This window comes from Lepisma saccharinum, chromosome 20 (genome assembly GCF_977018435.1).
Source record: "Lepisma saccharinum chromosome 20, izLepSacc3.1, whole genome shotgun sequence".
NCBI lineage: Eukaryota > Metazoa > Arthropoda > Insecta > Zygentoma > Lepismatidae > Lepisma > Lepisma saccharinum.
This window is the reverse complement of record NC_139248.1, coordinates 36,844,471-37,132,828: the sequence shown is the minus strand read 5'-3', so window position 1 is coordinate 37,132,828 and position 288,358 is coordinate 36,844,471. Positions and strand designations below refer to the sequence as shown.

At 38.3% G+C, this 288,358-nt stretch overlaps 3 protein-coding genes across 4 annotated transcripts in view; 1 reads left to right on the top strand and 2 right to left on the bottom strand.

Moving 5' to 3' along the window:
• Rrp1 (Recombination repair protein 1) overlaps nucleotides 1–41,802 on the bottom strand; it is a 55,952-nt gene extending 14,150 nt beyond the window's left edge. The window contains exons 1-4 of the mRNA XM_083141405.1: nucleotides 41,523–41,802; nucleotides 27,830–28,432; nucleotides 15,483–15,609; nucleotides 3,709–3,852 (exon numbers count right to left, since the gene is read on the bottom strand). Coding sequence (XP_082997531.1) covers nucleotides 3,709–3,852; nucleotides 15,483–15,609; nucleotides 27,830–28,432; nucleotides 41,523–41,552 — 904 coding nt within the window. The 5' untranslated portion in view covers nucleotides 41,553–41,802. The remainder of the gene's footprint in view (nucleotides 1–3,708; nucleotides 3,853–15,482; nucleotides 15,610–27,829; nucleotides 28,433–41,522) is intronic.
• A 68,623-nt stretch (nucleotides 41,803–110,425) lies between these two features.
• Nucleotides 110,426–136,832, top strand: Pdss2 (Decaprenyl diphosphate synthase subunit 2). The gene is made up of 6 exons (XM_083141404.1): nucleotides 110,426–110,960; nucleotides 115,309–115,437; nucleotides 117,014–117,215; nucleotides 120,308–120,556; nucleotides 128,058–128,222; nucleotides 134,130–136,832. The coding sequence occupies exons 1-6, from the start codon at nucleotides 110,608–110,610 to the stop codon at nucleotides 134,283–134,285; spliced, it is 1,254 nt and encodes a 417-aa protein (XP_082997530.1). The 5' UTR covers nucleotides 110,426–110,607; the 3' UTR covers nucleotides 134,286–136,832.
• Nucleotides 136,833–149,735: 12,903 nt separating this feature from the next.
• On the bottom strand, nucleotides 149,736–257,164 carry LOC146003230 (uncharacterized). Of its 2 annotated transcripts, none has more exons than XM_083141402.1 (10): nucleotides 257,014–257,164; nucleotides 248,780–248,891; nucleotides 233,402–233,505; nucleotides 217,669–217,844; nucleotides 208,436–208,585; nucleotides 207,025–207,213; nucleotides 197,828–197,965; nucleotides 195,001–195,101; nucleotides 171,792–171,873; nucleotides 149,736–151,122 (listed from the first exon to the last, which is right to left on the bottom strand). In XM_083141402.1, exons 2-10 carry the CDS (start codon nucleotides 248,869–248,871, stop codon nucleotides 150,337–150,339), a joined length of 1,818 nt encoding a protein of 605 aa, XP_082997528.1. In that variant the 5' UTR covers nucleotides 248,872–248,891; nucleotides 257,014–257,164; the 3' UTR covers nucleotides 149,736–150,336. The 2 variants fall into 2 exon arrangements, with proteins under 2 accessions (XP_082997528.1, XP_082997529.1); XM_083141403.1 differs by lacking the exon at nucleotides 257,014–257,164 and adding an exon at nucleotides 241,432–241,502 and having other exon boundaries at nucleotides 248,780–248,807.
• Nucleotides 257,165–288,358: the final 31,194 nt, after the last annotated feature.

Genomic DNA, 288,358 nt, shown 5'->3' with positions numbered 1-288,358 from the left:
GAATATGACACAATGTTAATGTGATATTCTTACATGCAAGTTAAGTAAAGTGTAAACAAAGAATGAAAAAATCCAAATTTGAATGTTGATAGGGTATATAAATAAACCTTAAAGATTTTTAACCTAGTGCATAATATGCAGTTTTTCATCCTATGTTCATAACCTTCACATTCACCAACAGCCTCCCTAAAATTTTCCCCAAAGACTCTGTTGTCTAAATATTACCCAGATGCAAAATTACTATGTAAATCAGTTATAATTATAAAGAATTTGATTAACAATACCTTTATTGGTTAAACTAATTGTATTAATTTTGAACATCTTTATTGTATTTCACAATTGATGAAAATGAGAGAAAATATCATGTTTAAATACCAATCTGAAATGCAGGAGTGAGCGTGTGGGTGAAATTTACACAGGCGATGTTTCTAAGGCCCTGTGAGGGGAACTAAGGAAGCCTCATAGCTGATTCAAGGTCATGACATTCAAAAGTGTTTGCTGGAAGGTACTGAGAAGGGTCGCCTCAGTCACACTCATTGGTAAAGATGAGAGAAATATTTCAAAATCTATCGAGTCATTTTTACCCATTCACATGTCCTTGAGGGTTAATGATGATGGGATGATGGTTTAAAATGGCTTTTCTGGTTTAAAATGGTTTCTGCTGTACTGGAAATTTCAATTTCAATAAATAAATCCACGAAACATTATTCCTGAAAAATCTGATGAATATAAAAGTTATCAGATTAATGATTTGTTTCATTCGCACTAGATTCTATAAATTTTGAAAATATCGCTTAAGATTGTGTTAAGAGTGATATTTTCTTAACTTAAGACCTTTAGTGTTGATGTGTCGCAGTGCTGCAGCAAAGTACTTTAAGGATATGAAAACTGTTGCCGAAAAGAAGATAATTTTCTTAAAAATAATATCAGTTGACTTTTAGAAAAAAAGGGTTTTGTAGTTGGTTTTTCTTCACTCTAAGCAATCTCAAAAGCAGATTATCAGTTTTTAAGAAAGTAGAGACAGAAATAATAATACTAATAATAATAAAATGAAGAGCTTCGCCGGGAAAATACGTCTAGGGAACTCGCATTCACCACGAAAGTACATTTAAAGAAAGAAGAAAATATATCAGAACTAGTAAATAAATATTATTTAATGCCTTAAAAGATAATACAATGACAGGACACCCCTGGAACAGTAAGGAGGATTGTCTATGTCATCACTACACGTCATGAGCCACTAGAATGACTCATGAAGGACAGTGAGTGCTCTGTAGGCATGCAGACTGCTGCCGGCAGTCAAAATGAGTGGACGATGCAAGCTGAGTGAGGCTTCATGGGGTATGATAATATTATGCCCTGGTTCATGTAGTTTTCCAGCTTAGGTTTAAATGTAGCAATTCAATGTATCCCCACTCTTCACAAATAGGTAAATTTACACCATGTCCATGTAGTGTAATTACGATGGCTGCTGGAAAAGTCTCTGCAATAAAGACGAAAAAAGACATGTGAAATTCTGGGAATGGCTTTATTGTTTTTCAAAGTATTCACCCTTAAGATCGATACACTTTTGCATACGCTCAAATCAATTTTGAAAGCATTTTCTCCACTCTGAAGCTGATACCTCAGAAATTTTCTCCACTCTGAAGCTGATACCTCAGAAACAGCTGTTCGGAATGCATCAACAGCTGCTTCAGGCGACACAAATTGCTCAAAACACATCTTATTTTTCATGTGTGGGAACAAAAAGAAGTCATTAGGTGATAAATCAGGTGACTACAGACAATGAGTCATTAATTAGACATTTTTACTGGACAAAAAATCAAGTTTGGTGTGCTGAGTGGGAACTGGCGTTGTCGTGGTGAAGAATAATGTGACGATTTGGGTTTGTTTTACATAATTCATTGATGACCTCTGGCAAACAAATTGTTGTATACCACTCAGCATTTACATCCTTCGATCTTCTAAAGCTATTGTTGCCACATGTCCGGTATAACCGAAGAAACAAGCAATCATTTGCTTGGCAGCACTCCTCGAACGAACAACTTTTGTTGGTTTCAGCTCACTTTGAAACACCCAAAGAGTGGATTGCTGTTTAGTTTTAGGTTCGTATGAATAGATACAAGTTTCATCACCTGTAACGATAGTACACCAAATTTGGCTTTCCTCGGTTGAATTTTTGAGCATTTCTTTACACAATTTACACGAGCCTGTTTTTGAGCTTCGGTCATGTTGTGTGGGATCCAACGGCTTGAAAGTTTCCGTATGTTCAGATGACCATGCAAAATCATATGTATTGCTTTCATGTCAATGTTCAAGGATGCCTGAATCTCACAGTATGTCACATGCCGATCAATCTCTATCATTTCACGCACAGCATCAACATTACTAGCAACAACAGATGTGGATGAACAACCTTCACAAAATCCATCACCGAGAAATGTGCGACCACGCTGGAATTCGGAAAACCAATTGAATGCTGGAATTCAAAAAACCAATTGTACCCAGTCCTATTGGATGGTGCTACACCCCCAAAAGCCAAATGAAGTCACTCGATGCATTGTTTCGGTGTTAAACTACATTTGAAATCATAAGAAATCATTGCCCAAAAGTGTTCACGAGAATTTCCATTTCTCACATGAAACTACTAGGGTCAAGTGCCCATATTTCGGATAGGTTCCTAATTTCGGATACCAAGAAATTTCCACCTTAGAACAGCAGCGCCGAAGTGCAGATAGTGCCAACTAACACACTATTTCGTCCCAAAGTTTCACCCTTGTGCGTGACCTTGAGCAATGTTTCTTTAGTGTATGGCTGATATTTCTGACTTTTCCGGAGTTTTGATGTAATATTTCACCATCCAATCTTAAGGCCTACAACTGGAAGTTTAGTATTTACTCACTTCTGTCTAAATTTTATATAATCTTGAAAGATTCAGCAAACATTATTACGTAGTTTCAGTCACATTATTTCAGAGGGGGAACGCACAGAATCGCCAAATTGAATATGCGACTGGGTTTCCTAATGTCGGATGCTACACGGGTACTTAATTTCGATTATCCGAAATTGTGCACCCTTTCCAAATACTCATTAGTAACCCTATCCGAAATTAGGAAGTGCCCTATCCGACATTAGGCAACCTTTTTGTCAGACTAAAAATATGCATACAATTCTTTGTTTCATAAAATATACCAATTATTTCTTATAAATGTTAATATAACTTTCAGAAACATTAATAAATATATGTTCAATGTTTATCAACACATTTATGGCTTATTTTGTTTACATTTAGGTACTGAAAATCTAATTTGAAATTAAGTATCCGAAATATGGGCACTTGACCCTACTTCAAATTACTGTGAAAAATAAATGAATAGGCTTAAACAAACAATCAAATATAATTTAAAACATAAAAAAGGTCTATTCTTCCGATTTTTATAATAGCGGAACACTAGCACCACTGTTTGTGATAGTTTGCAGAAACTTTTCCAGCAACCCTCATATTAGCCTCAGCAGAGGTGAAATTTTCAATGTTTATCCACGATCACAAAGGCAACTAACATTGCCTTAATACAAATTAGTACAATCTTCAGAAATAGAAGCAAATTTCAATCTCTTAACAAGACGTGGAAAATTTACACAATTAATGATCTGATGACAATATTCACAACACATGTCGCACTACATTTAGAAATGTGCATAACTTACATGTAGTAACAAGGTAAAACTTGTCATATTCAGCCGTGATGCTTCTTCCTTCTGAATCAAATTCTTCAACTCCAATTCCATATTTCACATCGATTGGTTCTTTCTTTGAATATAGAGCAACACCAGAATAGCCTTCCTTCTCGGCTGGAACAGAAGGAGATCACTGTATTAAATTCCAGACATGATTTGTGCAGATTTGGGAACAGGAAAAGGTCAGATTCCTTCCACATTAGCCACAGATAACAGAGCATCTAGCATTTTCATATATTCAATACTGTAATTTATTATGTTGTTCATTTTCCCTATTTATACACATGAAAGTAATGGTTTCTATAATAAATTACACAGTCGAATTTTCTAATCACAACACTATAGTTTAGTGGAATCCAAACCACTCTATAGGGTGGTCACAAAAAAGGCATACCCCCCCCCCCCCCCATCTTATTTTTGACACTACGATGGTAATAGTTGGATTACTTGATATGAACACATACCTGTGGCATTGATTAACCACCTCTGGGACTTCTTGGTGGCCCTTCAGAACGTATTGAGTGGAACGTCACCGCCCAGAAAAAGGTCTTATGCACATTTGCATTGTGAAGTGTGCCCAAATATGGGAGAGAGTTCGGCCGTGCCACGAAAAAGACTGTCTCCATACCAATGTTCCGGACACTTAAACCATCAGGTATGTGATTATATCAAGCATTCAACCATAATCATCGTAGTGTAGAAATTACAGGGGGTTATGCCCACTTTGTGACCACCCTCTACAATATGCCTCCACCAGAGATCAAACCTTCAATTACAAGACAACGGTATTACCACCTGTCATCAAGAAGGAAAAATCTACATGTTAATTTTGGAGTTTTCATTGAACAATACAGTAAATAAAAATAAAACAGCATAACTAAATATTTTGAAATCTGTTACAGAACAAAAAAAATTAAGTGTAATTTTTGCAATATAACTTTTCAATTAAATACCACACCTCAATGAAACCAAACATTGTTAAGTGTTCATGATGGATGCGGTAAGTGCGGTTTGGAAATATTTACGTGAAATTTAGATGCTGTACCCTTCAGTGAATGAAGACAGTGGATCTTCAAAATTAAAAGGATTTAACCATTAAATTGTGCAATGCGGAAGTACGAAATTTCTAAGTTTCACGTAAGTAATTGTTAAGTGTTTTAAGGACGTGTTCATTTATGTGCAATGATATATCCTAGTTACATTTTTGATGGCTACAAAACCAGGAAACAGTGGCGCAGGAACGTTTTTCATTTGGGGGGGTACAAAATTCAGCCTCCCATATATATAAACACACATACTACTGCACCTAGAAATACATTTCGGGGGGTCCAACCAAGTGTTGCAATAATAATAATAATAATAATAAATAATTATTATTATTATATTTAATTAAATTAATATTAATTAAATATGTAAGTTAATTAATATTGTATTGTTGTTGTTACGTGAATAGGTAAAGGATAGTAAAAGAATAGAGATATAACAGCATCTAGCTTGCATGTAGTTAAGATCGCCAAGATTTGAATAAAAACAACTGCCCTGGCAAGGAATTTAATGTCAAATAGAAAAATAATTGAATATTTATTGAATAACAAACAAAAGTTAGATCCAATTAACGAAAAGTAAAGTTTCTGATTAATATTTTATGGATATTACCATTAGTTGTGTGCATAAATGTTTGGAACCTTTCAAAGCCGTATGAGCCAAATTCCTTGCCTTCCAATAAGTTCAGCGGAAATAACCATCGATTATATAACAAATGCTAAACTATTATATTTTGATTATTTACTTTTCCTTCTTGGTAAGTCTTTCGGGGAAGTGTCCGGACCCCCTCCTAAATACGTCCTTGATACCTAGGTATAATGTGAAGGCATGGGAAATATTCTATTTTAGAACAGCACACACGAATATCCTGTTATTTAATGCAAAATTTGCATAACTATTTTTTTCTTTGTTTTTCTTAGAATTTATGTTTTTTTTAAACAGATTTTAAAACCAGATAACAATTATGAAACATATGTAGCTCTGGACTTCGTTCTGGGCTTATTTGAATTTAATGGAACGGAAAATCAGGAGTTCGAAATATGAAAATTGCGAACAAAGATACATCTATTCTTTTTAATGCAGGATGAGATTAAAAGGGGTGGAGGATCTTGAGCCACCCCAACCAGGAATAATCACCGCCCACCCACTGGATATAGAAACCACATTATTGAATATATCATACTTATAGAGTTCCACTTCAGTTCATTCTAATTTTAAATTCCCATAGCTACGCAAAAAAATATCTTTAAACAATTTATGGCAGATGTGTACCACATCCAATGTCTTTTAGAAGCCTCAGACATCTGTAGGGCATTGTATTAAAAAAAGAAGAAAAACTGAGTTGAGATGGTTACCGATCAACTCGTAAAAAGTCTAACTTTGAAATATTTGTGAAACATTTGACAAAGCATTTATTTGTTATATAATTAGCTGTACATAATGACACTCTTCAAGCACTGAAAGTACTATCATTACATATACAAATCCGAAATCCTTCAGATGTCAGAGGAAGCAAGGAAAGGCATACTCTCAAAAGTTTTTTTTTTTTTTTGTTTCAATCTTTGGTGGCAGGGACGGCAACAGGGGTGGGCACGGGTGGGCAAGTGCCCACCCAAAAATTCCTCTGCCCACCCGATTGCCCACCCAATCAAATTCAATAAGTACATATACTCGTTGATATATGAATGATTAAATATTTAAGTGTAACCTGGTGTTCATAACATGTATATTTTAAATAAATACGGAGAAACTAGTACTCACTTTTATCCGCGAAGCTGTTTTTTCTTCTTTTTCGATTAATTTCAGTGGCCACTGCCACCATCCTCGTTGGAACTTGCTGTGCTGTTGCTTGGCGTGCGTCTTTTGTTCGTAGTTCTCTGGCTGCCGCTAGGTGCGCTGTTAGGTGCGCCGTGCGACTTGGTGCATCGTCTGCTATTTGCGGGCGATAACTGCTGCAGTAGTGGAATCCAAGTGTGGTGCGCTTGCCCGCTATCGATGTTTAGTTCGTGCGGGAAGTGCATTATGGCGTGCGTTTCCTTGATTTTGGTGTCTATGAGCATGTGGGCAGTGTGTTTGACTCGAACCTTTTGAATTTTATGGCTATTGTATTTGATATGTCTAGCAAGACCAGTAGTGGGTTGGGCTTTTTTCGCATCTGCTAGGTGCTGTTGGATTCTTTCATTGACAGATCTGATGGACCTGCCGATGTAATGAGCCTTGCATTCACACTCTGCATCATATACACCTGGGTTGTCAAGGGGAGAGAGGAAGTACCGTTTGTGCTTGTTCAGTTTATCAGTTATTTTGGAGTTGGGTTTGTGCGCTACTTTGATGCCAAATGGGAGAAGGGCTTTGGCTATGCGGTTGGAAGTGGTGGGATGGTAGGGGAAGGCAAACCATTTATATTGGTCGCTGGGGCTTGGTTGTGGCTGGGCTGTTTGTGGATGGGTTGATTGTGGTAGGTTAGGGTGTCTGACCTGTATTTCCGCCTTACTGCACCAAGTGGAAAGTTGTGATTCAGTGTAGCCATGTTTCAGGGCTATTTCTGCGATGGTGGCTATCTCCTCTCGTAGAGCGCACCTAGCGGCAGCCAGAGAACTACGAACAAAAGACACACGCCAAGCAACAGCGCAGCAAGTTCCAACGAGAATGGTGGCAGTGGCCACTGAAATTAATCGAAAAAGAAGAAAAAACAGCTTCGCGGATAAAAGTGAGTACTAGTTTCTCCGTATTTATATACTACCGCGTCTCTCTTTTCCCAATTATGAATGTATATTTTACTTGTGAATATTATCTATGCTGGAAATGTTCACATATTATCAACCCATAAAAAGCCACTTTTGTCATTGTTGAAACAAAAACTGTGATCAAATTAATACTTCCATTTTTAAAAGCAGCTAGTAGGCTTAGCAGGCTCAAAATTATGCTGGGAATGATCAAGATTAAATCAGAATTGAGGGTGAACTTGAGAACTGCAGCTGCGGGCCTCCACTACGTATTATATCCCGGCCTGGCTATGGTTTAAATAATCTCCAAATAAACAAATCTAAACATCATCTTAGCGTTACTTCCTCCAGCAACACAACAAATTATTTCGACTTTTTAATTAATATTAGAATAATTTAAACAAGACGACTTAGTTAGATGGGCAAGCCATGTGACACGAATGGCAGAGGAAAGAATAGTTTATAGGTTTCTTGTTGGGAAACCTGATGGTAAGGGACCAGTAGGAAGGCTAAGACGAGGATGGAGGGATAACGTTGAGATGGACATAAAATTAATCAGTAAGGATGGGAAAGATTGGATTGATCTTGCCCAGGATAGGGACAGATGGAAGGCTTATGTTGCTGCAGCCATAAACCTTCTAGTTTAAGTATGCTATAGACCAGGCATGTCCAACGCGTCGATCGCGGGGCGTTTGTTGGTCGATCGCAGTTATCTATTGTAATTATACGAATTTTCCGTTATTTGAATTCAACTTTTATAATGTATAATGGCTGAGTAGGTACAAATTTTTGCAAAGAAGAACGATTAATAGTAGCTCGCTGCCTGTTGTGACAATAAAAAGTACATCACTGCTTGATTGAAGTTGGACATGCCTGCTATAGAGTATAATATAATTTTAATTAGCTCTGCATTGAAATTCCAGAAGTGTCCCTTTTTTTCATTATAATTTTTATATACCTGTCATCTTCAAATATCAATATGATATACGAAATATCAACTTTATATTCGTTCTACTAATAAGAAGGAATCACAACAATCACTACAATACCGAAGTGAATAAATTTTAATAAATCAGTTATATATTGAAGAAGCTACAGAATTATTCAATTGCTAATGAGTGGCTTATCCTATTTAGAAATCCTCGTTCCACACATAAATTTTGTCACATGAATCAGCCGAAAATGTCAACAGAATCTGTAGATTCAGCTGAAGTAAAGAAAAAAAGTTATGTCACGAAGTATATAGAAGACGATTATGTTAGTTTGTTTCTAAGCCCACTTTCATGCTCAGATACGCTAATCGGGACTAAACCTACAGTTTGGCGTGTAGTTCGAACCAGTGTGCATTGTGCTTCCACCAGATGGGGGAGTCAAACACAGGACATCTTCATTATAATGCGACAGCATTATACCATTGGGGAAGAATATACAGAAAGAACTCGCACCAAACGTGGCATTTTATCACCACAGAAGATGCATCTATTTTAAGAGGGTTATTGCCCGAGACAAATATTTGAGACTTTCGGAAAACAACGTCATTGTTCACGGAATTAGCTGCTTTGATCCACTAATGAAACGCTGTGTGATTGAAATTACCACCACAACTTTCTAAGAGGTATAAACTAATGAAACTCCATTTTTGGAAGAGTAAGTTCTGGTTGATTTGTTTTATTGTTTGATTTGTTTTATTGTAAGTAATTTTTCTGCTAATTTTAATAATGACGACGTTATAATTTTCAATGGTGATTAGATGAAAGTAACGAAGGGGCGAAAACAAACACATGCTGACACTCAAAATACAAACCCTCATAAATTATTACTTTGACAATAGTTCCAGGCACCAGGGACTCGTTGCCCTGAAAGAATAAAGTTTCCAGGATATGCTGCACAGGATAGAGGTTGACATTCTAGTGTCTTCGAAATGGTCACGCCATACAACCCAATGAAAAATAGATGAAGTATTACTGGTACGATGATCAACTTCGATGAAATCCTTGTGTCCTAAATCATTTTGTTACCTCAAAAAATATGTTCATGTAACAATACGTGTATTGCTTCTCCCGCATTAGTAATATGACAGTTGTTCAGAAAATGAATAGCAACTTAGCTAATAATCTCTTAAATTCTGAACAGATTTCTCAATTTTACTTGTTTATTACTTATGACAAGTGATATTTTGTCAACATAGCCTTTCATTAGCCTAGGGATACTTAATGGACAATGAACAAATAATTTGTTTTCCGTGTGTGTTTTAAATCATTCCTAATAAGACGTTCATTTTAATCCAAACATTCAGTGGCGGCGATTAGGAGTAGCGGGAAGTGGGGGATGCAGAGCCCCAGCCACATTTTGCCACTTTTTGCCCACGCACTATGGCCTCTTTATGCTAAGCCTTTTCTACCAAGAAAACGTATATTCAGGGGTGACAGGCTGCGCTATCGAGATTCTTTCCCTTCAAATAATGTAAAATTGAACATTTATAAATCTTTCCAAAATACAGGTAAAAATTTTACACCTTAAATTCACCATATTTAATCCATTAGATGAAGAAAATAAAGCGTTTAAGGTCATTATTGAAGGTACGAGGGGGGGGAGATAAATATCCAACTCTTATATATTAGGCCTTAATTGGCACGTGGGTTCTGGGGGGAATTCTGAATTAAACGTTGGTGGGGACAGTATTCAACTCTGAGTCTTAGATTATGGCGGGTATTTTAGTTAGAGGGGCATTGAGCATTAAGGTATCCAATTCTTGTGTATTACTATTGTCTTAGAATGTTGCAGAAATTCTGGTGTGGAGACTGAGAATTAATTTTTTGGAGGAGGCAATATCCAGTCTTCAATATCAACAGTAAGTCTAAAATTGGCATGGACATTTTTGTGGTAGGATTGAGTATTACATTTAAAGGGGGAGATAGCAAGCTTTTGATAAAGTGTTAAATCTTAGATTGTCAAGGGATTTCTGTAGTGAAGAGAGAGTTTGAACATTAAATTTTGGAGACTGTATTTAGCGATATGGTATCCACACGTTTCCGACCCCGAACGTGCCAAAACAGAAGTTGGAAAAGACTAAATATCCCGGGATCCTAAGAAAGTAAATCCCCGTTAAATTAATATTCTTGAAAGCCTGCAAAGAAATGGATGTAAAAATGTTTTTGCTTGCTTCGCTCGCAATAATGTGTTTGTTACAACAATGCGTGTTTGGTGCTTTACTGAGGTGGATGTGAATTTTTATGCTATAGCTGCATTACAAGACATGAGCGATATTCTCCATATTCATGAGTAACATCACTTCTTAAAATATACTGCTTATTTTAAAGCAGGTGCATCATTTGTAACAAAAAGCTAAGAAAAAAGTTACTTTCGGTGTAGGGATTACGATATAGTTTCAGGGCGCAAAATATGATTGGGGGGGGGGGGGGGATGGATGACATGGACATGATTTTTGTGGGGATGCGCCATTGGCCTTGGGGCGGATGGGCACCCCTGCGTATATTGTCCTTGCCCCTCAAATGTTGGCACCCAATCGCTGCTACTACAAACATTCAGATAGATTTGTCAGTTGTACAAACCTTGTAAGCTAAGAAAAGTGACCCCCAAGGAGTAAGAAAACTCTTTCAGTCAAAAACTTAGACGATGAAAATACTATGCCCAGGAACATGCATTTTCATTACGAGAAACTTTACGATTGTCTACCATCGCACTTTCTATCATTGTCGCCGAATACATAAAATCAAGTATGTGCCTTGTATTTGCAACACAAGCTTAAACCTAATTCACATTTATTTCACTGTATTAACAAGCATGAAAGAATGTGATTAGAATGTATGGCTGGGGTATGGCTTCGCATGTGTAAACACTTCCTTGAAATAATTGTGTCCATCATAGACAAAACGAAATTAAATGGAACAAGATGCGAGAATAGATTAGAAAAGAATAAAGAGGAAAACAAGGAAAGGGAAAAGAAGAGGAAAATCGGGAGTGTAAGAGAGAGGGGGATACATACGTCTTACGTACACATACATGGTCTTACATTTATACTGCCCACCCTAATCTATCACTATGGAGCTTCTGCCCACCCGGTCGAAAATTTCTGGCGCCGTCCCTGTTTGGTGGACAGATAATATGAAGAACCGCCCAAGGTTTCTTTTCGTATGTAGTAGCATTAAATGCAGATCATGCGTGTGTTTTAAGGTGACATGTCAATTTCTCGTTTATGTGAGGTAAACTTTAATGTAAGCAAAAGCATGAGCGCGTCCCAGTTAAAGATTTTCGCATCTACAAAGAAAATCCAAAACACATTCCCACCTCGCCGGACTCCGTAGCGGAGGGGTTAGCACAGCGCGCTTTGACGTCAGAGGTCCCAGGTTGGGCATGTGAGTTTTCATCAATTTCATCATATCATCACCCATCCTCATCTATGCGATTAGCCAAAAGTGGCAGAAATGAGAAGTAAAATAAACCAAATAAATCAATCAAACATTCTCATCTCACTCAAAGACCTCAAAGACCACTACTAATAGAACCTGAAGTAAATTTAATTTATCTCGTGCATTCATCTGACTAATGTAATTACATTACATTCTTACAGTTTAACTTTAGGGTATAACTTAAAATGGTGTTGTGTTTGTGTTGCATTCGATACCAAAATTAGATTTTAAGTAATTAATGTCCAATTATAAGTATACCTAATACATACGTAAAAATAATTCCCTCCCCCCTCCTCTGATAATATCGCAAATTGAACTCTGTTTAAATGTCTAGGAAAAATTTCATTTCACCTAGGAATGATATCGCGATGCGTGAGTCGAGAATTGTCACACCCTCATCTCGTCTCCTGTGTGGCGAGGTCCTTCTCCTTCATGTTTGTGTTTATTTTTGTTTCGGTTTCCACTCAGAAGTTATTAAAACTTATTCTAGATTCACTTCATGCTCAGATAGGCTAATCGGGACTCTATTTTCAAAATCTCTTAATATATAGTAGGTTTAAGTATAGTTTTTCGAACACCCTCTTACAAAGTTATGAAAAATATGGTTGAGGTACAGCAGTACATTGTACCCCCAAGTTGGTCTGTAGTGTCTCGTCTTGTTCGTGTAAGTATTTCGTTTTGGAAAATTCCATTTTAAATATTCAAAAGAAAATGGGGTCAGTCATATACTCTTCTGATGAAGATTTGTATCTTATCTTCGAATCGACGCGACCACTTCTTTAGAAAAGTGTACCCCCCCTTACGCAAAGGACCATTGCTATGCAGCGTGATTTTCTGAGAGCAAATCTGATTCCATCGTTCCACACACATTTTAAACAATTTTCATCTCCTTAAAGAGGTTTCCAAGAACATAGGTCAATGAACTAACTAGTAGCAACCACAATGTAGTAGAATAAGTTTAGAATGGTTTGAATCTCTGTGGTAAGGTAGATAATGTTTAGGCCTATAAGTTATAAACAATATACACTTTTTTTTATTTGGTGAACTTAAAATAGGTTCTTTCACCTTGCGTCTGCTGCCAAATTAGCAAGGGGGGGGGGGGGGGGTACAGGGGGTACAACTCGATTTACGGATTTAGGGGGTACAGTATCCCCCTTCAAAAATTTAGGGGGGTACAATGTACCCCTGTACCACCCCTGCGCCACTGCCAGGAAATAATGTAAATTTGGAATATTATGCCATTTCTGTAGGTTTTTAATGTGAGAGTTTTGAGAGATTAAAAAAAGCAAAACACACCATTCAAATCAAACATCAGCTATGAAAAAAACAAGAGCTTGCAAATAAATTTAAAGCAGAAGAGTTGAAAGTTGCATGAAAAATTACATTGCATTATTTTCAAAATTATGTTAATTAATTACTCTAAATAATAAGAGAATGGTTCTTTCTTTTCCTTGGTAAAATTTTCAGTCAGACAAATGTCCCTTGACCATTTTTGAGTTAATTAGTTTTCTCCTACGAAAAAATTAATTGGTTGAATTAAATTTTTGGGTGCTTGGACCATTAGGCCATTTTGCACCCTTCAGTAAATGCAGGGAAAGATCCCCTTATCTAAAATCCTTACCTCAAAATTTTAAAAAAGGGGTGTAAAAAGCCCCTTGAGAAAGGTTGTAAGAAAGATTGTACATGGACCTGCATAGGACAAACACAACACATTAAAAAAGGTAAGGATTGTTTAAAACTGCCTCAGAAACAGTGGAAAAGACCTGCTCTTCTCAAAAATCTAAACACATTGGTTAAAACATTTGTCATTGTCTCCCAACATAGAAGACACAATTGTTGAGAAGGTTAAAACCATGTCTGAGATAATTAAATTCAAGTACATTCGAGAAGAATGTGCCAAACACATAAAACAATGTTGCAAGTACGGCACAACGGAGGGTCCAGTCCTTGCAGCAAATGACAATATGGGGATAGCTATGTCAGATTCGGAGCAGAAGCTTTCTCTATGTCAACCATACCTATTACCATCTGTGTGATTCTAATGTATCCAAAAATTCTAATTCAATTAAGCGGTACATACATTTACAATATTTAAGGTGTGAAGTTTATATTTGCCATTTCACATACTTGTATGCAGACTCGAAACATCTCAAACACAAGTAAGAATTGTTACGGAATATACTAATCTACGAAAAAATTGTTAATTGTGTAAGAATTTCAAACTCACATTTACCTAATACTTCATGAGAGCTTATCTTGCATTAATCTTCTGTCTGTCCGATAGATCGTTCTGCAAAGGACACTAACAAAGTAAACGGATTGAGAGAATAAAAGCTAAACTGTGAAACAATTCCCCCAGGGCATCTATAAATATGTATAAATTCAATGGCACTTTGGATCAATAAAAGTTGCAATTTTTCATGTCTATGAAGAAAAATTCATGCAGAATTCACGTATAATTCCCAGAGCCAATAATTCATGCAATTCAAGGAATTCCCGGTGAGTAGCTACCCTGGATTTCCAAGGTGAGTGAGGGATGTCAGGTGGGAACTTTCTCCAGAAATATCCCTGCATGGAGTGGCTCTGGGTTCAGTCTAATAAATGGGTACTTTGAGGGTACAACCCTGGGATGTAAAGGTGGCTGGAGCATGGTGTTGACCACATTAACTCTACAAATGGGCAAAATTGTGACTCTGGAGCCTTACCTCCACATCTTCCCATATCATTTCACAGCATGTTGCAACGTGTAGGGGAACTGTACTGTTTTCACACTGATCAGCATCCACCAATTAACTTGCATTAGGTGCATCTGCAACATATTTAGGCATGTGAGGCTGCACTTACTTTATGGTATGAAATACACCGTGCATTATACTGCGCATGCATGCTGCACTTTCTACATGATGTTGCATTATGAAGATAATGTCAGTTGCATGCTTGGGGGACAATTGTTCTCCATGTGCCTAAATATGTAACAACAAAGTAGTAATGCGTTCACTTACGGAAACGTGGCCACTTTTATGTTCACTTTCGTCAATAACACATACCTACATGTCCTCCACTTCCGTAATAAGATCTCAGTCTGCTGTGTGATCTGTCTTTCTATTCTTTTATACTTTCTTATATATTTAGGCATGTGGAGGGCAATTGTCCTTCAAGCATGGAACTGACATTAACTTTATAATACTGTGTGTCTTAGAAGTGAAGCACAACAACACAACTGAGCTTATAGCAAAGACAAAGAAAGAATGTTCAGTTACTCAAAGCCACCAATATGTAGTATAGTTCACAGTGTTGCAATCTTGCAATGAATATTGAGGGAAGGACACTGATACCCTAAGTGCCTAACAGAGGGATAAGCTCCAAAAATTCAGAAGAAACTAAATGGAGAAAAACTTCAGTCTATAAAGATAGAAAAGCATATAAATTTAAGGAGAAAAGCACAAATTAACGGAACTTTCCAATCTTCTGCTGCTTTTCTCGCAGTGAGTGCTACATTTTACATTAATTTGAACTTTACAAAAAAGAGAACTTATGCACTAACCTGCAAACCAATATTTATGATATCCTTTAAGCTTTACTTCTGGAGGTAGTTTTGCTTCTGAACATTTAATTTCCTGTAAACACATGATGTCTGGATCTTCATGCTCAATAAAATCAAGACCCTTTTTCTGAAAAGGCAAACACTTATATGAGACATGGGTTTGAGGTTTAACAAATTCTCTGTATCTCAGTACAACACAACAACTCAGTACCTCATCAAATGTACACTAATGTACTTGCTTGTGCAATTCCTTTTCACCAAACCATAAATAGGATTTTTTGTTTGCTGAAGTGAATAAAAGGTACAATGTTTGAAGTTGATATTAATATCTCACGAGAATGCTGAATATAATCTTAAAAGGTAAAGGTAAAGGGCTCCCCAGTGCTTAGCACCACACCCTTCATTTGCTATCTACATTTAGGAATGATGCATACCAAACTGGTGAACATCAGTTAGCATTCATTTCCACATGCTAGCAAACTGCTAAATATACGAGGGAAGTTTGAAAACTAAGGTAAACAAGGCAGAGATGGCAGCACCATAATCTAAATCGATGCATGGTCGGTACGTTTGATCCTTCAAACAGAGTTTCAGCCCAGTGCGTTGTGAGTTATTGTTTATAAAATTATTTCTCCTGGTCTCCAAAATAGCCGTTCACAGCATGAATCACTTCATCCTTATCAGAAAACCTTTGTCCTCCGAGCCATCTTTGAGGTTAGGGAACAATAGGAAGTCAGAGGGAGCTAGATCGGGCTAGGCTAATACAGAGTGGCAACTCTAAGGTTGCGATAAAATTCAAGTATAATTCCATATTTTCAAGGTGAACTTTTCAAAAATTCAAGGGAACAAGCAGATACTTTCTCTATTTCAACCTTACCTATTACCGCTTCTCACCACCCACACCCATAATACACACACACAAATATATTAATAATATAAAGCATCTGTGTGATTGAAATGTGTTAAAAAATCTAATTCAATTCAATTAAACTATATTTATATTTAATTTAAGGCGAGGAGAGACAATTTCCCCTAGGTCTTTCTCGCTGGGGCAGCTGCTGATCACTGTTGTCAACTTCGCTCTTTTAGAGCCAGATCTGGCTCTTTCGTGCACTCGTTTGACTGTGAACTGTGGCACCTGCCCTCTGCCCCACTATGATGCTACCACTGGCTCCGGCCCATAAATACCAACTTTTGCCATGAGTGTACATTTTGCACGTGACGTGATATTCGTATAGCTATAGGCTGCGTCACCCACCTCTTCTTTCCTCCCCATGTATTTTTATATATAGTGCTGTGGCTAAGATGAAGATGACAATTTTGTTATCCGGGAACCCTTTATATTAACATCATTGGATTATTGAGATGGGTGATGCCGCCAAATCTAGGCGGTGAAAACTAAGAATAAATTGCCATCACTTTAAAGCTAACGGTAATAGCAGCACCCGCACCCCTCTGACAACTAAAATTACCCTAGTAGGCACTTTATGCAGCCTTCGTTAATCTAGCTCCTTGAAAGTCCTCTTTAGCTATATTAATGTTGAAATTTAGCTCTATTATGCACATCAGGTTTGGCAACACTGCCAGTATGGCTGTAGGAGACAAGGAGAAATGCACTAGGCTTATGGGACCATTATTTTATTCATTCTCTCGGGAATATCAAACATCCGATGACGTAGAAAAGTACATGGACGGAAAAAGGACACGTTAAACTATGTCATAGTAGTAGGAAAAGTCGAAACTCCCATTTGATTAGCTGTAATTTGAAGTTGAAGTTGATGTCCCATTAGGAATACATGGGATTCGGTAAATACTAATTCATCATATTTTTCAAAAATCTTATAATGCTTAATAATCAACTTAGGAAACCGCTTCCACTTGCCACATGGGGAGAAATTCATACTCTTCATTTCTGGTGGAGATCTTTTTAGTAGCACTGCTCATTCCGACGATATTGGAATAAATGCATGCCTGGTGCGTAATTGTCCCTCTTCGCCTTAAGGTGAGTTCACATTTTCTACTTTCACAAACTCAAACAGAAGTCACAAATGGTATGAGATGTACTAATATACGAAAAATTGTTGTTATAAGAATTTAAAACTCAAATTTACCTAACCAACTTCAAGATGTCTTATCCTGAAATAATCTTCCGTCTGTCAGATAGATTGTTCTGCAAACGACACTAACAAAGTAAACAGATCAAGAGAATTCTGTTTTATTTTCCATGGAGTTTTATTTTCCTTCCTTGATAAAAATAAACACTAAACTGGACTCAAAGCATTTATAAATATAAATTCAATGGGATTTGGATTAATAAAAGTTGCAATTTTTCACGTCTACGGAGAACAATTCACATAGAATTCATGCATAATTCCCAGAGCCAATAATCCACACATAATTCCCGCAATTCCCGGTGAGTTACCACCCTGTAATAGGGCAGATGATACAACAATTCAAACTTAAGTTCATGGATTTTAGCCATAGAAACCATTGACACGTGAACAGGGTGCATTGTCCTGGTAGTTTTGTCAATCATTTTTTTTAAAACACTTGCACATTCACCTACTTCACACGATCAAACAATAACTCACAACGCACTAGGTTGAAACTCTGCAAGGGCTCATTTGAATGATCAAACTTTTCGACCATGCGTCGATTTCGATTATGGTGCTGCCATGTCTGCTTCCTTTATCTTATTTTTCAAACTACCCTTGTACTTTTTACCAAAACACACGCACATGAGTTCTGTCAATTACCCAACACATGGACTTCAATCAATCACATAGGCACTTGCCATTAACAGGGATTTCACACCAAAGCCACAAGTAGCAGTCTGGACAAAGCCGAGCACTGGAATGGCCCTAATATGACATTCACATTAATTCTGAGATTTTACCCCAAAGTGACAAGTTACAAGCAGAGCCTGAATAAAGCAAAGAGCTTAAATACTAGAGTTGTCCTAATTCCTCATTCATGGACTCTACGTCTGCAAGGAGTGCCCCTCAAAACGCAAGCAGTCCTATCCCAAAACATTGCACCTTTAATAGGGTATCTGTCAGGGTGGACAAAAACCATGATTTTTATTTAAAAAAATCATTTTTAATCATTTTTTTTATTTAAATATATTTTTTTATACATTTTTTTAAAAAAAATATTCTTAAAGTTGCTTGCATGTATTTTGGCACCATACATATAGATGTGTTTTTTTTTATAGAAAGGCCTTTTCTAGTAGATGGCCCTGTAAAATATTTGAGCAGTTTAATTAAAGCGAATTAAAAAAATATATGGAAATAAATATTTTTCGGTTTCGGATACTGTATACATGAACCTACTATGGAAATGTTTTTTGAGTGTGTCAATGAAACTATAATACATAATTTCAGTAACTTTTCTTCTAGTGAAAATAAAACATTCTGGAAGTATTTCTTAAAGTCTTTGTAGCTGAATTTTGGCAGGTTTTTTTTTAAAAAATGATAGCTTGCAAAATATCAGCTGCCATGTTTATTTACAGTCTAATGATACGGTTTAACATGATTAGTATTTATTTTGTATGTTTTCTACACAAAATATTTGCTATTTTTGCCTTTAAAAATTATTGAATTTTAAATCAAGATATATATATATATTTAAGTGTGATTATAGAGTTTACATATTACATTTCCTTTCATACGAGCTTCACCCCATCAGCACTTATATTTTGTTTACTTCTTTTCCTTTCTTAGAGCATAATAAACACTATTAAATGATTACGAGATTAATGTTCTTTCACCAAAAGTGACTCTGATATCTACAAAATCTTTATGTACATTATTCTATAAATTATTTCTTTTAAGCAATTTAAATCATTAAATCAATACACCTTGGCACTAATATTAGTAAATATTATGAACTCAGCCGTAGTAATTCTGAAATCCGTGAAGAGAGCCCCACCCATAATGGCACAAATTATAATACATGTTCTAAAAATTAGTACCGAATTAGTGCTATCAAAATATGCAATCCAAAAAATTAGTGCTACTTTAATATACCAGAAAAATGAAAATGATTCTGGGTGAGACTAACTTCACGGTGGCCCCACTCACAACAGCACAAATTACGAAACACATGCAAAGATTTAGTGCTAAATTAGTGCTGATCAATCTGCATGAATGAAAAATTAGTGCTATTAATACAATAAAGTTATTACAGATTAATAGATTCCTTTAATCTCTGGCACCTTTTAAGCTAACCTCATCCACAACACAATAAAGGTTTAATTCCCGCGACAAGTTTTAGTGCTCAATTAGTGCACATCAATCAGCATAAAAGAAAAATGAGTGCTATGAATACAAGCAAGTTACTAGAGCTTAATTGATTCATTTGAATCAACACTTGAAAATTGAATGCAGTCTTTAAATTTACCATAAAACTTTGTTATTGTTAATGTTAGTAAATTATACTCAGGTCTCATCTATATACATCATGTTTATTATTTAAGTTTTGCGTACAAGAAAGTTTCCTCACATGTAAATAGTTAAGAAAACCAATAAATTTGACATCACTTTTAAGATATCAAGAATGATCACCAAATGTATAGAATATATGATCAAAATTCAAAATTGAAATTTTAAAATAAAATATTAATAAACACGGTAAGATCAATTTTTCACAAGTGTTAAAGACGAAACATACAACTTTCAAATGAAAAAACACAGTTTCATACAAGTATGCTCACACATTAATAGTTCTTGCAACAAATACATTATAAAACAGCTTCTTTAGAATTTGTTTAAACACCACCATAATACAAGCAAAACTTGAACACATACATCATGTTGATTTTATTTTCAGGTTTCCTTTTTAAAAGAGAATATTTTCTAAATTAGAACTTGTCTTACAACATGTTCAGCATATGTTATCTGGATATTATCATTTTTCATAATTTTTTTTGCGATATACAATAATAAACTGATATGTAAAATGAATGCACTCTGATAGTAAATAATCAACAACAGGGAATAACTGATGGCTCCTACTCTATTTATCAAAAATATTTATCTCGGTTAATGTATGCATAATGTAGAAAATATACATCTTAGCACTATATATTTAATACTATTTTCAGTTATATATATATGAAATGATTTTTTTCTTAACTAAATACCATGAACTGGCTAAAGAATGGACTTGAGGAAACCCAGACTTTCCGCCTCCAGTTCAAGGGGGCAAAAGCAATGTTGCTACCGGTTGCTACACGCATGATTTTCGTCCAGTCGTCCACAACACATCTTTCTGTCAACAAGCTTCCTTCACTTGCATTTCAGGGAGAGGCAGGGAATCTGAGACCCATTCGCTTGCTGCAGTGCGGCAACCATTAGACTTTGCAATGCTTGGCCTTGTTAAGAGTGCCACCCGTTTCGAAAATGGCTCGAAACGAAAAATTTGGCAATGCCTCACCACGGCATCTGGACAAAGCCGATTGGTTCAGCATCTCATGTGACTCTCCGTGGCTTTCAACAGAAAAGATAAGAATAGAATTTCCAAGTCCATTCTCTGGCTGGAACAACTTTAGCCAACTAACATTTTTACAATAAATACTTATCCTTAACGTTTTGCTCATGTACTTTCTATCTGTGCACATGTACGCGCATACGCTCATATGTATGTATGTATACAGAGGTTGTTCGCTTTATATCCGACCATTTTCGATTCAGTGCTGCCACCTGGCATATCATGCTGGAACTATGGGTCTGCTGGCGGGAGCAGTGTTGTGTCTGACCTTGTAGGTGCGTGAGTGTTGGTAGAGAATGTTATCAAATGGCACCAAAAATCTACAGGTATTGGGAGAGTTACATAATGGGCCTTTTCCATGCTAAGTTTTCATACATACGAATTGTGAAACACTCGGGGTGACTACTGCAAAAGCTATTGTGGCCCGTTACTCACAACAGGCTCTACTTGCGAAACATTCACCACCAGAAGAGGGACTGCACGCAAAGTGTCACATAGCATGGCAGGGAAAGTTTCCCTCTTGGCTTTATGGTTGTGACGGGATTCGGATGTGAGGGTAAGTTGATGATACGCAAGGTGGACAAAAGGTGAATGCCAGATACTTCCTACGACTCTATTCTGACACCAATCTATCGGAGAGACATCCCACAATTGTATGGAATGGATGCGAACCAGGTGATGATCCATATGGACAAGGCTTCGAGTCATACCGCCAGAACATCACTACGTTTTCATCAGGAAATGGCAGAGGAATTAGGAATTTGTGTCATTCCGTTTGAAGACATTCCTGTGAAAAGCCCAGATGCCAGTCCAATGGATTTTTGCGCATTTGGACTGTTGAAACGACGTCTTCCAACATCACCGCCAGCGCACCCTGAATGGTCTATGGAAAGCTTGCAGGGAGGAGTGGGACAGAATTCCCATGCCTGTTCTGCACCGGAGCTTGTTGCAAGGGAAACTGCGATGCCGGGCGATAGTCCACAAAGCAGGGGGTTCAATAGAACATGATCAGTGGTGGCGGCGCGGTATCTCTTAAGGTGAGTACCCGTCAAAAATGGTCCGATATAAAGCGAACCTTCTGAACATACAATTTTAATAACAAATATAGCCCCGGTGGCTCAGATGGTAACGCATCTGACTACCATGCTAAAGGTACCAGGTTCAATCCCTGGCCGGTTCAAATCCAGGAACTTTTCTAACGTTGGAAGCGTCGAATAACATGGGTACCTGGGGGAAACCCTGGGGGGTAAAGGCGGTCAGGGGCGTGATGCTGATCACATCACCCCCACTCACGACCGGATCAAGAAGTGTGGGGCGTTACTCCCACACCCCCTATACGCCTTCATGGCGTGGTGCTAAGCACAGGGGAGCACTTTACCTTTTTTTTATATATACAACTAATACTCCCACATGAAAATTTTCACTGGAGATAGTATCGTTGTAATACATACGTCAACTCTACATATTGGGACACTAATACTTCAAGAAATCTTTTGGAAAAGTGCTCCCTTCAAAAATTATACACACAATTATAGTGAATTATCAACATAAGCCCCGACAGACTATTATTCTCTACAGCAAATACACACATATAGATAAAATTAGGAGAAAGAAAATAATCAACAATGTGTATACGTGTATAACGCTACAATTACCAGTTAAACACACTCAAAAAGTGGACATTATTATAAAGCATTATTAACTTTACTACAAAGAAACTAAATATTTAGAGCAAATATATTTAACATTGGAAAGTGTGTAAAATTACAGAACTACATATGTATATTTTTAAAAATGAATACTGGCAAAATAATATATTTACAGCAAATAGTTCTTGTTATGATCATATTCTTCATGTAAATTATTGTATTTCCAAGACATGAACACATATATAATATTCAGCACAACATACTTTATTCCAACATCTCCTTCAACCTTCTTTACATCTGAAAAATTTTAACATGTATACACAAACTCAAGCCATGTATGTTTACTAAGTAGTGAAAATACATAGCTTGAGTAGGTGTATAAATGTTAAAAAATTTCAGATGTAAAGGAGGTTGAAGTAGATGTTGGAATACAGCTGGAAACTTATCCGTTCATTTTTACTTTTTACACAGTACATACACACAATAAGATTTATTTGAAATCGCATCTCTTGGACTACTAGTTTTACTTTATCGAGAAGGTCATCATATAACTCCCACATCATATCCACTCTGCGATTAAAGCTATAATAATGGCCAAGAGACACCTTTAGTACCGGTTTTTTAATCCTACGACTCCATGCAGGTAAAATACTTTATTCAAGAATGAGATACTACACAGAATGTTCTGTAATGTGCATTGTAGTGGCACCTCCACTCCAATCTCCAGTTGGCCATGTTGTCTCTCTTGACAAGACAAAACATCAATTAATAAATGTTCCCCTGGAATGAACTCTCCTCTTTATTATGCCTGTGCTCAAGGGTTTCTGTGATATTGTTGCATCCCTTAAAATATTTTCTTTGGGTACACTGACAAGCATTGCTTCTGCAAATGGAACTAAGCATTGCGTTTCGCATAAGCTGCAATAATTTTTTTTTCATTGCTAGCTCTATTTGTTATATACGACCTTTCTCCCGAATTTGTGGATCGGCTTGGACAACAAATATGTTTTGTGAAATCCCAGGTAGCTTGGAGAAATTTTGGGATGAACATCGGTTTCGTTCTGTGAGTGAAGGATAGAAACTAAGTTCTTTGGCAAGTGCGGATATAGTCATTTGGTTATCTATTCTAATTACATTATTGTGTAGTTCTGTATGTTCCAGTCTATCTTTCAAGAGTTTTACCCTCATGTCTCTGTTTTCAAGTATCTGTCGCAACTTGTAACCGTCGACATATGCAGTGGCAAAAAAGTGGCACAAAGCATCAACACCACATGTATTTGTGACTGATACCTGTTTTTTGTCAATAATTACAGCTTTTAAAGATGGGGAGCTTCCATTCTTTAACAAGCCAATTTTTGCTTTATCAGGAGCATTGGGTTTACGTAATAACCTTCTCGTCTTCTTCGTGGTAGTTTTGCCAGCCCCCTCCAGTTCTCTAATTCTCCCAATTCAAGCATAAGCTCTTCTTCATCTCCGTGGGGATGTGCCATGCTAACTGCATTTGCTCCATTTAACGCACTTGTGCTTGGTATACTTACTTGGTAATGGATTGAAATTTTTTACTGCATTTTTTTCACATTTTTCCATGCCTGTAGATCTTCTGTGCACATAATCTTCTTTTATACATATATTGATTTTTATCCAAATTTGGCTGGTTTGCGGTTTCTCCCATTTCTTCACTATTTGTCTGCCTTCTGACACAGGACATACAAATTCTGCCTTGTCCATAGCTCTCTTCTTCACCAGAAGCAGAGACAGAACAGCCTTCAATGGCATGCACAGGAACGCGACACTTAACACACTTATGTGCTCCTGCTGGCTGATGTCCATTTATGCAGGCAACACATGCAGTTTCTTTCACTGAAAGGACACGGTTTTCTTGAACGTCTTCGACAATATCCGCTACGTTAATCACTGGCTGATCATGTATGCATTCATCATGAGCAGTTTCCCTACTGCTATCATTATCTTCTGTTGGTCTGGAAATTGCGTTGCCCCCACTCAGGCAAGATAGTCCAGAAACAATTTTCATGGCACCTTCTATTATATCCAGATGCCTCTGCACAAAGACATCCACTCGCAATTGTTTTGTAATGAGACGGCTCTTTAGGTCGTGAAGGCACTTTCTACTGATGCGCCAACTGCTCTTTCATACGGACTTCCTAATGCTAATACTGTTATTGCAGATCAAACAGGAAGTCTGTGCAGGAGTGCCCGAAATTCATTGAGAATTTTGGAACTGCATGATATTGTCTCTGTTTCCATTACCACAATACATTTTCACTTTCCTTGAAAATGTTGTCAACTCACTCCTTCATTTTGACTGACAGATGTCCGGTCCCCTCGAATTCTTCTTTATTTTCCTCATCTGGCTGGAGAAGTCTGCACGTGACATGCGTTGCAGTAGGAATTTTTTTCTTATTTCACACAGTGTCTCTTCTCCTGACGATTGCAACCTCCCTTATCTTTCATTCATGGCTGTTATATATAATTAAAGACTGGATTATAGTTTTGGTTTCTTTCAGAGTTTCCGCCATTGCCACCAGAGCAACACAATGTATATAAAATTCCTTGGGTTTCCTTTTCAACACCTTTACACTCTTCCACCTCGTGATCATCTTCATGAGATGAGCAATGTCTATACGGATTAAACAGGTAGGACATTACACTGTGTGTCTATTTATGAATTGAAAGCTTTGGTCTATGTATGCAGCAGTGCTAGATACTCTACCAAAGGCACGACATACAGCACTGAAAAGAGATAGTGAAAAATTAATAACCACTTCCCTTGGTAGGAAAGCACCTTAACGTATAAATTCGCATAACCAGAAGCATATGGGATTTAAACCTTTAGTGTGTTGTGGATGAGGTCAGCTTAAAAGGTGCCAGAGATCAAAGGATTCAATCCCTAATAACTTTATTCTATTAATAGCACTATTTTTTCTTTCATGCAGGTTGATCAGCACTAATAGAGCACTACTCTAATATTCTAATCTTTATTGGTAATTATATTTCTTGCATTTTTACATTGGCACTTCTGCCACTTTTGACTAATCGTTTTTACATTGGCACTTCTGCCACTTTTGACTAATCGTAACAAGAACGATGAGTAATGATTCGATTAAATTCATGAAGGAACACTCACACCCATGCCAGACAACTTCAGTTGCATAATCAATACTCAATTACTTAACATACTAGGCCATCAAGCCAGCTCATAACAAAATGGTAAAGTTTACACTAAATTACAAGCTATTTATAGACATATCAAATCAGTAAAATTGTCAGTCTACAAAGAATTAAACTGTTCCATCTCAAACACATCCTAGATATTGAAGTAATTAAAACAGATTTTAACCTTTCAAAATATTAATGGCATAGCGAATTACAAGAGATAAAAGACAATGAATGGAGAAAAAATTGGTCATGTTCATGTAACGGAGGTGCAAATTTACATTCAGAAATTGAAACTTTAATTTCAATGGGTGTGAAACTTTGTCCCTTACATTGAAAGAGGAACATAAATTGAGAGTATTTGAAAATAAGATCCTTAGGAAAATATTTGGACCTAAAAGGGATGAGGAGACAGGTGAGTGGAGAAGGTTACATAATTTAGAACTACATAATTTGTATTCATGTCCAGATATTATTAGAATAATTAAATCAAGAAGACTTAGGTGGGATGGCCATGTGGCACGAATGGGAGAGGAAAGAGGAGTTTACAGGATTCTTGTTGGGAAACCTGATGGTAAGAGACCTGTAGGAAGGCCAAGACGAAGATGGAGGGACAACGTTGAGATGGACCTAAAGGAAATCGGTAGGGATGGAAAAGAGTATATAGATCTTGCTCAAGATAGGGACAGATGGAAGGCCTGTGTTGCTGCAGCCATGAACCTTTGGGTTTAAGAAGGCTAGAGAGTTAGTTAGTTAATTAATTGAAACTTTAATGTTATTTCAAATGTGATTGTTCTCTAGCATTACTTGATTTATTCCAGTTCTCACTTGAAAAAAGAGGCAATAAATGTCTCCAATTTCCAATACTGAGTATGAGATACACAGGGTTTTGTTTACAGTGACAATGCTGAAACTTTGGACAATGTATCATTACTAATACATGCATATACAGTGTGTTTTTCTGTCCCTTGTGTGCATGTCGGTGGTCCGCTTGGTGCTCGGCCATACAGCAACATCCATCAAATCGTTTGTGATATCTCCTCTATGGAAACCGTTGGCTTCGAAATGACTTCAAGTTCTCATAATTACAGCTACAATTACATTCAAAATAAGCACGTACCTTGTCACTGGGGATATTAGAAATGTCCTCGTGCATCCACACATTTGAAATTTTGCAGAGCTTTGGTAACAAGACATGCTAAATTGGCACTTACGTTTTCTAACAGCTCGTGGTGCCCGAGCAGCAACTGAAACACAAGGCTTTGTGCATAGCCTGTGAACTTCTTAACCCCATTCCATTTCAGTAACTTCGTGATTTCATTCCAGTTGTATTTTTAAAGTGTTCACGTGTTACAAGTGTTCTTGTTTTCTATTGTTTTATAAAGTGTTCCAAGTGTTTATTTGTGTTTTGCTATAGTTTTAATAATGGCACATACGTACACATTACAACAAAATACAGTCTATGCGACAAACCCCCACACATTAGAAGAACTGAAGGAGAGTATCGGGAGAAAAACTGAAGCAATATATATCAGAAGCTGAACTGTTGCAAGTAAATGGAAATTTCCAAAAAACATGCCAGAAATGTGTGGATGCATGAGGACAACATTTCCAACATCCTCTGTGACAAGGTACGTGCTTATTTTGAATGTAATTGTAACTGTAGTTGCCATCTGGTCGGACACCAAGCGTGCCGCCGACAGGCGCACAAGGGACAGGAAAATGCAGTGTACAATTTAAAATGTAACAGAGTACTTCACAATTGAGGGGCTCAAAGCACAAGTGGTGTAACTAAACACTAAACTTTTTGTACACTAAACTTTTTGTGAAAATGGAGTTAAATGTATAACTTAGAACTTTGGAGTATTAACATTTCAGTGTTAAATTCTTGCTCATAAAGGCACCACTATTTTTGTGCTCAACAGTTAAACATAGTACTATATTATTTAAAGGTGTCATTTTCTCAAAACTGTATTGAATGGAGTTGAACCTCTTGTGCCCTGAACCCCTCGATTCACCTGAGGACGTACATACCTTCACCCAAGCTCTCAGTCCATCAACATTCCATGATGAAATTTTCAGATTCCACCGATGTCCATCTTTAGTGGTTTTGTTACTGGTAAAGTCCTGAGAAGAAAAATCACTATGAGCTCGATTTAAGAGTGTACCAGGTTTCTTCTTAGCTTCAGACTCTCCATCCTCAGCTTTTTTCTTTTGTTTGCCCTTTCCCTTTGAAGGTTTTTCATCATACTCATCATCTGATTCTTCCTCTTCAGCTTTCTTCTTTTGTTTGCCCTTTCCTTTCGAAGGTTTTTCATCATACTCATCATCTGATTCTTCCTCTTCAGCCTTCTTCTTTTGTTTGCCCTTTCCTTTCAAAGGTTTTTCATCATACTCATCATCTGATTCTTCCTCTTCAGCTTTCGTAGTTGTTCCTTGGGCTGCTTTTACTACTTTCTGTTTCTTCTTTGTCTTCCCTTTGTTTGTTTCCTCTGGTTCTGAAAAGTCATCATCACTATCCTTTGTGTGTTTTCTTTTCCTTTGTTCTGGTTCATACTCCTCCTCCTCATCAGAAATACTACTCAAATCACTACTTTCATCATCTGATTCTCGGATATTTTTCTTTTCATTTTTAGCCTGAAATGTAAAAAATACATCATTATATTTACTTATTTTCTTTATGTGCCTTACACAATAGCAGGGATACACCAAAGTAAAACCAATAACGGAATTATACAAAATTTACCAATTCATCAACATTCTATTAATATATGCAATATAGACCAGTTTTGGCATGTACTCACTTTGTTCTCAAGCTTTCACCACAACATCTGGTTTTCTCAGGAGATAACAGAAGGTAAGACAAAGCAGTGTGCCCTGTCACTCCTTTTTACTCCAACTCTGGGTGGCAACTGACTGTTCCATGCACACACACACAGTCAGCTGATAGCCAGAGTTGGAGTAGAAAGAGTGTGACAGGGCACACTGCTTTGTCTTTTACCTCTTATCATCTTTTTAGCCTTTAACTTACCTTCGCATGTCTTAAATCTTCACCTTACTTGTCCCATCTCCTGAGGAAGCCACATGATGTGGTGAAAGCTAGAGAGCAAAGTAAGTACAGGCCAAAACTGATCTTTATTACTTAGTGAAATGATGGCATGTGGTGTAAGTTATGCATTATCCTATTAATCCACCATAAAACTACCAATGTACCATGGTGAACCTAAATGACTAATTTACCTGATCTATTAATGTATGTATTCAGCTTATTGTAATGAGTATTACCTTAGAAAAAGCAACTGTGAATTTACACATTTACTTAACACAATAAGTGTACGTAAATTCTTCCTTCATGTTAATTTTAAGAAACAACAAACAGCAAAATTTTGCTCTAAATTACATGATTAGTAAAACTTTCTCTGATTTTAACAGTAAACCTATAAATTGATATTATCTGTATTAGCTAATTCTTACAGAGTAATCATAAGAGTATGAGAAGAATGAGTATTATGACTCAAAGATGGATTTATAGGTGGACCCATGCAACACCATATCATGCCGGAGGCGTGACTCGAACCCGGGACCCCTGGCGTCATAACTCGATAGTCTAATCACTCCACCCAAGGGATCAAGTGGAAGAACTGGGGGTAGCTTCTTAAAAGCAAATTACACCAGCGACCTTCAGTGGATCCGAAATCTCCGCTGACATGGGATTCTAACAGAAATCCAGAGGAAGCATTGAAATAACGCAACGTCAGCCTTAGGCAAGAAAAGACAGTTAATGACAAAAAGGAACTCGCCAACGGCTTTAACGATCAGAAATTTGAATCTTCCTTAAATAGTTCAAGAGAACATTTCTCAGCCCAGTTGTACTCAAATTTATCACGTGAACAGTTCTTGCCTCACCAACTGATATGTAAAGAGTTATCGCGGGGAGTGAAGCACTATTGAAGTTTCATTTCAGGGACGGTGTCTTCACATCTAGATCTACGGGTTAAAAACATTCCTTTCTCACCCTCCTGCCAGACCAGTTAACCATAGAAGTGTTAAAATATAATGTTTAAAGTGTTCTCCTTATTTCATAGGGGTGAGCTCCCATTTGCTTATTTTACGTGTTAATGTTGTTTCTCCGGGGTTTTACCCCAAGCTATAAGAGTACCTCTCCCAAATCAAGCGAGTAGCTTTAGGCTGACATAGACTTAAGGAACAATCCCCTAAAATCTACTTTAGATTTTATACGTGGTGGAGGTGTGGGGCAGCGAGGCACGAACTAAGGTACTGACAAGCAGTGGTCAAGAGCGACCACACGTCAAAGCCAGGCATCGAACAGGCACCAATGCAGCACTAGGGATCGTGTCGTCAACACTAACCGTGTTGAAAGCCAACCAAAAAAAACAAGGAGGGGGATTGAAAATCATGCAAAAATGTAAAAATAAAATTGAAAGTTAACGGGTAGCGGTAAAAAAAAAAATCAGAATTTTGATTATCCTAAAAGGAGTGAGCGGCTTAAGGTTCAGGGAGCAAAAATAAGAAATGAAAATTGTTCAAGCATTTTGCGGGAGAAAATGGATGAAAAAAAGTACCCAGCATCTCCATTACTTAAGGTTATGCCAGCCTAAAACTACTCCCTTCATTTGGGAGAGGTACTCTCACAGCTTGGGGTGACACCCCAGAGAACAACGTTAACACTTAAAATAAGCAAAAGGGGCCTCACCCCCGTGAAATAAAGAGAACACTTTAAACATTAGATTTTAACACCTCGATGGTTGACTGGTTTTATACTACACTTCCCCCCATGCACATAAATATAGTACTTTAATCACATTATGCAGACAGATCTGATGTTGCAAACCCAGGTCGATTGATTTTTTTTAAAAAAAAACAGATTTAAATCACTTTCAATAAATAATTTATAGAATAATGTACAAAAGTAATTTGTAGATACCAGAATCATTTTTAGTGAAAGTACATTAATCTCGTAATCATTCAATGATGTTTATTAGGCTCTAAGATAGGAAAAACAGGGAAAAAATATATGTACTGATGGGGTGAAGCTTATGCAAAAGGAAAATGTAATATGTAATCTGTAAACACACTAGAAACTCCAGACTTATTTTTTATCTTAAAATATGTACATTATACCATCCGCTTTGTCCCTTTATCCATCAGCAAAATATGAAAAATGTTCCAATTTGTTGTTTTAAAAATCTCGGCACCTTAATACATATGTACTCAAATAACTTACAATATAACAACTTAAGTAACTTAACCCTCCATTAGGCACATGGCGTACAGGTGTCACCCATCAATATTCATTGTAAGATTGCAACAATGTGAACTATACTGCACATGAATGCTTTTGTGTAGCTGAACAATCTCTTTGTCTTTGTTCTAGGCTCAGCTGTTATAAAGTTCGTGTCAGTCGCATCATTTGGGGAATATGAAATATGTAAGAAGAAAAACATCAAAATGAGAAAGACAGAGAACACAACACATTCAGATATTATATGATAGTATGTTAAGCCAGTCTCACACGGTGGTTAAGTAGGTCCTCACTTCCCAACCCACCTGATACTCAAAACTACCATAAGATTTTTTAAGTCTTCAGTTCGCGAAGGTAGCAAAAGGGTTCTCACACGATCCTTAAAATCACATCTTTAAAAATGGCAACTGCACAAACACGGTATATCAGTTCTCAAGTTTAGATCCTAATAACTGCTGAAGATTTGGGAAAATAAGGTTTTCTTTTAAAAGAATAAGAGAATAACATTGGCACTGTTGAAAAATGGAGCACATGTAACCCATGACAGTGAATGTTAGTATATAACATATGTTATTTCAAGTTGATATACCACTTTATGGACACACTAGCATAAAGTTGTATTTCCCGTATATTACGATAGAAGTTGCATATTCTAATGAAACCCTTCTCGTACGGTTTTGAAATATATTCCCCAATACAAACTAATCCGATAAATTACATAAACTTCACAACATTCAAAATTCCGAAAATTATGGTGTTTACTGTTTACATTAAGTTACCATATTATATTTATATTTCATTGACACTTCTTTGCTCCTAAAATACTTATTGTGAAATTTACTTTGAAGTCCATGAAGAACTAATTACAATTCATAATTAATATATCATTACAACACTAGCAGATTTATTTACTGCGTTGCCACAAACAGCACAGTCTATTTGTTACAGCCAACAAACCAGAGAGTACATACATATGTATGTGGCTGTTCCGTGTTTACTTCAAAATAGTATTCACGTCGGTTGTGAAAGTAAAATACCAGCATCACGGTAGGAAATTTAGACATACAAACTACTTTTTTAAAACAATAATAATTAGTAGACTCTTCACCTCACTCAACAAATAAAATATTCGCCCCAATCATTTATTTTATATAGCTGCATTAGTCTAATCTTTTTCTTCTTTAAGCTGCGTTGAATAAACAGTCGAACATCTATTGTCTATCATCTTCTTCTACTTCCTACGGGCAGTGTGCTCCTCAATTCTCATCGGTAGTTCTATGGTATTAACAATGGATTTACGGACGGTTTCTAATTCTGTTGCGAACTGAATAAGAGAAAGCTCTCACACGACCATTAAGTAAGGAAGCTAGAAGTCGATCGCGAAGTGAGGACGTACTTAACTGGCGTGTGAGACTGGCTTTAGTGAGGAAGGAAGAGGACATGTAGGTATGTGTTAGTGATGGAAGTGACCACATGAATGAAAGTTAACATGACACTATTTCTAATGTTACATATTCCAGCACGTGGGAGACAACTGTCTCCCAAGCATCCAACTGACATGAACTTTATAATATTATGTCATTTAGAAAGTGCAGCAGATAATTGCAGCTGATCTTATAAGAAAGACATAGTAGCATTCAACAACATGTGTTTCACGATGTATTTCATACCTTAAAGATAGCTAAAGGGTTGGGGGACAAGTGTACACCTCAGGCCTATGCATATTACAAAAAAATTGCATCCCTAAGGCAGGGTTAAAAATCATACCCAATACAAAGGCAGAAAGGATAAAACTTGCATTAATGCTAATTGTTCATAAAAGGTGAGAGGTATCTTTCATAAGTACATGAATGTGATAAACAACTTTCTCCAGAAGCTGAGCAGCAGTTATGGATGATGGATGAAGGTACTGAGACACTCAGTGGCATCTAGAGGTCAAATACTGAAATACAGCCAAAAATCCCATATTGATACCGGTGCAGGTTAATAAGTAGAGTCCGCAAGTTTGGCAAAATGACTCTTTTTATCTACTGCATATATTGATAAAAAATTTCCGGATATACGTTTTTTATGTTGTTTCGAATGTTTTAGAAGCCTTTTCATTTTGCCTATTTGGGACCCCAATGCCTATTTTTAATTATAATGCCTTTTTCAATTAAATTTCACAATTTCTTTAACAAAATGTGTAGGATAAATTATTTTTCTCCCAAAAAACGTTGTTGGCATTTATTTTTCTTCTGTTTATTATGTGAATAATTTTCGCCTTATTAACCCTTAGTACGCCGCACGGTCTGACGAAAGTAAGCCCAGTGTCGCCGAGGCTTTGAGCGGGAAATTTGAATTCGTATACATAATGGAGAAAAATCGTAACAACTCTGGCACTATGGGACCAATCTACTTCGGATAACTTTTGTTTTGCAGGCAATACATCGGTGCATGAAACCATGTAAAATTTGGATGCCCCAACCGTGGGGGGGGTTACGGGCGGGGGCTGCATCCCCCGAATTTCAATGAAAAAAAAATAAAAATTTGGAGTTTGCCCCCTCTTCTCCAGCTACTTTGGGGAGAAAACTGGAACTTTTGCTTTTTTTTCAAAGAATGGACCTTCCGCAACAGAATGAAACTTGATTCATGTTCGTGGGTGTAATACAATTTGAATAATAAGGCAAAACGTGAAACTCTAGCGAATTTTAGCCAATTTGCATATTATTCATAAAATTGTTATAATTGACACTATGGGACCAATCTACTTCGGATAACTTTTGTTTTGCAGGCAGAACATCAGTGCATGCAACCATGTAAAATTTGGATGCCCCAACCACGGGGGGCTTACGGGCGGGGGCTGCATCCCCCCAATTTCAATGAAAAAATCATAAAAATATGGAGTTTGACCCCTCTTCTCCAGCTATTTTGGGGAGAAAACCGGAACTTTTGCTTTTTTTTTAAAGAATGGACCTTCCACAACAGAATGAAACTTGATTCATGTTCGTGGGTGCAATACAATTTGAATAATAAGGCAAAACGTAAAACTCTAGCGAATTTTAGCCAATTTGCATATTATTCATAAAATTGTTATAATTGACACAATGGGACCAATCTACTTCGGATAACTTTTGTTTTGCAGGCAGAACATCAGTGCATGCAACCATGTAAAATTTGGATGCCTCAACTGTGGGGGGGGGGTTACGGGCAGGGGCTGCATCCCCCGAATTTCAATGAAAAAATCATAAAAATGTGGAGTTTGCCCCCTCTTCTCCAGCTGCTTTGGGGAGAAAATCCGAACTTTTGCTTTTTTCGTTCTCACTTGCATCTTGTGTAGCTACTGTGAATCTATTTCTCCCTTTTGACTCGGCTCTTTGTGGAAATATGTCCGGAAGGAAACGTTTGTGCATTAGGGAAATCGATGAGCTGTTATATGATACGAAGTGTTTATGGTGAGGCGTTTGTTAGTCCTAACAGAGGAGGGACGGAGCCTTTGCAATCCTTTCTTTTGTCTATACTTCTGGATAGACGCACGCTTTAGACTCATGCTTTTGGCCTCTGGCTATCGTCAAGCTTCATTGCATTTCTAACATAGAGGCGACAGAAAGCTGACAATGCCAAACCTCATCCAATCCCCTCTCTCCTTCCCCTACCCCCTAATCCCCGCCACTACTTCAGCTCGATAACCAGGTCTAAACACAAAGAAGAATGTGTGCCTTATCAGTACTAAATCACAGCGTTGGAAGCTTGGAGGAAAACAGCATCGTAAATACCAAGCATTTATTGTGTCTGTCAACTGAAGAGCGAACACGTGTTTGGGTGAGCCCAAACACGTGACATATTCCGAGAAAGGAGGGGGTGGGGGGATTTGGAATTTTCGAAACATGATTGCAAAACATGTTCCCGAATGAACTGTCAGTGTTTCAACCTCAATATACATATATAAGTGTGGCAAACCCTCGATAATTGTATCTAAAGCTGTTTGTAACATATGTGTTACAGCGGCTACAAGGGACATACTTTTTTTGTAACATATGTGTTACGGCGGCAAACTAAGGGTTAAAGTAATATTGAACTCAGGTATGTTTCAACATTGCTGAAGGAGAAAAGTGTGAGAAAAAAGTATTTCATGCTAGGATTTTGCATTCCACTGATGAATACCTGTTGCAGAACACCTGCACAATTACGTCATCACGTCCACCATATATGTGTCAGGAGGTTATTGATAAGAAACAGCACTAATGCCCAAGGGCCTTTGCATGGAGTCCAAAATCAAGTTCTCTATCTTTAGTTTAGTTCTGCAAGGAAAGGATCCTGTAGTTGTCATCATGCCGAAATTTAGTGTGCCATTAAGTGTTAAGTTACATAGGTACGTGTGTGAATTTGGTGAAAGCACATACTATTCTTCTCTGTAAGATATGTTAAAAAACAATCAACCATGAGAAAAAATACTTTATATCTCAGCACGTCAACAGCAAAACATAAATCTGCAGTTGCTAAAATGATCGGACAGAAGAAAATATCCCTAAATTCAACATTGGGCACTTCATCCAACAGGCAGTCTCAGTTTTCTCTTGAACTGTGCCAAGCTTTCATGGAAGCAGGAATACCTTTCTGGAAAGTGGGAAAACAAGTCACTGAGGAAATTCCTGGAGAAATACATTAAAGAAACGGTGCCGTCGGAATCTATGCTGCAGAAAACATATTTAAGCGTCTGCTACGAAGAAGCTCAGCAAAGAATTCGTGCTGAAGTTGGTGGAAAAAAGATCTGGATTTCAACAAATGGAACTACTGACACTATGGGACGCTACATAGCCAACATCATCATAGGACCTATGGAACCAACATGCGGAGAATCCTCGTCATTTCTTCTCACGTCAGAACAACTAGAGAGAGCCAATGGTTTGGGTCAATAGCTCAGTTATTCTCAAATTCCCTACTTCTGCTCTGGCCAGATGGTGCACATCATGATGACGTGTTACTTTTTATCAGTGATGCAGCTCCCTATATGAAGAAGGCTGCCATAGCATATCACATGTGTAGCCCACGCAATGCACAGAATCACCGAAGAAGTTAGTGTGTTTCACCCAGAAGTGGACAGGTAGATTTCGAATACAAAGAAGATATTTCTGAAATCTCCCTCTCAAACCCGAAAATTTCAGGAAGTTGCACCTGAGCTTAGTTTACCTCCTCAACCAGTCTTGACGAGATGGGGAACCTGGATATCAGCAGTATTATGCTAACAACCTTGAAAAAATCAGTGAAGTGATCGATGCTCTTCCAGAAAATGAAGTGGCTTCAACTCATGAAGTGAAAAAACTCCTGTGATATTCAGAACTGAAGAATGAACTGTCGTTTATTTTTGCACATTATGGTGCATTGCCAGAGACAATTTCAAAGCTAGAGAAAAGAGGTTTGTTAGCATCCATGAAAATCTTCGAGGAATCTATGCAGCAGATGATGGAAGTGCCAGGAGAAAAGGGGTCAGCTGTTGTGGAAAAGTGCAAACAGGTAAAACAATTGAAAATAATTTGTGATATTCTAAAAGATGAAAATGCTGTTACCGAAATGAGTCCAGCTACATTAGCTTGTTTTATGTATGCTCCAATAACTTCTGTCGAAGTAGAAAGATCATTTTCTATTATGAAAAACATTCTCTCTGATAGACGACTATCAATGAATGTTGAGAACTTTAAAAAAAACACCTTGTAGTTATGTGCAATCACGATGGAGAAAATTAAAATGCTCTTCCCAATGTCGATTTTAACATTTTGCCAGAAATTATAGATAAAAGTAAGTGACTTCCAAATGTGCCCTTTTTTTTTTTTTGTTTATTTTGCCTTTTTTTCATTTTAGTGTCTATTTTCCACATTATAAATGCCTTTTTGCCTGCCAATTTTAACGAAAATAAATGCCTAAACTTCCGGGCTATGTTAATAAGTCATGGTAACAATTAGTTATTCAATAGTCTTATAAAATCTTCCATCATATATTGTTGTTGTTTATGTTCAGATAAGCTAATTTGGACAGAATCTAAAGTTTTCTGTGAAATCCGAAGAGCTGCACCCTGTGTCTTCACTGGGGATGAAACCTGGGCTACCAAGATTACAATGTGAAAGCATTATTAATACACCATCATGTTGCCAATACAATCAGAATAGTATTAACCCTAGCAGGACCAAGGTGTGGCATAAAGTACCACTTTTGAAGTTTTTGTGTTGGTAATCGAAACTGCCTTGAGCAATTGAATTAAAAATCCTGTTTATTGTCAATTCAGATGTGTATTTTCATATTTGCTAAAATTCAAGAGAAAATTTTATCCATTTTAATTTTTTAAACTGAAGTTGATTGAGCCACATGTAGCAGATAGAGCAAAGAACATTGAGGGATTGAATGCAAATACAGGTACGGCAATGGAAAACGTTCTTCAAAGGAAAATTAGGTCAACGGTTGACAATCCCATAGATATATTTACTTATGCAACTGCTTCGAGAAAAGGAAATAGATGTTACATTTGCATTTCCAATGGAGAAAGAAGAAACAAACTCTCACGAACTACAATTTCATGCAATGACTGTGGTAAATGTGTCTGTGGAAGACACTGCATGAAAGTTCAGATCTGTGACAACTGTGTAATTTCTAATAATAGTGAGTAATGCTGAGGAACTGTAATTTACTGACAATGTACAACTGAAATGTGTTATAATGTTTTATTCTATTATTGTTAATAATAAATATGCAGATGTGCATTTCCAAATAAAAAATACTTAACATACATTAAAAATATACCAAATATGACTTAAATTAAACAAAACATACTAGTAGTGCAAAATAACTAACAAATGTAGCGGAATAGTAAAGTGGCACAAAATGCCACCCTTAGTCCAGCATGTAACACATCAAACCTTGGTCCTGCTAGGGTTAAATGCTGAAAATGGGGGAAATTATGTTTAAATGAGATGTTGTGTAGCTGAATGATGTCATTTCAAAGTATTATTTTGCATGAGATTTCGGTATATTGAATTCAAGGCAGATTTAGTATGACAAATTTTGTGCATTTTAGCAGCGTTCATGGAATGGATAATATTGAACACAAGAATTAATTCACATTTGATATAATATACAGTTCACAGTACAGAAAAAAATACAAATTTGAATGTTTTTTTCATCCTAACCTAGGTATATGTTGCTACGGATGCCACTGATGCTACGGAACCAAATATTTATCTTGTGCAAATTTAAAAAACTATACAATACTCATAATTAATTGCAACCATTAGCTCTGACTTAATTAGTTCTAAGCTGTTTTGATTTCTCTGATCAGTCCATTTACTGCTCATCAGTGAAAAAATTCTTTCATTGTGGGCATTTTAGCTGACAAAGCCTAAGGTCTCACGAGGGTTTGACACAAATTTGTTTCTTAAATCACTGAAAATATTGACCAATCTTTCTTCTAGACTTCCTGTTTTTACCACATTCCATCATCATGCCTGACCAATGCTGAATGTGCAAGATCTTGCAGTCAACTTGAAGTTTTGCATGGCTAGTTGAGCCCATATAATAGCAGAATGAATGCAATTTCACGATCTTCATTGGTAATGAAATATATGGGAGGTGGAATAAAAATTTAGCTGTAATACAGGAGTTCCTGAAAAATACAATATTAGAGTTGGGAACTCTTAATAGTGTTGTTGGAAGAGGTCGAAATGGACCTGAGCAGACCAGAACGGCATTCCAGTTGGTGAATGTCTGGAACCTTCCCGTTCCATCTCGTCACTGTCGTAATTAGAGGCAAACAGACAGCAGCATCTTAACGAAAGTAAGGCATTCAGTTTCATGAAAATTCCCCATTTCGAGTGCTGTTTGTAGGACTATGGGTACCGTCGACCCTCCGTACCCCCGCGATAAGGTGTTTTTTGTGTCATTTATGAAGATTATGTTCTATACAAACGATTTGTGTTGTTTTTAGCCTTAGGAGATGTATTATAGAGGAGTAATGAGAGTTTTTGATGGGACTATTTATGACGTCATTTTCATCGTTGCCATCTGCATGTGATATGAAGGGACATGTTGTTAGGTTGTTTGTGTTTTGTAACTTGGAGCCATGTTGGAAATATCGGAGATTGAAGGTTGGCAATCCTGGTGTTACGTCAGGGAGCTCGAAATTTACTGCAGACGATGTTTCGGTAGATGAGGAATGCCTACGAGGTTAGGTTAGGTAGCATTAGCATAAATACAATGACAAATTATTATTTAAGCTAAGAGAACTAAACCTAGCTAGCCTAACCTAACAACGTAGGCATTTTAGCCTAAAATGAAGAAGCTTATCTCCCATGACAGAACACAAGGTTGGGTAACATTATTGTATGAGGGAAACGGATTCCTTCAAATTTACAGGAGAAAGTACTTACGGAAATCATTTTCTTTAGCGTTGTGGAAGTTCCTGAATATAGATTTGATCCATTTTAATGTGAATGCGTGTTGTTTTCTGCGAAAATCTCTGTCCGACACGCTGTTTCTGCTCCCACCATTTGCTTTCTGCATGAGAGTGCAATGTTCCGTGTGTTAAGATGATGCAACCCCGTAGCCAGTGTTTCAGCCTCGCCGTGTTTTCACTAGAACCACGTGTCGAGTATTTTTAATTTTTATTTTTTAACTATGCTTGCCTAACCTAACTTAACCTAACATAACGGAAAATGGTTTTGGGGGCTAACGTGAATGGTTTTTGGGGCTAACGTGAATGGTTTGTGAGGCTAACGTCAATGGTTTGCGACGTATTAGCATAATTTCAAATCCGGGCACAAAAGCAGATATTTTCCAGTGAATGAGGTTGCAACACTGCATAAATTGACAAAACACTCTCAGAACGCCCCCTAAACCAGTACGCTATCACGGCCATAATGTGTTACAGATTCGAAACAACAAGTAACAGTAAGTACTCGTAAATAGAAGAAATAGACATTATCTTAGTTAGAAATGCATTATTTCACCTTAAGAAATGTTCCGCATTCGAAAATAACACGTTAGAAATGTAAAGAAGTCTGAAATATATTATTCATAGGTGTTTCCCTCATACGATAATAGTACCCAAGGTTGCTAAAGTGTTGTGCAATAAGTGAGACCCTTGTGTTCTGACATCAGATGAGGAATGCCTACGAGATTAGGTTAGGCCTGTTAGGTTAGGTAGCATTAGCATAAATAAAATGACAAATTATTATTTAGGCTAAGAGAACTAAACCTAGCTAGCCTAATCTAACAACGTAGCCCCTGTGACGTCAGAACACAAGGTTGCTAAAGTGTTGCACAAGTGAGACAGTCATGTGACATGCTACTGCCCACATTTTCTTTGGAAGGTAGGCGTGCGTTTTTAGTGTGGTCTACCAATTGACACATTTCGCCCCTGCAACCACGTAGCAGAAAGTGCGTTGTTGTTTTAAGGTTAGTACTTTTCACAATTATATAGGTTAGGAGGGCCAGGTTTGATCACAATAGTGATTTCACGTTGTTTTCTTAATACTTTCAAAAATTATATATTTTCTCGTTCGTATTGGAAATGGTTGTTAGGTTAGGAGGATCATATTTGGTACCCATAGTGATTTCACGTTTTTGTTATGCCAGGAGTGTTAGTTTTGCTGCTGTTTGGGAATTTTTTACGGGAAAAATGAGTGATAGTAGTCCCGAATAGGAGTTTCTTGTGCTTACGCGGGTCATACTTTGCAATCAAATACATCCGTTTCATTTGTGGTTTCCTAACGCTGGAACCACTTTTACATTACATAAAACGTTGAAATCTGTCGATTAAAAAAAATCGACGTAATTCTCGAGGGGTGCAGTGGGTTGAAGGCCCCTGACTATGATTAGATCAGTTCAGCTTTATTCTTGGTTTCTAAGTAAGTTTTTAGAACAATCCATCAACTTAAAAATCAGGATTTTCAGTCATCGTAGATCCAGTGCAAATTACGTTTAAGTGATTTCCTTACTTAAAAAAAAAATGGAAAGACAATGACTTCTTATTCATTTTAAATTTAAAACCACAGATGGGGTGAAACTTTCTTGCAGTAGTACACTTTGAGGGAGTCCATATTTTGTTGCTCTACTTATACAACATAAAATAAATGATAATGCTTTGAAGTTTTAACTGATTTTAACTGTGTAGGTTATATGTTGCAATATCAAAAGGATTACGTTCGAATCCCGGCAAAAGCACATATGTTGCTGCTAATCATATAAAATTTTGAAAAAATTCTGAAGTTAACCTAGAGGCAGGATGGATTAACAAAGTAAAGCAAGAAAGAAACATGTTCAGTACGGATCAGTTTGACCAGATAATTGACATGACAGTTCAGTCTCTACGGGACAAAGTCCAGCTATATTGTGAGCACATGTGCAGCCATTGTTCAGTTCTGGGGTTCCAGAGCTTCAGATACAAACAAGTAATATGTCGAAATTTTGAAGTAACACCACACAACATTTTCTTATTACCTTTCGTGTAGATGATTGAGCTCTAGGCATTTTAATATCTTTTGGGTCCCAAGTTGTTACAGAAAAGAAATATTTTCCGGTCACACGTAAAGAGTGAACAAAATTACTCTTAAAATAAAGTAGCAAGAATCGCCTGTCCGACTTCAACGCTGTATTCGACCAAGCAATTTCTTCAGAAATTTCTACATTCAAAAACGTGCAATTACGAACTTGGCATACACTAATATCGAAATTGTCACTACACACGAGCCTGTTTATGTTCCGGACCCGCGCAAAACGCGCGAACATCAAGATGGAAAATGCTAATCTTACTACAAGTTGAACATCACCCCCCCCCCCTTGCATTTAACTGATTCTTTGGTTTAAACATACAGTTCTCTGCAAAATAAGCCCTATTCTTTCAGAATGGATACTATTAATTCAATATGTTGGGTAAGTAAGTCAGTTCACGGGAAGCTACACGTGTCGCTCCAACTGGCCAGTTGTTATTAGGGGTGTGCGGGATCCCGTAAAGTCGGGACCGATCGGGAAAAAAATTGGCCGAGTCTGCTGCCACGCACGTGTCAGCAGTGAGAATAAGCGTCAAATTTGCTCTTGCCACGTAATTCGTCTGCTAAGAGGATGTTATAAATCTTAAGAACAGATTAAGACTAGAGAAATGCAAGTTTATGATTAGTGTGAATAAATGTACAGGTAACATAGAACTTTTTTCTTTAGAAAGCATTTAGTGATATTATTTCAATGCTAACAGAACCTAACCTCAATGCAAGAGCATTTAGGTTTATTATTAGAAGTATGCTAAGGGACCTAATCTTTAAACATTTTTGTGAAAGTAATCGCTACAACTTCACAGTATGTGTTACAGACGTAATTGCATATATAGCATGATGAAATCATGATAAAACAAAGACCGAGTCTGCTGCCACGCACATCATTTTTGAGGTTCCATCAGAAAAAGAACGTGGCAGAAGACACTACCAAAAAATTCCCGTCCCGATCCCGCAGGTTTCTAAACGAGATAGAGTCTGATCTTGTCTCATCTCCTTCCCTATGAATCGACTTAGGGCCGGTTGCACCATCGCCGCTTAACGTCTTATCACCCACTTAACACCATTTTGCGGTTGTTCAATGTCCACCTAACGTTACCTAGCACTTAAGGTCCCGTGTAACGTAAGTAACGGTCGGGGCTCCGCCTAACGCGTTAAGTGCCAGGTAAACATGGAAAAGCAGTACACTGTGCAGCCAACAGATACGTGCAGCACCTAGTATAATCTGTGTTTACACTTTTATAGTTGATAAAATGGCAAAGTCTCGATCAGCTGTTGCAAATTGCGAAAGTTTGCTGCATGTTTTGCATTACCAAATGACAGCAAAAAAAGGCGGATTTGTTAATTATCCCAGGCACGGCAATAAATAAAGCAACGTTTGTAAATATATGTGTAGAAATGAATATTAGATGGTCATTTTCGTGTGTGTTCCGAAAATGTTGCATATTGATATTAGCATTAGCAGTTTCATTGTAATTTCGTATGTTGGATTTCAGTGCATGCGGGTACAGAAAATAAAACCAGGTTAAAGTAATGCGTTTGATGCTTGCAAAATTGTATTAAAATGCCGTTCCAAATAAATGAATGTGTGTTTGCTGTAACAATTTTTTCCAACCAAACGCAATACACGAAATGTACACCATGCATCAGTTGCTTTTTCGCAATCCTGGTAATTTGTAATCTTTAAGATTAAAACACGTGTAATATTATTAGAGTCACTTCCGTCGCCATTGGTGTGAATATAACATTGCAAATAAACAAGTAATGTGTTGTTTCCGAATTACAACTGGCAAAGAATGCACGTATAATATTTAGCAGTAGCTACTCTTACCGTCCAGTTCATACATATGTACGTACAAGGAACAATTTCCGAATGGTGGTGTGTTTTTTACAAACACACACATTTACAAAAATAACCTTGCAAGAAACTTCATACCTAGTAGTACATAAGACGTAATATCAATCTTTTAAGAAACGTATACATTGTATATGTGTGATTTTGTATGTTAACTTCCAAAATTGGCAAAAAAAAAAAAAGGGCATGAGTTTACTGTTAACAAGCATCCTTACGATGTTGACATGCATGTACAAGGAACAATTTCCTACTGGTTTTGTACCTAACCTAACCAACCCTACCCTACCCTAATATTCATGGGAGAGCATAAGACGTAAATGCCAAGTTTTTTTTTCGGTATTTACTACTTAGAGGAAACGTTTTATGCGAAGTAACATATTTTTAATTACATTGTGCGAGATTTTGTACTTTAACTTTAAAACTGGCAAAGAATAATAATAATAGAAACACGGCGTTGATACGTATATACAAGGAACAATTTCCGAATGGTGTTACGTTTCGTAGATACAAAGAAAATGCACCATTGTAATAAACCTTGCACGAATCTACATGCCTGAAGATGCATAAAACGTGCACTCAAGTTTTTTCTGTTTTTTTTAACATTCATATGCAATACACATGATCTTGTATTTGAGTTTTCAAAATAACTGGCCTAAAAAGACGAGCGGCTAGGGGCAGCATTAGCACCTTGGGAAATACATGCTAACAACACCAAACCTGCAGGTTTGCAGGCCATGGCCTGCCTAACCTATCCACGTAGGCATATAATAGCATAAATAAGCATATAAATAGATTTGGCAAATTATAATTTGTTTATTTAAGCTATTATATACATACATGGATAGGTTAGGCAGGCCATGTTTGGTGTTGTTAGCATGTATTACCCAAGGTGCTAATACTGTCCCTATCCGCTCGTCTAAAAAGGACCATAGCTTGTACGTATGTACAATGTATATTTTCCTGGTGAATATTACTGTTTTTTGTAAAGAAATATATACGTTCTTGCATTGCACTAGCATATAACGTTGCACGAAACTACCTATCTGAAAGTATATACAGCCTGGAGTTTCTTATTTTTTCTTAATAAGAATAAAACATGCGTACATACAGTACTACGGTACTTTACATTACTATTTGATTCTTCCTTTTGTGCTAAGATGATAGTAATTCCCAAAATGTACCTTGTACATGTAACCGTTGATTAACGATTTTTTTTGTGCTATTCGAATTTGTTTTGAATACAAAAATTTAATTTTCATCTGCATCGTTAACCAACTTTCACAAAAGCTGCATTATAAATAAAGAAGAAACCTATAAGATTGTCAACGTTGATAATACTAATACTCGCTATTCGCTAAAGAAGGGGTTACGGATTGATCAATTATTAACAGAAACGAATGATAAATTAGTAAGAGCAGAATAGAAGATTGCTCTTCTCATTCCGTATATTTACACAAACTCAGATATGTCAGCCTTGCACTAAAAATTGAATAAATGTAACTTGCATTTGTTACGACTTCGTAAAATTTTGGTCACTGTTTAGTAGTGTTTAATATTTTTAAAAAAGTGACCGTATGTCTTACTGAAAGATAAGACGAGGAATATTCTTTTTTGCAATATGTTAATTGGAGTACGTGAAAAATAAATTGAAAATTTTGTAAGCTTCCCACTACTTCGAAAGATTACGGGATTGTATCATATAACATACATTTGATATTATATGAGAGTACGACACATGCATTACCTACTTCTATCAGCCGTTTCATTTTATTGCAATAAATATTTAGTTTTTTTAAACATATTTCAGTTGAAAAAGCATGCATTTGGAATTGACAAGCAGATATTAGCACGTAATAAACAAACAAAACACAATCGAAAACACAACTTTCTCCAGTTTCTGTTGCCAGGTCGTACGGCAAGCAGGAGAAAGTTCCACCTTACAAGGCCGAGGATAAAAATGCTTGGTGCAACCCACCGCCGCCTAAATCTCCCGCCTGTCGTTATCCAGCACTTTGTAAAGTGGCAGATTAAGTGGCGATGGTGCAATCGGCCCTTAGCCATAAGGGACGGCGACAGGGGTGGGCACTGGTGGGCAAGCGCCCACCAAAGAAATCCTGTGCCCACCCAATCAAATTCACTAAGTACATATACTTGGGGATATGTGAATGCTTCAATAAATGGTGTTCATGACATGTATATTTTGCTCCTGAATATTATCTATATTAGAAATGTTCTTTCCGTGGCGCAGGAACGTTTTTCATTTGGGGGGTACAAAATTCAGCCTCCCATATATATATAAACATGCATACTACTGCACCTAGAAATACATTTCGGGGTATCCAACCAAGTGTTGCAATAATAATAATAATTATATTTAATTAAATTAAAATATTAAATATATAAGTTAATTAATATTGTATTGTTGTTATTACGTGAATAGTAAAGGAATAGAGATATAACAGCATCTAGCTTGCACGTGGTTAAGATCACCAAGATTTGCTTAAATACAACTGCCCTGGCAAGGAATTTAATGTCAAATAGAAAAATAATTGATTATTTAGTGAATAACAAACAAAAGTTAGATCCAATTAACGAAAAGTAAAGTTTCTGATGAATATTTTATGGATATTATCATTAGTTATCATTAGTTATCTTTTGAACCTTTCAAAGCCGTATGAGCCAAATTCCTTGCCTTCCAATAAGTTCAGCGGAAATAAAAGTCGATTATATAACAAATGCTAAACAATTATATTTTGATTATTTAGAATAGAATAGAATAGAATGGTCTTTATTTAAGCAGGCGTGTTTCGGCCTCATGGGCCGTTCTTACAACCAACCCTTGTCAAAGATACAATAAATGAATAAAAACAAAAAGAAAGAAAAAAAAACACATAATGATCATGATAATACAATAATGATAAAATAATACATTGAATAGATTAGTATATATACTGTTGAGTAAAGATAAGTAATAAGTCTTCGGTAGTTCAATGTGTATGCGGGGGGGGGGGGGGGGGTAGGTTAGGTATGCATTATATGATATATAAGTGCAGGTGCAATTGTTAACATATGAAGGTTAATTAAGTTGTTGGGACAATAGTAAGTTCTTCAGATTTTTCTTAAAACTTTGATGGCAAATAATGTTAGTCAATGGTGCAGGCAGTTTGTTCCATTCCCTGATCCCTGTAACAATGATGGACTTGTTATATGTGGCGGTTTTATGTTTGGGGATTTTTAGATTGTGCTTGTTGCGGATATTATGTTCGGCTGATGTTCTACGAGAACAGATCTTATCGGATAAGTATTTTGGGGAGCCACTCTTAAGTATTTTGTGCATCAAGGTGAGTGTTAAGTATTTTCTTCTATTGTTAATGTATAGCCAAGAAAGTTTCTTTAAATAGGGGGATACATGTTCCTTTCTGTTTAGGTTAAATATGAAACGTATACAACAATTCTGAATTTTTTGAAGTTTATAGTTTAAGCCCTGGGATATATAACTGTACACTGGAGCGCAATAGTATAATGTGGATAGGACGAGTGATTGCATAAGACGATCTTTAACATTAGCGTCCAGAGCATGTTTTAAATGATACAGAGATTTAAGTTTCCCCATACAGTTTTTCACAATAAATTCGACTTGTGGCTCCCAATTGAAGTGTCTATCGAACACAATCCCCAAGTTTTTGCTTGTATCCACTTCGCATAGCGGTATACTGCCAAGAGTTGGAGGAGAAGGTGCGTTTTTGTGAAGTTTCTTAAGTGTACCATGAGTTCCTATGGTCATGAAGCAAGATTTTGTTGGATTTAATTGAAGGGAGTTCCTCCGTGACCAATTTGTTATAGCATCAAGGTCGAATTGAAGTTTGGTCATCGCATTATCGTAGTTTTCTGTATTACACTGAATATAGATTTGCGAATCGTCAGCATACTGATGGTAGTGGCAATATTGGACAGCGCGGTCGAAATCAGCTACGTAAATCATGTATAGTAGTGGACCCAATATACTTCCTTGAGGGACGCCTTGTTGAACAACTAACCATTTAGAGTATGTGACTTCCGGTTCCCGATATTTCACACGTTGTTTCCTGTTGCTGAGATATGATCGAAACCAATTTAACGCGTTTCCGGTAACGCCATAGTGATACAGTTTGGCCAATAGCAATTCATGATTGATCGAGTCGAACGCTCTTGAATAATCCAACAAGACTAAAAGTGTAACTTCATTTTCATCTATTCCTTTACTTACATTGTCTACGATATCTACCAGCGCAGTGCAAGTACTATGCATTTTTCTGAAACCAGATTGAAAGTGTGGTAGGAAACCTTGAATATGTGAAAGTATTTGTTCATAAATTACTTTTTCAAGTATTTTGGACATTGTGGATAGAATGCTAATAGGTCGTAGATCTTTTATTTCTGTGGGGTTGGATTTTTTAGGTATAGGTGTTACTTCGCTTTTTTTCCACTCTTGAGGGAACCAACCTTTGGAAAGGAAAGATTAATAATATTCGTAAGAGCTTTTAAGCAAAAGGGGATGCAATACTGTAAAACAGTTAGGTTTATGCCATCATAACCGCACGCTTTTGATTTCATTTTGTTAAAAATTTTACGTACTTGTTCGCTACTTACTGGGGTAAAAAAGAACGTGTCATTGTTGGGTTGCTCAAGATACGTGTTGGTTTCATCAATCACCGCTGCATTGTTATCTGAGGGTGCACTCGGCTTAACAAAGAACTCGTTTACCGCATTCGGCCGAAATGTGTCTGAGGAGAGCGCATTACTCTATTTATTTGGTAAAAGTCCCTGGCTTCTGAGGTTAGACCATAAATTTTTAGCATTTTTTACATTCATATTTACCGTTTCGTTATAGTGCTTAAATTTTGCGTTTCTGACTGCTTTTTTGGCTCTGTTTCTGAAGTATTTGTACGATAGGAGAGCGTCTGGGTCTCCTGTATTTACATATCTCAGATGAAAGAAGTCGCGCAACTTCCAGAATTCCCTTACTTGATTTGAAATCCAGGGGGCGGGAGGTTTGGTTACAGGAATTTTTCGCTGGGGGGCGTGCTTATCTATTAATCTGATAATGTTATCATTCAAGGCCTCCACCGCTGCATCTACGTCCTCGTTTCTTTCGATTTTGCACCATTCCACATTTTCCGCGTCTTTACGAAACTTGTCCAAGTCCATGGTTTTGAAATTTCTAATTTTGATAATTTTTTTAGGTTGCTTTGGTGCGTACAGGTCAAATATGGAGTATGTTATATGGTGATCTGTGATTCCAGGTAACTCGCTCTGCCCAATTTGATTTACAATTAAATCTTGTGAACAAACGATTAAATCAATTAATGACTTTGACGTCGCTGTCACTCTGGTTGGCTTGGTAATTAATTGTTTCCCGTGAACTTCCTTGATTATACTCTGAAGGAGTCTAGTACTGCTTTCGTTTTTTCTTAACATGTTGATATTCCAGTCGCCTAACGCAATGAAGTAATCGTAATTTAAGTATAGGTGTTGGAGGATATCTGCTACGTGACTGATGTGAGTATAGCTGACATTTGGGGGTTTATATGCTACCATAAGTCCAATTTTTTTCCTATCGATAGTTAATTCGATTACAAGGTACTCTACGCCGATATCATTATTAACGAACCCGTCTAAAAGTTTCCATTTAAGCGATTTAGAAATGTATAAGCACACACCACCTCTAGATTTGTTTAATCTATCTTGTCGAACTAATGTGTAATTTTCGATGTCTACTATATTATTACTAATATTCGGTTTTAACCAGCTTTCTGTAATGGCTATCAGGTCAAAGTTTAAGTTCGATATCATTTCTTTAAATTCATCTATGGAGTTGAGTAAACCTTGAATATTTAGATGACATAATTTAAAGTCATTTTCAGATCTATTTATTTCAGCTTCGAGCTGTTCCTTTATATTGTAATTGCTGTGGCGGATATTAATGGGCGACTCATCAAAGTAACTGGAGTGAATTCTGATTGGGAGTGGCGTTTCTGCACCATTGACTACATTTGTAGGGTCATTTATATTTATCGTTTCCTCCACTGTTGGTCATGGAGTATATATTCTGTCCCAAGTGTGAATTGCATATTGGAATAACAATTAAAATGTGCATACGCATAACACTTAATTAAAAAAAAAAACAGGTGCTAGTTATCATAGTGACTTACTACAATCAAATTTTTAAAAATGTAAAAAATAAATGAAAAATTTAAGAATAAAAAAGTAAAAATTAATATAAAAATGTGAATACTGACACAAAAGAAGAAAAATTAAAAAAATGAAAATATTTGTTGATTAACTAAAAATGGGAGAAATATAGATTTTTGCCGATATATTCTGGCGTGAGTTAGAATACAAGCTGAGGGTTGTTTACATTTATATAACAGTCTATTATGCGACAGGTTCATGCCCTCCTTTCGCCACCATTGAGGAATGCAGAGAGTATTGCAAGCTTTTCTAATCTGTGCTTTGTATGGTTCGGCGCGGAATGTTCTCCTGCATTCCCCTCCCCTCTACTTTTGACTAGTCACCGTTGCCCGTACGTCATTGATGGGAAGCAGTTCCAAAAATAAACACAACCACCGTTAGGAGGGGAGTGTGGCGGGACAGTGTTACTTTCTGCTGAACTTTGCGATGTCCTCCGGGTCACTAATCCTAACCACGTTTCCGTTGTGTAGGGCAAGTACATTCCCATCGGTTGTCCATACTCGTTCGAATATTTTACTAAGCCTTACCTTGTGAAAAAGGTCCAAATTTGCTTTTGTTAGGTTTTCAGTTATGAAAATACCTGTCCCTGTAGCCTTAAGGTTCTTCTTGTTCTTGTAGACCAAGTCTCTCTGGGCGTAGGTGACAAAGCGCGCAATGATCGGCCGGGGTTTGCCATCACGTCGCGGTGCTCCCAGTCGGTGAACATGAAACACATTTTGTGGCACTTTCACTTTCACCTGCTCATTGATGATTTTTGAAGCAATCACTTCACACTTTTCACCCTCACTTTCATTGATGCCATGAAAAACAAGGTTCAGGCGACGGTCATATTGTTCCAGGGAATTCAGATCCTTTCGCACTTGCTTCACTTGCTTGTCTAGCTCAGAGATTTTCCTCTCGAGATCGTTTTTTACTTCTTGAATGGCATCCTCCACGGCAGATTTAATTGCAGTGGTCAGCGCTGGTTTAATTTCTTTCAACACCGCATCACTTGCAAATGCCAGGGCGATGCGTCTGTCCAGGTCTCCGAACTGTTGGTTGAGTTCCTTCGCTATGGCTGTCGAGATGGAGTTTTCAATCCGTTGCCACTCAGCTTTGCTGATTCTCATTTTTCGGGCAATACTGCTCTTAACAATTAAAAAATTACGACAGAGTAAGTACTTTTGCTGCAGTATCCCCTCCTCCGTGCAAGCTCGAATTGGGTAGACGGACCCTCTTACATGCGGTTCACAGCGGGTGACTCAAGCGGAAAGAGAGAGCTAGCTATTCATGCACGTCCGAACTCCTTGAAGGCTGACTTTTACTTCTTGGTAAGGCTGACTTTTACTTCTTGGTAAGTCTTTCGGGCAAGTGTCCGGACCCCCTCCTAAATACGTCCTTGATACCTAGGTATAATGTGAAGGCATGGGAAATATTCTATTTTAGAACAACACACACGTATGTCCTGTTATTTAATGAAAAAATTGCATAACTATTCTTTTCTTTGTTTTCTTAGAATTTTATGTTTTTTTAAACAGATTTTAAAACCAGTTAACAATTCTGAACCATATAAAGCTCTGGACTTCGTTCTGGACTTATTTGAATTTAACGGAACGGAAAATCAGGAGTTCGAAATGTGAAAATTGCGAACAAAGATACATCTATTCATTTTAATGCAGATTGAGATTAAAGGCGGTGAGGAGGATTTTGAGCCACCCCAACCAGGAATAATCATCTCCCACCCACTGGATATAGAAACCACATTATTGAATAAACGCAGTCAAAAAAGTTTTGCATCAGGACGCAAAATGACAAAAGATATATGGAAGCACAAGGTTTATTGACAGTGACAGTGGGAATACAAAAGAAAATATGAAAAACAAGACATGTTGAATGAAAAGGGAACAAAAAACGTACAATTTTCTCAGAAATGTGTTTAAAAAGAAAATGGCAGAATTCATGATGGAGGCGAAGAAACAAGGAACTGTCACAAGAAGACTGTTCGTCATAGCGGGTCCACCAGAAACATTTTCTACCACCAGGCGTGTCCTCCTCTGGTTGCAGGAAGGTCTTAAACACGCTGTGGCATACTGAGGATGCGACGATCAAGGTGATCTTGAGGTAAGCGATCCCATTCGTCCTGTGCCGCAAGATGAACTTCACAAAGATTGGTGGGAGCCACAGGACGGTTTGCAATGGCATTTTTTAGCATTGCCCATGCATGTTCGATGCAATTCATGTCGAGACTTTGCGCTGGCCAGAGCATGCGATGGATATTCGCCGCCTGCAGATAATCGTGCACCATCTGTGCGCGGTGTGGACGGGCATTGTAATCCACCAAGTCAAGTTCGTCACCAATTTCCTGATGAAATTGTTCCACAGTCGTCTGGAGAATGTTCCTGACATAACGAATAGCTGTTTGTGTCCCTCTAATTGAAATTAGGGGCGTTCTACGTCCGAGGATGATCCCTGCCCACACCATGATTCCTCCTCCTTGGTATAGATGGACCCCCTGGACACCACGAAGGCGCTCCTGCAGTCCAGGGCCTCGCCACACCCGTCCTCTTCGTGAATCTGGCCTTAGACAGAGCCTACATTCATCGGCGAAGAGCACATGAACCCAATTACCGGGTCCTCAATTTCGATGTGCACGGGCCCAATGCACACGGTCGCGCCGATGTCGTGGCAATAGATACTGGCACCGGAGAGGTCTTCTGGAACGTAAACCAGTTTCTCGGAGTTTGTTACGGACAGTTTGGTTTGACACATCACACCAGATGCTGCCTGGAGGGCATGAGTGATGTTCCTTGCCGTCATGGTATTCTGTCGCCGAGCTGAGAGTCGTACATAGCGGTCTTGTGCTGGTGTTGTGACCCGTGGACGACCTGTCCGTTGACGATCTGCTACTGTTCCTGTGTCTGTATACCGCCTCCAGGTCCTACAGACATCGCTTTGCGCCACTCCAACAGCCCTAGCTACAGCCCGTTGTGACATGCCAGTCTGCAGTAGCGTGATGATCCTGGCCCGATCAAACTGCACTATCGTACGCCTAGGCATGCCTTGCACACAACATGTCTATGCACACAACCACAGATTAGAAATACCGTGGCGCTACGCTCGAACACACGCATGCGCTTGCTGACTCCGGTAGTCGTCTGTGGTGATCGGTATTGCACGTCGACCGCGTTACTTCGCACAATGAGCTCTGCTTCATCGTTTCTTGTCGGCTTCGGCAAGTTGCGGACGCTATTTTCATCACTTCTCGGGTGATGCAAAACTTTTTTGACTGTGTTTATATCATACTTATAGAGTTCCACTTCAGTTCATTCTAATTTTGAATTCCCATAGCTACGCATAAAAATATCTTTAAACAATTTATGGCAGATGTGTACCACATCCAATGTCTTTTAGAAGCCATGTATTTGGTATTTACTCAGACATCTGTAGGGTGTTGTATTAAAAAGAGAAAAAAACTGAGTTGAGATGGCTCTCGATCAAATCGTAAGAAGTCTAACTTCGAAATATTTGTGAAGCATTTGACAAAGCATTTATTTGTTATATAATTAGCTGTACCTAATGGCACTCTTCAAACACTGAAAGTACTATCATTACATATACAAAACCGAAATCCTTCATATGTCAGAGGAAGTAAGGAAAGGCATATTCTCAAAAGTTTTTTTTTTTGTTGTTTTTTTCCGTTTCAATCTTTGGTGGACAATATGAAGAACCGCCCAAGGTTTCTTTTCCTATAGAGTAGTATTCAATGCAGATAGGATGCGTGTGTTTTAGGGTGGCATGTCAATTTCTCGTTTATGTGAAAAGGTAAACTTTAATGTAAGCAAAGCATGTGCGCGCCACAGTTAAAGATTTTCGCATCTACAAAGAAAATCCAAAACACATTCCCACCTCGCCGGCCTCCGTAGGGGAGGGGCGGAGGGGTTAGCATAGCGCGCTTTGACGCCAGAGGTCCCTGGTTGGGCATGTGAGCGTTCATCAATTTCATCATATAATCACCCATCGTCATCTTTGCGGTTAGCCAAAAGTGGCAGAAATGCGAAGTAAAATAAACCAAATCAATCAATCAAGCATTCCCATCTCACTCAAAGACCTTGCGAATCCACTCCAAAATCTACCAATAGAACGTGCAGTGAGTTTAATTTATCTCGTGCATTCATGTGACTAATGTAATTTTCTTACAGTTTAACTTTAGGAGAAAGAGAGAGAGAGAGAAGCACGGGTATAACTTAAAATGGTGTTGTGTTTGTGTTGCATTCGATACCAAAATTAGATTTTAAGTAATTAATGTCCAATTATAAGTATACCTAATACATAGGTAAAAATAATTCCCTCCCCGCTCTTCTGATAATATCGCAATTTGAACCCTGTTTAAATGTCTAAGAAAAATTTCATTTCACCTAGGAATGATATCGCGATGCGATGAGTCGAGAATTGTCACAGCCTCATCTCGTCTCCTGTGTGGCGAGGTACTTCTCGTTCATGTTTGTGTTTATTTTTGTTTCGGTTTACACTCAGAAGTTTTTAAAACTTATTCTAGATTCACTTCATGCTCAGATAGGCTAATCGGGACTCTATTTTCAAAATATCTTAATATATAGTAGGTTCAAGTATAGTTTTCCGAACACCCTCTTACAAAGTTATGAAAAATATAGGTGAGGTACAGTCAGAGAAAGAATTACCTGGGCCACGGAACCTAGAATATCGTAAAGTCTTAAAGCCTGTTGTTTATGCAACGCAAATAACAAAATATTCGCTTAAGTTTGTCTGGTGGATCTGTGTTCTCGGGAAGGATTGATCATTGATAGCATGAGTCACATGACTCATGCCCCAGCAACAAAAAACAGCTCGGTGCTACGAGGCCTCAGGAAGAACATTTCAGGAACTGGTTTCTTGACAAGAGCTACTCGTAAGGAAATATTCTTTCGAATGATATTAAGAGTCATTGACAAGAAGGTTCACTGAAATGATGGTTCTCATCACAGACCACATGCCACACCCACACGTTAATTGTTTAAGTCTAGTTTATGCACTGGACCTACAGATTAAAGGGGGATCCGAACCAAATGTTCCTCTATCTGGTATTGAATTCGGAAGCCTTTGATTACATGTCGCAGACATTACCACTACGCCATCGGAGAGGCAATGGAACGCCTTGAGAAAGATACGAGTGAAACCATATTTGGAGTAAATTTTAAAAATAAGACAATATTTTGTGGTCACAGTTTCGAACCGTGGGAGAGGCATAGATTTTTTGTCCCATCGTCCATTTCACGAGTTTATAATTCTTCCTCACCGACACGATTAACACGAGTGGTAGAAGAAAAGTGAAGTAAAAGAGCTAACTGAAATAGAAATAAAAAGAAAAAGCGAAACAAATTTTATCCATAATATTCTGCAGTCACTTCAGTTGTATTCACGGAATGCTACCTGTAAAGAGAGCCGTGGTCTCTAACTTGTCTTTTTCCCTTCCTTTGTGTTCTCGATTCTCTCTGTCAAGATCGGTCTAAAACTAATTAATGCGACGTTAATTAAACAATCCAAACAACGAAACAATGCCAATCAACTGCACAAAACAACATTCCAATTGTTTTCGAATCGGAAAACAATTGAGATGCTGTAAAATGAAGCAAGACGCAGTAATAAAGTGGGAATTTGGTACGATATAGAATTAAATCGGTGAAGATATTCGATTATATTGGTTGTTTGTTATTTAGTGTCGCTATTCTTTCACTTTTGGCAAAGCGACGATGAAGATGAGTAATGAGTGATGATATGATATCATTGATTAAGGGACACTCACCAAGAATACCCACGGCCAAGCCGAGATTCGAACCAGGAACCCATGCTGTCGTAGCGCGCTGTGCTAACCACTCCGTTACGGAGGTCGGTTAGAAGTGGACATTATACCATATTTTGTGTGCGCAATTGGGATCAATCAATGGAATGACTAAGCATATTATATTATTAATATATTCATATAATATCACGTCATATTATTCGACACGAAGTAACATCAGAGACATTCAATCTTGCATTTTTGCCTTTCAACTAATTCTTTGACTACAGGTTAATCACATCAATAAGATAGATACATTATAATAATAATAATCGTTTATTTTAAGTGTTGAGCACAGTATGAAACCTTATACAGCACTAAGTCAAATACAAAAGTACAAAGTTACACGAATAAAATACATAAGCTGTAGAATAACATAACATAACAAGTTTGCATATTTACACTTCAAGTTACAGTTTTCAAGGAGATCTATTATACTTGTATCTCTGATACTAATAATTGTTTATTCTTATATAATATTGTGCAATTAACTGTGTATTGTGTTAATAATAATAATAATCATATTTATTTAAGTGATGATAACGATTAAACAACCAGGTATATCACTATGTCAAAATTGGTTATACAAAATTAAAAAATTGAATACATAATTATAAAATAAAACAGTGGATCCTACAATCTTATATATCAACATAAATTCAAATTGTAGGTTTCAACAAGATCAGCTACTAAACCTCTTGCCTTGTTTAGGCATGTGAGAATTGAGATATACCTATGGGAATATCTGGGAATTTTATAAGCTATATTATTCAAAAAGTATTCACTGTCAACTTGGAAATTTAATATCTTCTCTACAAAATTTATCCTTTTCATTTTTCTTCCTTCTTCTAAGGAAAACATATTCAACTGTGATAACCATTCAGAGTAATGTTGGTCATAGTAATTTTTTTAAAACTTTGTGCATAATAACCTGATAAAAAGTTTTTGAACTGATTCAACTTTTTGAAGGTGACTGGTTGCAGTCAGAAACCATAATTAATTTGCATATTCAAGAATAGGATGAACTATCGTTTTATACAGGACTATTAAGGTATCTTCCTTTTTACAAACTTTCCATGAGAAAAATATATAACCAAGCATTCTCTTTGCTCTTTTGCAAATTTCTGAAATGTGCTCATCAAATATGAGAGAGGAGTCTATTACTATTCCTAAGTCTTTATGACTGTCGCACACTTGGATTTTATTTTCATAACGAAAATAGTTGGAGACTATATAATGAACTTTGTTAGTACAGCTTAAAACTTTACACTTTTTCAAGTTAATTTCCATTTCATTAATCTTGCACCAATATGTCATTCTATCGAGATCAGCCTGAAGTTGAGCGACATCATTATTTGTTAAAATACTCTCAAAATTTTTTATATCATCTGCATATAGTAAACATGTACTAGATTTAAAACATAATGTAACATCATTGATAAAAGCAGCGAACAGAATTGGGCCAAGTGGCAACCCTTGAGGTACTCCACAAAGTATTTCTTTTTTAGAAGAAGTTGTTTCACCAATCTTAACAGAGAAACTTCTATTTACTAAAAAATTGGAAAACCATTTCAGAAATCGTGGTGATAATCCCATTTGGTCGAGTTTGTAAATTAATAGCTGATGGCTGACACTATCAAAGGCTCTAGCCAAGTCAATAAATAAAATATCGGTCTGGGATTGCTTCCTAATGTTAGATTTAAGAGTGTCTATTAAAACCAATAAATTTGTGATAGTAGACCTTTTTCTAAAAAATCCATGCTGGTTTCCATCAATATATTGTTTAAAAGAAAAAGACAAATAGTCAGCAATTATGTGTTCAAAAACCTTTGCCATTGAATTTAATATAGTAATTGGTCTATAATTATTAAGATCATTGGCTTTTCCATCTTTGTTTTTAGTTACAGGTACAATAAACACATTTTTCCAGATATCTGGAAATATTCCAGAAGTAAGTGACATGTTGTAAATTTTAGTTAACAATGGTACAAAAATATCTTTGTTTGCTTTCAAAATAAAATTAGGTATGTCATCAGGACCTATTGAAGGTCTGCCTTTTAGTTTGTTAATTGTATCACTTACATCCTTTTCCAAGATACCAGGTACAGTGGGATCCATGAGTATTACCTTGCAAATTGTCCATGACTATTTTCATTAATTTTTCTCTTACATCCTGTCTGTTTTTAAGTGATGGGTTTTTGTGTATGCTGGTGCAGAAGTTGTCAACAGCTTGTTTTGAGTTTTCTTTTAATTCTTGAAGATCTTATTGGGTCAAATAAAGTGCACGAACATGTTGATGGACAATTTGCAGGGTAAAACTCATGGATCCCACTGTACATCAATTAAGTTGGTGTATGAATGAAGATTAATATTTTTAAAATTTACTTGACTTCTTTTTTGAGAAAGATTTATGAAACAAATTATAATGAATGTGGGATATTGACAGTTATTTCTTCTCTCACGAAATCTCCTACAAAACCATTATATGAAATATTTGTATCTTCACATACGTTTTCGATTTCTATATTTAACTAGTCGATACCGAGAATGGGAGAGCAATTTTCAATTCGAGAAACCGAGATACGGGGACAATGTCAAGTCTTGTTTCTTTCTTGACATCTCCCTAATTGAGTTGTTGTTCTGTTTGTTAGTGGCTTTGTATTGGCAATTTATTGTCATTATTCTTCCCCTGTAGGTAAACCACTACAACAATTTATGATGAAATAGAGCAGATAAAAGGGCAAGAATAAGAGAGGCATGCCTGCCCTGGACGTCAACCCAGAACCTTACGTAACGAGATTTGAAATTCTGGAGAAGGCATCCGTGTTTTGCTTGGATTTCTCTTTCCTCTACTTCTGTTAGTTTATCATACACGTATAATAAAAATGAATCTGAGAAAATATGTTGCGATCCATAATTGTTTTGGTTTGATGCAACTGATGTGAATTCCAACATGGACTAAATTATTATTTTTTGTTTCGTATGTGGTTGAATATGAAATTTTCTCACACTGTGATAATTTATGATTTTGGTTTTTGTTTTGTGCACAGATAAGCTAATCGGGACTGGACCTTCAGTTTTAAATGGGATACGAACCACTACGTGCCTCCACCGTGTATCGAACCCGGGATCCCTTGATTATAAGGTGACGACGTTATCATTACGTCATCGAGGAGGCCCCGTGACAAAATGTTATTCAGTCGATCTCTATAATAATTTATTTCAACATTTACATTTTCGTTTTCTTCTTTCTTTTTGTTAACTACTCTTACACGACCCATTTTGCGTCTTCGAATTTCTTCTTGTTTCAGGAAAAAAAAATAATACATACAGACTCCCCCTTCTCCCCCGGTGCAAATAGATAGAATGCTTACTCTCGAGAACTAATTTATACATAAAGTAACCATTAGGAAACTATTCGAACATTAACTGATATAACTGCAGATGAAACAATACTTACAGACGCTAACGAAATATCTATTCTTGTATAAGCTCATAGGCAACAGGTATCTGGTGAGTCATTCACTCTTACTAACTACGAGCGAAGGTCACTGAAGCAAAGGGTGGCGAACAGGCGTCTGCTCAACGAAACTAGGATTAACAGACGAGGCCCGTGTTCCTGTTATCAATGACGTATAAATAAGGAGGAACACAGCTTTCATATCAAACTAGACGTTTGTTTTGGTCCCGCCATTGCATGTAGAACACTTTCTCGTCGTATGTATATACATAATACACGACAATCATATAAATACAGATTTGGATACTGGTTATACATTGATTATGTCACCTACATATTTTATTGCTCTTTTGAATTCCGCGAAGGTCATTTTAAATACATCAATATTTGGATCAGTTGCACATAGTTTGTTGTAGAGTTCACACATACTCCGAATAGGCGATTGTTCCATTACATTGGTTTTGAGGGTTTTGCAGTGGACAAAATTCCAATTCTCCCCCGTCGGGGATCGAACTCAGATATCTCGCATGGTAATCAAACGCCCTAACGACTGAGCTACCGCGGCACATATAGTATAGCAGCCTTTGAAATTAAGGCAATAATTATTTTAGCATTTCGTTCAACGGTTTTGGGCTAATTATTTTCGGACATGTAACGTGTAGCTCTTGTCGGTTCTGCGACTTGGCTTGAGAAAAGGCGATTTTGTGACGAACAACATTCCACCTGAGAAGTCACGTGACTTTCCTACATTTCCTGTGTCTGTTGGCTATTGCATGAAAGACGAGTTTCTCTTGAGACAGACAGAATCACCCGATCACCTAAACATGCAATGTGTATTGCCTACCTTTCCGGCATTTTTTACTGCCATTAAAGTATTATGGGGAATAACTTGTTTCCACCACTGTACATAAGTACATTGTACCCCCAAGTTGGTCTGTAGTGTCTCGTCTCGTTCGTGTAAGTATTTCGTTTTGGAAAATTCCATTTTAAATATTCAAAAGAAAATGGGACCAGTCATATACTCTTCTGATGAAGATTTGTATCTTATCTTCGAATCGACGCGACCACTTCTTTAGAAAAGTGTACCCCCCCCCCCCTTACGCAAAGGAGCATTCGTCTGCAGAAACATCGAAGGCTACTTATAGAGCAGATCAATCCGACGACTCTTATTTGAAAATAGTTATATGATGCTGTGGTCCCGGGTTCGAATCCTTGCTTGGGCATGGACGTTTGTGATGTCTATTCATCAATTTCATCATATCATCACTCATCCCCATCTTCGCAAATTAGCCAAAAGTGGCACAAGCGAAGCAAAATCAATCAAATCAAATAAAAAAGGTTCTATGATCAGTGGCGGCTCGTGGTGATCCAAAGTGGAGGGGCGATAGCTCACAAATTTGCTCTATTGATTTGCTTTATTTTACTTCGCCTTTTGTGCCACATTTGGCTAATTTGCGAAGATGGGGATGAGTGATATGATGAAATTGATGAATGGACACTCACAAAATCCATGCCCAGGCCGGGATTCGAACACGGGATCCCTGGCGTCGTAGCGCGATGTGCTAACCACTCCACCACGGGGGCCGGCACAAATTTGCTCTACTAGTAATGCGAGTTTAAATGATGAATTTCGTATAACAGCCAACGTGATAAGAAATTGATACGTTCGTGTTTACCGAATATCATGTTTTACACGTTTTAAATTAATAATTATTTAACAGTAATGCAAAGAAGGTGGAAGAAGAAATAGAATTCTAAGAGATTTAGTCGTTTAACAGAGGGGAAAATTCAGAAGAAGGGATATTAATTTTTACACAACTTGATAAGCACAATGACGAATATTTACGTGAATTGATCGTGAAAATTTCTAGTAAAAAGTTACACAGAAAATGTCTCCTGTCCAACATGACTAATTGATATGTGAAATAGGGCACCAAAATAAATATCTCACTGGAAAGGTGATATCTGCTTTACCAGAAGCTCTAAAGTAAAAACTTCAAACTTACCAGAAATATTCAGACATGCTTGTAACTGAAATTTATCCTTCTGTCCTTCAACGCGAAATTTGCGAGTGAACTCACGACCTCCCTTCTTTGACACTTGTTCTAGATTCAAATTTGGACTAGATTTTTTGTTTATTTTTTCATCTGCTAGAAAAACTTCGCGAAACAATTTCTCCACACTGTTCATCGCGACAAATGCACAACTACCGAAAAAGCTTCACTTCACTTTTCCATGGAAAACGAAGAGTCGTTTTATTGCTTCGGGGTTGCCAGACAATTTTGCTAAATTTTAAGAAATTTGTAGTTTACAGGTTCCTGTAGCGACTCTTGGTGAGTTTAGATGACGAGTCTTTAATTTATTTAAAATCCGCCTTGAAAAGAAATTGGAGAACTTTGTCACATTATCAGGAATTTTTTCAAACGTGCTAATCAAAACATGTATTTAAATCTACATGATGTACTCCCCATCATTGTAATCCAAATGTACTTTTCACTAAATTCAGAAAAAATACAACGCATATAGCTACACGATAATTTTTCGTGTAACAAGAATCTATAGCCTAGCCGACTTCCGTGGTTAGCATACCGGATTACATAGCCAGGGCTCCTGGGTTCGAATCCCGGCATGGGTATGTGTGTTCTTTGTAAGTGCCCCTCCATGAATTTCATTATACCATCATCACTCATCCTCATCGTCGTGATTACCGAAAAGTAGCAAAAAGCGACGATAAATAACAAAAATCATGCAAGAGTCTGTACTTTTTCAGTTAGCAACATTTTCTTTCCTTGTTGGAAATTGCGTTATTTATTGCTCTACTCTTGTCATAAATGAATAAGATTATGGAATACAGAATATTTTTTTTTCAACGGTTGGTAATTTTCTTTCTTACGTTATCTTCATTGCTTCTGGCAATGCTCGAAGGGATGGAGGAGGGGTAGAGTGAAGACTTCGCTGCATCCTGGCGATATTGTAGTGTTGCCAACAATGGAAATACGAAATTCGCTAGATCGCTGGAAAAGAAATTATAGGCGGGGGTGTCAATGCAAATTATTCAAGCTAGGGGATGCCTCATGAAAATTACATCACCTCCCCCCCTCCTCCATCCCTTCGAGCATTGCCCGTCTCTCTTCCAGTTCCATGAATTTCGTCACATACAAGCATTATAAATCCGCCAAATTTAGTGATTTTCCCCTGAAGGTGGCACTCTGCTTCTCCATGAAATTCGACTGTGGTCGCAGCCGGTCGCAGCTATATGGGACATTCTGATGACGTCAGCCATGTTGCCATCCTGTTTACTTCTGTTTCAAGCAACCCCCCTCCCACCTCCCCCCGCTGTCAAAATGTCAAAACCTTCGCCCTCGCGGTGGGGGTTTCGGCCCGAGTCATCCCAATGAAATACGTTTGGCAACATAAACAAACCATGTGGTCATAGCAACCATTCACGCACGTGTTTTCAACCACGCGGGTCGGTGGTAGTTTCCGCAAAAGGAAGGGATATATGGTCAAACTTGTTGTGTCCGAGATCCGAGTTCTTTGTGTCGCCCGCGTATCGTGTTCATGGATGGGAATTCTTTTTTTAAAAAAAATCAGTGATCGAGGCCCTTTTGTTGTGCTGTGTTTTTCACATGTGTTGTGTTGTTCTGTGTTTTTGTTCCGTGGGCGTGTGAAAATGGATTTAATCACCGAACTTGTCTCAAAGACGCCATTCTCACGGCTTCCTTACGAGGATAGGATGCAAATAATAGACAGGTTGGCCTCTTCCACCTCTTCCGGACCTTGCAGTCGTGCAGAAAGACAAAAATAAGGTATATATTAGGCGTTTTCACGAGACCAGCTGCCAAAAATATCTTTGGTTGACTGGGTCGAGTGAAGTTGTATTGCTGGGCATGTTTGCTTTTTTCTACCGACAAAAGTCCTTAGAATACAACAGGATTTAGTAATTTAAACTATTTGGTAACTGCTTGCGATAAACACCAAAAATCACTTAGTCATATACGTGCGTTCAGTAACTTACAGACATTCGGTTCTCAAAGAATTGATCATTCCTTGAATTTGCAAAAGAAGATTGCTGACAATTTGCATAATGAAAAAGTGAAGGAAAACATAATTATTATAAGAAGATTAATTGATGCAATAGCATTTCTGGGGAAGCAAGAATGTGCATTTAGGGGCCACAATGAGCAACACAGGGACAAGCGCGGCTTAGCAATTTAGCTATAATGTCTATTGAGATAGGGGTTCTAATCAACATCAGAAATTCATGTGAGGACACATTCTTCGATAAAGTGACAAAAAAAAAAATCACGGAAAAGGAGAGAAGAATGGAGTTTATCTTCAAGTAAGGTAAGAAGTTAATTATTATTTCATACTCGCATGAAGGTCCTACATATTGCATGTTATAGACCGCTCCTCTTTATAAATAAGCATGAAATAGTTTATGTCCATTGCCTACTATTGTTGTTTTTAATGGCAAGATATCGATGTAAACAAAAAAAATCCAAAATGAATGAGGAAGAGCCCCCCCCCTCTTTTTTGCCGGATACATTTTCATTTAAAATTGAAACACTACTATATTTGGAGATAGCCCTGATCTTGGTCTCAGCATACGCCACTGCTTTACGACAATATTACCAGTTTATGTACGTAATAATATTTTAAGACAGGTTCTTCAATTCTTTATATTTTGGTGTTACCTGCGGTAACAGTGGCTACATGCACGCCACTATTATTATTATATTATGATCAAGATTAGATCAGGATTTAGGGGAAACTAGAGGCAACAGCTCCGGGCCTTCACTGGGGTAAAATTGCTTTGAAAAGTACCACATAATGAAAAAAATTAGGCACTTCGGATGTGATGAAAAAATACAGAAATACGTACAACTAAGAACCTCATCTAACTTGGCGAAAAATTATAACTGAAACTGTGTAGAGGGGATTGGGATGGAGTCTTGGAGCTCCGGGCCTGCGTATGGTTAAAAAAATTCTAAATAAATAAAAACCACATCTTAGCGTTGCTTCCTCCAGCAACGCAATAAAATATTTCGACTTTTTAATTAAGTCTACATTGAAATTGCAGAAGTGTCTCTTTCTTTAATTCATTACAATTTTTTCATCTTCAAATATCTACATGGTATACAAAGTAACAACTTTGTATTCGTTCTACTAATAAATACTAATAAGAAGCAATCAAAATAATCACTAAAATACCGAGGTGTATAGCCTAAATTGTGATGTAACAGTTATGTGGGTTTGGTAAAAGCTACAGAATTATTGAATTGATAATGGATGGCTAATGCTATTATACGTTTTTCCTCAGTTACGTAATCATGCGATTTTCTTGTTATTAACTTACGTAGAATTAAAAAAAAGAAGGCGTGGGAAGGAAAGCTTTCTTTCTTGGGCGTCAGAGAACCAATCAATCACGATGAGAATGGTATAAACTTTAGAGGCATCATAGGTTCAGCTGAAAAGGTAACCAGAATCTGTAGATGCAGATGAAGTAAAAAGAGAAAGGTATGTCACGAAGTATCCATAAGACATTGTTTTTGTTTTAAGTCCACTTTTATGCTCAGATAGGCTAATCGGGACTAAACCTACAGTTTAATATGGAGTCAGAACCAGTGTGCAGCATTGTGCTTACATCAGGAGAGGGGGCAGTAGAACTCACAACCTCTTTATTATAAGGCGACAGCATTATACCATTGGAGAAAAAAAATATATACAGAAAGAATTCACACGATTCGTGTCATTTTATCACCACATAAGATGCGTTCATTAAGAGGGACAAAGACAAGTATTTGAGACTTTCGGAAAACAACTTAATTGTTCACGGAGTTAGCTGCTTTGATCCAACAATGAAACACTGTGAAATTAAAACTACCACCTCAACTTTCTAAGTGGTATGAAGTAATGAAACTTCATATTTGGAAGAGTAAGTTGGTGCTGACTCGACTGATTTGTTCTATGTAAAGTCATTTTTCTCCTAATTTTGGCTAATGGCGGCGATGAGGTTCAATGGTGATGACATGAAAGTGACGAAGGGCGAAAGCAAATACACGAACACACTGAAAGTACACACCCCCACAAATAATTATTTTGACTGTAATTCCAGGCGCCAGAGGCTCGTTTGCCTGCAAGATTATAGTTTACAGGGCATACTGAACAGGATAGAGGTTGACATTTGAGTGTGTTCGAAAAGGTCGCGCCATACAATCCAAGTCATCTGTGAAAAAGAGGTCAATTTCGATTAATTCCTTGTGTCCAAAATCACATTCTACAAAATGTAAACTATTTATTACCTCAGTCCATGTGTCATTCTAACCATACGTGCGTTACTTCTCGCGCATGAGTAACGAAGGCTTACTTCAGAAAACGAATAGGAACATAACAAATAATCTCTTCAAATCTTAACAGATTTTTCAATTCGAACAGGTGTTCTCGGATTACCAACCAGGTTAGATCGGAGTTAGCTTCCAACGTTTCGAGCGCATACATTGCTCTCATCATGAGGGAATCCTTGGAAACGTTGGAAGCTAACTCCAATCTAACCTGGTTGGTAATCCGAGAACACCTGTTCGAATCACGTCGCCAGGAAAGCTACAATTCAGATTTCTCAATGTTACTTGATGATTACTTTTGGGCGATGCTTTGTCAAAATAGCGTTTCAGAAGTCTGGGAATACCTTATGCGGAATGAACAAATAATTGGTTTTTCCATGTGTGCGTGTTCACATTCCCAATAAGACATTAATTTTAATCCAAATACCGTCGCCACATTTTGCCACTTGTTGCACTCGCACTATGGACTATTAATGTTAAAAACCTTTCTACCGAATGAAGTAAACTGTCCTTGCTCCCAAGTTTTGGCACCCGATCGCCGTTACTGCAAACATTCAGACACAGTTTTCAGTTGTAATAACCTTGTAAGCCAAGAAAATTAATCATTAACCCCCAAGTTTCAGTCAAAAACTCATATGATGAAAATACTATGATCAGGAACATGCATTTAAATTACGAAAAAGTAATAACATTCTTCACCATTGTCTACCATCATACTTTCTATCACTGTCGTCATAGGCGCCGACTTCATGGGGCTTGGGGGGGGGGGGGGCTCGAGCCACCCCCCACGAGGTTAATGATGTTGGGGCAGAGCCCCTCAAATAATTTTGCTTAAGAGGATCTAATGTATTATTTTGCTTCTCTTGTAAAGTTTACTCTGAATTGTGCAACATGAACTTAACTTTAAATACACATTTGAAATGTTCTAGACCAGTGGTTTCCAACTTCAAAAGGTCCGAGGGCCAAAATTATATCCAGCAGTTGATAGGTGGGCCGCATTTTGGGGGGTGGATTAAAAATTATAAAAATTGTAAGTACTGAACTGAAAATGTAGTACTTTCTCATGACCTAAATTTCTAAAATGAGGCAATAAAACAATAGAATTACAAATCAAAATTGTATAATTACAATTTATTTCACAAAAACCCAATACTTATTGATGAATTGAAAGAAATTAAAGACACACCATACAAATAAGGTGTTCAATGTGAAAATTGAGCCCGATCTGCTTCTTTTATTAAAGTTGTATTTGAATTTCTGTATTTGAAAGTCTCAGAAGATGAAGCAGTGAAGAATCTGCCAGTCTGCTTCTGTAGCGGTTCTTGATGAAGAAAAAACACTTTCACACGTGTATGTGCTGCCGAACATCGATGTCATTCTTTGCCCAAAACTACGAAGGTTTGGAAAGCGTTCCTTTGAAAAGTATTTGAAAAACTCTGGCCCCTTTTCTTGCCTAGTTTGAAGGAACACATCGCCTTCCAAATCACGCAATTCAAGTTGGAGAGAAGCTATTTTAATTTTCAATCTTACGTTTTTAGGAGATATTGCTCATTTCGATATTTGAACAAACTTTAACAATCAGTCACAGTACAATCCGAGTTGGAACACTGGAAATCTCTTCGTACTTCCTGCGTAGTAAAACAGATCTCTATAGCGCCTCTCTGCAGTTTGTTTCTGAACACGAAGAGTGAAGCCTTCGCGGAAGCAGGCGAGTTCATTCCACATAGCGAAGGGATGGAATGCATGGTGTGAAGAGAAAGTTACGTCACTTTAGATTCTTCTGATGATCATTATTGACTGCAAAATCAATTCTACCTGTGATATTGTATTTCTTCACAGAGCATCCGTTCCCTCAGTAAAAAAAGAACGTATTTTAATAAAAATAAATAAAATTAATGTATTTTGCGAACTGGCTTCGCGGGCCGCAGAAAAAGGCAACGGGGGCCGCCAGTTGGAAACCCCTGTTCTAGACCATCAAATATGGGGGGCTGAGACCGGTAAACCATCAACTTTGGTGGGGGGGGGGCTGTGAACGGAGGCAGCAAAACATATGACTTATTACTATATACTAAGTATATAATTATGAGTATTGTTAATATTTTTACGAAAAAGAGTTTCAAAATAACGAGATGATATGACAATTATACCAGTATGTTGTTTTGTGAATTCTGAACAATTTGAGGTCGTAAACACGACTTTCAGGCAATATTGATATGTACGATATTTAGTTTTGGCACCCGATCGCCGTTACTGCAAACATTCAGACACAGTTTTCAGTTGTAATAAGCTTGTAATCTCTTACTCTAGTCCAAAGAATAAGGGGAAAATAATTCTAAAGTCTTTGAGTTTATTTAACGCTGGCTTGCAGTAAAGTACGCAAGGAAAGCTTATGAAAAGTCTGTATTGCGAAAGCGGGAATGGCTATGATCAAAGGCATTATTGCTAAAGCACGGCGTGCTATGTGTTTATTTATTATTGCAAAATTAAATTTAAAATGTAAAATATTGTAGCAAGAACAAAAAAGTAAAACTATATTTGCCTGCGATTTGTGTTAGCATTTATGTAAATAATTAAATAAAACTGTTAAATATTGTAAATATTCGCTATTTTTATGGGTACGTCAACACTCAGGTTCTTTGCAGCCGAGTAGTATCGGAATTAGATAACGGATGTTGCTATTTAATATTCGCAATTCATTTCTATGTACTTATAACTAATTTGCACTGGTTTTAATTAATTCGCACGTACTTAGAATTCATTAGCAAGTACTTAGAGTACTTTACATTTATGTATTTGCATGTTTATAACTTTTTATGAATATATAATTATTTATTTTATGAAAAATATGTATATAGCAGGTAATTAGAGGTACTAAACGCTATGCATATGGTTTTATATTCATTACTGCAAAGTATGTAATGTATAAATCGATAATAATTAATGTTTATAATATTGAAAATAAGTTTTCTATGGTTTATGAACCGCTATGAACGGTGGTAATGGTACGATTGGGGACGGTCCCGGTACTCGAACCCGAGATATGTAATATTATTAATTAGTACTATGCAGTAATTTCATCATGTTATGAAACACGGTGGTGCAACACGCTAGACAGAATACTGTCTCAGAATTTCGACTCCGCTTTGATGCCAGACAGAGAGAATGAATTAATATTCAGCGCAGGTATCAAGAATGAAGCCTCTGTTAATGTAGGTCAAGGCGAAAGGGTTTGCTGACGAGACGGGTTGTTGTTGTGATGGGAGAAATACACAACAAGTCATTTTGGAGAAAATAAATTGGTTAGAGAAACGAACCGCTTCGATTTCAGGTGGAAAAAGAAAATGTATCACGGGGTGATTGTGTCCCTTGAAAAAGACAAAAGATTGTAAAATGCTAATTTTAAAAGTCTCCCGCTAAGCGGAAACTCCCTCTCTGTGTGGGTGTGGAGGGGCGATACGGACTTTAAAATAGTAATCGCCAAACCAGGTAGAGAATTTGGACGAAAAAGGATTTTAAGTTAAAAGGACATGAGGTGAAGGTGATATAATTCAAGGCGGGTGGACCTAAGGAATTTATCTAATGGAAAGAGAGGCTGTGGGTTTTAAATTTGGACTCGTAGAGTTAACGAGGCAGCGAGAATTTAAAGGGAATGTTAGTTTCCAGTATGGAAAATAGGGGCGGCCCGAATTTTGGGGTATTTAAACTTGGGAATCCGAATTTGTCCTCAGATTTCTACTTTTTTTCTATTGAGTTTGTTGGTGTGTTTCTTTTCTGAGTTTTAGTTTGTCAAGATGATGATCCATATTGTAAGTATTGCATTTTTTTATCTAAGTACAAGTGTTATACGAGAATGGAATTTGACTAGTGTTTTATCCGAAATACAAACTAACTTGTCAAGTTCTATCTCGGTTGTGTTTTTTTTTTTTTTGTTTAGCGGCAAAGTGTTTAGCGTGGCGAGACGGAATAAAACTGAATTGTAGTAACAGTCGCGATTAATGTATTTGAGATTTGTGCAAGATCCCTAACAAGGATCGAACCTAGAACCGTTTGCACCAACAATATTAGCTTTTTTTTTTTTTTACTCTACATATAACTATAAACCTTTTATTTTTTAAAAGAAATAAAACGCACAAGTCTACTACATACAAGTTTATTGTTCTAAAACTAATCTACTACAAAATAAATACAGAGTCAAATTAATTTTACAAATTATTTATATATAGCGTTTACACAACGCTTTACAGTTTTTTATAAGTCAGGTTATACATATACAGAATACATAGCGTTAACACAACGCTTTACAGTTTTTTATAACTCATTTTGTACACATGTTGTAATACATAGCGTTCACACAACGCTTTTATTTTCTCATTCATTTTGTTATGTACCCGCACATGTAAACCATATTCAAATGACAGTGTTACTTTTATAGAAAGTTTTTTCTCTGGACTGTCAACCTTGACACGCCAGAAGTTTTTCATTTTTCTCACACCAAGTTCACATTCAGAACATGTAGGCTTGGGATAATTTTCTACTATTGCTTGTGCAATAGAGAAAATAAGACACTGGTCTTCGATGCAGTATTCACTGCAGGCACACTGTAAATTAATTAAAGGCACTTGAGAATTTTGTCCATACAATTCTGTCATTTCTTTTTAAGTTTGTTCCAAACAACGACAGAAAATAGGTTAGAGGTAACTCACGGCACATATAATGTAAAAACATAATACAATAAATTCCACACATTGATGAATTTGGGTTTTGAACCACCGTTTCACTGATGCACCATGATATACAGTTCTTTTTTATAAATTTTAGTACATTTGCACTAGGAGGCTGACCAAAACTATCAAAGTACATGGCCTCCTTATCACTGTTTATAAACAAACTTGTCCAGTGTATTCCTGGTCCAGATTCATTGTCGGTGTTAATAATCAATGCAGCAGGCAATTGCACATTTTTTGGCAATGTGTTATTAGCAAAAACACCTCGAAAAATAAAAGACAGACATTTGTCTGATTGAACAGTTTTTTCAATTTCAATGTTATTCATTGTTCACTATCCGAAAATGCACTATTTTTGGAAGAGCAACCTTGCTCAGATAAGTAATACACACTTGATGCGTCGTTGTAAAACGAAGCTAATGAAGAATATCCACTGTCTGATGTTGAGGTGTTCTGTTTAGGTGCAGTCCTTGTGGCTTCTCCTATAATATGTTGTTGAAGCATGAAGCTACGGAGATAAGATGCGTATAAATGTGCGTCTCTAAGAGCACATTTGATTGTCCTTAATCTGTGATAATTGCGACAGCAATTTTGTGCAGGGAAGGCTAACAGTGACGCTTTAGGGCATCCTAGGTCCTCGAGGTTAACCACAGTGCGGTGAAGTACTTTAATCAGAAACTTGCATTTATCAGCTCCAAAAGAATAAATAACTGATGCGTTTTCGGTGTACTGGGAAAGTACAGAAAACAATTTCGAATAGCAAAGTTCACCGATAGGCCATTCGAGAGAATGCTTGTTTTGTGTTTGCCACATATTTTCGTTTTTTGCTCCAATATCTAAAGTATCCCATTCGTAAGGTGGTAGAAATATCCATGATTGCATACTATCTGAGTCTGCATCGACTATAGCTAGTTCTTTAGGAATAAAGTTGCCAGAATTGTCTCGGAATCCTTGAAAATCAACGACAGCCCTCATATTGTGATCCGTACTCCTTCCTGGCTGGTACTCAACTGATTATTATTTTGTATTATCTGGGAAAATACCTCTATGTTTGTCTATTTGGATCAGAGAATCGAACTCTCCATAAATAATGCATGTGACCGCCGTAGGCAACGGCGCAGAGAATGACAGTTTAGCACTTACACTCCCATCGCGTAATATGTCCCAAGTAGAGTCAATTTCCATTGTGGGTGAAAGAATAAAGGGATACAAAGCAAATCCATTATCAAAATCTTCTCGGGAGAGACTATTTCCTGTATCCTGGTAATGTATTCCCGTTCCAGAGAATAAATTGTAATATGCTTGGATAATATTTTTGTCTGTGAAGCTGGGGCAGAGAGGTTGGTTTGGAATGGTTCTAGTTCCAACTTGGAGTTGAATTTTATTCAATCCGAAATGATGGAAATTAAAGGGGTTTTTATGTATTTGACCATTGAAAGCTGAATTTTCAACAAAACCTAATATTACACGTTTAGGAACAGTACCTAAAAATATATTATCTAGATTATAAGAAGTAATATTTTGAGGGATAGTTATTGATTTTACTTCCACGCGTGTAATTGGGTATTTAGCTGTAGTAGTTTCAAGAGCATTTGCATGAGCAAGACCTATATCTGGAGATACAGTAACTCTTTTTACATAAAGAGAAATGTCCTGTATTTCTACATGATAAGAAGAATTCTCGGCGGCCATCAATGAAAATGCATCGTTTGTTCTATGTAATTTAATTCTCATGGACACATTGTTCAAGAGAAGACGAGGTTGGCACATAAAATCAGAATACAGTCGCCCGTACATGTCGAATGACCGACTTTGCGCAGCAAGACTCATTCGTTTTTCAATTCCTTTATTTTCAGTTAGATTTTCTAATTTCCCAGGCGTATCGCGATACCAGAGAGCAGCAGTGAGATGAGATTTTTTAGCCTCATTAGAATAGTTGAGTAATGTTTCAATGTATGCCCTGTAAGCGTAACACCCTGCAGAGGACGAAATCAATTTGTCATTTAACGAAACGTCGACCTGACTGAATGCTGTATGTAGAAAATTGTTTCCGGGGGCAACCAGGTTATCGGCAGCTAAGGCCGTACCATCTGGTTTAGTTATTTTACATTTTAGGTACAGATAAATGTGTGCTGGATCAATGTATTCCCCACTGTCTCCAGTAATGGCAAACTCGACTGGACTTTTACTAGTTAAAGATGAAATGGGACGATACTCCACTAAACAAGAATTTTCAATGCTAGTTTGAGTTAATGGCAGAGAAAACAAATCCAATTCTGTATTTGTGCATTCCGATGAGTTACAGTTTACTAACGACATGGTAGTTAATTAGCGAATATATCTCTGTGTACCCTTCGCCTCTTTTTGCGTGACTGGCAGGTAATAAATGGAGGTTCGAATTTTATAGTTTTAGCCTTTCTTTTTTGTCTGCCTTTACCTGAAAGAATCTGAGAAATTTTTCTCTCGCCTTTTTCACGAAGAGCTTCTCCCGCCTGATTTACACGATCTCTGAAAGATTGTTTGAGAGGCCTGTTTTGTAGAACATCCCCAACAAATTCCATTCCCGATTGTAATGCTTGATGGCCAATTGCTTTAGCACCCTGTTTTAATAAAGGGGCCGCAAAACGAAACAAGCTTTTAAATATTGAACCGAGGGCTCCGTGGCCTTTTTGATAGGGAGGACCGGAAAAATAAGGTAAACCTGTTCCCGCCTGGTTGAGATAATAATCTCGATATAACTGACGTCTATCGTATCTCATTGTCGCTTGAAATGTAGTTTAACACTCAGATCTCCGAAGGCAAATGAGAGTTTACGACCTGTGTTGTCTCTTAAAACTATTTCTATTGTATCAAATAAATATTTCGATACAGGCATATAATGAACGGGGTTAAATATTATAGATTGTGACCGACCATAAGGGACCGAAGAAAATGTAAACATTCTTAAAAGAGGTGCCTTTGTATCTCCTACAAACTGGTAACTGAGTACATTAGTGTATACTAAAACCTGCTGGGGATAACCAATATTTAGGTTGGTCTGTTTCGAACTATGCTGTTGTTTAACAAGATTTCTATTTGGTTCGAATCCTAACTGCAGAGCCAAAATATCAGAGAGGTTCAGTGTAGATAATTGTGCATTGTATTTTCCCTCAACAATATTGCTGGACGGGTTATAACCGAATCGAAATAGCCCTTCTCCAATATGATCTTGATTTAAAACTTGTAAAACAGACTCCACACTTGAATAATATCCAGGGGGAACGATTGTTTTACCGCTCTGTTTACTTGACTGATCCGAGTCTTGGTTATAATAAGTCCACATAATTTCATTTTGTCCTTTTTGAATATTAAACAGACTGTTTGTGAAATGAATTTCAGACAGACCCACTAACCAGCCTCCAGACTCGAGCTTAACAGCATTAGAAAGTTTAGTTAAAAAATGAGAAGGTGTATTAGTCGGAAAAATATTTTTGGATGCATTTGAAACCAAAGTTACATAGTAATCATTATCACTGCCTTCAGAAATCATTATTCCACTTTTTTAAAATGTAATGTAACGCTTGACGCTCCAAACTCAAATGGAAGCAAAGTTCCATGCTCTGTTTTTAATATAATTTCAATTGTTTCAAAGTAACGCTTCTCTACTTTTAGATACTGCCTGGGCTCAAATATATAACTTTTTATTGCTCCATATTCATAATCAACCACACTAACCGTTCGTATTACGGGACCTATATTTGCTTGATATTTGACAATATCTGTGCATATGTTGATTTCACGGGGGATATGATAATCTAAATTACAAGGATAAATAGAACTTGATCTTGCCGTACCTGGACCAATAACCGAATGTATAGATATTTCTGACTTGGGAGTATCCAACGAAAAACCAAACACTGGAGCTAATTGTGGAGATATATACAATTTCATAATTTCATCTTCCTCTAGTGTTGTTTGTGTATACATACTATGCGTGGACAAAGTATAGCCAAATCGGACATGTTGAGCAAGCAGTTTTCTTTTTGAAGGGGGAATATTGTTTAATAATAATTGAATATTGGAGTAGTAACCTTTAGGAACTATACTTTCACTATAAAAAATTTGGTCCTTCTTTTTCGGTTTAAATTGATATGAAATGCTATTTGTATCGGAAACAATATTATAAAAACTCCAAGTTAAATGAAGCTCTGTGGCCGCCACCACCCATTGTTCATTTAATTCTATTGGTTCGCTCAGCTTAGTACGGTAATGTGCTATTTTATTATCAGGAAACAAGTTCAAGTTTACATTGGAAGGTAATGTAACATAGAATTCGTCCAGCGGCATAATGGCAACTAACCTAAACACGCGTAATATCTGATTTATGTACATAACTTGCACATGCGAGGGGGTAGTTTTTCCATTTTACTAGGACAAAGTCTCCCTTTCGTTTTAGAATTTTCTCGATAGTAAATGGCTTGTCTGGATCAAGCGTAATTTTTTGTAATTCTGGTTCATAGAAAATGCCTTTGACAGGATCGTTACTCCAGTCTTTTATACGATATGTAGGGGGATCAGTACTCATACGATCGCTAATTATAAAAATTTCCTCTGTCCAACTAGGTAGATATCCTTTCTCGAATTTCATTTTGGCTTTACTTATCCTTACGTAGTTACCGATATTAAATTTAAATTTGATATTATTGGTTTTTTGACTTGTATTGTTTCTAGACTGAGACCAGACCTGCAGCGCATTATTTTCGCTCACTTCAACAGGAGCCATTTTTATAGAACGGTGATACGAGTGATTATATGATTTTACTACAAGGGGGAGAATATCTACATAACGATATGTATTATTGGCTGAGAAGTGTTTATACAATTTTGATTTTAAAGTACGAATAAATCGTTCCACTACTGCTGCCTTTAGTTCTGAATAAACGCTATAATGAATAATATTGTACTTGTCAAACACTTTTTTCACTTGAGCGTTATAAAACTCTTTTCCTTGATCTGTCTGGGAGTAAACAGGAGGATATTCTAACATGTTTATAATTTTAGTGATTGCTTTTGCCATAATTTCACCCGTTTTGCTTTTCACTGGTATACAGAACGCTTGCCTTGAAAACACGTCAATTGCACAAAGTATATAGCGCATACCGTCATTGTACTTGGCGATATTCTGCATATCTGCCAAATCCATTTGCATAAGTTCCAGGGGAAAAGTGGTTTCGTAACGTTTACGTGGGAATTTTTTTCTAACTGGAACATGTAAAGTATATGCATCTTGTTTTGATAGCCACTCAGAAATATTCTTTCGTGATTGCGTAGAATGTTTGGATAATTTTTCAGTATTGGAAAATGAAGTCGGTAGTTCATGTGTATAATACAATGTTTTAAGATCCATACTTTATATATCTTCCCATATAAACTCAGCTTTCCTATTTCTTGAAGGGGTTGGGGGCGTGCGTGTAACTATATATTCTTTGGGTATGTTTAGAGAATGAAGGATAGATTGGAACTGATCTCTCCCGACAGGATCTCTACTTTTCTTACGGGGGCGAACAGAATCATTAATCAGATCGATGATATTTGAACCCTGAATTCTTTTTCCATTTATGTACACTGTTCCATATGCATCCCAATTTATATATTGAGAAGAGAATAGTCTTTTAAGTAAAAGTTCTGTTTTCTTCTGAACAGTTTTCGGTACTGAAGCAAGAATTTCTTCCCTGAGAGTAACACTAGGAGGGGGGTCGTCTTGTTGCACTGGTTCACTTATTTGTGGCAGCTTATTTTCTTCTTCGATCAATGGTAGGTGTGTGGGAATAGGCTTAGTAAAATTAACAAATTGTCGAAGTGCCTGTTGGTAAAGTTTCCATTTTTCACTTTCCCCTATATCTTCACGTGCTAATATTGTACGAATATTAGAATCTAATCTTGATTCGTGTCTCTGAGCTTTCTCAACGGAGGCATGCATATTAGTGGCAAAGTCCTCGGGAACAAGAATCATTTTTCTCACGCTCATTGTGAAAACAATGCACTACCTAACGCTGATATAATAGGACCGATTAAAAATGGTAAAAAGCCGGCGCCTTTTTGAATTAATATTTTCTTTTTATTTTTGAGCGAAGTGCCCTTCGCCGCTAGTTTACGCAAACTGGCCTTATACTTTTGAAGCTTAGTTTTTTGTACCCCTGAAAGTGGAATATTACCACGTACTGTATTGGCTGCACATTGTCCTAGTACACGAACTAGTCCTGGTGTTGCTCGTTGCAAAAGGCGTTTCCGTTGAATAGGTTTTAATTTACACAATAATTTAAGTGCCGGAGCATGTTCTTTTAGTTGTGATGTCATTCTGACGTTCGCACAAGAAATGGTTTGTTGACATGCTTTCCAGTGGCATAAATAGCCATTTGTTCATCGGGGAAAATATGTGCCCTCATACGTAAAATTTCAGGTGTATTTTGTGTTAAATCGAACATTAAATAACTGTGTGGTGTTTCAGTTGCATCTTGAAAAGCTTCCAAAACACTTTTACTATTGTCGGGTTTGAATTGTCGTGCTAAATGGTATATTTGGTGTTTGTCACGTGGATTTTTGAATATCACAAGATAGTGTGAGTTGAGGCTTATGTCTCTCATTTTAGCACCTTTGTGAAATAAATTTTGTACTATAAAAATAACACTTATATTTTTGTGATGAGAATATTTCGTAAATATATCTGCGACTGCGGAATCTTTGCTGCTTTCATTCATTAGATCATCAATGACTATTAATCCAGGAGTTTCAATATCCATATTTGCTACATCAGGGATTCCTTCAATAAACTGAATATTTGTATTTTGGCTTAATTTTAATCTGGGAGGAACCGCACCATACGCCCATATTACTGTTTTTGGAACTTGTGTAAACATTTTATGTTTATAAAATAGAAGCTTATCCACAAAAGTGGTTTTTCCACTTTGTGAGGGCCCGCAAACCATCATTGCAAAAGGGTGTGTAAAACGCAGTTCCATGTTGAACAACACACGTTCTCTGCTTGAAGCGCAGACACACAATGGCCCAAATATATACCACAAATTAATTTTATCTTTTCTTTTCAGGATGAAATCAAAAGAGAATGCGATATCTGCTGGGAGGTGGGATTTAGGGGCAAAAAGGCCCTTATGGACCATATAAGGGCAGAACACCGCCTGCGCCTGGTGTCCCCTCCCTCGTCGCGTCAGAGGCGGCGAAGAACATCTGACAGATGTAGTGTCTGTGGAAGACAAAGAATTGAGGGGGAGTGCCCATGGATAAAGACCCAAATTGAGATTTTGCAGATGGCCCTTGGACTGTAAAAAAACAATAAAAAATAAAAAAACACTCGTTTTTTATTTAGATTCCATATGGAACCGTTTCAAAATTTTCAATTTTTCTTCGTTTCGTGTGGACTGCTTGGTGAGTTTTCTGCTCAGATTCAGAAACAATTTCAAAATTGGCTTTTCGTTTAATTTTACGGGGGTTCTCAACAACTCGCTTTTCAATTTCCCCTTTGACCAGTTGCTTAAAATAATCAAAATTAATCTGGAGTCGAGTTCTGTAATTCATGGTAATGCCCCTTACTTTAATAACATGTTTCTCATCCTGAGGATCATGTTTGTTCACCATTTTATATGCATAGTTTTTGGGACCACCACCCAAAAAGCATGTAATTTGGTAGGGCTCTTTAATCTCATCCGTCATTTCACCAAGAAATGAGCCTGTAGGAATAAGTTTTTCATGTTCTCTTTCTACATAGAACACAGAGTCCGTATCCACGTAGTGAATACTTTCCTTGACTTTGTCCATAAAAGAATATAAGTGCATTCTTCCATAAGCAGTAATAAACGCAGAGACAAGTACATTTGAGAGTACTAACGGTTCATTTTTGCTTTCCAGATCAATATAATTCACTAATAAACAAGATTCGGAAATAGGGACAACATTACTGATTTCATACTGCGGATTAAACACTATATCATGGAATTTCTGTTCAGTATTTACAAAAATAGACTTAGTTTTTAAAGGATTTTGGGCAAATTTCCCATAGATTGAATTCAGCAGAATTTTGGAAATAAAACGAAGTCCCGGGTTAAATGCAATTTCATCTTTTACAAGTTGAATTCCCTCACGATCGAAATAATCTTGAATATACTTGTCTTTGTCATTTTCTGAACTGCAGCCGGAAGGATATCCTGAAGACTGTTGTTTCAGTCTAAGAAATGTGTCTACATAGTCTTTGAACACATTATCATTCTGGTGAGCCGAAGGAAAATCCCAAATTTCATATATTTTGAGTATTTTGTACCCTTTTTTTACAGCCAGTTTCAGTTCTTCCGATACCCAGGTGCCATGTAAGTATCTTTCTTTATCTGCGTGTGAACATTGTTCTTGATTCTCGCTTTGTGCACAAGTTCTGCATAAAGCAAACATTAATTTGTTGTTGCATGACATGCCCAGTACTGGTAAATATAAATCTTTAGGGGGGAGAATATCACATTTTACAACCCCAAACACATTATCCAAGGTAGGAAACTCTGACGTGTAAATCACTGGTTTCCCGGTAGGCATTTTTCTTTGCTTCATCATTGCAGGGTAAAGGGAAACTACATCTAGCAGTTTCATGCTCGTATTTTCATTCTCTTGTTTTTCATAAACTGCCCTGAAAAGTTCAGTGCGTCCCCCATTAAAAGCTTCTTTTGGGATAAGTGGGTTATTCAGTGAATAACAATTCTCAGCAATAAATTTGCGTAATTCTGGATCTTTTTTAATTTCCTCATTGAATTCACATTCCCATTTTTCTACAACTTTGTACCCCATTTGCTCTAATATTTCTTTACGAGTAACAGTACGTTCGTACCTATGGTCTAGGGTCTCGCCAGTCTCGTTAAGAGGCTTATCTCTGTTTTCAGGAAGACAAATCCGACAAGCATGGTAGTAGCACCCTTGGAAACTATAAACAGTTTTGCTTTCTTCATGGAGCCCGTCCAACTTATAACGTCCTATTTTAGCCTCCCCCAGATTCCCTGCGTGTCTTAGAGTGATCTTTTCAGTATTTTCTACCCACTTTAACCACTTTAAGGCAATTAGAGACTGTTGGTCTTGTTCCCGAAATCCAAATGGCGGAACTTTAATAAGAGTGTTTTCTTTAAGATATTTACTTCTAAATATCAAAGACGCTAACGACGCAAGAGTCGGGCAGCGAACAAAGCACTGTATTCCAGTCAGATCTTCGATCAGATTAGAAAATTTAATACATGCAGCAGCAAGAATTTCCACATCTTTAATACAGTATTCGCGCAACTCTTTTTGAAAATCAAAAATTTTCCCTGCTTGGACAGTTTCCTCGTGCCATTTTAGCATCTCTTCTCTTTCTTTGGGGGACTTGGAATCTATGTCATAATATTGAATATCAGGGAATGGACCTACATAATTCTGATTTGCAGGGGTTGAAAACAAATACGGAAAATCGCCTTTCTGCAAATCTTCCGCTAGTCCTAGACTTGCTGGCAAGTCTTTCAATTTCATGAGCATGAAATTCAACGAGTCCCTGAAAACTATTTTCTTGGTAATAGACATTTCTATTATTTTCCTACCCTGCATAATTACGGAGGGGGTAATATTCTGTTTAGTAATCAGGTAATTTAAAACAAAATGTGAATCGTATCGCCCTGCATTATGTGCAATACACACAATTTTATCAAACCCTTCCCTTGGAGTTTGAATATATTGCATAAATTCTTGAATATTGGGGAAAATATGGACACGGGGACCGCACGTCTCGCAGAAATCTGCATCAGTGTCTTTACAGACATAACAGGCTTGCTTAGCAACAGCCAAATTAACTTCGTGTTTCTGGTCATTTTCTCTTTCTACCAGCATACACTCGAAATCATAGAAAATGTAGAGAAACTTTGCACTTGGTTCGGGTTTAACAGGCTGAATATAGCATTTGTGTGCTGGCTCAACAAAAGCATTACAGCTTTTACAAAAGAATTCATCGCATTTGTGTGGTGTTTTGCGATTTCTCTTGTTCACTACTTTGTAACATATGTTACATTGGTGAATAGATTGGCAAACACTTGATTTCCGCCCTTCGGTGCGCAAATGATTTTCATAACATTTCGGAGACAAAAATCTCCTATTACATGCAGTGCATTTTCTGGGGATAGTGTTAGTGGCTTCATTGTCATCATGAGTGTATTCACACAATGAACAATACCTAGTGCATTCAGTATGTTGATACTTGTGAGCGAACCCGATTTGGCATATGGGGCAGTAATAATTTTTCACAAGAAGTCTGCGTACACAATTAACTATATCAAAATGTTGATCGTGATACAGTAAATTAATCTGTTTAGGGGCGAACGGTGTTGACCGAATAACTTCATACTCCCTTTCTCCCTCTTTCATTGAAAACACTACAATTTGGTACTCTGGTCCCAAATGGTTTTGAAATTTAATAATGTCCTCTACAGTGCACCCATTGGTTGGATCAACGCGAGCTTCATGGCATAACCGCATAGCGGCTTCTTTCAATTTATTGTCATACTTTCGGAACGAGTCGACTTTCTTAGTATTCTTGTCAATTTTGGCTTGGGCAAATACAATAGCGCGCGGCAAGCACAAATTGTCATCGTTAGTCAAAACAGTGATAGCCCGCTGTCTCTGGTTCGCGTTGTTTATTGATAGTAAAGGGGCGTATTTTCTGTACAGGGGGTATTTGTTCTTCCCTCTACCGCGCTTGGGTTCGACAATATGCGCCATGCATTTCAGAGAGTTATCTACAAAAAAGGATTCATTGCTGTTCAGCACTTTGGTCACATAGTGTTGAATAATCTTGGGATTTAATGCCGAAAGGCGGCGCCAAGGGATATAAATATCCTTATTGGTTTCATTGCCGAAAATAATCAAACCAACCTGACTGTCCGGTGCCACATCAAAGAAAATCTTTTTCATCAAAAATTGAAACATGGACCCAACAAAATATTCAGGGTACCCCACAACCTGATTAGGTATTTCAATGGATACCTCCCGTCCTAGCATTCCAAACCGTCTAAAATATCTTTCTCTTTCATCCACAATTGAAAACTGATTTGCCCCCACCCCTAATTGACACATTGCTGTTTGCACTGTCTCGCAGAAAAAAGTCGGATCACATGAAGGGATATCGTCATGGAAAATAACTCTGTCACACATATCATAGTATGCATTAACGAGTTCTAGTGGGGAAGTATACTTTCCAGAATGAAAATTACATATAATTTCGTTCGAAGTACTCACCGCAGTGTGGTTAGCCTCGTTGGTAGAGCTTGTAGACGCCATCTTTCACTAACAGATCCTTCCAGTCGCACGTGCACAGAAAATAGAATCACCTGTAAAAAATAGAAAAAATAGTTGTAGTACTTGTTCACATTACGCATATTTGTTTCTTGCTTCGGTTCATTATTTGGTTTACATATTATTTAAAAACCACAACATAATAAAAACACTTACCTTAATTATAGCTTCTTTTGAGTTCTTTGTGTTCAACTCTCAGACAAAAATCACAAGTTGATATCTTTTCTGACACAATGGTTCAGAAATTCTTCTCAAACTAACATCTTCTCGCTTTTAAGCGCTTTTTTATACCTCATAAACAAAACTGAGGCTTTCTCTGATTGGTTGAAATAAAACCGACGCGTTTTCTGATTGGTTGAAATAAAACCGACGCGTTTTCCGATTGGTGGAAATAAAATGGACGCTTTCTTTGTTCTTGCGTTCTAGTTCACCTTGAACTCCTTCCCATCATCCTTTGTTCTAGTGTTCTCGGTAACCTTGGCATACTTTGACAGAAACATGTCGTAGCATGCAAGCGACGCGCAGTTTCAAAAAATTTGACCCTTGCTGTGCATTTCCAGACATCCTTTGTTGTCTGGTTGAATCCCTCCCCTGCCCTACAGTATTGCATAGCTTTCCCCTGTTCTTGCGTACTGGTTAACCTTGAAAAAACCGGTTCTGAAAATCTACCGACGCGTTCTCTGATTGGTCAATCGGGTTCCTTCTTTGTCCTGACGTTGTGACGTCATTTGACCTTGACCGCACATCTCCCAAATTCCTTTCTCGTCTACCCTCGGCGCGGAGCGCGGAGTTCACCGTCTTCTGTCTAGCGTGTTGCACCACCGTGTTTCATACCATATAACATACATTATTACATAGTACTAATTAATAATATTACATATCGCGGGTTCGAGTACCGGGACCGTCCCCAATCGTAATTGGACCTGTACCTACACCCATTACCACCGTTCATAGCGGTTCATAAACCATAGAAAACTTATTTTCAATACTATAAACATTAATATTAACATTTTATACATTACATACTTTGCAGTAATGAATATAAAACCATATGCATAGCGTTTAGTACCTCTAATTACCTGCTATATACATATTTTTCATAAAATAAATAATTATATATTCATAAAAAGTTATAAACATGCAAATACATAAATGTAAAGTACTCTAAGTACTTGCTAATGAATTCTAAGTACGTGCGAATTAATTAAAGCCAGTGCTAATTAGTTATAAGTACATAGAAATGAATTGCGAATATTAAATAGCAACATCCGTCATCTAATTCCGATACTACTCAGCCGTCACATGTCCTTTCTTTACAAGTCTGTTGCGGACATTAAAACACACCCATGCCCTCGCCGGGACTCGAACCTGAGTCCTTCGGATCAAAGCGAGTTGAGTCGACCACCCAACACGCTCGGCCACCGAGGCCGGCATAAAACTGTTATGTTGGCCTCTTAATGTAAATACATAGCCAACTTTTAAATAAAAATGTTAATTGTTATCTAAAAAACGAATGAGCAGACACACGTTTTTCATGTTACATTTCATTTGCATGAGGAATATAATAGCTGCTTAAAAACTGCTATACGAAGACGTAATTTTTATTTTTAAAAAAGGGAGGGAGTGAGTCATTCATTCATTTATTTCAGTGATCAGAGCCCCCCCCCCAATAATTTTGACAAGTCGGCGCCCCTGACTGTCGTCAAATATTTAAAATGGAGTGAGTATGTGCCTTGTATTTTTTGCACTTGAAGGACAAAATCTGATGCAACCAATTCACATTTATTTCACTACATTGACATGAATAAAATAATGTGATTAGAATTTATGGCTGCGCATTTCCATCGGAGACAAAACAAAAGGAAGTGTAACAAGATGCGAGAATAGATTAGTAAAGGAAGAGGAAAGACACCAAACATACACACACTCACATGTGATGTGATTTTGTGTGTGTGTGCTTTGATTGATTCATTTGGTGTTTTAAGTCCACTTTATGCACAGTAAGGCTAATTGGGACAGGACCTACAGTTTAAAGTGGGATCCGAACCACTATGAACCTCCACCGGGTATCGAACCCGGGACTTCTTGATTACAATGCGACCTTTTGTGTGTGTGCGTGTGTGTGCCAGTTAAAAGAAAGATTTGAAGAATGGGACGCGTGAAACGAAGAAAGAGGTAAGAAGCTGAGAAAGAGAGAGTACAAAACAAAAGATGAAAAGGGAAGGGAAAAGAAGTGAAGGAAAATCGGGAGTGTAATAGAGAACGGGATGCATACATGTATGTCGTACATACCTAGGTTTATACATATGGTCTTACATTTATACCTGCCCACCCTAATCTATCAATATACAGCTTCTACCCACCCGGTCGAAAATTTCTGGCGCCGCCCCTGTTAACCATAGAACACAAAACCTTTCTTAAATTTCACGAAACAACATGAACGACATAGTTGTCCAGGGTGAACCTCGCTAGCTCGTACTACCCTTGCCCTAGTAGCTTCCTACGTTTCTAAAAGAAGGTCTGTAACAGTCGGACAATCGTCTAACCTGTTCGTGTGCGTCTGTATGGGAGGGGGCGTCGTAATTTTTATGAGGATTTTGTGACAACATAAGTTTCTTCCGTTATATGTGAACTTACGTTTTTTTAGATATATATATATATATATATATATATATATATATATATATTTCTGTTCTAAATAATATATTTATGTGTTTGCTGAAAGGAAGATAACAAAATATCATGGTAGATAAAGAAGGGTTTGTTTCTAAGCCCACTTTTTGCACAGAAAAGTTAATCGGGACTGGACCTATAGTTTAAAGCTAGATCCTAACCACTATGTGTCTGCACATGGTATAAATCCCGGGACAGATAAAGATTACGAACGACAAAATGCTATGATTAGAAAATTGCTAGGCGAATCATACTCATAATCATATTGAATATTCATCCTAGCTCTGTGAAAGTTCCTTCTCAAACTTAGAAGCATAGCGTTTTCCAAATTCTAAATTTTCAAATTGTAATATTGAAGTTTACATTTAACTGATTTCTATTTGTAAAATTTGTTATCGATTAGTATCACAAGATATTACATACGTTTTATAACATTTAACTAACTACCAAAAAAATTAAAAAGGCTATTGTTTATTTTTTTAAATAAATGAAAAACCTTATTTTTTATCTTTTCCCAACACCCATACGAAAAATACATATTTTTTACAAATAATGAGCCTAAAATAACTACCAATTTTTGTTCTTAAAATGATATGAACATGAACTATTGGCAACAAACATAAAAATGATAAAAAGTTAATAAGTAAGAAATTTTTTTTTTTTAAAAAAAAAAGCAAAATTTACAAGGGTTTTGGGTTTACGTTTCTCACACAAAGTTTTGTATTCTTGGGTTAAGGTCGAATCACACGGAACTGGTCTTCCTATAGGAATGTCCTACTTGGCGCCCAACTGGCTGTCGGGCTGGTTACTAGACTGGTTTTGACGACTCGACCACGTTCTAATTGCAACTGGCTTTCTCTGCTAGATTCTGTGGAACTGTCGATCAGAGCGAAAGTTTGGCCATGTGAAGATAATTTGTGAGTTTACCATAGCATTTTTTTCTCTGGTTTCCTAGTGTTACTTGTTTTTTGGTTCGCTTCTCAATACAAGAAAAAGTAAGAGAGATGATGTGCATTCGTGTTCAGTTCATTAATATTTAGGTACTTATGCAAAGTGATGAGTTTATATGTGACAAATATGATTATCCGATAATGAAAATCCTTATTATTACAAGTGTATTAAATGTTTGATATATTTTGTTGAACAATATTTTTTTTTTCGTGAATGAATCCTGCGAAATTCACGTATGAATATGCATACCCGAGTTCATTTAAAAGCTTGTTCAGTACGCATTGATTACCATATTTTCTTTCGAGCAAATTTCTAGTGCATACTTCTGTTTGTGAATTTTTATAACAGCAGTGTTCCATCTTTTTAGATTGTCTGCTCTCCGCAATGTCCTATGGGAACAAAAGTATACCGACAAGTATGATAACAAGTATTGCGAAGCCAAGGGTCCCGGGTTCGAATCCCGCTCGGGCTTGGTTGTTTGTGAATGTCCATTCATCAATTTCATCATTTCATCACTCATCCCCATCTTCAAGAGGCACAAAACGCGAAGTAAAGTAAACTAAATCAATCAAATCAATGACAACAAGTTTTGTGTGAAGCGAGAACTAGCAGATGGGTAGCCAGTCCAGAGCCAACTAGGACATTTTCCTACTGGAAATCCAGTTCCGTGTGATTCAGCCTTAATTCTTCAACCCATAAATAGCTGAACTCCATGGGGGACTGGTCAACACAGCTCCCTATGATGACAGGGGTCCCGGGTTCGAATCACTGATTGGAGATTGGATATGGGTGTTCTTTGCGAGTGTCCCTTCATCAATTTCATCACATAATCACCAATCCTCATCTTCGCGATTAGCCAAAAGTGGAAGAAAAGCGAAGTAAAATAAACCTAATCAATCAATCGACCCATAGGCGTAACTTGGCGGGGGCAAAGGGGGGGCGCTTGCACTCCCTCAAAGTTAGGCCCCAACTTACGCCCATGAATCGCCGGACCTTGTGGCCAAATGGTTAGTACATCGCGCCGCGACGCCAAGGGTCCCGGGTTCGAATCTCGCTCGGGCTTGGTTGTTTGTGAATGCCCATTCATCAATTTCATCATTTCATCACTCATCTCCATCTTCGCAAAATAGCCAAGAGGTACAAAACGCGAAGTAAAATAAACTAAAATCAAATCAAGTCAATTACGCCCATGAATCGACCCATAAATGTAAGTCCGAACTATTACTCAGCAATTTTGGATAAAAAAAGAGAAGTATCAAATAGTTAGCTCTAGAAGTGAAAAAGTCAAGATTCAGTCGGTTTCCTTTCAGCTGATGTCCCTCCTCGCAATGCTCCACTAATGGAACACACCTGACACCATGAATATCTTCGAAGTACATTGCTTTATTTCATTTTCGTTTTTATTCGCCCAGATGCACATGGAAACATGGTTTGACGCCCGGCGACGAGATTAGGTGCCCAGATGCACATGGAAACATGGTTTGACGCCGGGCGACGAGATTAGGTGCCCAGATGCACATGGAAACATGGTTTGACGCCGGGCGACGAGATTAGGTGCCCAGATGCACATGGAAACATGGTTTGACGCCGGGCGACGAGATTAGGTGCCCAGATGCACATGGAAACATGGTTTGACGCCGGGCGACGAGATTAGGTGCCCAGATGCACATGGAAACATGGTTTGACGCCGGGCGACGAGATTAGGTGCCCAGATGCACATGGAAACATGGTTTGACGCCGGGCGACGAGATTAGGTGCCCAGATGCACATGGAAACATGGTTTGACGCCGGGCGACGAGATTAGGTGCCCAGATGCACATGGAAACATGGTTTGACGCCGGGCGACGAGATTAGGTGCCCAGATGCACATGGAAACATGGTTTGACGCCGGGCGACGAGATTAGGTGCCCAGATGCACATGGAAACATGGTTTGACGCCGGGCGACGAGATTAGGTGCCCAGATGCACATGGAAACATGGTTTGACGCCGGGCGACGAGATTAGGTGCCCAGATGCACATGGAAACATGGTTTGACGCCCGGCGACGAGATTAGGTGCCCAGATGCACATGGAAACATGGTTTGACGCCGGGCGACGAGATTAGGTGCCCAGATGCACATGGAAACATGGTTTGACGCCGGGCGACGAGATTAGGTGCCCAGATGCACATGGAAACATGGTTTGACGCCGGGCGACGAGATTAGGTGCCCAGATGCACATGGAAACATGGTTTGACGCCGGGCGACGAGATTAGGTGCCCAGATGGACATGGAAACATGGTTTGACGCCGGGCGACGAGATTAGGTGCCCAGATGCACATGGAAACATGGTTTGACGCCGGGCGACGAGATTAGGTGCCCAGATGGACATGGAAACATGGTTTGACGCCGGGCGACGAGATTAGGTGCCCAGATGCACATGAAAACATGGTTTGACGCCGGGCGACGAGATTAGGTGCCCAGATGGACATGGAAACATGGTTTGACGCCGGGCGACGAGATTAGGTGCCCAGATGCACATGGAATCATGGTTTGACGCCGGGCGACGAGATTGGGTGCCACTTCCTGGCTTATTTTACTGAGAGTAAGTGTGGACATTACACATATTAATTCGTTTTGAATCGAATTGTGAATATACTTTGCATTTAGAGGTCCAAGTTTAATACCTTGTGTATGTTGAGTTGAGTTGTTTTAAGTCCACTTTATGCACAAATAGGTTAATTAGTAGTGGAACTACTGTTTACAATGGTATCCGAACCACGATTATCGAGGTGGATGATTTATACTCGGAATTTTTCCCGCCTATGTCCCCAAATAAAGCGGCTCTGGGGCTCACCAAGCCTCACGCTAATGGACAATGGGTACCTTGGGCAACAACCCTGGGGGTAAAGGCGGCCGGAGCGTGGTGCTAACCACATCACCTCCAAAATGGCCAAGATTGAGAATGTGTGGGCCCTACCACCACATCCGTAAATGTGCCTTCATGGCACGTTGCTCTCGTATATTCGTGCTCTCGTATAGCAGTATTCAATGATATCGCACCCTGCAATCAGAAATTAAAGTGCTCCTTCCCTTGCCATGCTAAAATGTACTGCGTTCTTCAGCACAACATCTATATTCAGTACCAATGAGTAATTACGTATCTATTATATAACGTTGTGGAAGTTTTTGACAGCGAAGCAAGTAAGGGAAGCTATACATGTAGTATACTATGGGGGCACGGGGGTGGGGGGATAGGGGCGAGAAGAGAAAAGAAGTGACTGTCTACTTCAGTCCTCTAGTTTGCAATGTTCTTCTCAGCTAGGTTGAACTGTATATGTCAACATTTGGAAAGTGGACAGTTTTTTCGAAATAGCGTCCACTCCAGGATTCACGTGAGGTGGTTCAGTACAATACAGAGAATAAGGACAACTCATCTACGTTAACTCTATCTAGTCCACAGAATAAAAAAACTCTATGACCACTTTATATGCTAGAGGAAATAACACAAATTGAACCTGTTCCTCAAAAAAGTTTTTCTCTGCCTTCTGATTTATTTTACCAGATAGAAATCTCTTCCGGCCTAGGCGTGGTACATAATACAAATGAGCCTTTGCTAAAGTACATTTTCGAATGTGACTAGAATGTAGTACGTGTGAGAATCAACGCATGTTAATTCACGTTCGCAATCGCATTAGCCAATCATTAAAATATTCCGAGACAATTTGTGTTATGTCATGTTATGTTTCATGACGGTTCCCTCAGATAAAAATTGATTTGATTTGGTTGGATTTGGTGTTTTAAGTCCACTTTATGCACAGTAAGGCTAATCGGGACTGGACCTACAGTTTAAACTGGGATCCGAACCACTATGTGCCTCCACCGGGTATCGAACCCGGGTCAGATAAAAATTGAGGTAATTTCTTTACACAGATTAATTTGAAAGTCAGAAGTTTAAGAAAATGTATTATTAACACCAAGACCCATTATGATATATATATTTGGGAGCGAAGCGAATAATACATTTTATTAGACCAATTTCTTTGCAAACTGACAGTACTTTCACTGGAACTTTATTACTCCTTAACAAGTATTTTTCTGTTTTTACTCGTTCTGCTTCTGTTTTGTTTTGGTACCCGGATGGCCCCTTTCTTCCCCCTTTACGCCTCTTCTCATACGAACTCTCAAATAAGTCGTTTTTCATATGTTTGAATTCATGATGTAACACGGGCTTTGTATATTACATCCAGGCTCGGATCCACGGGGAGGGCGATAGGGAGGATCGCCCCTCCCAACTGCTAGTTTTTTCGATGTATTATTGAGGATAATATTCTTGTCTCAAATGTCCTGTCTGATCACCAAGTTTACCAGGCTCGAGAATATTGTTTAAAGTCAACATTATGCCCATGATAGCGATAGGCTAATCAGATCTCGACCTACAGTTTAAATTTGTATTCGAATCATTCCGCAATATGCTATAAAAGGGAATCGAACCCGAGACTCCTCATATCCGATCGCTCAGTTTACCGTGACAATGGGAGGAATTATGATAACGACATATAGATACAAAAATAACCATCTATTCCAGCCCTGGACCTATTTTTTTTTTTTGCAAAATAATACTCTTATCTCTAAATCATGAAAGTCAGCCTCGTTACTGTTGTCGTCTACATGAAGCAGTGCAATGCAAGCGTAGCTTAGAATTGATTTCCCGTGAGGTAGGGTACCAGACTTAATTCGCCCCATACAACAATAACTTCTGGATCCGCCACTGATTACATCATCATGAAGAAACCACACATATAAGCTTTTCTTTTTAATGAATAAATATGCTTCTCCCATAGGCGTGCTCACGGGGGATAATATTTTCAATGACAAATTCAGTGTATAGGAATTTTACTGCCGTTAATAAACAATATTATACTCTTTAAAAATAATGAAATGTTTTCAAGCCGATGAAAATTCCAATTCTTATGTGAGTGACAGGGACAAAGTGGATGTGCTTGAAACTCTTTTATCAACTGAACGAAGACTGACATTGTCGGATAGGATATTTTCTTAAGTCTGCAGAAGCTCATTCTAATGTTGGACCAACAGTGTTTCATATGCTATCCAATATTTGTAAAAATATGTGGTACATTCAATTCCCAAGCGTGTGTGCAGTGAAACTTTCGTTTAATAAAATGTGTTGATTTTGTTTGGTTTCTACCTTCCTCTACATTTAAATGTGTGTTCAATTCAATTTCTGTATCAGATGTGTAATTATGCCTAAAATTACACTAAATGGACACAGGGATGGAATTTTCGGGGTGTCTATAGAACGTCTCAACCTTAAAAGTCAGTATGGGTTAAATGGAGCGCGGCGTTGCCAGTTCAAGAAACAGGAGCATCGAGTCGCTGTTAATCGCTAATGATTGTAACAAATTTACTTCCTTAATATCGTATAGGAAATCTTCAAAATCTATGTATTTGATGCATTAAAAAAAAAAAAAAACGATAGTTACCTCAAGATTTGCATGTAAATCTTTATATTTCGACGTAACTATTTACTATTTTACATTTGCATTATATGTGTAATACACGCAACTATTGTTACTTCTTTCGTTGAATGTTGTATCCTTTACATAAACAGAATTAAATAAATGCAAAAACAAACATTAAGATATATTTTTTCCGGAAAATAAAGCACACTGCACTTCCTACGAACCGGGGCAAATGCCTGCAACTGAATTGTAACCTTGGTGGCACGCAATGAATTTGATACGCGAGACAGCCCGCATAAACAAACTACGATTGCGGAATAAATAAGGGTGCTGTGGAGTAACAATGCATTCTAAAAATAACTTCAAACAATTGTCAACACTTTTCTCGCTTGGTCTGCACGTGTATCGCGACAAACCGAAAACTTTCTCGCTAACCAACATTTTCGTGTTACGGTCTGATGATTTATACAAAATATCCAATGTATATATATATACCGCGTGAGGCACCTAAAAGTACCACCTGAAATAGCGAAGAAACCAGAAACAGTAGCGATGTGAGGTTTGCGGGAAACAATAATATCAAATGGGGCTCGTAAATCGGAGGTATGGGGTGGGTCGAAAAATATCGACAAATGGGGCATCTGGAGCAAAGTCATATTTTTTTTAAAATGGAACGATATACAATAACATGCATAATATAAAAGAGCACACGCAGAGAAACACAACGCCGTTGGTCTCATGCATCTACTGCACATAGGAACGAAGATATGGCCATGTGAAAATATGTAAACAAACTAACAAGTGGCCCACTTGACCGTCAGTACCACGGCATGTAAGACTTCTCAGGTGCCTGACAGAACTGCCTTTACGCAGAGCAAGTTTTGATAGCAGGTCCACGAGATCGTGTTAGTCCATAGCAAGCAGTCGTAGTGGTAAGAGCGAAGATTATGGTGTTCACAAACATAGAAAAAGCGGACATGATCCTGATTTATGGGGAATGCCGAAAGAATGCCTCAGAAGCCTACCGTGTGTAAGCAGAGAGATATCCGGACAGACGACAGCCATCTCGACGTCTGTTTGGTAAGTTATTTATTAAATTAAGAGACACCGGACGCAGTAGCGGCTCGTGCCTAAAATAACAGGTGAAGAAGTATATTTATAGGCAATGAAAACAAATAGTAAGTGCCAGTGCCCCCCCCCTCCAATTTAAAACGTCTTTTTTGTCTTCATCCGTCCATCTGGAAAATGGTGTCTGCAACAAATTACACACTAAGTCATTTACTGGGTTGATTGTAGAAACCACAGCTCAACACATGAACACAACACACGATAGGAAACGCGAAACACACACGCGGAACAAGATCTCGCGAGAACGCGAAGATTTTGCCACAAGCACTGGATGCGATGTTTTCTCCGACGAGAGAACTCCTTCATCTAGAAGGCGACACCCGTTCAAGGCCAACGCTAGGTGACGTCACCGTTGCCATGACAACCGGCTAAGTTTTCCGCAACCTAGCGGTGTTTGCTCTTGGGTTGGGACGAACTCAATACGTGCGTAGCGCCGAGCGGCGTGTTATTTGAGTATTATCGTGTGCGGTCTGCTGGGAAATAGTTAAATTTAACAAGCAAATGAAAAATGTCAATATTAATTTGAAAATTAGGTGAAAACATCTGCACTTGTTGCACTTGGCCAGCCGCCACTGACCGGACGTGTAACACCACGAGCACGTGTGCGGAACAAGCCAACTACAGGTGAGGCAGGTGCAACAAATGTTCTCGCCGCTGTTGCTGTGAATCCGCACGTTAGCTCCCGCGAAATTGCCAGGGATGCTGGGATGAGTCAGCGAAGTGTATTGCGCATTCTGCACACACACAAGTTTCACCCATATCATATCTCCCTCCATCAGGAACTTCACGGGAATGATTTTGTGGACCGTGTTCGGTTTTGCACATGGATGCTACGACACGACACACCCGATTTGTCACGTATCCTCTTCACTGGCGAGGCAACATTTACCAATCATGGAAATGTCAACCTAAGGAACATGCACTATTGGTCGGTGACAAATCCACATTGGCTTCGCCAAGTGGAACGCCAGCGCCCATGGAGTGTGAACGTGTGGTGTGGTATAGTGGGTGAACATCTCATTGGCCCTTTTTTATACAAGGGACACTGAATGCTGCCCGATACATACAGTTTTTACAACATGAACTGCCTGTACTATTGGAGGACATACCACTTCAGACAAGGAGGGAAATGTAGTACCAACATGACGGGTGCCCAGCTCACAGTGCAAGACGCGCTACAGCATGTGTGGAAAATACATTTCCAAATCGTTGGATTGGACGTGGAGGGCCTGTCAAATGGCCGGCTCGTTCCCCAGATTTGTCACCGTTAGACTTTTTCCTGTGGGGAAAGCTGAAGGACATTGTCTACCGGTATGTGCCAACAACAACAAAGGATATGCAACACCGCATTACTGCGGCCTGTAGGGACATTCCCTACGAGATGCTACATTCTGTGCAACGATCTTTGCGTGGGCGCCTCGTTGTCTGTATCGCAGCTGACGGCCACCACTTTGAACACACACTTTGACAGGTTTTCGCTTCTTACGCAGTGGTTCTTCGACATACTGTCATGGTCATTTTCATTATGCTGTAACACTGTCAAATACATGGTGCTGACGATGTCTACTGTATTTTTTCTTCCTTTAACACGTTCTGTCTTCATCTTGTCCAATGGCTTCCGACATCTCATACTTGTACATGCCGTGGTACTGATGGTCAAGTGGGCCACTTGTTAGTTTGTTTACATATTTTTACATGGCCATATCTTCGTTCCTATGTGCAGTAGATGCATGAGACCAACGGCGTTGTGTTTCTCTGCGTGTGCTCTTTTATATTATGCATGTTATTGTATATCGTTCCATTTAAAAAAATATGACTTTGCTCCAGATGCCCCATTTGTCGATATTTTTCGACCCACCTAATACCTCCGATTTACAAGCCCCATTTGATATTATTGTTTCCCGCAAACCTCACATCGCTACTGTTTCTGGTTTCTTCGCTATTTCAGGTGGTACTTTTAGGTGCTCACGCGGTATATATAACTCTTCTCGTAAGCAAATTAATTTACTCTCTCGAAGAATGTCATATCTACAAACACCATAGATCCCATAGAAAAAAAACTGGCGAAGTTGTTCAAAAGGTTTCATATTTATGGCTCTTGAAGTATTTACTAGAAAAAAGTTAAGCGTTTTGCAAAATTACATAATTATGGAAATTTCAGATCACATGAATTTAATGCCGTCATTAAATAGAGCATAAAAAACTCTACAGGAAAATGATTTCACTGTTTGAAATTTATGACGTTGACATTTGTAAATTTTGTCGACGCAGCGGTGGTAGAGAAGGACAGAGCTACTGGCAAAACACATGTATTAGAGAGAGAGGGAAGTACTCCATTTACTTCCATACTGACTTTTAAGGTTGAGACACTATCAGTGGCGCAAGAACGGGGGGGGGTACAGGGGTACATTGTACCCCCTCAAATTATTGATGGGGGTACTGTACCCCCCTAAATCCGTAAATCCCGTTGTACTCCATGTACCCCCTTAGATAATTTGACAGACGCAAGGTGCTACTGTTAAAGGAACATATTTTCAATTCGCTCAATAAAAAAGATTTAGGTATATTGTTTATAACTTACAAGCGTTATCTAATTTATCTTACTTAGCTACCAGAGAAATTCAAACCATTGTAAACTTATTCTCCATTGTGCTTGCTACTATGTAGTTAGTTCATTGACCTGTGTTCTTGGAAACCTCTTTAAGGAGATGAAAATTGTGTAAAATTTCTGTGAAACGATGGAATCAGATAAAGTTTACTCTCAGAAAATCACGCTCCAGATGAATGCTCCTTTGCATAAGGGGGGTACACTTTTCTAAAGAAGTGGTCGCGTCGATTCAAAGATAATATATATATCTTCATCAGAAGAGTATATGACTGACCTTTTCTTTTGAATTTTTCAAATGGAATTTTCCGAAACAAAATACTTACACAAATGAGACGAGGCATTGCGGGGTGCAATGTACTCCTGTACTTCATAACTTTGTAAGAGGGAAAACTATACTTAAACCTATATTATTAGAGGGAAAACTATACTTAAACCTATATTATTAAGAGATTTTTTTAACATAGAGATGATACTGAAACAAGAAAAGTCTGTGTTTCCTCTCAAATTTCGAAACGAGACTGAAATAAATCTCTGCAAAATCAAAGCGAGGCGATACTTGATGTCCGAGATGATCTCGTTCGAAACTCTGGTATCATATTTGAAGAAATTGGTAAAGAAAAATAATTAAATTACTGTGTGTCTTATCAGACATACCAAGCGTATAATTTATTGACACCCCATGGCTCAAATTTCATTACAAGTATCTAACATTACAAGAAAGAATTACAAATGGTCCAATGGGCGTCTGATGGGCGCATGATTGCTTGGCTATATAAGCTCTGTGAACTAGATGAGAAAAATCTCACAGCTACAACAAAATACGGTGGGGATGGGTAATGGTGTGTGGCTGTAAGAGTGCCAATGGTGTTGGGGATTTGTGTTTCATTGATGGTACAATGGACCACACACGTTACATCAACATTTTGAAGGCGCACCTGTCCAACTCATTGATCATTAGGAGGCTTACTGATGGCTACATGTTCACCCAGGACAATGACCCGAAACATTCAGCCATCAACGCCAAGCTCTGGTTATCGTACAACACCCCACGCTGGATGCAAACAGCTCCCCAATCACAAGACAATTAATCCTATCGAGAATGTATGGCATATTTTCGAAGAAAGAATCCAAGAACACCACATTTTCAACAAAAACGACCTCAAGCGCGTTTTGTTAGACGAATGGGGGCAGATTACCCGACAAACAACAGATACCTTGGTGAAATCAGTCCCACAACGGTTGCAGGAACTGAACTGAAGAAATTGTACCCAAGAAGGTACAGTGCTCAAAAAAAGTTTTGCATATTCAGGGTTTGTGATCATTTCATTGTACTAGATACATGGAATCATATTCAAGAGTACAGGGGAGACATACAAACAGAAAGAAAACAGTGCAGCCATGCAGAAGAAACAAAATCACACCAGAAGCACAAGATTGAAAATTGGGATGCTAAACACAAAAGAAAGGCAGTGCAATACCGTGTACCTATGGCTCGCAGGCATGCTTGGGATCAACAGATGGGAGTTCAGTACCGTGTATAGCCACCTAGAGCCTGAAAACATGCTTGAACACAACGGGGCATGCTATGGATAAGAGCATTCAACTTCTCCTGAGGAAGACTGTCCCACTCTTGAATGGCAGCCTCCCGCAAGTGCACCTTGTTCACAGGAGGATTTTCGCGGCTGACAATTGCTCGCTTCAGGTGTCCCCATGCATGTTCCACACAGTTCATGTCTGGAGAATACGCCGGCCACACCATGCGTCGAATGCCATGCACATCAAGGAACTCTTGAACCACTCTGGCTTGATGTGGTCGAGCGTTATCATTCACCAGCGTGAAACCATCCCCCACAGTTGTATAGAAACCTGCTACCACGGGTACGAGAATAGCGTTTCTGTACATCAGACCAGTCACGTGACCCTGGAGAAGAATTAGGGGTGTACGTCGACCAAACATGATTCCACCCCAAAACATGATGGAGCCCCCCTGCTGCTGGTGGCGTTCCTGGATGAAGGGCTCGTTCAATCTCTCATCTCATCGCTTCCAAACCCTTATGCCTTTGCTTAACGGGTGCAAACTGATGATGACCTCGTCTGTAAAGAGTGTGTGCTCCCACTGTTCCTGACTCCATTCACTGTGCATTGTTGCCCACCTTACACGGTGTCTCTTATGGTGTGGATTAAGAGGAACCTTGGGTATGAGTCTTCTTGACGTCAATCCTTCCTCATGAAGTCGATTCCGCACTGTCTGATTGGAAACATTTGCTCCTGAGGCCCTCCGCAGGTCTTGGCACAAACTGGTAGCAGTTGCAATGGGTCTACGACGTGCCGAAATCACCACGTACCGATCTTCCCTGCGTGTTGTTTTGCATGGCCTCCCTGTCCTTGGTCGATTAGCAACTGATTGTGTCTCCCTGAACTTTTTCCACACTCGAGAGACATCACTTTGGCTCACTCCAACACGGGCAGCGATGTCCACTTGGCGATATTCCTCTTGCAGCAGCGTTACAATTCGAATGCGGTCCGTAGCAGAAACGGTTGCTCGAGGCATGTTGCCCTTCGTTTTCCACCCGCTCTCTGTGCAGTTTCCAACTCACAAGTGCGGATAAGACACGGACAATGCCTCCCATCGGGGTGCTTTCAAATCTGCTCAGGGATCATGTGGCAACTACTGCCCTCTGTCTGCTGAATATCGAACTCACTTGGGGCATTATGTAGGTTTCTGTCTCGGGCAATGCTCACATAATGAACATTGTATATCTTTTGGGGATATTGCGACTCAAACCGCATGCAATCATAATATGCAAAACTTTTTTTGAGCACTGTATTAAGGATGTCACGCACACCTAATATTGTATGCCGCAAGTATTACAGTTAAATACTTTCTTGAGCTCCAATTACACATCATGTCTTTTGTTTTTCTGTACTGATTCTGTCATCTACTAAATGTGTCTCTTTTCTGTGTAGTTTGTACCTCAATAGTATGCACTAAACTTCTGTGCACATATACTTCCCTCTTCGTTCCTTTTCTGCTTGTTGTACATGTTTCCATGGGAGGCTTGTGGTGAGTTGAATACTTTTTTGAGTCACTGTACGTGTTGCTTATACTAAACATTTCGTGGGTCAGGACGAGATACCTTGCCTTTTAATTGAAGTCGAGACAATTCAATGCATAGAGCTTTGGATTCCACTTTAAACTGCAGATTCAGTCCCGATTAGAACATTAAGTGACTATACATAGAATAAGTTTTAACAACTTCTGACCGAACACCGAAACAAAAGAAAAGCACAAACAAGAACAAGAAGGACCTCACCACACAGGAGGGCCTCCCCAGTGGCACAGTGGTAGCGTGGTCGCCTTGTAATCAAGGGGTCCCGGGTTCTTTACCCGGTGGAGGCACATGGCACAGAGGTTCGGATCCCACTTTAAACCGTAGGTCCAGTCCCGATTAGCCTTACTGTGCATAAAGTGGACTTAAAACACCAACTCAAACAAACTCAAACTCACCACACTGGAGACGAGACGAGAGGAGGCTGTGACAATTCTCGACTCGTCTCATCTCAATGTCATTCCTACGTCAAATGAAAGGTTCCCGTTTCCTAGACATTAGAACAGAGTGCAATTTGTGATTTTATCAGAGGACGACAACTTACTTTTACCTAAGTATTAGATATAGTACTTAGAATTGGACATTAATGGCTTAAAATATAATTTTGATGTCGAATGCAACACAAACACAACGCCATTTGAAGCTAAACCCTAAAGTCAAACTGGAAGAAAATTACATTAGTCAAATGAATGCACGGGATAAATGAAACTCACTGCAGGTCCTATGGTTTGCCAGTTGGCTTGTCAAGGCCACTGTGTTATCTAGACTAGACTTCATTCAATTTCTTGCAAATTTTTCTGCATGAAAGCAATGCGCTGTGGTATAAGGAAAGTAAAAGTATGTTTAAAACTTCTAAATTATTTTTCTAATCAGTTAATGTTAGCTTTATGACATTTCACATTCGGCTGGTAGATATTGGTAGATTTTTGATTGAATTCACAAGGTCTTTGAGCAAGATGGGAATGTTTCACTGAGTGATTTGGTTTATTTTACTTCGCATTTCTTCCACTTCTGGCTAATCGCGAAGATGAGGATGAGTAATGATATGATGAAATTGATGAAGGGACACTCACAAATAACACGCATGCCCAGGCCGGGATTTGAACCGAGGACCTCTGGCGTCGTAGAGTCCAGCACAGTTAATTCTGCCGTGCGATGCGCGAAACAACTAAAGAAGCAGTGTTGCTAATGGAGCAGATAGAAAAATCGCTGCAGTGCTCCGATGCACAGCTGTTACGTACAACAATAAAATTAGAGAATTCAGGTCTATCTAACGTTGAGTTTTAAACGTCATGCATTATACCAGGACTAGAATTAATATGTACTAACAAGTGGCTTTGTATGTAGCTACATACATATGAACTAAAAATTCGCAAAATATGAACTAACACATAAGTAAAATTACCAAAAATGCTGCAAAGAAGACTTCTTCATACGATTCCTTATTTGAGTGATTTCAAACAAAATAAAAAAAAATATATACGTATATATTATTTTTCATTGCATTAATGCACTGGTGGCGTTCTAACTTTTCACTCCCAAAACCCGTATACACTGGTATGGAACTGCAACGGCAGATAATAACATGCCAACGTGTTAAACCGCTACAATTGCACCATAACACTCCTCCTCAAACAGTATTATTATATCTGCGACAGTCGGTTGCCTTTGTTGTACATTTACAAAGGATGCCGGCTTCGACAACAATAACAAGTACATATACTGCCACTAGACGATAAGCTGCGCGGCTTTTTCTTTTGTTATGAACCAGGGCCGGCGCTAGTCATTTTGCCTCCCTGGGAGGTAGCGGCAGATGCCGCTCTATTTCGACCCCCCCCCCCCCGGTCATTACGCAGCAACGGAAAATTGAAAATCAATATATTCCTAACTAAAACATCAAAATATAAAATAAATAATGAGACTTCTTATGCTATTTCAATACTATTCAGCGCAAAAGAATATCTCGCTCGATCACAGTTTTCAATAGGCTTATTTTTTTCTTCTCTTCAAATTTTGCCGCTCGGTTCGCCCTCCCCTTCCGCCGGCCCTGCTATGAACTTGGTCACCCATCAAAGCATGGCAATTTTAACACAGAAAACAATATGTATCGCATTAAGCAGCAAAAATGACAGCCTCCTCTATGCAATTTCTACAAGAACACGTGCCGGAGCCAGAGTTGAAATGATGTTGGAGCCACATAATTTATTTATTTTGAATAATTCCAAAATTATGAAATATGAACAATTTGTTGCTGCTGTTCGCTGCTCTCTTGCCAAAATGCTTTATTGGGATGCTAACACCATGACTGGCTTCCTCCTTCATGAACTCGTGCACGTTGCTTAGAATTTCCCGAGCTTGGCTATGCAAGGTTTTTGATTTCAACTTCGACAGAACTGGAGGCATTATGGAATTTAACGTTCATTAGCAAACACACACTTTTACATACACACACGCAATACACGCACACAACGTCAAACCGGTCAAATACTTAGTATAAAATAAAAATATGGTGCTTCCAATCCAACAAAACTCACCGCCAGTTTACCTGCCTTTTCCCCTTCCGTGACAGAAATAGTGCTTCATTATTACAGTTGGCAACACTAGTTACTAGCTAGCCAATGAACATGCACTGCATGAAAGAAGCAAGCACTACGCCGTGCTATATTGCCACATTAGCGTCCCTACCGAACGGTGGGAACCGCTAGCTGGAGCGCTATTCAATTGTTTTCAATGATGTTTGCGCGAGTGTGTCCAGGAATGGAATGACAATGTGGCAACAATAGCGAAGGTTTTCGAGCAGGGTAGAACACATGATGCTAAGAGAGAGGGAGACGAAACGAAAATTCGTTTCTACGCAACGGCAAATTTACGTGTGTGGCACTCTAAAACGCTATGCTAACCCCTCCGCCACGGAGGCCGGCGAGGTGGAAATGTGTTTTGGATTTTCTTTGTAGATGCGAAAATCCTTAACTGTGATGCGCACATTCTTTTAGTTACATTAAAGTTCACCGTTTCACGGAAACTAGGAATTGACAAATCACCTTAAAACATGCATGTACATGCATTTAATACTGCTAAATACGAAAAGAAACCTTGGCCGGCTCTTCATGTTATCCACCGAAGATGGAAAAGAGAAATAAAACAACTTTCGAGCGTTTGGCTTTCCTTGCTTGCTCTGAGATCTGAAGGATTTCGGTTTTATATATGTAATGATAGTACTTTCAGTGCTTGAAGAACGTCGTTAGGTACAAATAATTATGTCACAAATAAATGCTTTGTCAAATGTTTTACGAATATTCCAAACTTAGACCTCTTACGATTACGAGTTGATCGGGAACCATTTCAACTCAATATTTCTTTAAAAAAATACAACAAATTAGTGTAGTTGTAAGTATTGAATGCATTCTCTCTCAAGAGATCGTTAACAAATCTACACCAATAAGCACAATAAAAGTAAAACAAGAATGCAAAACAATAATAACTATGAAATCTGTAACGTGTAGCAGTGTTCACGTTACAAGGATGTATATAAACTTATTAATATTTTCCTTTGTTTGGTATTTATAATTTTTGGGTGTTAATGGTTAATTACCAAGAAAAGTGGAACCCACCTCGTATATAGAGTATACATCCAGATGTTAAATATAAGTTCAAAGAGTTTGTTTCTTTCTGCCAGCAAGCTGAGCTGGAGTTTCTTTATCGGTGACAACAATGCGAGAAAACAATCGCTATTGTGTAGAAGCCAGGCAGACTCAACTTTATGTAAACGTTGAAACCGGGAAAAAGACGAAAGATTAGGCTGTCTTTCCCACGCTATATCTGTCGTGTCCCTTGGCGGACAATAATTTAACTAATATCATATTAATCCCTGATTCTTTTACTTCAAGACGGTGTAATCAGAATTTAGTTACGTTAAGGTAAACGAAAGTTATGCCCGCGCAAGACAAAACCTGTATTTAAAAGAAAATTTTGCTTAACATTTTAACGTTGTAAACTTTCTTTCTTTTCTTTGTTGTCTTTTCGCGTGGCCGTTGCAGGGAGAGAGGGGAGTTGGAAGAAGCCTTACTCCCTAGTCAAATTAAATGCTGAGTGTAACAATTAAAATTATATTGCATGTTTAATATCCACAAAAGGGTAAAAATAATAATTTCTGTATATAGCTAATTATGTTCCTCTTTGATATTTTATTAATATGTATTTTATTGTAATGTAAAATTGAGGTAAAGATAAAAGTTGGTAAATCTTTCACGGCACCGAGAAATCCTATATAAGCAACAAAGCTCGGTGGCCCGTGGCCTTTTGTATTCGAACTCCAGATAAATACGGAACTCGTATTACCGTCTTTTCTTTTCACACCCGTATTTCTGCGCTTACTTCCACGTCGCTACTAGGAATTAGTTTATTCTGGATTATCGTTAGGACAATTACTTAGCTCTTCTGGTCAGAAGGCTTATGTTCTCTCGGTTCTATGCTCCTGGTCAGGAGATATAATTGAGAGGATTGTGATTGTCGTAGGATACACCAGAATTCGGGATCGGTCGATAGACTGTTAGTAGTCAACGTTTGTGTCCCTGGTCAGGGAACACCTTTTCTTATTCTGTGGTCACGGATTAATTTTCAGTTCTCTGGTCAGAGGCTGAAAAGAGAAAAGGAAGTTGGGTACTTAACTGAATATCGACAGAACCTAGTGGGAAAAAGGATTGTCGATTACTTATAGAATCTTGGTCAAGATCTATAAGTACATTGAGAACCTTTGACCTAGAATTACGAGGGACCTTACATCGAGGATTGAAGAAGCCGGAATAACCCGAACCTTGAGCCGAGGAGACCCAAGCCCCGAAGCGATACTGAGTGTGAAGCCGAGGCTCAATAGACCCATCGAACCAAGTACGATCCAGGGCGGATCCTTACAAGTGGCGCCCAACGTGGGGCTCGAAGTATATATCCGGTGGTTGTTCAGAAATTACGAAACATCGAGATGGCAACAAGAAAGTCTAAACGCAATTCATTGCCGACGATTGTAGAGGAACATGGGATTTTGCACTTTGATTGTTGCTCCGATCAAGATGAAGATAAAGGGGCATTTAGGTGCATTTCCTGCAGCCAGTGGAGGCATTTCGTTTGCGAATTTGAGGCTGAAATCGTGGAAGGGCAAAATTTAGATGCCATCCGGTGTAAAGGTTGCCAGGGCGATGACGATGAGAATAAGGAACCTGCTATTGAACTTCCTCCGTGGTTGACAGTTTGGTCCGAAATGGAAGAAAAGAAAAGAAAGAAAGAGAAAGCAGAAGAAGAAAGGAAACGTCAAATAGAAAAGGCTGCAGAGGTAAAAGCTCGGAAGGCGGAAGAGAAAGCTAAAAAAATCGCTGAAGAGAACAGGTGGCAACAGTTCTGGAGTATGTTAAGAGAAGAGAAAGCCGAAGAAGAAAGAAAACGACAAGAAGAGAAAGCAGAAGAAGAAAGAAAACGACAAGAAGAGAAAGCCGAGGAAGAAAGAAAGCGACAAGAAGAGAAGGCAGAAGAAGAAAGAAAGCGACAAGAAGAGAAAGCAGAAGAAGAAAGAAAGCGACAAGAAGAGAAAGCAGAAGAAGAAAGAAAGCGACAAGAAGAGAAAGCAGAAGAAGAAAGAAAACGACAAGAAGAGAAAGCAGAAGAAGAAAGAAAGCGACAAGAAGAGAAAGCAGAAGAAGAAAGAAAGCGACAAGAAGAGAAAGCCGAAGAAGAAAGAAAGCGACAAGAAGAGAAAGCAGAAGAAGAAAGACAGCGACATGCTGATAGATCGGAAAATGAAGAACGGTGGAAACAGCTGCATGAAACTCTAAGCAGGGAACAGTCCCAAAATAATGAGAAATGGGAAGTACTGCACACAACGCTTACAGTTGAGCGAGAGCGTGAAATGGAAGGAATTACTCGTTCCATGGACACTCTGGGAGTGAGTGTAACCGAGATTAAGGAACAGATGACTGCTTATCTAGGGAAAAATGAGGAAGTGAGTTCTAAGGTTGCTGAGTGCTTCGAGAGGTTAGAGAATTTTGCTGAAGAACTACGTCAAGGAGAAAGTAAGGCTTCCTCTTTTTGTGAAGAGATAAATACTAGTATTTCCAGCTTCCGAGAACAAGTTACCCACAATATAACCAGCGTTCGTGAAGATGTGGACAACATTGCAAAGAATAACACTTGTGTGGCCACCGAGTTACGTCAGCTGAAATTAAACGTGGAACAAAACATAAGCTCCCTGAGAGACAGGCTTCAAGGACTTCACGTAGATTCATCTCAACAGGAAACCGCTGTTAAGTCACCTTATCGCTTTGATAACCATCAGTCAGCTGGAGAGACGTCAGATTACGTTGAGTGTGAGGGTGCACGTGGACCTCCGAATAAGAGAAAGATCTCAAGGAAGAATAATGATAGGCCCACAGTGGAAGATCAAATTGTTCGAGGTATGGAAGAAAGAATTAATAACAGTAAAGTTGTGACCTCTATTGGAAACTCTGATGCTGGAAGGTTTGGAAAAACCTCGAAGACAGAAAAAAATCGGAAGAGACCTTCTTGTGATTCATCTTCGGAGGACGAAAGACCACCGGGAAGGATTCGTCGAAAGAGACGGAAACCTGGAAGGAATTCAACTCCATCTTCAGATTCGGAATTAGATAAAAAAATCGGAAGACGATATGTCAAATTACCTCGAATATCTGACTTAAATCAACTCCCTAAGTTCAGTGGTAACATTGAAGCTCAAAGTGCACAGAAGTACTTGAAGGAACTAAATGTTAACTTTGAGCTTATGCAAGTTCCAGAGAAATATCGTCTCCAGTTACTATCCAGATTGTTTACCGGACAAGCCGAGCATTGGTTCCAGGCCCATTACGAAGAGTTTAGGGACTACAATGGATTTTGTAAAAAGTTCACTGCTACATTTGCTTCAGAGGAAGCAAAGCAAAGACAATTGGACGTCTTGAGAAATAGAAAGTACACTAAAGGCTCCAATCAAACCATGGAAGAGTATGCGTGGGGAATCTATGCTGGGTTTAAAAATCTTTCTCCAGTACTCATAGAAAGTGAGGTCTTGAATTTGATAATTAAACAGATGTCTTATAAAGTCAGACAACTTTGCCTCGTTAACCCACCGAAGACAATGGAAGAGTTAGCAGCGTTCCTGAAAAGATATGAAGTGAATGAGGAGGCCGAAAGCTGGAGAACAGATTGGTTCAAGAGAAATGAAGCTGGGAACAGTAATAATGGAAGGTTTAGAAATCAGCAACCAATACAGAGAAATGCAGCAGTGAGACAAGTCGTCCGAGAAAACCACGTACCTGCGGGAAGAAATATTAACAACAACGTCCGTAACCATGAAGAACCAAGGACAGGTAATAATGGTTACCGTCAAACTAGGGAGTTTAGAGGAAGGACGTGGTATAGAAGTCGACCTAATAGACAAGAACCCAGATCTGATCCCGAGACGAGAGCACCAGAAGGAGGTTACGTCGAGAGAAGAAGAAACTCAGCATCTCCTCCTCGAAGAAGAGAGTACAATTCTCCTAACCGGCAATTCATGACTTCAGGATCTCAGACATATGAATCAGAGTTACCGAGGACCTTCGAGCAACAACAAGCTGTTGATCAGACTCGTCAGTTCTATTGGAGCGCTCCAGTGGTTCCCTCTAACCAAGGTTTAAATGGGAATCTTGCTTAAGTTCCGTTCCGCTTGGGCAAGGAAGTAGTAAGGAACGAATAATATCCAATGGCGAAACTTTTAACAGGGCTTACGAAATCCATTACAGCTACTCCTTAACCAAAGTAGAAGAGAAAGCTGTAGAAGAAGGGATTAAGAGGTCTGTTGAATTAACTACTTTCCATAGTACGCCCAAAGTTAAAGCTCAAGTTGCAGACATTCCTGTCGTTTGCTTACTCGACACTGGGAGCGAGGCTTCGTTGTTAAATTTCGACATTTGGATGGAACTACTTGAGAAATACAGGGGAATGAAACTACAGAAGGATCCAGAAATTCGAATAGTTGGAGTAACCGGTTCGAATCGGATAAGGATTTGTGGGAGAAGGGATATTAGCATTAAATTTGGAGACCAAGAATTGAACATTGAAGTATTTGTGATAAAGAAGTTAGGTGTTGATGTTTTACTGGGCATGCCGTTTCTTAAGCCCTATGGAGCCAATATCTGTTTGTTGGAGAACGAGTTGACACTGCAAAGTAGCTGCACCCCGCTCACTGTTAATATAGATTACGACGGAGGCAAGGAAGCCAGAGTAAACGTCGCTGTGTTGGATAAGTGGAGTGCCAGTGAAGATAAAATTAGGGAAAAGGTTGAAGAAAGTCAGTTCTTGTCCAAGAGTGAACAGGATAGTTTGTTCCATTTGCTTATGAAATATCACCATGTATTTTCAGAAAGACCTGGCTGTGCTAGAAACGTTCAGTGTGAGATATGGTTGAAGGATTTAGAGCCAGTGTTTAGGAAGCCTTATCCGATCCCTGTTGCCAAGCGTGAAGCTTTAGAAAAGGAACTAAATCTATGGAAGGAATGGGGAGTCATTCAACCTTCGAATTCTGCCTATTTGAATCCTTTGATAGTAGTGGATAAGCCTCAAGGACAAATACGCTCGTGCATTGATTTTCGCCAGCTCAACAACAAAATGATAGTTCCAAGAAGCTCCGTCGAACCCATCCATGAGTCTTTGCAACGTTTCCGAGGATCCAGGTACTTTTCCAGCTTGGATCTCGCGTCTGGCTACCTTCAAGTAAAAATACACCCTGGCCACAGAAAATACACCGCTTTTTCTTATCGAGGTCGCTTATATGAATTTACTCGGATGCCTTTTGGACTTTCGAATGCGGTCAGCACTTTTGTCTCAGTCATGCACAAATATTTTGGTCCAGAGAGTGAGGAGTATCTTACCGTGTATCTGGATGATTTACTTGTTCACTCCAAGACGCTTCTAGAGCATTTACAGCATTTACAATTGGTCATAGAACGATTGAGAGAATGTGGGATGACCATTAAATTAAGGAAATGTGAATTTGTCAAAAAGGAGATTCGCTTTTTAGGGCATATAGTATCAGGAGACGAAGTAAAACCTGACCCTGCTGGTAATGAAGCCATTTTGAGATTTCCTCGGCCAGCCTGTAGGAAAGACCTCCGGAAGTTCTTAGGTCTTGCTAATTGGAGAAGAAAATTTTACCCTGGATTAGCACAGGATGTAGAACCCTTAAGTCATCTCCTAAGGAAGGATGTTAAGTGGAGCTGGGGTGAAGAGGAAGAACAGGCGTTCCAGAAAATTAAGATTACGTTAGTTACTACTGGTGCATTGTCTCAACCAGACTTTAATTTAAGCTTTTGTCTACAGTGCGACGCCTCTGCTAAAGGGCTAGGCTGCATATTGTTCCAAGAACCAGAGGGTGGCGAGAAAATTGTAAATGTTATCCAATATGCAAGTCGAAAACTGAGGAACAATGAGAGACATTATTCCATCCATGAACTGGAGTGTCTGAGTATCATTTTTGGTGTGGAGAAATTTTCTGTTTATCTAAAAGGCCAATCATTTAAAATATACTCGGACCACAAGGGACTCGTCTGGTTAAAAAACTCTCAGGATCTTAATAGCAGGTTAACTAGATGGGCTTTGAAACTACAGGCTTACCAATTCCAGATTATTTACGTCAGAGGAAAGGATAATGAGATAGCTGACACTCTTTCCCGGTATCCTGTGTCCGATTCACCAGAAGGAGATATTCCGAAGACACTTTTTAAGGTGAACTATATTTGGCAAGAACGGGAAGAAACTGAGGAACTGGAAAAGTGGATTGAAGCTCAGAGGGAGGACTTGTTTTGTCAAAGCATCTTGAGCATCTTGGAAGCTCCAGAAGAGACTGATACCATTACTCAAGGTAGAACTAGGAAGAATTATTGTCTACATGGAGGTTTATTGTTCAGAAGAGTTCAGGGTGAATCCATTATTTGGAAGCTTTGTGTGCCGGCAATATTTGTTTCCAGATACTTAGAGAAAATCACGATAACCTAGGACACTTTGGCATTACAAAAACCAAAGCTAAAATAAAATATAGATATTTTTGGCCCAAACTATCCGGAGATGTTATTCGGTATGTTAAGGACTGTGAGATGTGTGCCAAGACAAAAATGGATAAGATAGGAATCCTGAGAGAGAAGCTTCACATTTCACCCAAGCACCCTCATGAGATGCTGTCTATTGATATTATAGGCCAGCTACCAACTTCCCATGGGTTCTCCTACATTTTTACCGCCGTTGACATTGGCACGAAATTCGTTTCGGCCTATCCTCTGAGGAGAGCTACATCTCAGGAGATCGTGAACTTATTGGAGAAGACGTATTTTGCTCACTATCCTCGAGTAAAAGTCATCCTCTCAGACCGAGGTACCCAGTTCACTTCGACAACCTGGAGCGAGTATATGAGAAGGAAGGGCATTACTCATGTCTGCACTACAGCCTATCATCCCAGCAGTAATGTGGTAGAGAGAATTAACCAAGAAGTCGTCCGTCTTTTGCGGCTGTTTTGCTACAGAGAGCATACTCGTTGGGCCACCTTCATCAATGATGTGGTTTGGTTATTGAACAATTCCGTCTCCTCTGTTACGGGATATGCTCCTTCTGAACTTTTCTTCAATAGAGCCATCCCGGAGGAAACTCATGAAAGGTTTTATTGGCCTGTACCACAGGATGAAAAGACGACTTGGGCCTTTAAATTATATCAAGCTCAAGGGAGAAGAAGAGAACAACAGAAGAAGAGAAGAGTGAAGAATCAAGGACAAGCATTGATCTTGAAGGAAGGAGATCTGGTCCTAGTGAAGAACCGTAAGCTGAGCTCCAGTCGTCTCCAAACCATCTCCAAACTCTTCGAGGTGTACGTCGGTCCATACATCGCTACCCAGATGAGGGACAACTCCGCACTTCTCCTGCAGCCGTCTACAAAGGAGCCTATAGATCGGGTTAACTACCAGAACCTAAAGAAGTTCACCTGCTCCCAGGAACGACGGAGAGAAATACTCGGAGAAAGCCAGATTTCTTGTGACTAGTGTGGAACGTCAAGAGTTGTCAGTGAATTGTTTATGAACATTAAGTGAAGTTTTGAAAATTTTCACAATTTTTCTATGAAAGAGAAAATTGTTCAAATTTTCTCGTAGGAAGCGGGGCAAATCTAATTGATTTTTATTAACATAAAGCAAAATCTAAATAAAACTTACACATAATAAAACCACTTCAACTATTTCATAATTTATTTAATATCTTTAAACAGTTAGTAAAAAAATTAGCTTCTTTGCAATACCTGATATGTATAAAAGTAACAAATTAATTTCCTTTATGTAATTAATAATAGTATTAGTATTATTATTATTAATAATAATATATTTTAATAGAGTAATTTATTTTTACTTTTAATAACATTACAAATATGTATATCGTACATATATGTATATCGGTCAGTCGATCTCTTCTACTGCCCTCCATACAAACAAGAAAATATGGTAAACAAATGCGCTTTTGCTCAACTATGCATTTTGTACAGGGTGCGAAATCATTTAAGACTGTGGGGGGAGAAAGATCTTAATCTACAAAACCCCTCCCCACAAAAATACATATAAATTAGACGATATACATATTTATAATGTTATTAAAAGTAAAAATATATTAGTATTATTATTAATTACACATAAAAAAAGTAAAAAAAGGTAATTACACATAAAGAAAATAATTACTTTTACATATATCAGATATTATAACGTAGCAAACTAATTCCCTTACTAACTGGTTGAATATGTTAATAAATTATGAAATACTAGTTGAAGTGGTTTTATTATGTTAAGTTCTTATTTGGCTTTTGTTTTATGTTAATATAAATCAATTAGATTTCATAGTAATTATTGTTTTCCATTATTGTTTTACTTTTATTGTGCGTATTTATGTAGATTTGTTAATAATCTCTTGAGAGAGAAATGACATTGAACACTCACAACTACACTAATTTGTGTGTGTTTTCCATAGTATTCTTAGTAAAGTATACTTGAAATTAAAAGTAATTGCTTATCTTTTGTTTGTTGGAACAAAAACTCTCCCTCCCGGAAAGTTTTGGTGAAGGGGAAATCCCCCGTCCCCCAGGACTTTGCACCCTGATTTTGTATAGTATTTAGCCGTATACTAAATGAGTATCCTTCTCATTCTACTGGAGAAAATGCAGACCATTGAAAACGCGAATGCCCTTTGATTGTACGTTTGATAATCAATATAGAAATCTACAAACTTTATTTCTGATTTTGCCAAAATAACCATAAATTGGCCGTTGCGAAATATTTTAGCAGGCGAAACTTGAAGGAAAATTTGGCCAGTTCGCTGTGCCGAAATCCAAACGCATAGAGGGAGTTTTGTTGTAAATCTTTAAGTTCCAATTCAGTAAATAACATAGTTCGAACACAGTAGCGTGCCCAGGATTTTCGAAAGGGAGGGGTTATGTGTAGTTTTTCTTGGTAGTCAGCCTTCATTTTGTCATATTTGCATACCTTTGACGTTCTTTCTTTTAGGAATGCTGGACCAAAGGGGGGGGGGGTTATAACCCCCACCAACCCCCCCTTGGGCACGCCACTGTTCGAACACAACAGAAAGTAGGTTTTATTAACTCTTCTACCGCATATTCTGCTGTTAGCAATTCGAAACTCACATCTGCCGGCCTTATTGACTTGCAAAAATCTCAAATCAGGCGAACCATTAATTAAAATCTCTTTTCCTACGTTACAGAGTTGGCATAGTGATTTTGCCAAGCGTGAAATGTCCTACTTCCAGTTTTAAAATTGCTTCAAACAGTCCAGTACGAAATTCCGAATGTTTTTAAATGAATGACCTCAACAGAAGTGCATTTCAGAATCTGTGTCATTGACCGCAAATTCGTGCAAGTACCATACGCAGCGATGACAAGTTGCACGTCGAGAAAAATACGATGGAAATTTTCTGTTGTTTATCATTTATTGGTGATTTATTAATGTGGTTAGATTGTTATAATACCACTGTTTGATTTACATAATGCGGTACACCTGTGCAAACATATTCATCAAAATACTTCGTTTCCTACAAACATGGCAACAATGCGAAATACATCAGTGGCGCGACCTTGAATCGTGTCTTTAACAGTAGTGTTGTTGAGCCTAGGGCAATGGAGGAAATAAACAGTTATTTGTTATTTCTTCTTGACTGTACTTGGAGGTTCCTGAACGAATATCTTCGGTGATTCGTATCCTTAGTGCAACTAGTGGAAATGAAGAAAATATTTTAACATTGAATATGGCTGGGTGTTTTAGGATATGTACGTTGAATTTATTTCAACGATCGTGTTTTTTGGGTCAGACGGCACAGGCAAAGAATTTTAGAAGAAATTTCACTTCGTCTATGCAAGTGTATTCTGTGTTATGTGGTACAAGACATTTTCACACCTCTGTTACGAAATATGCTACAGAACAACAAGCACAAAACAAAAAACCTGATTGGAATAGAGCTGTGTCGGAAGCCGAAAAAATTGTGGGGTATCCGACGTCCTTTTTGAGTCTTCGATGGCTTTTAAGTGATGAAATTGCGAATGTGGCTTTGCATCTGAGGAAGTTGGTTGGATCTAATCATCCATTGCTAAAAACAGCAAAGTACGTACTTCTATTTACAATATATTAGTATTAAAACTTGTGAAAGTTCTAATTCATATTGAATCGTACCATTAATGAATTCTAGTGTAAATATTTGTTCACTATGATGTAATTCGAACACGAAATGCAAGTGTACTTATCATTATAGGCAAGGCAAATAGCACATATTTATTTAGGTGTTAATGTATCTTGTAGTGGTGGAAGATGTCAAATGACAAAACAAAGTTCGAAGAACGATCTTAGAAAGTTTCTATTGGAAACAGTATATATCCGTCCACCCTCGAATTTTTGAAAACGTTTTATTTCATTCAGGAAGAATTAATGTTCTTAAGATAAACAAATTTCTCATATTGAGTAGAGTTTGAATGTAAGGCACTAAGTATCACATAAAGCATTCACATTTTATTTGACAGTGCCACTTATAAAGAAGTAAATACTACTTACTTGGGAAGGAAGGCCGAACTTGGCTACCTAACCTGAGAACCATAAAAAAGATAACAATACTTAGGGATAAATAATTATTTATTTAACCTGTGATAGCTTGTAAAAACTGCATGGCATAGGATAGATGTAATACCTGCGATGGTGTATTACCATCAACAACTGGAATCTTATTAATCAGGTAGTGTGGAAAACAGCAGACATCTGTACTTTCTGCCCAAGTTCCAATTGTTTAATTTCCAATGAATTGTGATACATACCATTTTTTTTTACGTGGTTCAATTTCTATTTATGTCTGTTGACACATACTTCAGAGTCATAGTGATTACTGATAATTGTCTGGAGAACGATTTTTTCATACCATACACTCCTATATGTTTTGTTTTTTTGAACAGCCATTCGTATAGTGGAAACACCTAGAAATCATTTCTTTCGCACTTTTTTACATTGCTATTTTACAATTCTACATTGTGGAACATTTCTTTAGGTGTAATAATGAATTTCTAATGAAAATAATGTATATTTTTGGTAAATGTCTGTTATATCGGAAACACTTTTCTTCAAATTTACAGGAGAAACTACTAACGGAAATGAGTTTCTGTTGCATTTATCAAACTTCGTGGAGGTATTTTGTCACTATGAAATGCTGCACAACAGAAAATAAGCACTTTTGATGTAATAAAGTAGCCTTTTGTGCGAAGCGACAACATTATGCCGTTGTTTCCATTATGAACCTGTAGATGGCGCGAGTGTCGAAAGTCACGCAGTCTCGCGAGAGGAAGAAGTGTTTCCAAACGTGCCTTTTTTTTTACCAGAATTTTTTTATTTGAATTTTTTTTAACTATGCTTACCTAACCTAACCTAACCTTGCCGGAAATGGTTTTTGGGGCTATCCGTGAATGGTTTTTGGGACTATCTTGAATGGTTTTTGGGACTATCGTGAATGGTTTTTGGGGCTATCCGTGAATTGTTTTTGGAGCTATCCGTCAATGGTTTGTGATGATATAATGAACACGAAAGTAGGTATTTTTTCGGTTAAGAAGGTTGCAACACTGCATGCCCACTCCAAATCGACAAAACACAAGCACGACCCGTGATGATCCACAGCTGTGCGCGAAATGTTCTATGTTCCGCAACGGAAGAAAGGATCCAAAAGAATTACTGGTAATGTTAAAAATCGAAGTTATTTTCGTGTAAAAAGCATAATGGCACCTTGAAATAGGTTCCGCAATACACAAATAGTAAGTACGAACCATTTAAACTGAAAATATGCGTTAGAAATGTGTCTCCGATATAACAGACATTTACCATATTTTTTAAATTTACGAATACTCACTGTTTTTCCTTTTTCCCGTTCTGTAACACACAATGTGGCAATAGCGTACTGGTTCATCATGCGTTGTGGCTGTGTTTTGTCGATTTGGAGTGTGCATGCAGTGTTTCCAACCTTCTTCACCAAAAAAGACCTAATTTTGTGGCTGGATTTGAAATTATGCGAATACCTTGTTAGCCTCACTAACCATTGGCGTTAGCCTCACAAACCATTGACATTAGCCCCACAAACCATTTCCGGTAAGGTTCGTTTAGATTAGGCAAACATTGTTAGAATTTTCGAAAAATAAAAAAATCTTGCAACAAAAAGGCGTGTTTGGAAACATTGACAGAGGGTTATGTCATGAAACGCATGGACCATCCTTGATGTATGGAAGCAACAGGAATTGCATGTCGGAGAGATATTTTTATAGAAAAAAAAATATTACACGGCGAAAGAAAACACATTGAGGAACTTCAACGATGATACAGAAAATGATTTCCGTAAGTAGTTTCTTCTGTAAAAATGAAGAAATCCGTTTCCACTATACGAAAGTGTTACCCTGGACTGCTGCTGTCAACTACCTTACATGCATATGGTCAGAATGGGTATTACATTGCTAAATGCTTTCGTTGTTAGGTAGGTCAGGTTTAGGGCTCTTAGCATTAAAACAATGTCCTTAAACCTGATCACATAACATGCGAAACCCCCTTCGAGCCTTGCATGAAAATCAGCTAATGATCCATGTCTGAGATGAGTGGAAAGAACAGCACGGATGCTGACATAAGTTAATTTTCAAATCATTTCTCTAAATAATCCTTAGTGAAGCTTTTAACTGTGTTAATTAGTTTCTCCAAGCTTCGAACTTACTTCCACAATTATTTCCAGTATTTTAAAGCACTTCCCGATACTCCTATAAAACTTGCAAAAAGTAATTAAACATTTGGAACTGTTACCCTGCCAGCTCCACTTCTTGATGAAATCTGCTAGGGGCACTGGTCTCCGTCATATTAACAATTTGTCAGCTTGTAATAATATTAAATGTAATTTTCGTAGCTACATGTGATTCTTTTCCTTGCAACATTTCTGTGAATTCAAAAATTTGTATGATTTTTTGTACATTAGTCGCAATGATCAGTCGAGTATGTTCTGTTATTGTGATTTTTATTAATGATATGAAAGAAAATAGGTACAGGATATTCCTTGTAATTCTTAATGTGGAAATTGCTGCAATAATTGAAATTGTGTGTGCTTCATACAAATAGATTATTGTCATAAATAGAGCTTGGGTTTGTTTGTAATTGCATATTCTATTCCTATCTAGATACATGCCTTGAACAGGAAAATGTCAACAAATTATGTAACTGACATGATTTTGCATAAGTTTTATGCTACATATTTTTACATACTTGCCAGGATATTACATATTTTACATATTTGTTCATTTACTTGACATAAAACAACATATTTTGGTATTTTTTCCTATCTTCATTGTTTTTCTTATATTTTCGATCTCTGAAACATGAAGAAAAAATGTAGATGTCATATTTTCTAATTAATGAGATGCGTAGTGCTTAGGGTCATCCAAAAATTGACTCCCAAGTCGAAAGACAGGCTAAATATCAAAGAAATACGGAAACTGTTATTTATCAAAATATGATTGAATTTCTCCTCCCCTTCCTTTTTCAGCTTACAAGAACATTTTATTTCCTCCCTGATGGTGTAGTAATAATGTCGTTGCCTTGTAATCAAGGAGCCCCGGGTTCGATACCCGGTGGAGGCACATAGTGGTTTCGATCCCACTTTAAACTCTAGGTCTAATCCCGATTAGCCTTACTGTGCATAAAGTGGACGTAAAACACAAACTCAAGAACATTTTATCGGATCGATGGCAGTGTATAACATCTGAAAACATGGAAGAGTGGTTCAGTCTGTAATGAAGCATAAGTAAGTCCTGTATGGATTAATTCTTCTTGAATCTGCCCCTACATTTACATATTCTACAATAATTTGCAATGTTAAAAGTAATTTATCATTGACAAAATTGGTTTCTTAAATATGTACACGTTGCTGTGCTGTTTTGAGTTCATAAATTTAATTTTAATTTGAACAACTTATGTCCTTAAAATGATGTTGAATATGTTCAAATAAAATAAATATCCAGCACAATTCTTGAAATTGTTTTCGATACTTATTATTATTAACATTACATATGCCTTGACACTACATATTTAGCTACATATCCTGTTGATAATACATATTTAGGTAGCCCTACATATTTTATCAATTATTGTTGCATATTTATGTACATATTTTGTACTTTGATACTTACCTTACCCCTTGGCGCTAAAGCCTTTTGAGAAAAAGATCACTGCTTTGCTCTTGGAGTGATAGATAGGCAATCGTGAATATTGTTTTCTGTCGTTGAAGTACATCATTTTTCTTTGTGTTACTCTACAATTCATTTTGAGCAAAAGAAGCATTTGAGGCAATCATGAATGCAGTTCATCTGTAACTTTTGGAGCTTTCAGTAATGTTCATTTCATAAGCTTTATCCTGAAAATGTGCTAATGAATGCCCCCATTTATTTTACAGAAGCTTGATTTATGATGGAAGGAATAATATGCAAGCCTGGGGCCTTATTGTGTTGCTCCTTTCGAAGGCAGCAGGGCATGTAAAGGTGGACGAATTGGAGGAAGACAAAGCAGCTGGAGTACTGCACAGGTATTGCATTACATTCTTAGGTAAAATATTCTGTCCTTGTACCAAATAACTACGTATATAATAATATTGAAATATTAACACAATTTGAAGGGATACTTATGAAGTGTTCGGTTTTCTAACTGAAATGAAAACTTACAGTCAGTTAAACTTAATATCAAGTCAATGGGGGAATGCCAGGGATTTGTCATCCCCCTCCATAAGACTAGTAACAAGGGTAAATTTCTTACCTAGCAAGACTGATTTTATTCCCCATAACAATGTAGTAGTCATTCATGTGTAACACAAATACATCCATTAGATTTTAAACTTGGAGTATTGCACATTATTTTAAACAGTATCAGTGTAATAATTGTAAACACATTTAAATATTTGGAAACTGTCAACCTAACAGGAATGTGTTTTTGTTGAAGAAAATAGTAACATATTAATAATTTAATGCTGGAAGTTCATAGAAGTAGAATAGTTACACCATCAAAAGGCTTCTTATTGTTATCATTCTCATCATGAAGAAGTCACGTTCCAAATATTACAAAAACAAACGTTCATATAATGAAGAAATTAGACTTCAAAATTTGAAGTAAAAACATGTTGGCACCCCCTTCAAAGAAGTAATGGGGCTGTTTACCCACTGTACCCCCTCGAGAATGACGTCTATTTTTTTTTTTTTAAATCGACAGATTTCAATGTTTTACGTAATGTAAAAGTGTGTCCAGCGTTAGGAAAGCACAAACAATGGAGATATTTGATCCCAAAGAATGGCCCACATAAGTTAAAACCTGCAATTTCAGAGTATTTTTGCCACTTTTTGTTAGTAAAAACTTTGTACGCACACTAAAATAGCGAAAGAACGCACTGAAAATAGCTATCAGTACCAAACCTAACAATCCTAACCTAACTACGTAAAATTATAGCTGCTGTTGTCAAAAGTCGTTTGGGTGCTATATTCACTTGTGCAAAGCCTTTCTTGCTGTTCTGCTACATGGTAAAGTAATACGCTAAAACAACAGACGTACTGTACTTCACAATAACACATTTCCTAGAACTAAAATCAACTGAAAACATTCATAAACAACAAAATCTTCAAAAATCATGCATAATATTTCACTTTCTCCAGGGGTCTACAGAGGGTCAAGGGTACCGGAGTAATTATCAATCAAGTGTTCAATTTACCTTCCTGGAGATATACATATAGAATAATGATAAGTCTGAGTAATCAGTGAATTTATATTAATGGCAGAAATAGCATAGTGGTGAATTTTCTATCACAGACCTAATATTTCTATAAATGAACTGTAATTTGGTTTCAAAGTTATACCACTTTGTTATTTCTTGTATGATTGTGTATGCATAATCCATATTTGTAATTTTAAATGTAGAATTCTCAATACAGAGGTTTTTTAATCACTGAGAAAATCCATTATAGACTCTTCCATACATTGATTAACTAATTATCAGTTAGCAATAATGAACTCTCACAACAGTGCATAAGTACAGTCAGAAAAATGACAGAATTCACTGTTTCAAACTGAATTAGGTTAGTTCACTATAAATGTTTTGTTTCTGTCTAATCTTTCAGCCAGAGGGGATTAGCGGAAGTCACAGAAATGATACGCACAGGCCATTTAGTCCACAAGGGTCTTATTAACATATATCCTGGAATGTATTCAGATAGAAGGTCATATCATGATATGTCGTTTGGCAATAAGATTGCTCTTTTGAGTGGTGACTACCTCCTTGCAAATGCTTGTGCAGAATTGGCATCATTAAGAAACTCAGAGGTAAGCTGGAGTAGTGAACATTTTTCTTTAGCAAACTAACTCTTCCTCACTGGCTTCCTGAAACCTGAAATTATAAACAGAATTAGATGCTGCTTTTATAAATATTTGTGTGTACCTTCTGTCAAATAAATACAGGGAATTCTTCATTTAAGAAGCCCATGTAAAAGGTATGAATTTTTTTTTTTTTTTTTTTTTTGCTGTAAGTTTGTACCAATGTACCTAATTATCACGTAGAGTTTTCGCACGATCAGTCGACCAGTTTGTTTACAGCTGTTGGTTAAGTTAGTCAACCTCAAGTGATTTTTAATATGGATAAAAATATCGAACAAAGAGTTTGCCTCAAATTTTGTGTTGCCAATGAAATTTCTTGTGCTGAATCATTGAAAATGTTGGAGAAGGACTATGGTGAGTCAGTTTTGTCGAAAACATGAGCATACGAGTGGTACAAAGCATTCAAAGAAGAATGAGAAGTGGTTGAAGACTTGCCTCGTTCCAGTCGACCTCCAACATCTTCGACCGACGAAAACATGGACATAGTGAAGGAAATGGTGATGGAAAATCGTCATTGAAGCTTAAGGGAGGTGGCTCAGGATCTGGACATGTCTCACAAATCGGTTCGCACCATTTTAGTTGATGTTTTGGGCATGAGACGAATCGCTGCACAGCTTGTTCCGAAGGAGCTCAATTTTCTTCAAAAAAGAGCACTGTAAACAGGTTGCTGAAGACATGCTTGAACGAGCCAATTCAGACCCTACATTCATGAAACGCATCATAACGAGTGACGAGACGTGGGTTTTATGAGTTTGACATGCAAACCAGCCAACAAGTTTCGGAATGGCACTTCAATAACGAGCCGAAACTGAAACAACCACGTCATGGTCGCTCGAAAATCCAAGTCGTGTTGACTGTTTTCTTTGACTATCATGGCGTTATCCACTCAGAATACCTTCCGGAGGGGCAAACAGTCAACAAACAATACTATCTAGGTGTTATGAGGTGTTTGAGAGAGAATGTTCACCAGAAAAGGCCAGATTTATGAAAGAACAATTCTTGGATTTTGCACCATGATAATGCACCGTCCCACACATCGATCCTTGCATCTGAATTTTTGACCAAAAACTTAACGAACATCATCGATCAAGTACCGTATTCGCCATATATGGCCCAGTGTGTCTTTTTTTTTTTGTTCCCCAAACTCAAATTACCACTTCTGAGTTCACTGAAGCCATAAAACAAAATTCGCAGAAGGAGCTCAAGGCCATACGAGAAAGTGCCTATAAGAAGAGTTTCGACGACTGAATTATCCATTGGCATAAGTGTCAAGTAGGACCTAGTTTGAAGGTGACAAAATAGATTTGGATGATTAAACCAATATTTTGAGTTTTATTGAACAATTCTCGGTATTGTTTCGATAGAGCAGTATATAATGCCAATAAAGAGCAATAAAAATATTGAATATATATCTGTAAAGATATGTTACAATATAAGTACCAATACATTCTGATTTCTAATGTACAAACTTGCCAAATTATTCCGTTACACCAGTACTCAAACCTGGATCACTGTCAGCCCTATGCTTCTGCTGTTATATATATGTGCATTATGAGTCCTGGTCGATCCTATATTTTTATTTTATTTTATTTTACCAAGTTTCTGTGTTATACATCTTTTTTGTGCATGCCAAGAGAAATGTAAATTCCAGTTTCTGTTATAAAATTATCTTCTTGTGAAAATTCTTCTTAATAATTTAAAAATTACTCTTCCATGCAGTTTTGTTATGCAACTTTTATATGTAAATAGGAGGTTATAGGTTCACCACCTTACAGATTTCCAAAGGAGTTCTTCAAAGTGTTTGCCTGAAAATTGAAGATCAAAAGATCTAATTTTGGAACCATTGGTGATTTACTTGTCCACTTTGGCCGTCTGATACTTCCTGACATCACACTATTGTTAAAAAGCTACCTTGACGAAACTAATGCTTAAATGATACCCTAAAATTGCTCTAACCTCCAAACGTTCTCTGTAGCTTCTAGACTAAACATTTGCCATTTTAATAACAGATTGGTATTGTCAACTTTTATGAGTATTGGGTAAACATTTTTTACCTATATAGGATGGATCAAAAGTCATGATCGGATATTAATATTATTACTATGAAAGAAAGAAAATACGATAATCAATGCAGAATCTACATTGAACTAAACATTAAAGAGTGAAATTGAACAAGAATATCTGTAATACTTCGTAATTGTTTTTTTTAATAGAAGCATTCAGATGGACTTCCATCGGGAAACCTTACTCCTAACCGTGATGTTAGCTCCGTCTAGTTGGGTGCACTTTTTGACACTGTACTGCAGGTGTATCCCAGTGTCAGGCTGGTGCAAGGAAATTAAGTTCAACCAACTAGATGAATAGCGGTGCTCAAGTTCAGAAGATTCAACAAATCCCTGTCTGCAGCTTTAAATGGTCATTTGATTAGTTAGCACGCACCACGTGGCCATACACCACATGCTACACTGCTCCAGAAGGTAGTGCAACTGGTGCAGGCATCAAATACACTACTTGACACCGAATCGACAAAGTAAATGAGTCGGTGTTGCATTGTGTAACCAACTAGACGGTTCAGTGCAAAGAGAGTCAAAAAATGCAGCAAACTAGTAAATGGGGCTATTCCGATTGACTAACCCATATTAGAAATCAGACAAATTATTACGATGCAACACATGTGAGGAAGATAAACATTCTTCTAAACCTATGACAACTTTACATCATGTATTTGCAATGTTGCTTGCAAACAATACGTTCTTGCACTATAAATACTTATCTGATTTTGACGTTTGGCCCACATTGCATTGTTATATCTATATCAACTTCATAAAATAAGATTAAGAAAAGAGTTCACAAACACCAGATGCAGAAAGAAACAAGTTAAACTAGGTTTTTCAGGAAATGTGAAACTTGTTTCTATAACATAAAATGCAGGAGTCATTGCTACCATCAGAAATAACACATATGTTCTCTGCATCCCTCCCCTCTTTTTAGGCATTTTTGCTGTGTTGAACATTGAATACATTTTGTCCTTTACCTCCTAGGTGGTTGAATTAATGAGTGCTGCCGTCAGGGATTTAACTGAGGGGGAATTTGTGGGACCAAGGGACAAGCAAAACAATCCCTTACCAGCCCCTGGTATGACTGTGCAGGATTGGACAACAAGAAACATCCTCTCAGCTGGAAGCCTCCTGGGCAAATCCTGTCAGGGAACACTAATACTTGCTGGCCATGAAGAAAATCTCCAGAGGAAGGGCTATCTTTTTGGAAAGCACCTGGCTCTTGCTTGGCAGGTAAGGCATTTCTTTTCTCAGAAATTCTGGTAAGCAATTGTTTAGGTAATTATCCACTTGTTGTGTACTTATTCGCAGTTTGCTCATTCTAAGGCCAGCTGCACACTGGATCTGACATGACACAGCGTGGCGAGTCATTCTTGTTGCAAAAGCGTCGCAGTAAAGGTTTTGCCATGGTAACTTATGGGCAGCTGCACATCAGATGGAATATTTGACTCAAGTCACATTGCAACAGGTTGCGATGGTTTGTGACAAAGCAGTGAAGGTCAGTACATGTCATTGAATTACCAACTTTTTCCACGGGACTTACTTTTAGTGGTTCTATTATTTCGGTAGCCCCTGCCACCATCCACTTGGAAACTTCGTTGCTTCACTCTGGGTGGGCTTCCGGTTCCTGTTGTTTCCCTGTGTGCCACTAAGAGCGCTGGTGTAGTCAGTTTGTCTGCTGCATGCTCCGAGTTTCAGTTGTTGCAGTAGCGAGAGACAAATGTCAATATTTAGCTTATGCGGAAATGCAATTGTGCACTTTTCGCATGAGCTAAATATTGACAGCAGGCAGGTGCATCACATTTGGCTCTCGCTACTGCAGCAACTGAAATCCAGCATGCACAACAAACGCAGCAACCACTGAAATTAATATTAGCATTAAAAGTAAGTCCTGTGGATAAAGTTAGTAATTCATTACATATACGAGGGTGTACAAAAAAAAACTGGATTTTTTTAAAAGCCATGTTTTTTTTACAAAACAACATTATCACCTTCAAAGTACTCTCCATGACACTTAATACATTTGTCCAATCTGTGATTTCATTGTTGGAAACATTTTTTAAACTCATCTGTTGTGATGGCTGACAGCTCCTTCCTCGTTTTTTTCTTCACCTCTTCTACGTCGTCAAATCGTTGTCCCTTCATGTCCCTCTTCATTCGGGGAAACAAAAAAAAGTTGCAGGGAGTGAGATCAGGTGAGTAAGGGGCATGGGGCAAGAGAGTCATGCTGTGTTTTGCCAAAAACTTGCGCACTGAGGTGGCTGTGTGCGCAGGTGCATTGTCGTGGTGGAAACACCAGTCTCCCGTCTGCCACAAATCAGGCCTTTTTTGTCCCACACTGTTATATTTTCAGAACCTCTAAATAGAAAGCTTGATTAACAGTCTGATGTGATGGAACGAACTCTGAATGCACTATCCCCCCCTCACATCAAAAAAACAAATGAGCATTGTCTTGATGTTTGATTTTACTTGACGAGCTTTTTTGGAGCGAGGTGATGATGGCTTGATTAATGGTTGGTTTCGGGGTCGTAAGAATAGCACCATGTCTCGTCACCAATAATAACCTTGGAAAAAAAAAAGCCTGGGTCGCTTTGGAGCTCTTCTTTCAAAGCACGGATGTTTCCACTTGACACTCTCTTTGCTGGTCACTCTGATTCCGAGGTACAAATTTCGCAGCGACCCTTCTAATTCTTAAATCTTCCGTTAAAATTCGCTGAACGGAGCTCCAAGATAGTCCAGATAACGTCCCCAGCTCTTCAATGGTCCATCGTCAGTCTTCGAGCACAAGTTCATGAATTTTGTCGACATTTTCGTCCGTTCTGGAAGTTGATGGACGTCCAGAATGAGGTTTCTCATCAATCTACATGTCACCGTTTTTGAAGCAAGAAAACCACTCGTACACTTGAGTTTTCCCCATTGCGCTGTCCTTGTAAGCTGTGTTCAACATCACAACAGTTTCTGCGGAATTTTTCCCGAGCAGGAAACAAAATTTCACAGCCGCACACTGTTCTCTTACATCGGCCATCACAAAAAACGAGGTACGAGCGAAACTGCTTTTACGAAAAGAATCACCGTGACCAGAGACAACTTTCCCCGGCAAAGACACTGGGTGCACTGAACTCGCAACAAGTTGCTCAACGCTTGCCTAGCGGGAAAAATTCATACTACGGAAGCTCCGCCCAGCGCATCACTATTCCGTTTTTTTTGGGTACCCCCTTGTATATACACCATATACCGGGTTTTCGTAAATGATTGTCGGGGTTTCCTCATTGTTGTAACCGATTTGGGTGAATGACACGGTGAACACAAATTCACGATATTGTTGAGAAACTCAACAAGTTTTGTTCCTTATTTGTTTCATAGACCTCTGTTTCCAGATTCTGCCGCCAGGCGGCAGTTTTCCAAAATGGTGGATATTGCTAGTGAGAAGGCATTCTGTGTCCTTGAATATCAGGCAACGAGGTCCGTTACAGTTGTGCAATGACATTTTCGTGTGCGATATCGGAAAGATGCACCGTTAGACAATTCGATTAGAAGGTGGTATGCACAATTCAAAGAAAAAGATTGCATTTGCAAAGGCAAAAACAGTGGTCGACCATCAGTGCCGGAACATGATGTGGAGCGAGTTCGTGAAACCTAACTACGGAGCCCGAAGAAATCTATTCCTGCTGGATCCAAGGAACTAAACATTCCAAAGACAACATTATGGAGTGTTCTACGAAAACGGCTCAACATGAAACCATACCGCCTAAGTCTGCATCAAAAGCTAACACGTAACGACTGTCGTGTACAGGAAACGTTCGCCAGTGATATGCAAAACCTCATGACCGACGATGACAATTTCATCGAGAATTTCGTTTCCACTGATGAGGCGACATTCCACCTAAGTGGAAAAGTAAACACACAAAATGTGGGCATATGGGGAACGGAAAATCCTCATCAGTTTGTTGAATTGGTTCGGGACTCACCTAAAGTGAATGTTTTTTGTGCTGTGTCACGAGAAAAGGTGTACGGTCCATTCTTCCAGCGGCGTGCATTCAGGATACGCAAGGTACGCACTGCGTACCCACAACACAGTAAGAAAAAATAAACATTTTTTCGTCTTCCCCGAACATGAAAATTCAACAATTATCGCTCCGAAAGCAGTTCCACTGGAAGAAATTCCGATTTCCGCACGAACACGCTGCTGCCTTCCTGAAGGCAGTCCCGAATGATCCCGATTGTGACTTCGGCACCCACCTGATCCACGTTGCCGATTTCCGCAGAAAGATGCTGTTTCTTCTGCTTGGTACCCTAGAAATTCGGAAGGTAACCGTTGGCTCATATCAGCCTCGACCACGTGTTTGGGTCTGCCCACGCCTACCCTCTCTCCCACTTCTTTCCCGGTTCTAAGCATCGAGGGTGCCCAAGATTTTGACAGCTTATGCAGTGTTGACAGTAGTCAACATATTTTTTTTCTGGAATGCTTAGCTTACTAGCATTTAGCAGCCACTAGATCACTGTTGGGTTGCAATAAAAATACATTATAAAAAGTGATGCAGGAATCAGACAGGAGGGCAAGAATATGTAGTGGTGGAAGATCATATTTAATATACGCGTAAACTATCACATATAAAATATTTATGTGAGGTTAAAGTTACACTAGCAAGTTTTTTTTTTTTCGTATAGGGAGGTGAGGACCAGAATGGACTGTCACTGTGTCGAGGGGAAAATATGTGAACAATTTGCAAGTTTCGCACAATTCTCAGAGTATGAAAGTATCTGTTTATCTCCTTTCGGGATCAACATTTCCTTTGAGTTCCATAGCATGGGTGTTGATTGTTGACCCGACGATATGAATGAATGATAAAAGAAAAACATAATAAAACACAATGCTTACAATGGGATCCCTCCCACCAGACATTGCAAAGTGATGTACGGTAGTTTAGCTTTTGAAGTGTTCTGGGATGTATGCTAACGTATTTTCTACTTGTCCTTAATTATCTCCCTTCTACAAAATACTTTGTCGACTGGCAACTCCGATTCATTTGTCCACAAGAACGCGTGGTTTTCGGGCATAGCGGGACCAGACACAACGTACCGCGTGAGGTTGTCTTTTGCTTTCTTGTGTCGTGCGAAATTTTCAGCGAGTGTTTCGTTCATATTATTTACATTACAGGATCTCTATTGTTTGTCGGTGCTGTGAAGTGATAAAATAGGGGGACCGGGAGTTATTGATGACATACTGGAGAAGGGAGTTTCGGAATTTACGAAAAAAGTGTAAACAATCCGAAATGGAAGGTCTGTTCCTGATTTGGAAAAATTGTTTCAGGTAGGAGTTGTGAAGGATGGTAAGCAGTATATTAGGCATTTTGATTTTTGAGAAGAAGAAAAAATATCTCTACAGAGTGATTGACTGAGTAGAAAAACAGTGAAACTTTATTGTTGGCCTTATTCGTTGGTTTCCTCTTCGAAAGGTGTGAAATAGTAGAGTATACTGAGATTTATCAAATTTATTACATGAAATTTGAAAGGACGGAAAATGATTGAATGATTGAGCCATTTCCTTCCCGTTCAATGTTCATCGCACTGCATGAAGGAAATAAACAAAGGTGAATTGTTGGACTCTACGTAGCTACTATGAGAATATATTTGCAAATATAAAATATCATACATATATTTTACCTCGTTACATTTGGATATTGATACAAGGATGAGAAATTTCCCATTATAAAATTGTAGAAAAAAGTTATTTTCTGAATAACATGATGGCCAGGGAGGGGGGGGGGGTTCTGGCCCCCATAATTCATTTTGGTTGGCCCGTGTTGCGTACCCTAGTTTAAATGTCACCGCACGCCACTGCATTCTTCTTCATGGAGAAAACGGTTACGGGATTCATCATGCAATTGGATGGAGCCCCACCTCATTTCCACTGTGAAGTGCGATCATTGCTCAACAGAAAATTACCACAACGTTGGATTGGGTGCGGGAGTGATGAGGATGAAAACCTTTTAACATGGCTGCCTCGTTCCCCTTGCGATTTTTTTCTCTGGGAATACGTAAAAGATACCGTTTACTATCCTCCATTACCCACTACCATCGAGGAATTGAAAACACGCATAACGAATTCCATCAACAGTGTTACACGTGATATGCTATCCCGAGTGTGGCAGGAAATGGACTATCGCTTAGATATCTGCATGATATCGCGAGGCGAGCACATGGAACATTTGTGACTTTGTCATAAGAACTTGTGAATTTTCTAACATTTTGCAAAAAATTGCATGTATTACGTAAAATACAGTGCTTGTTTGTAACCCCGACAATCATTTTCGAAAACCCTGTGTTTTTATTTCCCAAACTGGAACAATGAAGGTCCATGAAATTTGGTCTTGCTTGGAGCAACTTGCAATAATGTGATCTGTGCATGCACAAATCCATTCGCATCAGCCACAGACCTGGAATTACAGACTGGAATTGAAGCCAAAAATTTCTGGACCTGGGGATAGTATTGTGGCAGTGAGAGCTGTGTCGTGTTAATACCGATCTTTTAATTGCAGAAATGGTGAATCATGGTTACGTATTATAGAGATATTCATAGTTTTATTTATTTTGTCATATTTGAAGTTGCAGCGTGCTATTTATGCTAATCTCATGAAATTGAAGAACTTGTCCTCATCTTGATGTAGTTCACAAGCCACATACATTCGTTTCTTCATTTATTGGATACATACAGCAACTACAGGAGGTTCTTTTATCATCGGAACACAAGAAATAGTATGTACGTACTGCAATTGTCTTTTCATCAGTTGCATGTAGACCTCGATAACACGAGAAGCCTACTTTCATTTATTTTCCTTTGTCAGAAATGAAGTGACTTATCCTGCTGCATCGTGTTGCATCATATCATGTTTTGTTGTGTGTGTCTGGCCTAAGTAGACATTTAGAACATGGTGAATTTTCAATTATATCAGCCAGGAATTTTTCTACACACATTGTTCATACACAGGGAGAAGCTGAGTCAATACTCTTATCTATATTAGTATCAAAAAGTATTAGCGGGAATGTTATCACCAATATGTTTCTGGATCCCATGTATCTCATGGTGTCCTGCTAAATTCCACACAACACTTTCACAGTTTCAAGTGCTCTGATAGTTTTGTAACATGCACAGTTTTTATTAATATTGCTCTTAAAGTATTTGGCAAAGTAAATTTCAGCAACAGTTATTTTAATGTTTTGATAATCTCATGCATAAACCTGTGAATATTATTAAGCAAAAATTTCAGTAGACTGATGATAAAAATTCCTTTAATAGTGGGTGAGGTTTTGCCATTCCACCGCTATCACCTGATCCTTTCATTAGTTAAATCTTCGACATTCAGCTGAAAAAATTAGTCAAATGATATCACATCATGGCAGTATTATGTAATTTTACAATTGTGATGACATCATAGGAATCATATGTTCAAATTGCGTAGTAGTACTACATAACACACACATATATATAGAGAGAAAGATATGTGCATAGTGTGTAGACACCACAAACACAAAACACACACACACACACACACACACACACACTGTATTTCCTCGAATGTAAGGTGCACCTTTTTTTGGGGGGGAGGGGGGGGGTTGGATGTTGAAAACCTATGTATGCCTTAGATTTGATTCTGTCTTGGATCAGAGTATATGTATAGATCCACCAAGCTTTCTGAAACTTCAGAAAATGTGCGAACTATAGGCTTCTCCATAACTTTAACTAGCGACACTAGCATCTGCTCCCGTGCCAGGGTTTCAGATGGGTTGGTGGATCTATACCTCGGTATTAGCATAATATAGTATTTGCAATTTTCTATATTCAGTTTTTCCTCAATGTTTTATCGAAATACCAGTATTGATAAAAATTAGCGTTCATGAAATTTTCTTACTGTTAATTCCAAATGTAACAATAATGTAACAACAATATAAATGTAATACTGTATGCTGTTACCAATTTGTACATCTGTTCACCCTAAATTGAAAGTATGTTTTCTTCCTCAAAAGCTGAAGCAATAAGGCGTGCCTTCAAGATGGCAACTTGAATTCAAAGAAATATGGTACATAAATATAGACAGTTAAAATATGTATATAATGGGCCTTTGTCAAAGGCATTCAGAGTGTATTATCCATATTACCTTAAACAGGAATTGTAGCTTGCCTGGCGACGTGATTCAAACAAAGTGCTCTCGGGTTATCAGCTAGGTTAAGTCGATGTTATCATCCAATGTTTCGAGCGCATACATTGCTCTCATCATCAGGATATGTTGAACTGGAGACCAGTGCAAAGTTATGTATGTATGTAAGTGTGGAGGTGGGCCCTAATGATGAAAGCAATGTATGCGCTCGAAACGTTGGATGCTAACCTTGCTGATAAGCTGAGAAAACTTGTTCCATATAACCTTGTTACGAATGGGGAGAAGAGGGGACTGAACTCAAAAAGTAAATTTACATTTTAAATTTATTTCTTATTCACATACTAAGTACTGGCCCAAGTCAGTACTGCTATTGCTTACGGAGAAAGGTGAAACCATTATTAAGAAGACCATGGGCCAATTATGCATATCTTCTAAATACATCACTCTACGGAATACTTTGAATCTGTAATTTCCATTATTATTTTTATGGTGATGCCCTTGGGTATCATTGATCATGTAAAGGTTAAACAACACACAAACTTTTGAAATGAAATTGATCTTTTCTCCGTTAATTTCAGGCATGTTTTGACTTGGAACCTTTTGTTGGCGTTTCTCAATTCCCACCAGATGCCAGATTCAATCTTACTTCGGCTCCTGTAATATTCCATCTTCAAGATGATCCAACCCTTTTCAAGGAAATCGACAAAGGCAAAGAATCAGTTGATAATGTGAACTATGTGAAGGTAAGTTCAGTGATGTGGAAGATTTACCAACACTGGAATGATTATGTAAAAATGTTTCAAGGAATGTATGAGGACTTTTCTAGTTTAGAACAAGAAATCATAAAGAAAATAACCGAACTGATTTCAGAACATATCACTTGGAATGTATATAGTTATGAATAGGCTTCGGATAGTTATGCACTAAAAAACCTTTAAACATGCATGCAAATATGCTCTTAAAATGTTCAAAATATGCTCTTTAAATGATCAAAATATGCATTTACAATTTTAAAAATATACATTGAACTCAGAAAATTTAGCCATAGCTTGTAACTATTTATTAATTCCACTGTTTACAGTAAAAAAAAATATGGTTTGGCTTACCTTATTGACAATTCACCATATTTTATATATGGTTTTTGTATATGTATCTTTATCATAAGTCCACTAACTGTTTCTGACTTCACTGAAGGTGGAATTTCACCATCTGTCTCTCATTCTACTCAGCATGAAAGGTTACTTATTGCACTTAATAACTTGTATTGTTTCAGATCCTCAAAAGTAAAGTTATGCCTGTTATGCACGAGAATACTTTTATACTCTGAAAACATTCTCTCCACATCACAAGAAACAATAGGCTCATGTTGTAAGTTCAACATATTGGAAACATGCAGTTCCCTGGGAATTACGTCCACATTTTGTTTCCCTTCATGAATAGAGCAAATGTCTTTTAGGAGCTTGTAGCCAGAATTTTTCGCGAACGCATACTGAATAATGTTTCTGAATTGCTCCAAAGGAAAGGAAACTACAAATTTTCAGACAGAAACAACAGAATATGCATTTGTAAGAAAAAAATCGGTAAAATATGCAATGTATCCTGAAGACACTGAAAATATGCATTTGCAGATGCTATATGCAAAATGCATAACTATCCGAAGCCTAGTTATGAAAGTGCTAAATTCAATAGTTATTGTGGTACATGCCTTTTCATATCTCCTTTTATTGTGATATAATTGATAAATTGTGGTTTTCATCAGTGGCGTAGCATGAGCATTTCGGATGGGAACGCCAAGTTAGAAGGAAGGGTAGGCCTTTTTTTTTTGTTAAAGAGTTTACTTATGGAATTAGCCGACATATGTATTGTCTATTTAAAATCACAATCTCATTGTGTTTATTACATTAAGTCAGCCGGGTTCCGATAAAACATGATCCATGCTTGTTTTATCTAGAAAATAAGATGCCTCAGTGTGCAATGCTTGGAGCACTGGTGTTTTATACCATTTTTAATTAGATTGCTCAAGTCAGAAACACCGCACACCATTCGGAGTATTTTGCTCCACATGTAACACATGTGTAGCAAAACAGTATTTTATAATCAAGGAAACCTTTCGGCATGACGCAAGTAATTCAAAAATCTACCTGAATCACAAGCGCCTCTAGAACAACAGTAGACTTCATTGTTGTGGATGATACAACTATTGATTGATTTGGTTTATTTTACTTCGCTTTCTACCACTTTTGGCTAATCGCAAATACGAATATGAGTGATGATATTGATGAAGTTGATGAAGAGACACTCATAAAGAACAAACATGCGTAGACCGGGATTCGAACCGGAAACCTCTGGCATCTTAGCACGCTGTGCAAAACACACTGACACGAAGGTGGGTGGATGATCCAACAGTCGTACACTACTGACGTAACAGTGCCTATTAGTAGTAATTCAGAGTTTCAGACCACTGTTTATTGTATCTTGAGAATGCTGATAAACATTTCAAAATAATTTTGTCAAGAGATCATAGGATGTTAAGAGTTTTGAAACGAATACTAAACCTTTCCTACTGGCACAATATTAGGCAGTTAGATACTAACGAAAAAATATATTTTTAAATAAATAGTTTTGTGGGTTAGGTGGTAGAGCAGCCACTGGCTGAACTTCTACCAGGAGGACTTTATCAACTTGTTTGACAAGAACTTTTTTGTTCTTTTAGTTTTTAATGCACTTCACTGTTCTTGCGATAAATTACACGATGCAGAGGTCATTAAAGATACGTCAGTCAATATTGCGTATTGTAGCATCACACAGCACGAGCAGAGGCACGAGCGCTAAAATCCGGGTAGGAATAATTCTACTTCTGTCGTCTGCATCGGAAGTACAGTGCCTTGAATCGGAAGGCAGGAAAGGTCACATGGCCCCTAGAACCAATCAGGTCTCCGTACGCCCACGTATGGCGAGAGCATTTTGCCCATGCTGTAGAGATCCAAGCCACAAGCTTTCCCTCCTTCTCTCTGCCTACACGCAGGCATAGTCCTGTACGCCAAACCTAGCCGGCGTCCGGCAAGCAAAGACGTTAGAGAAATGCTACAAGGGGAGCTGTTAGTGGAGCGTTGTAGACGGATCGCAAAAAAAAATAGCTTTTATAATGCCATTATGCTCAAACATGTATATAATTAGTCACGTTTTACTTTATATTTACAGCATTTACGCATTTTTAAAATTTTAAATCAGGAAACGCCGGGCGTATGGGCGTATTAGGACGCTACGCTACTGGTTATCATATATTACTGTTGAAGATAAAAATATACAGAGTATCCAAATTTAAGTATCTTTTGTTGAAATAGTGATTTTAGCTGCAATGTTATATGTGCATTACACGTTACTTTCAACATGTGCACCATCCACATCACGACACACTTCCCATCTGTCAGCAGTGGCATGAAAAACGTTCTGGAGCATTGCCGGTGTTTTGGCGGCAGCAGCTTGTGTAATGCGGTTTAGGTTTAGAAGCTCCTCTCCAATGTGGTCATGGGTCGGGTGAACCCACATCAGGAAGATGGGGCACCATGCCATTATGCCTTAAATGTCCGCATGTTCCTGAATGGTCAATTTCCTGGGAGATGTATTGGGCCCGGAGGACTCCTGATGTGGGCGGTGCGTTCCCCTGACATCACCCCCATGGACTTCCTTGTGTGGGGATTTATCAAAGGATGTGTTCACTTGACTCATTGCCACATTGGAGGAGCTCCGAAACCACATTATACAAGCTGCTACCGCCATAACACCGGCAATGCTCCAGAACGTTTTTTGCGCCACTGCCGACAGAAGGGAAGTGTGTCGTGATGTGGATGGTGCATGTGTTGAAAGTAATGTGTAATGAACATACACCATGAAAAGCATTGCGAGTAAAATCACTATTTCAACAAAATAGGTACCTAATTTTTGGACACCATGTACTACGCCAAAACAAGTACTCACACAATTCGTAAAACTAATAATTGATGTGTTATTGGTTTTGGTGTCCTTGTATGAATCTGTTACTTTATTTAAATTACTTGGTTTACTCATGTTAAGGTGCCTGCACATCACCCTATGATGCCGGTGGTCCCGGGTTCGAATCCTGGCCTGGGCATAAATGTTTTTGAGTGTCCATTCATGAATTTCATCATATCACTCATCCCCATCTTCGCAAATTAGCCAAAAGTGGCACAAGAAGCGAAGTAAAATAAAGCAAATCAATCAATCAATCATGTTAAGATGCCATTACACTACACCTTCAGTAGATTCTTCTTGTATGTGGTTTTGCTTGCATTGTAAAGTTATTCTTCTGGTTTGATCAAAACCACAAATAAATGTCTGATAAAAGGGTGCTCTTCTCGTAGTGCATTATTTTGAAAATGTGTTCAACCTCACCAAATTAAATTCACATTTCATTGGGATTTTTTTTTCATGATGGATGCGGTAAACACTTTTTAAATATTATGATGTGAAGTTTTGTGTGTACGCGTTGCGAATTGGATAGTTTCCCCCCCCAATAAATTAAAAAAAAGTGATGCATTACCATCTCCGCCCCTTACGCTGTACCCTTAGTCGATGAAGGAGTGAAATTATCCAACTATCCAATTTTCAAAATTAAAACACGAAACTTCACGTATGTAATAATTGTGTTTTTTATTATTGATATTACTTTCTTTAATGTGGAATAGTAATTAGGGCAGGTATCTCTTCATAAATCTGTAAAAATAAACAGAAATAGAAGTCCAGAAAATGTGCTGATTTGTATCCTGAGTTATCTTGGGCTGCATGCAAATTACTAATTCTAATCAAAATAAAAATCTTAGTAGTTGGATTTATATTCAAGGGCTGTATGCATTTGGTGAAAAATATATTACTGTATTTTATTTACATGCTATTACTCTAACTTACAGTGTTAGGATAAAAAACTTGTTTTGGCAATTACGAAATAATTCACAGTGAATGTTGAACATTGGTCACTAATTACACATATAAAATTATCATAAATCTGTAATCTGGAAGCATGGGAGCCACACACAGTGAGTGCCACAATACAGTTTGGAGAATAGTACCTGCCCTCGCATCTTATCTTATCTAGGATCCTGCATCTTACTGTATACAGAACACTTGTTGGTGAGCGTTTCTTCCCAGTCACTAGGATGGCTTCAGGAAAATGACGTACCCTCAGACAAAGAGGGTGAGGAGTTTTCCCAGGGCACCCACCTTTCAGTGACATGTCTCGACTAGAATACCTCTGAAACATTGTGTGAATTAGGGAGCTTTTAGACTGAAGTGATAAGCAGCAGGCAACAAACAACATGGGCAATTCACACACGTGACAAGCGACAAACACTCCAAGGTGAAACAGTGCACGTTATTGAGAAAAACGGACCAGTCCAAGCGACAAGTGACTCTTGCACCTTGTTATGTCGCTTTGGTTTTGAAGGTTTCATTTGAGAACCATGGCATTTCTTCTTTCATAGGCAAGAGTTTCACCTTTCTTCTGCCATTAAACTGACGTTACCCCTTTCTGATGATTACTTGAATTACATGCAACTCCTCTCTATCAACTTATGATTATGGAATACATTTTATACACTTTAAATTGGCTTGTTTAATGCTTATGAATCTGTAGGTATGCGCAGTGGAAGATTAAAGTCTTAAGGTCTACTTAAATTGCTATGAGGCAGTTATGCTTTATGAATGTATAGATACAACACTCTTACTTTGATGCGAGTTTATTTACATGATGTGCAAGCACCATAAGACTACATAAATATAGGTTTTTAAACAAACTCGCTAAAAGAAAAACATTGTCTCTTCTCAATTGACCAGTTTGATGGATATTCATTCAACTGAACTAAGTGATCTAAATGGGTGTCTCAGGGCCTCCCCGATGGCACAGTGGTAGCATCCTCGCTTTGTAATGAAGGGGTCCTGGGTTTGATACCTGGTGGAGGCACATAGTGGTTTGGATCCCACTTTAAGTTGTAGATTCAGTCCCGATTAGCCTTACTGTGCATAAAGTGAACTTAAAACACAAACTCACTCAATCAATAAATGGGTCTCTCATCTTTTAAAGCTATCCTAAAAAAACAATGATTCAATATTAAATCACTTCTCCATGTAGTATGGAAGAGAAAGTTCAGGAACTAAATACTTATAATTATGTAAATAGTGAGGGCAAGTTTGGAAAATAAACTAGTATAGAATGTACTTAGCCTTCTTCTCCATATCGTGGTTGCTTGGACATCTTAACGAAGTATCTCTCTTGAGGAAATACCACTTCCTCTCCCTGTGTCAGAATCCAAAATGCACTACCTGAAGGGCTGTGAGGTTGCATTTTTACATCATTGCTTAACAGATTTTATTGACCTCTGGTGACAATAATAAATATGATTCCATCAAACTGGCACAAATGAAAGCGAGATATAACAATATGATGGCTCACACACACTACAGTCCACAATTTGTTTATTGTCATTTTTCAGATCTCACAAATAAATTTGTGATGAAGGGAGTGGAAGCATGTGATCTGAAATGAAAATACAAGTGGGTTACGAAGTTCTGTTGCAATCAACGTAGCCTAATCATCCCATTGTAAGAAGTGCGCTTATTTATGTGATATTTTTCAGGTTCGAGATGCCATATTGAAAGGACCTGGGGTTCAGCTAACTAAAGAACTAGAGAGAGAACATTCCCAGAAAGCCCTGGATGTGTTGGAGGTATTTCCAGACTGTGATGCAAAAACTGCTCTCAGCAATATTATCTGTGCTATGGCGGATTTGTAACTGGAATGTAGAATGTTCAAAATGTTCAATTTCAATTGACAAACATAACGGAAAGATGAGTATTACGATAATATTTTGTTTTGTAAACCGAGGTATTTATTAATGTATTCAGTATTTGGACAGGTTGCAATTGCAAATATTTAGCACTGATATCACAGGATGGGGATAAATATAACTTTTTCTGTACTTGGTTAAGTTGTGAACTGTAACTTATATTATTTTTTCTTATTCTGTTCCTAACTTCCAATGAAAACATCCAGTTTATGGAGTAACAACTGATGAATCTCTGATTATAAATATTATGTATGGAGAACTGAAACAACCATTTACAAAATGGTGTCCCATGTAAATTCAGCATGTGTAAGATAGGTGCCAAATGGTTCTAACACACCTATATAGCAAGCTCATGAAATACATAAAACAAGAAAAGCTGTTTTCATGAAACAGTGAGTTCTTTCACAGAAAGAGCATGTTTGTTCTTGACTTATTATGGTGAACGAATTGCAACGTACATCAATGTAAACATTTAAGCCATTGTGAAGCTTAAAGATAGTTTGTAATGGTGGGCTGCACTTGCTGCATTATTAGAGAAATATTTCTTATTTATTGCATTATATCTTGTATGTATTGTAGTATTTAAATATTCCATTATTGTGGTAACTGGTACTGTTGATTATGTACTGAGTGTTCCTTGAGTATTATTTTTATCAGAATAAAAATTTACAATCACTCGATAAAAGTCTTAACCAAGATATTATGTACTTAAATACATGACTGTTTGTCTTTCAACACGTAGCATTTCTCTCTACTTAAAATTCATTCATGGTAATGGTATGTAATTGAAATCAAATTACAATATTTAATTTTATTTTGGTAGCCTCAGGTTTGCTGTTAATTTTAGATAAATAGATTATGAGGGTTCCTTTGTAAATTATGTTTCTGAACACTGCAGTACGTGCAAGGAAGGCACGGTGCTAATGGAATAGAAATATTGTAATCTTATAATGTTTTATAAACTAGATTGGCATTTAAGGAATTCTTATATGCATACTCCATCTGCAATTTACCACCATGAATAGTCAGCAACGGGTTTGGTACGGCTTGTACGTAATTGTTTTTGTGTACTTAAAGTTCCATATTTCTGCATTGAAGTTCGTATTGGTTTTTCGATTAATTTCGAAAGACCAGTTTCTTCATTAACATAGGTTGTGGAGTCTAAGTTGGAGACGGTAGCAGCTACTACATGCATTGTTGATTCAGTCTTTGAACTTGGTGTGTCCATTATTTCTTTATTGTTGTTTTTGAAATCAGATTGTGATGCTGATAAGAGAAGGATTTTCAAACCTGTAAAGGACGTGAGTAATGAAAAACATTAAAAATAGTAAAATATTTAAGAAAATATATTGGCATCTATACACGTAATGATATTAGAAAAAGATTCTGTGCATATTCATGGTGGTTGATGTAAAAATAAACATTATTCAGTCTTGGAACAAATGCCGGAAAGAATTAGAAAAACATGATAAAAACAAAACTAAAAAAAGCAGTACAGGCCTTTAGTCAAAGCTACTACTAAGAGTGATTTCACAGATGTTTATCAAAAATATTTAAGAAAATCAGTCACCTGCACTTGCAATAATATTGGACTTCATTGTTAACCACCACCCTGCAGCATAATAAAACTATATTTATTGGCTATGGTTATGGTATTATATGTGGATGTTTCTGTAATTAATTCCGAGTAGTGTGTTTAAATATGCCTATTTTTGATTCATTTTAAGTCAAGTGAGCGTAAATTGAAAATTCATAATGGTTGTGTATGAACAGTCAACAGTGTGCCAACTTAACTTATCAGCAATTTTTAGGAACTTTCAACAGGTATATTAAATTACAAATATGAAGAATCACGTTGCTTATGGATAGATTCATGGGTTGAGATTGAAATGATTCAGCAACCAAATATTGAAATTTTTCAGTGCCACACAATTTTTATATATGCTTGAATGGTGTAACAACACCTTTAAGAGTTATACAAATGAAACTATTATTAGAAATTGAGATAGAAATGTCAGTCTTGTAGCTTTCTTCTGTAAGACTTGGTAACATTTGAATGGAAAATAAAGTAACATTTAATGACACACACCCAAATTTGCACATTTTCCATTCATATATGGAATCGTTTTGTATTTGCTTTATTAATTACATATACATGCATTTTTTTTATTGCGAAAGCAGTATTGCGTATGTGTATTATTAGTTTTAAACAGCAGTAGTATTTATTTACATGTAGATATTGTTTGGTCAATGTTATACTAATAGGCACAGGATAAGGCAGTGTAGAGATGCTATATATTTGTATTTAAGATACTTTTATATATGCATAAATTGTAGTTTTGTAACTAATTGTTTTAGTCAATATATTATTTTTTATTATGGGTTTGTGGATGTTCAAATTTTTTATAATTTTTATGGACTATTTAAATTAGACAGTTTTGACAATCTTAATTGTTACTGTTATTTATTGAAATAAATATTTTTTTAACCAGTTTTCGTCATTTTTTAGCATTTTAGTTGGTGTGAAAAATGTTATTGAACATTTAGAATGAATTAATGTTCTGCCTGTAATTCTTTTTGGACTGGAGGTTTTCAAGTGCAGTGCTGGAAAAAAAAAGGGAAAACTGCTGTGGACAGTTGGATTTTTTTCTCAAAGAAGCATTTTCTTTAGGGAAGATAATTTGTTTCTCAAAAAACACAATTGGAAGAAGTAAAATAAAATTACACAAACAAACACAATTTTGAGAGATCCCATGGTCCCTGCAAGAAACCAAAGTGAATAAAATAAATTCTAAAATGTACCAACTGGGTGATCCGTTTGAGATGCCAGAAAAGTAAACTTTTATACACAAGAGGTTAATGTACGTATCTCCGAGCAGCTTCTTGTAATATAAGCAGATAGGATGTAAGTTTTGAACGAGTGGAGGTTTACTGACTTCAACCATATGGCGGCGCTAATGTGCATCACGGCACAACAGCGCACAGTATGTAGTATGGTATGCAAAATTTTTGAGTATTACATGTATGCTACTGCCGCCACGCAAGTCAGTAAACCTCCACTCATTCGAAACTTACATCCTTTGTGCTTATATTACAAGCAGCTCGGAGATACGTACATTATCCTCTTGTGTATAAAGGTTTACTTTTCTGGCATCTCAAATGGATCGCCTGGTCATACTGTTAGGGTCCTACAACTGTGGGAAGTTGAGTTGATAATTTCTCAATAGTAACTAACTAACTCTCTAGCCTTCTTAAACCCGAAGGTTCATGGCTGCAGCAACACAGGCCTTCCATCTGTCCCTATCTTGAGCAAGATCTATATACTCTTTTCCATCTCTACTGATTTCCTTTAGGTCCATCTCAACGTTGTCCCTCCATCTTCGTCTTGGCCTTCCTATAGGTCTCAATTTGTCAATAGTTTATCGTAAAAAAAAATTGTACTACTGAAAAAAACATGATAGATGTTACATTGTATCCAAGATATCCATTTGGTGGCTACGTGGAGAGAGGTAAATTGACTGGTAAGTTCACGTTCATTTTTCCGCTCTGTTTTTATCGCAAATAAAAACTACGCACAAAAATGAACCGTGAATTTATTAGAGTGAATGATATATGTTGGTTACCCTAGTCTAGCAGTAGATAGGTAAACATTGTTTTATTGTAGGTTCTGTGCAGAGATGTATGTCTTACTGTCTCAAACTGTTTCTTGCATCTAACTAATTAACTTTCCTCTAGTCTTCTTAAACCCGAAGGTTTATGTCTGCAGCAACTCAAGCCTTCCGTCTTTCCCTATCCTGAGCAAGATCATACCAATCTTTCGTAACCTTACCGATTTCCTTTAGGTCCATCTCAAAGTTATCCCTCCATCTTCGTCTTCGCATTTCTACTGGTCTCTTACAATCAGGTTTCCCAACAAGAATCCTGTAAACTCCTCTTTCATCAATAATTGGCAACCCTGCTTTCTTGCTATTGCATATTACTCCCTCTGTCCCATAATTATTGTCCGGTACACTTTTGTTTGTTGTCACAAAATACTTGTCCGATATTCAAACTGTGACATTTGTGTATACAGAAGAAGAAAATGAAACGGGAATGAGTCATACAACGTTATTACTCAAGGATCAGTACAAATTGGCCGATCAAGTATCCAAAAGAACATAAATAAAAAGTTACCATTTTGGCATACCGGACTATAATTATGGGACAGAGGGAGTACATTTTAATTATTTTTTTATAACTGCAGGACAATTTTCAACTATACTTAATATGGTTTTAAGCACACAATAAATTTGGAAAACAATTTTCAAGTATACACACTATCAAAGAAATTAAAAGCGAAAGAAATACACACTGTAAAGAAAAAATAGTGACACCTACTCGAATATGGTTTTCACAAGATTCATTAACCAAAATGATTTTGCACATGAATTCCTGATAACATTACAATGCATATTCGCAATGAGCAGTCCAACCTTAACTGCATACGCCACAGTTTCAGCTTATTGACATGACTATAATGAATTTATATGCATATATAACAACTAGCTGTGTGTGTGTTTCTATAAAAAAGCCTTTGTAGAGAGTAATACATAAAAGTCAAAGAAACAATAAGAATAGCACAAAACAAAAAATAGAATATGTTAAGGGTAAGACATATTGTGTACGAACACACAGCAAACTAGTATTTTGTATGAGCACCATGGGCCTTCTGCAGTGCAGCCAATCATCGAGGCATGCTGGTTACAAGGTTATGACAAAGTGTAACCTCGATTTCATGGAACCAAACCTGGATTATCTGTTCCATGAGTTCCCTCCTATTCGAGAATGTCTTGTTATGCAGTCTTCTGCTCATAATGGCCCACAAATTTTCAATGGAATTCATGTCAGGAGAGTTTGGAGGCCATCAGCGTCTCGAAATACTCATGTCCTTGAACCACGTATTATTGACGATTTTCGCTAGGTGACATGAAGCATAATCGTCCTGGAAAACACATTAGTCCATATTTTCTCCAGAAAAGTAGTCTCTAGCTGTTTGTTGTTAGAACTTTACGTTCCAGAATTTGAAGATATTTTCGTGCATCAACTGACCCTTCACATATCTCCATCCTTCCAACGCCTTATGCAGTAAAGCAAGCCCACACCATCACTCCGCCACTGAATTTTTGCGTCTCTGGAACACAATCCTTTTCAAGTTCCTCGCCCTTTCGCATCCACAATTTCACACCAGCATCGTTTCCCACTATTCTAAATCTCTTTTCGTCGGAGAAAATGACGTGCTTCCACTCGTCTTCAGTCCAACTTGAATATGGCCTCACAAACTCACGTCTTGCTGCCCTGTGAGCTTGTGTCAGCTCCGGCTTCGTACGCGGTTTTTTCTTCCCAGTACCCACTTCGCGCAGTCGAGACAAAACAGTTGTATGGCTGATTGCAATTTCAAGGTCATTTCTAATTACAGAAGCAAGTTGGCGGGAACTCATTCCTCAATTCTGCAGTGTTGCTGTTTTCATTTTCCGATCTACTCTGGGTGATGTTTTCCTTTTTCTACCACACTGTTGCCGAAGTGACGATTTGTTTTGCTTGTGCATTACTCTTCCTGCTGTTGAATGGTGGATTTTGAATATTCCACCGACCTCATTGAGAGATTTACCTTCACTGTGCAAAGTAAGAATTTTGCCTTGCTTACGTGGCAACAAGTCACATTTCTTACCCATTTTACTTGTTTAGATTCCACACATGGCAACAATATCACACAAAAACAATGCTACACAACAACAATACTGCCACTTGACACTACAATCAGAAAGCAGAAAAAAGTCACTAACTGCTGTTTACCTTGGCCTACACATCACAACTGCAATGCAGAATTCTCACAACGATAACTGACGAGGCACTTTTAGCGCCATCTGGCGGGAATATTACTGATACACAAACATTTGACTAGCGCCGTTTGTGGTCACAGATGTCGCAGATAACGCAACGAAACTAGCCTACTCTTCCTTTCCTTTTATTTATTTTCTAGCGGGCTGAAACTATGGTTTTCTGTGTAGGTTACTGTGAGAATTGAGGTGTCGCTATTTTTTCTTTACAGAGTGTATTACATTAAAGCCAAATAAGGGGGTGTACTGTTATATGGGACCATGTGTTCAGATGCCTGAGCCTGTCTGAACAATGCAGTCCAGGGTGTACTACATGGAAGAGAGGTTGACATTTGGGTTGGGTGCCATTGCAAAAAGTTTACCCCTTACACCAACTTATGTGGCTTTTATTCTTGTTTAATTTCTTTTGATACTGGGAGAGCATTTGAAATATTCATATCAAATACACAGTTTAAAAACTGAATTTGATGATATAGATCTTATTGAGAACTTAATCTTGTGACGTTTTCTTGTTACATACATAACTGCATTGGATTTCACAAAGGCATTTTCGCCTTTCACAAGCTTCACAAAAATGCTGCGCAACTATTTGGCAGTGTGAATTCTCCTGGAAAATATGCAAAATTGAAAGTTTCTATTCATACTACACAAGTTTCGTGTGAAAACATAACATGTAGTTTAATATTCTGATGTAATTCTTGAATATTTTAAAGTATAAATCTCGGTAAATTGATGCATATAATTGGAGTGGAATAGTTGCAAACCAGAATTAATCAATATTTTGAATAACTTTTAATTATTACAATTTTCAAGTATTGGTATCGGTGAGACAATCGACATTAGTATCTGTTCAAAGTGGTATCGGCTCAGCCCTAATTAAAAAATATAGTAATTCCAGATGTTTTGATTGATTGTTTTTGTATTATGTGCACAGCAGCATGTAGGCTATTTTTGTCCATCAAGCAATGCAACTAAAACAAAACAGGACAGGGCCCTACGAAGAAAATAAAACATGTTTATTAAAAACTTCCTTAATCAATTTTTGAAACTAATAAGACTTGTAGATTCCTTAAGAAGAACTACAACTACTATCTCCGAAAATAAAATCTCCATACCCTAGATAAAAGTCGAGGCTTAAAGGGACACTTGGCAAAACTAACTAAACACAGGATAACACTACCCCACAGAGGATTATGCTGGTTCAGGGCCCAGTCTCGTTGGCCTGCAAGACTTTCAGTTAGCAGGGTGTACTACATGGAAGTGAGAGTGACTTGTGTACAGTGTTGTACGCAAGGGGGGGGGTACGGGGTTTAACCCCCCCCCTTTTGAGCTTGAGAAATATAAAAATGCTGTGTAAAAAAATTTAAATGACCAATTTATCAGTCAAAGATCTGGGGCTATTACTATTACTAATAATAATAATTTGAATTATTATTTCCATGCAGCACGGAGGAAAGCACAGCATACCAAACACGCACGTCTTTCAGAGTGAATGCCTTAAAAATTAACACAAATTCTTGAAAATACAATATGAGGGCAACTATGATTTAAAAGAGAGAAAAGTTGTTTTGTATCTCAGTTGCAATAATACACTGACGTACGCAGGATTCTTTTTTTTTTTTCGGGACGGGCTGGAATAGTAAATGTGGATAGTACATGACTTCGTTTTGAAGGGCAGGATGCATAATAAAATATTTCGTATTTTTCGAGCTTTTCAGTCGATTAAAATTGTATTCAAAGACAAAAATGGTAATCGGGACTCACTTTAAAAGATATTTCGCATTTACTCATTTTGATTTTTTAAAGTTCTTAACAGATTTTTATTTGAAAATTGATTTTCTCAAAATTTTGGTAGGGGCTGTAACCCCATCAGCCACCCCTCTACGTACGCCAGTGTTCAATGAACATGCATTTTTTTGTGTGAACAATGAGAATTAACTAAAGAAAGTTCTTGGTTCGTTGTAAGCGGCTAATGTATAGACAAAGGCCAGGCGGACAAGAATACAGTCACTAGTCCACCTTCCTATTGTTTACCGCATCACGTTTGAATGTCTCACCTTGTTGACTAGACAATTATTCAAACGACAATAAGCTTAACTATTGGAAAATATTTGTTGGTAGAACAGTGAGACAATCCAGATGTGAATTATCAGGGACATTTATGCGAGGAAGAAGCCGGAAAAATTCCAACCAATTCTGGGAATCGATTATCAAACCCGGATCTCCCGCATGGTTGTCAGCCGCTCTACCGACCATACCACCGCAGTTCCTTGGATGAGTTCCATAGATTGATTATTTCAATTTATTTGAATATATTTTCTTGTTTTCATGTATTTTCTCCACACTTAAAATGCCTCACCTCGTTGACCAGACAATTATTTCGTTAACTAAGAAATTAAAAAAAAAATGCTCCCAGAATTTGATAAAAATCGAATGACTAGAAAGTAATTTCGTTCTAGTGCTTTCATAAATACTATATTTATGTAGATCTCTAGTACTTAATAGTAGTAGTGGTGGTATTAGTAGTAATTAAACTAATTAATAAATTATAATTATTATTAATTATGAGTATTGTTATTTAATGAAAGTATAATAAAACAATGGTAATGTGAAGTTGGAGAAAGTTTTAGAAATAACCCATGCGAGCTATTCATCGTTGAGGAAGGGCTTCATTCAGAAATCCTCGAACAGCAAGGTGCCAATGGGGCAGAGCTCCATCTTGTTGAAAAATGAAGTTTTGGGAATCTTCATAAGTTGAGGAAAGAACCAGTGTTCCAAAATGCCCAGATACGTAATCCCAGTGCTCTCTGGGGGGGGGGGGGGGAGTCTGTAAATCTTTTTGTGCGATAAGGCACAAAACACATTTACCTTTGATGAGTCTCTCTCATCTCATCTATCTGTGGCTCTACCACTTGCCTTATTCTATCTTCTAGTATCCTCGCATATACTTTCCCCGGCACACTCAATAGTGATATCCCACGATGGTTTTTGCAGTCTCTCTTATCTTTTGAATATTGGCACAATGACACTACACTCCCATTCAGCTGGTATCTTCTTTGCTTTCCAAATGAGATTAATAATCTTAAGTAGTATGTTTGACCACTTTTGCATCTTTCACTATATTCTTCACTACTAATCTTTGATGTTTATAAGCTTCAGTCACTTAAATGTTTTGTGAGTATGTATTTTTTCCACCGTTGCTTCTTTTCCTTTACCATTTCTTTTATCTCTTCTGTCAACCATGCTGTTCTTCTCTGTTGTTGCTTTCTGCTGGACTTTCCGCAGATTTCGGCCGCCGCTCCTAAGATTGCCTCTTTATATAAACTCCATATTTCATCCAGTTTATCTTCTCTCATAGTGGGCCATTCCAATGTTTCCACCCTTTGTTTCACAGCCTCTTGATAGTCTTTTTGTCTTGCCTCTTCTCTCAATTTATATACCTTTATTCTTTCTTTAGGTTTCCTTTTGTTATCACCAGGGTCCTTGGTCTTGATATTAACATGTAACTGCATAATTACTAAGTAGTGGTCACTTCCAATCTCGTAACCTCTATATGCTCTTGCATCTAAGATAAATCTCCACTGTTTCCTCTGTGTCAATATGTAGTCGATAATAGATTTTTCCTTTCGGCTGGGGACTTCTCTTGTATATCTATGTGTTTCTTTATGTGGGATAATTGTGTTCGTAATTACAAAATCATTTCCTGCACACATATCTAGTAATCTTCTCCCATTATTATTCTTGTGCGTCTCGCCGTATTTCCCTAACAGCCCTTCCATTCCTTCTATGTTATTTCCAACTCTACCATTAAAGTCACCTAATACAAAGACAGCTCCCATGGTGTCATCCACTGTCCTCTGCAGCTCTTCGTAAAATCTATCTTTCTCTTCTGCTATATCATCTTCATTTGATGCATATATAGCAATAAAAGTAGTGTCTTCATTTATGCTACTGTTAAAGGTTAAAGTTACCAAGATTATTCTTTCATTGATGAATTTCCAGCATTTAACATAATGTCTGTAGGCCTTGGAGATTACTATAGCCACTCCTTCTTTTGCTCTCTGTTCCTTGCCTACTCCTGAATGAAACATTAGAAACCTTTCGCCACTATTTGGTTCTATTATTTGTTCATATTCATTTCCTTTTCTCTTGGTCTCTGTCACCGCCAATATTCAACTTTGCTCTCACCATTTCCGTCGTTAATTCAAACTTCTTTCCAGCAAGTCCACGTACATTCCAAGTTGCCATTCTCATTATCCTTTTCCCTCTCTTGGTCGTCAACAGTTTAATCAGTCCGGTTTCTCCTCTGTAGTTTCTTTTAATAATTTCATCTCGGACACTCGGGTTATCAGCCCTAGTTCCAAAGCCTTGTGGGAGGGGCTGCCTCCCTTATAGCCCTCGGCCTGCTAGATTTTCTTTTAGGGTTTCTTCCCTTAGCCTTTGAGGTTTCTCCCTCTCACTGCAAGGCAGCAGTTTGCCTCGGTCCGGGACTCCTTATTCGGGTTTCCCCTTATTTGCAGCTAACCCCCATATCTGGGGGCCATTCGCTATCCACCACCTGCGACCCACCCAGTAGCTGAGGCTCGTCCTGCAGATTCCAACCAGGAAGAAGCACACAAGACCTCATATTTACCATCAGACAGATCAGTGAAAAACTGATGAGATATGGAAAAGAGGCACATATGGCTTTCATAGATTTAGAGAAAGCATTCGACACCATTCCGAGGGATGAAATATGGAAAATACTAAAACAAAGAAATGTTAGCAATCAATTAATTACAGCAACGCACAGTCTGTATAAGAAATGTAGAAACTATGTCCGCACCTGCAATACAGAGTCTCAAGAGTTTGAGACTATAGTAGGACTTAAACAAGGATGTATCCTTAGCCCACTCCTCTTTATCACCTTAATGGATGATGTTATTAAATCATGCAATGGGAAGGTACAGAAATTCAAGCTGGGGTATAGGTTTTTAAAACCAATATATATAAACCATTGTGCCTTCGCCGATGACATACTAATATTGGGAGATTCCGAAAGAAATTTACAAAAGAACGTGAGAATCTGGGAAAAAGAGTTAAAAAAGAGGGGTATGAAGATAAATGATAAAAAGACTCAGACCATGATGATGGCACGACAGCCAAATATACATCAGATTGCTTTGAATAATGGAACGACATTAGAACAGACTACAGATTTTAAATACCTCGGGGTTATAGTGCAGCAAGATGGCAGAATAGATGGTTAAATTATAGCTCGATCCCAAGCCTCAGGGGAGACTAATGCGCTAAAGAGAAATTTCCTAAATAATCCATTAGTGACCAAAACCACGAAAATCCGTGTGTATAAAGTGATATATTTACCTACATTACTTTATGGTAGTGAAACCTGGACATTGACAAATAAGCATAGGAGTAAAATACAGGCTTCAGACCATTAGAGCTAGCCTGGGCGTATCACCAGTGCTTGAGAGAATCGAACAGAACCAGTTACGATGGTTTGGGCACATACAAAGAATGGAAGACTCCAGAATAGCTAAACAAGCCTTGAATGCAAAGATGCAAGGAGCAAGACCACGCGGGAAACCCAGAAGAACATGGGAAGAAGATGTGAAGGTAGCTGTAGAGGCTAGAGGAGGAGAGTGGAGGAGAGCAAAGGAGCTGGTCCGAGACAGAATCCAATGGAAGACCCTCTGGGAAACCTCAACACCGCAAGGTAGAAGAGGATCAACTAAGTAAATAAGTAAGAGTCTCTCTCATGTGGCAGTGTTGAACGGGGATTTTCCAGACCCCATATGCGAACATTCTGCCTGTTCACTTTTCCACTAAGGTGAAACGTCGCTTCATCACTGAACACTACTCGTGGGAGAAACGTGTCATCCTCCATTTTTTTCTAGCATGTTCACACAAAATTCAATATACTTTTGTTTGTCAATCCCGAGAAGCGCCTGTACAAGTTGTAAGCGGTATGGTTTGTACAGTAAACGACATCTCAAAACTCGCCATACAGTTGGTTGAGGTATTCCAAGTTCTCTACTAGCTGCATTGGTTGACTTTCTAGGACTGGGCACATAACTGTCTTCAATTCGTCTCACGTCCTCCTCTGACACATGCGGTCGGCCTGTGCTTTTTCCTTTGCAGACACATCCAGTTCGTTGAAATTGGTTAAACCAACGGCATATGCTCTTCCTAGTTGGCAGTTCTATGCCGAATCTGATACGGAATGCCCGCTGCACTGCAGTTGCCAAACTCAAGAACGCAGAAACCTTATGCTGCGCGGTGGCCATCTTACTCGGAACTGAACTGAAGCATGCTAGGTGGCACAAGCATGCGCACTCGAGCGGTTGGTTACGCAACTGTGCTCTAGCGGTAGTATTCGAAACTTTAGACCTTCCTCTCTCTCTTGTATGTATATTATTCATATTCAATATATATTCAAGGAAATATACATGAATGAAAGTGAGTCCATCATTTTGAATAACCCTGTATTACTGTGACTGAAATGAAATTATATGATAACATATAAATTCTGTTTGACTTTCACATTCGAGGGGTGGACTCTCTTCCCTTCTGGACATCCATCATAGTTTTAGCTTTCATGTAAGATGTTAATTTTTCTTTGTTCCTTCATCTATTACACCAGTTTTTCATCCAATCATGTCTAAGATACAGGCATAAAAAATTACGTAAAATACAATTGCAATTAAAATTCTTCACTGCACCATGATTACAAATTGAGAGGGAAAAAGGTAGAATCCTATTATTTTAAGCATATTGTAGAATATGTGATACCTCAACTGTTACAATTTTTTCTTGGCAATATAATCCACACTTAGTAAATAGTAAATATATTAGGCTCAGTCAATAAATAACGAGGCAGAGGATATTTCACAGTATTTACGTAACGAACCTCAGAAGTATTGTCCGCCACTGTTTAGGCATTTATTCCATTGTGACACCAGTCACAAAATGGCATGCTCGTAGAACCCCTTTGGCTGCTGTTGGAACCAATTGCGCACGTACTCCTTGACATCATCATCCGATTGAAACCGTTGTCCCCACAGTGCTTTTTTCAGCTCACCGAAGTTGTGGAAATTACACGGAGACACATTTGGACTATAGGTGGGATGGGTCAGGACTTTCCACTTGAATTTTTTTCAGACATTCCGTTGTTGCGTTGGCTGTATGTGGTTTAGCGTTGTCATGCAATAGGACGACACCACGAGAAAGGTGACCGGGACGTTTTGATTTGATTGCCTTCCTGAGCTTCGTTAACGTTGCACAATACCACTGGGCATTGACCGTAGCTCCATGCTCCAGTAAGTCTACGAGGAGCGGTCCCTTGTGATCGAAGAAGAACGAAAGCATGACCTTGCCGGCACTAGTGTGGAAGGTCTTGAATTTTTTTGGTGGAGGGGACTCAAATATGGAATGACTGGACACGGCCACTGCTCGGTCTGATGTCTTGTTCCAATTCGATGTTCTTAATGGCAATCCGTCACAACCCATTTTAGTAGTTTGTTCTGTTTTCATAATTATTTTGGAAGTACGTGCATTCTTTGGACATCTCCCTGTAATAAAAAAATAAAGCACCACATCCCCCAATATATTGCTTTACTTATTTCTAGGGATGGGATGATATGAAATTTTGGCCCATACCGATAAAGTACCGATATAAAATTTACCGATACCGATAACCGATATAAAATTTACCGATACCGATAACCGATATTCTACTGATCCGATATAAAATTAGAAATGGTCCTGGAAGAACCTGAAAGGTTCATTGACCTCCTTACAAAATGTGTGTTTCAAAGTGACTGCAGTGCAAGAGAAATTGCATATTTAGACATTTACTTTTTAAAAAAGTAGGGCATGGAGATTATCTATAAAAATTACAACAAAAATGGCAGAATTTTGCACTAAACTATCAGATAATTATTGATATATCGGATCTGTAAAATAATCGGTAATTTTACCGATAAACCGATATGCCTATATCGGCCGATACCGATAGAGTACCGATTAATCGGTCCCATCCCTACTTATTTCATTACACGTAGTTTGCATGTTCTCGGGAAGAAATCCAAACATCAAAAAATCTAAATATGCAAAGGTCAAATTAATTTTTACCTTACACAAACTACTAAAACCCAGTCTTTTTTAAGATATTAATAAGTGCATCGTTCCACTCCTTCTCACATATACCGCCAGCTGGTCGGAAGTTTATTACGGGCTCGTCTAGTCCCACTTCCGACGAACTAACATGTATATGGCTCTGAAAAAGGATTCAACTGGTTTGCAAAAATTATCTGCAAGGTAAGAATTTGTACGAAGGATGGGTGAACTAATCCTAATCGGCATCTTGCACCCTCCTTGACTTCCTGAACAAAATAAGATCATATATCTTCTCAAATTTAGTTTTATTTCCTTAACAAGTGCTATTTGAATTTACATAATCGAATATGTAACAGTATGTTCTGCATAAATATAGACAATCACGTGACTACTACTATTCTCTCTCGATTATATAACAATAGCAACTATATTAAAAAAAAAACAACCCGCAACAAATTCAACTTGCTCCATACACTTACAAAGAAGAAATCTCTTAACATTTACCCCCTCCCCTCCAGACTTCACAAATCCAACTTCGACGATCAATGCCGATTATTTCTTTACATTTACTTTATCTTTTTCTTTGCCTTACATTTATTTTTACACAAAAATTATCCCTACATTTTCATTCATTCTCATCATTATTCTCGTATTTCTGGAATTAAACCCGGTGATAGTACTTACTTACAAATTAGGTCACGATCTATTCTAGAATTGACAAAAAGGGGGGGGGGAGGAAGGACTAATTCAAAATTTGTTAATCAAAAAAGTAATACAATAAATTAAACCTTTAGATAAAATACTATTTGATTACTAGTCCACCTTAACTCCACATTACGTAAAGCTTCCACATGTTTGAGTCGACGTCCCAGGTGTACGGGGAAAACGGCAGACTCACGCCCACCTTGGCTCGGGCAGTTATCACGACGTGGAGAACACAGTTACTAGAGTAGGTCTTATCGTGGTCGCAGCAGGGAGAGAACTTGCGATTCGCACAACAAGGAAAACCTCTGCCCTGAAAAACTCGCCAGGTGGCAGTGTCGTCAATCCCATGAGAGCTTCTGAGAGGCAGACGAAATTTATTCGAGCGAATTAACAATCTCAAGGCAACGGGTTTAATTCCTTTTATACAGGGTGGACCGAAGAATGTGGCAAAACGGGATAAATGAGTCCCGATTCACCACACCGGTTAGCAGCCATTGCACATACCTTGCCAGACACATAACGCCATCTAACAGGAAAAAGTGCAGAAATTAGTTTCATCACACCTGCACCTCCATTTCGGGCCTGTTGACCCATTTCTAACTACCATAGTTTTGGTATAATATCCTCTGCCTCGTTATTTATTGACTGAGCCTAATACCACAGGACAAACATTTTTTATGAAATAACACACCAGAACTACAATTTGTAATTAAATTTATTGTTAAGAGAAAAACTCTCATGCACATTCTCATTTCAACAAATGTAAATAACTATAAAATCTTCAAGTGCCCAACAAGATAATAGATTCAACATGAAACTTAATGCTTTGTGACTATCATTACACACACGTATCCATAAATAAAAAAAATAAAAAGTGTCTAATACTGCAAAAGGTAAATTTCTGTAGTCTCTATGATATTCATGAACATGACAAAATACATGGCATTAAAAACTGTATAAATAACAACTGCATTAATATTTCAAACCTTCTTATCACAATTATTCCAGTCTGATTTTATTACTCAATCTCATAAAAGTATATTGTACTTGTCTAGGATTTTTTTGGCTAAAAATATTGCAAGCATATTTATTCTCCTAATAAAAAAAGACTAGCGAGCTGATTCAAAGGTTGTCTTCCTCATCAAGATATCCTTTTCAGATAAATAGTGATATTATTTTGGACGAAACGATTGTTAATGTTAATACCAAGATTTTAAATACTTACCATCTCTGAATGCTAGCTAAATTCAAAGATTTCTTAAGGAAATAAGAGATGAACATATTACAATGTTAATTTTCTATGACTGCAGAATTTTCGATCCCCACGAAACTTCTCTGCCTTGATTTTTAACATCTTTACTTTCACCTTTTGGTATTGAAAATGACACCGGGGGCCTAAGTGCCTGTGTATTTATAGTAGTGCCAGTTTTTCCAAAAAGTTCTCTCATAAGGTCGGCTTTCTTTTGAACAACACACTCCTCCTTGTTGTCGCCATAGCATACCTCTTGCGATGCATCTGCCGGGAAATTATCACCTGCAGAAGCTCTCCTTCTGATTTTCCTCACAGATTTGTCTACAAACAATAATGGTGGATATACCACCCCTGCATCTTGTGAGATATGGTTTTCTTTCTTCAGTATTCCACGTTGAACCTCCCTTCGCTCCACCCTCAAATCATCTTCAATCTCTTGTCCATGGTCGATAGCTTTCATTGCTGCCAATAATCTCTCCTTTTTCTTTCTGTTTTCACTACCATCCTCGGTTGTCTTACTTGCAGACGTGACTGGCTTGGTTCGATATTCTCGGTAAATAGCTGCGAAGTGATCTCTTGTAACTTCCCCACTTGAAGTGTCTGACGAATCGTCCTCTGACTCTTCGGAATTGTTCACTACGCTACCTGATAAATCTAGATTTAGTGCATCTTCCTCCCTATCATCATTTTCTGCATTGGTTTTTGCAGTGTTGTCATTTTTTGCCTCGTCCACAGCAGCATCACGGAAAATACTTCGACTGCTACTATCAACCCTTTGCTCATCTTCCTCTTCTACAATGCCACCTTTCTTGCAAGAGGTGGGGATTTCATCCTAAAAGCAATAATAATAAGAAGAAATAAGAAATAAATATTTATTACTTTACATTTCAGTTTAATTATTTGCTCTAATTGTATGTAGGTGGCAATTGTTTTCATATGTCAACATATGACTTGGAATGGAGAAAAACGTAAACTGATATCTAAGCAGTGGAGGTTGTGGTGAAGTCAGAATTGGCTCGATACCTTTGTTGGTACAGCACTGACTTGAAATGAAGATTGGATGTTCAAATCTGGCCATTCCACAATTTTTCATTAATACAAATGCTCTGTCATATGGACAGGGTGATTCAGTAAAAGAGTGCAAAAAGGAAACAGGAAATAGATGGTACACAACTGAACAATTGGAGATAGGAGATCTAGGGTTGGAGAAGCCAGCATCCTAGGCATAGTTAGGTATGGGCTAGGGGGGGGCTTACCCCCAGAATCAGCCACTAGCCCCCTCAAACGCATGCATAAAATAATTAAGGATGGAGAAACTGCACACAGAAATTAAATAATTCTCATGAAACTTTCATGTGTTACTTATGTGGTGTGGCAGTCACAAATAAGGAAAGAATACAATGAAAGTTGAAGTGCATGTGTCTTTTTACGGGGACCATATGCTCCGAAAACAAGATTTTAAAGAAAATATATCACCATTATTTCTTTTGATCTTCCACCTTGGAGCGCTAGGCAAACATTGTTACATTCAAGTGGCGTTGTAAATGTAGCCTTTCCACAATGAGTTCCTACCATTGTGTTTTTTTCGAACATGGAAAAAGAAAAGCCGTCATTCTAGAGACATGAACAGAATAGCAGTTTTGATAGGGGAAAGACGTCAGTTTAAAGAAGTGAATTGAGTTTCTGTGGATTTGTATTGTGTGGGGGACATTTAATGATGTACACCTAAATGTCGCGTGAATGTGTCACGATTCTGTAGAAGTGATTCAATTGTACATGTACATAATTGTTTTATTAAGTGGTGATCACTACAGTTCATTGGCGAAATCACTCTTTTTCCAAGTCTTTTGTGTGTGTTGCACCGTGTCACCAATATGTATGCAGATGTGCCAGGTTTATTTGGATTTTTCATTGCATGAAGGCGGTGCAGTTGAAAGTTATGTTCAACTCTCCTGGTGACAGGAGAATCTTGTGCATCACTTTTAGGGATCTGCTCTAGGAATCTCAGGATAGATTTATTTTTCTGGAGGTAAGAAGAAGCTTATTTGTTGTTTCAAGTAACCCACACAAAGATTATAGTGAAAGGGCACGTGCTTATACTGGTTGAATAATTGCAAGAAATCGTAATCATCTTTTGGAGATTGGAAATTATCGAAAAATCATTCTTTGATGTTGGTTGTGCTCATACTGTTTGTGAAATTAAAGCACAGATGACAGATCATTCCTTTTCATAGAGAGTTTATTGATAGTAAAAGTCAGGCATCGAGCAAACAAGCGTAGACTATTGAATTTCTGAAATAAATTTCAGGAATGCATAGGCAAAGTGAACATATAAAACCTACTTCGAATGTCATAATCGGTTTTCTTTTGAAGTCCCTTAGCAGGGTTATATAAAAGTTATTTGGTCGACGATCCTAATTTAAAAGCCTAGTTTTCAGGATAATTAAATAATATTTCGCCTATAGATAGCAACTTCCTACATCCGTCATTTATTAGTGCATGTTCTTTTTTATATATTTTGTTTCATTCAGACCTTGTTTTCAGGAACAAATGGTAATTATTAGTAGTGTAATTGATGATACTACTGGCACGAGAAAGTATGAGCCCCCCTCTGGCAGATTTGCCTACACTTAAAACTAGCTCAACATGCCCATATGAGCTTTTTGCTCAAGTGTGGAACCCTGTCTAATCCAAGATTTTTGTGAAAATGCCCTCGGGAATTTCCTGAGAAAGTATGACCCCCTCAGATTGATTTGTCTACACTTACAAAAGGCACTTCTGTGAGATTGTTGTCCATAAACCTGTCAAAAATATGCCCCTCTTGATATTTTTTTTGCCCACACCTAAAACTACGCCAAACGTATTAACACACACACACCCACCCACCCACACCCACACTGACCTTGATCTTGAGATGATCTTGACCTTGACCATTTTTTCGATTATTTTGACCTTGACCTTGGCCTTGACCACACCCACCCACATACACACCCACACCCACCCACATACACACCCACACATATTTACTTCCGGTCCACTTGTGGCCTATTTCTGGTTTATTTATATTGCATCATGTTTTGCAACAAATTATTACCCAATATTATGCATTAGACATGTGTTGTTTTCTGATTGGTTGGTTATGACATAATGTGATGATGTGTTATATTCTGATTGGCTTATTGTTTCAGATGTTTTCAATGCGGTCCGTGCTTAGGGTATATAAAGAGATTTTGCATTGCATATCAGCCAGTATTGTGAGCGTTGTTAAAGAGTGAGGGTGTGTTGTTGCAGTGCTGCTCATATTTTTTAAACACAAAAATATTGCAGATTTGTATAAATTGAATTACAAATCTATTTGATTTAATATATAGAATTTTTAACAACCTGTCATAGGTTTATTAAGTATAAAGTTTTGATTTGGACCCCAAGAAATTTTATATAAATACCAAAGCCAAAAATATTCTCTCTCTCTCTCTCTCTCTCTCTCTCTCTCTCTCTCTCTCTCTCACTCACTCACTCACTCACTCACTCACTCACTCACACACACACACCCACACACACACACACACACACACACACACACATATATATTAAGTATACAAATCACACTGCTGAACCCAACTGATATTTTTTATTAAGCATAGAATTTTGATTTGAACCCCAAGAAATTTTATATAATAAACAACAACAAAAAATGTCAAATCAAAAACATTGTAATCAATGCAAAAAGAATATATCTAGCCCCAATTGGGCTAAGCATCAAAGGAATTGTAATCCAGACAAATGCAGAACTCCCACAAAAATATGCCCTAAATGCCATAGAAAATATAATCTGGAATATTTCACATATAAACATAAAGGTACTTGTTCTGCACAGTCATCAACATTGCCCCCACAACCATCTACATCTGGTCTGAAAAGGAAGCATGAAACACCTGTTAATGCTGGACCAGCAAAGCAGCCACGCTATGAACCCATCCATAGCAGTTTTAACGGCCAATTAAGAGATCACCGTTTTGTATCAGAGCCAAGATGTGACATTAAGAATTTTTTGAACAGTATAAAACCAGATGTGCAGGCAATTCTAAATGCACAAAATGGCTCTTATAAGCTGTCCCTCAAATTGTTTACACAATATAAGAAGCCAAATGGCACAAAATTTACACAGCCCCACATAACAGAAACTGTACCGGTATATTCAAATGCAAATTCAGACAAAATAATAAGCAGTTTGATAGATCAATTGAATATTAAACACTCTGAATTTGCAGAAAAAGAGTCTGGATGGAGCCTATGCGGATCTCCACACAAGTTATATGTTAATATTTCTGAATTCAGCCCATTACAAGGATCTACATATTTGCCATTACCTGCCAATATTAAAAACAAACAAGCCGTGGTTAATATAAAAAATAATGATGAGAAATGCTTTTTGTGGTGTATTTTAGCTGCTTTGTATCCAGTTTCAAAGAATCCTCAGCGAATAACTTTTTATAAACAACATGAAAATGATTTTGATGAGGCAATGGAGGGTTTAGAATATCCAATGTCTGTTCAGAATATTGATAAATTTGAAAAAAAGGCCAGGAATATCAATGGTAAACAATTATCTATTAATGTATTTACTTGTTCTACTGGCCGTGGCAATTGCTTGATAGCACCTCTCAGAATCAGTGCATTTGATGATGATTCTGCTGTTCCGATTGATCTGCTCTTAATTGAAAAGGATGGCACATATCATTACACTTTGATACATAATCTTGAAGCTTTAGTCAGAACACAACTAGACAAAACTCATAGAATATTCAAGTTGTGCAGAAGATGTTTGTCTGTATTTGATGGTCAAAAAATGGTGAATGGGGTTCGGGAAGAGAATGCAGAAATTGCTAAAAACAAGTTAATTGAGCATCTGAAATACAGACAAACATCTTCTGCACAACTTGAATATTCTATGAGTTTTGTCTAGTTGTGTTCTGACTAAAGCTTCAAGATTATGTATCAAAGTGTAATGATATGTGCCATCCTTTTCAATTAAGAGCAGATCAATCGGAACAGCAGAATCATCATCAAATGCACTGATTCTGAGAGGTGCTATCAAGCAATTGCCACGGCCAGTAGAACAAGTAAATACATTAATAGATAATTGTTTACCATTGATATTCCTGGCCTTTTTTTCAAATTTATCAATATTCTGAACAGACATTGGATATTCTAAACCCTCCATTGCCTCATCAAAATCATTTTCATGTTGTTTATAAAAAGTTATTCGCTGAGGATTCTTTGAAACTGGATACAAAGCAGCTAAAATACATCACAAAAAGCATTTCTCATCATTATTTTTTATATTAACCACGGCTTGTTTGTTTTTAATATTGGCAGGTAATGCAATAGAATCAGCAGCTAAAGAAAGTATAGGATACCATAAACCAAGAAAAAGTAAGCCGTGGTTTGATAATGAATGTCATAATCTAATAGAAATAAGAAATCAGGCTAGACTTAGATGGTTAAATAACTCGGATGATACAAATCTAAGCAATTATAATAGAATAAAGCGAGAAGTTAACCGCACGTTTAGAAGTAAAAAAAGAGATTACTTGAAAAGCAAAATTGACGAAATTGAAACAAACAGCAAAAATAAAAATATCAGAGATTTATATAAAGGTGTAAATGAATTTAGAAAGGGGTGGCAACCTAAAGTAAACTTGATAAAAGATAAAGACGGTGATTTTCTAGCTGACCCATGCGATATTCTAAATAGATGGAAGAACTACTTTAATGACCTTTAAATGTCCATGTAGGAGATAAATCAGAAGTAAATGAAGTCCACACAGCAGAACCTTTAGTTCCAGAACCTAACTTGACGGAAGTTAAAGATGCTATTAAAAGGCTAAAGAATAACAAAGCACCTGGCATTGATTTAATACCAGCTGAGTTAATTAAATATGGTGGAAATTCATTAATATGTCAAATTCATAAATTAATTTGTTTAATATGGAATAAAGAAGAAATCCCTCAACAGTGGAAAGAATCCATAATTGTTCCTGTGTTTAAAAAAGGTGATAAAATGAACTGCAATAATTACCGTGGAATTTCTCTACTCTCAACAACATACAAAATATTGTCTAACATTATTTTAACAAGACTAACCCCATATGCTAATGAAATTATAGGTGATTATCAATGTGGATTTAAACGTAACAGATCAACTACAGATCAAATTTTTCACATCAGACAGACACTTGAAAAAAAGTGGGAATATAATCAAAATGTCCATCAGCTATTCATTGATTTCAAAAAAGCATATGATTCGGTCAAAAGAGATAAATTATATAATATATTAGTAGAGTTTGGAATACCTAAAAAGCTTGTTAGTATGATAAAAATATGCACCAGTGAAACAGAAAGTAAAATTCGTGTGGGTAATAATATGTCTGACAAATTTACAATTCATGATGGGTTAAAACAAGGAGATGCATTATCTCCATTGCTCTTTAATTTTGCCTTAGAATATGCTGTAAGGAAGGTAAAAGAAACTAAAGAAGGACTAAAATTAAATGGTGTGACTCAGTTGTTAGCATATGCAGATGATGTAGACTTACTGGGGGATGATGTGAATACAATTAAGAATAATGCTAAAATATTTTTCAAAACTGCTAAAGAGATAGGTTTGGAAGTTAACAAAGAGAAAACTAAATATATGCTTACAGGCCGAAACCAAGTGTTAGGTAATAATCAAAATCTAATTATTGATAACAACTCGTTTGAACCAGTTTCCAAATTCAAATACTTAGGAGTAATATTAACAAATGAAAATTATATTAAAGAGGAAATAAAAAGTAGGCTTAATTCAGGAAATGCATGTTACTTCTCTCTTCATAAACTTTTGTCTTCTCGTTTAATATCTAAGAAACTAAAAGTTAAAATATACAAAACAGTAATTTTGCCTGTAGTATTATATGGGTGTGAAACTTGGTCCCTTACATTGAAAGAGGAACATAAACTGAGAGTATTTGAAAATAAAATCCTTAGGAAAATCTTTGGACCTAAAAGGGATGAGGAGACAGGTGAGTGGAGAAGGTTACATAATTTAGAACTACATAATTTGTACTCATGTCCAGATATTATTAGAATAATTAAATCAAGAAGACTTAGGTGGGCAGGACATGTGGCACGAATGGGAGAGGAAAGAGGAGTTTACAGGATTCTTGTTGGGAAACCAGATGGTAAGAGACCTGTAGGAAAGCCAAGACGAAGATGGAGGGACAACGTTGAGATGGACCTAAAGGAAATCGGTAGGGATGGAAAAGAGTATATAGAACTTGCTCAAGATAGGAACAGATGGAAGGCCTGTGTTGCTGCAGCCATGAACCTTCGGGTTTAAGAAGGCTAGAGAGTTAGTTAGTTAGTTAGTTAGTTAGTTAATGGCAAATATGTAGATCCTTGTAATGGGCTGAATTCAGAAATATTAACATATAACTTGTGTGGAGATCCGCATAGGCTCCATCCAGACTCTTTTTCTGCAAATTCAGAGTGTTTAATATTCAATTGATCTATCAAACTGCTTATTATTTTGTCTGAATTTGCATTTGAATATACCGGTACAGTTTCTGTTATGTGGGGCTGTGTAAATTTTGTGCCATTTGGCTTCTTATATTGTGTAAACAATTTGAGGGACAGCTTATAAGAGCCATTTTGTGCATTTAGAATTGCCTGCACATCTGGTTTTATACTGTTCAAAAAATTCTTAATGTCACATCTTGGCTCTGATACAAAACGGTGATCTCTTAATTGGCCGTTAAAACTGCTATGGATGGGTTCATAGCGTGGCTGCTTTGCTGGTCCAGCATTAACAGGTGTTTCATGCTTCCTTTTCAGACCAGATGTAGATGGTTGTGGGGGCAATGTTGATGACTGTGCAGAACAAGTACCTTTATGTTTATATGTGAAATATTCCAGATTATATTTTCTATGGCATTTAGGGCATATTTTTGTGGGAGTTCTGCATTTGTCTGGATTACAATTCCTTTGATGCTTAGCCCAATTGGGGCTAGATATATTCTTTTTGCATTGATTACAATGTTTTTGATTTGACATTTTTTGTTGTTGTTTATTATATAAAATTTCTTGGGGTTCAAATCAAAATTCTATGCTTAATAAAAAATATCAGTTGGGTTCAGCAGTGTGATTTGTATACTTAATATATATATCTCTGTGTGTGTGTGTGTGTGTGTGTGTGTGTGTGTGTGTGCGTGTGTGTGTGTGTGTGTGTGTGTGTGTGTGAGAGAGAGAGAGAGAGAGAGAGAGAGAGAGAGAGAGAGAGAGAGAGAGAGAGAGAGAGAGAGAGAGAGAGAGTGAGAGTGAGAGTGAGAGAGAGTGAGAGAATATTTTTGGCTTTGGTATTTATATAAAATTTCTTGGGGTCCACATCAAAACTTTATACTTAATAAACCTATGACAGGTTGTTAAAAATTCTATATATTAAATCAAATAGATTTGTAATTCAATTTATACAAATCTGCAATATTTTTGTGTTTAAAAAATATGAGCAGCACTGCAACAACACACCCTCACTCTTTAACAACGCTCACAATACTGGCTAATATGCAATGCAAAATCTCTTTATATACCCTAAGCACGGACCGCATTGAAAACCTCTGAAACAATAAGCCAATCAGAATATAACACATCATCACATTATGTCATAACCAACCAATCAGAAAACAACACATGTCTAATGCATAATATTGGGTAATAATTTGTTGCAAAACATGATGCAATATAAATAAACCAGAAATAGGCCACAAGTGGACCGGAAGTAAATATGTGTGGGTGTGTGTGGGTGTGTATGTGAGTGGGTGTGGGTGTGTATGTGGGTGGGTGTGGTCAAGGTCATCCCAAGGTCAAGGTTAAAATAATCGAAAAAATGGTCAAGGTCAAGATCAGTGTGTGTGTGTGTGTGTGTGTGTGTGTGTGTGTGTGTGTGTGTGTGTGTGTGGTGTGTGTGGGTGTGTGTGTGTGTGTGTGTGTGTGTGTGTGTGTGTGTGTGTGTGTGTGTGTGTGTGTGGGGGGGGGGGGTGGGGGGGGTGGGGGGGTGTGTGTGTGTGTGTGTTAATACGTTTGGCGTAGTTTTAGGTGTGGGCAAAAAAATATCAAGAGGGGCATATTTTTGACAGGTTTATGGACAACAATCTCACAGAAGTGCCTTTTGTAAGTGTAGACAAATCAATCTGAGGGGGGTCATACTTTCTCAGGAAATTCCCGAGGGCATTTTCACAAAAATCTTGGATTAGACAGGGTTCCACACTTGATCAAAAAGCTCATATGGGCATGTTGAGCTAGTTTTAAGTGTAGGCAAATCTGCCAGAGGGGGGCTCATACTTTCTCGTAAAAGGTAAAAAGGTAAAGTGTTCCCCTGTGCATAGCACCACGCCATGAAGGCGTATAGGTCGTGAGTGGGGGTGATACTTTCTCGTGCCAGTAGTATCATCAATTACACTACTATTATTTTAATAAAAAAATGAATTTATCCTTAAGCCTACATAGAGACCAAGACTAGCGCACCTTTCACGATAATTCAGTAAGTTGCAAGGTTCTCAATTTTGTAATAGTCCATAATTCTTAGTTTCCTTAATTCATTTATTCAATAGACATTTCTTAACATCCGAAAGCGTCATAATACTTATGGTGTTCCAGTTTAGTGCACTTAATTTCAGAGTCACATATGTATCTACATATAAAAATACACATGCTTTTGTTAAGCACTTTTCTTTTGATACGTAGCTGCTCATTAAATGTTGGCAAAACTTATATATTGCTGTTTATTCTTATTTGGTTTCTGATTTGTTAATAGGTGGTATGGTCTATAATCTGAATTAACGAAACTTAGACAGGCATTGGTTTCAGTTCGAGTAGATATTAAGCACAAGGGTGCCTGCAGAGGGATGGAGATATCTGGAAAGACTTCATAAAATATGGATGAGGGGTGCGGTGAAAGACAGCAGCCTATGCATATTATCCTAGTGGTAGGGATGCTATATGAGAATTCTCTAAACTGGAGAAAATCATTGCCCCACCTTTCCTCCACTTTAAGTAATGCTGCCCTCCCCACTGAGAAAAATCTTGTGGGTGATCTTAATTAAGTACATAACATCCAAGCATGCATTGTATAATGGTAAAAAAGAAGATTTGCATGTGTGGTTTAATTTAATGGAAACTAATAACAACTAAAGAGTATTCTGGGGAGCTCTTTGCAATCATTTATAAGATTATTAAGATAGCAAACCAATTAAGTGCATGCCCTCTCTCCTCTCCAAGTTCATCTTAAAGTTTTCTTCACGAATCTAGTCGCAAATGGTTCACAGTTGTAGTAAAATTAGGAAAATGCGAGGTTTCGTCATATAGAAATTAAGGAAATTTAAATTTTTACTATTCCATACCTATTATGTAGATTGTGCTTTTACATGCACATTTACTCAGTACCATGAACACAATATTACCCATTAGATAGTATTATCACATATTAAAAACATACCTTCTTTATTCTAAAGAAGAAACGTGTTCTTTAATAAATTTGCATCCATCTATAATAGCGTATTTATTCCTTTTAACAATCCCATTCCTTTTGAATAAATAAGATGATGTGGGAATCACCTGTTTCCCAAGGAGAATGCCTGTGATGATTTTTGTAATGGATAAAAACATGAATAAAGTTAGCACCAGCTAGCCCACCCAAGTGGATGGGCAAAACTACGCCTATGGCCAGCATATCGAGATATGTCTAGCGTTAGTGCATATCATCGTCCATAGAAATGACAAATAGGTAACATGTATGGACAGGTAGTGACACTGCTGGCAAACAATGAATAGTTACATTTCTACATTGATTTACTTGTAGGAGTTTCATGCTTGAACATTTGAAAAGTGTCATAGCATTGGCAATGCATACTTAGGTACTTCCACAACAGCGTTTGAACTGAATTGAAAATTGTGGATGCGTCAGCACTTAGGCTATTTTGCAGTCACATTATACGGGGCCCAGCCCCTTGCCATAACTAATAACTAAAATAAACACATGTCTGAGGACTAAAATATTCTAACCTGGGTAATACAGAAGGTTGTTCACTTTATATCCGACCATTTTCGACGGGTACTCACCTTAAGAGATACCGTGCTGCCACCACCGATTATGTTCTATTGGACCCCCAGCATTGTGGACTATTGCCCGGCATCGCAGTTTCCATTGCAGCAAGCTCCGGCGCAGGACAGGCATGGGAATTCTGTTGCACTCCTCCCTGCAAGCTTTCCATAGACCATCCAGGGTGTGCGGGCGGCGATGTTGAAGACGTCGTTTCAGCAGTTCAAATGTGCAAAAATCCATTGGACTGGCATCTGGGCTTTTCACAGGAATGTCTTCAAACGGAATGACACAAATTCCTAATTCCTCTGCCATTTCCTGATAAAAAACGTAGTGATGTTCTGGTGGTATGACTCGAAGCCTTGTCCATATGGATCACCTGGTTCGCGTCCATTCCATACAATTGTGGGATGTCTCTCCGATAGATAGGTGTCAGAATGGAGTCTTGGAAGTATCTGGCATTCACCTTCACGTGTTTGTCCACCTTGCGTATCATCAACGTACCCTCATATCTGAATCCCGTCACAACCATAAAGCCACGAGGGAATCTTTCCCTGCACTGACGAACAAAGTTGCTGCGCCTATTGCCATCCATGTCACGGTATGTGATCGCCCGAATGTGACCACCAGCAGTGAGATGGACATATGATTCATCCATTGTGAGAACTTTCTTCCATTTGGAACCCGCCAGGTACTTTTCATACAGTTTCCTGCAGTTCGTCTTACGTTCGGCAATGTGACGTGGTAGAAGGTGGTGTACACGGGCCTTCCGCACACACTTCAACCTGAGGCGCTTGCGAATTGTTTTGTTCACAGTTGACGGTGCAAGGTGAAATCTGTGGGCCATATCACGTTGAGTCGGGGAATTTTCTTGGCACGCCAATCGATGGATCCCCCTTAGCACTACGGGTGACACTTTGCTTGCAGCCCTTCTCCAGGTGGTTTTCGTGGGTGAATGTTTTGCAAGGAGAGCATGTTGCATGTAAAGGGCCACAAAAGCTTTCGCAGTAGTCACCCCAAGTGTTAACCCATTCTCCCGACACTGTTTCACAATGCATACGTATGAAAACTTAGCATGGAAAAGGGCCATTACATAACCCTCCCAATACCGGTTGATTTTCGGCACCATTTGATAACATTCACTACCAACACTCATGCACCTACAAGGTAGACACAACACTGCTCCCACCAGCAGACACACAGTTCCAACATGATCAGGGTGGCTACAAACAAGCAAAAATGAAATTCCCTGACTTTTCCAGGTTTTCCAGGACAAAATTTACATTTTTCCCTGACAATTACAAACTAAACTAAATCGATGTTTTCGTAAATTGAAATAATAAACTCATACAGATCCAGGCATGGATTTGTTAAACACCAATATCATCTTCTATGAAATTGACTTAATTCCTCTATTCTCTATGATTTGAATTCAAACTGCAAAATAGTGAATTTGGAAAATTATTACAATTCACAAGCTAGGGAAGGATTGATTACGGAATTTTGTCATACGCAGTAACTTTAAAATAAAATACTTGATTATTTTTAAAGTTATGACTAAATGAGATAAGAGTGAATGATTAAGAAATACAATTTGTAATTTATCAGTCTCCTTATCCATTCTCGGTATTATATGTTGATATTTCCACTGAGGTTTGGAACCCTCTGCTTGCAAGAACCATGAGTGCGGACTCATTTTTCAATGCATAAAGCTACTTCTCTCTTCTCTGTAAAGCAAACAACTTAACTCTTTCATATAAGTGAAACAATTGAATCGAACAAAATAAAGTGTCATATTTCCTTACTTTATCAATGGGATTTCTGCTTCAGTACAGTATATCCAAGTGAAGTACTGTGAAATTGACAACATGCAGTTATACCTTTAATGCTGACGAAAAGGGTACGTAGGTATTAGAAATTTAACGCAAGCAATTTATAGAATTGCATTGTATAGGTACCTGATTTAGCTAACCACACATTAAAACAGGAACACTCTAATAATAAAAGCTTCTGAAAGTTCATATACGAGGGGCATCCTGAAAAAAAACTCCAATGGTGCCTATACGCAACAATAGTGGTCGGAGAGCGACACACAAACATGCAGACAGGAAGAAGTGGCATGTAGCTGTAATCTGGTATAGTTGTAATGCAGATGTTTTAGGACAGTTCTAGGTTAAAGGTTGCAGCTATCATACAGTCTCCCACAGACTGCGATGTAGCCTACACTGCACACTCAGAATTTGGCACAGAGCCACCAGCAATCGTGTGAGGTGTGCAGACCGGATGTCGTGAATGATAGTATGGTCAGACGATGGTGCAGACAATTCACGGAAGGCCAATTGAATGTGCACAACCCCATACAGCACAACACAGGCCCTTTGCATCACTTCAGGTGAGAGATCTTGGACCACTCCCTGCACAGTCCTGCCCTTTAATGTACAGACTTTCATCTCCTGGTTTAACTGAATAGGTTTCTGGCAGGGCAAGGATTTGACAGCTACACTGTGGTAGAGATAGTTTCAGTTTTTGTTTGTCAGACACATATACCATGGGCATACAAAATTTAGTGCCATGCTACGACAAATGCGAGAACAATGGTGGTGATTATGCCGAAAAGTAAGTTAGGACTCACTGTTACTAATGCAATAAATTACTACTGATATTATTGTTTTATTTATGCCTAATTGGTAGGGACCTTAATATTTTGTTATTTTTTTTAAATTGGTGAATTTTCTTATTTTTTATTTTTTACTATACGGTGTTATTTTTCCCAAAATTCACATTTTCATTTTAGCGCATTTTCTGGCAAATATACCTTCTACCTTCATGGTGTTTTTAAACTACTGTTTCAAATTGTAAGTCACATAACTTACGCCTCTTCGTGAGAGTTTGATATCTTGAAAGTTATTTTCCATACCCCTTCTTTTAATTTTAAGGTAAGGATTTTAGATAATGGAATTTTCCGTATATACTGAAGGGTGCATAATGACCATAAGTGGCGACGCACCAAAAAATTAAAACAATCAATCTCACGTGACAGATACCGATATATTATAGCGCCAAAAATTGGCATTATCTTTTTTGACTTGTTAGTGTTACGTTTCCCAAAATTCGCGTTTTTGTTTTAGAACATTTATCTGCCAAACATACCGAAACTTAATACTTCATTGTGCTTTTAAACTATTCTTTTAAATTGTAGGTCACATGGTCTACATATTTTCGTGACAGTTTGATATGTTGGAACAGATTTTTGAGAAAGTAAAAGTAAAGTGCTCCCCTGCACTTTTCCATGAAGGTGTATAGGGGTGTGGAGTTAGGGTTCCACACTATCTTGATCACGGCTGAAGGTGGGGGTGATGTGATCACCACCACGCTCCTGGCCACCTTTATCCCTCAGTTTCCTCAAGGTCCCAGCTTCATATGATGCTGGGCGGTCACCGGAGCAGTTTGAATAGATGGAAAACATCCCGGTTCTCCGCCGCAGGGGATCGACCCCGGGTCTCTCGCATAGTAGTCAGACGCCCTATCGACTGAGCTTCATTATTACTGGCTCGACAAATGCCGATGGTGCACACTTAGCTTGGTAATTCAAAACATATATTGTGTGACAAATACGAAGATGTGGCTCCTGTATGACGGTAGATATGCACTCGATCTCCTGTTAGAACCCTGCCACTTTGCTCTGTGATGCAAATGGTTTTGATAGAAGTTGAAAAAATCGTGGGAAATACATGACTTAATGTGTCTGTCGGAATTATTCCATGTTCGTATAACTCTACAATTTACTCTTGAGTAAAATGTTGGAAAACTTGCATGTTCTATGTACACAAACATGGCCTAGAAAAGAGAAGAATGTTGGATTTCATGGAATTTTTCATTTTTTTAGGACATTTCTTTAAAAAAAATCGTTAAAAACGCAAACAATTCGCATTTTATGCCAAATTCGCATTATTTCGATATTTTGAATGGGCGAAAAATGTGTCCAGACATCACTGCACATTCCTAAACATAACTTCGCAGCAATTACCATTTTTCACGGTTTTGGCATTTGCGAAAAATCAATGTCCCTACTAATTGGAAATTACTTTCTGGCCACCCCTCATATAAATAGTAGATGGAAAGTGAAAATTTAGCAGGGCTGGCAGAGAAAATTCAATCCTTGAAGAAAGTGATTTGCTTTTATGATTGAATGAATCTAGTAAATATGATATTAAAATATTTACGTATTTATTATTAGTATTTTGTTTCATAATATTGGACATTAACCTTACCCTGTGAGAGATTAATGACCATCTCTCATGAGTTTAAACAAACAGGACAGAGAGTGGCGTTAATTTCAATGCAATACTAGTGTTACAGTAAATTTGAGGTTGGGAGCATGCTCTTGCCAATTTTTATAACGTTCACCATTACAGATTTATGTTAAACTTTTTCGTGATAGTATTCAATATATATCCCGTTTGGTTGAATTCTTCTTGATATCTAAGAATAGTGCAATGTCATTGTAAACGTATGTTAACTTGTGCGAAACCAGTAATACATCAGGATGATGAAAGAAGAACTTCATAAGCACTGCTACATTAAATAAGGTGAAGTGAGCCAGAAGAGTAATAAAATTCCAGCAGCATATTTGCAGTCTAAAGCTCTTCTTGTTTATGCATGCAATTTTTGTTGGATGTTGCAGTCCATGCAATTTCTGTCGCATGTTGTAGTGAGATACCTTGTCAGGTGGCGATATTCAACAAAAATCGTATGTAACAATGGAACCTTTTTTTTTCCATGTTCCTTCAGTTTGCCCAACAAAATGCCTTACTACGTGACAAGTCCCCTTACTACTCCCATATGGACAAGAAAAAATGATAATTCAATGCATTTTCCACGTAATATTTAGAGGCTTAACCTTTACTACCCCAATAATACCATATGGTATCATCAGAGTAAGGTCGTACTGGCCTGATGATAGCATATGGTATAATTGTGCTGATTACGAAATGAATGTGCTTTTTCGACCTTCATACTCTTTATGTTTGGGTGGAAACTCTTGACACAGGTCTGGAGCAAGCTTGAAAAATGCGTATTGATGACCAACCTCCCCCTTCTCCCCCCCCCCCTCTGCAACATATCCATGCCACATTTCCGAACAGAGTTTCACATTTTGGCTCATTATTCAATTTGTATGGCACCCAGGAACATGAAATATGTTTCAATCGCTTTGGAAATGTCCATTCTTTGAAGAGAATACTAAGATTTGGGCCTTCTCCCTAAAATAGCGGGAGAAGATGGGGCAAACTTCAGATATTTATGTTTTTTCCATTGAAATTCGGTGGTCGCGCCCTCAAACCCCATTCCTCCGTTCGGCAATCTGAATTGTACAAAGTTGCATGCTCTGATGTTTTATCTGTAAAACAAAACTTATCCGAAGTAGATTGCTCCCATAGTGCCCGAGTTATAACAATTCTCCTCCAAAAATGCAAATTACGTATTTTTCGTAAAAAAAAAAAAAAATATCACATTTTGGCTTATTATTCAACTTGTATAGCACCCAAGAACATGAAACATGTTTCATTCTCTTGAGAAATGTCCATTCTTTAAAGGGAATACTAAACTTCGCGCCTTCGTCCCAAATAGCAGAAGAAGAGGGGGCAAACTCCAGATTTTTATAGTTTTTCATTGAAATTCGGGGGTCGCGCCCCCCAAACCCCCTTCCTCAGTTCGGCGTTCTGAATTGTACACGGTTGCATGCTCTGATGTTTTAGCTGCAAAACAAAACTTTTACCGAAGTAGATTGCTCCCATAGTGCACGAGTTATAACAATTTTCTGAGCAATATGCAAATTACCTATTTTTTTTTAAAACAGTGTTTCACATTTTGGATTATGGCACCCAAGAACATGAAACATGTTTCATTCTCTTTGGAAACGTCCATTCTTTGATGGGAATACTAAGGTTTGCGCCTCATCCCCAAAATAGCGGGAGAAGAGGGGGGAAAACTTCAGATTTTTATGTTTTTTTTTCATTGAAATTCGGGGTCGGGCTCCCCCAAACCCCCTTCCTCGGTCAGGCGTTCTGAATTGTACACGGTTGTATGCTGTGATGTTCTATCTGAAAAACAAAACTTATCTAAAGTAGATTGCTCCCATAGTGCCCGAGTTATAACAATTTACCTCCAAAAATGCAAATTACATATTTTTCGTAAAAAAAATCACATTTTGGCTTATTATTCAACTTCTATGGCACCCAAGAACATGAAAAACATGTTATGTTCTCTTGAGAAATGTCCATTCTTTGAAAAGAATAATAAAGTTCGCGCCCTCTACCCAAAAAAGCAGGAAAAGTAGGGGCTAATCCATTTTTTTGTTTTTTCCATTGAAATTCGGGGGTCGTGCCCCCCAGCCCCCCTTTCTCGGTTCGGCGTTCTGAATTGTACACTGTTGCATGCTCTGCTGTTTTATCTGAAAAACAAAACTTATCTGAAGTAGATTGCTCCTATAGTGCCCGAGTTATAACAATTTTCCTCCAAAAATGCAAGTTACATATTTTTCGTAAAAAACAATATTACATTTTGGCTTATTATTCTACTTGTATGGCACCCAAGAACATGAAACATGTTTCATTCCCTTGAGAAATGTCCATTCCTTGAAAAGAATACTAAAGTTCGCACCTTCTTCCCAAAATAGTAGGAGAAGAGAGGGCAAACTTCAAATTTTTGTTTTCTCTATTGAAATTCGGGGGTCGCGCCCCCTAAACCCCCTTCCTCGGTCCGGCGTTCTGAATTGTACACGGTTGCATGCTATGATGTTTTAGCTGCAAAACATAACTTATCCTAAGTAGATTGCTTCCATAGTGCCCGAGTTATAACAATTTACCTCCAAAAATGCAAATTACATATTTTTCGTAAAAAAAAAAATTAATCACATTTTGACTTATTATTCTACTTGTATGGCACCCAAGAACATGAAACATGTTTCATTCTCTTGAGAAATGTCCAATCTTTGAAACTAATACTAAAGTTTGCACCTTCTCTCCAAAATAGTGGGAGAAGAGGGGGCAAACTTCAGATTTTTGTTTTCTCTATTGAAATTCGGGGGTCGAGCCCCCCAAACCCCCTTCCTCGGTCCGGCGTTCTGAATTGTACACGGTTGCATGCGCTTATGTTTTAGCTGCAAAACAAAACTTATCTGAAGTAGATTGCTCCCATAGTGCCAGAGTTATAACAATTTTCTGTTCCCGTTCAGAGTTCCATAACGATATCTTTAAATAATAAAATTTAAAAAGTCAATGAAGACGAAATTCCCTGACATTTCCCTGACTTTTTTTGACACCTCAAATTCCCTGACTTTTCCCGGTTTTCCAGGTTTTCCAGGTCTGTCGCCACCCTGATGATACGCCAGGTGGCAGCACCGAATCGACAATGGTCGGATATAAAGGGAACAACCTCTGTAGCTGAGGCACTCAGCACACAGGACAATAGACACACAGCGCTACAAAGGATTATACTGGACGTAGAGCCTCATTTACCTGCAGAAAGTAGTTACCAAGGTGTACTGCGTTGAAGCAAAGTTGATATTTGGATGCCTTACCAGGTCACCCTTTACACGCACACAACAGATTTTGAAAATATTGGTAGCCAACAACAATGCAAGCATGACAGTGGCATACAAGATTCTGCTGCACCCTTTCAAATATCCTTGGCATGTTTCAAATCACATCACACGTGCTGACAATACTGACAACTAATTCCATATCTGTGTTGACTGGTGTCTCATAAACAAGTGATTTGAGTAGATATAGGTTGGGTGACCTTGCAGGTCAGGGAAAAGAGCCTCCCCGTACAATCCAACAAGCAGGAAAGATGACATCCAGATGGTTGCGGACGTCCACACTGAAATTAGGTGCTGCTCCATGGCTTCTCCGACCCTAGGTTCCCTATCTCAAATTGTTCGATGGTGCAATACTTATTTCCTGTTTCCTTTTTGCATGCTTTCACTGAATCACTGAATCACCCTGTATTAATATATACAGTATATTTGTGAGTGCAGAAACCTGGACCCTACGAAGAGTGAGGAAAAAGCAACTAGAAGCTTTAGAAATGTTGGTATGGTGAAGAATGGAGAGTGGAAATGGATAGACAAAGTAAGGAATAAAACCATTGGAAAGGGTTGATGAAAGAAGAGCACTGCTGGAAGTGATCAGGAAAAGAAAAATAAATTGGCTGGGACACTGGCTAAGAAGAAACTGCTTGCTAAAAGATGTACTGGAAAGAATGGCTACCAGGGAAAGGATCTTGGGACGAAGATATCAGATGATATATGACTAGAGGCATGTATATTTCGTTTTTGACAAAAACACTTGTTTATTTTGCCGTAATTATCGTCATCAATTCTTAATTTACCCTGTATTGCATCGCAATACCATGCAGTATTCAGGGCCAAGCATGTGGCATTTTTGGCTACCAATGAGGCTCGTACCAGTGAACAGCCTAAACGGTGCACAATTTGTTGAAAATTCAAGCATTTTAGATTGAAACTCGCCTATTTCCAACAACTTTCCTCTCTTTCCATTTTCCGCTATGTGCACTAATAACGGAGTTACCTATAGGACTGGACTTTTAAATCACCCTATATTTTTAAGAACTGCGAATTTAAACATTAGATCTTTGTATGTTAATTCAAACAATATTGTATTTCATTTCTGTTAGACTTTTACTTTTGAATATTATAAATTTGTCTTTCAAAATATGTTATAATGCATTACCTAACCTACTCTACCCTAACCTGAATCTAACACAACTCTGGATCCCATTAGCGTCCCATTTTCAAATTTTGTACAGTGATTGAATAATAATTTACGTATGACATATAATATTTTGAAAAAAATTAAAAGACCCGTTTTTGAGAAAATGGCTGTTTTCTTTACACCACCTTCAATTGATTTTTTTTTATCCTGACATGGATATGCAATACCTCATGTGAAAGATCCCTTCATGACCTTTCCAACACCATCCAAATCACTTCTATAAGTGCCCTGATTGACGAAATATTGCATTTTAAAGTTAACAAGATGTTGGAAAAAATGGTCAAAATTGCAGTTTGCAACACTGTAATTTCGGAAATACAAAAGATATGGATCTGCAACTTTGCATATTTTCCTACCTCAAGTGGCCCTTTCAATATGCCAAATTTCAAAAGAATCAAAATATGTGAGGTTGAAAAGTGCCTCTTCATTGGTTGATTTCACATGGAATGTCCCCCCTGTTTTGTCACAAAATGATGCGAAATGAACTGCAAAATGCGAAATAGACTCTTAAACACGAAATTTAGAGTATAATTACCGACGTGACACTTTCTGAAGTCTGAATTATCCTGTGAGTTATGCAATTCACGGATAATTGATTAATTCTCATGTAAATGTTTGAGCAGCAAAAATGGACCCCTTTATACAGGAATAAACTTAATACTCTGGTAAGTACATAAATATTCCATTAGAAGGGATATGCTTATTTTGTGCAATAAGTGCAGTTTTTAAATCAAATTTATGATTATATTCACAATTTTAAAACCAAAATGTCATTTTATATACCATTTTTGATCCAATTTTTCACTGCTATAACACTGAAATTTTATTTTATTTACAGCTTTTGAACCCAAAACTGACTGTTTTTGTACTGGAATTTTGATTTTTTATTTACCAAAAATATGTGCCTCTATATATGACATTAATGATAGATATAAAAACAAGTCAATTTTCCTCATAAACATTACCTCGTAAGTGCTTAGTTTCTGTGCTGGAAATATAACCTGTTTATATGCAACCAACACTGCATACGATCACTCTGACCATAACTTCCAGGGACATGGGGCAGGGATCCCACTAGCATCCTTTGCTATGAGAGAGGACTTGAAAACGAACAACTTGGGAGTTTTAACCGAGCAAAATCCAAACGAATGATACTTGCGATGTAAGAAGACATTTACAATTGACCAAGACAAAGAGTTTCGAATAAATGAGGACTGAAATTCACGACAGTTCACTCTAAAATGTCTAAAAAGTTTCTAAATCAAATGTTAACACCAATATAATGAATTGTATTTTTATACCAAAATTTCCATCTTTAATTCACCATAAATATGTGCCCCTATTTATACCAGTCAACACTTTTGTGGCATCCAGAGAGTAATGATAATGTCAACAGACATTTTTGGCAGACTTCAAAATATCCTGGGAATTGTGAAAAAAAACCTCTCAGTAAGCTGTACACTAAACTTACAACAATCTTTTCTAACAATTGTTTAATAAATTGGTTAAAACACGAAAAAAATTAACTTCTAAGTTTGATCTTAAAAATAATAAAAAAATGTTGTTACTTACATCAGTAACTTTTAGAATTTCCCTCTCTGATTCCGAATAGAGGTCAAAGTCAACACTTGGGGACATTTCCATGCCAGAAAATCTACAAACAAACAAACAAAAAAAAATGTTACACCTGAATGAAACTGGTGTAATATACTTAAATAAATGGATTCTAAACAAACCAATAGGTTATTTCTATCCTTTATGTACAACATTTCACAAATGCAAACAGTGTTTGGGACAATCATTTACCAATTGTAAAAGCAGTATATTGACTTACTGGTAAAAGTTACAGGTAACTACTGATTCAATATTTTTGAAACAACTAGTGATTTACGGATTGATACATTAAATTATAATTTCACCTTTAACTTTTATCTCACCCAAATTATGCACTTTGGGACAGCTGGCTTGAAAGGAAACCAGCACAACGTGGCATAAATTATCACGTCATTTCTTGAAAACTACGGATGATAATTCAGTTTGGTCTTTTTCTTGTTCATTGTTCTTGAAAGTATGAGCTATTGGAATGACAAAATAATATAAGTAGGTGGAACCCAACGTTCTGGCGACGTCCTTTGACCTACTTTCTCGCCTTAATGGATTTTTCTCGTAAGGCATGAGCAGTGTTGCCAACTCCTCACTCGAAAAATCCATTAAGGTTTTTGTTTTACGCACTAAACTAACCTACAATGAGAGAAAAATGGACAGAAAAAAGCTCTGGCATCACTTTTTAAGCTATTTTTTATGCTAACTCGTTCTTTGACCTACTTTTTGTAGTAGGGGGAACCCAACGTTCTGGCAGGGTCCTTTGACCTACTTTTCACGCGCAGTGTTGCCAGCTCCTCACTCGAAAAAATCACCAAGGTTTTTGTTTTTGGGTCTAACCTAACCTAAAGCAAGGAGGTGGCAACCTTGCTTGAGGTATTTTCTCGCAGTGTTGCCAACTCCTCACTCGAAAAAATCACCAAGGTTTTTTTTTGGGTCTAACCTAGCCTAAAGCAAGGAGCTGACAACCTTGCTTGAGGCTTGCCTTACAGTGCATAAAGCAAGGTTGCCAACCCACTGGTACTTTTGCCATAGCCTTTTACAAGAAAAAAAAAGAGAAAGGGAAGAGTTAAACAACCGACGGCTTACCCACAGCTTTTTTTGCTCTAACCTAACCTAAAGCAAGGAGCTGGCAACTTTGCTTGTGCAATCAACCCGGTTGACCCCCCCCTCAAGTAAAAATCAGCGTTGCCAACTCCTCACTCGAAAATAAATCACCAAGATTTTTTTTTTGGTCTAACCTAACCTAAAGCAAGGAGCTGGCAATTTTGCTTGTGCAATCAACCCGGTTGACCGCCCTCAAGTAAAAATCAGCGTTGCCAACTCCTCACTCGAAAAAAAATCACCAAGATTTTTTTTTGGTCTAATTTAATTTAAAGCAAGGAGGTGGCAATTTTGCTTGAGGCTTGCCTTACAGCGCATAAAGCAATTTTTGCCAACCAGCACACACTGGGCAAGGAGAGCCGGCACTGCCGTAAAAGAGAGAGAGATGGGTGGATGGCAACGCAGTATGTGTGTGCGTGTGTGTGCGTGTAATATGTAGCATTATTAACTAGAGTGTGTTGGCAATTTACTTACAACTAAAAAAAAAAGAGATGCCAACGTTGGTGTAAGATGAAGAGAGAGAGAGAGAGAGATTTATGGCTGGCAACAGTAATAAGCGAATGCGCCATATCGTAATTTTCCAACTCCGTATATCGTGACCTTTGTAAACCTCTCTCGGGGGAACGATGTGGCACACACACGCGCGCGCGCGCCTGTATTGTGACGCAAGCAAACAAACAAAATAATAATTGTTGTCTTTTAGGATACCTGGCCCCTATAACCTCGCGAGGGTGCGTGGTGCCCAACACAGTTCTAATGGCCGCGGCTAACAAAGTCATGCCTCTGTAGAGTTTCACGTGTTTTTTTTTTAACCCCCCCCCCCCATGACTCCCTACAGAGGACCTCCGTGTGTAATGTGTGTGTTTTATGATTGAAGAGAAGAAAAAATTTTGGTTAAGAATAGAAAGTGTAAGAAGTAAAAAAGTTTCCGTAGGGTGCTGCATCTGAAAGAAAAAAAATATCCTCAAAATAGTGTACATAATATGATAGAAAAATATAAAAAAAATGTGAATGCAAAAATTAGTGTGAATGATTGTTTTTTTTAAAAAAACGATAGAAAAATATAAAAAAGTGTGAATGATTGTTTTTCTTTAAAAAAAATGATAGAAAAATATAAAACAAATGTGAATGCAAAAATTAGTGTGAATGATTGTTTTTTTTTTAAAAAAAGTGGTGCAAGAAATAATACATATTTTTTTTGATGAAGAAGTCTAATGGTGCGAGCAGGTTTCTTCCTCGTCATGGCATCCCCATTCTCGGGTGTGGATGTTGCAGTCGAGTAGCCTCAATTTGGTGTCGTGGGGATCAAGCGCCATTTTGTTGATCGTGGATGTGTGCAACTGGTCGATGGTGCTCGTGATCCGATGTTCGGTCATGCGTTTGATTTTTTTGTCGAACAAGCACGACTTGTAATGTTCTACGGTCAGTTTGTTTGTGCTCGAACGCCCCACCCCTTTTGCTTTTTTTATTTCGGTCTCGTCCTGGATTTTCACGGCATACATTTTCGCCCGAAGACCCGCAAACTCTGTGATGATGCGGCCGTTGACTTCATCCTTCATCTTCCCGATCGTCATTTTCTGGCTGTCGTCGAAGAGAGCGTGATCTTTCGGATAATTAGAGAAGTCGAAATGGTGGCTCATGCTTTTTAGATCTTCGTATAGATCATCGGTGTGGATGTTGTACACGAAGCTGTCCGTGTCGGTATACGCCACCTCGATCGCCTCTCCATAGCGTGGTTTCATGATGTCGTAGTGAAACTTGTACATGGCCAGCTTCGACAACTCGAGGATCGCGACTCCCACGGCGATTGGTTTGTCGAATGTTATGTGGCGGAGAGCACGTTCGATCAATACCAACGTGTCGCTCAGTATCGTGAAGTTCTTGTACGTGGGCTGAGCGACGAGCTTGTTTATTTTCTTCGGGTCGGAGACCAAGTTGATATTTCTTCTTTTCCTGGCATCTTCCATGCTCTTGCCGTAGATGCTGTTGTTCATCAATTTGTATAGGTTTTTGTCTGCGGAAGAAGAAGCTGATGCTCGACGTTGAGTGTTGCCGTCGATATAGGGTGCTAGCCACCTGGTCTGTCTAAACTTCAATCCCGAGTGCACGCGCTTCAAAACCAATCCATGCTGGAGGTAGAATTGTAGGAGACGATAATGCACCACGTAATTCTTTTTGCTCTTGAAGGTGAGCATCAGCTTTTTCTCCGGAGCCGTTTCCATTACAGGTGCCATCGCAAATCCATGGTGTTCTCGATGAAGCGATGCAGGATATTCCAAATCTACTTTCAGGAAACATCCATTTTCATGATCTTCGCTCCATTCCAAACAATCTTGAAGTTCCTGCTCGCTCATCCATTCGTATTCTCCGATGGGCAGAGGCTCGGACATGGCATAACCATACAGGTTGTTCATGTCCCAGTATGCCAAGAAGTTTGTCGGTTTCCCTGCATCGAAATCGGCGACATATAGATTGTTGGCCTTGACGTATCGAAGGGGACACTGGACGATTCCACCGCGTTTTGCCTCTTCGACAAACAAAAATTGATTGATGTTTTTGATGAGTTCTATCTCCACCTTCGTGGATTTTAACATCGCCTGCCAAGAATAACCCGGTGTGGTGTAGCTGAAAGCGGGGTCCAAACCATATGCTGCCATTCCTCTCGAGCGATGGAGATGAAAACGGTCGCTCAATAGCGTAACATCCAGTTTCAGATACAGATCGTGATAGTCGGCCATGGTTTGACAAGATAATGTAGACCAGACGAGGTGAGCATGATGGTAGTCCTCTTCGGTGCAACAGGTGTCGCTAAGACGACTGTAGAATGCTTCTCTCGGTGGTAACGATGTTTCTGAGAATTTGGAAGCATCCGTCATGTATTCGTACGGGTAAACACCCTTGCGTCTCAACAGTGCTAAATGTTGGTCGCCAAAACATTTCCTGGTGGCGACCAAATCATCGTCGGTGAGTTGAGACGCGAGTGTCGCCAAACTCGAAGACAGAAAATTGTAGGAGTCCAAGAAGCGAATTTCTATGTGATTGCCATTTCCAACGTCGACCTTCTTGCTGAATGAAATGAATTTCTCGTTGGTGCGAGCTATGACGCTAATGGGTTGAGCGTCGCATCCCATCTCCTTTATGAAGATTTTGGCGTCGTAGCCCTCCAAATTGTGAATGAATACAGGAATAAAATTTGGTTTCTTGATTTGTAGATTACAGTTGTTACACAGGGGGGCCACATATTTTCCCGTGTGATGATTGTGGTGGCGAACTTTGACATTTTCGAGGGTGAAGTTACTTTCGCACACACCACACTGAGAGGCAAGGTCGTATGCTTCCTTCTCTTCCTGGGTAAGAGGCTCCATTGCTTTGTCTTCTCTTAGTAGAGGAGCGAATTGTATGGCCATCTGCTTCAAGGTTTGAACAAATTTTTGTGGAGCATCATTGCCGCGATATAAAATAACATTGCCTGTGTTGTTGACCATCAATCCAAAAGCGCAGGCTTCGTGATGTAGAATTTCGGTGGTGCTCGATACGCTGGGATTTGGTTCGCATGTGGCGAGTGGAAGTTGGAAACTTTCAAAGTCGGCGCATATCACCACGGGATGCCAGAGTAACGCCTTGTAGTTGGAAAATGTCATGTCTCGAGAGGGCATTTTGATAGTCGTAGCCAAATGTTTACTGCACATTTCATGATGATCTCGGAGTTCTTCATCAGCATTCTTTTTTCCTTGACCGTAGAATATACTCAGGCATCTGTCGCATACTCCAATTTTATGGTGATCTGTGGTATTTTGACTTCTTATTAATTTTGGAAGATTCTGGATTAGACAGTAATGATAATTATCATCATCTTCGATCAGGAGTAATCTGATGACGCGATTACTTTTAATGTTGCTGTGTCTGAGAACGTAGATGGTGTTGTTTTTGTCTAATCCGAAGATGTGTACTGCTATATTTTCGTTTTTATCTGTCTTGTACTGTGCCTCAAATTTACTAATGTCTCGTAGATTTACGGGGTAATTAATACCAGCCATAGGTTTTTCAAATTCTGAGAGATATTCTGGCTTGTTGTAGTGGTATAAACGATGTTTGTCATTATTGGCTGGGTGATGATCGGCAATGATGCACCACAAAAAGCATCTGTTATCCTCATTTTGAATGTTGATGATGGCTTTCTTACTGGCTATTTCCGGGGGCAATTTGATGTAGCTGGATGCTCCCATCGGGTTGTATCGTGCCACCTTCAAAGTTAAAGTGTGAGGCGAACCGCAAAGTGTCCAACCCGATCCACGTTGTTCGAAAGTCTCGTGCTTGTTCAACAAAGCGTCAAACATCTGGTTGCAAATGGCATCCACCTCATCGACGTCGGCGGCGTGGAGACTCTTTACACCAGTGTAATGATGGAAAGTTTCTCGCTCTTTTTTTACGTTTTCGTAAATGACGGAAACGATGAGGTGGATTTTCAACGAGCATTGCAACAAAGCTTCGGTGATAGACGAAATTAACTTGGTTTTGACCGAATGAAAAAAGTTGTTTAGATCAGATGTTTCTTCAGATTGGAAAGTCTCCTTGGTTAAAATATTTCTAATATTTTCGCCGGCACTTTTCTGCTTTTTTCGTGGCGCTTGATCGTCAACATCGAGCTCTCTCTTACTTGATCCTTCGCCATGCACATTCTTCCGATGTCTACTCAAGTTAGAAATAGATATATATATCCCACATTGGTCGCATGCACGTTTCGCTTCCTTCTTCTCCATTTTTTGCTAAGAAAAAAAAAGATGGTTACTAAAAATTGCACATTTTTTTGTGGTGTTATTTATATTAGATACGTTCTCAATTTTTTCTTAAATAACCAACATGAATCTCTTTGGTTTCCGAAAGCAAACCAACATGGAGACTGTACACCGCACGACGACAGATCATGAATTTCTACCTTCCGTATTAACTAAACTCAATGGTCTGTTGATCATTCACCTCAACAGCATTTGGACGAAACTGGATGAGGACGTGGGCAAGATATTTTATGTTTTTAATAACAATTTACATTTCTACGAAATTCCGATCGGTGGGAAACTTCAAATCACCGTGAATCCGGAGAACGTAGGCGAAATCAAAATATCTAGCGGCAAGAACATTTTTCGAATCAAGCACGACAAAATGCTTTCTAACATTACGTACGATGTTTCTGCAGGAGATTACCTTTACCTGGAACTCCTCGGAGATTACGATAAACTCATTCCTCTCTTCGTAGAATTACGTATCGTCTATCCTATTATAAATAACCGTTAACCAAAAATGCCTAACAACATTTTCGGCAACACCAAGCGTGTAGACCACGCAGAAGAGATTCTCATGTTGGACGTCCGAATTAAAAAGTTGAGGACCGATTTGATCGCTTTGCAGGAGACCTTAAACAAAAGTTTAGAGTCGGAAATCGCTACGCTCCAAACGCAATGTCTCGACCCCATTCTGAAAATCGATTCCGAACTGAAAACGCTCATAAAAAATTATGTCGACGTACCTTCTTACGACAGCGTTCAAAATATACAGTTGAGCGTGGATTCGCTTCAAAATGATTTGGCCAAATTACAGCAATTTCAATCGAAAAATGAAGATTTGGAAAAATTGAAACTCGAAATCGAAGAACGAACTTCCGCAATCGAAAAAAAATTCTCTGAACTTCAAACCGTTGTGAAGGATATTGATGTAGAACGCTTGCACGTCGTCGTTTCCAAATTACAAGAAGAATTCGCCAGCACGTTGGAAGAAATTAAATCCAAGTTACAGACTTTGGAAGATACCATGACGAACCTACCATCGTCAGACGAACTGCAGGTCATCGGCAAGAGCGTTGCGAACATAAAAATTCAATTGGAGGCTTATCAAGATTTCGAACACATTCAAACCACCATCGCTACGCTTCAGGCGTCTCTGGAGTTGATCAACGAAGAAATTAAAAATATTCACGCTGAAGCGAGCGCGTTGACGAGCGTTCAGGACACGTTAATCACGGTTCAGCAGAAGATCGAATATTTAGAAAATTTAAACGTCGAAACGAATCTCGCTCATTTTCATCACGTACTCGACAACATACAGGGTGACTTGGAATCGTTACGGACGAGCGTACCTTCGAGCGAAGATTTGGAAAAATTGAAAACGGCCGTGACGGCACTATCCGAATCGAGCGACATCAAAAGTTCGTTGAGCGATCTCGAGAGTAAAGTGGCCAATCTCCCCACCTCCAAAGAATTGCATGCTTTGAAAAGGAACATATCACGTATGCTGAAACGATTGGAAACGGAAACGGCGAACGTGGAACAGATTCGAGACGAACTTGCTTCGCTGGTGTCGACGCTGCCCACTTCGCAGAGCGTCGCCGATCTTCACATGCAGTTTTCCGAGATGCGAAGCATCGTGAACGATCTTACCGAGAAAAGTTCGAAATTGAATCAAGTCGAGAACCTTCAGAGTATTGTCGTCAACATCAAAAATCAAGTTGGAGTGCTGGAATCCACGCAGGAATCGACGCTGGCCTCTTTCGGTACCAAGCTGCAAGAACTCAACGAAAACTACAAGCAGTTGAACGTGGAAGTGAAAATCAAACCGTCATTTTCTACAGTAACGGATACCATAGTCGAATATTTGTTGCCCGTACAAAATACACTGGGACAGCTTCACAGCAACCTCGTTAGCGTCGACACTAAATTCGCTAAACTGCATTCTCTGCAAACCATCGAAATCAACAGCGTACCCAATCAACAGAGAATCTCCACGTTCGTCGAAGGTAACAAACTGTACATGTTACATCCTTATCATCCGTACTACAAGTTTCTCCTCGATGGCACGATTCAGATAAACGAATTTTCGTACTGGTCTCACGGTAGAAAAGCTAGCGTTCCCACCATCACTTTGATATCGAATCGTGGTGTCCAGAAAGCAGGAAACATTCCTCTGGCACGTTGGAACGAAACGCGCAACATATATGAAATACACGAAGACGAAGATCTTACCGTTTTCGACGTGAGTGCCGGCGATAAGCTGATCATTCAAAACACGAGCGAAGTGCCACCCTCTTTGAATCCCATCACGCTTGTGCTTCTCTTGAAACGTAATCTCTAAAAAATGTCTAGGCAAGCCATCGTCGAAGAATTGCATAAACCTGCACGCCGCAACTACGAACGTTTGGCTGTGGTAACCAAGGGCATCGACGACCTCTGGCAAAGTGACCTCGTGGAGATGAGTAGCGGCAATTTGAAAAACGTGCATAAATTGAACAAGGGCAACAAGTACCTTCTCACCGTCATAGACACGTTTTCGAAATTCGCATGGGCTCTACCTTTGAAGGCGAAAACGGGAACATGCGTCACGGAAGCATTCAAATTAATTTTTCGCGAAAGCGGTGGCAGACGACCACGGTTTCTGCAAACGGACAACGGTAAAGAATTTTACAACTCCGTATTCCAAAAGTTTATTCAAAAACATGACGTTCGACATTATTCGAGCTTCAGTCACATCAAAGCCAGCATCGTGGAAAGATTTAATCGAACCTTGAAAACACACATGTGGAAACGATTCACGCTTCGGGGAAATTACAAATGGGTCGACATCCTGCCGGAACTCGTCGACACCTATAATGATACGGTACACAGAACGATAGGCATGAAGCCAGCCGACGTTACCAAGTCTGACGAGCAGCGTTTAATTTCTACCGTTTACTGTCCAAAGTACACACCCACGACAAAAAAAGCTAAATACAAAATTGGAGACCAGGTGAGGATCAGCAAATTCAAACGCACCTTCGAGAAGGGATTCACAAAAAATTGGAGCACGGAACTCTTTACGGTGGTTCGAGTTCTACCCGGAAACCGACACACGTATATAATAAAAGATAGTAGCGGCGAGATTTTGAAAGGAAGATTTTACGAAGAGGAACTCTCTAAAACGAAACACCCCGACACGTACCTCATCGAGAAAGTATTGCGTAGGAAAGGTGATAAATTGTTTGTCAAATGGCTGGGACTTCCGGAAAAGAGTTGGATCGACGCGAACGAAGTGATCTTGTGAGTACGTGGAACGTGGTGAAGCGTCTACCGGATCCGGAAAGTCAAACGAAGAAAAAGAACGGTGAGTTGCTTCCCGACAGCATCCGCTGTCTGATCGTAGGTCCTTCGGGGTGTGGGAAAACGACACTGCTCGTGGACAATTTTCTCCTCGCACCGAATTGGTTAGATTGGAAGAACAGGCACCTGTACGTGTTCTCGAAAAGTTTGGAGCAATCCAAATACCAGCAACTGATGAAACTGTACGATGGTCTGGACATTGCAACGTTCGCCTCGGAAATAAAACCACTCGACGATTGTCGTGAAAATTCAGTCGTCGTGTTCGACGACGCCATCCTGGAAAATCAAAATGAAATTCGCAACTTTTTCACGCAAGGTCGTCACAAGGGAATGGATTGCTTTTACCTAGCTCAAACGTTTTCCAAAATTCCAAAACAGTTAGTACGCGACAACGCTAATTTCATATGTTTGTTTCGTCAAGATCACACCAACCTCAAGCACGCGTACGATGACTACGTAGGCGGAGACATGAACTACAATCAATTTTCGGAACGCTGCTGCTCTACTTGCTGGAACGGTGACGATTTCGGATTCGCGACGATCGACATGACGAGGAAACCCAACGACGGAAAATACAGAAACAAAATCAACGACTTTCTAAACGTTGCAACGTTGTGAGAAACGACGTGTATAAATAACGTCATGACGAAACGAAAAATCGAAGACGAAAATCTCAAGCTTCGCGATTACCTCGCGAAACGCTTCAAAGGTTGGAAATCCGAGAATCGCGGATTCTACGAAGAGAAGAAACGTCAGGATCAACCTGTGATCGATGCCATCAGCGGTCTAGGTAAAGAAATTAAAAGTGTCACGGAACAAAATAAAAATTTGATTAATGAACTCGTACCTCTCGCAGCTAAAAGTTACGCCGTACCCACGCCCATTTCGAGCATTCCTTCGACGCCGTTCGAACTGAAGGATGCACCGGCACGACGTCGAGCCATAGGCAGCACGTCGTCGTCTTCGGATAAAATCGAGTTGGGACCTTTGGCACGAGACTACCTGAGCACGGGGAAATTCGACAAGGATGAAGTGTTCGGATTGTATCCCAGCATGGAAACCAGCGAAGGCGGCGGTGTGGTGTGGAAGATTGGGAAATCGAAGGTGACCTTCGAAGGCAACGACATTAAAGTCAATTTAGGCGACAAGGATAGTTGGAACAGGTATCCGGGTACGGTGGGACTGTGGGAACTCGTTGCCAAAAAGCAGCCGAAAGATTACACCGACGAAGATTACCAGAGTTACAAGGAAATTCTGATCATGACGGATGCCTTGTACCAGAACAACGACGCCTCGCAGAATAGGGTGAAATCGAGCAGCGGCGAGAAGTACAGGAATCTCATCAAACCGATTTGGAACCAGGTCAAAACAGGCAGCGGCGTCAAACGCTACAACACGTTACCCAAAGAATTCGTTTGGGTGGACGACGTTAGGAAACTTGTGGACCGATTGTTGGTGATAGCCGGCGAAGAGAATGCAGGCAACCGTAATTTCTACAACGAGAAGGTTGGCATCGTGGACATGATCAGCACGAAACTTTCCAACTTCATCGTGAACGACGACAAGGGCATAGGTTACCTGATCAAAATCATCAACACGCTGCCTCCGAAATTTTGGAACGTGGCCGAAGGAAAGGGACTCGTGAACGACATCATCAACAAGTTACCTTTCGAGATGCATCTACCTGGCTACCAGTACTGCGGACCGGGTACCAAACTCGAGAAAAGATTGGAGAGAGGAGACAAGGGTGTGAATCCGTTGGACGCCGCATGCAAAGATCACGACATCGCCTACAACACCACGCAGACGGATCTGGACGCACGTCACGAAGCAGACAGAAAGTTAGAGCACGCAGCTTTCGAAAGGTTCGTGAGCAGAGACGCATCGCTGGGTGAACGGGTCGCCGCACTGGGTACCACCATCGCCATGAACACGAAACAAAAATTGGGGTGGGGTATATAAATAACATACAGTAAAAAAAAACAACATGGCTTGCATAACTGATTTGCCACACGAACTACTATCTAAAATATTCAAAAAGGTAGTTAACGGAGATGTTAATAAACTTGTGATCATAGCTAAAACGACGCCGGCATTTCACATGGGATGCGAAATAGTTCTCAAGGACCATCTTCGCGAGATCAGCGGCCTGAGGTGCGGTGATCTCAACATTCTGCTTTTGGCCGCAGGGGAAAAATTAAACGATAGGTTAGACGAATTGCACGAGGCAAGGCAGGGAAGAAGACGATATACTGATGATTGGCGCAAGTCTAAGCAGGAGACGGAAGATATCATAACGCACATCATCGCGTTTTCCGAAGCACGGACTTTCTTCCTCTGTTAAAAATAATAATATATATACGTGTCAAAAAAAAACTTGATATATAAATAACACACATCGTGAAAAAAAATAATCTTCGGTATATATAAATAACACACATCGTGAAAAAACAATTAAATTTCTCTCTAACACTCTGAAATTTTTCTTGATATGACGACTGAAAAAATGAGTGATCTCCAAGCATTAAAACAAATGCTAAATTTGTCAGTCGAGTATGTAAAAATTCAGGAATTGGAAGTCGACAAACCTTACACGATAACTTCCGGTTCAATCGTTTCTACCCAGTATGGTCCCAAGGTATGCCTGTTGCTCAACGCACAATACAGTCTATTTTTACCAGATCGATACGCTAACATGTTATCCGACGAGAAGCTATCTATTTTAATCGAGAACAAAACTCGAATCGTGTACAAGGGGACAAAGGAACTTCTTGGCAAGAAAACGAAGCACGTAATAGAATTTGTGTAACGACTGCGAGGTCTTGAAAATATATAAATAACATACCGTAAAAAAACTACACAAGAAAAATCTCAGAATATATATATAAATAACATACCGTGAAAATAACACATAGAGCATCAACATGAAGCCCAAGGGTGTCGTGTACCAGATACCATACTCCAATCTAAAAAATCTAGGTGCCCTCGATGGGTTACTCACCAAGAAACAACGCGAGAAGAAACGTTCTTGCTTGTCGAAAGGGCACGGAATGAAATTACTGCTCAGCACACCTCAATTGAAAAGATTGCAGCGTTCGCGGAAACAGCAAAAGATCGGAGGTTTCATATTCAGCATCCCGGCCATCCTGGCAGCATTGGGGGCCGTTGGAAGTTTGGCCGGCGGAAGTGCCGCCATCGCGAAAACCGTCATCGACTCGAAGAAGAACAAGGCCGAGTTGGAAGAACAGAAACGTCACAACCTGGCCATGGAGAAGAAAGGAGGAAAGGGCGTGATGAAGAAGTTTAAAAAAAAGAAACAGCAGCACTCACCAACCGAGACATTGAATCTCTGATCGAACCGTTACAAATCAAACACTTCAGAGGAGTTTTCATGTCCGACTCGTTACCTTCAAGCGTTAAAAGAAGAGAATGCGGAGTAGTCAACTTGGACGGTCAAGAAAATCCAGGCACGCATTGGATATGTTACCACAAAAACGACAATGATAAAGCATTCGTTTTCGATTCTTTCGGAGGTGTTCCACCTACAAATTTAATTCATTATCTGAAAACGAACAAAACCTCCATATACTACAACGACGAACGCATTCAAAATTTCGGAGACGTGAACTGCGGTCATCTCTGCCTCTCCGTGCTCGCGTTTCTCTCTAAAATAAATAACCCTACGATCGAGGATTTCCAGAAAGCATTGTGGAACCTCAAACAGCATCACTAGGATGGGCGTGTTCCATCTCACGAGCGAATCTTCGATCTTGAAACTCACGTTGCACGACGACATCGTCTATCCTAAATCCGTGGCTCTGCGTGCATTCTACAGCATGTACCTCATACCTAACGTTACGCAGCACAACAACAAAATTAGCGTCGGAAGCGAACACATCGTCGTCACGCCAGGCCAATACAATCTTTCCACTTTGCAAGCTCAGTTACCCAAAGGCACATACCTTTCTCAAAATTCGGTCACGCACAGAGTGGAAATCCTATCCGCGACGGAGACCGTGGACCTGGGCACCATGGGAGAACTTTTAGGTTTCGAGAAGGACACCAAACTCGAAGCTGGCATCAAGCAGACGGCAGTCAATATTCCTAAATTTCTAGCCATCGAAACTCTGAACGTACACTGCAACGTGGCCGAAGGTATGATCACGAAATCCTCGGACGGATTACTGGGAAGTCACAAGCAGACGGGAATCATAGCCACTTTCAAACCAAGTTCCGAGTTCATGGAACCGATCATCTACACGCCCTCTTCGCCGATCTATTTTCCAGTATGTCGCAACCGCATAGACGACATAGAGTTGGTGGTGACGAACGAGAAAGGAGACGTGGTGGATTTCGCAGGTGCCACTACAACAGCCATCGTGGAGATCAACGTATAATAAATAACCATACATGTAAAATGGAGCAAATCGAAAGTTACGAATTGCAATCTTTCCCTCCCAACCGTCGCACGTTCGCCAATCTCAACGAGGCAAACAGGGAGATCGAATACGACGTGGACGTAGGCGATGGGTTCGTTCATCCTCACAGAGCGGACCTCTACCTTCAATTCGACGTGGTGAAGAAGGAAAGCGGAGACGCGTTTCCCGCAGCAGCAAACTTGATACTCGTGGACAACTTCGTGCCTCACCAGTTCTCGCAGGTGGAGGTGAGGAAACACAACACCGTCATAGACAGAATAGATTATCCAGGCATCACGTCGACGGCAGTGGGAACGTTGAAATTATCCAAAACGGACGCAGCGTACTACCAGGCCGGGGGATTCGAAGCCGGGACCAAAATATCGACGAAAAGTCACACGGTGCTCTTTCCCATGCGTCTGCTGCCGGGTTTCTTCTCGGACTACAAGGAGATCATGTGGAAGGGAGGACTGAGGGTCACGTTTCGAAGAGCGGCCAACGACAACGACGTACTGATGCGATACGCTACTTTGGGTCCGGACGGCACCACACCGATAGCCAACACTTTACCCGAAGCAGCCAAGTGCGTCATCCGGAGCATGGAATTGAGAATGCCGATCGTGGAATACGAAACAAACTACGCCCTCAAGTACAAAGCGGAGATCTTGAAAAGTCCGCAGGTGCCGATTCACTTTCACGGTTACCAGTGCGTGCAGAAGGTGGCATCGGGAAGTCACATGGAATTCGACGTGACGACTCAGTTCAACAACATACAGTTCGACATGCCAGATTTCGTCGTGGTGCTCTTTCAGACCGGGAGGGACAAGAATCAGGAAAAAGATTCCAGCAAGTTCGACGACTGCAAGATCAAGAACGTTTATCTGAAGAACGGACGCAACGAAGTGTTCCCGCGCGAAAATTACAACCTGGACATAACCAAAGATGATTACCTCAAACTTTACGAAGCTTACACGGCTTACAAACGCGTGACCGAGGGAAGTGTGGACATGTACTACACCCCCAGCGAATTCAAAATCCGCAGGCCGATGTTCGTCATCAACACCACAAAAAGGAAGCAGGTGGTAGTCAACGATCGAACCAACATCAAGGTCGTCTGCGAGTTCCACGACGCGCTGCCTGCCGATACTCTGTGCAGCGTCATCCTGATTGCAGAGAAGTCCTTCGCCTACGACGTGAAGAACGAGAGGGTCACAGAGCAGTTTTAACAAGTTTTTTACATCTTTTTCTTGCACAATAAGTAATTTTTTGGACTAGCACAATCAGTTACAATAGCACAATACAAATTTCACTAGTTCAGATCAGTTACAAATGTCAATTTCATTAGTTATCAGTTACAATATCTTTTTTTGCACTATAGCACGAGACAATCAGAATTTGCACAAAATTTGTTGTTGTTTTTACACGTGAAAACTAACAATAAAATTTCTTTTTTTATCGTTTCAGATGCTGTCGAAACATCAAAAACACATACACACACACTAGAAAAAAAGCATGCAACTTTATTTGTAACACACACATATTCTCCATCTTCATCAAGAAAATATTATAATAAACATAATTATTTTTATCTATATCTCACAATAAAACTCTATATCTAAAAATATCACAACATCAAATAACACTAGAGTTGTTAGTACACGTTGCATGCATTACGGAGGTCCTCTGTAGAGTTTCATAGAAGTTTGAGAAAAAAAAAAACACGTGAAACTCTACAGAGGCATGACTTTGTTAGCCGTGGCCATTAGAACTGTGTTGGGCACCACGCACCCTCGCGAGGTTATAGGGGCCAGGTATCCTAAAAGACAACAATTATTATTTTGTTTGTTTGCTTGCGTCACAATACAGGCGCGCGCGCGCGTGTGTGTGGCACATCGTTCCCCCGAGAGAGGTTTACAAAGGTCACGATATACGGAGTTGGAAAATTACGATATGGCGCATTCGCTTATTACTGTTGCCAGCCATAAATCTCTCTCTCTCTCTCTCTTCATCTTACACCAACGTTGGCATCTCTTTTTTTTTTTAGTTGTAAGTAAATTGCCAACACACTCTAGTTAATAATGCTACATATTACACGCACACACATACTGCGTTGCCATCCACCCATCTCTCTCTCTTTTACGGCAGTGCCGGCTCTCCTTGCCCAGTGTGTGCTGGTTGGCAAAAATTGCTTTATGCGCTGTAAGGCAAGCCTCAAGCAAAATTGCCACCTCCTTGCTTTAAATTAAATTAGACCAAAAAAAAATCTTGGTGATTTTTTTTCGAGTGAGGAGTTGGCAACGCTGATTTTTACTTGAGGGCGGTCAACCGGGTTGATTGCACAAGCAAAATTGCCAGCTCCTTGCTTTAGGTTAGGTTAGACCAAAAAAAAATCTTGGTGATTTATTTTCGAGTGAGGAGTTGGCAACGCTGATTTTTACTTGAGGGGGGTCAACCGGGTTGATTGCACAAGCAAAGTTGCCAGCTCCTTGCTTTAGGTTAGGTTAGAGCAAAAAAAGCTGTGGGTAAGCTGTCGGTTGTTTAACTCTTCCCTTTCTCTTTTTTTTTCTTGTAAAAGGCTATGGCAAAAGTACCAGTGGGTTGGCAACCTTGCTTTATGCACTGTAAGGCAAGCCTCAAGCAAGGTTGTCAGCTCCTTGCTTTAGGCTAGGTTAGACCCAAAAAAAAACCTTGGTGATTTTTTCGAGTGAGGAGTTGGCAACACTGCGAGAAAATACCTCAAGCAAGGTTGCCACCTCCTTGCTTTAGGTTAGGTTAGACCCAAAAACAAAAACCTTGGTGATTTTTTCGAGTGAGGAGCTGGCAACACTGCGCGCGAAAAGTAGGTCAAAGGACCCTGCCAGAACGTTGGGTCCCCCCTACTACAAAAAGTAGGTCAAAGAACGAGTTAGCATAAAAAATAGCTTAAAAAGTGATGCCAGAGCTTTTTTCTGTCCATTTTTCTCTCATTGTAGGTTAGTTTAGTGCGTAAAACAAAAACCTTAATGGATTTTTCGAGTGAGGAGTTGGCAACACTGCTCATGCCTTACGAGAAAAATCCATTAAGGCGAGAAAGTAGGTCAAAGGACGTCGCCAGAACGTTGGGTTCCACCTACTAATATATTTTATTGTTACTATTTTAACAATCGCATTTTGAAAATGTCGATTGTTTCCCCAATAATTAGCCTCCCCGATGGTGTAGTGGTGACGTCATTGCCTTGTAATGAAAAAGTTTCTGGTTCGATACACGGTGGAGGCACATAGTGGTTCGGATCCCACTTGAAACAGTAGATCCAGTCCTGATTAGCCTATCTGTGCATAAAAGTGGACTTAAACTATGCCAAACCATCCAATGATGGTTGCATGACCATTTTAGAAAATTTTCATTTTTAATACATACGTTTGTACACGTTTCTAGATATTAAAACAAATGTTAAAAAAAATATAAAAATATTGTCTTTAGTTCTCCTGGGGCAGTCATTTTTCCATCATGGCGCATGGCTTTCTTTGCTCATATCACCTAGGGGTACTGAGGGAGTGCGGAAATGAATTTAGGGGGTGCGATGTTGAAAATAAGAAAAATATTAAACATGCATGCAACCTTTTAAAATGGAGGGGGGCAAGGACAGTTTACTTTCCCTTTGTAGATAAGGTTTAGCATAGTGCAGGAGCAAAAATAGCAAAAAGCGAGGTGCAACTGCTAACCTAATCAGTGCCACTGATTAACCTACCTAAATCACTGACTAAAATGAAATTGAAACCAGTGTGAGGAAGAACAAGTAGGAGGAAAATAAACCATTTATCAACAATGCAATAAAGAAGAAGAATAATAAACATAACTCACATTAAGTTATAGGCAATTATCGAAAACCGCAAACAGACCACTTGAAGAAACAAAAGAAGAAAACATTCATAACAACAATGCTGACGAGAGGAAAAAAACGGCCACTGATCTTCAGAGAGGCTGCCGCCAGTACAGAAAAGTATGTATATCGGTATCTCTTTCAGTGCTTGTCTGTTGCATACAATATTAACGGTCCTACTTAAATATCTAACATTCGGTGGTCAATATTATGACATGACATAATATGACACTCTAAGGGTTAGTGTGTTCAGTTGAACGTAGGGGGTGCGGAAGAAAATTAAGGGGTGCGCAACAACCCCCTTGCACCCCCTGCAGTTTAGAAACCTTAATATCTCAAAAACCATTAGAGCTCGTGACTTGAAACAAAATTCGTTTTGTAGCTAATGAAGTATACTTTCTATGATATTCAGGTATGTTTTGCTAAAAATTGCATCCTAAGTACGAAAATTATGCTGGAAATTTGGGTAACAATAGTTAAAAAATTGGATTTTTAAGCCCGATTTTTTTAAAGAAGGGGTTTAGTCTAATGCTTGAATTTTTTTTCATGTGTAGACTCACCTGCAGGGTGTCTGCAAATAAAGTATCAGTGCTTAGAAATGCAACCCTTTTTTACAGCATGGGCTCAAACATGGCTGTTCATTGAATTTTGATAGTTTTTGGGGTTAAATATCTCAGATGGGTCCTCTTGAAAAATTCTGAAATTTGGCACAAACGAAGCCCTGCATGAACCTAACTCTCAGTAAAAATCTCAACATTTAGATTCAACTCATTTTGGTCAATATGAGGTAACGTATGTGACCTAATTTCTGACGTTGCAAAGTAAGGTTAAGCTATATCCCATACTTTGAACAATTAAGTCTTTTCTTTTCTAAAGTTGGGTTAAAAAAGCCTCAGAAATATAGAAACATAAGGTTTTAATACTTAACTTACCAGAAATTGAAATTACAAGGTATGATTATTAAAAATCTGCGAAATCCAATAGGAATATACCACTCCTACATAGTACATTTTTGTCTATTATGTTGACCATAGGGTGGGAGGAGGTGCCAAATTCAAAGTTTTGTGTAAAATTTTAATTAACTTTTTTTTGAATACTTTTATTATTAGGAGGTAAAATTTCACTGCACTAAAAAAATCCTGTCAAACTGAAAAAAAAAGAAAGGGAACAATCTCATCTCTCTATGACAATTAGTTCTCTTGCTATGATTTATTTCTTGTACATAGCAGCAACTTTGAAAAGTGCACACCTGAAAAGTTCCCAGCCCAATGTGCTTGCTAACATGCAAGAGAGGCCCTCACCCTCTAGAGCACAGTTTCTCAACCTCTGGGGCACGACCCACTGCTGGATCCAAAACAGTGGCGGATCCAGAAGTTGCAGTTGGGAGGGGCGAATTTCGATAGGAATGTCCCCGCACCAAGAATAAATTCTAACCTATTCTTGCACCGTTTTATGTAAACAATATATTGAAGGAGTACTATAAACAGGGAACAAGCTGACTTCTATTCAATGTTTGAGGAATCAGTGTATTGTCTTGCCAAAAAAAAAAAAAAGCTGGAATTCGTGCTACGGTAAACTGAACAATAAGATTGATTGATTGATTGATTTTATTTTACTTCGCGTTTTGTGCCTCTTGGCTAATTTGCGAAGATGGGGATGAGTGATGAAATGATGAAATTGATGAATGGACATTCACAAACAACCATACCAGACCGGGATTTGAACCCGGGACCCTTGGCGTCGGAGCGCGATGTGCTAACCACTCGGCCACAGGGTCGGGCAAACTGAACAATAAGATGTGAGAAGTAAAGTGAATAAACAAAGACACAGAAACCTATTATCTCAAGGTGTCTCGGGTTCAATCTCCTTTTGAAAGAGAGTGTTTTGCATCAAAATTTAAACTGTAGGTTCAGTTTCGATAAGCCTATTATGAGATAGGCAAAAAATGGACTTCAATCAAAATTCTTGAGCCTGTTAAACATTATGATAAAATACAGACTATTTGTATTCGAAAATATGAGGCGTATAATAATACAGGGTGCCGGCTTAGACATTTAACATTATAAAAGAACATAATTTTGCACAATTTCATTACCAAAATTTACATGCATTTTTTTGTCCCAGCACCAGCACTTCACTCAACCTCAATATGAGCTCCCCCTGTGGCACGGCAGATGTCGAACCAATATTCCAATTCCGTCCAGGTATTCACTAGCATTTGAGGGGTCACATTGTTAATCGCCTGACAAATTCTGTTACGCAGATCTTCCAAGTTCTCGACGGGCATACTGTAGACTTGGTCCTTGATAAACCCCAAAAGAAAAAGTCTGGGGGGGGGGGGAAAGATCCGACGAGCTTGGAGGCCAAGCAAGTGGTTTAGATTCTCTTCGTATCCATCTTCTGGGAAAATGTTCATCGAGAAATTCTCGTACAATGATAGCAAAATGTGCCGGGGCTCCGTCTTGTTGGAAACTGGTTTCTGGAGGCATTTGAGGCACAACGTAATGTTGAAGCATGTCTAAATAATTCATTCCTCTCACTGTTTCTTCAGGAAAGAAGAACGAGCCTATTATCTTCTCTTTCATTAAACCACACTACACATTAACTTTTGGTAAGTCTCTCATAATTTCACGAAACTCATTGGGATTGTCACTTCTCCAAATATGGCAATTTTGCTTCTTAACTTTACCACACGTGTGGAATGCAGCTTCATCAGAAAAGCACACCTTGTCCAGAAAAGCATTGTTGTTGTCGATTTCGGTTAACATTTTGCCCGAAGACCTCTGTCTTTTAGGTTTATCATCAGGATAATTTTGTTGATCTAACTGGATCTTGTACACCCGTAGATGTAACCTTTTGTGCACAACGTCATGGATAGTAGACCGAGGAATGTTGAGCTCTAAACTTGCACGTCTTATTGATTTTCTTGGACTTCTTGTGAATGCAGTGCAAATCACTTCAATGTTTTCCTCTGATACCTTCCCCTTTGCGTACTTCCCGCGCACCGACACAACACTTCCAGTTTCTCTTAGTTATGTATCCCACTTAGCAATACTCAGATAGGAAGGAACATTGTCACGCCGAAAAGCACGTTGAACAAGCTTCACAGATTTGTTTGCTGCCAGTGAAAGAATGCAGAACACTTTCTGCTGAACCGTCCACTCTGCCATCTCGGAATTTATGCGTTACACGCACATGCACGTCACGTCAACTCAAAGTACTGGTGATTCTCGCAAATCGCCACAGTTGCCAGTCCCATACCAAGAATAAGTTTCGTTTGAAGTTGAATGTAACTAAAGTTATACTGTTTTGTAATGTTAAAGGTCTAAGGTGGACACCCTGTATATCCGAAAATGAGGTAGTTGGGAGGGGTCTGATCCTAAAGGGGGTCTTGCGAAAATTTATTTACTGTTTCTTAAAAACATATTACTTTTAAATTACCAAGATATATTGTTACATTGTACGTAGTCTAAACTCTACATTTCTGTTATTTGAGCTCTACCATTGCTTTTTACCAGCATCTCTCAATTTCAGCATATGTATTTAGTTAGATGTAGAGTAAATTAGTCTCTTAAATTACATATTTACTTTTCAAGAATGAAGTATGTGTAATTTATTTAACTAAGCGTAAAGGAGGGCTTATTAAAGTACTCGATGTTAGCAAAAATATGATTATAAACTGGGTGCACAGCCTTACAAGTAATTCTTCCAGCGCCCTTATTTATGGTTCCCATGAAGTGTAATTATCCTTCAAGGTGGGTCCCAGACTAAAAAAGGTTGAGAACCACTGCTCTAGAGGTTAAAACATGTTTGAAGTTAAAAACTGTTACCAACCAAAGTGCTTCTTATTTATTATGGTGCCAAAACTTTTACACAATACTAGAACACATTTTTTAATAAATAATTTATTTTATATTTATTTTTTGTAAGGATATAACCATTGCAATTACCATAATTGCTGACGTATAAGACACACCTCTTCCTTTCAAAAAATAGGTCTGAAAATCAGGGTGCACCTTATATGCTGATAATAAGGTTACACCATCAGGAAGAAAGAAGAGGTTCACAAGTTTGTGGATGGGTCAAACCTTCATGGATGCTATGAAAACTAAGACAGTGTTTAAATAATATAAGAAGTGTGTTACTTAGTAATGTACTGGATGGTAGAGACGACAATTTGTTGTATGAGGACTCAAATTCTGATTTAGAAAAGGTTTCAAGTGGCTCTTCATTTAGCTCTGACAAAGAAGATTAACATTTATTCTTTTCTAGTTAAATTAGCTAAATTATGTGTTGAAATTAGATGTACATATTACTTTACATTTGAAATACTGAAAATTAAATATAATATTCAGTGAGAAAGCTTTTTCTTCAACAATGTGTACAAAAAAAGGTCTGTTGCAAATATGGTATTTATTTGTGGTACTACAAATTGATAAAAGTAGTAAACACATCATTGTAGTGCTGCCCGCTTGTTTATCAAAGTTCACTTAGTCTATTTTAAGCTCACATGGGCTACTTGGGACTACACCTACAATATGAAGTAGGATATGAACTAATTTGTAATGTGCCTCCACCAGGGGATCGAATCAGGGATTCCTTATTTACAATCTAACAGAGGTAACACTATGCTAGTGGGGAAACCCACCCTGAAGTTCTACAGTGAAACATGTTTATGTAAGACAAAGTGTATGTCCTATGATACAAGTCCTACCAACCATGGAATGACGAGACCCACATGTTTACTGCAGTATCTCCTTTGTGCTGCTCTCTGCCACACATTATTGATACTGCATGCTTCAAATCAGGCAAAACTTTGAACGAGTCTTCTACGTTTTGTTTGATGTGTGAATCGACTGGTTTTATCAATTTTAAGACTGTTTACTGCTCTTGTACTCTTTAGACATGGCGTCTACATGTCCATTGATTACACTTTACTCTTTTATGTAGTGGAAATATTGTGAACGAAAAAAAATTATTGTCATTAACGTGTTTGCTAAATATCTCAGCATAAGTGGAGGTTTTTAAGAACCATGCGAGAAAAATAAACACTAATGCTGGTCGAAATACTGAAGATCATTTCACATTAATTAGTAAATTGGTACATTATTCAAAACTGAAGAGCATGTAATTACAAGGCAACTAATGTAGTCAAATTCTACGAAGCTAACTCCCACTAGCCTTCTTAAACCTGAAGGTTCATGAATGCAGCAACACAGGCTGAAAGAAATGTATTTTCTTTACAAGAAAGTGACATGGAAGTAAACTGTATTGCATAATAAGTACTAAATTGTTTTTAATATGAAGTCTCGCAACTTTTTATAATTCACAACATTTTCATGTGTTATTCATGAAACAGAAAATATCGTGAATATTTATAAAAGTGAAACTTGTACTTTTTGTTAGAATACACGTGTCTATTTATTTGCTATTCTATTAATTTCAGTGACCTCTGCTAGTATCTAAATTGCAATTGCATCAAATGAATAGGCACTTAGATAACATTAAGCACAAGTTTATAATTTAAAAATTGCAACATTTTGCCCTACTGCAATGTTGTATATGTGCATAAACTTTTGAAAGGAAGAGGTTAAGTACTGTTCTGAACCATCTTGCAACTGAATAAATACATGGGGAACTGATGAAAATTTTCTCAAAAGTTATGGAAACATACCGGACAGAAGGTTTTACTCCCAATGAAGGTGCAGATGTGCTGACTGGCTTTCTCCTGGAATGAACTATTGTTTCGGTGTCCTCTGGTAGTTTGTCTTTCAACTGCAACAACAGAAGACAATATTATTACAGTACAAAATATGCATACACTTATCTTTAAGAGCAACCAGCATTCTCTTTAAATTTATTTTATATGTTATGCAAAACGACATGGTAACATGCATGAAAATAGACTTCGTACTGAAATGAAGCACAGTATCATGACCATAGTGTGTTGGAGTCGAAGTAATTGACACCTCAGCTTCCGGGAAATTGACATCATTGATTGTAAAATGAAACAAATAATAATAATAATAATAATAATAATAAAAAGCTTAAATAAACAGATGGGACAGATTATTTGGTACTCTATTGGTATTGGCTGAAAGAGTCATATCGGTGTACTGGTATAATTACTGATAATTTTATCAATCTGATATTTCTATAAATAGCAATTCATTTGGTGTAAACATCTTGTTACATTTGTTACTGTTGATTCCATACACCTTTCAACCAATACCACACTGATGTTGATAGTTTTACCAATACTGATACTTGAAAACTGTAACAATTAAAAGTTGCTAAAAATATTGATTGATTGTCTGACTACCATGCGAGAGACCCAGGTTCGATCCCCGGCGGGGGAGAACCGGGAATTTTTCCACCTGTTCAAGCGGCTCCGGTGCCCACCCAGCGTCATATCAAGTGGGTACCTTAAGGAAATTCTGGAGGGTAAAGGAGGCCAGGGGCATGGTGCTGATCACATCACCCCCACCTTCGGCCGTGATCAAGAAAGTGTGGGGCCCTAACCCCAAAGCCCCTTCATGGCATAGTGCATAGCACAGGGGAGCACTTTACCTTTTTTTAAAAAAAATATTGATTAATATTAATGTGTTAGTGTGTAAGTAGTCCACTACTCAAATTAAGTGCATCAACTTTCTTTAAAATATTCAAGAATTACTTTAGAATATTAAAATCCCTGGTGTATAAACTCAAAAAACATTTTCCCACAATACTGGTGGAAACTAAATCAAAACTTCAAATTTGTGCACAATTTCCAAGACATTAACCTCAGGAAAGTGTTGTGCAGAATTTTTGCAGACCTTAGCCTCAGGAAAGTGTTGTGCGGAATTTTTGCAGACCTTGCAAAGGTCCAAAATGCTGGAAAGTATGGGTAGGCATTGATAAATAAATTTCAACCGATACTTTCGATACTGGTATTGCCCAATATCGATAAAATGGCATCGGCATTGGCTCAGCACTAATTTTTATGCACATACACATAAATTCATCCCACACTGCTGCTGCACAGTCTAAGGTGTCATGCTTTGGGCTCCGGTTACAGGACACATGCAGGTTCAAGTCTTGTGTGGGAGAAGCTTAACACCTTTTCTCCTGAGATTTTGGCCAGTGTATGGGACTGGTGGCTAGCTATCATTGTCAGGTAATTGGGGAGCTATGAATGAGTAATGTAATCCTGTCATGGAAACCTACAACGACTGGGTGTTCATCGTGCTGATCACATAGCATCCTGTAAATGGATCGCCCACCTCTGTTGAGACATGTGGGGGTGAGGCCAGCAGTACACCTTGGCCCTCAAGAGCTGGTGCGCCCTGAGGTAATATTATACACATAATTCACATGTCCTCGCTCCCAAAAGTACATTTCTAATATGCAGTTTATTTTTCTGAGATAAAAGCCATTGCAGTCATCTGGTTACATACATTAATTAAGAGAGTTAATCAACAATTCAGGTTCTTCAAGAAATATTTGTAATTTTATATCTGTACTTTATTTGTAGTGGCAAAAATTTTCTATCGGTCTATATGCAACTTTTGCCAATAACTATAAGGTACAAATTTCAATAGCCACCCTGTCTATCAACCCAATATTTGAAGGACTGAAAAGTATATTCAACTTCCTTAATTAACGTATGTAATCACAAGACTGCAATGTATTTTCCCTTAGAACATGCACTTTGTATTTCCAAATTTACTTTTCAGAAACAGGACTTAGAAATTATATGTTTATATTTATTAGGAGAATTTTGCAATAAATTACTCACTATTTATAGATACATATCAAATTAGTTAAATTATCAGTAATTTTAACAAGGAACTAACACACCGATATGCTTATAATAACAACATACAATTAATAAATTTCATATAAACGAAGTGATCTACTAGGAAAATTCCTGCTTGCACTCATGTACAGTACTCTTAAAATTCAGCAGAAGATCATTGAATTGGTTTGATTGATTGAATTGGTGTTTTAAGTCCACTTTATGCACAGTAAGGCTAATCGAGACTGGACCTACAGTTTAAAGTGGGATCCAAACCACTATGTGCCTCCACCGGGTATCAAACCCAGGACCCCGTGATTACAAGGTGACGACACTACCACTGTGCCATCAGGGAGGCCACAGCAGAAGATGAGATAGCATTCAATGAAGATCTGACAAATGAAACTTTTTTTTTTATTAATGCACTACATTACTACGATGTAGAAAATAGACTCTTCATTTCAGAACTAAAAATGTTCAAAGATTCAACATGTTATTTAATAATTGAATCTGTTGAGAATACTCATTGATTATACTTTATGTTTAGAGAAAGTGATTTTTCTTCCAGTTCTATATATTTAAATCAATTTAACACTATTTTTTACTGTTCACAAATTTTGCACATATATTAATTATGTAATTTGTAAATTGTTTGAAACATAGTGAAGTCGACAAGCAACGTGCAGTACCAAGAATAAATAAATACACAGCAATCATTAATCACCTCAAGAGCCTGATTCAGCCTCTCAATTTGCAGTCTAGATCTTTTGAGTGCTTTTTGATTCTGCACTTGTTGGCAAACCTGCACTGCAATTTCACGTTTATGAGCTTTCTCCTCGATTGACAATCTTCTAGTCAAAGCCTGGAAATAGCAAAATACAAAAAAACGTAAGTAATCATATGTCAGCTTTTCCTTGTGTAATGATCCAGCTAAAAACTAATGCAATCCTGTGCATTGCACCATACCCGAGATCACTCACATCTTGGGACAGAGTGAAGGTGGCATGATCAGCATCACATTCCTGTTGCCTTGATCATCCAGGTATAGTTCCACCACAGTAATTGCATCCCTGACTTTTATGTACTGGTACTACTCTTAGATTAAACATTAGAAAATACTCAAGTTTGGAGTCCAATTAAAAATTAACCAGTAGACCTACATAAAAATGAGTTACATCAAAATTTAGCTTATATACAATTCTGCGGTAATCTATGCTAACAATTTTTTTTTTGAGTATGCCCTCTATTTTTTATTGCCGTGAGACCAAAAAAAAGAGCATTATTTGAGTTTGATAAATCATCACTCTCTTTGAAATCATATAAATAGAAAACGGGTGTTCCGATCATGATGAAATTTTAGTACAGTGCAGGCGGAAAGGTTTGAAAGTCGTCATCATCATCATCTTTTGTCCTTTCCTGCCTCTGGCTGGGTCGGCATAGAAGTCAAGCCTCTCCATTTTCTTCTGGTTTTCCACCATTTCTCTCTTTCGACGGTGTTTCAATCTTGACCTCTTCTCCTAACTCTCTCCACTATCTGCTCTATCCACCTACATCTTGGTCTCCCCCTTGGCCTTATTCTCACTCCTTGTGCATTATGAGCTCTTACTGGTAGTCTTTCTGCATCCATCCTCTTCATGTGTCCAAACCATCTCATGCCTCATGCCTCATGCTGATGCATTGCTGTTAGAAAGTTTTTTTAGAGTTGTCCATGCTACCATGTCCTTTCATATCACAAAATATATTTAGTATAAGTATAAGTATATTTGCTGTCAGAAAAGCATTAAAACCAATTCTTAACATTCAGATTTTTAAAATTTGTCCATAAACCTTTCTTATAATTTTTTTTAGTAATGAGTTAATTAACTCACTCTCTAGCCTTCTTAAACCTGAAGGTTCATGGCGCAGCAACACAGGCCTTACATCTGTCCCTATCTTGAGTAAGATCTATATACTCTTTTACATCCTTACCGATTTCCTTTAGGTCCATCTCAACGTTGTCCCTCCATCTTCGTCTTGGCCTTCCTACAGGTCTCTTACAATCAGGTTTCCCAACAAGAACCCTGTAAACTCCTCTTTCCTCTCCCATTCGTGCCACATGGCCTGCCCACCTAAGTCTTCTTGATTTAATTATTCTAATAATATATGGACATGAATATAAATTGTGTAGTTCTAAATTATGTAACCTTCTCCACTCACCTGTCTCCTCATCCCTTTTAGGTCCAAAGATTTTCCTAAGGATCTTATTTTCAAATGCTCTCAATTTATGTTCCTCCTTTAATGTAAGGAACCAAGCCTCACACCCATACAATACCACAGGCAAAATTACTGTTTTGTATATTTTAACTTTTAGTTTCTTAGATATTAAACGAGAAGACAAAAGTTTATGAAGAGAAAAGTAACATGCATTTCCTGAATTAGGCCTACTTTTTATTTCCTCTTTAATATAATTTTCATTTGTTAATATTACTCCTAAGTATTTGAATTTGGAAACTGGTTCAAACTAGTTGTTATCAATAATTAGATTTTGATTATTACCTAACACTTGGTTTCGGCCTATAAGCATATACACTGCCCTCCAGAAATTAAGCAACAACAAGAAAATGTGAGGTACAAGAGAAAACAGTTGGAGAAAAGAGAAGAAGAGTGGTGGGCACGCTGAAAGAAAGCAACAAATGCGTTAGGGATCATATCCCTTATTAGTGTCAGACAACGGTCACTTTCGTTACAAATAAAATATGTACACCCTCCGGCCTTGTGTTTGATTCTATTGGATGATCACCATTTGTTGCTTAATTTATGGAGAGCAGTGTATTTAGTTTTCTCTTTGTTAACTTCCAAACCTATCTCTTCAGCAGTTTTGAAAAATATTTTAGCATTATTCTTAATTGTATTTATATCATCCCATAAGAAGTCCACATCATCTGCATATGCTAACAACTGAGTCACACTATTTAATTTTAGTCCTTTGTTAGTTTATTTTACCTTCCTGACAGCATATTCTAAGGCAAAATTAAAGAGCAATGGATATAATGCATCTCCTTGTTTTAACCCATCATGAATTGTAAATTTTTTGTCAGATACATTAATAAACACACGAATTTTACTTTCTGTTTCACTGGTGCATACTTTTATAATACTAACAAGCTTCTTAGGTATTCCAAACTCGACTAATATATTATATAATTTATCTCTTTTGACCGAATCATATGCTTTTTTGAAATCAATGAATAGCTGATGGACATTTTGATTATATTCCCACTTTTTTCAAGTGTCTGTCTGATGTGAAAAATTTCATCTGTAGTTGATCCGTTACGTTTAAATCCACATTGATAATAACCTATAATTTCATTAGCATACGGGGTTAGTCTTGTTAAAAGAATGTTAGATAATATTTTATATGTTGTTGAGAGTAGAGAAATTCCACGGTAATTATTGCAGTTCATTTATCACCTTTTTTAAACACAGGAACAATTATGGATTCTTTCCACTGTTGAGGGATTTCTTCTTTATTCCATATTAAACAAATTAATTTATGAATTTGACATATTAACGAATTTCCACCATATTTAATTAACTCAGCTGGTATTAAATCAATGCCAGGTGCTTTGTTATTCTTTAGCCTTTTAATAGCATATTTAACTTCAGTCAAATCAGGTTCTGCTGTGTGTACTTCATTTAGTTCTGATTTATCTCATACATGAACATTTAAAAGGTCATTAAAGTAGTTCTTTAATCTATTTAGAATATCGCTTGGGTCAGCTAGAAAATCACAGTCTTTATCTTTTATCAAGTTTACTTTAGGTTGCCACACCTTTCTAAATTCATTTACACCTTTACATAAATCTCTGATATTTTTGTTTTTGCTGTTTGTTTCAATTTCGTTAATTTTGCTTTTCAAGTAATCTCTTTTTTTTACTTCTAAACGTGCGGTTAACTTCTCGCTTTATTATATTATAATTGGTTAGATTTGTATCATCAGAGTTATTTAACCACCTAAGTCTAGCCTGATTTCTTATTTCTATTAGATTATGACATTCATTATCAAACCATGGCTTACTTTTTCTTGGTTTATGGTATCCTATACTTTCTTTAGCTGCTGATTCTATTGCATTACGTATGTGACCCCAATTCTTATTTACGTCTGTTTCATTTATATTTTCATCTTCATTTAAATCCTGCAAAACATCAAATCTATTTGACAGTTTAATTTGGTAATCTTTCTTAATTCTTTCATCAGCAAATTTTCCTGTATTAAATTTTAGAACTTTTAGATTTTGTTGCTTATGATTTATCACTGCGAGTCTTTCTCTTAATTTAGCAATTACTAAATAATGGTCACTGGCACAGTCAGCACCTCTATGTGTACGAACGTCAATTATACTAGTATGCCTTCTCTTATCAATGAGAATATGATGTATCTGATTATGAGTTTTACCATCTGGAGAAGACCAGGTATATTTATGGATATCTTTATGTTTAAAAGTGGTACTTTTCACAATTAAATTCTTTGAGGTTGCAAAAGTAATCAATCTTATACTATTATTACTTAATCCGTGAAGACTTTCTTTACCAATCGTGGGTTTAAATGTCTCTTCTTTGCCAATCTGTGCATTACAGTCACCTAACAGAATTTTCATATGATACTGAGAAAACTTATCAAAGACCTGTTCAAACTCTGTATAAAAATCATCTTTATCTTCCGTTGGTGCATGTATGTTTATTAAAATAATTTTACACCACCTACCCTGTAAAACTGCATATGATATCCTATCATTAATAAATTCTACTGTTTTAAGAGCTGAGATAATTCTATTATTTATGAAAAAGCATGTTCCAAAATTATGATTTTCCGTACCTCCATAGAAAAAAGTAAAATTTTTAGTTTTACAATTCCCTTCTCCAGGCCACCTAACTTCCTGGACAGCTACTACATCTAATTTATACTTAACTATCTCATTAACTGCACACTGAAATGCCCCAGGCCGGTAAAGGCTCAGAACATTCCAGGTGCCTACTTTAATATCCTTATTCCTAATGTGGATCTTATCCTTAGTCCAGGGACCTCCCAAAGTATTGGTCTTGTTTTAAAGCTGCTTCCATCTGTTTTTAATATCCTTTAGCATTGTCAATTCACATTGCAAAACCGATTTTATACATGTTTATTCATGAATAAAGATGTTTATGGGACGTGGCAACACCATACACACTGACTCGCGGTGACAGCCTGCAGTTTCCATGGTTCAACAGACATCGCTGTGTGCAGATTATCAAGGAATTTAATAAGCTAAATTTTTATGCAACTTGTTTTTATGTATCTCTACTGGTTAATTTTTAATTGGGACTCCAAACTTGAGTATCTATATATTTTTTATTCTGACAGTAGTCATACCAAATGTGAAATCCTTGATTGTGAAGAATGCTGAATGGATTTAGGAGAGGGGAAAGCAGTTGACAGTTACAGTTTTCCCTCTTGTTACCCAACACACTTTGTCACTTTGTATGTGTGTTATTTTACATTGATTTTCTTGCACTGTTTGGCCAAGGATGAATGTTTATGTTTATTACACAAAAGTGATGAAGCGACAAGTGTGAACACACACATGGGCAGGACATTAAATAAAGTTCTGTATTTTGCATATCTCCAGGCAAATTAGATACTGTGACATTTTTGCGCATCATTTTTGTGGACCCCACGAGCTACTTGAATTCTAGAAAGTATATCATTAAATACAAACAAATCTTTTCTGACAGCAAATACTACATGTATTTTGTGATATGGAAGGACACGGTAGCATGGACAACTGTGAAAAACTTTCTAACAGCAATACATCAGCATTAGTATTGGGTCAGCCCAAATGTTAACGTGTCAAAGATAATTGTAGTTAACATCAGGTAAATGACTTGACAACAAATATTTGTGGGTATCTGAAACATTACATAACACATGTCCTCTTACTGATTTGGAGAATAAGTACCAGCAATACATACCATTAAGACAAAACCTATTAAATACACTATGTAACACATTGTTTGTGTCGAGTCCGAGCACACTTGGGTATTCAGTGCTAATTGTTGTTCCAGGATCACAACTCAACTCAGATATTTAAACTGCCTTCTTACACCATGTGTTATATATTATGCAAGTCTTAAGAAATACATTGCTTCACGTGTGTTCTCATTTTATGTTATTTGTTGGAAATTGCTTTCATATGCCCAGTGTTGCAGTTTATGCATGTGTCTGTTAGACATGGCAATGTAGAAAAGATTGTCTAAATGGTCATATTCACAATCAAGGTACACATATTGGAGGAAATAAAATCCAAAAAGTAAAGTTGAAAAATAATATATATATATATTATCCTCTTCATGCTCACAGTCCGTCACAAAAAAGTAGCACCACTCTTAAAAATTGCATGTTTAGCGTGATTTAATAATAACAATAACCCATGCTCGACAGCTAATGAAGGGCCTTGGCGAATCTCCCAACTGCCAGTGTCCCTGACACAATCCTACCTAGAGGTGTGGAGATCTTCAACCGGTAATGGGGTGCTGTAGGGTCAGCACGTCGAACCCTCAGCTGTTATAGGATATATCCAAGACCAGGTTACGCTACTCTCTCGTAGTTTCCCAATTTCCTCACGACGGTGGTTTGCCACCGGTCCTACACACAGGACAAAAACCTAGAGACTTGACCCAGGCAGACTCGGAGTCCAAAGCACAGAGCTTAAGACCTCACGGCCACGGAGGAGGATGATTTAATAATAATCATAATTTTTATCTACCCTGTATGCACCCTTGTTCTTGCCCAGTTAACAGGCTCAGAAAAAAAAAAAAAAAAAAAAAATGTTTTCAAGATCGTCCGGTTGCCTGAAGATCACATAATTCATAGCAGAGCACAAACGCAGTGGTGCTATTTGTGATGGACTGTATATATACATAGTAAATCAAAAAGTAAGTTACACCTCCCTGTTTAAAACAAACAAAACACATTAAAAAAAAAAGTATTGGACACAAATGTATGAACATTTAAGTTTTCCGACATAGTCACCAAGGTATTCCAAGCACATCATGTGACCTGTTTTTCGTCCAATTTCTTTCAACCACTTCAACACAGCTACCCGCACTTCCTCATCTAACACAAAATGCTCACCCCCTAGGTCCTGTTTGAGAGGACTGGAAAGGTGGTAATCACAGGGTTCAGTTCACTTGCAATCTCTTTAAATTTTCACCGATGGTTTGCAAGAATGATTGCATTCACATGCTCCAAATTGTCGATAGTGTTCACAGTTGCAGGCTGCCCGACACAGTTCGTCGATGAAGTTTGTTCTTCCCTCTTTGAACATCTGGCACCATTTCGCGATCATGGGACACGACATCGCATTCTCACCATACATCTCGACAATTTGGCAATGGATTTCACTCCGATTATGCCTTTGTTACCACAAAAATCAGACGACAGAGCACACTCCAATATGGATGCCACCTCAATATGACGTGCCATACTCGCACAGTGACTATTTGCAAACTAAACCAACCAGCTGCAGCACGGCTGCTTCGGGTGTGGGGAGAAAACATTCCAGCCATAATTGCCACCAAGCATGATTATTGTATCTCTTTTAGTACCGGAACAAGGCTCGAGTGTAACTTACTTCTTGATTTTCCCACTTATATGCATTTGTAAGGACTGTGGTGTACCCCTACATTGGGTTCTGTGTTATTCTAGGTTTAACAGCACAGAATTATTAAAATGTTCTGTAAGTTTCATGCAAACATTTAAAAGCTCTTTCAGCACGAAGAATTATGAACAACATCCACAACCCGTGGAATTGTCACAAGTAGCTGGAAACAAGGGAGTATGATGTAAATGACATACAGTGGAACCCTGATTTTTGTATTTTCAAGTATTATACATTCAATCTCCATGGTCCCAAGATGGTAAAATGATTAAAAAATTTCTCCTGATTTTCAATTTTCCTGTGTTTCAAGTTTTTTCACTTGGTCCCTGAAAAATTTAAAATCAAGATTCCACTGTACCCATCAACATGTTAAGGAAGTGAATTAATTAACAATACATGCTATTTTCAGAATATTTCCAAATTTATATCAGATCACTAGAATATCGGTTATTGGTATTTGTAAATTTTTTATAAGCGTTTCATCAGTATCAGTAAAAAAACATATCAGTCCATCTCTATCCCTTACATATCACTATTCAACGAATAGTGGAATAATGAACAACATTAAAGTAATACCCAGTGAGAGACAGTGATTACAGGCTACTAGTAGGAGATATGAGGAGATGGAAAATAAAAGACAGAAGGGAGAAACAAGAGAGAAGGATAAGAGTAAGGAAATTGAAGGATAAGATGATAAACGAGAAATATCAAGAAATATTGCAAATTAAAGTGCCAAGAGATGAACCCAAAGGAGAAATAACAGAACGGATAAGATTTAAAACAGAATTAGTAGAGGCAGCCGAAAAACATGTGCAAGGACAAGCAAGAAAAGAAAAGAAAAAACACCATGGTGGAATGAAAGAAGTAGAGAGGAAGGTAGAAACCAAAAATGATGCACTTAGAAAATTGTCTTAAATGTAAATCACAAAATGCACGTGGAAAAGAAGAAAGAGGCAAGAACAGTAGTAAAGGAGGAAAGAAGAAAGTGGATGGAAGAATGGGCCAAAGTGCCAGAAGATGTAGATGGAACAAGAAAGTATTGTATGGATTAATGATTTGATTATGGCATTCCTAGATATAGAAAAGGCATATGATAGCATGGACAGAACAAAGATTTGGAAGGCTCTAAGAGAGAAAGGAGTCGAGGAAGAGATAGTGTGTAGAGTGGTTCAGTATAAGTAATGGGCTAAAACAGGGAAGTGCTCTTTCTCCACTGCTCTTCATAATTACAGTGGATGTAATTAACGAAGAGATGGGGAAGAAGCTAGGGGAGGAAGAGATGAAGGCCCTGTTGTTCGCTGGTGACTTAGTAATATGGGTAAACAGGGAAGAAGTAGTACAGAGACAGCTTGATAGTTTGAATGAGGAAATCAGAAGAGCAGGAATGAAATTCAGTGCAGAAATGAGCGAGGTACAAATAACAATAAGAAACAGAGCCAGAAATCAACCAAGAATGAAGATGGGCACGGAACAGTTGAGGGTAGTGGAGAGTTTCAAATATCTAGGAAGCATAATTGAGAGAAGTGGAAGAATAGATGAGGAGGTAAAACAGAAGAGGGTGGACTATATCAAAGAATTCGAAGATTAATATGGAACAGGGATGTACCTTTGAAATGCAAGAATGTAATATATAGCACATACGTACTATGTGCCAATAATAACATACGGAGCAGAGACTTGGACAATGACAGAGAGAGACAAAAGAAAGATGCAGGCAATGGAGATGATTAAGGGATATATTGGGTAAGAATAGAAGGGATAGAATAAGGATTGAGGAGATTCGACCGACATTGGGGTGGTAAAGCTTCAGAACAGGATAGATCAGGCACAGATGAGATGGTTCGGACACATGAAGAGGATGGATGCAGAAAGACTACCAGTAAGAGCTTACAATGCACAAGGAGTGGGAATAAGGCCAAGGGGGAGACCAACATGTCGGTGATAAGAGCAGATAGTGGAGAGTGTTAGGAGAAGAGGACAAGACTGGAACACTGTGGAAAGAGAGGAGTGGTGGAAGACCAGGTAAAAATGGAGAGGCTTGACTTCTATGCCGACCCAGCCAGAGGCAGGAAACGGCGAAGGATGATGATAATATTCAAGGAATAGTTTATTAAATGCCAGAGTTCAAATTTTTCATTTTGCCATTTGAGTCTTTCACATTGCTACGAAACTCATGTAAACTTGAATTATAAAAGAATAGTAATACTGTAATACACTGTAAGACTGTAAGACTAGGGTAGACAACCTGGATTTCCTTGTCTCTATCTTCAATAGCTGCTTGCAGTTGGCCAACTTTCTTCTGAAGACCTTCTCTTTCCCCTAGGTGGCGATCTTTGGCTAATTTTAGAAGGTTTTGATGTTGTTCTTGCAAACGCAACAGCTCTGCATCATGCTCTCTGAACCTTCTTTCCAGATCCTTGTGTTGTTCCTTCAGCTGCAGATCAAAAAACAACATTAAAACTGAGTTTCTTACTGTATTTTCAGGCACTTATCTAGAACTATAATCTGGGAAGGCTCCAAACGAAAAACCAAGTGACTTGCATGTTGAAGTAATAGTAAGAAAAATAAAATTAATAAGATTAATGCCTAATAATAATCATACTAATAATACCCAGTGGTATGTCTCAGACAGTACTGGTTGGATTTTATTTTCTGATACTGCCGATACTTTTCCAGTGTTTTGATCTTGTGTGGTGTTTGCAAAATTGCTGTTCAACGCTTTTGCAGAGTCAACCTGGCCTGGAAGACACAAGACGCAGGTGAAGTCTATCGGCGATCTCCAAGAATGCATTAATGCAGCCTTCGGTCATGTAACCCTGGACATTCTGCAGCGTACATGGATGGAACAGGACTATCATCTGGATATCTTACAAGCAAAGAATGGCGCGACTGTGTTGCACAAAACTTTCACTTGTGGTATATGTTTGGGGCATAAAAGTTATTTGTTCTATATCGTCATTTCATTTTGCAAGCAACCTGAAAGCATGTACTTCATTTGTGGACAGCCTGTATGTAGGATTTACTCAAGTTTTATAGTATTCAGGTAGAAAATATTATAAGCAAAAGGTACCTCTAATTCAGGTTTGGCATTGTTGCTACGAGGACTAAACCAAAGATGAAACAACTCACACAGAAATGATGTGTATTTCTTTGTGATATACCTTCGTGATGTGCTTTTGAACTTTGCTTATTTTATGTTGCTTTTCTGCCATTTTCGGCTAATTGCGCTTGTCAAGATGAAATTCACTCCAAGTGTCCAGGGGACCCAGGTTCGAATCCCAGCCTGGACATGGATGTTTGTGAGGTCCATTCATCACATCATCATTCATCCCCATCTTCGCAAATTAGCCAAAAGTGGCAAAAAAGGTGAAGTAAAATAAAGCAAATCAATCAGTCCAAGTGTCAAATTACTCTGTGTTATAACACTGCAGGAGATGGCCGGCAACTTTCAACCTTACACAACTCCTTCTCAATCATTAGAAATCCAGTTATTGTTATATGCAGATAGCAGTCCAGTTGGCAGTGTATTGTTTACAGAAATGCTGGAAAGAACAGTTAGACATGAAGAACTTTCAAAATTCTATCACACCTTACATTCAGAGGCTTTTTAGTTAGAAGCCAACTGCTTTCATGCATTAATAGAAAAATCCACTAACCTTGTTGTTCATTGTTTTCAGTGTTCTGACTTCCTGTGCATGAGAATGCATGAGTTGTGGAAGTTCTGCTTTCGATCCTTCATATTTCTTCAACGCCTGCTCCTGCCTCTTCTCAACTTCCCTGAGCACTCTATTTTCAGCCAGCAAGTCCTTCAAAACATATACAAAGAAATATTAAGATTTTCAATTTATTTAATGTTACAAATTACACATCTTATTTTGATAACAATGCTTTATGCTTACTTCCATTGCATATAAGGAGGGATTTCCAACACATACATTCTTTTGTTTTCAGATTACAGGGGTCGAAAGGTCAAAATGGCTGACTAATTACTGACTAATTTAAACACAGCCTATTGATAAATTAACATTTTAAAAGAGAACCTACAATTTCATTTCAAAACATATCTAGCATGTAGCATGGGCACATCCCTTTCACCCCTTTCACAGAATAAAAAATTAATATTCAAACACGTATTCTTGGGTTACCAGCCAGGAGAAGTTTGCCTTTATTTCCGTTTCGAGAAAGTTCATTGCTCTTCATGGAATGTTAAGGTTAAATATGCATGATAAGGACATTTTTGTCAGTTCTGACATGGTCTGAAGGTTCACCAGTCTATCCATTGCAACTACTGAGAAGTTATTCATGCTGGCCAGAATTGATCTCTTTCATTACATGCTTACCTTCACATATTCCCTCTACAATGGCAAATATCATGAATAAACTCATGAAGTTGCCATGGGTTTACCACTCTCACCAGCCATTTTGAACTTCTACATGGAATATTATTAGATCTTGCTAATAGGAGAAATCAATCTTACATTGAAGAAGATAACCCAAAACCAGGTGAGCAAAAAACCCCACTTAGAGAAGCTAAGGGAAGAAGACGAAAGACAAAAATTTGCAGAACATTTCCAAGGAAACTATAATAAGTTTAAAGCTAGTTGTAACAATAAGGATGAGATGTGGGATGGAATAAAAAGCTGCTTACAGAAGGCAGTGGATGAAACAATAGGCTACAGGGAAAGGAAAAGTGCAAAGAAACCATGGATTACTGAAAGTATGCTGGAAAAATGGAGGAACGGAGAAAATGGAAGAATGTAAATACAGAAGAGGGAAGACATAATTACAAGATACTGAATAACCAGCTAAGAAGAGAAACTGACAGGGCAAAAGAACAATGGATGAAACAAAAATGTGAAGAAATTGAAGAACTGGAAAAAAGAGGAAGGTATGACTTGATGTATCGTGAAGTAAACTGCTTGGGCTTCCAAAAGAAGAAATGGAAAACAATGTGGATGATAGAAGACGAGGAAGGATGTGAAATCACAGACAAAAAAGGAATATCGAATGTGTGGGGAAAGTATGTTGAAGAGCTCTACCAGAAAGAGAATCGCCCAGACAGTCTGAATGTAGAAAATGAAGACGACGTGCCTGACGATGAGAAAGGATACTATATCCTGAATGAAGAATTTGAGCAAGCACTCAAAGAAATGAGGAATGGGAAAGCAACGGGCACTGATGAAATTCCTATTGAACTTATCAAATGCCTGGGAGATGGAAAAAGAGAAATACTGCACTTATGCAATGAAATCTATGAGAAAGGGGATTGGCCACAAGATTTCACGGAGACTGTTTTGGTACCTCTGCAGAAGAAAAGCAATGCCAGAAAATGTTCTGAGTACAGAACAATCAGTTTGATATCTCACTCGGCAAAAATTCTTCTAAGAATTCTGAACAGACGCCTATACTCGAAGGTCAGTGGCGAGTTAGAGGAAGAACAGTTTGGTTTCAGGAAAGGAAGAGGTACAAGGGATGCAATTGGTTTACTGAGGACCATTGGGGAAAGATATTTAGAGAAAGGAAAGGAGGTGTTTGTAGTATTTGTAGACCTGGAGAAAGCCTTTGATAGAGTGAATTGGGTTAAACTTTTAGAAATTCTGAAGAAAATTGGTGTAGATTGGAAAGAGAGAAGACTTCTAAGCAACTTATACATGAATCAACGAGTTAAAGTGAGAACAGGAGACGAAATGACAGAAGGCTGTGAAATTGGAAGAGGAGTACGACAAGGATGCTGCCTATCGCCTACTTTGTTTAATATTTATTTAGAAGATATAGTGAAAACTTGTTTCCAGGGCACAGGAGGTGTCAAATTAGGAGGAAGAAGAATAAACTGCATAAGATTTGCTGATGACATGGCATTATTCGCTGAGGATGAAATAACCATAAATAGTATGTTAGAAGAGTTAAACAGCAGCTGTGAGCAGTATGGGATGAAGATTAATGTAAAGAAGACAAAGGCAATGGTTATAGGACGGAAACCAAGGAATATTAATGTGAGAGCAAACAGTGAAAGAATCCAGCAAGTGGATAGCTTCAAGAACCTCGGATGCACTATAAGCAGTGACATGAGCTGCAACCAAGAAGTGAAAATGAGAATCGCAATAGCAAAAGAAGCTTTCAATAGAAGAAAAAATGTTTTTTTGTGGACCCATGGACATAGGTCTAAGGAAGAGATTAGTGAAATGTTTTGTGTGGAGTGTAGCACTATATGGTGCAGAAACCTGGACGTTGAGAAGAAATGAAGAGAAACGACTCGAAGCTTTTGAAATGTGGACATGGCGAAAAATGGAGCGTGTAAAATGGACGGACAAGGTAAGAAACGAAGCCGTACTGAAAAGAGTTGGTGAAAAAAGATCTATACTGGAGACCATCAAGAAGAGGAAAAGAAACTGGTTAGGACACTGTCTAAGAAGAAACTGCCTGCTAAGAGATGCCTTGGAGGGAATGGTTGAAGGAAGAAAAGTCCGTGGAAGAAAGAGATATCAGCTTATGGATGATATTAAATTAACTGGGTCGTATGCTATTACGAAGCGTAAGGCAGAGAACAGGGAAAGCTGGAGATTGCAGTGAAAAACCTGCCAATTAGGCAGAAAACAATGAATGAATGAATGAATATTTTTCGTAATAAAAATGCAAAATTTTGGTAGAAAAACAGTCAAAATTTCAGTGTTATAGCGGTGAAAAATCGGATCACAACTGGTATACAAAATGACATTTTGGCTTTAAAATTGTGAATATAATCCTAAATTTGATTCAAAAACACAAATTAAACATATACCTCCTAATACACTCATGCTCATAAATTAAGGATAATAGAGGTTTTGGTGCCCCACGATACAGCACTGAAACAAACTAGTTGTGGTAGCACAGACACATGTTGAACACACAAGAAAGACATCCACATACCCTGTTTAATCCTGTTATTGCAGAAAACGTGAGAAAAATCAAAGAGCGCACATATGACACAAAGCAAGGGAGATTGTAAAATGTTGTTTCACAGTTCTTTGAGCATGTGCACATGTTTCAGTATGGAATGTGATGCCCATGCACATTGACACATGCAGTACAATGGCTTGGCATACTCTGGAGGGGGTTGTCGAGCAGCTGTTGGGGTATGGCCTCCCATTCTTTCGCCAGTGCCTATCGGAGTTCCTGAAGAGTCCGAGGTGGTGGAAGACGTGCGGCAACACGTTGGCCTAGAGCATCCCAAGCATGTTCGATTGGGTTGAGGTCAGGGGAATAGGCAGGCCACTCCATTCGTATGATGTCTTCTGTTTGAAGGTACTCCTCCACAACAGCAGCTCGGTGTGGCCTGTCAGTGTCATCCATCAGGAGGAACGTAGACCGACTGCACCTCTGAAAAGATGAACGTAGTCTTGCAGAATAACATCCCGGTACACCTGACCTGTTACAGTACCTCTGTCGAAGATATGCAAGGGTGTACGTGAACCCAGGATAATGACTCCCCACACCATGACACCACCATCTCCATACTGGTCCCTTTTGACGATGGTACCGGGTCAGTATCTGGTTCCTGGTTCACGCCAGATGGTTACACAACGAGAATCATTGTTGAGACTATACCTGGACTCATCAGTGAAGAATATCTGAGACCATTCTTCCATTGTCCATGTCCTGTGTTCTCTACACCAGTTGTTACGGGCTACTCTGTGACCATGTGACAGTGGAATGCAAATTGCAGGCCTCCGGGCGAATAAGCCGTGCCTGTTGAGTCGTCTGTACACAGTGTGTCTGGAAAGAACTGTTCCAGTGGCAGCTGCAAGGTTTCGAGCAAGGCCCCCGACAGTACTCCGTCAGTGTCTCCGGGCACTTACGGTGAGATACCTGTCTTCTCGTGGTGTTGTACACTGTGGACGTTCACTGTAGCGCCGAGACACATTTCCAGTCTGTTGGAATCATTGCCATAATCGTGAGATGACACTTTGTGGCACATGGAGCACCTGTGACACGACCTTCTGTCTTTGGCCCGCCTCTAGTCACCCAAGTATCCTTCACCTCATTACATCATCAATATGTGTTCGTTGAGCCATTTCACACACGCACTCACCATTCGCACAACCGAACACAACTGCACACTTCCTATAGGCACTGTACTCTGGTCAGCAGTTTCGCTCCTGTGAGTCATTTGTCTGCTTACAGCGCCACCACACACTGGATCAAGGTCATAGTCAACACAGGTTCTTTGGTACAGTACCCAGACATCATTTCAAGCTGCAACGTGCACATCAAATATTTCTTTGTACAAGATTCAGCAGTATCCTTAATTTATAGGCATGAGTGTAGCATATTTATGAAGTTACCAGAGTATTAAGTTTACTCCTGTGTAAAGGGGTACATTTTTGCTTCTCAAATATTTACAGCAGAATTAATTAATTTTCCAAGAATTGCATAACTCACATGATAATTCAAACTTCAGAAAGCGTCGCATCTGTAAATAAACTCCAAATTTCATGTTTAAGTCTATTTTACATTTTGCAGGTTATTTTGCAGGGTAGGTAAATGCACCTCACACCTTTCAGAAACATGAAAAATGAACATTACAGCATGTTATTTCACATTTTGTGTTTTCGTCTGAAACAAAATATGCATGCCTCTAATATTATGAACATGAAGCTGTGAAGGATGCTCCATTTCGCTGCATGAAGTACTGGATTTCTGGAACTCCTCAACAACCACCACTCAAGTATCAAGTTCATCATGGAGATAGAAGAAGATGGTTGCTTTCTATACCTGGAAATCCTAATCCACCACAAACCAGATGACACATTCAGACAAGTGTCTATAAAAAAACCCCGCATACTGCCCTGTACCTAATGCTCAGAGTTTGTATCATGAGGCACAACTTCTAACTGTTCTAAACACCCTAGACCACAGAGCAGTAACCATTTTGTACCAGGAAAATCTACAACTCAAATTCAACTCTCTTAGAAGCACTTATTAACAAAATGGATACCAGAGACATCAACAGGGCTCTTACAAAGGACATTACACCACAGCAGAAACCAGTCTGTCCCTCTTAAAAGGGTCGATTCTCCACAACCCGAAACAGATACGTGGCACTTACAAGGACAATTTTTACGACCCTTTACCCCTGAGTCTAGGAAGCCTAGATAACTGGTGACAGGGCACATTATCATGTAGAAGGAACCTACTTCCATGTTCAGAGTACTGAGATCACACATGGACAGTTCCCTTCCGTGATTGTTGCAGAGCACTACGAACTGCCAGTCACAGTTTCACCAACTGGAACAAATTCACGATAAATATTGCCTTAGCTGCTTATAACACCATTATAACACCATTAAGCCTTGTTTCCATGATTATGAAAAACTAAATATGCTGACCAAGGCAGTAATTTATTTTATTAAAAACATAAACTAAAACGTAACGTTTCAACCTTTTAGCAAGGTCTTCATCAGACTCTGTATCAAGTACAAAAGTAACAAGATACATAAAAAGGGCATTATATATACACAAACATTACTCCCTCCAGACTATTAGAAAGTTGTTAGGAACTTTCTAGCAGGTAGCTTTCACTTTCCAACTGTACTTTCACCTAAAAGGCTAAACATAATTACTTTCATATAGAATGTGAAGAGATATTCATATAGAATATCTCACGCTCTCTTTCCTTCATTTTTCTCCCTTCTCCTCTCCTCTTTCTCTCTTGTCCTTTCCACTCTTTCTAACACCTTCTTCCATTCTTTGTTTAACTTCAGTCCCCCATTCCAGTTCATTATGTCTTCTTCACCTTTCTTCTCTATTTCCTTGGCTTCCTTCCATTTTCTCACTAGCATTCTCTTCTCCCTTCCTATCTGCTTAGCCTCATCCCACTCTATGTCATGTCCTGTTTCTCTCGTGTGTTTAAATATTGCATTTCTCTCTCTCTTAAGTCGTACATCATCCCTATGTTGTTTCAACCTGTCTTTCAGCCTTTTCTTCGTTTCTCCTATGTACACACTCTGACATTCTTTACATTTCACTTCGTAGATACTCCCTTCCTCTTCCTCTTATCTGTTCTCCTTTTTCTTGCTTGCATTCTTCGCTATTCCTAAGATGCTTCTCCCTCCCTTCCTGTAAGTTTTAATTCCCACTTTCCTAAGCACTTTGCATATCTTTTCTGTGGTCTTCCCCATACTCTTTATTACAAACCTTCTCTCCTCTTTTTCTTTCTCTTCCAATTCTCCCCTGCCCATTTTCTTACTTCTTCTGTTTATGTCCAGTCTATCCTGCTTCTCATATCCATTCTTTTCCAGCTGTTTCCATAGGCTATTTATTTTGCCTTCTTTTTCACATTCTTTCATGCATATCTTCTTGATTCTGTCCTCCATATTCTTTATAAAATTTATTTTTGTCACCTCACTTACATCACTTCTTTTGTGGCAGAATACCCCTGCTGCACACTTCTTCTGATGCCAAGTGGTTTCAATTTCTTGTCCTCTCTTCCTTTGCATCAATATATCTAGGTAGCTTAATTTGTCTTCTTTCAAGTTCCAATAATATCCCTATTTCTTCATTCTTCAAAAGAAATTAAAGAAAGTTATTGAAGTGTTAGTAACACAGCAAGAAAGCAGAGCAGTTAAGAATAGTGAACAAGTAGTAGACCTCATAAAAGGACTTAAGTTAAATGAGATGAAGACGACAATGTTTAGTAAAGTATGTTCCCGAGCATCAAGAGGGGACACGTTTTGGACATTATTAAAAAGAGAATGGGACAAGAAATTATAGGAGAATGGGATAGTGAAAGGGTAGTGAAGGTGCTGGAAACCATTTGGAATAACGGTTACAGTATAATGGGAGATCAAATAATGTTCATGAGTGAAGGACTAAATATAGGTTCTAGCCTAAGCCCAGCATTGGCTGAATTGGTTATGAATGAATGGGAAAAGAAAGTGATAGAAAAAGGAGGTGACAAAATAATTCTGTTTTGCAGATATGTGGACGATTGTTTTGGCATATGGAAGGGAACGAAGAGGCAGCTCGACATTTTTGCCAAAGAAATACAAGATGAAGAAATAGGGATATTATTGGAACTTGAAATAGAAGAAGAAGACAAATTAAGCTACCTAGATATATTGATGCAAAGGAAGAGAGGACAAGAAATTGAAACCACTTGGCATCAGAAGAAGTGTGCAGCAGGGGTATTCTGCCACAAAAGAAGTGATGTAAGTGAGGTGACAAAAATAAATTTTATAAAGAATATGGAGGACAGAATCAAGAAGATATGCATGAAAGAATGTGAAAAAGAAGGCAAAATAAATAGCCTATGGAAACAGCTGGAAAAGAATGGATATGAGAAGCAGGATAGACTGGACATAAACAGAAGAAGTAAGAAAATGGGCAGGGGAGAATTGGAAGAGAAAGAAAAAGAGGAGAGAAGGTTTGTAATAAAGAGTATGGGGAAGACCACAGAAAAGATATGCAAAGTGCTTAGGAAAGTGGGAATTAAAACTTACAGGAAGGGAGGGAGAAGCATCTTAGGAATAGCGAAGAATGCAAGCAAGAAAAAGGAGAACAGATAAGAGGAAGAGGAAGGGAGTATCTACGAAGTGAAATGTAAAGAATGTCAGAGTGTGTACATAGGAGAAACGAAGAAAAGGCTGAAAGACAGGTTGAAACAACATAGGGATGATGTACGACTTAAGAGAGAGAGAAATGCAATATTTAAACACACGAGAGAAACAGGACATGACATAGAGTGGGATGAGGCTAAGCAGATAGGAAGGGAGAAGAGAATGCTAGTGAGAAAATGGAAGGAAGCCAAGGAAATAGAGAAGAAAGGTGAAGAAGACATAATGAACTGGAATGGGGGACTGAAGTTAAACAAAGAATGGAAGAAGGTGTTAGAAAGAGTGGAAAGGACAAGAGAGAAAGAGGAGAGGAGAAGGGAGAAAAATGAAGGAAAGAGAGCGTGAGATATTCTATATGAATATCTCTTCACATTCTATATGAAAGTAATTATGTTTAGCCTTTTAGGTGAAAGTACAGTTGGAAAGTGAAAGCTACCTGCTAGAAAGTTCCTAAAAACTTTCTAATAGTCTGGAGGGAGTAATGTTTGTGTATATATAATGCCCTTTTTGTGTATCTTGTTACTTTTGTACTTGATACAGAGTCTGATGAAGACCTTGCTAGAAGGTTGAAACGTTACGTTTTAGTTTATGTTTTTAATAAAATAAATTACTGCCTTGGTCAGCATATTTAGTTTTTCATAATCTTAGCTGCTGTAAAACCAAACCAACGCTGTCTTCACCTTTGACTTTTGGCATGCATTTTCTTACCTTCTGGTGAATTTGGAGACTTTCATTCTGTGCTTTGTTGTTTTATGGTAGGATCACAGCAATTGTGCCACATTTTATCCTTCACAACAATGAAATTCCAGCATTTTTTTTATTTCTGCAAGCAATTTTAGCATGTCTTGAACAGAACTTGATGCCTTCTTACTCTTAGTGATTACATGACAAGCCTTTACACTTCCTTCCTTCATAACATATAATATCCTCCAGCATGCCTAGCACAAGGTCATGCAATGTTTACCAGACTGTTGATTACGGGCCATGCTATGCTATCAACACATTACTTCAAAAAATGGCACACACAGTTTGAATCTGTCTCATAAATTAATTGGACTGTCTATATTGAAATAACACTCTTCTCACAATAAGTAACCCTAATAAAAACTGATATTGATGAAAATATATTCTAGAGAAAGATGATGCAATGGATGAGGCAATATTTATGCCAATCAAAAGCAATTCAACACGAATCCTATTAAAAAATCAAAATAAACAAAAATTTACATAAAATAATATACTCAAAGTAAAAAAAAAATCATTGACTTTATTTTTATTAACAAAATATAGTAACTTACATTGATCTGTTTCCTAGCTTCTTCTAATTCATTTTTCAGTTCTTTCACTTTTAGAACTTTTGCAGACATTATCCTTTGTTTTACATAACTTGAATTATTCTTCTGCCCCTGGCCTGTATTTGTCAGACATAGTTTACTACCATACATGCTTGTTAAAGTATATGGATGAGTAGGTCCTAGAAAGATAATATATAGGAAGATATTAAAAAAAATTAAACAAAATAATATTTTTTTGTAATTATAGGCATGCAAGTTAAAATTATAACATCATCATCATTGTAAATACCATATTTACTCGTGTATAATGTGTGCTTTTTCAAAATCCCTTCTAAAAAAACGGCTGTGTATTATGCATGGAATAATCTGGACAGCCAATGTGAAACCCTGCATGATTTCACTATGTTACTGCTAATAACACGTATATATCAACAGGTGCAAATGCAAATTACCAGGTTAGATTTCTTCAGTAATAATAATTTTAAAAAACAACAAAAAACTATAAAAGTGAAATGACCACGTTTCCCATGATTTTTCACATTGTATCAGAGCATTTTGAGACATCGAGAATAACGGCACAGCTCGCACCTCCCGTCACATGGTCAGCGGTATTTGTTGGGTGAGAAATAATAGAAAATTACTTCCAGAGTGCTGCAAATCCAAAACGTAATTTTGATCTCGCTTTCTACTACTACAGAACTAAAAGGTGGTTACAGATGTGAAAGTATTGAGATACTAAACACAGTGGAGGAAGAGGTAGTGTGGGTTGGTGATTCATTGTATACACAAGAGAAGATGTTATTTTCATCTTGGTTCACATAGTATGAGGTTTAACTCATTGAATAGGTATGATGTAATATACTCTTGATCAGCATAGCAACAGCTTTACAACCTACAACTAAGAAAGCCATTTCTTGAACCTGAATTGTACTGCACACTATATACGAGATATAATTGATTGTTGCTATTCACCATCAAAAACCAGGGTGCACATTATACACACATGCGTAAATATGGTAATTGCCTTTTGCAATAAAACCAAGAAGCAGCTTGTAAGTTCAAAAATAGTGGAGCGGTTCACTAAACTAACTAGGTTTGCATTTTACGTAAGACATCAGTTATATGGTATTTGTTTCTTTACATTAAATCATAATTGGATGGCTCAGTGCCAACGGTCCATTTTGAGCTATGCAGTGCAATGAGCAGCCAAAACACGGCAAGCATTTTCAAAGTCCAAATTAATTGTATTTACATTAACAATTAAAAACACACTATGTTTAAATAAGACAATGCAAAAAACTTTGATGAAGTTCCCAGGAAATATAAGTGTCTAACTGAAATATTCTCTAAAGGAGAAATTACTTAAAATCTACAGGAAGTAGTGCCTGAAATACAAACATAGAAACACATAATATAGTATTACACACTACTTGAACACTAAGAGGTTGGAATCCGTCATTTTGACAGTTGACTTTTTTAATATTATAATTTAGACAATGTTAATTTTACTTTATGGCCTCCATGTTCTGTGACTTTTACTCTAGTGCTCTGCACTTCTACAAAAAATTAAACTGTTATCCCACATGCGAAGGATACTACAGTGCATTCGAAAAGTCCCTGCTCTCAAAGTTTGAGAATTTTTCCTCATAATTTATTGAACTTGTCAAAGTAATGAATACATACATTTTTTAACTATATCTTGAAATACACAAAAAATAATTTGTAAACTGAGGTCGATAACACACTGACAAGATGGCAAACCACTTTCCGCACGTTGATTTGATTAGTTTGATTTGCTTAATTTTACTTCACTTTTGTGCCACTTTTGACTAATTTGCGAAGATGCGGATGAGTGATGATATGATGAAATTGATAAATGGACACTCAAAAATATCCATGCCCAGGCCGGGATTCGAACCCAGGAGTTCTGGCATCGTAGCACAATGTGCTAACCACTCAGCCATGGGAGGCAGCTTTCAGCACGTTGAAATACACAGAACGAATATTGAAACTAAATTTGAAAGAATCATCCATTACGGTTTTAGCTGGTGCCAGATCATTATGGAAAATAGACGTCTCCATTTCTCCACACATCTTTCATATGAGATACTCAAAATATGCTTCCAACATAGAGATTCGTTGTATGTAAATATTAACGCCCACTGAGTCATGGAACAACGTGGCAACTGAACGCAACTGACGCATCACCTGTAAGCAGTGGTGGTGATTGGGTTCCAAAACCGGGAGGGCAAGGGATCCAAAAATGGGGGGCAAAGACAGTATATTTCCCTTTGTATAAAGGTTTAGTATAGTATGGGGAAAAAAGTGGCGAAAAGTAGGGGGTCAACTGTCCCTCCTAATTGCCGCCACTGCCTGTAAGATAACCTGCAGACTTCTGGCATGGCAATTCCGTGCTTCGGTTCCGTGTGTTTCCCTGTACTGGGCGTTACACCATTTGATTTGAACAGAAGCAGACAACAGAAGTTCTGTTGATGCATTTCTCCGTGTTTCTCCACGTCTCAGTGGGCTATGTGCTTAAAAGGTATTGTTGACAAACTGTGATTGTAAGTCTCACAACAAGGACTATAAAAGCGGCAATGCTCTACACGTGACAAACTCGTTCTTGAAGGTCAAACCAATCCGTCATCTAGATGAATGCCTTAGTAGCTTATTTTTAAAGTATGAGTGTTGGGACGTTTCAAACGCACTGTACAATGGGTTACTACTATAAGTACGATCACCAGTCATTTTGACAGGTACAATTTTTTAGGTTCACGTCTGTAAGCAATAGAGGATTAAATGTGCAAGTCAACCTATGTTCATTATTGTATGACGAAAGGTCACAATAATATCCATTGTGAAAAACAAAATTGTGATGACCAAAATAATCATATGAATTCTGTTATATTTTTTTTTATTATTATTATTACAAGTTATTTACGAAGGATACGTCAATTTCGTTTCCTGGTCATCAACAGATGTCCTCGGCATGTAGTCTCCGAGCTCAAAGAGCGTAGTGGTTCGCAAGATCATCAATATATGTCTCGAGTGGGAAACAGCTGATGCTGCATGAAAAGTGGATGAAACTGGTTTTTAGTGGTTGAACATGGAGGAATGGACGTTTGAAGTTTCAAGCGGGGTGTGGGCCCTAGTTTTCGAGACTTTGTGAGGGTTTTGGTATCGTCCGGTCCGAGAAAGTGATTTAGATCAGACGGATACCGTTGCGGGAAGTATCGACAGGTGTGTCCCTGAAGAAGGTCCGATTCACCAAGTTTTGGTGATATTATGGTGGGCCAAGGATTCCGATCGCCATGAAACCCTGCAATCAAGGGAAGCGAGAGTTTCCCTGTTTGTTCACTGACACCTGGATTCGCATTTGGTAGGTTGACTGAAACGATCCAGGAATAGTCACAGTAAGTTGTAATCCGACAATAGAGAAATAGTTCAGATTTTAACGTGAATTTTTGTTGCAGTTTGGCCGAGGTCAACATACATAGATTCCGATAAAGCATGCGTTTCTACAAAATGGGCGACTCCTCCGCCATCTTCGAAAAATGAGCATTTGATGTGATATATTCTAGTTAAATAGACTTTCAAGTGTAATAAGGTGCATATAATCGGGATTAAAAAGCAAGATACATCCAAATTAGTTCCAAGGAGATATAATTAGGTATTCAGAGAAGGAATAATTATAATTCTTAATGTAGAAAAAAAAACATTATATGTATATCGGGCAACGTCAGGTGACGCTATTTCATTGGCATAGTGAATTGCTATCTGCTACCTGTAAACGATTGTTTGATTGATATAGTTTATTTAATTCGCGTTTTGTGCCTCTTGGCTAATTTGCAAAGATTGGGATGAGTGATGAAATGATTATTTATTTATTTATTTCGTCTTCTTTTACATGGCGAAGTTAAGGCTGTGGAGCCTTTTCTTCCACTTGACCATGTTTACAAAAAAATTGAATATGAAATAATTAAAATTTTGAAAAAAAAAAAATATAAAAAATTACAGAGAAATAAAAAATACAAAGAGAAATTACATATAAGAAATGTAATCTAACCTATAGATACGGACACACACACTCACACACACACATACATATCTTTGCCCTTACACACGTACAAGCAAAATACATAACACTACACTTACTTAAGCACAGTCCAATATTACACATACTTAAAACACAGTCCAATACGGTATACTTTGATGATAATTCATCTTAACTATTACTCTAATTCATTTTAGTGCCTTACGTCCTTCTATCATTCTCTGCACCCGCCATATTAATAGGGAAATCAAACATTTAATTTTCATTGTATAATATGTGTAACTTTAACAATTTTTTGAACGTCACAATTGAGGAAGAGACATGAATTTCAGGTGGCAACTTGTTCCAAAGGCCTGCTGAGGTAACAGTAAAAGAATTTGCATAAAAGTTGGATTTGTGGAGTGGAATGGACAGCAGAGACCTTTCGCGCGATCTGGTGTTGTGGCTGTGAAAGTCGGAAAGATGTTGAAATCGGTTATAGAGATATTGCGGGTCTTTTATTTGGAGGATTTCGTACAATAAAATTAACTTATGAAAATTAAGTTTATCGCTTAATTTAAGCCACTCGACCTTCGCAAAGTACGATGTCAAATGGTCTGAATATTTTAGGTCGAAAACGAAACGAATGCAGGCATTTTGAATTCGCTGCAGTCGTTTAGCTTGATCGTGATTGACATCCAAGAAAGCAATGTCGCAATAGTCAACAATGGGAAATACAAGAGACTGGACCAGTTTAATTTTTATGCGTTCAGGGAGGAAATTTTTGAGCCGATAGAGTGAATGCAATGCACCGAAAGCTCTTCTAGATACAGAGTTAACTTGCTCTGCCCAGGTGAGATGTTGGTTGAGTATCACACCCAGATTCTTAACAGTAGTGGAGAAGGGCAGATGAATGTCATTTATGTTGAGTCTAGGGAGGCTAGATTTATCTATTTTGCTCAAAATTCTAGGGGAACCTACAAGAATACACTGGGTTTTAGTCGGGTTTAGATGTAAGCCATGGTGTGCAGACCAAGTACTTATTTGTTTAAGGTCATTGTTCACAATTTCTATTGCATGCAGTATTTCTTGCGGGGGGAAAGAGAAATATAACTGAAAATCGTCGGCATAGATATGATATTTACAGCCGTTAAGCACCGTCGGGAGGTCGTTTATATACAGAGCAAATAAGAGGGGGCCGAGTACAGTGCCTTGAGGGACACCACATGGAATATTTTTCCACGACGATTTTCCATATAGGTCAACGACACATTGTCGACGTTCTTGTAGATAGGAGCAGAACCAATTAACCGCGGAGTCGGAAAAATTGAAAATCGATGATAATTTAGCGAGTAGAATTTCATGATCAATTGTCTGAAAAGCTTTTGTAAAGTCTAGAAGTACCAGAATCGTAAGTTGTTTATTGTCCATGGCTAGCCTCATGTCATCGGTTACGTTGACAAGAGCCGTGCAAGTGCTGTGGTTACTTCGAAAGCCAGACTGAAGAGGATCTATTAAATTATTCCGCGTTAGAAAGTCCCGGGTTTGATCGCTAACGAGATGCTCTAGGGCTTTAGACAAGGCTGGGAGGATGCTGATTGGTCGGTAATCGTTGACGTTTATTATGTTGTTTGTTTTAGGTATAGGGCGTACCAGGGCGAGTTTCCAAGACGAGGGAAATGCGCCGGTAATTAAAGAAAAATTAAAAATATGAGTGATAGGAGCAAGTACGTGGTAGAGAATTTTTTTAATCATGAGGATAGAAATTTCATCTACTCCTATGGCCGATGACTTTATCTTCTGTAACGATTTTCTGACCTGTTCCGGCGAAAAATAAGAAAAACAAAATTTTGGAGCAGTTGTGGAGCGTGTTTCAATGTTACGAATCGTTTCGTGTTTCACATTATCATCGACGATCGGAAGATCACAAAAGTGATCGTTCAATACTTCCGGTGGAAATTTATTCACGGATACGTGGTTTCTCCGTTTCCCAACTCCCAGTATTTTCAATTTTTTCCAGAGGACGTCAGGTTTGCTTTCGTATGTTAGTAGTTCAGACGCGAATCGACGCTTTGATTTTCGCACTTCCTGGGTGCAACGGTTCCTCAGAATTCTGTAATTTTCAAAGATGGATGTGTTATAATCACCGACCTTGATCGCCTTCCTATATTTGGTGTACGCTTTGTCACGCATCGCCATAAGCCGGTGCAACTCGTCCATCAGCCAGGGAGCAGGGGGACGCGAAACACGCTTCTTCCTGACTGGAGCATGTTTATTGTACAATTGGAGGATAAAGGTATTTAACAATAAGACTTGCTCACCCACTGTAGGTAACGTACTGATTAAATGCCATGGTACAAGGGCAGCGTCTTCATTTAGGCGGGCTTCGTTAATGTTTTTGAGGTCTCTATATGAAACTTGTTTTGCTTTGTATTTAGGAATGCGAAGATAATAGGACACGTAAATTAAATCGTGGTAGGAAATTCCAGGCACTGGTATTTGGCCATGGCACGTTACACGATTTTCGTCAGAAACCAAGATGACGTCAAGCCACGAGTCGGAAGTGGCCGTGTGGTGGGTTGGATTTAAATGGCAAATGGAAAGATTTAAAGCAGAGAACGTATCACGGAATTCTATAACCTTTTCTTTTTTGCTACATAGGTCGGTATTCATATCTCCCAGAACGATCGTGTGTGAATATTTTGGTAGAAAGTTTGCAACGTCGTTCTCGAAGTTATCAAGGCGAGTGCAAGGTGGACGATAGACTACCGCCAGGAGGAGTTTTTGTTGACAGATACTGATTTCGAGGATTATATATTCCGATGAACCTTCATAGGCATCGGGCGACTTTGAGAGAATTTTGGCAGGGACGTCCTCGCGCAAATAAATTGCCACTCCCCCTCCCCTCTTTCCGATTCTGTCTTTCATAAATAAACGAAATCCCGGAAGATGCACCAGATCGTCCGAAAGACTCTCCTTCAACCATGTTTCCGAGACCAGTAAGGCATGTACGTCTTTGTTTATTTGAATTATATTTTCTACTTCTAGGAAATGAGCGAGAATACTTTGCGCGTTGATATGAATTGCGTTAAAGCTGCCGGGTGTAAGATTCAGCTGCGGCCCAGAATATGGATAAACCGTTTCCGTTTGTAGCGCTGCAGTTGAGTAGGAAAGGCCATTGTTGCTGTTTGTTGGAGAGGTACAAATGTTGCAAAGTTGGTTGAAAAAGTTTGACGTCGGCATTGCCGAATTTACAGTACACAAATCGTCTCTATCAGCCATGATATTTCTTACGGTTTTTAAAAGTGCTGACAAATGGATGGAAAGCACTCATTTTAAACGAGATTACATATATAATTAGTTTAAAAAAGATTTGACTTACCATAAAAGTAGCGTTGATGAAAGGCAGGTGCAGTGAACACAGAAATAACACACTTCCATTAGATTTAAATTTAAAGACACTCAAATGGACGGAACGTATGCACAAGGAAGAAAAATTGATACGCAAAGAAAAAATAGTTTCACGCGCTTGTACACAATAAAAACACATAACACACAACACACACACAATTGCATTATTTAAACATACACTCATGAATCCTTATTGCAAATTTACTTTTCATCCCGCATTTATTTCATGTTGTCAAGTGCCGCTAGTGTTGTGACGGATACTTTTCGGCCAGTCGGTAAGAGGATGATAATTCTTCCATCTTGGGTCCACACGTTCCGTTGGCCGTGGCGGTCTTTTGCCCTCCGCAACACATCTTGTCGCACGGACGTCAGGGATTCGGTAATGAGCAGCTTCGTCCCTTTCAGAGATTTCTTCCGCCTCCAAACTTCGTCCCTGGTGCGGTAGCTGGTCAGACGAAAGATGATAGGCCTCCTTCCTTCACGGACGGCATCGGCGGCGGTTCTTCTTTGAGGGCCAAGGCGGTGAGATCTTTCGATGTGCTCCAGGGTGATGTGTTGTAGGTTTAGATTCCGGTGGAGAACGTCAAGTACCAGGGAGTCTGTATTTTCGTTTGATCTTTCAGGAATTCCATGCAGGAGGAGGCAGTTTCTCCGAGAGTACATTTCGAGGTCGTCGATTCTGATGGCATTTTCTGCCGCTTCCTTCCTTAAAATCTGCAGGTCGGACTTCACAACTTTGAATGTGTCTTCAACCTCCTCCTTGAATTTCTTGAAGGAAGCGCAGAGATCTTGCAACGGTGTAACGGCGCTGCTGTCCACGCTGTTAGGGGCTGGCTGCTGCTCGACGATCTCTTGCAGGCGGCTCTCGAAGTCCCGTAGCATCGACTCCACACCGTCTACCCGAGTTGAAACTGTATTGATAGATGGCTTCGACATTGTAATCTTTGATTATTCAATTCCTGGTATCACAACACTTCACGACGCTTATGCAAATAGTTGCAAGTTGCCGGCGAGTGGAATATATAAAGTTCTAGATATAAATATCTCAATGAGCCAGGCTAAATTCGGGAGAAATTGCGGAGCTCCAACTAAGCGTAGACCATACGGGCCGCCATCTTGACCATGGACATGATGAATGGACATTCACAAACAACCAAGCCCGAGTGGGATTCGAACCCGGGACCTTTGGCATCACAGCACAATGTGCTAACCACTCGGCCACAGGGTCCGGCACCTCTAGACGAATTTGACGTCTGGATATTTGTTGTAATAGATTTGAAATCCAACCAAGTCATTCGTTTTGCCATTAATGCAAATCTGATTGTTAAATGTAAACACATTGTAGTATAATTTGCTACAGGTAATCAATGACAGTCACGATTCTTGATGTGGCAAAATATGTGTAAATAGCTTTGTTCATGCTGTATCAGTTGGGTTGGAATAATTTGACGAGTTTATGTAGTGGTATGCTACAGTGCAAAACTGTTTAGAGGAAATGTAACTTGAATAATATGACACTAAATTTTGATCATAGTCAATGCGGTGCACCATTAGGTCGTTAATTTTATTTGCAAAGAGCAATTGCATTCTGCATAAATTACTTGTCACCACCTTCATTGAGTTTAGGTACATTAACTTTGGAAATAAAAGTCATGTGACAATTTTCAGCATATCATACACTCAGTCACAAAATAACTTGAGTACATGTCAATGTGTCCACACATGTTAGTAATTGATACGTTTAAAATATAATCTTCATGCTCTAGTAAAGTTTCACTTATTTTTGGGGTTTATAATAAAATGTCGTTTGTATACCGGAGTACATAATTTCAATGATTTAACCTATTCATAACCCAGGTGTTTGCATCTATTGTTGACTGTACTAATTTGTGAATTCTCTTGCAGCGGGGGGGATTCTCATGCGTGTTCTGGGAGTTAATAGCCATTGGTGAATATAAGCATTGATGTCTCACCATTTGCATAACCTTAAAGGGGCAATGGGGCGAAATTTGTAGTTTAAACCGTTCTGGGAATTTACTCTGTATAATTCTTAAGTATTCTCATTGTGGGTAGTGGCAGGAAGGTCGCTCCTTCCTACTGTGTATTGAGACAAACAGGGTGTTCAAAAAAATATTTGGTCCACAACATTTCTAGTTTAAGCAAGTCAACATAAAGAAAATATTTTATTATTTTAAGGGGAATTGTTCTTTGATTAATCAACAGTATACTTATTGAATTTCCAAAAGATTGTAACCCTCCAGTCTACGCTCGTCAAGCTAACAAGGGAGACGTGCGATAAACCATTTAGTAGAGGATAGTCCAAAATTGGGTCAGTTTGGGAGGTTGGTGTTTGGATTGGGGGTTTCTCGTAATTCCTGTGGGTTTGGAGTTTACCTCGCCTTCAGGGTGTTGTCAGAATTGTTCGTCTAACAGATGTATTTTCAAACTGAATGTTAGTTCAGACCAAATGGCATGCCTCTATACAGTGAAGTTTGATGCATAAAATGGCCGATGTATGTGTTCCTCAATATTCTGGATATCACAGCCATCAACTCCCTTATCTTATACACAGAGATGACAACCTAGAAAATTTCAAAATTTCTCACAGAGATTTCATTTTCAAATTAGCAGAAGAATTGGCTGCACCTTGTGTGACGATCTCTTCCATACCAATCAGTGTACCCCTGAGCAGTGATACTAACAAGACTTGCCACATAGGAGGCTGTAAATGGAATAAATAACAAGTACAGAGACCTCTGAATGAAATGTAAGAAGTATGTATGTTGACTTTGTACTCGACAGGTATACTATCCTTCTGTTCAATGCTTCTGGTAGTTTTTATTAATTAAAATACAATGATTGTAATCTATGATTTAAATGAATATGAATGACAGTCCTTCTGCCTGACTATTTGTTCCTTATGTACTCCTCTATTATTTACTGCATGAGGCAGGATTTGTACGGAATTGTTGCAATGATGTGAAAATAAAACAAATAAAGAAACACAGAAGTTGTTTTACAATAAGAATAACAGCAGTCGAAAATATTGCAAGGAAAAACTGTACCAATTCGAAAATATTGGAAGGAAAAACTGTACCAATCAAAATGACAGGTTAGTCCTACTCGGTAGGTAAGGAATCACTGTACTCCTAGCATGTAATAAAAAAATATGTGCTTGACCAGTACTCAGACACAGGTCTCTCTGTCACACAATGGAATATGTTGCCTTTGAAACATTGCTCCAGGAGTTGAACCTGAATTTTGCTCTACCAACTGAGCTATTCAACCAGCTTTGGTTTCACCTCCATTGTTTTATTTATGTGAAAAACTCTTATTCCTACTCCAGCTACTACTTTGCGTACTTCCTTCATACCCTCCATTTTAACCTTGACAATGCTGGAAAAACATCGGATTTTCAAGTTTTATTTATGTCTGTGTTGTACTTCTTTTTACATTCTTACACACATGCAGGTCAGATAAATATGTAGTTACTTTGTGTGAAAATACAGTAAAACCTCGTTAATCCGGACCCCGATAAGCCAGACTTCACTTAATCCAGACAGACAAAAGGCGAAAAAAAAAAAAAGCAGAATGCAAGGTTTTAAATGTGGCTAGAAGTCAACAAGAGTACTTCCCAAAGAAAAGTCAGTCAACCACTGATGAAATTCTGTTTCTCGCAGACTTTGTGCTGTATACTGTATAGTGTATTTAGGCCTATGCCCTTTAAATACGCCATAATAAACGTATTTTGTTGCTATAAATGGAGTTTTAATGCACTTTCTACTGTTCTTTTAAGTAAATCCGGACTTTCATTAAACCGGTCAACTTAACCCCCCATTAGTCTGGATTAACGAGGTTTTACTGTTCTGTAAAATCAAACACTTTATGATTTGAAAAATGAGCAATTTATAAAAAAATATGTATAGGACAGATTAATTGGGTACTTTACCAGTATTGGTCAATGAAGAAATATCAATGTAGAAGTTTATTGGTAAAATTGGTGATAGTTTTACAAAATTCAAACCTCTATAAAGAGCCCATACATGAGTACTCAATTCTGACATTTTTTGTTATTATTTTTATGTAAATTTGTAAATACATAAGTTTCTTTTTCTAAGGCAATTTCCACGGCAGCGCCCTGATTAAAAGATATGAATTAAACATGTAATACTTATGAATACAATGTTTTAGAACCAATAGGGTACAGGTAAAGTTCCTCGTGCATATAGCACCCTGCCATGAAGGCACATTTTATGGGATGTGTACACACTTCTTGATCTAGGCCATTTTGGAGGTGACGTGATCAGCACCATGCTCTGGATTGCCCCCACGTACATTGATTTGATGCTGGGTGAGCCCCAGAGATACTTTATGCAGGAATCAAGAATGGACAAATTCTGATCTTAGATCACCCACCATGGGAATCAAACCAGGGTCTCTCACATGGCAGTCAGGTGCTCTACCAACTAGACCACTGTGGCTCTAAACCAATGGGGTACTCTAGTACATATTTTTAGACTAAAGGGTAATGGGAAGAACTTGCTATGACTTATAGTGGACTCTCTGTAATTTGAACTTGGATAATTCAAATTGTTTAGTAATTCGAACAGAAGTTTATTCCCCTTGAAATTCCTACCGAAACCATTGAAACCAATGTTACAAATTCAAATGTAATTCGAATTTTCGAAGCTTTTATTTGGATAATTCGAAGGCAGTTATCCCAAAACAGTCACAGGAAAGAGAAAGTTTCTGTTTGTTAGTATGCAGTCTCCTCCACCCTCTCCACAATAACGTGGGATTGTCCACGTCTCATGTGTGCACGTGTTCCTTCTTGAACCCCTACTAGCCAATGATTTTTGAGTCTTCTTATCTAACCTCAGTTGTGATTAGTCAGGGTACGCTTTTAGTAGTGCCCAGGTATGGTAAATTCAATCTCGAGCAAATGTTAGTGATGACTAGACCTTGGATTTTAGGTTTTTAACCTATTTTTTTCTTTGCAGGTAAATTACAAATAACAAGTTATGCCAGAGTTTCATTAAAAAGTTAAACAACTGGCGAAGTTTTATAGTGCCTAAAATAACCTATTTTGCTTGTTACAACCTATTTTAGGATTATGTGCCTAAATTAAACTTATTTTAAGATTTTTATATATATATTTAGGATCTACAGGATTTTTATAGCTCACAGAGGTATTTAATTGGTTTGGTAACGAAGCAATTCAACGACTGGAGTGTTTGAAACATATTCTCTGTCGATTTCCCTCCCTCCAAGTCTATGATGTTTTTCAAAGCAAAATGTCTGATGCCAGTTACCTGTACACAGTAGCGGCGATTAGAGGGGGCAGTTTCCCCCTACTTTTTGCCCCCGCACTAAGGGCTCTTAATGCCAAGTCAGAGAAAGTAAACTGTCCTTGTCTCCCCCCCCCCCTCTTTCCAGTTTTGGTACCCAATCACCTGCACAGCCCAAATCCAAAGTGCAAACTTCTGATCCGTGTGGTCTTGCTCACTTTCTTGTCATTTCGGTCGTTTTGTGCCATTCACACCTTGCGAAGTAACATTTCAGCATACAAATTTGAACCACTGACTATGTTTCTGTTCAAAGATCATTTTCAGCACATAAAATTATCCTCACAGACAAAAGGTGGGGTTTGACTGTGGATAACATGAACAACCATTCAGGTTGGTCACTAGGACCATGATAAAATTCAAGTACAATTCTAGTTTTTCAAGGCGAACTTTCCAAAAATTGAAGTGTAGAAGCAGATGTTTTCTCTATTCCAACCTTATGTATTACCGACTCTCACTACCCCCTCCCCCCACACACAAATATATTAACAATATAAAGGGTCCGTGTGATTCCAATGTACCCAAAAAATTACCCTAATCAACTTCAAGATATCTTATTTTGCAATAATCTTCCATCTGTCATGTAGATTGTTCTGCAAAAGCACTAACAACATAAACAGCATTACTTATATTATTATATATATCTATTAAAATTTCTTACAGTTCTTGTGAAATTTTGTTTTTAACGATTGTACCTAATCAGTAGTTTTCAGGAATTTTGTACCATTTTACGTTTTTTGGAACCTAGTTTAGGATTTTTTGAGCCTAACTTAAGATTTTTAGAACCTATTTTAGGATTTTTAGAACCAATTTCAGGATTTTTAGGATCTATTTTAGGATTTTTAGAGCCTATTTTAGGAACCTAAAAGTACACTTTTTTTTAGAAACCTAAAAGTGCATTTTTTAGAACCTAAAAATCTGAGATCTAGTGATGACTTGCTTCATGCAATAAATGGAATTGAAGATTTTGTTACAGCTGTATGTGATTTTGTGTGTTAATACAGTGTACTTACTTGAACATGTTTTCTATTTAGTGGTAGTTTAATTACTATCAATTTTTGTGACGAAGTTCACTCAGTAGACTCCACTGCATGTTGAATATTTTTGTTTATTCTGTAGTACAGTAGTTGTAATAGCATGTAGTTGTTAATTCAAACTTTTTGCATATACCCTTGGAGTTCGAATTAAAAAGAGTACACTATAAATATAATGTGCACAACTATTGATGGGTGTTATACACTACACAGGATATGCAAAAACACGAACAAATGTAGTACTCTCCTTTCCCTATGGTTATAGAAATCCTGGCCAGGGCAATTAGTTGAACATAACAGCACACACTGTTGTTTCTTATGCAAGGAAGGGACCATGAAATCTCTTAGTATTATATTTTCAAGTATAAAACAATTTTTTTTAAGGGAGAAGCTGGACAAAGAGGGAATATACCTACCACCCTTGGTATGCCTTTACCCAGGAATGAAAATGATTGTTATATGTTTTACACATGAGAAGTTTTATTTTCAAAAATATCACAGGAAATGAACACACAATATTTCCACTAATGGATGAAAGATGTAAAAAGCAAGAACTAGTATCAGAAAAAAAGCAAAATACAAAAATTACTGTAAAAATATTTGTACATGTATACAAGATCACATGAATATTCATCTTCAATGAGTTTGCAAGTGAAAAAAAATAATATACGAGGGTGAATCACATATAAATGGGATTTTTTTTTCCATAGGCCAGTGAAAGTGTGGTACAGCCCTGTGGCCTTGAGGTAATGATGGTTGGGGTGAGGGTGTGTAGAGTCTGTTCCCTCCCTGGAGTCCTTGCCAACTCTCCCACATCAGTCAGTAGCACGATGAGTGAGCAAGAGGTACACCCGTCCTTTGTGCAACGCATCATTATCAAATTTCTTACAAAAGAAGGGGTAAAACCGGTTGAAATTTTGACGAGATTTCAAGCTTAGTTTGAGGAGTCGAACCGTATTTTCACCTGCGATGAAACTTGGGTCCACCATTACAGCCTGGAGTCAAAACAGGGTAACATGGAGTGGCAGAAAAAAAGAGATTGGGCAAGTCAAGGCCTAAAGCCACGCATCAGCTGGGAAGGTTCTTGATACGTTTGTTTGGGATTTTAGAGGTGTCATTTTAACTGATTATCTTCATGAAAGATAAACAGTGAATGCTGCTTACTACTATAGACTCCTGGAAAGTGCTAAGGCTGCTTATTGGACCAAACAACGTGGCACCCATCAGAAATGTCCTACTGCTTTATGGCAACGCCAGACCTCACACAGCTACTGCAACACATGACAAACTCAAGGAAATTCATTCATTGGACACCACTTGAACATCCTCCATACAGTCCAGACTTATACTCTTCTGACCATCATTTGTTTGGGCCACTGAAAGAAGCACTGGGAGGTAAGCATTTTGAGGATGATGCAGGAGTGGAGGAGTTGGTGTGCAACTGGCTGCGCACACGTCCATCTGCTTTCTGGGAAAATGAGATTGCCAAACTCCCTATCTGCTGGCAAAAGTGCATTTCAGTTGCATGGAGCTATGTAGAAAAGTAATGCATTTGTTTTGCATTTGTATTTTGTTTCAATAAATTATTTAAAATAAATTGCCGATTATATTTGATTCACCATCGTACATTTAAGATGCAAACACATACATAAATACATGACTGTACATGCACAAATACACACAGAGAGATAAAAAAACAGGCATCATATAATTCTGTACTTATTAATAAATAATGTATATTTTAAAATTTGTAAACCCCGACCATTCTTTTATGAATTGCTACCTTGTAGTCAATTAAGACTAGAGGTGTTATGCCAATTATTCCTTAAAAATGAAATAAAATAGTTACAAAGAAAATTGTATTCTAAATTGTAATCAGAGTACACAACAGTAATGAAAATACTAAATCTTACCAAGTAATGGAGTAAGTTTCTTCCTATGCAGTAAGTTACTTTTATTCTTCCTGGCTTCCGCACTGGAATTTGACAAAGTCGCAGAGCTGCCTTGGCTATCTTTCCTGCAAGCAAAAAAAGTAATGCTCACAAACCTGTATGAAAAATCCTGTCATGTTTATCAATAAATTTACCAAAATAATATTCAAACACACTGAGCATTTTTAGAATCAATCTTACTTGAGCAGTCACATTTTGAGAAATGGCAAATCTAGGGAAATATTTACAAACGTGAAGCAAACCAAAATACTCAAACAATAAAAGCAGCCCATCCCAAGATAGATGGTGACAGTGGCCACTAAATTAACAGAATGACAATTAAAAGAACAGATGGATAACAAATTTCACATTTGAGTCATTCATATAAAATCAACCAATAAAGAGGCACTTTTCAACCTCACATATTTTGATTCATTAAAAGTTTTGCACACTGAAAGTGTTACCTGAGATTGAAGTAACACAAAGTTGAACATTCATGCCTTTTGTATTTCTGAAATTAGAGGGGTGCAAAAATGTGTGATTTGCACTTTAGATTGAAACTCGCACATTTCCAACAACTTTCCTCTCTTTACATATTTTGCTATGTGCATTAATAACAGAATTGCCTATGGGACCTGATTTTTGGAATCACCCTATATTTGTATGAAATTGGAATGTAAATATCAGCTTCATGTATGTTAATTCAAACCTAAATCTAACATAATTTCAGATCCCATTGGCATTCAATTTTCAAATTTTGTACAGTTATTGAGTAATAGTGCACATGTATATAACATTAAATAAAAAAAAATAAAAAATAAGAGCTGTCTTGGAGAAAATGTCTACCAAAATTTTGTTTACACCATCTTCAAAAAGTTTTTAACTGACATTAGCATGTAATATCTCATGTGAAAGAACTCTTCATGAATTTTCCAATGGCATCTGAATCACTTCTATAGGAGTCATTCCATGCGAAATCAACACAGCCCCCAACCTGACCATCTCTGATTTTCATGAAATTTGGGGAGTTGAAACTATGCATGGAACTTAGTAACTATGAAAATTTTTAGTCTCGTACGTCTTGTAATTGTTAAATTATTCAAGGTCAAAGTTAGCAGAAATTGCTCTTTTTGAGCCCGCTTAGCTATACTAAATGTGCTGTAACTCCGCCACTATTTCGGCTAGAAAGCTCAAATAAAGCTTATTGTACAGGGAATTGAACAAGCTTTCCAGTGATATATAACAAGCCCACCTTTGGATAAAAATATAATTTTGTCACGTGACCTTGACCTTTGACCTTGAATATCTCAAAACATGTCATTACCAAAAATCGTGAAAAAAATATATTTGGTCCCTCATGCCATACTATAAAACATATCAAAAAATCATTCTGGGACTGCAATGGGATCAGAAAATACAAAATAATATGTGTAACTATGTGACTGATAAAAGCCTCATTACATGAACTATGACGAGTCAAAAGTCCTTTAACACCCTCTACAAAATGTAAAGGAGTTATCCTTGTCATGAAAGAAATAGGTTAGGCACAGGGAGATCTCTAACTGTGTGTGTCAAGCGCAGGTCCGGCATATTGTTGACCGCCATATTGTATTCAACGCAAAAATTTCAAAGGGAAGGGGGTGATGTGATATATCAAATCAGGCTAGAATTTCACGAGAAATGAAGTAGCGAAGGTTTTTCCAACTTATTTTTAGGCAGCAAAACGTTATACGCATATCTTTCACTTACGATATATGCACATTATAGTGTTGTCAATATTCCTGTGAGCACACTCGTTGACATCTCTCACACTCACATAGAACATTTGGCAATGTAGCAGGTGCAACATCATCGCAAGCAGCAACTATTTCTTCTCTCAGATGGTCAATATCAGGGACTTTTAGTGCATGCACCATTCTCTTCAAATGTTTCTGAAGGTAAATGTCCTCCTAAGATGTTAGATCTGTGGAATGTGCAGGCCTTTTAACAGATCCCCATCTGCCCATCACTCTACCTAGAAATTTACCATGAAGACATTGCCAAAATGTTCAAATAGTGTGGTCACACACTGTCCTGTTTCAAAACTCTGGAAAAGTGCCATATCCCGTAAGCAAAGATGAAAACCTGTTCACTTAACACATCCAAGAAGCCCTCCTCATTTAAGGTTCCGTTGTTGAATATGGACCAACCATTCCCGTTTTCCATACACTATACCACATCATTAGCTTACCAGCAACAACCATTCGGCTGGGATCTGTCTACTGTAGATTATCAAATCACAGGTATTGCATATATTTTTTATGAACTTTACTGTGAACATAAACATTAGCCTCGTCACTGAAGAATTTTTCATTCCAAAGGAAGTGTCACGTAAGTGTTTGAGACACTTTTCCCAATATTCTCTACTATTCAACTATTTGGTGAATGTTGCTGATAAAAATCATATGCAATGGTGCGTATACTTCTTTCTCTAACAAGATGTCAGCGTGATCTCTAAGAGTTCCTAACACGTTAGGAGCATTCTTAATACTTTGTTTTTAACACCTCGAAAAGGAGAAAATGGTTACAAGCATGCAGTAATATCTTTGTGCTGGTTAAATATATGTTGGAAAAACCTTCGTTGCTTCATTTCTCGTGAAATTCTAGCCCGATTTGTATATCACTTCACACCCTTTCGTTTGAAATTTTTGCATTGAATTCAATATGGCGGTCAACAATGTGCTGGACTTGGGCTTGACACACACAACTAGGGATCTCCCTGTGCCTAACCTATTTCTTTCATGACAAGGATAACTCCTTTACATTTTGTAGGGGGTGTTAAGGGCCTTTTGACTCGTCGTAGTTCATGTAATGAGGCTTTTATCAGTCACATAGTTACACATATTATTTTGTATTTTCTGATCCCATTGCAGTCCCAGAATGATTTTTTGATATGTTTTATAGTATGGCATGAGGGACCAAATATATTTTTTTCACGATTTTTGGTGATATGTTTTGAGATATTCAAGGTCAAAGGTCAAGGTCACGTGACAAAATTATATTTTATCCAAAGGTGGGCTTGTTATATATCACTGGAAAGCTTGTTCAATTCCCTGTACAATAAGCTTTATTTGAGCTTTCTAGCCGAAATAGTGGCGGAGTTACAGCACATTTAGTATAGCTAAGCGGGCTCAAAAAGAGCAATTTCTGCTAACTTTGATCTTGAATAATTTAACAATTACACGATGCAAGAGACTAAAAATTTTCATAGTTACTAAGTTCCATGCATAGTTTCAACTCCCCAAATTTCATGAAAATCGGAGATGGTCAGGTTGGAAATTGCACATATTTGTGTTGATTTGGCATGGAATGACTCATAGGTGCTGTAATATTGCAATCAAAAATTAACAAAATTGTGAAAAAATTGCTCAAAATTGCACATTTTGCACTCTTTTATTTTCGGAAATACAAAAGATATGGATGTGCAACTTTGCATAGTAGATTGGTCTTTCAGTATGCCAAATTTCAAATGAATCAAAAAATGAAGGTTGAGGACCTTGTTGAACTGACATGGAATGACCCATTTATTGATTTGGTTTATTTTACTTTGCATTTCTGCCACTTTTGGCTAATCGTGAAGATGGGGATGGGTGATGATATGATGAAAGGACACTCACAAAGAACACCCATGTCCAGGCCAGGATACAAACATGGGACTCCTGGTTTTGTAGTATTCTGTGCTAACCACTCCACCACGGAGGTCGGCTGTAAAATTTATTTTGAATAAAGGAAACCCAGTGAAATTCACCACAGACTTCAAGCACATAAGGTGATGTAGCTCTTAACCACAGCAAAACATTTGAGCGGTGCAAATGGTTTAAAGATGGCCGAGCTTCAGTGCAAGACAATCTCAGCTGAGGTGGGTCGGAGCCATTTCCTTGAACATTCAGCAAGTGCAACATCTGATCCTTGAAAATAAACACAGCAGTTGCCAGCAGTTGCAAAGAGGTGAAGCAAGCTCTTGGCTCTGGTGTAGAGAAATTATCTAAGCACTAGTAAAACAATGTGATAAGTGCATTGGTGTAGCGGGTGGATTATATCAAGAAATAAAAGTATTTTATATACATCCAATATTGTTAAAATATTCTGAAAAATCAAAAGGCCTGGTTTGAATTGAATGCCCCTTGCATGTTCAAAATCTCCCGAACTCATTATGTTCATTACCTGAAACTTCGGAATAACCTTAGCTGAAAATATGAAATTATGTGAGTAAATTAACCTTATAGTAATTTAAAGTTGGATTTTTCGGTTTAAAGAGGGCGATACTAACTACTTAAAATATATCTTCAGTGATTCTAAAACTTCAGGGGTTCTGGGTTTGATTCTTAGGTAAGACAGCGACATATCAGTCTGTGTATCCTTTCATATATTTTCACTGATCATCCACTTATTCTTGTCTTTATCTGAAACTCAACATCAGGAAACCCTTTTACTCTCATCTTAGAATGAAACTAAGTATGTATCTCTACAAACAAACAAACACACAACAAGATTTTCAATTTTTAACCAAAATAAAATAATTTATTAGAAGATCAAAATATTTTAACTTTAAAAAATGTTATTAGACACGCATAATTTTTAAACATATCTCAAGATAGGTAGGCAGCACAGAATTTTGACAGTTTTCAACAAATATGAAGGAAGGTATGAAGAGAAGAACTGAATAAGTGTCAATGGAGAACAAAACGTTTACTTAAAATTCATTTTTTGTAAGTTCGATATTGCCAAAAGTACCATATATACTAATGCATAATGCACATTTTTTTCCAAAATTACTGCCTCCCAAAAACAGTGGTGTGTATTATGCATGGAATAATGCAGACAGCCAACGTGAAACCACACATGTTTTCATTATTTTACTGCGTATAACACGTATATATCAACAGATGCAAATACAAATTACCAGGTTGGATTTCTTTAGTAATAATAATAATAAAAAAATTAAAAAGTGAAATGGTCATTTCCCATGATTTTTCATTTTGTAACAAAACATTTTGCAACACCGAGAAAAGTGCACCGTTCTGTCAGAATTCAAGCATCCACCTTCCATGTCAGTGGTATTTGTCGGGTGAGAAATAATAGAAATTAACTTCCCAAGCGCTGCAAACCCATAACATAATTTTGATCTAGCTTTCTTTTAGAATAAACAAGATGGTTACAGAAGTGAAAGATCTGGGATGCTAAACACAGTGGACGGAGAGGTGGGGGGTTGTTGATACATTGTATACACAATACTGTATTCTCCTCTTGGTCCACATAGCAACAGCTTTACGACCTACAACTACGAAAGCCACTGGATACTGAATTGCACTGATCATTATATATGAGGGAGAATCGAAAAGTCTTTGCGCCTAACTTTTTTCTAGCTTGTTATAAGTGTTATTACAAAAGCGAGATATACGAGCAATGTAGTAGGCTTTTCTTGGAACGTCCCTATTGTAACTTCAGATTTCTTCCACGGCACGGTGCTGTTATCAGTTGGCAAAGATGGGCGGACTGCTCAGGAAGTCCACGCCATATGAGCAGCGAAGTGTTATTCATTTTTTTATGGTGCAAAGGACAAACAGCCATAGATATCCACAGGGAAATGGAGCCAAGAAAAGCCTACTGCATTGCTCGTATCTCTCGCATTTGTAATAACACTTATAACAAGCTAGAAAAAAGTTAGGCACAAAGACTTTTCGATTCTCCCTCGTACAAGACATCCTCCTCCGTGGCCGTGCGGTCTAAGGTGCTGTGCTTAGGGTTTGCACTACGAAACGGAAAGGGTTCGAGTCTGCCTGGGTTCAGACTCTGGGCTCCCAGCCTGTGTATAGGACCAGTGGCAACCCACCATCGTGAGGAAATTGGGGAGCTACGAGTGAGTAGCGTAACCCGGTAACGGATATCTCCTATAACTGCTGGGGGTTTGGCGTGCTGACCACACGTCAACCCATTACTGATTGTAGATCTACACACCCTAGGTAGGATTGTGGGAGCGATACTTGCAGTCTGGAGATAGGTCAAGGCCCTTACAGGCTGTAGAGCCACGGGTCATTATTTATTATATACAAGCAAGACATAATCGTTTGTCGCGTTCTCCCACCAAAAGCTAGGGTGCGCATTATATGTGCACACACACAATATACACGTGTAAACACAGTATATTAGTGCGGTATAGAGAAGAAACTGTTTCATGGAAATATGCAAGTAATTAGCTTTAAAGGAGGATGTTGTTTGAGCATGGAGTATGACATTCATTGTGGTAGGAAATTCCGCATTAATTGGTTCCTTTCTAAGCAACGAGTAACATGCACCGCTTGTCACTTGCTTGGGATTTCCTAATGTCACATGAAGCAAAATGGTGACTCCACATCAGTGGTTGTATAGTATGAGAAGATAATTAACGCATGGTTCAAGAGTGTACTTAAATAGTCTTCACTGCAGATTCATGAGTTTCTCAAGACGAAACCAGATGAATTGAGGTTGTATAACTGTTAGATTTTGTAACTTCTCAAGTTAGTTTCATTACTATGTCAAATGGACTACCACATATTTTCCAAATTTGATTTGAAGATCTTGAAATAGGTTGTGTGTTTTGTTCACTTTGTGTTACATTTCTGGTCTTGAAATCTTAAATATTCTCTCAGTTTCATTATTACATTGTTTGTTTGTTGAAATATATAAATAGCATTGCCTGCTATTTGCACCCGTCTGAAAATACAAGCTAACAATTACAACATATTTTGCATCGTGTTAATATTAATGTGGTCTGTAGAACTACATAATGCACTTTAGTGTTCAGCATCATGTGATATCAGAAATGTAATGGTTGAAAAAGTACTACATTTCACCTATATTGAGTATAAAATTCCCTTTGGAATGAAATTTACGAAAACAAAAGAAGCTATCTTTGTGCCATAGATGGGATAATAACACTAAGCAAGTCATTGAACAGTATAACTTTTCAAAAAGCAAAAGGGGATATCTTGAGCAACTAATTAGGATATTGAATTGGCAAAATTACACCAGAGGGAAATCTGTAAGAACAGTTTTCAAAGATCTTCGAAAAATAGTTAAATTGATTAATCGATTTGGTGTTTTAAGTTCACTTTATGCACAGTAAGGTTAATCAGAACTGGACCTACAGTTTGAAGTGGGGTCTGAACCAGCATGTGCCTCCACCAGGTATTGAACCCAGAACCCCTTGATTACAATGTGACTACGTTACCACTGCATCATCGGGGTGCAGTACATTCCCCAAATAGTTTAATGTAGAACAATCACCAGTTACACAATGTTCCAAAATACTTAGGATGGCACTTTTTGTGAAACTTGGTTCGTACTCGGCAGTGGTGGCAATTAGGGGGACAGGCAGTTGCCCCCCGCACCATGCTAACCTTATGTACCAAGGGAAATTAAACTATCCTCGCCCCCCCCCCCCTTATGCACCTGCCCACCTAGGTTTGGAACCCAATTGCCACCACTGGATGTGAGCGATACAAATGTTTTCTACCACGGAATAAATCTCTGCAATTTCAAATTGATAAACATGATGAACATTTCAAGTGCTCCTTGGACAGTTTAGAATCTAAAAGTTGGCAACAGTGACTGCATGACTCATGTATCTGGAGATGGTGCAAAACCGGATAGAGTGTTCATTGCAGAATGCAGATAAGCGAGCTGGGTCTTGCAAGGCCTGCCAGTTACCCCTGGATTTTCAATGCTTCAAGGGTCAAACTCCAGGCTAATAGTTTCTCACTCGCTCACCAGCCAGGCGGGCCTAGTAAGTGAATCTTGCGGATGTGCAGAGCTCTGGTGGCAACTAGTCACCTTTTCAAAATACATTTGGTGACACAAGAGCCCTTGAAGCTTTAGCAACATTCAAGAGATGCACATGATCAAAAACATTAATTTATGTGTGAATCTTAATTCGTCTTTGTACAATACAATCAAAGTGAAAAATCTATCATCTGGAACAAGCCAGTACTTACCAACAATGTAATTACAGCGGAACTTCTGCTGCTTCTTCCTCTCCATCTCTTAACCAGCTCTGATGATGATTCTGGGATGAAGTCAAATACATACATACTCACAAGATCGGCATGAAAATCAGAAATATAGAAATGGAAGGGGGCATGGTACTGTGGAATGTATGAACAATGCAGATTGTGTGTACCAGGTGTAGGATATAGAAGTGAGCAAAACATCGTTAAAGATAACATCGTGACACATGTAGTTTTACAAGTCATAAAGCATACAAGTTTTACAGGAAAAAAGAGGCACATACTACAGTAGGAGACTATTACCCACAGTTTTCACCAGGTCCCTGTGGCATTCTCTTCCTTGTAGAATGGCTATTTTGATACACGAATGCTGTTCATGATTGACTCAACAATGAACTACCACTGCCATCTGTACAATAACCGTACATCACACTGCCATCTATTGACATGTTCACATACTACAGGTTCCACAATCTCCAGAACATACGATCATATTGTGGTACCACTGTTTAACTTTGAGAAAAAAATAAGTTGCCATAACTTTTACCCCAGTCCTCGTATATATTCAATCTTACTGCTATTCAATTACACCGAAGTTTATGGCTGCAGCCCTTGTTGTATCTCTGATGTCAATAAGATAATGATATTGATTTATGATCAGTGTTTTTTTTTATTATTATTAAGTTGGTATCAAGAAACATTAGCATTATACAGAGCATTCCCTGACATTCGCTACAAGACTCGGCGGCAAGCAGCCCGGCGTCAGCGCTCGTCTTTCCTGGTTAACGGGGTCCATGACAGTTGCCCACCACAGTCTGTTTTTTTCGCTCTCCCTGCCTTCGCTCTGTTTCCCTTTCTGTTGACGTTGCAGACTGATGCCAGTATAATCCTCCCTCGGAAGTTGTGTTGTGTTCGTGTGTTGAAGATTGTGGCTTAATATGGCACCACAAAAGTTTACATTACAACAAAAGATTTATCTTGTCGAGTGTTACTTCGGAATGAGGAATTGTGGAGAAGTGCGACGACGTTTAACAACGAAATTTCCTGGTGTTCCCGTTCCACATAGGACCACTATCAGGGTGGCTACAAACAAGCAGAAATAAAATTCCCTGACTTTTCCAGGTTTTCCAGGACAAAATTTACATTTTTCCCTGACAATTACAAACTAAACTAAATCGATGTTTTTGCAAATAGAAATAATAAACTCACACAGATCCACGTATGGTTTTGTTAAGTACCAATATTATCTTCTATGAAATTGACTTAATTTCTCTATTCTCTATGATTTGAATTCAAACTGCAAAATAGTGAATTTGGAAAATTATTACAATTCACAAGCAGTGGGAAGTATTACGGAATTTTGTCATACGCAGTAAGTTTAAAATAAAATACTTGATTATTTTTAAAGTTACAACTAAATGGGATAAGAGTGAAGAGTGAATGGTTAAGAAATACAATTTGTAATTTATCAGTCTCCTTATACATTCTCGGTATTATATGTTGATATTTCCACTGAGGTTTGGAATCCTCTGCTTGCAAGAACCATGAGTGCGGACTCATTTTTTAATGCATAAAGCTACTTCTCTCTTCTCTGTAAAGCAAACAACTTAACTCTTGCATATAAGTGAAACGATTGAATCAAACAAAATCAAGTGTAATATTTCCTTACATTATCAATGGGATTTCTGCTTCAGTACGGTATATCCAAGTGAAGTACTGTGAAACTGACAACATGCAGTTATACCATTATTGCTGACGAAAAGAGTATGTAGGTATTAGAAATTTAACGCAAGGAATTTATAGAATTACATTGTATAGGTATTTGATTTAGCTAACCACACATTAAAACAGGAACACTGTAATAATAAAAGCTTCTGAAAGTTCATATACGAGGGTAATCCTGAAAAAAGCTCCAATGGTGCCTATACGCAGCACTAGTGGTCGGACAGCGACACACACACATGCAGGCAGGAAGAAGTGGCATGTAACTGTAATCTGGTACAGTTGCAATGCAGCCGTTTTAGGACAGTTCTAGGTTGAAGATTGCAGCTCTCATACAGTCTCCCACCGACTGCGATGTAGCCTATATTGCACGCTCAGAATTTGGCACAGATCCACCAGCAATCGTGTGAGGTGTGCAGACCGGACGTCGTGAGTGATAGTATGGTCAGACGATGGTGCAGACAATTCACTGAAGGCCAATCGAATTTGCACAACCCCATACAGCTGAGTACACACGGGCCCTTTGCATCACTTCAGGTGAGAGATCTTGGACCACTCCCTGTTATAATCCTCTACGTCTCTTGTTTCCCCTTTAATACTAAAGAAGTGAGACGAGGATTGTCTTATCGGCGCAGTGGAACGTAATGATCATATACTATTAGGTACTTAAATTATTCAATTTAAACTTAATATTCTTTAACACATATTCTTTATTACAAATAATATTATTACTTATACTTTCCAAATTTAGTTAACTCAACAGAAATTGCTATGGATTATATCCCCGTTAAACTAGTACAGTTCGTCCCATTTGATTGTCACCAGCCAGTAAGTAACGGCTACACGAGTCACAGCCAACCGCAGTCCCGCCCAAAACCCCCACAGCCAACATGACCCGGAGCAATCCACCTAAAAAATATTGAAACAAAAACAAATTCCTTTTCTTGCACTTTTAAGAACTCAAAATAACTCTATTATCTTTAGGTAAATTACACCCGGCCATGCAGGCCCCAAAAGGTTGATAGACGGTAATGCAGTATACTCAGCCTGTCCAGCCTGTGTCCAGTTCGTCCAAAGTCTCTCTCAGTCGGCAAAGATCTGCCACGCTAAACTTCTCGCTCGCCCAGCGCAGAAGCCCAGCCAATGGCATAACCTTCCTGAGTCACCTGTCTATTGAGTCTCAATACGTCATTCATGAGTAATATTACACTATGGGCTTACACTGTACAGTCCTGGCCTTGAATGTACAGACTTTCATCTCTTTGCTTAACTGAAGAGGTTTCTGGCTACGCTGCGGTAGAGATAGTTCCAGTCTTTGTTGTCTGACACATATACCATGGGCATACAAAATTTAGTGCCATGCTACGAGACATGCCAGAACAACGGTGGTGATTATGCCGAAAATTAGGGACTCACTGTTACTAATGCAAAAAATTACAACTGATATTCTTGTTTTATTTATGTCTAATCGGTAGGGACCTTGATATTTTGTTATTTTTTTTTAAAATTGGTTTATTTTCTTATTTTTTATTTTTTACTATACGGTGTTATTTTTCCCAAAAGTCACATTTTCATTTTAGCGCATTTTCTGGCAAATATCTGAAATTATACCTTCATGGTGTTTTTAAACTACTATTTCAAATTGTAACTCGCATGGCTTATGCCTCTTCGTGAGAGTTTGATATCTTGAAAGTTATTTTGGAAAAGTTATTTTCCATACTTCTTTTTTAATTTTAAGGTAAGCATTTTAGATAATGGAATTCTACCCGTTTATACTTAAGGGTGTATAATGACCATAAGTGGCGACGCACCCAAAAAATTAAAATCAATCAATCTCACGTGACAGATACCGATATATTATGGCACCAAAAATTGGCATTATCTTTTTTTGACTTGTTAGTGTTACGTTTTTCAAAATTCGCCTTTTTTTTAGATCATTTATCTGCCAAATATACCGATACGTAATACTCCATTGTGGTTTTAAACTATTATTTTAAATTTTAGGTCACATGGTCTACGTATTTTTGTGACGGTTTGATATGTTGGAACCGATTTTTGTGGAAGTAAAAGTAAATTGCTCCCCTGCACTTTTCCATGAAGGTGTATAGTAGGGGTGTGGAGTTAGAGCCCACACTTTCTTGACCATGGCTGAAGGTAGGGGTGATGTGATCAGCACCACGCTCCTGGCTACCTTTATCCCTCCAAGTTTCCTCAAGGTACCAGCTTCATATGATGCTGGATGGGCGCCGGAACAGTTTGAATAGGTGGAAAACATCCAGGTTCTCCCCAACAGGGGATCGACCCCGGGTCTCTCGCATAGTAGTCAGACGTCCTAATGACTGAGCTCCTTTATTACTCGATCGACAAATGCCGATGTGCGCACTTAGCTTGGTAATTTAAAACATCTCTCGTGCAACAAATACGAAGATGTGGCTCCTGTGTGACGGTAGATACGCACTCGATCTCCTGTTAGAACCCTGCCACTTTGCTCTGTGATGCAAATGGTTTTGATAGAAGTTGAAAAAATCGTGGGAAATACATGATTTAATGTGACTGTTGGAATTATTCCATATACGTATGACTCTATAGTTTACTCTTGAGTAAAATGTTGGAAAACTTGCATGTTCTATGTACACAAACATGGCCTAGAAAAGACAAGAATATTGGATTTCATGGAATTTTTCGTTGTTTTAGGACATTTCTTTTTAAAAAAAATCGCTAAAAACGCCAATAATTCGCATTTTATGCCAAATTCGTATTATTTCGATATTTCGAACGGGCGAAAAATTACCATTTTTCACGGTTTGGGCGTTTGCGAAAAATCAATGTCCCTACTAATTGGAAATTACTTTTTGGCCACCCCTCGTATAAATCAGTAGATGGAAAGTGAAAATGTAGCAGGGCTGGAAGAGAAAAGTCAATTCTTGAAGAAAGTGATTTGCTTTTATGATTGAATGATTTGAGTAAATATGATATTTAAATATTTACATATTAATTATTAGTATTTTATTTCATAATATTGGACATTAACCTTACTCACTGAGAGATTAATGACCATCTCTCATGAGTTTAAACAGACAGGACAGAGTGTGGCGTTAATTTCATTGCAATACTAGTGTTGCAGTAAATTTGAAGTTGGGAGTATGCACTTGCCAATTTTTATAACGTTCAACAATGCAGATTTATGTTTCACTTTTTCGTGGCTATTCAATATATATCCCATTTGGTTGGATTCTTTTTGTTACCTAAGAATAGTGCAATGTCATTGTAAACATATGTTAATTTGTGCGAAACCAGTAATACGTCAGGATGATGAAAGAAAACCTTCGTAAGCACTGCTACATTACATAACGTGAAGTGAGCCAGAAGAGTAACAAAATTCGAGCAGCATATTTGCAGTCTAAAGCTCTTCTTGTTTATGCATGCGATTTTTGTTGGATGTTGCAGTCCATGCAATTTCTGTCGCATGTTGTAGTGAGGTACTTTGTCGGGTGGCGATATTCGACAAAAATCGTATGTATCAATGGAACCTATTTGTTTCCATGTTCCTTCAGTTTGACCAACAAAATGCCTTACTACGACTTCCGACAACTATCGAACGGCCCCACCCGCTCGTATCCCCTCCATCTGTTTACAAGTCCCCTTACTACTCCCATACGGACTGATACAGGTCTGGAGCAAGCCTGGGAAATTCATATTGATGACCAACCTCCTCCCTCTCCGCAACATATCCATGCCACATTTCCGAACAGAGTTTCACATTTTGGCTCATTATTCAACTTGTATGGCACCCAGGAACATGAAACATGTTTCATTCTCTTTGGAAACGTCCATTCTTTGAAGAGAATACTAAGGTTTGCGCCTTCTCCCCAAAATAGCGGGAGAAGAGGGGTCAAACTCCAGATTTTTGTGAGTTTTTTCATTGAAATAAGGGGGTCGCCCCCAAGCCCCTCTTCCTTGTTCCGGCGTTCTGAATTGTACACGGTTGCATGCTCTGATGTTCTAGCTGCAAAACAAAACTTATCCGAAGTAGATTTCCCCCATAGTACCAGAGTTATAACAATATTCCTCGAAAATGGAAATTACTATTTTTCGTAAAAAAAATCCCATTTTGGCTTATTATTCAACTTGTATGGCACCCAAGAACATGATCTCTTGAGAAATGTCCATTCTTTGAAAATTAAACTAAAGTTCACGCTCTCTCCCCAAAATAGCGGGGGAAGAAGGGGCAAACTCCAGATTTTTGTTTTTTTCATTGAAATTCGGGGGTTGTGCCCCCAAACCCCCTTCCTCGATCCGGCGTTCTGAATTGTACACGGTTGCATGCTATGATGTTTTAGCTGAAAAATAAAACTGATCCGAAGTAGATTGCTCCCATAGTGTCCGAGTTATAACAATTTTCCTCCAAAAATGCAAATTACCTATTTTTCGTAAAAATCACATTTTGGCTTATTATTCAACTTGTATGGCACCCAAGAACATGAAACATGTTTCATTCTCTTGAGAAATATCCATTCTTTGAAGAGAATACTGAAGTTTGCGGCTTCTCTCCAGAATAGTGGGAGAAGAGGGGCAAACTCCAGATTATTATGTTTTTTTTTTCATTGAAATTCGAGGTTCGCGCCCCCCCCAAACCCCCTTTCTCGGTTCGGCGTTCTGAATTGTACACATGCGCTGATGTTTTAGCTGCAAAACAAAAGTTATCCGAAGTAGATTGCTCCCATAGTGCCAGAGTTTTAACAATTTTCCTACAAAGAGTGTTCGTATTTAAAATTCCCGCCGAGAAGCCAGAACGAGAGAAATTTCTCTCTCTCTCTCTCTCTCTCTCTCTCTCCTCCTGCCATCACTGGTTTCTGGCGCCGTGGTTGTGTTGCGCATAAAAGGGGCCTAAAAGCTGAGGCCGAATCTTACGAACGAGATTTCCTGTTCCCATGCAGAGTTCCATAACGATATCTTTAAATAAATAAATAAAAGTCAATCAAGACGAAATTCCCTGACATTTCCCTGACTTTTTTTGGCACCTCAAATTCCCTGACTTTTCCCGGTTTTCCAGGTCTGTCGCCACCCTGACTATATTAAACCTCGTAAACTGTTAACATGTGATTAGCAAAAGGCCGGAGGGATTTTTTTTAATAAGTGTAAAAGTGGGGTTTTAATAGATTTTAATGAGGAAATTTTACAGTGTTTTTTTTTTAAAAAAGTACAGGTCAGTTGTAATGGAATCCCACTATTTTATCCTATCCATATAAACCTAATCCTTGCCATTGTTATTGACGAAGCTTCGTGGGCAACCGTGTAGCAGATAAACCGACCTGAAGAAGGGGACAGTGGTCCCTGAAACGTTGTCAATTACTCAACACATACTCACTGAACGTTTATTTTATTTATTGTTTATCAAGTGAGTAAGTCGCACGTAACCTGAAAAATGAAATGTCAGGGAATGCTCTGTAGCTGCTGTGCCTTCCGAAATGTCAAGTGTTGTTGGGCAGGATGGACATACAACTGCCACATATTCAGCTTAGCTGAATTTCAATTAAGCAAATACTGAAATAAAAGTGAAATAATATTTTCATTAAAAAAAAAAAAAACCTTCTCATAAACATAAAATAGTTACCTGGCTGAATCAGATTTTTGACTGGATTCTAAGCTTTGAAAAGCTAAAACTGATGTTGTCTCTCCTCCAACCATTTTCTCACAAACGGTCATCTCCACTTCACACAACAGTCCTAACGAAAGATTAAAATTATATAAGATGTATATCTGTAAATTACAAACTCAAACATAAGTTTTATAACTCATAACACAGGGCCGCACGGGTTCTGTTGTTTTTATAATTTTGGGTGTTTTACATGTATTTGAACTTGCTGATGCTGAACCTGGCATTAGTGTTCTCACATCACACAAGAATTTTTTACAATTCACGATTTATATATGTGGGTTGTAGTATGCACGTTTCAGTGCAATTGAAGTGATTGTCGCTAGATGTCACTGGTGTGTTTCAAAATTATTCAACAAGTAATAAAGACTAATAAGCTTTAAATACAGAGAAGTTTTGTTTTATTTAAATTAATTAATGTTTCTTGCCTAAATGCTGAAAATAATACTATGTAAAACATTGATATATCATTTGAAATTAATTTTATATGTAACTGTCAAAAGTCCTAATTTGCTTCCATTGTATGTAAGATACGTTGATCTCCTACATTAACATTTGGTTGTTCAGTGTGGTGCATTATTGTGGTGTGGCCATGGCATCTCGTGGTTGTCTGAATAGCCCAGATGTGTTTTGCTACATCTGCGGTGAATTTGTTCCCCGGGTACAGACAGGAAATTACAGATTTTGTAAGAAGAGCATATTACGCATACTTTAAAATGAAACTAGGAGATCAAGATAAATTGTGGGCCCCACACAAGGTATGCAGATCATGTGTGGAATCTTTACGAAACTGGAGCACGGGCATCTATGCCATTTGCAATACCCATGGTGTGAAGGGAGCGTCAGGATCACAGCAATGATTGTTACTTCTGTTCCTGTGTAATTGTAGGTTGAAATATTAGAAACAAGAGGAGGATAGTGTAGCCCAATATTCCCTCTGCAATAAGACCTGTGTTGCACGGTCCAGACGTGCCTGTACCGACACATCCATCAAGTCTTGAGTGTGTAAATGATCCTGGTTCACTAAGTGATTCAGTGGAATGAAGTGAAATGGAAGATGACATTTATGACCCCCCTCACGGATCTCGTGACCCTATACCGTTCACTCAAAGCAAACTCAATGATTTAGTTAGAGACCTAAATTTATCTAAAGAATCAGCTGAGCTTCTTGGTTCCGGACCTAACGAAAAGAACTTGTGGAACAACATTTTCCTGGTACAGACACCGAGAAAAAGAGTTTGTGCCTTATTTCTCGAAACAAGATTCTCTCGTGTTTTGTTGTGATGTGTCCGGTTTGCTGACTAAGTTAAATTTTCCTTGTCTTTCAACTGATTGGAGGCTATTCATTGACTCGAATAACACAAGTTTATAATTTGTTCTGTTACATAATGGAAATAAGTTCCCCTCAGTTCCTATTGCTCATTCTGTGTCACTAAAAGAAACCTACAGCAATATGCAACTTGTTCTTAATAAAATTAAATATGAGGACCATGGTTGGTTGGTGTGTGGTGATCTTAACGTTTTGAGCATTTTACTTGGACTACAATGTGGATATACAAAAATGCCATGTTACATCTGTGAGTGGGATAGTAGTGCACGAAATTACCACTGGGATAGAAAAGAATGGCCAATACGGAAAATGTTGAACCCGGGTTCAAAGAACATCATACAACAACATTTAGTCAGTCCTGAGAAAGTTGTACTTCCCCTCTTCATATCAAATTAGGGCTGATTAAACAATTTGTGAAGGCACTTAACAAGGAAGAACAATGTTTCCAGTTCATATGCAACAAATTTCCATCCCTGTCGTACAGCAAAGTGAAAGAAGGTGTTTTTGTTGGACCAGACATTAGGAAATTAATGAATGATAAAGACTTTGAGGAAACAATGACTGTAGCTGAAAGAGATGCTTGGATAGCATTTAAAAGTGTAGTGTTGAACCTCTTGGGGAACCACAAAAGTCCTGATTACAGAGAAGTTGTTGAGAATATGTTACTTAAATTTCAAGAGCTGGGTTGTATCATGAATCTCAAATTACATTTTTTGCATTCACACCTTGAAAACTTCCCACAAAATCTCGGTGAATTAAGTGAGGAACAAGGCGAACGGTTCCATCAGGACATGAGGGATATGGAGAAAAGGTATCAAGGACATTGGAGTGTTAGCATGATGGCTGACTACTGTTGGGCATTGTACAGAGAAACGCCAGAAGAAAATCACAAGAAAGTTAGGAAAGCTTACAGAAGAAAGCATGCTAAACAGAACTGAAAAATATGTATTATGTAATGATTTCCTTGTGTGTATATTATACACTGCTATATGTCATTTTCTATATTATATGGGTCACTTGTGTCTGTCTATATTCATTTTAAAATAAACATGTTGATGCGTTTAGTGTGATAGGCTACTTATTCTGATTGAAGAAAATAAAAATTCTAATAAAGCAGTATGCAATATTGGACAAAGCCCAAATTTTGAAATTTGATTTGTAAGAAAACCTTGCGTGGTGGAGAAAAACAAATTTCATATTCGTGATCAGCATGGCACAAATAATAAAGTTCACCTATTAAACAAAAAACAACATGAAATTGAATTTAATTTGCGGCCCTGTGAATCAATAGTCTGCATGGAAGCATTTCTTTTAAATGATATTCTAACAACACACAAATATACATGAAAAATGAGGCAAAACCAGAGCTAGTTTGGCAGCTCAGTTTGTAGAGTAATAACATGGTACGCCAGAGATTCTGGTTTCGCTGAAATGTTTCCATAGTACCAACTCATAAGGAAACACACAGATTTGTGTAAAAGAAAACTAAAAACATACTCTATAGTGGTGTTTTGCAGCCACTTGAGTAATACACATTTTAGTTGAAGGATTCTGCACTTACCATATTCAATTTTTACCCATGAACTTTCTTACATTCTTAATCAGAACATTTTTACCATTTTAATAACAGGCAACTCTACTGCTTCCCAATGAAGACCAATATTTATTAATCAGAACATCAAGTGACTGTAAAACATGCCACTAGAAGGTACTTTTTTTTTTTTTTTTTTTTTTTTTTTTATCAAATCAGTATTTCTTCTTTTATTTGGTAGATTATTGTGAAGAACTTTAATGATTTCACACACAGATATTTGTGTATAATGCATAACAAAATTTTGCACATGCAACAAACAAAATTGGAATTGCATCACTGCTATGCAAATTAATTCTGGATGCAGTCATCCATAACAAACAGACACGCCTTGCATCAACTTCACATGTTCAGGGTGCCCACAAAATTTATGAAGTTAAATTTCCTGACATTTCCTGAGCTGATAATAAAAAAATTCCTGACTCTCACACTATCCAATTTCTTACTTACGCAAAATATTTTTTCTTTTACATGCAGCCTCCACCATCCCCATAGCTGCCCAACTCTCACCTGAGTAGCATATTTTTTTATTACATCATTACTTCATTACAAATCAAAATACAATAAAATTACATTAAATTATTTTTTACTAAAATATTTTGCAAAGGTACTGATTAAAATAACCCAAATTTACATTGTTTAACATGTTCCATCATGATATGATTTGATTTGGTGTTGATTTAGTGTTTTAAGTCCACATTATGCACAGTAAGGCTAATCGGGACTGGACCTACAGTTTAAAGTGGAATCCGAACCACTTGTGCCTCCACCGGGTATCGAATCCGAGACCCCTTGATTACAAGGTGACGACGCTACCACTGCGCCATCAGGGAAGCCGTTGTTCCATCATGAACATGTTATGCTAACAACTACACAACACACTCATATGAATCAATTCTATAAATACATTCAAATTAATATTAGACAAAAATTGAACAATATCACCAGAATGAAAAGAGAAGTTTTAACAATGTCCATAGATGTTAATTTTGCAACTTCCGCAAAAGTTTGATTTTCTGAGAAAGTTTTTCTTGCTCCATTTCAGATTTTTGTCTCAACTTCTTTTGGGAGCTCCTGAGGGAAAATTTTCCTGACCCAATGGTAGATTTTGTACTTTTTCCTGACTTTTGACCTCATATTTCACTATTTTCCTGACAAATCTTGAAATTCCTGACATTTCCTGCCTGTGGGCACCCTGACATTTGTTACAAGGATGGGAAGCTTGGTTGATATTCACATGAGCAAAACAAACATATATGTATATTAATTGTTATGCCATGTTAAGAAAACAGATCAAAAGTATAGTTAAACAAACAACTACAGTACATAATTCAAATATATTCATAAGGAACTAAAAGGTTGATTAAAATTTTAGTATCCGCGAAACGTCTGAAATTCCTTTATTTTCTTCTTTTTCACATTGGTACTTATGCATTCTGCATTGCTAAGGATTCTTGAAGGTGGAATTTCGTTTTTTTCATGAAAATAATTTCAATTTTCCACATATCAAGTAATTATTGTTCGTTCGTTTCTTGGTTGAGTTACACACAATATGGCAGGCAAATCTTGACTAGCGTTGTCTATGATCAGTGGGTGTGCAGAGTTTCCAACCTTCTTCACAGAAAAATACCTACTTTTGTGTTACTGATTTTGTACTTTTTCCGGGTTTGAAAACCCCACGAACCATGCAAGTAGCCCCACAAAACATTCATAAATAGCTCCATGAACCATTCACGGATAGCCCCACGAACCATGCATGGCAAGGTTAGGTTAGGCAAACATAGTTAAAATTGTCATGTTCTTGGAAAACACCGGCGTGGTTGGAAACACTGACCAGGGGTTACATCATCGAACGCATGCAACATTTGGTTCACGTAGTGAAAAGACATAGAGGCAAGAACTTTCGTGCATTGGAGTGACATTAATCTTCAAAAGTACTTGATTTACCGGCGAAATAAATTAAGCGATGGGAAAAAACATTTCCACGACCTTTCAAAAGTGTATGGAAAGTCAGTTCGGTAAGTACTTTCTCCTGTAAAATTGAAGAAATATGTTTCGTGGATACTAAAATTTTACCAAAGATTGATTGATAAATGAAGACAGAAATTTTAATTATTTGTGTCCATTGGATAATCTTATAGACATCTCAATTATGTAGACATGTGTGCTTATTTCATCTAAGACTAATTTTTGTGCTTTGTGTGTGTGTGTGTGTGTGTGTGTGTGTGTGTGTGTGTGTGTGTGTGTGTGTGTGTGTGTGTGTGTGTGTGTGTGTGTGTGTGTGTGTGTGTGTGTGCGCGCGCGCGCTCTACTGTAGGACAAACACAATGCTGTGGGTCATATGAGCAAAAGACAAAAGCACACTTCGTCCATTGAGAATGTAAATGTCTTCAAATTGTAAACAAATTGATATATTTTGGCTGTGGTCTATTTAGGATGCAATTGTTTCATTTTTGCTTTCGTGTGACGTCTACATAGAACCAGTATTGGTATACTGACTGACGATAGACAACGTGAGTCAAGATTTGCCCATCATATTGTGTGTAACGAAAGCGAATTAGCAACGAGCAATAAATACTGTAATGCGAAAAATTACGCTTTTTTCAGTGTAAAAAGCAAAATCCCACATTCAAAAATGTTCCTCTATGAATGACAGGTAAGTACAAATGTAAATAATTAGGAAATAAACGAGTGAAATGTGTTTTCACTATACCATACTGTTACCCATTTCCGATAAGGTTAGGTTAGGCAAGCATAGTTACAAAAAAAACCGTTGGAAACACTGACAGGGGGTTACGTCATCAAACGCATGGAACATCCCGTTCACGTAGGAAAGCAATGGCAATTGTGCGTCGGTGAGATATTTCTCTTGCAAAATACATTATTTATCGGTCAAATAGATTCCACGATGAAAGAAAATACCTCAACGAACGTTAGAAACCTTAGAGAAACTCATTTCTATAAGTAGTTTCTTGTGTAAAAATGAAGAAATGTGTCTCCAATATAACGAACTGTTACCCTTTATTTCTTGCTGTTGCTTTTAAAAGACAAAAAAATTGAATAATAGTGGAATCAAAGTAGTTGATTGGTTGAATAGGAACGACTTAAGATAACCGGACCACTCTCCGATGTTCTTCACATTTGACATACTCACTAATTGAGGCCTCCTAATCACGAGGAGCGAATTGACAATATAGAGCAAGTCTCCAATTTTGTTGGTTTGCCGCGGTGGCTCAGTCGGTAACACATCTGACTACCATGCTAAAGGTCCCGGGTTCGATCCCCGGCCGGTTCAAATCCGGGAACTTTTCTAACGTTGGAAGCGGCTCCGGCACCCACCCAGCGTCGAATAACATGGGTACCTGGGGGAAACCCTGGGGGGTAAAGGTAGTCAGGGGCGTGATGCTGATCACATCACCCCCACTCACGACCTATACGCCTTCATGGCGTGGTGCTATGCACAGGGGAGCACTTTACTTTTTACCTCCAATTTTGTTAATTTTCGGTATACTAATTTTGGCCTCCTAATCACGAATCTGTTGTAAAAAACCGGGGGTCACGTCTGGAAATTTGAAAAAAAAAAAGATTGATTTTTTTTTATATATAGGTATATATGCGTAGTTTTTCGAACGAAAATGTAATCTCCTGTCATTGTTTCCAACCACGCCGTTGTTTTACAAGAAAATGATTTATGATGTTCAATTCTAGTACGAACCCTATATTTTCGATGAATTTAGGGGTGAAATGAGTGCTAATGGAACCTAACCTAACAGGCCTAACCTAACCTCGTGTGAATGGTTTGTGGGGCTACCCGTGAATGGTTTTTGGGGCTAACGTCAATGGTTTGTGGGGCTACCCGTGGATGGTTTTGGGAGCTAATGAACAATGTTTCATCAAAATGTACAATTTCCAGACATGACCCCCAGTTTTTTACAACAGATTCGTGATTAGGAGGCCAAAATTAGTTAGTATACTGAAAATTAACAAAATTGGAGACTTTCTCTATATTGTCAATTCATACCAATCACGAATCTGAAGTTAAAAGTTGTCAGAAACGTCTAGAAATTGCAAAATAAGCAAAAATAAGGCGTAGTTTTCGGAATGGAAACAGTCAATCTTCGTGATTTTTTTTGTGTTAACACTTTACTATACTGGAGACGGATTTCTTCAAATTTACAGGAGAAAGTACTTACGTAAATCATTTTCTGTAGCGTTGTTGATGTTCGGGAATGTAGTTTTGACCCATTTTAATGCGAATGCATGTGGTTTTCTACGAAAATGTATGTCCGACGTGCTATTGCTGCTGCTACAAGCCGATGTTGTCCGTATATGCTAAATTGAACGAAACGAGTGCTAATGGAACCTAACCTAACAGGCCTAATCTAACCTAGTAGGCATACCTCGTCCCCGTCATGGTTCGTGGGGCTATCGTGAATTTTTGGGCTAACGTCAATGGTTTTTGGGGCTACCCGTGGATGGTTTGTGGGAAATAAGGAACAACAGTAAGTACTCGTTAATGTAAGAGATATACATGATTTTCGTTAGAAATTCATTATTTCACCTAAAGAAATGTTCCGCAATGCAGAATAGTACGTTAGCAATGTAAAAAATTGCGAAATAAATCATTGATAGGTGTCTCCGGTATAGTAAAGTAGTACCTTTTTTGTTTTTCAACGAAATATAAATATTCCTGATACTACCACGACACCAAATTTTAACTATGTTTGCCTAACCTAACCACACGTCGATGGTTCGTGGGGCTAGCGTCAATGGTTCACAATTATTTTGCAATTTCTAGATCCTGATACTACCACGACACCAAATTTTAACTATGTTTGCCTAACCTAACCACACGTCAATGGTTCGTGGGGCTAGCGTCAATGGTTCGCAATTATTTTGCAATTTCTAGACGTTTCCGACAAATTTTAAGTCATACCAATTGGACATAAAATATTTACATTCTCAGTGGACGACTTGTCAATGAAACATTCGAACCAGTGACGACTTGTAACAGCACACAACACATATGTATATTTATGTGATCTTACGATTTGTCATTCGTTCAAATGTTGCATACCTTTCTTCCTTTAAAGGTTTTAATTGTTACACCCTCTTTACACCAAGTGACCTACAGTTCTTTACGATTACGAATCTTTCACTAGCATGTCATGCGAGCTTGTTTCGTCTGCTCATCAGACACTGCGGTAGAATCTTTCAATCAGTTCGTTACATTTTGAATAGCTAAAAAGAAGAAAAAAAATCTGTACTCACTCAATTCTATCCATGTGTGTTGAACGTCGCATGTAAGATTTAAAACCTTTAACCGCGATTCTGTTTATACAACACAAAGACAAGTTTCATTAACTTCAGACTTGCGAGCCACTTCACAATCATCTTGTTTATATGATCGTCATTTGTCCATTTTTCGTCCTCTTTCTTCTTCTTCTAGTTCTAACCTTGTCAGACAAAACACTGTCGACTTTGGCCAACGTTCCTGTATTTGTATAGTATGGGACAGTAGTAATCTGTGGTATGGGATTTCAGTTACACAACTTTTCCAGTTCCCGTGTAATACGAATACGATACACGACAGATGACACTAATAAATCTTCATTTTTACACTTTTACATTCTATGTTCTGTTTATATTTCGATTTGACATTTTCGTGCGTATCCATATAAAATCCAAATAATTGGTATTGATAAATCAGATAAAAGAGAAAGTAAAGATATAGGAAATTAAATTTTTAATAGTATCAGATTTTTATATAATATATGGCCGAGTCTGCTGCCACGCACTTGTCAGCAGCAAGAATAAGCGTCAAATTTGCTGCTGCCACGTAATTCGTCTGCTAAGAGGATGTTACAAATCTTAAGAACAGATTAAGACGAGAGAAATGCAACTTTATGATTAGTGGGAATGAATGTACAGGTAATTTAGAACCTTTTTATTTAGAAAGCATTTAGCGATATTATTTTAATGCTAACAGAACTTAACCTAACTACGAGAGCATTTAGGTTTATTATTAGAAGAATGCTGAGGGACCTAATCTTAAAACATTTTTTGTGAAAGTAATCGCTACAACTTCACAGTATGTGTTACAGACGTAATTGCAAACATAGCATGATGAAATCACGATAAAACAAAGACCGAGTCTACTGCCACGCGCATCTTTTTTGAGGTTCGAGCAGAAAAAGAACGTGGCAGCAGACACTGTGAGAATTTGATGTGAGAATTGATCGCATTCCAAAAATAAATGTTGGGCATCTGGATTATCTTTACCACATGTACAATTTTGTTGATGTATAATACCCAGCCCTGGCCCAAAACCATGGTAACGGTTGAAGTTTTTGCTTTCGATGACGTGCGACCGGCCAAGTGAATGCATCACTTCAATGTGAAGTCACGTGAAATGACAAAACGACAGTGTTGCAGTATGCAGATATTAAACACCAGAACAAGAACAATGTCTAGATGAGGATGTGTACTACAGGCTGTGGAAAAGGAGATGCGATAGCCACTAACGCCGTCAAACGGTTGGGCGGGAACTTTACGTCACATACCATGAAGAAGTAATAGGATCTGAGCTGATTATGTCATTTGCGACTAGTCCACTCAGAATTAGTTCACTTCATCAAATGATTTACTAAATCTCATCAATTTACATTGTCGAATTCATTATTTGAGTTTCTTTTTTTTTGGTTTAGGTTCAACATCTTCTCCGAAGAGAAAATTATGCTCATTTCTTTGTTTTTCTTGACCCTGTACATCCAGGTGTGTTATATACAGTGTACGTACAACTATAGATTGAATTGTATATGATTGTATCTTCTCCAAATATGATGTATAAAGAAACAAACTGCCGGAGAAGTAAGTGAGGTCAGTGTACAATTTTATATTACTATTATAGTGGAACCACAAGCAGAGAAACCTGCGCAGACTCGCGACTCCTGTGCACCGTACTCCAGTGTGGAGGGAAGGGGGAGAGTGGAGCATGCTCTCTTGTAGCCCGAGTTGAACGAAAGAGGAGGAAGGTTCTTTTTCTTGTGGTCGCTCTTATAAGTAAGGGGAACTGTGATTTTCCATTCATCTATTTTATCACTTCTTCATCATCTCAATTGACTTAAATGGCCGGAAGAGCAAAGTAAATTTATCAAAAATAAATACAAACACGTACCGTTTAATAAATAACCAAAATGGAATGAAAAGTTAACAGTTTGTATTTTTATTGCTTTATGTGAATATGTAGGGAAAAGCGAGAGAGAATTGTACACCAATGGCAAAGAAATGGTAGGCGAATTTCCCCATCACCATTTTCCTCCAGTCTGTTTTCCCCAATCTGGTGATCACAAATTGAAATAAGCAGAGGTAAACACCCGCTTTCCATTTTTTAAAACAACACAGGATGTAGAACAAAAAAGATGAAAATAGCGATGGACAATTTGCCTACTATTATCTATCTCTTCATGAATAAAAATGCGTATAAATTTAGAACCACAGTAAAGAGCTTGTTAATGTAACATTTGTTTTATAGAAGATTATTTGTGTCACATTTTCCATTACAAAATACACTAAATTACTTCTTAACTTTCTTAAAGTATTATTGTTTTTACTAATTAATAGATATAACTAGACTATAGGTTAGTACACCCAATTCAACAACCCAACGTCCACGGAGTACATCTTGGACTGCATTTTGCAGACTAACGAGGCTCTGGTGTCTGGACCTAAAGCCCGTATAATCCTCGTAGGACTGTGTTTGTGCTGTCCTGTGTTTTGTCCTTATGTGATGCACACAAAATGTTAGACTCACTTACTCTAAACTAAAGAAATATCACAACGTAAATTAACATAACACAACTTAAACAGCAAAAATACAACTTTGATTGGAAATTAAATCTAAAAAATATAACGTATCGAAGATCTGCAGTATTTATAGGTGTTATGTAAACACGCCGACCTTACCCGGGTCACTTCTGGTAGGTAGGGCAAAGATGAGAACTTTGAACTTTCGGAACCAAACATAACAACTTCTCTCTTCTCATTTATTGTTCAACAATAATATCAGTCACATCTGGCTCAAAAAAATAGTTCATTCTCTCAGGTTACCGTGCAATGCCACACTCTTTCCACCTTTTAATGTGGAGTCTTTAATTTCTGGAGCAGAAACCAAGTGCGGCTTCTTGCATTGAGGTCCAAGAGAGAGCACGTCAAGGTCAGTGGAACGCGTAGAAGCTATCCATTTCCTTGCTTTCTTCCGGTGGTACGCTTTGCATCTCTTAGCTTTATCTGCGACGTTTAAATGCCTAATACGGATAAAGGTTCTTGTCCGTGTGTACACCTTTATAACACAAGGATCAAGTTCGGGGCTCTTGTCTGCTAACGCTTTGGCCAGTGTTTTGATTATTCCCCGTCCTTTAGCTACTGTTCTACCGTGCATAGTACCAAAGATAACTTCGAATTCCTTCACTTTCTCCAGCCATTTTTCTGATGGAACGATCAAACCGCCTCGTGATATTTTCTCGATCCAACCACTGGTAGAAAAATTACGTGGTGAGATCTGTAGAACCTCGCCGGTAGGATGCCCGAGAGTTTTATCTACTGTTCGGCATCGGAAAGCTACGTAGCCTGCCAAATATCGCAAGCCTTCCTCGCAACACTCACTTTCAACGACTGGGAAAGGTACGCACTCTAGGGTTAAATTGTTCACAGTAACATCGCGAATTTCTGTTTCATCACTCTCAATCACAGAGAGGACCTGTGCCATTTCAGGAACCAGGCCTGTGAAAAGTTGGGAAGTAAAGTAGTCTGAGTTATTGTTGCACTCCATCGTAACAGGCGAAGTATTTTCCAGGATTATACTCCCTACATTCCTGCTCATAATAAGAAGTCGAAGGCGGTTTTTGAAGTCGACAGGGAGAGGGTTGTCGTGTGTCCTTCCGATTGCCCTGACTTGTGAAAACAAATTTTCCAGACAATCCTGATTTAACCGTGATGTTAATAAATAATCTATACTACAACTTTTCATATCATTGTATAGACCCAAGAGGGAGCGAATGGATGTCATGAATCCTTTCTGGAAGGGTAGAAGTGACAAGGATTTACCTACTCTCATATGCTGACACGTGTTGTAGAATTTTTTTAGCACTTCATCCTGAGCCTGATATTCAAGCCCGAAAGCACTTCCTACAGAAGCGTCAGCTTTCTGGGGGATTCTGCTATTCATTATGTCGAATGCATCGTTGACCAGGTGAAAGAAATTTGCAGTCTCTTGTTCTTCGGGAATTGTGTAGCTAATTGCTTCTGCAGTATGTTTCGAAAATAACTGGCAAGCAAGGGATACACGCTGTCGTTCTCTTCCTGACACAGATAGGTGATACTGTGTCAATTTAGGGCACAGCTTTATTTCTCCACAATCGATAGTTAAAAGCCGTTCAATGATTTCCCTACCGATATGCTTCCCTCCAGATAGAGTTAAACCATTATCTACAAAGTGGTTTCGGAGCAGCTTCATCATGTGTGGTATATCCGAAAAAACCCACACTCGTGAGTTTGGTTCTGTGGGATTCGTAAAGCAAGGATTCATGTATGTTACTGCCAAATCGTTCCACACTTTAGAGTTTTTGCCTCCCAAGTCACAAACTACAGCTACCACTTTAAATCCAACATCGTGCATCTCTGTAATTGCACTCTTTAGCAATGATCCTGTCATCTGCACATCAAAGTTATAATATATTGGTTGTTTCCAATTACTTATCAAACCACGTGCCATAATTACTTGCACTTGACTGTAAGGGCCATATACCTTATCTTCCTCTTGATCATACGACCTTCGAGAGTCAATGTTCATCTCATCAAAGCACAAAACACTTAATATTTCATTTTTCCCTAGTTGAAATGCTTGATTCTTCATTAATGTTAATACATCGTGTAAAAACCCAGTATTACAATGGAAAGAACGCGAGACCCACCTCTTAAGAGTCGATAATGCTGGTAATGGCATGTGCATTTTGGACCTCAAATAACTATAGCATCTTTTGGAAATGCATCTCAACGTTAGGGCTCGGCTTATGTCGTCCTTTTTCCAGCAAACATTCTTCTTTCCATTAACAAGATAGTCAACCTGTGCTTCCGTAAATATACTTGTCAATGTTTTAGTTGCAGTTTCTTTGACGTTTATTTTACTTTGCTTGATTTCATTACTTTTCTTTCTTAGAGTTTGCCTCAATCGCCTTGTTTGTCTTGTAAGTTGATCAACTTGATTTTTCAACCGCCTGTTTTTTATTTCTAGGTTTCTGATTCTAGTTTCTAATGCTTTTTGTATCAACGAGCTATGTTCATTTACCTGTATTTCTTTATCTCTTGTTTGCTTTTTTTTCTCACTCATGATTCCTCCATGTATGGGCACAAAGTTGGAATTGTCAACTTTAGTAAATGAAATAATTTCATCAGGTGGTACCAAATTCATCGTTGGTACTGCATCTTGCTTAAGAATCTTTCTCCGATGTAAACCTAAAAGTTCGCTTTTCAGATCACGTACATAATCTTGTGGGCAGAAATGCGCACTGCAGATTCTAGCATTCGCATGATTCACGTTAGAGTTTCCACAAACACGAATCCAAAGCTCGGTGACGGAAGAATCCTTTGGAAAAACGTGGTATATAATGCCTTTTGTTTTGGCACTGTAATTTCTGCATCCTACTATTGCGCACGAAGGCATTTTTCATTTTATACTGAGGACTGAGAACACGGTACAAAATCAGATCACAAATGACAATAGTTTCCAGATGTTACTATAGTGCTGATTAAACAATATAAAAAAGTCAAGACAGCGTTTGTAATTCTTCTTCTTCTTCTTCGTGACCCTCACCGCCGGGTGTGTGCCAGTCTTGGTCAAGAAGGTGTACAACACTGGGAATTGTGGAGGAGTACCATAGAATTGAATACGTAGTAGTAGTTGTGGTCATATAGTTATCGCAATACTATACTTCACTTCACTGAACTGTAACACTGATCACAAACTTGCATATACACACAAATTTTAAAATTAAATACTACTCTGACTGGCAAAACTATATAATATCCCCATTGTACGAGGGGAGGGAGACGATAAGAGGGAGTGTATGATACAGGAAATGGTATCTTGGCTCTGTGCGGTCTGTTAAATAGGGCGTGTCTGTGTTTGTTCCTTAACGGCCAATGGAACAATAGATAATTTGGCGTTTGTTTGATTACTCTTCAATCACATACAGGAGATTCATAACGTGATGTTCTTTTGATTATATGAAAAAAATACTGGTGATATTTTTAAGGATTCTATAGAGCATAAGTTTAAAATGTATTATACAAATTAGTAATAGTATTTTTAATATTTGTGGCAACGTATTCAATTCACTGAATTATTCTTAAAAATGTATACTACTATGTAAGACCATTACAGACACATTAACATTTATTTCATAGAACGTATAAGCTATATTAAAAAATACAATACTTCTGCAATTGAATTGTACTTTATGACCAAGTTACAAAGCAAAAATTAAAGCATTAAGCTAAACTCCTACAGCTTATCAAAATCTAATTACGGCTTCGCAGTAACCAACTTAGCTTTGAACAAAACTTCGTATATATTTTGTGCTTATAAAATACCGACACGAAAGTTGTCGTATTAATCATTTTACACATCGGTAAGAAGCCACACTTGGTTTCTACTGCAGAAATTAAAGACTACACATCGAAAGGTGGAAAAAATCTGCCCTTGCATGTTGACCTGAGACTGCAGTGGCGTGCCCAGGATTTTCGAAAGGTTGGGGTTACGTACACTATTTTTAGTAGTCATCCCTCATTTTACCATCTTTTCCTACATTTGACGTTCTTTCTTTTTAGGAATACTGGGCCAACGGGAAGGGTTACAACCCCCACCAACTCCCCCTTGGGCACGCCACTGCCTGTGAGAATGAAATATTACTTTATGCCAAGTTTGCGTGAAAGCAAAGTTGTACAATATTACATTTCATGTTAGGCAGACTTTGATATATTCGCGGAAACATGTTGTGCACTGAAGAAAAAAATACAAGTGCATAGCCTAGTGTAAATATAAGGTACATAAATGCTCATTTGAACTTTTCTTTTCTGGTATGCACAGTACATTATGTTCAACGTACTTGGAAGATGTATCTTGTAATAAATAATAATAACAAGTGGTGTGCGCTATCTAGAAAAGTCGGGACCGGGATCGGAAAGAAAAATTCCGTCCCTATCCCGACTCCAGCAAATGACTTCCCTACTTTTCTGGATACCGAGCAGTCGGGAAATACCGAATGGTCATTTTAAAACGGTATTAATTCTTTTCTTTTCTACATTGCAAGTGCCTGGAACTTATCGGAAATTGTTAGTTTTCATTCCAGAAATGCAAAGACAATCAATTAAGGTGAAAATGACGTGTAAAATTTGAAATTTTCAGTGCCTCGGAAAATTTCGGAAATTTCCCGTCCCGAAAATTTCCCGACTAGTCGAGAAATTGCGAATATTTCCCGTCCCGAATGTCAGGATTTAAAAAAATTCCCGTTCCGATCAATAATATTCTGTCCCGCATAACAATAAGTACCTATCGATATTTATTTCCAATTTGTATGAAGCCACAAAATGTAAATGGGTGGAAATGCTCATTTGTGTACTCGATTTCGTGTTTTCAGTTTTTTGGTATGGTTTTCCTATCTGCATAGTGCAACACTAGCGCATAAGTAGATAGAAAAAGACAGTTCAACGCCCGAAAATGAGGCTCGCCTTAATGGATTTCTCTCGTAAGGCATGAGCCTCATTTTCTGGCAGTGTTGCCAGCTCCCTACTCGAAAAAATCACCAAGGTTTTTTTTGGGGTTTAACCTAGCCTAAAGCAAGGAGCTGGCAATCTTGCTTGAGGTATTTTCTCGCAGTGTTGCCAACTCCTCACTCGAAAAAATCACCAAGGTTTTTTTTTTGGTCTAACCTAGCCTAAAGCAAGGAGCTGACAACCTTGCTTGAGGCTTGCGTTACAGTGCATAAAGCAAGGTTGACAACCCACTGGTACTTTTGCCATAGCCTTTTACAAGAAAAAAAAAGAGATAGGGAAGAGTTAAACAACCGACAGCTTACCCACAGCTTTTTTTGCTCTAACCTAACCTAAAGCAAGGAGGTGGCAACTTTGCTTGTGCAATCAACCCGGTTGACCCCCCTCAAGTAAAAATCAGCGTTGTCAACTTTTCACTCGAAAAAAAATCACCAAGGTTTTTTTTTGGTCTAACCTAACCTAAAGCAAGGAGGTGGCAACTTTGCTTGTGCAATCAACCCGGTTGACCACCCTCAAGTAAAAATCAGCGTTGCCAACTTTTCACTCGAAAATAAATCACCAAGGTTTTTTTTGGTCTAACCTAACCTAAAGCAAGGAGGTGGCAACTTTGCTTGTGCAATCAACCCGGTTGACCACCCTCAAGTAAAAATCAGCGTTGCCAACTCCTCACTCGAAAATAAATCACCAAGGTTTTTTTTGGTCTAACCTAACCTAAAGCAAGGAGGTGGCAACTTTGCTTGTGCAATCAACCCGGTTGACCCCTCTCTCAAGTAAAAATCAGCGTTGCCAACTCCTCACTCGAAAATAAATCACCAAGGTTTTTTTTTGGTCTAACCTAACTTAAAGCAAGGAGCTGGCAATTTTGCTTGTGCAATCAACCCGGTTGACCACCCTCAAGTAAAAATCAGCGTTGCCAACTCCTCACTCGAAAAAAAATCACCAACTAAAAAAAATAGAGATGCCAACGTTGGTGTAAGATGAAGAGAGAGAGAGAGATTTATGGCTGGCAACAGTAATAAGCGAATGCGCCATATCGTAATTTTCCAACTCCGTATATCGTGACCTTTGTAAACCTCTCTCGGGGGGAACGATGTGCCACACACACACACACACACACGCGTGCGCGTGTATTGTGACGCAAGCAAACAAACAAAATAATAATTGTTGTTTTTAGGAGGCCTGGCCCCTATAACCTCGCCAGGGTGCGTGGTGCCCAACACCAAAAAAGTTCTATATAATGGTCGTGGGGCCATCAAAGCCGCCAACAATGAATCTGTAGAGAGTTTCGTGAATTATTATTTTTTTTATTTGCGCACCGAACTAACTTACATTGTATTTTATATAATTTTGTTGATTTTTTTTAGTATGTGGCAATTATTTTTTAAAACTGCTCTGTGACCCTCTCGTTCTTCACGTCGTAGGCGAAGGACTTCTCTGCAATCAGGATGACACTGCATAGGGTATCCTCGGGCAAGGCATCGTGGAACTCGCAGACGACCTTGATGTTGGTTCGATCGTTGACCACTACCTTCTTCCTCTTAGATGTGTTGATGACGAACATCGGCCTGCGGATTTTGAATTCGCTGGGGGTGTAGTACATGTCCACGCTTCCCTCGGTCACGCGTTTGTAAGCCGTGTAAGCTTCGTAAAGTTTGAGGTAATCGTCTTTGGCCACGTCGAGGTTGTAATTCTCGCGCGGGAACACTTCGTTGCGTCCATTCTTCAGATAAACGTTCTTGATCTTGCAGTCGTCGAACTTGCTGGAATCTTTTTCCTGATTCTTGTCCCTCCCGGTCTGAAAGAGCACTACGACGAAATCTGGCATGTCGAACTGTATGTTGTTGAACTGCGTCGTCACGTCGAATTCCATGTGACTTCCCGACGCTATTTTCTGCACGCACTGGTAACCGTGAAAGTGAATCGGCACCTGCGGACTTTTCAAGATCTCCGCTTTGTACTTGAGGGCGTAGTTCGTTTCGTATTCCACCACCGGCATTCTCAATTCCATGCTCCGGATGACGCACTTGGCTGCTTCGGGTAAAGTGTTGGCTATCGGCGTGGTGGCGTCCGGACCCAAAGTAGAGTATCGCATCAGTGCGTCGTTGTCGTTGGCCGCTCTTCGAAACGTAACGCGCAGTCCTCCCTTCCACATGACCTCCTTGTAGTCCGAGAAGAAACCAGGCAGCAGACGCATGGGAAAGAGCACCGTGTGACTTCTCGTCGATATTTTGGTCCCGGCTTCGAATCCCCCGGCCTGGTAGTACGCTGCGTCCGTTTTGGATAATTTCAACGTTCCCACTGCCGTCGACGTGATGCCTGGAAGTAGTGGGAAAGTATATAGGGACAGGACCGGAAAGGAAGAGCTCCTCTCCAGCAGCTTTGCTACACTTAAAACTTGCTCAACATGAGCATATGAGCTTTTTGCTCAAGTGTAGTACTCTACATAATCCAAGAATTTTGGAAAAATCCCCCTCGGGAATTTTTCGGAAAGGAAGAGCTGCTCTTATGCAGATTTGCTATACTTAAAACTTGCTCAACATGTTCATATGAGCTTTTTGCTCTAGTGTAGTACCTGCTTAACCTAAGATTTTTGTAAAAATGCTCTTCAGAAAGGAAGAGCTCCCTCAGATTGATTTGTCTATACTTAAAACTTGCTCAACATGTCTATTTGTTCAAGTGTAATACCTGCCTAACCCAAGAGTTTTGTAATTCGGAAAGTATTAAACCCCCTCAAGCAGATTTTTGTCTATAAACTTGTATCCATACCTACCTATACATATTTACTTCAGGTTTAAGTTTAATTGGATACCATTCAATTTGCTTATCTAATATTAAAACAATGCAATATGTAGAGACCCTCTCTAGAATTGCTCCGTGTTTGCATGTTTCCCCTCTGTGTCAGTGTGTGGAATTCCCGAGACGGTAGTATTGATTTTTGCTTTGCATGTTCTCCTCAGCGCCAGTATTTACAGAAATTCCCGAGTATTGCATCAGTCAGTATTGTGAGACTGACTGAGGAGAACAGATGTGTTGATACAGTGCTTCTCATACTTACTGGTTTAAATTCATATTGAACAATATAAAATCTGATATTTGTTGTAAATCACTCATATTTAGAGTCAAGCTGTCCCATGTTTTGCATGTTTGTGCAGGTATTTGCGCTGGGTCAGTGTGAATGAATATTTATTCTCTTTTTCCACTTGTGGGCTATTGGCTTTACAACCTGTCATAAGATTAATATTAATAATATTAATCCATAGAGATTAGATTTGAATCCCAGGAAATTTTATATAAATACCAAAGCCAAAAATATTAAGTGTATACACACATACACACACACACACATACAAATCACACAGCTGAACCCAACTGATATTTTTTATTCAGTATAAAGTTTTGAATTGAAACCCAGGAAATTGTATATAATAAACAACAGCAAAAATGCCGAATCAAAAATATTGCAATCAATGCAAAAAAATATATCTAGCTCTAATTGGGCCAGACACCAAAAAATTTGTAACCCAGATAAATACAGAACTCCCACAAAAAATTGCCACAAATGCAATAGAAAATACAGCATGCAATACTTCACATATACACATAAAGATACTTGCTCTGTACAGTCATCAACATCTGGTCTGAAAAGAAGGCACGAAGCACCTCTTAATGCCAGAGCAGCAAAGCAGCCACGCTATGAACCCATCCGTAGCAGTTTTAATGGCCAATTAAGGGATTATCGGTTTGTATCAGAGCCAAGATGTGGCATTGAGAATTTCTTGAACAGTGTAAATCCTGATGTGCAGGCAATTCTAAATGCACAAAATGGTTCTTATAAGCTCTCCCTCAAATTGTTTGTACAATATAAGAAGCCAAATGACACAAAATTTACACAGCCCCACATAACAGAAACTGTACCGGTATATTCAAACGCAAATTTGGACAGAATAATAAGCAGGTTGATAGATCAATTGAATATGAAACACTCTGAATTTGCAGCAAAAGAGTCAGGATGGAGCCTGTGCGGCTCTCCACACAAGTTATATGTTAATATTTCTGAATTCAGCCCATTAAAAGGTTCCACTTATGTGCCATTACCTGCCAATATCAAAAACAAAAGAGCCGTGGTCAATATAAAAAATAATGACGCGAAATGCTTTTTGTGGTGTATATTAGCTGCTTTGTTTCCAGTTTCAAGGCATCCTGAGAGAATAACTTATTACAAACAACATGAGCACGATTTTGACGATGCAATGGAGGGTTTAGAATATCCAATGTCTGTTCAGAATATTGATAAATTTGAAAAAAGGGCCAGGCATATCAATGGCAAACAATTATCTATTAATGTATTTATTTGTTCCACTGGCAATTGCCCGATAGCACCTCTCAGAATCAGTACACTTGATGATGATTCTGCTATTCCGATTGATCTGCTCTTAATTGAAGGGGATGATACATATCATTATACTCTGATACACAGTCTTGAAGCTTTAGTCAGAAAACAACAAGGCAAATCCAATACAATATTCAAGTTGTGCAGAAGATGTTTAACTGAATTTGATGGTAAAAAAATAATAAATGGGGTTCGGGAAGTGAATGCAGAAATTGCCAAAAACAAGTTAATTGAGCATCTGAAATACTGTGGCAACCATAAACCTGTTCATATGGTGATGCCCAATCCAAGTGAAAATTGCAAATTCAAAAAGTTTGAAGCCTCGTTGGAACACCCAGTATATATTGTCTGTGATTTTGAATCGAACGTCAAACCTTTTGCATTCTGCAATCCAGATCCCGAAGAATCTTCAAGTACACCATACCAACAACATGAACCTTCCAGTTTTTGTTATACAGTTATACGGGATGGTGTAGCTAGTGAGCCACACTTATACATGGGACCAGATGCCATCAAAATATTTGCACATAGAATAGAAAATGAGTGCCGTGACATAGCATCTAACATCTTATTAAAATCAAAGCCCATGTTGCCTTTAACAGAGGAACAGATTGAAGATTTCAACAATGCAGAAACATGCCCGGTATGTGATTCTGAATTTTCAGATGCAAATATCAAGGTGAAACACCATTCTCATACAGATGGTAAATTCTTAATGGCCCTGTGTAATAGCTGTAATATTAAGATCAAGAGACCAAGATTTGTCCCCATATTTTGCCATGGAGCATCCAATTATGATTTCCATCATCTGATCAGGTACGAGGGGTTTGACAAGCAGAATTTAAATATTTTAGCTGAAAATGATGAGAAATATATATCTATTAGCAAGATAATTAAAGTTGATGGTGTTCCTATTCACATAAGATTTCTTGATTCTTACAGATTTTTATCTGCTAGCCTGGCTACACTGGCCTCTCAATTACCTGATGATCACTTGAAAATCACACGTGCTTCGTTTCCAAATCAGGACCTGAAATTAATTAGGCGGAAGGGTGTATATCCATATGACTATGTCACAGATTTTTCTAAATTTGATGAGTGTTCTCTGCCACCACAAGAAGAGTTTTACAGCAAAATCAGAGGATCTGGAATCACTGATGATGATTATCACCATGCTCAGTTGATGTGGAATAATTTAAAATGCAAGACATTTGGTGATTATCACATGGCATATTTGAAACTTGATGTCACCCTCTTAGCTGATATATTGCAAGCATTCAGAAAATCTTCCATGCAAAATTATAGACTGGACCCAGTGTATTTTTACAGTGCTCCGGGCCTAGCATGGTCCGCAATGTTTTTGAACACTAACATGCAATTGGATCTGATCCAAGATCAAGATATGTATCTGTTTATGGAGAAATGTATAAGAGGAGGGATGGTGCAATGTTCCCAGAGATATGCCAGAGCAAATAACAAGCATATTATGCTGCCTGATTATGATCCAGCACGGCCATCAAATTATATACTGTATGTGGATGCAAACAGCCTCTATGGTCATGCCATGATGCAAAAACTGCCATATGCAGGGCTTGAATGGGTTGAAAATTACAATATTGAAGATCTTCAGAATTTTGATGACCGTGAACATGGCCTCATCTTAGAGGTTGATCTGAAAATTCCTGATGATTTACACAATAAATTTTCTGATCTGCCCCCAATTCCCGAGGTTCAGTGCTCACCTGGCTCTAAACAGAAGAAGCTCATGTTGACTCTGGAGCCGAAACAGGGTTATGTTACATATTACAAAAACCTCCAGTTCCTGATGAAACATGGTGTCCACGTGACCAAAGTTGGTAAAGTCTTAAGGTTCAGGCACTCAGAATGGTTGAAACCATACATTGATACAAACACGGAGCTTCGAACATCTGCAAAGAGCCAATTTGATAAGGGCTTGTTTAAATTGATGGTGAATTCAGTGTATGGCAAAACTATTGAAAATGTCAGGAAACATACCGATGTTAAAATAATTACTGACCCCAGCCGGAGCAAAAAATTGGTTGCAAAGCCCAACTTCAATTATAGAAGAATTTATGATGAGCACATGGCACTTTTCAACATGAAGAAAACAAAGATCAAATTTGATAAACCTATTTATGTAGGGGCTGTGATATTGGAATTGTCCAAATTACATATGTTAACATTGTATTATGATGTGCTGAAACCTTTTTATGGTGATCGTGTAAAATTATTGTACATGGACACGGATAGTTTTATTCTTGATATTCAAACAGAAGATGTTTATCAAGATATGTCACAGCCTGAATTGTTTCAATATTTTGATACCAGTGAACATACAAAGATTCAACCCCACAACAAAAAGGTGCCTGGCAAGTTAAAAGATGAGACACTTGGTGATGTTATTGTGAAATTTGCTGGGTTAAGTGCCAAGATGTATAGTTTTAAAACATGTAGTGCTGTTGTCAAAAAGGCCAAGGGCATTGGCAGAGTAACTGTTGAAAAAGATCTTGAATTTGAAGATTATGAAAATTGCATCAAATCATGTAGCGCAATCAAAACATCAGAAAATAGAATTCAGAGTGAGGATCACTTATTGACTTCAAATATTGTAAGAAAAGTGGCCCTGGACCCACATGATGATAAGAGATGCATTTTATCATGTGCCATACATACTTTACCTTGGGGGCATTGTGATTTGAGAAGTGGCAAACAATGCCCAATTACAGAGCATGATTTGAAATAAATAAACATGCCTATGAACTTATTTGGGTTCAAAAAACAGGCTATTATGGAGCTGCCGACACCACAACCCTCTCCTGATATGCTGTCTAAACTAAGTGGCTTGTTAATTATTCATCTGAACAGCATACTTACAGATGTTGATGATGAAACAGGTAAAACATTGTACATATTTAACAATAATTTAAATCACTACCAATTACCTGTAGGTGGGCAATTGCAATTTATTACAACCCCTGAGGGTGATGTCAAGATTTCAGTAGGGAGAAATATTTATAGAATTAAGCACTCAAACATGATTTCTGGCACTGTATATACTGTTTCTGCTGGTGACTGCTTATATATTGAGGTCCCTGGATCATATGACAAGCTTATACCCTTTTTTATAGAATTAAGAATCAGATACTCTATAATAAATAACCACTAAAACAAAAATGCCTAATGATATATTTGGCCATACAAGACATGAAGATCACAGTGATGAGATTCTTATGCTTGATGTCAGAGTCAAGAAATTAAGAAGTGATTTACAAGCTTTACAAACCACACTCAATGCCAGTCTTCAATTAGAAATTACAAATTTACAATCACAATGCATGGACCCTCTTCTTAAAATTGATTCTGAACTCAAATTGCTGCTTCAGAAATATACTGATCTGGCAACATTAGATAATTTTCAAAGTTTAGAAGAAGCTGTAGCAGCTCTTCAAGCCAAATTTAAGACCCATGCCACCAACTCCGAGCAATTGAAACAGCAATTGGAAGAGCAAATAAATAATGTCCAGACACAGCTCCAAACAATTGTCAAAAGCATAAAATCACAAGAAGATTTTGATCTAGTGATTTCCACTCTAAAAGAACAGATTCAATCACTCCAAATACCTAATTTGGATCCTCTGCACAATGCCATAGCCGAGGTTAAAGAAAAAATTGAGACGCTTGAAAATTTTATGAACAATTTGCCATCTTCTGATGCTTTGAATGCAATAACTCGGAGTGTAGCAAACATTAAGCTGCAACTTGAAACATATGAAGATTTTGGAAAAATTCAAAGTACCATAACCCATCTTGAAGGTACAATAGCAGCAGTGCAAAGTGATTTGGCAAATGTACTAGAATCTCGCCTGCCTGGGATTGTAGATACCCTTGTTAGTGTCCAGCAACAAATCACAAAGCTTGAAAACCTCAACACTGAATCTGAACTATCTCATTTTCATCATTTGATCGATGATATTCAAACAAAACTTGAAATTTTACAACAATCCACACCCACTCAGGCAGATATAGCCCTGCTCCAAAATGCTATGCAAAATGTTGGTGATGCTTCTGAATTAAACAATGTGAAATTGGCACTTGAATCTTTGCAAAATACTGTATCAAATCTGCCTACATCACAGGAACTTAAAAATATTAAGAGAGCTGTGAATCGCATATTGAAATCAGAAGATATCAAGAATATCCAGACAGAGATCAAACAACTTACTCAGACAGTGGCCACTCTTCCAACCAATCAACATATTAATGAACTGCATGCCCTGTTTGAGGATATCAGAAGACAGGTCCATGATCTTACTGCTCAAAATTCAAAATTGGCAGTTGTTGAAAATTTACAACAAATTGTAGCTAATATCAAGCAACAGCTAGGGACCATGGAATCCAATCAAGCAAATGCTCTGTCTGTTTTTGCCACCCAGCTTCAAGAGATTGTGCAACAATACAAGAAACTTGTTGTGGACATAAAAATTAAGCCAGGCCATGATGATGATGTTACGACCATCAATGAGCACCTTGAATCTGTAACAAGCAGATTGCTTACAGCAGAAAAAGAAATAACCGGCATAATCGAGAATCCAAAACATTCAGTAATTCTTGAATTGTACAGCATCCCCAACAAAGAATATGATTCACCATTTACACCAGGTGGCAAAATATATATGCTGTCCCCTGCACAATTTTATTACCAATTTTTTGTTGGGGGCACATTGAGACCAATCAAGATCAAATATTGGCATCAGCCACAGGCACACCACTACCCTACCTTATCAATAACAAATGCTGAGAACAAAGCAAAGGTCACCAGTGTAGAGTTAGAGGATTTTACAGATCCCAACACATTAGAAACAACATATGTTGAAGATGATGGATCTCTGGAATTTAAAATACAAATAGGGGACAAATTATATTTAGAAAATCCTGTAGTATCAGCTGCTGAACACCCCATAGTTGCAATATTCCTGTTTACATATTATGTCTAGAGAAATTATTGTTGATGAACTACACAGACAGGCCAGGCATAATTTTAAGAGACTGCCAGTAGTCACAAAGGGCATAGATGATTTATGGCAGAGCGACTTGATTGAGTTGTCAAGTGGGCAGTTGAAAAACTTAGACAAAATCAACAAGGGCTACAAGTATCTACTCACTGTGATAGACACATTTTCAAAATTTGCCTGGGCTGTGCCACTCAAATCCAAGACTGGAAAATGTGTTACAGAAGCCCTCAGGACAATCATCAATCATTCAGGAAGATCACCGCGCTATTTGCAAACAGATAATGGCAAAGAATTTTATAATTCAGTGTTTCAACAATTTATTAAAAGCCAGGCAATAAAACATTACTCGAGTTACAGTGATCTCAAAGCCTCAATTGTAGAGAGATTCAACAGAACCTTAAAAAATCTTATGTATAAACAATTTACACTTCAAGGTAATTATAAATGGATTAATATTCTTCCAGAACTTCTACATAAATATAACAACTCGGTCCATTCCACAATCAACATGAAACCCTCTGAAGTAACTTCATCTGATGAGCAAAATTTGATCAGGACTGTTTATTATCCTAGATACCAGCCAACAACAAGAAGGGCCAAATACAGGGTGGGTGATCAAGTAAGAATCAGCAAATATAAGCACTTATTCAAAAGAGGCTTTACAAGAAACTGGAGCACCGAATTATTTACAGTGGTTCAAGTTAAACCCGGGACCCTTAACACATATATAATAAAAGATCATCGAGGAGAAATTCTCAAAGGCAGATTCTATGAACAAGAGCTCAGCAAAACTAAACAGCCTGACACATATCTCATAGAAAAAATCATCCGCAGAAAAGGCAACAAGTTATTTGTCAAATGGCTAGGTCATCCGGAAAACAGCTGGATCGATGCAGACAAAGTGATAATATGAGCACCTGGGATGTTATAAAAAGGCTGCCAGAACCTGAACAACAGAATAGGAGAAATGGCAACTTGCTGCCTGATAATATTAGGTGTCTTATTGTTGGGCCATCTGCTTGTGGTAAAACTACACTAATGGTTGATAATTTTTTATTGGCACCCAACTGGTTAGACTGGAAAAACAGGCACTTGTATGTTTTCTCTAAGAGCTTGGAACAATTAAAATATCAGCAGCTGATGAAGCTATATGATGGATTGGATATTGCCACTTTTGAACCAGATGTTAAGCCACTTCACGAATGTCTCGATAATTCTGTTGTTGTGTTTGATGACATTATACTGGATAATCAAAACAAGGTTAGAAATTTCTTTACACAGGGGCGGCACAAAAACATTGATTGCTTCTACCTGGCACAGACTTTTTCAAAAATACCGAAGCAGCTGATCCGGGACAACAGCAATTTTATATGTGTGTTTCATCAAGATCATACCAACCTCAAACACATACATGATGAATATGTAGGTGGGGACTTGAGCTACAATGATTTTTCCAAGTTTTGCAGTAGGTGCTGGAACCATGACAGTTATGGGTTTGTCACTATTGATATGACAAGAACACCCAGTAGCGGCAAATACAGAAGTAAAATCAACGATTTTCTAGACGTTGAGACGTATATAAATAAACATGAAAAGGCCAATCATTGATGATCTTAAGTTAAGAGATTATCTTGTAAAAAGATTTAAGGGATGGAAATCAGAGAACCGGGGAATTTATGAAAAACACAAACAAACAGAACAGCCTGTAATTGATGCTATTAATAATTTAGGTAAGAATATCAAAACTGTTACAGAGCAAAATCAAGATTTGATCACGGAACTTGTACCTGTAGCTGCAAGGAACATATTAGATTATCCATTCACCCCACTTTCCAGTATTCATACACCTAGTCCTGTTGCTCCTAGAAGAATTGAGGCTAGTCAGGATCCTATTGAATTGGGTCTTCTTGCTCAAAAATATTTAACCACACCTAAAGACAACAAAGATGAGGTTTTTGGCTTATATGCTGACACAGAGCTTGACGGCAGCATCATTCATAGAATTGGCAATTTTAGAGTAACATTTATGGGAGATGATATAATTGTTTATTCAGAATCTCGTCTCGGAGAAAAAGGTGCTTTTGTTAAGTACACCGGCACACCTGGGTTGTGGGAACTGATGACTAGGAAAAGGCCTGGCAGCTATACAGAGCAAGATTATGAGGATTACAAAGAAATATTAATAAAATCAGATGCTCTATACCAGAACAATGATCCCACACAAAAAAGAGTGAAGTCTAGCAGTGGGGCAAAATACAATAATTTAATCAAGCCCATATGGTCACAGATCAAGACTGGCAGTGGAATCAAACAATACAACACCCTGCCCAAAGAATTTGTGTGGGTTGATGATGTCAGGAAACTTGTGGATAGGTTATTGGTGATAGCTGGGGAGGAAAATGCTGGGAACCACAATTTTTACAATGAAAAGGTTGGAATTATGGACATGATAAGCACAAAATTGTCTAATTTTATAGTGAATGACCCTAAAGGGATTGGATATCTCATAAAAATTATTAATACTCTACCACCTAAATTTTGGAATATTTCTGAGGGTCGGGGACTGGTTAATGACATTATAAACAAGCTGCCATTTGAACTACACATTCCAGGCTATCAGTATTGTGGTCCCGGTACAAAATTGGATCATAGATTAAACAGAGGGGATCCTGGTGTTAATCCCCTAGATGCTGCTTGTAGAGACCATGACATAGCATACAACACACATACTGATCTTGACAAGAGACATGTTGCAGACAGGAAATTAGAAGAGGCTGCATTTGGTAGATTTGTAAGCAAAGATGCTTCTTTAAGTGAGAGAATATCAGCATTGGGAACCACCATAGCATTGGGAACCACCATATTTACCAAACAAAAACTGGGGTGGGGGTTGTGAATATGTATATAATAAACCTACAATGAAGGCCAAGGGTGTTATGTATCAAATACCTTATGCAGGTCTCAAATCTCTTAAAACTATTGATAGTCTTTTAACCAAAAAGCAGCGCAAGAAAAAAAGCTCTTGTCTTGCAAAGGGCCATGGTATGAAATTGTTACTTAGTACCCCCCAATTAAAAAAATTACAGCAATCCAGGAAAAAATCACATGTGGGTGGGTTTATATTTACCATCCCGGCCATCTTAGCAGCTCTCGGGGCTGTTGGGAGCTTGGCTGGGGGATCAGCTGCCATAGCAAAAACAGTAATAGATGCCAAGAAAAATAGGGCAGAATTAGATGAGCAGAGGCGCCATAACCTGGCAATGGAGAAAAAAGGCAAAGGTGTTAAGAGAGCCATGAATAAGTTTAAAAAAAACAAGAGCCGCTTACAAACCAAGATATTGAAGCTTTAATCAAGCCACTGGGCATCAAACATTTTAGGGGTGTGTACATGTCTGATTCTTTACCGGAACAACCACTCAACAAAGAGTGTGGCATTGTTAATTTGGATGAGTACAAAAATCAGGGCACTGACTGGATCTGTTATCTTAAATATTTAAAAAATGAGGCATTTGTGTTTGATTCATTTGGAGGTGTTCCACCTGAAAATTTAATAAAATATCTAAATTCAGCTAATCTTTATTACAATAATGCCCGTGTTCAAAACTTCAAAGATGTTAATTGCGGACATTTGTGTTTATCTGTTCTCAGATATATGTCTCAAATAAATAAACCATCAATTGAAAATTTTCAAAAGGCCTTGTGGTATCTGAAACATCATGGGGGTATTCCATCTCACCAGCCAAAATTCAATATTGAAACTCAAATTGCATGATGACATAGTGTATCCCAAAACAATAGCTCTCAGAGCATTTTACGGCATGTACTTGATCCCTAATATTACACACCACAACAATACAATTGCAGTAGGGGATCAAAAAATTGTCATCACTCCAGGGCAATATAATCTGTCCACTCTAAATGCTCAATTACCCAGAGGTATAGTATTAACTCAAAATTCTGTCACTCACAGAGTAGAGATTGTATCTGCTACAGAAACAGTGGATCTGGGTACTATAGGAGAGCTGTTAGGCTTTGAGAACAACACAAAACTTGAACCGGCCATCAAACACACTGCTATTAATATACCTAAATTCTTAGCCATAGAGACTCTGAATATTCACTGTAATGTGGCGGAGGGTATGATCACCAAATCAAATGGCATAGGCACTCACAAACAAACCGGCATCATTGCAACATTCAAACCTAATTCCGAATTCATGGAGCCCGTCATCTACAATCCATCCCCAACATTATATTTTCCTGTGTGTCATAATAGAATAGATTACATTGAATTGATGGTCACTAATGAAAAAGAAGAATTTGTTGATTTTGCTGGAGCCACAACAACTGCAATCATAGAGATTAACATTTAAATAAAAATACATACAATGGAAAATATTGAGAGTTATGAGCTACAATCATTCCCCCCAAACAGGAGGACATTTGCAAATTTAAATCAACCCAACACAGAGATTGAGGTTGATCTTGATGTAGGGGATGGCTTTATACACCCCCACAGAGCAGATCTATACATCAAATTTGATGTTGTGAAGCTCGATGGTACAGATTATCCGGCAAATTCAAACATAAGATTGGTAGACAATTTTGTGCCGCATCTGTTCTCTGAAATTGAGATCAGAAAGCATGGTGTTGTTATAAACAGAATAGATTATCCCGGCATTACCTCCACAGCTTTGGCCACATTAAAATTATCCAAAACCGAGGCTTCTTACTACAAAATCGGTGGATTTGAGGCTGGTGATAAGATATTATCTAAAAATCACACAGTGCTGTTCCCCATGCGCCTGTTGCCAGGATTCTTCTCGGATTACAAAGATATTATGTGGAAGGGCGGGTTAAGAATTACATTTAGAAGAGCTGCAAATGATAATAATGCTTTGATGAGGTACAGCACATTAAACTCTACAGGGGAAGCTCTGCCTAATACCTTACCTGATGCAGGCAAGTGCCTTATTCAGACTATGGAGCTAAGAATTCCTGTTGTTGAATATGAGGCCAGTTACGCTCTTAAATACAAAGCTGATATAATAAAAAATCCACAGATTCCTCTGCAATTTTACACATATCAATCTGTACAGAAGCCCGCATCTGGCATATATTATGAGTTTGATGCTACAAATTCATTCTCCAGCATACAATACGACATGCCAGATTTTGTGGTGGTATTGTTTCAGACTGGAAGACACAACAATCAGGAAAAAAATTCAAGTAAATTTGATAGCTGCAACATCAAGAATATATATCTTAAAAATGGCAGAAATGAGGTATTTCCTAGAGAAAATTATAATTTAGACATGTCCAAGGATGATTTCCTCAAGTTATATGAGGCTTTTTCGGCTTTCAAGCGTGTCACTACTGGCAGTACTGATATGTATTACTCACCAGATGAATTCAAAACACAGAGACCCATGTTTGTAATCAACACTTCAAAAAGGAAACAAGTTGTGGTAAATGACAGGACAAACATTAAATTATCTGTGAATTCCACGAGGCTTTACCAGATGACACCATATGTAGTGTTATTCTCATAGGTGAAAAATCATATGTTTATGATGTAAGAAATGAGCGGGTCACGGAGCAATTCTAGAGGCCCGATTCAAACACAGAAACCCCTTGATTACAAAGCAATAATACCAACACTTTGCTGTCAGAGAGGCCCCAGACACTCTACCAGCTTTGAAACCTCAACTGTATTATCAGCTAGCAGTGAATATCTTATGTGTGGGCAGTTGTATATATTTCAATCTTTTATCAGGACTCAAACCCAAAGCCCCTGATTACAATGCAACAATATTAATACTTCTCAATATGGAATATGCCCACATTTTACTGGGTTCTGAGACCCTTATACAGACAAAATTGGATTTTGAACTGCCATAATATTTTCTAAGTCTTTGCCTAGGCTCATATTATCAGAATAGAATTGCTTTCAGCATGAAGGGGGTGCAGTTCATTGCCACTGTGTGAAAATATGTATTTTTATCTCAATAATCTTTGTTACACTTTTACATGTTGCAGACATGTTACACTTTTTCCCCTGTCGCACAGAAAGATTAATGGCCCCTTCAGTGAATCGTACAGAAAAATCATTAATGTTCCCTTCTAGCGTGTAGATTTTATCTCTTGCGTGCCGGCAAGACATGCAAACAATTAATTATGTTTGCCCGCTCTTCTCATATTGTATTGAGCAAGTGGTTATAAAACATGAGAAAATAAGGAAACTGAGAAATTCAGTTTTTGTACAATATATTGTTGTAAAACACTTTTTACCAGGTTTTCAGATCTGGGAGTTGTATATCAACTAGGAATAATTATTCTCAAAATCTCACGTGTGGAGATATTATTTTACAACATGTATTTCAATCTATCAGGACTCGAACCCAGAGCCCCTTGTTTATCAATTAAACTTAAACTGGAAGTAAATATGTGTGTATATGGGTGGTAGTGTGTGTATGTATGTGTGTATGTATGGGTTTTTGCTTAATTTCTGGTGTGGCCAAAAATTGACAAGTTTATGGACAAAAATCTGGCTGATGCAACTTTTGTAAGTATAGACAAATCAATCTGAGGGAGCTCTTCCTTTCTGAAGAGCATTTTTACAAAAATCTTAGGTTAAGCAGGTACTACACTAGAGCAAAAAGCTCATATGAACATGTTGAGCAAGTTTTAAGTATAGCAAATCTGCATAAGAGCAGCTCTTCCTTTCCGAAAAATTCCCGAGGGGGATTTTTCCAAAATTCTTGGATTATGTAGAGTACTACACTTGAGCAAAAAGCTCATATGCTCATGTTGAGCAAGTTTTAAGTGTAGCAAAGCTGCTGGAGAGGAGCTCTTCCTTTCCGGTCCTGTCCCTATATACTTTCCCACTACTCCTGGATAATCTATTCTGTCGATGACGGTGTTGTGTTTCCTCACCTCCACCTGCGAGAACAGGTGAGGCACGAAGTTGTCCACGAGTATCAAGTTTGCTGCTGCGGGAAACGCGTCTCCGCTTTCCTTCTTCACCACGTCGAATTGAAGGTAGAGGTCCGCTCTGTGAGGATGAACGAACCCATCCCCTACGTCCACGTCGTATTCGATCTCCCTGTTCGCTTCGTTCAGATTGGCGAACGTGCGACGGTTGGGAGGGAAAGATTGCAATTCGTAACTTTCGATTTGCTCCATGCTCACTATGTATGGTTATTTATTATACGTTGATCTCCACGATGGCCGTCGTAGTGGCACCTGCGAAATCCACCACGTCTCCTTTCTCGTTCGTCACCACCAACTCTATGTCGTCTATGCGGTTGCGACATACTGGAAAATAGATCGGCGAAGAGGGCGTGTAGATGATCGGTTCCATGAACTCGGAACTTGGTTTGAAAGTGGCTATGATTCCCGTCTGCTTGTGACTTCCCAACAATCCGTCCGAAGATTTCGTGATCATACCTTCGGCCACGTTGCAGTGTACGTTCAGAGTCTCTATGGCCAAGAATTTAGGAATGTTGGTTGCTACGTGCTTGATGCCAGCTTCGAGTTTGGTGTCGTTCTCGAAACCTAAAAGTTCTCCCATGGTGCCCAGGTCCACGGTCTCCGTCGCGGATAGGATTTCCACTCTGTGCGTGACCGAATTTTGAGAAAGGTATGTGCCTTTGGGTAACTGAGCTTGCAAAGTGGAAAGATTGTATTGGCCTGGCGTGACGACGATGTGTTCGCTTCCGACGCTAATTTTGTTGTTGTGATGCGTAACATTGGGTATGAGGTACATGCTGTAGAATGCACGCAGAGCTACGGATTTAGGATAGACGATGTCGTCGTGCAGCGTGAGTTTCAAGATTGAAGATTCGCTCGTGAGATGGAACACGCCCATCCTAGTGATGCTGTTTGAGGTTCCACAATGCTTTCTGGAAATCTTCGACCGTAGGGTTATTTATTTTAGAGAGAAACGCGAGCACGGAGAGGCAGAGATGACCGCAGTTCACGTCTCCGAAATCTTGAATGCGTTCGTCGTTGTAGTATATGGAGGTTTTGTTCGTTTTCAGATAATGAACTAAATTTGTAGGTGGAACACCTCCGAAAGAATCGAAAACGAATGCTTTATCATTGTCGTTTTTGTGGTAACATATCCAATGCGTGCCTGGATTTTCTTGACCGTCCAAGTTGACTACTCCGCATTCTCTTCTTTTGACGCTTGAAGGTAACGAGTCGGACATGAAAACTCCTCTGAAGTGTTTGATTTGTAACGGTCCGATCAGAGATTCAATGTCTCGGTTGGTGAGTGCTTCTGTTTCTTTTTTTTAAATTTTTTCATCACGCCCTTCCCTTTTTTCTTCTCCATGGCCAGGTTGTGACGTTTCTGTTCTTCCAACTCGGCCTTGTTCTTCTTCGAGTCGATGACGGTTTTCGCGATGGCGGCACTTCCGCCGGCCAAACTTCCAACGGCCCCCAATGCCGCCAGGATGGCGGGGATGCTGAATATGAAACCTCCGATCTTTTGCTGTTTCCGCGAACGCTGCAATCTTTTCAATTGAGGTGTGCTGAGCAGTAATTTCATTCCGTGCCCTTTCGACAAGCAAGAACGTTTCTTCTCGCGTTGTTTCTTGGTGAGTAACCCATCGAGGGCACCTAGATTTTTTAGATTGGAGTATGGTATCTGGTACACGACACCCTTGGGCTTCATGTTGATGCTCTATGTGTTATTTTCACGGTATGTTATTTATATATATATTCTGAGATTTTTTCTTGTGTAGTTTTTTACGGTATGTTATTTATATATTTTCAAGGCCTCGCAGTCGTTACACAAATTCTATTACGTGCTTCGTTTTCTTGCCAAGAAATTCCTTTGTCCCCTTGTACACGATTCGAGTTTTGTTCTCGATTAAAATAGATAGCTTCTCGTCGGATAACATGTTAGCGTATCGATCTGGTAAAAATAGACTGTATTGTGCGTTGAGCAACAGGCGTACCTTGGGACCATACTGGGTAGAAACGATTGAACCGGAAGTTATCGTGTAAGGTTTGTCGACTTCCAATTCCTGAATTTTTACATACTCGACTGACAAATTTAGCATTTGTTTTAATGCTTGGAGATCACTCATTTTTTCAGTCGTCATATCAAAGAAAAATTTCAGAGTGTTAGAGAGAAATTTAATTGTTTTTCACGATGTGTGTTATTTATATATACCCAATATTATTTTTTTTCACGATGTGTGTTATTTATATATCAAGTTTTTTTGACACGTATATATATTATTATTTTTTAACAGAGGAAGAAAGTCTGTGCTTCGGAGAACGCGATGATGTGCGTAATGATATCTTCCCTCTCCTGCTTAGACTTGTACCAATCATAAGTATACCATCTTCTTCCCTGCCTTGCCTCGTGCAATTCATCGAACCTATCGTTTAATTTTTCCCCTGCAGCCGAAAGGAGAATGTTGAGATCACCGCACCTCAGGCCGCTGATCTCCCGAAGACGGTCCTTGAGAACTATTTCGCATCCCATGTGAAATGCCGGCGTCGTTCTTGCTATGATCACAAGTTTATTAACATCTCCGTTAACTACTTTTTTGAATATTTTAGATAGTAGCTCGGGTGGCAAATCAGTTATGCAAGCCATGTTGTTTTTTTACGGTATGTTATTTATATACCCCACCCCAATTTTTGTTTCGTGTTCATGGCGATGGTGGTACCCAGTGCGGCAACCCGTTCACCCAGCGATGCGTCTCTGCTCACGAACCTTTCGAAAGCTGCATGTTCCAATTTTTTGTCTGCTTCGTGACGTGCATCCAGATCCGTCTGCGTGGTGTTGTAGGCGATGTCGTGATCTTTGCATGCGGCGTCCAACGGATTCACACCCTTGTCTCCTCTCTCCAATCTTTTCTCGAGTTTGGTACCCGGTCCGCAGTACTGATAGCCAGGTAGATGCATCTCGAAAGGTAACTTGTTGATGATGTCGTTCACGAGTCCCTTTCCTTCGGCCACGTTCCAAAATTTCGGAGACAGCGTGTTGATGATTTTGATCAGGTAACCTATGCCCTTGTCGTCGTTAACGATGAAGTTGGAAAGTTTCGTGCTGATCATGTCCACGATGCCAACCTTCTCGTTGTAGAAATTACGATTGCCTGCATTTTCTTCGCCGGCTATCACCAACAATCGGTCCACGAGCTTCCTAACGTCGTCCACCCAAACGAATTCTTTGGGTAACGTGTTGTAGCGTTTGACGCCGCTGCCCGTTTTGACCTGGTTCCAAATCGGTTTGATGAGATTCCTGTACTTCTCGCCGCTGCTCGATTTCACCCTATTCTGCGAGGCGTCGTTGTTCTGGTACAAGGCATCCGTCATGATCAGAATTTCCTTGTAACTTTGGTAATCTTCGTCGGTGTAATCTTTCGGCTGCTTTTTGGCGACGAGTTCCCACAGTCCCACCGTACCCGGATACCTGTTCCAACTATCCTTGTCGCCTAAATTGACTTTAATGTCGTTGCCTTCGAAGGTCACCTTCGATTTCCCAATCTTCCACACCACACCGCCGCCTTCGCTGGTTTCCATGCTGGGATACAATCCGAACACTTCATCCTTGTCGAATTTCCCCGTGCTCAGGTAGTCTCGTGCCAAAGATCCCAACTCGATTTTATCCGAAGACGACGACGTGCTGCCTATGGCTCGACGTCGCGCCGGTGCATCCTTCAGTTCGAACGGCGTCGAAGGAATGCTTGAAATGGGCGTGGGTACGGCGTAACTTTTAGCTGCAAGCGGTACGAGTTCATTAATCAAATTTTTATTTTGTTCCGTGACACTTTTAATTTCTTTACCTAGACTGCTGATGGCATCGATCACAGGTTGATCCTGACGTTTCTTCTCTTCGTAGAATCCGCGATTCTCGGATTTCCAACCTTTGAAGCGTTTCGCGAGGTAATCGCGAAGCTTGAGATTTTCGTCTTCGATTTTTCGTTTCGTCATGACGTTATTTATATACGTCGTTTCTCACAACGTTGCAACGTTTAGAAAGTCGTTGATTTTGTTTCTGTATTTTCCGTCGTTGGGTTTCCTCGTCATGTCGATCGTCGCGAATCCGAAATCGTCGCCGTTCCAGCAAGAAGAGCAGCAGCGTTCCGAAAATTGATTGTAGTTCATGTCTCCGCCTACGTAGTCATCGTACGCATGCTTGAGGTTGGTGTGATCTTGACGAAACAAACATATGAAATTAGCGTTGTCGCGTACTAACTGTTTTGGAATTTTGGAAAACGTTTGAGCTAGGTAAAAACAATCCATTCCTTTGTGACGACCTTGCGTGAAAAAGTTGCGAATTTCATTTTGATTTTCCAGGATGGCGTCGTCGAACACGACGACTGAATTTTCACGACAATCGTCGAGTGGTTTTATTTCCGAAGCGAACGTTGCAATGTCCAGACCATCGTACAGTTTCATCAGTTGCTGGTATTTGGATTGCTCCAAACTTTTCGAGAACACGTACAGGTGCCTGTTCTTCCAATCTAACCAATTCGGGGTGTGGGAAAATTGTCCACGAGCAGTGTCGTTTTCCCACACCCCGAAGGACCTACGATCAGACAGCGGATGCTGTCGGGAAGCAACTCACCGTTCTTTTTCTTCGTTTGACTTTCCGGATCCGGTAGACGCTTCACCACGTTCCACGTACTCACAAGATCACTTCGTCCGCGTCGATCCAACTCTTTTCCGGAAGTCCCAGCCATTTGACAAACAGTTTGTCACCTTTTCTACGCAATACTTTCTCGATGAGGTACGTGTCGGGGTGTTTCGTTTTAGAGAGTTCCTCTTCGTAAAATCTTCCTTTCAAAATCTCGCCGCTACTATCTTTTATTATATACGTGTGTCGGTTTCCAGGTAAAACTCGAACCACCGTAAAGAGTTCCGTGCTCCACTTTTTTGTGAATCCCTTCTCGAAGGTGCGTTTGAATTTGCTGATCCTCACCTGGTCTCCAATTTTGTATTTAGCTTTTTTTGTCGTGGGTGTGTACTTTGGACAGTAAACGGTAGAAATTAAACGCTGCTCGTCGGACTTGGTAACGTCGGCTGGCTTCATGCCTATCGTTCTGTGTACCGTGTGATTATAGGTGTCGACGAGTTCCGGCAGGATGTCGACCCATTTGTAATTTCCCCGAAGCGTGAATCGTTTCCACATGTGTGTTTTCAAGGTTCGATTGAATCTTTCCACGATGCTGGCTTTGATGTGACTGAAGGTCGAATAATGTCGAATCTTGTGTTTTTGAATAAACTTTTGGAATACGGTGTTGTAAAATTCTTTACCGTTGTTCGTTTGCAGAAACCGTGGTCGTCTGCCACCGCTTTCGCGAAAAATTAATTTGAATGCTTCCGTGACGCACGTCCCCGTTTTCGCCTTCAAAGGTAGAGCCCATGCGAATTTCGAAAACGTGTCTATGACGGTGAGAAGGTACTTGTTGCCCTTGTTCAATTTATGCACGTTTTTCAAATTGCCGCTGCTCATCTCCACGAGGTCACTTTGCCAGAGGTCGTCGATGCCCTTGGTTACCACAGCCAAACGTTCGTACTTGCGGCGTGCAGGTTTATGCAATTCTTCGACGATGGCTTGCCTAGACATTTTTTTAGAGATTACGTTTCAAGAGAAGCACAAGCGTGATGGGATTCAAAGAGGGTGGCACCTCGCTCGTGTTTTGAACGATCAGCTTATCGCCGGCACTCACGTCGAAAACGGTGAGATCTTCGTCTTCGTGTATTTCATATATGTTGCGCGTTTCGTTCCAACGTGCCAGAGGAATGTTTCCTGCTTTCTGGACACCACGATTCGATATCAAAGTCATGGTGGGAACGCTAGCTTTTCTACCGTGAGACCAGTACGAAAATTCGTTTATCTGAATCGTGCCATCGAGGAGAAACTTGTAGTACGGATGATAAGGATGCAACATGTACAGTTTGTTACCTTCGACGAAGGTGGAGATTCTCTGTTGATTGGGTACGCTGTTGATTTCGATGGCTTGCAGAGAATGCAGTTTAGCGAATTTAGTGTCGACGCCGAGCAGATTACTGTGAACTTGTCCGAGTTTATTTTCGATGGGCAGCAAATGCTCGATTATGGTATCCGTTACGGCAGAAAACGACGGTTTGATTTTCACTTCCACGTTCAACTGCTTGTAGTTTTCGTTGAGTTCTTGCAACTTGGCACCGAAAGAAGCCAGCGTCGATTCCTGCGTGGATTCCAGCACTCCGACTTGATCTCTGATGTTGACGACGATGTTCTGAAGGTTCTCGACTTGATTCAATTTCGAGCTCTTCTCGGTAAGATCGTTCACGATGATTCGCATCTCTGTAAACTGCGTGTGAAGGTCGGCGACGCTCTGCGAAGTAGGCAGCGTCGACACCAGCGAACTAATTTCGTCCCGAATCTCTTCCACGTTCGCCGTTTCCGTTTCCAGTCGTTTCAGCATTCGAGATATGTTTCTTTTCAAAGCGTGCAATTCTTTGGAGGTGGGGAGATTGGCCACTTTACTCTCGAGATCGCTCAATGAACTTTTTATGTCGTTCGAATCGGATAGTGCCGTCACCGCCGTTTTCAATTTTTCCAAATCTTCGCTGGAAGGCACGCTCGTCCGTAACGATTCCAAGTCACCCTGTATGTTGTCGAGTACGTGATGAAAATGAGCGAGATTCGTTTCGACGTTCAAATTTTCTAAATATTCGATCTTCTGCTGAACCGTGCTCAACGTGTCTTGAATGCTCGTCAACGCTCTCGCTTCAGCGTGAATATTTTTAATTTCTTCGTTGATCAATTCCAAGGACGCCTGAAGCGTAGCGATGGTGGTTTGAATGTGTTCGAAATCTTGATAGGCCTCCAATTGAATTTTTATGTTCGCGACGCTTTTACCGATGACCTGCAGTTCGTCCGACGATGGTAGGTTCGTCATTGTATCTTCCAAAGTCTGCAACTTGGATTTAATTTCTTCCAACGTGCTGGTGAATTCTTCTTGTAATTTGGAAACGACGACATGCAAGCGTTCTGCGTCTATATCGTTCACCACGGTTTGAAGTTCAGAGAAATTTTTTTCTATTGCGGAAGTTCGTTCTTCGATTTCGAGTTTCAATTTTTCCAAATCTTCATTTTTCGATTGAAATTGCTGTAATTTGGCCAAATCATTTTGAAGCGAATCCACGCTCAACTGTATATTTTGAACGCTGTCGTAAGAAGGTACGTCGACATAATTTTTTATCAGCGTTTTCAGTTCGGAATCGATTTTCAGAATGGGGTCGAGACATTGCGTTTGGAGCGTAGCGATTTCCGACTCTAAACTTTTGTTTAAGGTTTCCTGCAAAGCGATCAAATCGGTCCTCAACTTCTTAACTCGAATGTCCA

Coding starts and splice junctions, on each gene's coding strand:
- LOC146003230 (XM_083141402.1), bottom strand. CDS start 248,871: ATGACCGTTTGTGAGAAAATGGTTGGAGGAGAGACAACATCAGTTTTA. Junction 217,845..233,401: donor GAAACTTACTCCATTACTTG/GTAAGATTTAGT, acceptor TTATCTTTCTAG/GACCTACTCATCCATATACT. Junction 208,586..217,668: donor AAGCTAGGAAACAGATCAAT/GTAAGTTACTAT, acceptor TATGTTTTGAAG/GACTTGCTGGCTGAAAATAG.
- Pdss2 (XM_083141404.1), top strand. CDS start 110,608: ATGGCTGGGTGTTTTAGGATATGTACGTTGAATTTATTTCAACGATCG. Junction 117,216..120,307: donor CATCATTAAGAAACTCAGAG/GTAAGCTGGAGT, acceptor TTTACCTCCTAG/GTGGTTGAATTAATGAGTGC. Junction 120,557..128,057: donor ACCTGGCTCTTGCTTGGCAG/GTAAGGCATTTC, acceptor CGTTAATTTCAG/GCATGTTTTGACTTGGAACC.